This window comes from Akebia trifoliata, chromosome 3, assembly GCF_017979445.1.
Source record: "Akebia trifoliata isolate Shusen 1 chromosome 3, ASM1797944v1, whole genome shotgun sequence".
NCBI lineage: Eukaryota > Viridiplantae > Streptophyta > Magnoliopsida > Ranunculales > Lardizabalaceae > Akebia > Akebia trifoliata.
In genome coordinates, this window is record NC_141377.1 from 36510864 (window position 1) to 36779963 (window position 269100).

The 269100-nt window shown below is 34.8% G+C and overlaps 16 protein-coding genes and 2 long non-coding RNA genes across 39 annotated transcripts; 7 read left to right on the plus strand and 11 right to left on the minus strand.

Annotated features, from left to right (window-relative positions):
• Positions 1-8202: 8202 nt before the first annotated feature.
• LOC147406673 (uncharacterized) lies at positions 8203-14078 on the plus strand. 2 transcript variants are annotated; one of them, XM_086434822.1, is made up of 5 exons: positions 8203-8449; positions 8568-9529; positions 9635-9869; positions 12521-12609; positions 13581-14078. In XM_086434822.1, the coding sequence occupies exons 1-5, from the start codon at positions 8290-8292 to the stop codon at positions 13659-13661; spliced, it is 1527 nt and encodes a 508-aa protein (XP_086290948.1). In that variant the 5' UTR covers positions 8203-8289; the 3' UTR covers positions 13662-14078. The 2 variants fall into 2 exon arrangements, with proteins under 2 accessions (XP_086290948.1, XP_086290949.1); XM_086434823.1 differs by having other exon boundaries at positions 8311-8449; positions 8578-9529.
• A 2177-nt stretch (positions 14079-16255) lies between these two features.
• Positions 16256-26602, minus strand: LOC147406674 (uncharacterized). Of its 5 annotated transcripts, none has more exons than XM_086434821.1 (10): positions 22148-26602; positions 20923-21109; positions 20735-20810; positions 20175-20274; positions 19855-19929; positions 17954-18044; positions 17530-17800; positions 17381-17423; positions 17197-17300; positions 16256-16916 (listed from the first exon to the last, which is right to left on the minus strand). In XM_086434821.1, exons 1-10 carry the CDS (start codon positions 25260-25262, stop codon positions 16455-16457), a joined length of 4524 nt encoding a protein of 1507 aa, XP_086290947.1. In that variant the 5' UTR covers positions 25263-26602; the 3' UTR covers positions 16256-16454. The 5 variants fall into 5 exon arrangements, with proteins under 5 accessions (XP_086290947.1, XP_086290944.1, XP_086290946.1 ...); XM_086434818.1 differs by having other exon boundaries at positions 20663-20810; XM_086434820.1 differs by having other exon boundaries at positions 20735-20813.
• Positions 26603-30490: 3888 nt separating this feature from the next.
• On the minus strand, positions 30491-34816 carry LOC147406675 (protein kinase STUNTED-like). The gene is made up of 10 exons (XM_086434824.1): positions 34463-34816; positions 34273-34370; positions 33928-34156; positions 33105-33818; positions 32264-32512; positions 31988-32151; positions 31812-31891; positions 31394-31541; positions 31171-31320; positions 30491-31080 (listed from the first exon to the last, which is right to left on the minus strand). Exons 1-10 carry the CDS (start codon positions 34692-34694, stop codon positions 30838-30840), a joined length of 2307 nt encoding a protein of 768 aa, XP_086290950.1. The 5' UTR covers positions 34695-34816; the 3' UTR covers positions 30491-30837.
• Positions 34817-60888: 26072 nt separating this feature from the next.
• PI (K-box region and MADS-box transcription factor family protein) lies at positions 60889-65230 on the minus strand. Its single transcript, XM_086434826.1, has 7 exons — positions 64864-65230; positions 64617-64683; positions 63902-63963; positions 63688-63787; positions 63555-63584; positions 63284-63328; positions 60889-61361 (listed from the first exon to the last, which is right to left on the minus strand). Exons 1-7 carry the CDS (start codon positions 65163-65165, stop codon positions 61215-61217), a joined length of 753 nt encoding a protein of 250 aa, XP_086290952.1. The 5' UTR covers positions 65166-65230; the 3' UTR covers positions 60889-61214.
• A 5224-nt stretch (positions 65231-70454) lies between these two features.
• On the minus strand, positions 70455-72208 carry LOC147406677 (1-aminocyclopropane-1-carboxylate oxidase 5-like). The gene is made up of 3 exons (XM_086432559.1): positions 72107-72208; positions 71316-71542; positions 70455-71163 (listed from the first exon to the last, which is right to left on the minus strand). Exons 1-3 carry the CDS (start codon positions 72206-72208, stop codon positions 70560-70562), a joined length of 933 nt encoding a protein of 310 aa, XP_086288685.1. The 3' UTR covers positions 70455-70559.
• A 10199-nt stretch (positions 72209-82407) lies between these two features.
• Positions 82408-96474, plus strand: UVR8 (Regulator of chromosome condensation (RCC1) family protein). Of its 4 annotated transcripts, none has more exons than XM_086434830.1 (13): positions 82519-82555; positions 82704-82810; positions 87012-87198; positions 89335-89481; positions 91528-91609; positions 92025-92180; positions 93315-93488; positions 93725-93796; positions 94922-94993; positions 95156-95274; positions 95649-95734; positions 95825-95877; positions 96179-96474. In XM_086434830.1, exons 2-13 carry the CDS (start codon positions 82732-82734, stop codon positions 96266-96268), a joined length of 1317 nt encoding a protein of 438 aa, XP_086290956.1. In that variant the 5' UTR covers positions 82519-82555; positions 82704-82731; the 3' UTR covers positions 96269-96474. The 4 variants fall into 4 exon arrangements, with proteins under 4 accessions (XP_086290953.1, XP_086290956.1, XP_086290954.1 ...); XM_086434828.1 differs by lacking the exon at positions 82519-82555 and adding an exon at positions 84103-84168 and having other exon boundaries at positions 82600-82810; XM_086434827.1 differs by lacking the exon at positions 89335-89481 and having other exon boundaries at positions 82408-82555.
• Positions 96475-103571: 7097 nt separating this feature from the next.
• Positions 103572-117199, plus strand: LOC147406679 (auxilin-related protein 1-like). The gene is made up of 9 exons (XM_086434831.1): positions 103572-104596; positions 106991-107393; positions 108365-109453; positions 109526-109664; positions 109770-109867; positions 110044-110109; positions 110296-110385; positions 114534-114710; positions 116665-117199. The coding sequence occupies exons 1-9, from the start codon at positions 103884-103886 to the stop codon at positions 116701-116703; spliced, it is 2814 nt and encodes a 937-aa protein (XP_086290957.1). The 5' UTR covers positions 103572-103883; the 3' UTR covers positions 116704-117199.
• Positions 117200-119908: 2709 nt separating this feature from the next.
• LOC147406680 (acetolactate synthase small subunit 1, chloroplastic-like) lies at positions 119909-151518 on the minus strand. The gene is made up of 12 exons (XM_086434832.1): positions 151229-151518; positions 146579-146792; positions 134340-134423; positions 132090-132158; positions 123943-124026; positions 123652-123804; positions 122769-122855; positions 122419-122523; positions 122205-122327; positions 121520-121672; positions 120680-120745; positions 119909-120201 (listed from the first exon to the last, which is right to left on the minus strand). The coding sequence occupies exons 1-12, from the start codon at positions 151468-151470 to the stop codon at positions 120118-120120; spliced, it is 1464 nt and encodes a 487-aa protein (XP_086290958.1). The 5' UTR covers positions 151471-151518; the 3' UTR covers positions 119909-120117.
• Positions 142356-145591, plus strand: LOC147406681 (uncharacterized). Its single transcript, XR_015176545.1, has 3 exons — positions 142356-144137; positions 144233-144391; positions 144676-145591. It is a non-coding gene; the product is annotated as an uncharacterized LOC147406681 (long non-coding RNA).
• Positions 151519-159697: 8179 nt separating the features above from the next.
• LOC147406682 (amino acid permease 3-like) lies at positions 159698-162719 on the minus strand. The gene is made up of 6 exons (XM_086434834.1): positions 162339-162719; positions 161980-162213; positions 161794-161887; positions 161472-161686; positions 161232-161371; positions 159698-160463 (listed from the first exon to the last, which is right to left on the minus strand). Exons 1-6 carry the CDS (start codon positions 162436-162438, stop codon positions 159807-159809), a joined length of 1440 nt encoding a protein of 479 aa, XP_086290960.1. The 5' UTR covers positions 162439-162719; the 3' UTR covers positions 159698-159806.
• Positions 162720-174348: 11629 nt separating this feature from the next.
• Positions 174349-177494, minus strand: LOC147406683 (amino acid permease 3-like). The gene is made up of 6 exons (XM_086434835.1): positions 176874-177494; positions 176519-176752; positions 176333-176426; positions 176011-176225; positions 175772-175911; positions 174349-175078 (listed from the first exon to the last, which is right to left on the minus strand). Exons 1-6 carry the CDS (start codon positions 176971-176973, stop codon positions 174422-174424), a joined length of 1440 nt encoding a protein of 479 aa, XP_086290961.1. The 5' UTR covers positions 176974-177494; the 3' UTR covers positions 174349-174421.
• A 16878-nt stretch (positions 177495-194372) lies between these two features.
• LOC147406684 (uncharacterized) lies at positions 194373-196820 on the plus strand. Its single transcript, XM_086434837.1, has one exon. The coding sequence runs from the start codon at positions 194473-194475 to the stop codon at positions 196630-196632; it is 2160 nt and encodes a 719-aa protein (XP_086290963.1). The 5' UTR covers positions 194373-194472; the 3' UTR covers positions 196633-196820.
• Positions 196821-196957: 137 nt separating this feature from the next.
• On the minus strand, positions 196958-216064 carry LOC147406685 (uncharacterized). Of its 4 annotated transcripts, none has more exons than XR_015176547.1 (7): positions 215967-216064; positions 215655-215724; positions 212713-212774; positions 210774-211875; positions 209313-209436; positions 198589-198751; positions 196958-198466 (listed from the first exon to the last, which is right to left on the minus strand). It is a non-coding gene; the product is annotated as an uncharacterized LOC147406685 (long non-coding RNA). The 4 variants fall into 4 exon arrangements; XR_015176549.1 differs by having other exon boundaries at positions 215832-215970; XR_015176548.1 differs by lacking the exons at positions 198589-198751; positions 209313-209436.
• On the plus strand, positions 205284-207878 carry LOC147406686 (uncharacterized). Its single transcript, XM_086434836.1, has one exon. The coding sequence runs from the start codon at positions 205330-205332 to the stop codon at positions 207499-207501; it is 2172 nt and encodes a 723-aa protein (XP_086290962.1). The 5' UTR covers positions 205284-205329; the 3' UTR covers positions 207502-207878.
• A 1374-nt stretch (positions 216065-217438) lies between the features above and the next one.
• Positions 217439-226379, minus strand: LOC147406687 (Amino acid kinase family protein). Its single transcript, XM_086434838.1, has 7 exons — positions 226120-226379; positions 220994-221141; positions 220849-220902; positions 220556-220647; positions 218912-219138; positions 217891-218067; positions 217439-217803 (listed from the first exon to the last, which is right to left on the minus strand). The coding sequence occupies exons 1-7, from the start codon at positions 226335-226337 to the stop codon at positions 217709-217711; spliced, it is 1011 nt and encodes a 336-aa protein (XP_086290964.1). The 5' UTR covers positions 226338-226379; the 3' UTR covers positions 217439-217708.
• A 4778-nt stretch (positions 226380-231157) lies between these two features.
• LOC147406688 (uncharacterized) lies at positions 231158-239068 on the minus strand. Of its 10 annotated transcripts, none has more exons than XR_015176551.1 (6): positions 238811-239068; positions 237141-237633; positions 236963-237053; positions 235134-235186; positions 233012-234918; positions 231158-231676 (listed from the first exon to the last, which is right to left on the minus strand). XR_015176551.1 is itself a non-coding variant. In XM_086434842.1 (5 exons), exons 1-3 carry the CDS (start codon positions 239026-239028, stop codon positions 234887-234889), a joined length of 303 nt encoding a protein of 100 aa, XP_086290968.1. In that variant the 5' UTR covers positions 239029-239068; the 3' UTR covers positions 231158-231676; positions 233012-233128; positions 234781-234886. The 10 variants fall into 10 exon arrangements, 4 of the variants coding, with proteins under 4 accessions (XP_086290968.1, XP_086290967.1, XP_086290966.1 ...); XR_015176553.1 differs by lacking the exon at positions 238811-239068 and adding an exon at positions 237762-238058; XR_015176550.1 differs by lacking the exon at positions 237141-237633.
• A 17140-nt stretch (positions 239069-256208) lies between these two features.
• LOC147406689 (WAT1-related protein At1g25270-like) lies at positions 256209-262100 on the plus strand. 2 transcript variants are annotated; one of them, XM_086434843.1, is made up of 7 exons: positions 256209-256727; positions 257050-257112; positions 258222-258338; positions 259984-260239; positions 260380-260538; positions 260779-260930; positions 261495-262100. In XM_086434843.1, the coding sequence occupies exons 1-7, from the start codon at positions 256531-256533 to the stop codon at positions 261796-261798; spliced, it is 1248 nt and encodes a 415-aa protein (XP_086290969.1). In that variant the 5' UTR covers positions 256209-256530; the 3' UTR covers positions 261799-262100. The 2 variants fall into 2 exon arrangements, with proteins under 2 accessions (XP_086290969.1, XP_086290970.1); XM_086434844.1 differs by lacking the exons at positions 256209-256727; positions 257050-257112 and adding an exon at positions 257210-257675.
• Positions 262101-264059: 1959 nt separating this feature from the next.
• On the minus strand, positions 264060-266852 carry LOC147406690 (Tetratricopeptide repeat (TPR)-like superfamily protein). The gene has a single exon (XM_086434845.1). The coding sequence runs from the start codon at positions 266513-266515 to the stop codon at positions 264704-264706; it is 1812 nt and encodes a 603-aa protein (XP_086290971.1). The 5' UTR covers positions 266516-266852; the 3' UTR covers positions 264060-264703.
• Positions 266853-269100: the final 2248 nt, after the last annotated feature.

The window sequence follows — 269100 nt, forward strand, 5'->3', positions numbered from 1 at the left end:
ATGCTCCTTGGCCTTGGTCTTCTCTTAGAGACAACACGTAAATGATCACAATACCCTCCTCCTCATGATTTTTTTCAATGTGTCAATTGATCTCATCTCAACACCTTTATGTTTTCAAACTGATTTCATGCCCACCACTAAATTTTTATCTTGGCACCTCTCTTATTCATATTTTCAAATTGAAGAAATGTCTCATTGGCCTTGATCTTCTCTTATAAATTATAAAAAAATGATCTCAATGCCCTCCTCATCATCGTCACTATCATCATAACTGTCAAGGTTTTCATTGGTATCACCTATTGTGGAGACCATTTTCTCCATGATGCATTATAAGGGCATGTGTCACCTAGGGGTGTCAATGGGTCAATTTCGGTTCGGTTCCTAAGGAACTTAGAACCATAATCATTATATTAGTTTGATTCCAGGTCCGGTTCCAAAATAAATGGAACCGGAATCGTAACAAATCACGGGTACCCATTGATTCTGATTCTCAAGAATTGAATGAGAAAAAAAGTATTTCAAATCATTATTAAAAAAATTCTTTCAAAAAATTAATAGATTATCAACAAAATTGTTAACTTAGTCATATTTTGTTATACTTAAGATACAAATTAATTATTTTATCTTTGTTAAAAGTAATAATTTTTTAAGAAGAGTAACTCATTTTAAGTTTCAATTGATAATTTATATGAAAATTTTGAAAAATTTTATATAGCAATCATTTATTTTTTAAATAATAAAAAATACCTCAAATCATCTATAGTATAGAAAGAAATGACAAAATAAATTGGTTTCGGGTACCTGCGGGTACCCATTGGATAGAACCTAATAGTTCCAGTTCCTATCAATTTGATTCCATTTTAGACCTAGCTTTAATCGATTCCAATAAAAAGGGATCTAGAATCAGGGAATTCAGTTTCAATTTTGATTCGGTTTCGATTAAATGGGTACCCATTGACACCCCTACTATCACAAAGATTGAGTGGGGCCCCAAAGAAAAATATCAAATTGAAACTACCAATACCAAAAAGTCGCCACAAGTCAAAAGAGTATATATCAAGGCTAGATTTGATGCCTAAACGAGATTCAGGACGATCAATAAGGATGGCGTGATCCCAACTAAATTCGCCCAATAGTCAACGGGGAGTATTAACGAAGCAGGCTTGTAAACCATAGGAATGAAAGTTCTTAGTGGGTTACTCCAAATATAGAAACGTAAATCGGACTTAGAACCATAGGTCACGTCAGTTTGGTATGATCTAGAGAACTGGTTGATTCGTGAGCTTTGTCTGACACCCCAATTATAATGAGATTGGATCTAATGCAATTTGAGCTCTCTTATACGCCAAATCTCTTCATTTATGATGATATCCACAAATACTAGTCAGGACATGGTTGAATGTGACATGGCCTAGCTCGTCCACCCCTTAAACAGTAAAATGTGAACTAAGCATTTGCATTGAGACACTACAAATCCGACTCAAGTGGTTGCTTATGGGTGATGGACACATCTTCCAAAACACTCAAGTATATGTCAACTACCCAGCTCACCCTACACCTGGACCAGTTGTGTAGTGGCACTTGTCTCTAGATTTTAGATATAAAATTTTTTCCTCCAATCGAAAAAGGGGGAACTTTTTGAAGCCTTAGCATACACAATCTTTCTCTGCAACTCAATTGTTCATCTTTTTCCTCATCAAAATATTTTTCCATTTTTTTAAAATCACCATCACTTTACTTACTAAATCTTCGAATGATTTTTAGTAGGCACCACATTGGGGCCTCTATCTTCTTCATTCTCTCATTTATCATCTAGAGCTACTGAAGTCTTGAAAAAAAAAGATTTGTTGATCAAGATCATCGTCTTCATCGAGGTATCGTTCCAATCTCGATAAGTGTATGCCATAAAAGGCCTTCACACTTTTGACGTTGTATGTGAGAAATTATGAAGATTCTTAGACCACATCCACATGGTCAACCTCCATAAAAAAAAAATAATAATAAAAAAGCTCAACTTATGGAACCAATGCATAACCTAATAAACACAGGGAGATCAAATGATCGACTTGCGATGAGAAAATGTCCACTTGGGGGAACATTTGGAGGTTCAAAGAAGCCACCAACAACAAGAACAATAAACGGGACATCCAATCACAAGAGCGCCAGCAATGACAACACAGAGAGTGGGAGATGGTCTCATAACCAAGGGAACACTTTCCCATAATAAGCCACATGGGCAAAACGGCATGGCAGATAACACCATGGATGGTGTATATCCCTCTAGAAGACTACAAAAGAACTTTTATCAAGTTCGAGGCGTCTAAGTAAGCAGGTGTCCCATCCCCAACCCTAAAGACCTCAGTACGATGAGAAGTCCGCACAACGAGGAATGGGACAATGAACATAAGAGAACTCGAAAACAAGATAATAAGGTTAAGGAAACTGACCTACATCACTATGATGTTTCGATTACACCCAAAATGATATCTAGAGGTGTCAACAGAGCTATGATGAAATAGCTTGGTAATGAGAACAGTCAGTCACATTGGATGATGTCGAAATACTAACCTACTTTATTAGAGTTATCACAGAGTATCCCCTCAAAGAGATGTCTGACAAATCAGGCTTATCTAGAAGTCTTATCAGTAAACAAACATTTTTGTGTAAATTTTTAAAATTATATTCATGTATTAAATCTAATGTAATAATAAATATACCCCCAAAGAAGGTAATATCATCGAGTTCATCTTTCGAACTCCAACAATATGTTCATAGGTGTGTGTTGCGCCATTAATATCAAGTCCATTTTTGAAAATCCAGCAATGTGTGTATGTTGTAACGTTAATACTGAGTCATTTTTTAACACTCGTGTATCTGGGAGAGTAACATTAATACCAAAATCATTTTCAACACTTGTGTATCTAGAAGAGTCACATTAATATTGATTCACTATTCAGCACTCGTGTATTTGGAAGAGTCGCATTAATACCGAGTCGCACTCGTGTATCTGGAAGAGCCACATTAATACCGAGTCATTTTTCAACACTCATGTACCTGGAAGAGTTGTATTAATACCGAGTTGTTTTTCAACACTCGTGTATCTGGAAGAGTAACATTAATACTAAATCAATTTTCAACACTTGCGTATCTGGAAGGGTAACATCAATACCAAATCGTTTTCCGTTACTCGTGTATCTGGAAGAATAACACTAATATCAAGTCACTTTTCCACACTCATGTTTTTGAAAGAATAACATTAATACTGAGTCGCTTTTCAATATTCACGTATGTGGAAGGTAACATAGACTTGTCAATGGATAGTCAAAAATTTGAATCCGATTTGAATTCCTATTCGAAATTTCAGATATCGAATTCGGATTCGGATATATTCTAAGTATTTGAATAGATTTCGGATATGAATTCGGATGTTGATACATTCGAGTCGTTAGTATCCAATCCGATAATAATGTAAAATACTTATATTTTACTTTTAATTTATATTATATATAAATAAAAGTGGAAGACAACTTTTTTATATTACATATATATAAATATAAAAGATAGCTTTTCCTATTATATATAAATAAAAGTCTGACACACACTGTTTTCCTTGTTCATCATTATACAAGACTTGTGTGATAAGTCTCTCTCTCTCTCTCTCTCTCTCTCTCTCTCTCTCTTTCTCTCTTTCTCTCTCTCTCCAGTAAAGAGAAATCTTTGATCTCACCACTTTGAGGACATGGCAACCCTGAAGCTTATGGTCGGATAAGAACTTCGGCAAAATAGATGATCAGTGATCACAAAACATCCGGAGATAAGATGTTTGAGTTGGACATCCAAATCAAAGGTAAAACACAATTTTGATGAAAGAATTTTCATACTTTCAAGTCCAAGAGATTGAGATTTATTAAGATCTCACCATAGCTCCATCGCCATGGTAGACTTTAAAAACTCACAATCGCTAGTCTTCCTCATCATAGAAACCCTCATCCATTTTCACACGTGTGTTGAGATCTTGGGTTTCAAGTGATTCCTCTCTCTCCCTCCCTCTTTCCTTTGAGCTACAACAAAAAACCCTTGATATTTTTGGGTTGAAGATGATTGGGTTGGAGAGGGGAAATTTTAGGGATTTTGACTAAAGGTTGAAGATGAGGTCATTTCGTTATATCATAGATTAATTTAAGGGCATGTTCGAATTGAATAATATAGGATACTCGACAAGTTAGTCGAATTTGGATTCGAATATCAATGTATTACATCCGACTAGATCTAGATTCAAATTCGAATATCAATATTTTTTTCGAACTCGAATTTGGATATAGCCATATCCGATCGGATATCTATACGTGATAGCACTAGGGTAACATCAATACAGAATCGTTCTTTAACACTCGTGTATTTGACTAAGAGTTGAGGAACATTAATATCAAGTCGTTCTTGAACACTAGTGTATCTGGATAAGAGTTGAGGAACATTAATACCGAATCTTTCTTTAACACTCATTGATATGGGTAAGCCATGAGAAACATTAATATTGGGTCATATTTCAATACTTGTGCATTTGGATACGTCAGAGTTACATCAATACCGAGATTGTGTAAAACACACTCATGTATTTGAGAAAGGCAATGATAAATTTGGGAATCCTACTCAAAACCAATTAGCAATGAGTGGAAAGATCCATAAGCTTATAAGAAGAGAGACAAGGCAATGAGTGTCTGATATGATACTAAATTTAACATGCCCCCACACATGCAGGCCAGACTGGGGCAAAACACACAAAGATATAAATTGGTGATGTGGATGAGAGAAAAGCCCACTCCGATACCATGATAAATTTGGGGGTTCAACTCAAAACCAATTGACAACTAGTGGAAAGGCCCATGAGCTTATAATGAGAGAGACAAGGCAATGAGTGTCTGATCTGGGACTAAACTCAACATGCCCCCGCATATGTGACCCAAACTAGGCCGAAACACGTGGAGATATAAGCTGGGTGACATGGAGGAGAGAAAGGCCCGTTTCGATACCATGATAAATTTGAGGGTCCAACTCAAAACCAACTGGCAATGAGTGGAGAGGTCCATGAGCTTATAAGGAGAGAGACAAGGCAATGAGTATCCGATTTAGGAATAAACTCAATAGGCAAAACAAAGTAAACATTAATACCAAGGTTGTTCTAAACACGCTCATATATCCAAATAAGGTTGGTTTGGGTAGATAAAATTATGGAATTTGTTTAAAAATGTGTGTATTTGAGTAAGGTGGGTCAGCAATATTAGTACTCGGATTGGTTAACATCATACAAGTATTGCTAGCTAAGTCAAAATATGGAAATCATTTGATACATATTTGGAAGCAGTTCTTAGTAAAACAAATCTGGATAAACAACACCACCACATTTTTTGAATACGCACTAGGTAACACTAAAAATCGAGACCAATCTCCACGATCAGGGGCGAGTTATCTAAAAAAAAACTAGGTGATTACTAACAAAACAATGCAAATAGTTTGAAGAAATTTCCAAGTATTGGAAAATGAATAAAAATTCTATAACAAAAAATGAAGCAAGGAAGGCAAGAATGGACATTAAAGATCTTTTTTTCATTAATGAAAACAATTTACAAGAGGGCATACCCCAGAAATTACAAGAAATTGCACATAGTAAGGCCAATGAACCCCTTTTACACCCATAACCCCTCACAAAATGATAAGAAAAAAAAATAAAAAAACAAGTTCTTCTTGACGAAAAGCAGACTCTTGAGCTTTGCGGGAACTTGAAAAATGAAAAAAAAAAAAAAAAAAAAGCAAGAAAAGCAAATAATAGTAGCAGAGAAGCGATAAGGTAACAAAAGACACCCCGCCTCGATCATCCCCGAGGATGGGGCCAACTAGTAAGAAAACATAATTGTTTTGATTATGAAACTCATATAACACATCAACAATTTCATTTATAAAAGCATTCATATCGAATCGTTATTGTTGTTAAACATGCAAATACGTTGTTACTTGATTGATCATCGATCAATTGCTCCCCTTGTTTTTATTGCGTAATATTTATTCTCATAAATAAAATTGAATCAACCTCGTATTCAAATAAAGTTCTAGATGATGCACGTTGTCACTACAATGCTTCATTTCAACCATTAAATATGTTGCTTGATTCAATTTTATGGTCATCTAAACTATGTCTCTCTGTGTTATTTCCATGTGAAAACAAAAGAGTGAAGAAGATATTGCCATGATTCATAACTTTATGAATGTGTCATCTTAACTAAGTTGATAAAGGTGTGTGGAGTGTTGATCCTATGATATTAGTTCAAACCAGGTCGAATCCACCTTCATATTAACTACTAACCTTGTTTGTTTAGAAAAAGAGAAAATGATTCGTAATGTTAAGTTTTCCTATTAAATGAAATTTTTATTTACAAGTAAGAGAAAAAAAAATCGATATAAATTTCTTGGAAATCTAAACATTTTCCTAATAACCTCACTAGTTTTTTGTGCGAAATTCCAACAAGTGTGTGTGTGCATGATTTTAAAAGATTGAGATGCTGATCTCAAAGGCTATCAAGTTAGATGGTCAATGTGAACCATCTGCCACAATTCACTTTGACTTGTCCAGAATTCAAGTTGAATTGCTCAATATTTTGATAATCGAGATTATGAAACTTGTCTGAGTGAACCAAGTTTTTTTTTTTTTTTGACATGAAATAATCAATTTTTACTGTTTACACATATAATGTAGATCTTTTTCTCATGGATCATCTACTAATCCACCTTATACTAAAAAATAATTATAACTAATTAAAGATAAATATAATATTAAACACATTTAAACCAATTTATATGGGTTGGCTCATCCAATATAAGATGGATTAGACAAATCAATTTGGCATTTTGGGGTGTGAAACGACATGAGTAACATGGTTTTTAAGAGAAGTACTTGTCCCCTCATATTTTCCAAAAAATACACCCTACTTTAAAAAATGGCATTTATCATTTGTCCACGCCTTATTGTCCTCATCCTCTACCCACACCCCTAACTATCTCTCGTATCTTCTTCTTTCCTTTTCATCGCCACTACCACCACTCACTACTAGGGTTCACGGGCTTAGGGTTTGATTAGGGGGTTTACTTTTTATGCTTCAGGGAGAAGGAGAAGATGGAAATAAGAGGAGAGAGTGACAACAATGGTGGAGAAGAAGAAAAAAAAGTAAAAGATGAGAGAAAATAAGGGATGGGGGAGGCAAAGGGTGGGAATGGAGGATGGCAGGACAATGATGGTGGAAAAGAAGAAGAAGATGGGACGGAGGTGCATTTTATGGCCACGCTATTTGCATCGATATTTTTTTCTCGTCTCATCCACTTAAAAGGTAGGTGAAAGGAATAATTATAGTATTACTCATACACCCACATCCAACCAAATAATTATGCGTTAAGTTTCAACATGATTTTCATAGTACAAGAAGCAATGTATTTAGAGCTTGTAAAATAGATTAGCAATGATCATCTAATGTAGATGTTATTAGAAATTACCGGCAACGAAAAAATAAAAACAAAAACAAAAACAAATGTAGCTTCATTTTGTAGGTTAGTACCAAATTCTCTAATATAGATTCAGTAGGATTTTATCAAATCTATCTAAAAGGGCTAAGTAAATTCTTATAATGTCCAAATCAATAAGTTTCTACTAAGTCTTTTCAGCATGATTCAATGAAAATTTTCAATATCTTCCTATTGAATAAAAAGTTATTTATTTTTTTCTTTTTTCTTTTTTTCAAGTGAGTGTAACAAATAACTTCACTATTTATTAGAAAATAATGTTTAAGGAGGTGAGTTTAGAAAAAATGTGAAAAATTACTAAAAGATGGTTAAATATTTCAATATTTACAACAACAAAAAAAAATCTATTTTTTCAAAAATTATCAAAATCGAATTAAGTCGTTGAATAATCCAACCTTTTAGTAAAAAACGTTGGACATTTATTTTTGATAATTTTTGAAAAAATAGATTTTTTTTTTTAATAAATATTAAAATATTTTACTAACTTTTAGTAATTTATCAAAAAAAAAAAAAATTGCAAATTACCCGTGTATCTGCTAAAACGCGGAGGGAGACATTTGTCCCTTTCTTTTTTCAAAAGAGACTACATGGCCGTCGATTTTTAAACATTTTTTTGTCTTCGTCTACAAATGGCAGAATAGGAATTTTCTAAGATGAGTTCTCAACCGTTGGTTTGACACTAACTGACCAACTGCGTTGGACAATAGAAGGTTTTCTATAAAAATGCTAGGGCTTGCACCGAAACTTACAAAGCGGTTCGCGCGCGCTCACTCACTCACTCGCACGCTCCGTTTCTCAGATTGCAAACAATGGCGGAATCTAGGGTTAGGGTTTCGCTTTCGTTCTAGATCGTCTCAATCTCAAGCTCTATCAACATTAAAAGGTACGTAAAACCCTGAGATTTTCATCATTAATCTTCTCTTCCGCGTGTTTTCGACGATCTCTCTCTCTCTCACACACACACACACACACTCTCACTCACTCACACTGTTCACGTGTAGTTGAACTCAGTGCGCACGTTAGCACGAGATCTATGAAGCTCGAAGCAATGGAACTTACGAGAGAGTTCGATTCTTGGTACGATGCGAAAAATAGTAGAAATCTTAAACGAAGACGCATGAATTTCTTTGAAAATTCAAAGAAATCGGGAAATGTTAAAATGGAGATCGACGACATCGTGGATGGTGATGAAGACTATGCAACATTTCTGGAAATTATAAGGAGGGAAGATGATGACCTCATCCATTTAGACTCCCAAGAAGACGAAGTCGACCCTGATTACAAGACATTCTGGGAAGATTTGAACAAAGATGGAGAAGACGATGCCGATCCTTGTTACAAGACATTCTTAGAAGATTTGAACAAAGATGGAGAAGACGATGTGGATCCTTGTTACAAGACATTCTTGGAAGATTTGAACAAAGATGGAGAAGATGATGACGATCCTGATTACAAGACATTCTTGAAAAATTTAATCAAAGGAGAAGCTGACATTGATCCTGATTACAAGACATTCTTGGAAAATTTGAGAGAAGATGGAAAATCGTATATTTTTAAATGGACCCAGGAGGATGGAACGACCAATTTCGTGAAGTATGAAGAAATAGATGTTTCATCTGTCGATATCAAGAAAGAGGGTATAAATATATCGACTCAGGCAAGAAAGGATTTGAAAGGTACAGTGGAATTGGAATCAGAGCCTTTAAATCGTGGTTTTGGTAAACCATTCCTCTCAGATTGCAAACAAACGGCAGCTCCAGTAGATGAAAGTTACTATCTTTTCTTGAGCCAAGTTCGAGTCGATGGTCATTTATTGATTCTGGAATGCGAAGATGGCATCGTGAAATATGAAGAAGACAATGAAATTTTGACCGATTCAGAAGGATTGGCGAAAGGGGGTAATCCCTGTAGTGGGGGGCACAATTTTACGCCAATTACAACTCCGGAAATATATGATTCAGATGTAAGTATTTTCTTTAAGTACCCGATCGATCCATGTTTTTTGATTTGGTGTCTTAGTATTTATTTTTTATTCTCTTCATGTTTACCGTTTTGCAAAATCTTAAAGACGGATGAGGATGATGGGGTGTATGTTCAAAGTCTCAATTGTGTTGATGTGTCGTCTGAATATAAGGAGAAGCTAAAAAAGTCTCTTAAAGTGCCATTTAATAAAAAAGAATTTGATGGGCTTTTGGAAGCTGCAAAGACTCACAAACCATTGGAACGACTGCGGAACTTGCGTGGGCGTGTTTTATCGTATCCAACTCATCAAATACGCTCGTCATATCTAGATTACTACCCTGGTAATATATTGAATTGCTTCTACCATCTGTTTTAAAGTATCTTGCTGAATTTTTAATGAAAATTTATACTTACAAAAAGGATCCATTGTAAAGTATTTTGTCTATGGTGGTGGAATTTGTATGGTGTCTTTTTGTTTAAATTCTATGATAATTCAGAGTTGGTATTTGACATGTTTCTATTTCTTGCCAATTTTACAATCTTGATAAGCTGATAGATTGAACCAATACGTTAGAAGAATAATGAATGTTTTTTTAATCGATAAAAAAATAATGTACTTTAAGACACAAACATGATACCTTACACTAAACTATCTGTATTGCTTAATTAGAGTAAAATTATGGTATTTTGTGATTAACTTCTACTTTTTTATGACATATATGCTACATTGGAATCATTTAATTTACGATGCTAATTTTTGGTGTGAGAAATTATCATACCATTGTGTTGCTGGAATGAGTTGGGCTGTCAGCTGTTTGTGGGCCAGCCCCACTTGAGGTTAGGCCCTTCTTACTTGCAGGAGCGAGCAAGAGAGACTGCATGTTGCACATTTAAGACGAATGGCTTAAGCAAATTACCATTCGTCCAGTATGGTTTTTTTATTTTTAATTTTTTTTAAAGGAATGCCCTAGCATAAGACTGGTTAGGAGAACTAGACAACGGCAAGTAAAATGATCTGATTGAAAACATGACATCTTGACTCTATATCCATCTTCGCTTATCTTCCTTCCCATGGATAAACAAATGGGCACAATATATTCCATCAAGGATGAAACTTGCAATCGAGGCCAATTCCTATTTGTTCAAGTTCCTTATGAGCCTCAAGTTTCTAGAATCACCATTCCCTAGGTCTCCCAACGAATTTTATGTTGATTGGTTCTTTTTGTTAAGCAGAAAAAATCGCAAAGGAAGGCATATCCTAATGGGGACTTTCCACATCCTTTATCCTCCCAAAATCTCATTTTATTCCCTACCTAAAACCAATTACCCTATTGAATTCACCTTTCCCATTAAGGATACCTCTCCAAACTCCACACCCATTGGTCCCTCATGCCTGGCCACTGCCTCACCCTTATTTGTCGATGAAAATCTTCCTCTATTGACTTGAGTCTTCTTCACCAAGTTTTTATTTTTTATTTTTATAATTTTAAAATTTTATTGATAAAAGAGGAACAAAACAACTGTCGGTCGAGATGCCCTTCTTTTTCTAATCCCAGGCCCTCCAGTCCTTTTTGGAAGATACATCTTATCCCTGATTACTAAATGGAACTTTGGAGACTTCACCCAATTATCCCATAAGAATCTCTTCACCCTCCCTTCAATGTCGGCTGCAAACATTTGGTACATTGGGATGCTGGATGGAACACTTTTGACAATCGTTAGCCTCCCACCTGTGGATAAATACCTACCCTTTCCACTATACCAACCTCTTACCAATCTTTTCAACTGTCTGGTCCCCAATTGGTTTTATTTTTATACTTACTTCCTAATGGTAGGCCTAGACAAGATACCGGTGAAGTGCCCCTAATAGATATTTTTGTGGTTAAAATGACACATGTTAATAAGGATGATGGGCTCCAAGAAAACAAGGATAGAGCCCAAATACTAATTGTAGGATATTTTGGCCTTTCCTCCAGGAAAATATTTCTTGATGACAAGAAACGTGCCTATAGAGATCAAGTTTGACTTGTTGGTCACAATTTCACAAATGCAAAAGGTTACACTATAAAGAGGAAAGGTCCTTGCCAATTGCAATACATTAACAAACTTGGTCAATTGCTTCTCCTGCACCTTTTCCTTTTTCCCAGCACAATAACTCTACAATTGTTTCCCATCAGATTTTGTTTATTTCCCTTGCATTGGCACATTGACAGTTTGTTAGTTGTTTTACTTGCATAATGCATTGCACTGCTATGGTAAGTATGATTTTTTATCTTTCTATCTTGACAAACTATAGTTTTTCTTTATTTTTATTTTTTGTTGTTTTCATTTTTGTGTCTTATCTTCCATTTAAGTTACTTCTATTTACGTTTACAAGACTAAAGTTTCACAATTAAAATGCATGTTTGCTTGGTTCATGTTTTGCACATTGTGCATGTATTCAGGTAAGAGTGTCAAAGTTTTACCTGAGTACAAAGTATGCAGTTTGGAAACCCAAAAAATGGACTTGCTAACTTGACATTATATTATAAATTATTTCAGAATAATAATGCTTATATAGTGATAAGGATATTATTGAATTTTACACTGATCAAAAAAAAAATATTATTGAATTTTAGGTGATGTTCTTTGATAAGTACAATTTCATTAAAATGAAATAAAGGCTGGAGGTTAAGGGGACCTTCCAAACAGAAAATAACAGAAGCTCCACAAAACTGGGCAAAAGAAAGAAAAAAACGAAAATAAAATTAGTTCCTCCCTGGCAAGTTGTTCCATTAATAACTAATGTGATATCTTATGATAGCATCATATTCATTTTTTTTTATCCATACGGATAGGAAATCCTTTTTAAGTATGTGGGTATCATAGATGAAAACCTTTCCTATACTTTTATTGTTGTTTTTTTTTTTTTTTACTTTAGTTCCCCATTGGTATGATTCTATCCACTTCCTTTCTAAATCCCAATGTAAGAGTTTGCTTATTCATTTTCTAGATCTTGCGGCCATGATTGAAAATGCAATATCACGACGTGATCGCTATAGAGCTTTATCCCTCTTGCGTTGCTTGTTCTTCTATTTAAAGGTGATTTTCTTATTTGCTTTATGCATCAGTTGATGTTCATTTGAATATCTTGTAGGCTATATTGCTTTCAATTTGATATGCCAAATAATTATTATAAAATAGTTTGTACATTTTTTTTTTTGGGGTACTTTTGTGAAATCCTATTGTAACAAGTAGGGTAGCTTTAGTGGATTATAAACAAAGGGAAAGTCGATTGAGATGGTTTGGTTTTGTGCAATGAAGACTGATAACATTGCCTATCAAAAGGAATGTGTAAGTAATAGATTCTAAGTGATAAGGAGAAAACGTCAGCTTGCCATGTTGGTTAAAGTATGAGAGTGTAGATACCACAACTTGGGTTTGAAACCCGCCTTCACTGTCTAATTACCAACCACTAACATCGATTGGTTATAATAAAAAATGATTCCAAGTGAGAAGAAGAAGGAGGATGTTGATTGAGAGATGAACAACTTGAGAAAAAAGTTCATGTTTTGGGGTTGTGGAGTGTTGGATAAGAGAAAAAAAAGAGGAGGGGGGGGGGGGGTTGTTTATTATTATCAAATAGTTTATAATCTAAGCGGTTGCCAAATGCCCTCGTAATTGATTATGGGGCCTATAATAAATTATCTCCTTTGTGCCTCTCTTCACTGCTAACACCACAAAGATCTCCAACTTGTTTGCTGTTGCCACACTCTACAAACCCACCACCATTGACCCCAACATAACTGCCAGTACACCCATTACCACAATGCTACTATCACTGTCTCTACACCACCATTATTGTAATTTCCGATACCACCACCACCACTGCAGCTGCCACCTGACCTCTAATTGGATTTGTTTGTTGCAAAGAGGAATGAGAGTGGGCCATGATAGTAACAAAGAAAAAAAGAGATCTGCATGAATATAGTTAACAATCACTCAACACCTTTTTTGATATTACATGTAATAATGCTTTCTAAAGCATATGGGTGATGTCTACTTGTATGCAGAATTTATCCCATGAAGGAGCATTTATGCCATGGAAAAATAACTCAACTCTGGAAATGATACAGACCCGTAACTACAGGTAGTAGTTACAAGATTGTGCCCCCGAATTGCTGGACAGTAAGAAATGCGTGCCTCAAATTGGTCCAAGTCCGGATATTTTGTTGGTAATATAGACAGCCATGAGCACAACTTGGGCTCCCTTACATATCTGGAAGCTATGTAAATAAGCTCAGTAAATATTTTGACTAAACCAGACCTTTTTATTTTATTATTTTTATTTCTGTTTGTCTCCTCAATGTGAGGTCACTCTTTTTATCACTTGTAGTGTTTATGCGTCTCTCTCTCTCTCAATCAAATTAGAAATTTTAAAGTTTAGTGGTTAAACCATAAGAGTTGTTTTTTGTTCTGTGGATGTGCTTTAATTGTAATTTAGATATTAAACTTTGAATATGAATCCCCCCCAAGTATTTAAAGATTTTCGATGATTTTCTCTTTTATTATATTTCTTAGTTCTTATTATTCATTTATTTATAGATTTGATTTTATTATCATTAATTTAAAAAAGTGTATTGTGAGAAGGTTCATCTCTTTGGTGGCTGCGATTTCAAGAGCATTTGCAGAGTGTTGTACATAATTATATCAAACTTGAAACTTTAAAAATATCCTGGCATGTCTTTACAATTTAAAATTGATAATTTTTAAGAAAATAAATTTATTTTAATCAAGTAAACCTGATTTGAGAAAGATTATTATAATTCCACTATTTTGGTTATATTTTCAATAAACGATGCCCGTAGCTTGTTTACATTTGTTCTCACTATTTGTTGTGAGTTGATTGGTATCACCAATGTTCCTTTATTCACAACTTCCTTGTGGCCATGATGGCTTGGGCGAGTCATCTTGACCTCGATGGCATCCGAGTAAGATATTCACTGAAATGGCCATCACAGTGACTCACTTGTCTTAGACTTGAGTAATCGCAGAGATCTTGATAAACTTGTCCGGTTCATCTGGGTCTTGTTTCAGATTTAAAGCCAGCTCAGATCTTCGCTCATTCTTCTTGTCAAATTGCTTGTCTGTAGACATTGCCTGACCGGTATGCAGAACAGGAATATTAATCAAACAGATTTCAAACAAGATTCAATCCAAGAATTTATCTATAAAATAATAAGCAGAAAATAAACTTAAAACACCCAATACACCTTCTTATTTAAGGTGGTATTTTCTTAGGACATCAGATGAATTAGAATCAATAAAAGATGGGGATTCAAGTTTTAAGAATGAGAGATCCTTTTGCCTCCACCTAGAAAAAAAAAAAAGAAAAAACTTGCCTCACCCTGTCTGATTCTGGTCTTCTTATAGATAGATAACTTCATAACGAACTTTTTGATTTACATAACAGGAAAAAATAACCCAATAATCGATGGGAACTTCTTTTGTCCGAATCAAAAGGGCTCCAAGATTGTTTAATTTTTTTGCATCAGTGTCCACTGATTTCTAAGCTTCTAGTTATGATCTTAGTGAAATTTGATATATTGCTGCATGAATTGCTGTTCAATAACGGAAAACAACTTGGCTTTGGACAGATGAGGGAAATTGGGAGAGAAAGTTCTGACCTGTGAACCGCATTGTAAATCTCTTATCCTTAGCCTTGATTCACTACCTTTTATCTTGATCATTCTCCTTGAGTTAGAAGTCTTTCATGAGATTAAGAAGAGAGATCACCTGGGTTATCTCTCAATCGTTGAAGTTCCTTTTGAAACTCAAATCCCAAGAAGTGATGCTCCCATTGCGAAGCAGGCATTGCTTTTCTAAGAACATGCATTCAAGGATGGGTATTGGATTAATAATGCCAAATCTCCACGCCATCTATCTTCCCACAACCTCACCCTATCCCCGAGACCTGCTCTAAAACTAATGCCACTTTCAAAATGCTCGACAACCTTTAGAATCCCTTTCTACATGCTACAACTATATGAACCTTTGGCTTCCCCATTATACCAACCGAACCTCTTTTCCTCATATTTAACACGGATGACTCCTCCATAAACTATCCCTCTTCCCCAAACCTCCAAAGTCATTTACTCAAAAGAACCCAATTAATTAACCTTAACCCTCTAATCCCAAAACCATCATTTTTCTTAGAAGTACAAATCCATCTCCAATTCACATTATGATTTTTCTTCTATCCATTCTTATCATTCCACAAGAAATTCTTTGAGTTTTTCAATTTGAATCTCCATCGATTTAGACATAGAAAAAAGGGAGAGAAATTAGATTGGGATGCTTGAAATGGTACTTTTAATCAGTCACCTTACCACCCTTAGATAAATATTTCCCTTTCCACAAACTCAACTTCTTCTTTCTCGTATTGACCATCCCATCCCAAATTCTTGTACTACTATATGAAGCTCCAAGAGAGACCCAAATACATAGAAGGGAGACTACCGCTAGAGCACCCCAAGATGGTAGCTAGTCTAGGAAGATCAAGAACATTACCCAACCCTAAAAGCTTGCTCTTTTGCAAATTAATATTACCCCGAGATAGCCTCAAAACAACTTAAAGGCACCTACAAAATTTGCATTTAATATTTGGAATGGTCCAAGAACACTAGAGTATCATCTGCAAATTGAAGGTGGGATACCAAAGTATTCTTATCCTTAAATAATAAATATATGAACAAAAATTATTTTCAATATCATTGTTATATCATATAAGGTCATGTATACACTTAGCAAAGACATATATATGGTAATAATGTACACACCAACATTACATAGACATGAGAGGCTGTTAATCGCTTTCCTATACTGGAAGGATGGAGATCAGCCCGTCTCATCGGCAAATAGACCCATTACAACAGATTTAATCTTTCCTAAAGTGCAGCTTGCATGCCATGCACTAAGGCTGCTGATAGCCAAGAGGATATGGTCTTGTTCATGATACGAATTGGTTTTATGAGCTCATCAAGATCGTCCGATTGTAAATCAGGGTGGTCGCTGTCACACACGTTTGTTTGTATATCCATTGGATAGTTAGTATCTTGGGTTTCTTCTTCGCTGACATCAAGGCTAATGTAGTCAGACAAACCTTCCTGCAAGAAAATGTCTTCGTTCTTCTGTTCATTGTGCTTTTCAGAGGCAGCTGTTCTTGTCTTATTGACATCAACAATTCCAGAGCCAAAATAACGCCCTTTTGTTATCTTTGCATTCTTTGTCCGTTTCCGTTTCTTGGTCTTACTGCTATTTTTTGGGTGGTGAAGCTTGCACAAGGACCCTTGAGGGCATACTCCAGTAGCTTCAAAGAGTGGGCAAACATAGCTGTGCTTCTTACAACACTGCACAAGCAACAAAAAAGAAAAAGAAAACCCAATCCATGTTACAAAACTGAAACGGCCGGGCATATTAGCTGTCGAAAAGTGACAAAATAATAAAAGAATGCGATACTGAAGATGCCTAGAAGTTTCCAGCACAGAAGATTTTAAGCAAGGTATAGTAGATGAATGAGCATTAAAGCAGATTATAAGGGTATAGTGTAATAGAACACCTTAGGCATAATAACATCATATGAAGTACTCTACCAGCCAAGATTTAGTTTCATATTTGACAGAGTGGTACCTTGTCACCGTCGGCACAATAGCCTCTGAGAAAACCTTCACAAACAGAAGCATTTGGGTTTACATTGACATGCCTATATGGACAATTCTGGTTGGTGCATAATCCTGTAAAAGGAAAAAAATGTATCACAATTTTGTGTTTCTATGATTTGGTTCATCAAATAGCAGAAAACACCAAAACCCACCTTGCAAGAAATAAGAACAGTCTGGCATCCTTTCCGGAATGACCTGCATGATTACATGCAATGGCATAAAATGATAATTGAAAGATGGAATCGATAGCAAGCAATCAATTTGGTGTAAACTATATCAAGGTATGAAATATGGAACAGACCTTATGAGTTAACTTGCAATTAGTATTGGAACATAAACCTTTAAGAAACTTAGTGCAGACTGCGATTTTTGCGGGATCATGAATGTATGGGCATTTTCCACCATCTTTGTTGCATTTCCCAAATCTTGTAAAAAATTGGCAGTATTGTTGTTTTCTAGCCAACCGCAACCTAGCAGTGTGTAAACTCCATCGAATTTTCTCGCTTGCCAAGATGCGAACATGTTTCTTTGGATCTCTAACAAGTTGATTACCATTGCCAATTCGAATATACCTGTTCAACATGAAATGCACAAATGCAGAACTGCATAAGTGTTTTTTTATATATTCTGGAAAATTTTGACAAGCCATCTAGCCATTTTCCCCCACACTACAAGTTAAGAAATTCCCACAGCTCTAAAATAAACAGAAATACAAGCCCACATACTCATCATTGCCGATAAGCAATCTCTTTGGAATCAAATATTTCTTGGCTTCCTTTCCTGACTGGATATCAACAGTGCATGATGATTTCTCATCTATATGCAACACAAACAAGAAGTATGAGGAATTGAGGATGACCCTTTACATGAATAAAATAGATTTATTGACAAAGAAATAGCACAAGAATACATAAGAAACAACCAAATTTTTATATGAAAAGTATAATATTTATTTATATAATAAACAATCCGACGGTTGAGATGACCACTGCGAGTAAAAAGATAACTTGGTTGTTTCTCTACTTCCACACACTGAAAAACAAAGTAAATACAAAACAAATAAAAAATAAATTACAGTGAGTATTCTTATTTTGTCAGCTGAGAGTCCACAGTCTGGTAAATCTTATCTGAAGTCCAAACCAATAAAAGTTCTGCACCCTAAAAGGGACAAGGAGGATGCATACCCTGAAGTACAAAGCTCGGTCAAACTAATAATTGAAGGGAGCCGCTACAAGAATTACAAGGCTCTGACAATAATTTATATAGTAACTAAAACTAGTAAAAAAGAAAATATGGAAAAGAGATATAGAAAGGTGAAATCCATAGAAAATGTGGAAAAGAAAAAGAAAGGTAAAAAAGCACTTTAAGCAAGGCACTCTCAACAGAACCATCAAATATGTACAAAAACAATTAAAACAAAGAGTCAACTTAATCCTAAAAGTTTGATAGTATGGCTGATATCACAAAAACATACTGCTCAAGGTATTTGATGAGGTGGCAGAAGTAGGCGTGTTGAGAGTTTACATTTTCCTAGTTCTATAGTGATTCTTTATTGAATGGTATGGTCTTGAAGAGAATTACCAAAATCTTTCTTTAAAATTTAAAAATATGAAGCAAAAAAGATTATTCCTTAGAGAATGAGCATAATATCTTTTTTTTTTCCCTAAAAGAGTATAGTAGCTGTGTACAGAGATAGATTTGTTGTCAAATAGTGTAGAAATCAAGAGCTTAGTTACTTCATACTTGCAATACTAAAAAAAGAGAAAAGAAAGAGCTTAGAAATGCATCTTTGATCGCATGTCTGACTCAATTGAAAGAGAAAATTTTAGGAGCAACCCTTATAAGATACAAAATAAAGGAACTTCAAAATTGAGATGGTCGATGTACAACAAAGACCACTGATGACATCAATGAGAAGTGCTTTGTTGCAAGTTGAAGGTTCTTAAGGTAGGAAAAAGGCTGAAAATGAAATGGAGTGAAGTAATAACATGGTTTTGAGTCTCAAGTAAGATAGATTGACTAGCCTGAGTAATCTCAACCTCATCTGAGCCCAGGCCACAATCCAAGTCTAAATCCTAATTAACACTGGATTCCCCTTGACTTGGTGTGACTCAGGAAAACTTTCTTGTGACTTGACTAATTTGTGTTCGAACAAGTCTTTCTTTATTCTCCCTCTTCTTTTATTTTTTTCTTCAATTTGTTCTCACCATGACTCAGGTCTAGATCATCCGGATCACCTGAGTTTGATAGCCAAAGTTCAAGTTCTAAAGTCATGATTTTCACTAAACGCATAAGCCAACAGACCTAGTTTATGGGTTGATTTCGACAGTAAATGAAACTATTTACACAAGGAATGTAAGAAGACATGATATAAATCGCGAGTCAAGCAGATTTAATTTTTAGGCAGGCAAGCAGAGTGGTGATGGGGTTCTGATCCCAGGTCTGTGGTATTAGCACTCACAGACTTCACTAACTCATCAAGTTGGCACCTTCTTCTAGCTAAATTTCCACCAGAATTTGGAGTATTTGCAAATATTACCATATAACATTTAAAACACAACCACAAGAAGGATGACAGTTTACAAAGCACAGAGAGTGTTTGGTTAAGACATTTGTATTAAATTACCAGGAATCCTCTGAAGTGTCCGTCTTGATGAATCCATTTTGTACCGTACCGAGCCGATCCGAAATATGCGTTCTCCTGTACATAATTTAGACATTTTAGTCACTGCACTCTGCTTGCTTCCATGAAGAATAAGCATTAGGGCATGGCAAGTCTTGTTCAGTCTCCAAACATGTTGAAAGTGTGAATCAGACACAATGCAATAAACTCAGTCTCTATGATCTCATAGAAGAAACAATTAAAAAACTCAGATAGCGGAACTGCCACACCAGGATTGTCAATTGGCCTACCTGGGCGCAGCTCTATACTATGAGCTAACTTACGGGAAGATTGATTTCTATTCTTAGAACTGGTAACTGCACAAGCAGCACCCTTCAGCTCTCTTTTCTTCTTCTGCACCGCAGCAACTGCTAGTGTAGCTTCCTATAAAAAAAAAAGGAATCATGAATGAAACCATTACTTAACTAAGAAAGAAAAACGTCCAGACAAGGGAAAAACTGTGGGTGCATGTAGGGCTACCAATGGATCGGGTCCGGATCGGATCAAACCCGATTTTGTATACAAAATCTAAATAAACTTAGTATATCTCAACAAATAAGTATATATATAGTTATCTACTTTGTAACATATTATCGAATCGGGATATGGTTTATCCAGATCTGATCCAATAAGATATCGGATCGAAACCTTACTGGATTGGATCCTTATCAGAATAAAAAACAACGATCCAGACCCAAAGTTATCGGATTGGATTTCGGGTCTGATCTGTTCCATTGACAGCCCTAGGCGCATGTGTTATGGACCAACTAACCTCATTAGCTTTCTTTGATCGGCTTTCAATAGATTTTGACCATTTCAGATTAGACCCACCAATACTTAATACCTTAGATTTTCGAAGGGAAAATCCACCGGTTGACCTGATGTAAACTGCATCCCTCTTGCGTGAGAAGAGCAGTTTTCTACTGAAAGTACAAGAAAAATCCCCAAAAGACTGTTTAGCAGACGCAGATAGAATGAAATCTAAAACCAGCACCAAAAACTCAAATAGCATTGATGGACATGAAAATATACCTGATCAGTGAGACAGAACTCTTATTGGAAATTGGTGCCGAATTATAGTATGCCATTCTTTTCCAAGGGAAAAGGTAAGGGAAAACCTTCCGACGTTGCAATGAATTTGTATCTTCATTTTGTGACTGTGTCCCTTGAAGTGTCCATACCAAAGAAAATTTTGAAGGTTTACGTGTCTTCATTGAAACTGCAGAGGTGAAACCAATGTAAGTCTTTACAACTGATGATACTAAAATCAACCATATATATGAGATATTCTTATGCAGTCTTTTTACATGATTTTTCACATTGGTCTGAGGGTTCCACATAAAGATGAATCAAAGGATAGTTTTCGTTTGGGTGATCGTATCACCATAGACATCATTCTCACAAATAATTAGCCCATTCTGAAACTTCAAAAGTTTTGATAAATGGAGTCAAAGTCAAGTGATACGGAGTTAACAGCCCATAACGTGTGAACTTCTAATTTGCTTTGATTGGGTTAGACATTTCATAATTGGCTAATTTTTGGTGAAGATGATGTCCATAAGGAGGAGACCAACTTCATAAAAGATTAACCTTATTCTTAAACGGTTTTTCTTTTACAAGATTTTCAAATGCGTGGATCATGTTTTGCACATAATGTGTTATCTCCTATAGTCCACTTTTACTTGGGATTAGAAGTTCAAGTTTTTTTTTTGGCGTCAATGAGACCATATTCATGACAAATTTACCCTAGAATCACCTCCATGTAGCAACCACAAACCTCTGTATGATACATATATGGGGGATATATTCTTACAACGATTACACGTTTTTTCACATGAGTCTGCTTTTCCCATATAAAGATGAATGGAGCAATGATTTTGTATGGGTGATCTAATCACCATGGAGATCATTCTCACAAATAATTAATCCATTCTGAAACTTCCAACCTTCTGAAAAAAGGAATTAAATCTATAAGTAATATAGAACTAAATTGTGCAACAGGGCCAACCGCAGATTGTTCGGACAAGGCACTGTTAATGACAATATAAAGCAACTAAGAAAATGATGTTTTATGATGGGTGCAACTAAAAATAAAGTTACAGTCAATTGCACACAAAAATATGCCATTATTTATTTTTATAGTCTATCTTTTTTCATAGCAAGGTGCAAGCATATCATTCAATGAAATCAAGCATGGTTCAAGAATATAAATGGAAAAAAACATAAATAAAACAGTCTTAAAAGAACTGATCATTACCACACGAACCTTTGTCAGTCCTTCGCTTACTTAAATATTTGCTGCTTTTCATGTAAGAAACCTTAGGAGCTCTTTGACCTTCTGAATTTGAACCGTCATCAGGGATCGCAACTGCTAGCTTGAAGTGATTTCCTGAAGATGGAGCATTCCGAATGAGCTGATTCTTGTTCCTCTTGTAGTATTGATCTGAGTGTGTGGAAGAAGGTGCTGCCTGAGTATTCTCAGCAACGTTGACAGATGGGTCACGAATTTCAGGACTCCGTGATGCAACCAATTGATTTGATTTACGCTTAACGTACATTATACTCTTTGTTTTGGAGAATTTTGATTTTCCAGTCTCAAAAATATCATGGGCTTCTGATTTCAAGTCCACACCAACCTGATTTTCTGAAGTTCCGGGATGCTTGGCAACATCCTTACTTTCTGTAAGATTGGTAGAATCTGGAGTTGTTTCTGAACCACCTTCAGAAAGCGGACCGGCTAGTGTCAAAGATGTAAGATCACGAGAACCCTTTGTAGTGCAGTTTGGCAACTTAGTGTTGTGGGGTAATGGGGGCGTTTTGGGCCTCTCAATACCCATTCTCAAACGATCGAGGGGGTCAATGTTGTTAACCTTACTTTCAGATCCAGCAATTGGAGCACAATTTCTGACAAGGCTGTTACCTTTGCGAATGTAAGAAGTGGACTGAAGCTTTCCAAACTTTTTCGGCAACTGTCTTCGTGAAGGACCAGTGTTCAAGCTAGCTTCTTCATGGGGAAAAGAAGACGGGTGATCAGTTCGGCACCATGTTCGACGTCTTGCAATGTGAGTTGAAGAAGCTTTTTCTTTTAAAGAACCTGAAGCAAGAGATGCTTGACCAGGTAAAACTCTAGGAATTGGTGGTCCCTGGTGTGTCTTCCCCACAATTAGTTCACCACCCTTTGGTTTAAGAACGGATGCCAGTTGTTCGGTCTCTTGGGATGGCAATGACAGTGTTTTCTCTGGAACTGAATTCTCATTTTGCATTCTTTGATTTGATTTCACATTGACTTCAACGTCTGGAATTGAATCTCTGCCCATAGGTTTCTCAACTGGTCTATTGCTTGTAACTATGGGAACGGATTCTTCAGAATCTATAATGGTGTCTTTATCAGGCACAGATTCCATAACTTCTTCATTGGAGTTGGTAATCAAAAGATTACAACTTTCATCTTCCATGGTTTTATCAGTTGATCTCTCATCCAAAACTGAAGTATGGAGTTCGAAAGTTGAGTTATCCGATTTCTCCTGAATCTGTGAATCCAATGTAAAATCTTCACGATACTCCCCATCAATTCCATGCTCTTCTGCTTCGTTTACCATGCTTTGCCCTTCTCTTCTTCCATTCCCCAATTCTGTAACGTCATCCGTGATAAGTGAATTAGTACCCATATTCGCATGTGTGGAATTTAGTACCTTCTCCTCATTAACACACTCTCTCTCTGGAATCACAACCATATGAGATCCTTCCTCCATACAGTTCTCTAACAGTACAGGAAGCTTTTGTAAAGATCGCAAACTGATATCATCCATGGTCTCAATACCAGAAACCACAGCTTTCTCTCCAGACCTCATTAGTACCTCATCAGAGTTTGAAGGAGCATCTGTAGCATAATTGGAGCCATCTGCATCTATGGGACCCTCATTAATATCAAGTATCTGTGAAGCTGACAAACCCAGATTACAGGAAATGAGCTTCCTTTTCTTCTTAATTTTAGGTGTAAATGTCCCATTAGAACCAACTATAAGACTTGATTGCGATTTATCCACTGCTCTGCTCTCCAGCAATGCAGTATGATCACTCGTGGTCCCAATAACAGAAGCAATAACTTTCTCTTCTGGTTGTGCGAGATCCTTGTTAGAAGTAAAGGTATCATCTGCACGAGGGCTGGAGTTATCAGCATTTACAGGTCCTTTATGAACTGAACTTGACAAAACTGAACAAGGGTTGACAACTCTCTTCTTTTTCTTAATCTTGGGTGTGTCATCAGAACAAACCACAGGGCTCGGAAGTGATTCTACTGCTGGACTGTCAATTGATTTAGTGATACCAAGTTTAGGTTGCAAACCAATATCATTAATTCTAACACCAAAAACTTTAATTTCATTTTTTGACTGTGTTAGACCTCTGTCGGAACTCAAGGCAGCACTCACACCATGGGTGGACCTATCCACATTTACATGTCCAATTATCTTTGACAAACCCAAAGAAGGGGCCATGATGTTCTTCTTCTTCTTAACTTTAGGGGTACTTTTGACATTGGAACCAGCCATGGGTCTTGATAGAGATCCTAATAATACTCTTTTCTCCTCTAACTGTTTTAAACCCTTAAGAGAACTCGAGGCAACATTCACACCATGGTTGGAGTCATCTGCATTCACATGTCCATCACGAGATTCATTTATCGTTGAACTTGACAAACGTGAACGAGGGGCCATGACGGTCTTCCTCTTCTTAACTTTAGGGGTACATATCCCTTCAGAACCAACCACGGGGCTTGAGGGAGGTCCTACTACAGCTCTATTCTCCTCTAACGGTTGTCTTAAACCATTGACAGAACTCGAAGCAGCACCCGCACCATGTGCAGAGCTTTTTTCTCTATTTAAAACTCCTCCCTCATGTACTTTAGTTACCGGAGTAGTAACTTTCTTCTTCTTCTTCTTAATCATCTTAGATACGCGCATCTTATCAGAGCTAACCATTATGCTTGAAGAAGATTCTATTACTGCTTTGTTTTTTAGCGACACATTAATCCCATTTAGAGAAGGCTTTTCAATTCCATCAACTGTAACTTTGTCTTCCAACTGTGTTAAGCCCGTGCTAGAACTTGAGGCAGCATCCGGACCATGTGTGGAGCTCTCTCCATTTATTGGCTCTGCACGGATTTCAGGCACCTTTAAAGTTGATAAACCCGAAACAGGAACCATGACTTCCCTCTTCTTCTTAATATTAGGTGTGTGTATCCTTTCGGAACCCACTCCAGGGCTTGAAGAAGCCATAATTGCCTTGGCTACCAAAGCATTAGATTTAAAAGAAACATCGAGTTCTACAGGGTTCCCCACTTTAAGTTCTTCTGGTCCGTGATCTAAGAACATGAGGGGTCCTCTAACTCTTGAAGAACCGAATTTGGGTCATCAAGATTCTCATCTTTCCATTTCCTAGGAGTAGTTTTTCCCAATTGAACCCTGAGAAGTGCACTCGTTCTTTTCTTTGGAGTGTGGATAAACTCATCGGATCCCTCATTGTCGCTTACCATACTCTTAAATTTTCCATATTTCGATTGATGATGAAAGTGTTTCCCGTTATATTTCGGTTGATGATTAAGGTGTTTCCCAGTAATAACTTGACGTCCATCTTCACTAACCCAAAAATCAGAACCCATTTCCTCCTTTACCATCCCTATTGTAGAATGGTTTGAAACAGATGGTTCATTAGGACCAAAAGAACCCACTTCTCTCGGAGATGGTCTTGGCCTCCGATCTCCATTTACGGGTTCTTCTCCATCGACCCATGACGATTGCTGCCCTTTATTGGACCCAGACCCGAAAACATATCGAGTAGCAGAAGGGGCCGATTTGAAGGCCAATTTACCAGACGATAATGAATTGGGATCATTGAAAACACGACGACTAAGATAATTTCTATCACCATTACTACTACCTCTATGATCTCTCCGATCCCATAACAACTCTTCTTTCTTATTCAGATCAAAACCATCTCTAGAAAACTCTCGAAATGACGAACCCTCTCGATCCTCTCCAAATCTTTTCCAATCAACTAAATTACCTTTCGGTGCCTCTCGAAAAGGAGACATTGGATGATTAAACGGAAGATCACGATCACGATCACGACGATCTTCATCATCCCATTCAATTGGGAACGGTCTCACTCGCCTATTATTATCCGGAACCCTAGGTGGATCCCAGACATCTATACGAATTGGGCGATTATTGGTTGGAACCCTAGGTGGATCCCAGACATCTGGATGATCCTCTACGTAAGAATTTCTTCTGAAATTCGATTGGTGGTGAATATGAGGATGATCTTCCGGTTGGTGGTGATGGTAACGATCGGAAACCCTAGAAACCCTAGAAGGGTTTTCGAGGTCAAAACCGTGATTTCTAGGGTTTTCTTCGATTGGATATGGGAATTGATGAGTGTGGTGATGTGGTGGTGGTGGTAGTGGTGGTGGTGGTGGGAGGTGGTGTTGGTGGAAGAAATTTCGATCTTCAAGAAACCTAAGTGGGGGATGTGGTGGTGGAGGTGGAGGAGGAGCCATGGATGCGTACCTGGTATCGCTGTGGAGGTGATGGTGGCGCTCATGATGATGGTGATTGAACTGTGGTGGTCTTGGCTCCATTGGAGATCTCTGCAAAACCTTTCGATTTCTTTCTGAGTTTTTTTTTTCTCTGTGTTCTTCTAATATCTGATCTTGTAGGCTCCAAGTACTGGCTATCCATATTCCATAAGGAAAGGAAGTGTTTGGAAACGCTTCCCGTGTTTAGAGGCTAGAAGCGCTTTTAGCCCCTCAATCCTTTTTTTTTTTTTTTTTATAAGAAGGGCATCTAGGCTTAAGCTTGTACGCACGCACCAACTAATCCCTCCTCTCCAAACAAGACTTGTAAAATAGGGTTTTTAATCCTACGATCCGTGACTACTGATATTAACAGTTGGTGGGAATCAAACTTGAGACCACAAGGGGAGCACACCCCTTGACCCTGAAGTGCTACCTCCTCCCCCTATTGGCTCAATGTTTTTAATAATGGTTGTTGAACTCACCTTGTGGCGTTCGAAAACATATGATCCGATCACATAAGGATGTAGAGGACAAAATTTTAAGAACTTCGAGAAAATAATAAAATAATCAAAGAATATTATTATTCATCATTGAATTTTAATTTTAAATTTAAGAGTTTGTCTTGTTCATTTATGATACTTTGGATGAAGTTTAAAATAATTTTTTTTTCCTTTATTTAAATTTGAGTTTTTTCATGAAATTTAGAAGCCAACCGAGTTGGATTGCCAATGCAGTAATACATGAGAGCCCAACAATCTAAGTTAGTAAGAAAAATATTTTTGTTTCAAATTATGGTTTGATAATAATAACTTGATTTTTGATTTCCCGCCAATGTAAAATTTGAAAATAGACAAATCGAGAAGTTATCTGAACTAACTCCCCACGTACAACGCTTATAAGAATGTGACAGAAGTTAAATTTACAAATTTTTGGGAACAAGAATCCCTTGTACTCAATTAATGTCTAAAATGCCATGTTAATTTTGCTATTTATTATCTAAAAAATAATAAATTTTCAAAAATTAACCAACCATATTAAAAACATTGGATTGTCCAACATTTTTCTAAAATCATTGGACAATCCAATGATTTATGCTCTAACACCTTGGATGAAGCACAAAAACAATTTTTTTTCCTTTTTTTACAAAAAAATATTATTTTCTGAGTATGAGTTTTTCCATTAAATTAGAAACCCGTTAAGTTGGATTGCCAACGTGGTAAGTAAAAAAAGTGTTTTTCTTTCAAATTATGGTTTGATAACGGTTTGATTTTTTGCTTCCCGCCAATGTAGAAGTTGAAGATAAACCCAACGAGAAGTTATCTGAACTAACTCCCCACGTACAACGTTCATATAAGAATGTGACAAAACTTAAATTTATAATTTTTTTTGGAACAAGAATCTCTTGTACTTATGTCTAAAATGCCATGTTAATTTTGTTATTTATTATCTAAAAAATATTAAAATTTCAAAAATTAACAAACCTTATTAAAAACATTGGATTGTATGACATTTTTCTAAAATCATTGGACAATCCAATGATTTATGTAAAATTTATGAAGATGTGAAGTTAAAACGCTGAACAATCCAACAATTTCATAGAACGTTTGATTGTTCTTGTTTTATATTATTTTTAGTAAATTTTAAAAAATTGGTATCAATTTTGATAATAAACAATAAAATCAACATTATTTCGTAAAATTCCCTTATTAAAATATTGAAAGAAAATGCACCAAGGACATCATATACTTGACCTTATTTACTTGTTGGATTACAGACTTGTATAGATAACAAGCTGAATGGTAGGCCCAACAAGGGATTTCTTTCTTGACAAGTAAGGTCTTGTATGGGGAATTCATTCATTTTCCTTGACTAACTCGCTCCGTAGACTCTACCTACCTGACTAGCGCGTTTCGCTATCGCTCCACTTGTTCTCTTAGTAGCGATGTGGGAATTCTTGTTTACAATTTGATCACAATAGGTGACAACAAAGAAATAAATTGGTTCATGACTTCTTCTGAAATCTCTCCACTCGCTCCGTTCATGTATCTAACTAATGCACTCTAGTTATTTTTTTCCCAAAAAAAAAAATGAGATCAATTACCTATGAATGCAAAAAAATGAACCAGGTCTATGGTGTCATCACCCATGAACTTCATTAACTAAACTAGTTGGCACCTTCCATATTGTAACCGTCATTATTTTAGAAATAATTCAAAGAGAAGAACCTATATAAAAGCACTTCAACTATAAAGACCTCGACTTTTAAGTGCGGTTAGAATCTTTTACACATTTGGACGAAGGAATGGATTTGTCCATACCATTGGTTGAGTTTGTGTTGTATCAATGGAGAACTATGAAAATACTCCATCCTCATCAGATCGTGTTACAAAATCTTGTTTGATTTCTTCAAGCAGGGCAAAAAAAGAAAATTCATGGTTAGGTCGAGTGAATAAATGGATAGAGCCCTACGACTCCATTTATATGGGAATTTTTTTATAATAATAATGAGTTTTTGTGCTTAAATCGAAAGATTACCTGATCTAATTAGACGTTAAAAAAATTAGTACCTGGTGCTTCCTTTTACATGGATCTTTATTAAGTTCAATTGACTCTCGATAACTTTGTTTGACTTCTCGCGTATAGTCATTCATGGCTCAATAAGATTCACCTCTCCAACGGAATAGTCAAAATGTAATGTATTTTCCCCAAGTGATACATTCTTTTATTTTCATAAATTACTATAAAGGTCTAACTATTAGAATTGGAAAACCTTTCCTTCATTGAAATCATATTCTCATTCTCAAAATTTCTATTTGAAAAAAAAAAGACATTATATTTTAAATTTGTTTCAAAATCACTGCTTTTGGGCTGGTCAAACCTGACCTTGGGTCAGGTTTGGGCATAGTTAGCTTGGCTTTGACCTAGGGTTTGTGAAATTGAAAAAAAATTACAAATCGGGTTGAGTTCGGGCATAGGTATTGACCAACCTAATTTGCCATAACCAAAACTTAATATAATTATAATTTAAAAATATTTTTTATATCTTAATTTCTTTCACACTCACAATTCATATTTCAATATGTATACTTTTATTTATCTATATATCAAAACTAATGTGATTATTTTCATTAAATAAATAATTACTTTGTTATTAATGTTTTAATTTAAGTTTAATTTCATATTGTCGTATACTGATGATATTACCATTTTAAATGTTTTTCTTTTGTTGGAAATTGTGATTAACAATAAATAAAAATGATTATTTTAGTTAATCTTCTCATTCTTCTCTCTTCTTTAAATTTGTTTATAATTTTATTGTATATAAAATTTTGAAATACAATTTTAAGACAAATAATTGTAAGTTTTAAGTTCTTTTACATGACACTTATCTTTATGTAAACCCTTATCAATACTAAATTACCTAGGATTAATTAAGAATAAATTATCCTGAACAACCCGACCAGGGTTGGATTCGGGTTGAGCATTTCATGCCTAAGGTCAGGTTGGGCACAGGCGTGAGTTGATCCCTAACCCAACCCAACCCAACCCACCCGAGTTGCAGCCCTAGCTTTCACTAAAATTACAACTCTTTCAAATAATTTAGTTCTGTTTTTACCCAACTGAATCTGGTTGGACCAAAAGTTTGGTGAAACTTAAACCACAGGAGTCACTATTGTGACTTCTGCTCAAATTGGTATTTTTGAAAGTAAATTGTGTGGTGTGGGAGAGTTGACTTGAAGTGATAAAGTTTAAGCAAAGAAGGTATCCAGATAAAACATTACTGATGAGAGGGGAAAATCATTCAAAAAAGAATATTGGAGGACAAAGCACAATGGCACCCACTTCACAACAACAATGGCCGATTGAGAGTTGAAGGCTGAAGACTATCAATGTTGACTTCATCTCGACCTCGAACCCACTTTACCACTTTCCCAAGAACGTAACTGTTTCGACTGGTTAACCAAGAAATATTGTAATCAAAGTATCAAACTATAATGAAACCACAAGCTAGACAATAAGAAACTATGAGTCAAACAATCTTTGGATGCAATATATCAAGCAATGCTTTGTGTTCAACATAACAGAAACTCAAACACTGCAACTCAACCCTTTTTGGTTGAGAAGACAAAGAGTACCAACAAAGGTTTTCTAAAATCAGCCCAAATAAATAAAGATAGGAACCAGACATTACGAAGGTAAGGAGGAGGGCACCCTTTCTGTTAACAACCTCTCATCCTAGACCAACTTGTTAAGTAAACCAAACCCCAAAAAGAAAAAAAAAACAAAAACAAAAAAATCAGAAAGAATCTACATAAAGAAATCGTGCAAATGGGGAGCAATGTTTAGTTTCACTTCGCTCGAAATATGGTTGCTTAGTCGAAACTCGATGACCGGCTCCATCTCCCCCGCAAATATTCCTCCAAAGAAACACTCTGTTCAACACTACTGAAAGAGAGGGAATCGTCCTCCACATCGAGTAATGCAAGGTTAAGATGTGATTGGATGTTAGTCTGTGGAATTGCATCATCGTCGAGCCCGTCAAACTCCTCTAAAGTACTAACTTGTAGTCTAGACCATTTGGTTACCTCGGCATCACCTTGGAGGAGCTTCAAGACCTATGGTTCAATAGGAACAGAAATGAATTAAGGTGTCTACGATTCTACGAACAAAGCTATAGTTGAAACTTGGAATGAGGGATGACTTACAAGGTTGATTCGAGGCCGAGATCTAGGTGAGTGTCTAATACAAAGGGTAGCAGCTAAAACCATTCTCTCCATCTGATCGTAGTCGTAATCTTCACCCAAACTTGGATCCAACAATTTTAAAAACTTCCCTCCATTTAGAATTGGCTTTGCCTGACCACAATCATTACCATTTAACGTCGAGATATAGACTTGATTTCCAAGAAAATGTTGGATAAAAACTTACCCACATGACTAGGCTTTCTTGGCCCTTTGGATACTCATTGTTGATGGGTTTACGCCCCGAAAGAAGCTCAAGGAGTACGACACCGAATGCATAGACATCAATCTTGTCGTTTACCTTACCGTGCATGAAATATTCAGGAGCCAAATATCTGCCAAGAGAAGAAATGTTACCAACTTAACTCTTGATAAGTAAAACTATATAGAAGAATAATGCTGAAGTGACCTCAGGCTGGAACCTCATAACACACTTCTTGACCTGAAAGTGTATGGAAAACATAGATGCTTTTCATTGAGATACGAGTGAAAAAGTATCTATGGTTCCTATCCACTTTCACGTCAAGAAGTGCGATATGAGGTTCCAGCTTGAGGTCACTCCAGCATGACTCTATATAGAATCTAAAGAAGAATCATCTACAAACCCAAAAGTTCCTGCAACATCGGCGCCTGTTATATCAGATGCAGAGGTCGAAGCCCACTTAGCAAGACCGAAATCTGAAAGCTGAATACACCAACATGAATTGTATGGAAATTGAGAGATAATTCACATTTATAGTTAATTCAACATCGAAGAAAAAAGACAAAAAAAAAAATGTACCTGTGGCTCAAAGTCGTGAGCGAGAAGGATATTGGATGATTTCACATCTCTATGGATTACGGGTTCAGCACTACCGCTGTGTAGATAATCTAGTGCCTCGGCTACACCCAAAGCCACCTTATATCTATCTCCCCAAGCAAATGCAAGCTTGTCTTTCTTATTACCTGATTTAGCAAATATATCCAAAGATCGAGACTGTAAATATTACAGAAATTGATTGGATTCAATATCTAAACCTAAAGTATCTAAACAAAGAAAGTTTTCTTAGTTATGTACCATGAAGGTTCTCTTCTAGGCTTCCCCTTGATAAGAAGTCGTAAACCAAGAGAAGATTATTGTCCTCGAAGCAGAATCCAAAGAGTGAGATGATGTTCTTGTGATTTAAAGTAGTGATGATCTCAATCTCTAAAATGAACTCCTTCACAGCATCTTCGGATGGTTTTAAGATCTTCACCGCCAATTCTTTACCGTCCGGTAGACACCCTTTGTAAACCTGACTACTCCCTCCCTTCCCAATCAATTTCTCTGAAATTACATAGATGCATTGTTAAAACAAACCAACATTTAGCGAATTTGAACTCAAAAATGTTTCAGTGTATATTTCCTCCATTCTCGGGTGTGTCATACCCCAAGTTAAGCCCCGTGACCCTCTTTTATTCATAGTTCTCCTCTACTCCAATAGATCGGTCGTTTGGAGTAGTTGGTAGGTTAGGTTCGTATAGGTCACGGGTTCAATTCTTTCCACCCTTATGGGTGAGGGGGGAGTGTTGAGTGCATATTTTACTTCACTCTCGGGTGTGTCACACCCCAGTTAAGCCCCATGACCATCTTATACTCATAGTTCTCCCTCTCTCCAACAGATTGGTCTTTTGGAGTAGTTGGTTGGTTGACATGGTATCAGAGCACTAGGTTCGTATAGGCCACGGGTTTGATTCTTTCCGCCTTATGGGTGAGGGGTAGTGTTGAGTGTATAATTTCCTCCACTCTCGGGTATGTTATACCCAAGTTAAGCCCCGTGACCCTCTTATATTCATAGTTCTCCCCCTTTCTAACATATTGGTCTTTCGGAGTAGTTGGTTGGTTAACAAAAAACAGATTCTTTGGGAAGAAAACAAACCGGGTATGAAGTTAGATGTTGCTGAAAGAAGGTCTTGGTACCCGAACAATCTGCAAGTAGAAGAGTATTTCTCATGAAGAGACTCCAATTCTTTGGGAAGGCTCTTTGATTCATGATCAGCGAAGGAGGGTGATGAAGAAGACGGATCGGTCCCCAATAGAACAATCGCACCGTTCTCTCCATCCATATTGGATGAACCAGAACCACCATCTTTATTTAAATCACAAGTAGTCCGCTCGAGTTCAGGATAGACTGTAGCTGAACAATAGAGGCTTGGTAGACGCATTGCCCATTGAACTACGGAAACCTCTCTCACTGAGGATGATCTGGCCGAGGCTCGTCGATTGGGTAAGATTGCCCGACGAAGGAGGGGCCAACCTGGTCTCAACTCGGGAATTTCTCGGATCAAAAGGGAGACTGAACTCGAGGCTGCCTCTAGATTCTGTATTACGGGTACTAAAGCCAACGAATTGTCTTCGACACCATCATTAGGTGACAGTTTCGCCAATTGGTTGCAATGGGTATCTGATGAAACTGAAATTAATTCACAAATTGAACAATTCTGTTTTGTGGGAATCTGAGAACAACTCGAAGTGGCTTTCAGTAAGTTTGCATCCAAACACCGATGATTTTCTCGATTAAAAGCTTTAGAATTCTTAATCAAACTCCAATGAATCACACTTAGTAATTTTTTGTGGGAATTGTCTTGAGATCCTGCCACCATTGAAAGAAAAAAAAAATCCCGTAAATTGAGCAATTTATCAAAAAAACAAACAATCAACCAAACTAATGGAAAATTTGAGAAAGATGAAACAAAACTAACCAATCGCTTCTCTCTGAAACACTACTTTGCCATTATTAACTGCGAGAACCGAACAATCTTTCGAGAGTTTCTTCGAACAGTACTTAGCAATCGAAGTCGAAGAAAACCCAATTCTACGTTGATTCTTGGTAGTTCCAACAATAATCTTAGAAGCAGAATAGAATTTCGCCTCTCGAACCAGAACTTTTCGGATTGACGACCCACGACAGATCTTAAGCTTAAGATCAACCTTCAAATTTCAAAATTTTCAACTCTTCAATCAATAAAAAAAAAAAATCCAAACATAAAAAATAACAAATATAGAAAAAAGAGATGCAATTTAACACAAAATCGACTAAATTGAACCTGTTTTAAGTTGCAGAAACCTTCATAAACAGCAAGAACAGAATCAAAAGCTTTCACTAGAGACAATAGTGAAGATTGACCATCACGATCAAGAACTTCTGTGGAAAAAAAAAACCAAATCCCTCAACAAAAAAATTATTATAAAAAAAAAAAAAAAAAACCCCATTTGAGAGAAAATTTTAATTTTTACCAGAATCGCTGAGGACATGAAGAGCGATAACTCGATCTCCAGATTGAGCAACTTTAACCAGAGCCCATGTTAGTAACTCTCTGCTTTGTGAATCCAACTTCAGTCCGACGACAACCGTCCGACTAACTCCATCACCAACACCAAAGCCCATTTCTTCTGAACCAGTTCTGATCATCTTCTTCATCTCGCTTTCGTTCTCAAGCGTCTGATCTTCTCGATTTAGTTCCATCATCTAAACGTCCACATTGCTCCTCCATCATTTCTCATCTTATCTTCTTCATTAATATTGAGAGAATGCACCGTTACGAGACTAACGGAGTTACCTAACCGCCGTTACTTTGCTTTTTCTTGTTGGCTCATCAAACAGACATGATGATATATAATAGTTCAAGGCCTACTGTAATATGATGTTACGGGTCTGATTATTTTTTTAATCTCAACCGTTGAACAATTGGGCCCACTAAATTATACCACAAATTAACCTGATCGAATGGGTTAAAATAGAGGATTATGGTCTCAAGATCATTATTTTTGGGTCAAAGGTTTCTTATAAGTGGGACCCACCTTTTAGGCAGTCCAAGTGAACGAGTGTTTCAAATACTGTTACAATTAGGAAAAAAAGAATTTTTTTTTCCTGGAGCTGCAGAACAGGAATGTTTACTGCAGTGGAACCTTCTGTACCACGCGGTTCAGTGTCAATGGGATCCAAGAAACTGAGTGAGTGTGTTTTGCGCTGTTAAAATGTACGAATAGGGATTTTTCTGAAGATACAATACAGAAATCTTTACTGCAGTGTAGCTTCTTAACTATTCTTCTGCCACGTGGTTGAATGATATTGGGCTGAGAGCAAAACTTTGTGTGTCCTTCAAAAACTATAGAATATAATTGGAAGTGGATCCTTTGTAATAGGGGTGCAACTTGGTTCGGGTTGGTTCGATTTAGAGCAAAATCATAATTGAACCGATCAAGATCGGTTCTATATAAGAACCAGAACCTTACCGATTTGATCTAGAACCAAACCAATCCAAACCGACCTTAATTCGGTTTGGTTCGGTTTGATTTCATGGGTTAAAAAAATTTACAGACGATGAAATTGGAAATACGTACCTTCTTTAGCAATTACAGATGGAGAGACCAATTGCAGTAGAAAATGTTGGGAATTCGGATGGCCATCTCCATCGTTACCTACCCCTACCCAATGTGTGTGTCTGTGTGTGTGTGAAAGAGAGAGAGAGAGAGAGAGAGAGAGAGAGAGAGAGAGAGAGAGAGAGAAAGAGAGAAAGAAAGACAGAAGACGACACGCCGGTCGTCACGCTCGTAGCCGCTAGCCCGCTATCGCAAGAGAAGAGAGAGAGAAAGCACGCGCGAGACTCTGGCCACCGGAGTTGATCATAGCCCGCAGCCCACAAATCATATTCCGCAGCCCTCATCCCGTAGCCTCAACTGGAAGAGACGACAGACATAGAGATGGTTAGGGTTTTAAAAAAGAAAAAAAAATTATTTAAAAATAAATGTTGCTTCGATTTTTTATCAAGTCTGAACCGAGAACCGAACCGAACTCATCGATTTTTCATATTTTAAACCCAAAACCGAACCGTATTTATTTGAAACCGAACCAAACCAATCCAAAACACACGGTTTGGTTCGATTCTCGGTTTGAACTGAATTAACTTGCACCCCTACTTTGTAGCATACAGTTCCTATATCACCCTGTAGCACAGATCCAACGTATGAGAAAGCGTCATATCAGTCATACACTTAGATCCCACACTTAAAATATTGGATGTTTAGTAGCCGTTCATTTTCAAAGACATGGATCTAGCGGGAAAAAATCTATTTTTTAAATTAGATCTAAATCATGAGCACAAGAGACTAAGATGTTAATTTTTTTTCAAGACAGTTCTCTCTCATCCGTTGGATCTGTGCTACAGGTGCTACAAGAAACAGGTGCTACAGAGGATCTACTTCCTATATATAATTTGAGTGATATATTATAGAACCTAGCCCTCCACGTTTTATAGTGAATATTTGATGATATATCGTTTGATCTCAGTCTTCTCTATCAGACTAATTACAATGACTTAAATATCCTTATCTTTAACCATTAGTAAATAATACTTGATTTTTTTCCTTCAAAATCACCGTCTTACCTTTTGATAAACTCTTTTACCCTCATCTCGTATCTTAAAATTTTATCTATTTTCAACTTTCCAACCTCAACAACAAGATACAAATTATTATTATTATTTTGAGATGTAAAAGATGATAGAATTTTGAGTAAAATAATCTAGATAAGGGGATTACCTTGATTTTTTTTTTTTTTTGATAACGAAGGGTATCCGGGCCAGCTTAAGCGCACCAGACTAGTCCCTACGCCCCACACCCAGGCTTTGCCCATCACATGTTAATCTACACACGTGCGACAGTGCGTGGCCACCAAGGTTTTTTATGGGTAATGGGATTCGAACTTGAGACCAAAGAAGAAGCAGACTCATTGACCCAAAGTCGATACCATTCAGCCACCCCTTTGGATTGAAGATTAGGTTGAATAAATTAATTTTTTTTATATCATAAACGTTGTAGTGCATGGAGATGATTGGTATGAGAAGAAAAATCAAATATTTTTGGTCAAAACCCGAAGATGAGGGTATTTAGTCATTTTCACTAATTTATAAGAGAAGACCAATTGAGGTCAAACAGACCATGAAATCAGCTTTAAATAGCAGAGGGCATCTCAAATATTCACCAAAATGTTAGGTTCGTGAAAATCACCTCTATCTTTTTTAGTGGCTATATTTCCGAAATAACTTTTATTTATAACACCTAAATTAAATGGAAGTGTTAGGTATATATTTTCTTTTTGGGTTTCTATGATTGAGTGTATCCATAGGATATCTATTCAGACTTTTGTAGGCTTAAATTTGAATTTCTAATTAGATTGTGTTCGGCCGAGCTTATTAATAGATTATTGAAAGCCAAGTTCGGATCCAACCTATCGACACTCCTAAATATTTAGGAGAATATTAATAGTTATATTTAATGGCACATTTCTATCCTTTTTTGTTGGTGTGTTACATGAGATTCACAACACTTACAACTCAAAAGCACCTCACATCCACTGCTCTTTAATTAAAGAAATATTTTAATAGAAAGGGAACATTACATGTGGGGAGGAGATCTACCAATAGAGTCTCTATATAAGGCTTCAAGTGTCAACGAACCCATGAGACAGTGATGGGGGAAAAGAATATATGTTACTTGGTCAAACAACTTTCCTTTTAGAAAAATAAAAAGAGACAAAAAAAAAAAAAATTGTATTTCTCTTTGCACGTGTCACTATCTCATTCGTTTGCGAACATATAATAAGTACGAAGGGCCAAAGACAATGAGATAGAAGAAAATACGGCATCGATTAGGCACAAGTGGTCCGCGAAGTTGGCTTCATGAGTTTCATATGAGAGAGGCCATCGTGATTCATGAGGTTCATATGAGAGATGCATTCCCCGTAGTATGATAATACTTGACTAGGATTGGTGTGTGAAAATTTAGTATTTGAAAAAAAAAACGCACCTAACTTTTAAATGAGTACGTATTTGTTGTTAACAGATTTCTGGGTTAAACTGATGAACCAATGGCATGATATCACATGTATTGAAAAATTCTTTAAAATGGGAAATCTTAGTTGTTAAGAATTTTTCTCTCCAAATTAATGGATCACCTATCTATATGGATCGTATGTCCATGTGATATCCAAAAGTATGATCGGATGCCACATAGTTATAAAACATAAAATTCAAAGAATTTTAGAAGAAAAAAAAAACTTACTCTCACGGTTGGATTTCGATTTTAAAGTTGGGTGTTCAACAACCATCCTTTTATGATTTTTATTTTTCAAATCTGATCTAAACCATTGGTTGTGGAGGGCCGAGGTGTAATTTGGACAAACGTGGCAGTCCACGTGGATCAAATGTGAACCTCAGTTCATGCTCTATATGGTCATTCGGTCCATGCATGTAACCTTTTCCCACTACTCACAATGTATTCCAACATTTTTAGAATGGTGCATGTATGGTAAGAGGAACATTTCCTTCCCGATAATGCTCCCACTTATTATACCTAGGGCTATAAATGGATTTAGTTCCATCATGTTCTAATCTGATAACTTTAGATCCATATCAAGAACGTTCCCATTCTGATCCAATAACTTTAGATTATAAAAAGAACTTTAGATACATATCAAGGATTTGGATTTTGATAAGGATTCAATTTGATCAAATCGGTTTTGGGTTCATCATGTTTTAATCCAATAATGTGTTTGAAAATATAAATGATGTTGTATATATTATTTCAAATCGATCCGAAAATATTGATTTTTTTGGATATATAAGATCAGCTCAGAAACTTAAAATGACATATATGATCAAGTCCGAGTCTAAAAGATTTCTTATTAGATCGATACCAAGAAGTACCAATCCAATCTAAATCGATCCATCGACAACCCTAATTATACCAACTCTACATTAGAAGAAAAATGTTCTTATGTGATATTAGTTACTTTTATTCTTTATTAATATCTTACAACCATTAATGTTAAAAGGCCATAAATATTAAATTTAAAAATATATAAATCAAATAGAGTCTTTCTTGTAAAGGCAAAAGGGTATGTTCATCAAAACCCTCACTAAAATCATCAGTGGGTCCCACCATTTCCTATTGAACTCAAGTAGACCTTAATGTGGTGGGTCTCACCGCATATATTGTGGGTTTCATGCACTTCAGGAGTATTTATATATATGTAGGCCGGGCCAAATGGCCTGAAAGCCGCCTGGGCCTACCAAAAAAAAGAAGAATTAAATGCAAATTGGGATTTGTAGGGTCTATGACAAATTGAATCTGTGGCCCACTTGGGCATGCGCAACCAATGAACCATACCCAATTGATCATGGCCCATGGAAATTTATAGGCCGAGTCATCTCGAGATTCGAATGAGTTAACTGCGTTTTGTATGTTTATATAGAATACAACTTTAATGATTAAGTTTTTTTTTTTTTTTTTTTAATCAATATAAAAGAAGATCTTCCGATTGAATATCTATATAAAAATATAAATATACCAAAAATTAATTTTGAGTTGATTTAAACTATACGACTAATCCTAAATGAGTTGATTCAAAGATCGACCACTTTGAGCCAGGAAATCCTATGCATTAAAAAAAAAAAAAAAAAACCCTGAAAAGTGCAAATCATCCCGAGGGTTGTGCATTGCAGACATGAATCCCTCTTTTCTTCGTGCTCGATCGCATCAAAAATAGAAAAATAAAAATAAAATCATTAAATATCAATTATGATATTAGGGGAATACATTACTAGGGGGAGATAGAAATAAAAGAGAGATAAAAGGAGAAATCCCCATCATGACGAGTTAAATTACAAACGAAAATATCTAAAGCTCATAATAATTATAGGAACCTTACCATCAACGTGACATAAATGCGCTTGAGAGAAAGTGCTATCAATCGCATTCATTGATTATATATATATATATATATATATATATAGAGGGTCGGGTTCCTGCGACCCTCATTACGACCCCCTTTGCGACACACCATTTTGTCTTATATGGGCAAAAATGTTTGGAATTGGCTGATTTTTTGTGAGGATGATCTCTATGGTGAGTAGATCATCCTGGCAAAAAATCATCCCATTCCAAAACTTCTAGACCGTCCAATTTTTGTAAATCAATTTTGAGGGGTTAGAAGTTTTGGAATGGGATGATTTTTTTGCCAGGATGATCCCCTCATCACAGAGATCATCCTCACAAAAAATCAGCCCATTCCAAACATTTTTGCCCATATAAGACAAACGGTGAGTCGTAATGAGGGTCGTAATGGGGGTCGTAATAACGCCATCCTATATATATATATATATATATATATATATATATATATATATATATATATATCGATCACGGTCATTTTTTCTATGAGCACATGGTTATGTCTTGTTCAGTCGCTACAGAGCCTTTTTAGTGTCCACAGAGAACTCTATGGAAATAATATATATATTTTTGGCCAACATGTTTTGTCCTACATGGGTTAGAAGTTTTGGAATAGGCTGACTTTTTGGGCGAATGATCTTATCATCATAGAGATCATCTTTATAAAAAATCAGTCCATTCCAAAACTACTACCCCCATGTAGGACAAAATGTTGGCCATATATATATAGGGAAGCGTTCGGAGGTCCTAAAGAAAGCCAAACACTTTTCAAGATAGGGTTTAGAAGTTTCGGAATGGGTTGATTTTTTATGAGGATGATCTTTATGATGAGGAGATCATCCTCATCAAAAATCAACTCATTTCGAAACTTCTAACCCTAGTTTACAAGTTGAAGAATCGTGGATCATCTGATTTTTATAAATCAATTTTGACGGGGTTAGAAGTTTTGAAATATATATAGGGTGACATTTAGATGCCCTAAAGAGAGCCAAACATTTTTTTTCAATGTATGGGTTAGAATTTTTGGAATAAGAAGATTTTTTCCTCACAAAAAATCAGCTCATTTCGAAACTTCTAACCCTAGTTTACAAGTTGAAGAATCGTGGATCATTTGATTTTTATAAATCAATTTTGACGGGATTAGAAGTTTTGAAATATATATAAGGTGACATTTAGATGCCCTAAAAAGAGCCAAACATTTTTTTTCAATGTATGGGTTAGAAGTTTTGGAATAAGAAGATTTTTTCCTCACAAAAAAATCAGCTCATTACGAAACTTCTAACCCCATCAAAAGTGATTTATAAAAATCGGACAATCCATGATTCTTCAACTTGTAAACTAGGATTAGAAGTTTAGGAACGAGTTGATTTTTCATCCTCACCTAGAGATCATCCTCACAAAAAATCAGCTCATTCCGAAACTTATAACCCTTATTTTGAAAAATGTTTGGCTCTCTTTAGAGCATCCGAACACTTCCCATATATATATATATATTGATATCGTGGGTATCCCCATCCTTCAGGTGGGACTAATACCACGGTCACACGCACCGCCCCCTCAAAAAGTCCTACATGCAATAGGTTGAGTCAAGGGTCAACAAGACCTTGGAGAGTGGCCTCAAGAAATTCATAGCTTTGTGGGATTTCAAACACTCGACCTACTCTATATGTTATTACTCTATGTATATAATATATATCTCGATGATGTATCAATATCCTTAGAATAAATCTCATATGTTAGATTTCATATCTTTAAAGATTGGATTTTGTATTTTTTCATGATTCGAAAGATCCCAGTCCTTTTAATAAAACCCTATTGTGTAGGGCCAAACCTAAGAATAAATTGAGAAAATTAATTAATTAATTATAAACAACTAACATTGTAACATAAAAGTTGTTGCTTATATAACCTAATCTAAGAAAAAGTGCACTTTTGATGCATGTGGCAAGCAAAATACAGAAATTGAGGTGGCCCAGATGTTCATTATTTTCCTCAAAGACTCAGTCCATTCCAAAACTTCTAACCCATGTAGGCCAAAACGTTGGCAAGATAGGGTTAGAAGTTTCAGAATCGTGGATCATCTGATTTTTATAAATCAATTTTGACGGGGTTATAAGTTTTGGAATATATATAGGGTGACATTCAGATGCCTTAAAGAGAGCCAAACAAATTTTTTTTTTCAATGTATGGGTTAGCAGTTTCGGAATAAGATGATTTTTTTTCTCATAAAAAAACTCATTACGAAACTTCTAACCCCATCAAAAGTGATTTATAAAAATCGGATGATCCACTATTCAACTTGTAAACTAGGATTAGAAGTTTTGGAATGAGCTGATTTTTCATCCTCACAAAAAACCAGCTCATTCCAAAACTTGTAATCCCTATTTTGAAAAATGTTTGGCTCTCTTTAGAGCATCCAAACACTTCCCATATATATATATATATATATATATATATATATGGGAAATGTTCAGCACCCTAAGTTTTACCACACACTTTAACAAACGTTTTTTGTCCTACATGGGTTAGAAGTATTGGAATGAGCTGATTTTTGGTGAGGATGATCTCTATGATTAGAAGATCATCCTCCCCAAAAATCAGCCCATTCCGAAATGTTTAGCCCCATGTTTACACGTTGAAAAATCGTGGACCGTCCATTTTTTGTAAATCAATTTTGATGGGGTTAGAAGTTTTGGAATGAGCTGATTTTTGGTGAGGATGATCTCCTCACCATAGAGATCATCCTCACCAAAAATCAGCTCATTCCGAAACTTCTAACCCATGTAAGACAAAACGCGTTTGTTAAAGTGTGTGGTAAAACTAAGGGTGGCGAACGGGACCCTATATATATATATATATATATATATATATATATATATATATATATATAAGGTCCCGTTCACCACCCTACGCTTTACCAAACGTGTTTTGTCCTACATGGGTTAAAACTTTTGGAATAGGCTGATTTTTGATGAGGATGATCTCTATGGTGAGGAGATCATCCTCACAAAAAATCAGCTCATTCCAAAACTTCTAACCCCATAAAAAATGGTTTACAAAAAATGGACGGTCCACGATTTTTCAACTTGTAAACATGGGGCTAGAAATTTCGGAATGGGCTGATTTTTGGTGAGGAGGATCTTCTAATCGTAGAGATCATCCTCACTAAAAATCAGACCATTCCAAAACTTCTAACCCATGTAGGACAAAACACATTTGGTAAAGCGTAGGGTATTGAACATTTCTCATATATATATATATATATATATATATTGATATCGTGGGTATCCCCATCCTTCAGGTGAGACAAATACCACGGTCACACGCACCGCTCCCTCAAAAGTCCTACGTGCAATAGGTTGAGTCAAGGGTCAACAAGACCTTAGAGAGTAACCCCAAGAAATTCATAGCTTTGTAGGATTTCAAACACTCAACCTACTATAATTGTTATTACTCAATGGAAATAATATATATCTCAATGATGTATCAATATCCTTAGAATGAATCTCATATGTTGGATTTCATATCTTTAAAGATTGGATTTTGTGTTTTTTCATGATTCGAAAGATCTCAGTCCTTTTAATAAAACCTCATTATGTAGGGGCCAAACCTAAGAATAAATTGAGAAAATCAATTAATCATAAACAACAAATACTGTAACATAAAAGGTGTTGCTTATATAACCTAATCTAAAAAAAAAAGTGCACTTTTGATGCATGTGGCAAGCAAAATACAGAAATTGAGGTGGTCCGGATGTTCATTATTTTCCTCAAAGACTCAACTTTGTTAATGATTTTGTGTCTCATAATTACCTAATTGGGACCCAAACATTAAGCCATTCAACTCCTCATCTTCAATAATTTAACAGGAACTAGTAGATATTTAAGTGCGAGGATCGATTATTGTCCTGCCTTTACTCACTAAAATATGAAAAAAGAGAGAATGTTTGATATATTTGATGGGTTTATAAAATAAACTCATGCAGTCATGCTTGAGCATAATATGGGTGGTTCATCAATGCATGTGGACCAATAGATTTATGTGTACTTTTTCAATACTCGTATCTCGAAAGGCCCCCCCTAGATTTATGGATTTATCAAGTTTTCAAAAATCCAAACGTGTAAGTTTTTTCAAAAGAAATTTGATATCTTCAGAATTCTATAAACACCCATGTCGAGTTCTAGATCTTAATTCAATTTCTTATTTGATTTCAGTATTTGAAATATATATTAGAAAAAAATTGAGCATTATAAATTGTGATATTCAAGTGGACGAACGAAAAAAGATAGAATAATGATTTTCTAACGCCCCCCTCTGACATACGCCTCCCTACACCCCCATCATAAAATTGTAGATCATTTGCCTTAGGATACTTAGATCATCACGACTCAAAAAGATATAGTAGTCCTAGTAGATGTTTATTTTTTTTTGAAACTGAGGTCTTGTAGGGCATCCAACTAATCCCAGTCACGTGCAATCCCCTCACCCACATGTATGCAACGGGTAATTTCTAGGATAAATCCCTAATTGTGGCCACTAAGGTGGGAATCGAACTCAAGACTTTCACTTCCTGAGGTGTGGTAATCCTACTAGATGATATTCGTAGAAAAAATTGATAATGTACCCTTGACTTGGACCTTGATCTTCTCTGGTTGATAATAAAAAATGACATAGATGATTTTCTTTCAACCTCTTTTCTCTCAAAATCTTGTCGTTTTCAAATTCTAGATAAGAATTTTTATCCCCAATCGTCAACCTCGAGATTCAATCTCCTATCTTTAAACTACACAAACCAAATGAGGATTCTGGAAAGTTGACGATGAGTTTTTGATAGAAAAGTTAAATAATTTTCGAAAAAAATGTTAAATCCAAATTGAAAATGATGAATTGAAGATGAGATTGAGTAGGTTAAAAATATGATGTTACAACAGTGGGTTTTTTTGTTGTTGTTGTTGTTGAGGATGGACATAGTTTTGAGAGAAATATTAAAGTTTACAAGCCAAGGTCGAAGATGAGGATATTTAGGTAGTTTTCATTAATCTCTCATGGAAGACTATGGTCAATGTGTATGTCATAACAACCCCAGTATAGTCAGCACGTGTCCTTACAAGAGAAACAACCAAAATAATATCACAATTGTGGGCCCCAATGTTTCAATTGGAAAGGATGTGATGGGACGTAATCAAAGTGGGTCCTACAGACACGGCGGTGGGCCCCACCACTATCTCCCACGTTACTACCGCTACTGCACCTATATTTTGTACGAAAACGACCACTGAACATGGTCGGTTCAGATTTAACCTAACCTTCATCACGTGATCCGACTCCTTCCGGGAATTTGTCGGTTTTGTAGCGGGTACAGTTACTATACTGTATGACGCAAATACAGATTAAAATTCTGTATGTTCTCTTTTGCTGGGCCCACATCCAAAAAAGTGACAATTTGTGAATATTTAAGACTGCCAATAGAAAGGTTTGGGCCCTCAATCATGTCCTTGTACCTTAAAGCAGCTCCAGCACTGACTCAAATTTTCACTCGGATTTATTTATAAGTTTGAGTGAAAGTTTCAGACTTGTCTTACTAACTTAGTAAGATTTCAAATCTTACTGAGGGTTTCGAGCTCACATTGTGGCATCTTAAAACAAGATCGAATGCCATAGAGTTGTAGAGGAAAAAAAAAAAAAAAGATAATTTTTACCGTTGAATTTTAATTTTAAATTTTGAAATTTGGTAGCTGTCAATTTTCAACATCTTCAATGAAGTCCAATTTTTATTTTATTTTTCATTGTGTGTTTCCCATGAAATCTAGAAGACTGTAATGTTGGATTGCAAATGGTTTTGAAACTTAATAAGTAAGAAAAATATTTTTGTTAAGTAAAATATGATCATTAGAATTTAAGTTTTACTCAAACTCTCATTCAATTTGAGAACAATACAGGTTTAATTCAAGGAGTGGAGAGCAAAAAAGGACAATTTTACTTTGGATAAAGGCTAGACTCTAGAGGTGACCTTATGGTCCTAACCTTTGTTGGGCCCAAGTTGGTTAAGTTCAAGTTTGACACTAACATATTCGGGTCAAGTTCGAGTTGATTTTTGTGCTTTGTATCTTTTTAACCATTTTAAAGTCATTTGATGCTAATTTTCAATTTCTATTATGATTAAAAAATAATCAGAGATGAAAATAAGTTTGTTATTTCATGAGATACTTTATTTATATTACAAAATTACATGTCTAACTATATAATAGTGCATAGATACAATGGAGGGGGATGAAGGTTATAATTTGTTATTTTTTATTGGATCGATCCAAATTGACAAGAATTGTGCTAATCTAATTATCCCACGTGGCACACTCAATCGACTCTCCTGACGTGATTAGTTTGGGAACCGTCGATTTGTTCACCTAGGGATACCAACTACACTTCCCCATAAAAAAGAGTATCTCAAGACGTATAGATCTACAGTTCCCAAATTTGTCACATCATGAGAGTCAATTGAATGTGCTACATGGGGTAATTAGATTATCACGACTTAATTGACAATCCTAGAAACATTGTGATCACATCTTGGTGGATTTAGAAACTAAATATCTTGATTATTTATTTGGCGTGAGAGTCCACGGAAAGATGAGCAAAACATTGCTGGATTAGGGACCAAAATATTATTCAACGTGAGATCATAGTAAGATTTGGCCTTTAGAATATGTTGGATTTCTTTTCCACTTTATTTCTTTCTTTTGTTTTGGTTCTTCTCACTTGTCCGTATCAACTTTAATAATGGATGAGTATGGACACGATGTAATAGGTGACATACGTCAATGTGTATGTGTGATTGTGTGGAGGTCCCGTTGTCTTGTAATAGGGAATTTCTACTTTCTAGTGTTTTGCCATCATCAATATTCAATCTCATATTCTCATTAATAAAAAATTACTTATAATTAATTGACAAGGCTACCATAGAGACCTCACGCACACGTTATGTGCAATTTTAGACTATGCAGTAACATGGAATGGAAAATAAAATAAAATATATTAATGTTTCCTTTATATAAATCAATTTTGATGTTTGCATAAGAGTGAACATGGAGGACAAAGATACAGCGAAAGTTAGGGGAGAGTAAAGAAGTTGTAGGTCATAGCCAAATACATGGGCCTTGTTATATCCAAGCCTAAAATGATATGGCCAAAATATGATAATGTGTTTATTAAGCCTAAATGTGTTGTTGTGGTCTAGTACAAATGTGTGGCCAAGGTTATAGCCAAGCTAATTTTCATAGGGCAAGTTATAATAATATGTTAAGTCCAGGGGAAGAGATGTGCCTATAAATACATGAGCCTTACCATAGTCAGGCTTAAGGTGACATAACCAAATTATGTTATTATTATTATTATGTTAAAGCCAATACTAGCATTGAGCGGAAGGTAAGGAATGATATTGCCATGTTTAATTTTTTATAACCAAATTCATGTAAAGGTGCAAGGGGTTGATATGGGATATGTAGACTTAAGGGTTGTAAACTTTAAAGCAATTACGTTGACAAGGATGAATGCATTCTAAAGAAGAGGGTGTAATATCATGGGCTATGATATTAATAAGTATTTATACTTGCAAGTATATCAATAGTGTAATCATTAGTCGGTCGTATGGTACCACTTATCCTCACATCTGACTCATTTGGGAGTTCAGTCCATATCCTAAGTCGATCATACAGGATCACTTGGTGCAATCCGACTCATATAAAGAGTCTGGTCTATATCCTAAGTCGGTCGTATGAGACCACTTAGCACCACACCCGACTCATTTGGGAGTTCAATCCACATCCTAAGTTGGTTGTGCTGGACCACTTAGTGCAACCTGATTCTTATGGAGAATCCGGTCTACATCCTAAGTTGGTCGTGTGGGACTATTTAGTGCAAAATCCGACCATAAAGAGGTCGATTTACCATGAAAGCCTTAGCTTATTACGAGAGCTAAGTCTAACCATTTAGGTGTTGAAAAGTCTTGGCTCATTACGAAAGTCAAGTCCGATCGTAAGGGGGTCGATTTACAAAAAAAGGCCTTAGCTCATCACAAGAACCAAGTCTGACCGTTTGGGGGTTGGAAAGCCTTAGCTCATTACGGGAGCCAAGCCTTACTATTTGGGGGTTGAAAAGTCTTGAATCATCACGGGTGCCAAGCTTGACCATAAGGAGGTTGGCACACAACGAAAGCATTGGCTCATGAGGGGAGCTAAGTCAGATCATAAGGGGGTCGGTACAGCACATAACGAAAGCCTTGATTTATAAGGATAGCCAAGTCCGATTATAAGGGGGTCAACACACAACGAAAGTATTGGCTCATTACGGGAGTCAAGCTTGATCGTTTGGGGTTGGAAAGCCTTGAATTACTATGGGAGCCAAGCTCAAATATAAGGTGGTCGGCACACAACGAAAGCATTGCTTCATGAGGGGAGCCAAGCCCGATTGTAGAAGGTCAACATAGCACACAACGAAAACTTTGGTTCATAAGGTAGCCACGCCCAATCGTCAGGGGGTCAACACCCAACGAAAGTCTTAACACGTAAAAGGAACCAAACCCGGTCGTTATGGGTTGGTAATTTGTTAATTAAAACTTAATTCATGAGGGAACCAAGCCCGACCAATGAGGGTCGTGATAACTTGTCCTTATTTCTAATAATGATTGGTTCGTAAGGGAACCAAGTCTGACCATTAAAGGTGGGTTTATTTGATTTTTGTTTCAAACTCGACCATAGGAGGTTATATCTATTAGTTTAGGAGTTTTGGTTCATAGTGGCACCAAGCCAAATCGATAAACGAAAAAATATAACAATGGGGGAATAGGCAATGTATTTGTAAAAGAAAAATACCTAGAGACATGTACAAAATCAACGATTCAAATAAATCGAGGTAATTATAATCGTCACACTTTCGAAGATAAGCACAAGCAGATGACATATGGCATGGACTGAATATATCTTAGACCTTAAAATGAGAATTTATAAGGTGTGCGGCCATGTGTCACATGGTACCGTTCATTTATTCTCGGGAGCTTCGACTAAAAGTCCAAACCCCGAGAGGGGGTATTGTGGAAGATATCTCTCGTTGGGTACCAAAGAGACATGTAGCACCTAGGGATTCGAGTTTGGTGTGGAGATACAAGGGTAACCTCGATGGCTCGATCACAAACTAACCATAGGTTCGGGTCTCAATTAGAGAAAATTAGGGGTTAGATCAAAATAGGTTAAAATTCTGGTGAGAGTAAGTCATAAAAAAAAAAGGAATGTATGGAGATTGGATATTTACTAGATACATTCCAAATCACAAATGAAGATCTACCTTCTAGATCGGATAAAGGTCAAATTAATAATAAGATCTAAAAGGATCCTAGGACAGTGCAAGTTTTTGCATCTACAAGAACACAGACGATTTTTATGGAGATACAAGTGTGATCTCGATGAAAAAAATCTATGGTTCCTACACACTTCTATGTCAGAAGTATCTCCCACGATGTTACTTCAGCATTATCCTAAAAAATATTTAGACTCATGTTGGAGTGACCTCAAGATTGGACCTCATATCGTACATCTTGTCGTAAAAGTGGATAGGAACCATAGATGCTTTTTTCACTCATATCTTGAGAAAAAGCATATATGGTTCCTATAACACTTTCACGTCAGGGTGTGTGACATGAAATCCAATCGTAAGGTCACTTCAGTATTATTCAAATATTTATTGCATAAAAGACCAAAATCCCATTATGACTATTGAGTATTGAGTAGAAGTTGTCATGTGCAAACGCACAGGTCTCTAAAGGATTTATTTGTAATTTATAATATTAATTATATGATGATTTTGAAAATTACATAGTTAAAAAGAATATTTTTGTAATTTTAAAAATTAATCAATGTGGTTGTCTTTGACCAAATTGATCCTGATTATATTAAGTTTAAAGTTAAGATGGGGGCATTTATTCCAAATCAAATTTTGGTGTCGAAGAGTCAAATCACTTTTACTCGACCTTCTCTCGTTATAACAGTAAAGATATTCACAAAAATGTCATGCAATAAGTACTAAAAGTCCTCTTTTTTTTTTTTAATTTATAAACTAAAGACAAACAATAAGAGTGTCTTTCAAAATCTAAAGTTGGAAAGAATGCTAACGTTCCAAAGAGGCCTTATACATTAGCATTCTCTTATAAATAGATCCCTTGACTCTTAATAACTCATGAAAAAAAATACATGATCTAAACCCTTTAAATGAAAAATCCAATGGTTAAGATTTATCCTTGGGATAAGTGTCTCTTAGATTTGTGTTGTCAGATAATCATAAATCTCAACCATTGGATTTTGTGTTTAAAGGGTTGGGATGATGTGTATTCTTTCTCATGAGTCACTAGTCAACTGATCCCAACCCAAATATATAATCTTGAAATAAGGTCCTGATTGGGACTATTCATCAAATACTCAATCAGGTCCCAAAGAAATTCTAATAGGGACATCTGATATAGGTTCTAATATGGAATTTTGAGATTTTTATAGAGTTAGTTTTGGATTGGAAAAACCTAAAGTTTTATAAGTCGGGACTGTAATTATTCTCAAATATACAAGTTAATGAAGTGGCAAAATCGATATGAAACAAATAAAATAGCGAGTACATCGTTTTCTGAAAAGCAAAAGAAACAATTTATCACTTTCGAAAGCAATGAATCAACTGCTTTACTGTAAAAGAATAGCGATTTCGTCATTTGAAAATGAAGAAAGCAACACATTCGCAACTTCTGATCAAAGCCGCGTGCCCATATTGGATCCTAGATGTGACATGGTCCCGAAGGATGACCCCGATATGTACAGTTCCAATAATATTTCATTTGTGAACCTAAATCCATTTCTTTGATTTATTTCATATAGTTTATGATCAAGGGCCGGGTTTTGTCCCGATCCGGCCTTCCATGGACCGGGTTTGGGTTTAGTAATTTAGTTGTCGGACCAGGCTATACCCATTTTATTATAGATTTGGGTATTGAATGTTGGCCCGTTGGGCGGAGTGGCCTGGCCCACTATACTATACTAAAATATATTATATAATAATTTTGGTGCCCATAAAATATTATTGTATATAACACAATTAATTTTGTCAAATCTAATAATAAAATGTTATTTTAACTAATTTATTTTTATACACTAAAAAATGGGTTGGGCCTGACCCGACCTGCAAATGACCCGAATATAGGTGCACCGGACTTGGGCTTAAGATTTCATTTCTTAAGCTCGTCCCGGCCCATCCAGGTCCATTTTTGAATCAGAAGCGAAATGGAAAACATTTGTTGAGATAAATTTTTTTTTTTTTACCTACTCAAACTTATGATGACGACATTGATCAGTCCTAAGATCGATTGTCGGGTAGAAGATAATGAAAGGAAACTACTTAATTAGGGTTTTAGGGAAACATACCTACAAATAAGTAAAGGGGGCCTTAGTTTAATGGACCTTTTTGGCAAACCCATTATGTAAAGTCTAAACTTAGATAATTTAACTTAAGCATCAAAGCCTATTTTATTTGACAAGTACCACATTGATGCCCAACAATGATGAAAACATCAATAGTATCATTGGTGACTTGGAAATGGGCTGATTTTTTTGTGAGAGATCTTCCTCGCAAAAATCAGCTCATTCTGAAACTTCTAACCCTAATTAAAGTGGTTTACAAGTTGAAGAATTATGGACCATCAATTTATATTGTTAAGTCAAAGATTTTATTTTCTACTCTATTTTTTCCCCACTTTTCATCTTGGTTTTTTACACCGGAAACCATTTGCGAAAAAGGCTCTAGCCTCCGCATAATCCCTGGGAGTGGCGCACTGGGATACTGGGCGAACGGCTCCGGACTGATTCTTCATCACATGACTCATTCATTGATTGAGAGAAGAAGAGGCAAAGCGAGCGGAAAAAATGATAGTGAGATTCAATTTCTCTATTTTCGTAGCCTCGACTTCCCCCTACTGGCAGACCATGTGCTTGGAATTCTTAGGAGTTTAATTCCAATCACACTCTCCTCTATTTTAGATAATTCTTCAACCCCTTTTAAAAACCTTATTGAATGTGGAAGACCAATGTAAGAGGATTTTTTATAATAATAAAATTATTTAAAACAAATCGATGGGTTGATATGATGTTTTATAAAAACATCACAACACCATTCACGGGGTATCCAAGACCCCTCCTTTCTTAAAATATGTTTTATACAATTGTTGATCTCAACAGTAAAATTGCTGAACTCAACAATAGAAAAAATGTTGAACTCGTCAATAAAAAATGTTGATCTCGATGATAAAAATAGTGAACTCAACAATAAAAAGTGATGAGTTTGAGAATAAAAATGTTGAACTTGACATTGTAAATGTGATTCAATCTTTTTTTTTTCAACCTCAACATAGATAAATCTTTTGAAACCCCCAAAATGCATATATTATAATTGCAAAACAAACACTCAAAAAAAAAAACTTACACCGAAATCTTCAAAATTAGAATCTCAACTTAATTCGTTCATCCTTTTTTGTTATAAGTGGATGAAATATATATATATATATATATATATATTCAGAAGAGGACCATTAAGATATACAAAGCTCACTAAATGGACTACCATGTTACAAACCCCAAAAGTTAGGGACTACTTAGAGAGAAACCCCTCCCATTGTGTCTGTTAAGTAATTTTCCCTATTTATTTTCTTTCATTCTAGCTTTGGTTGAGAACCCTTTTAATGTTCCCTACTACCTTTAATAATAATACTACAACATGAATTGTAGTGTACCATCAGTCGTATTAATATGCGTTCGTATGGATACCCCCATCACTCTACAAAATTCTTAACAAATCATTTTCTCATATTGAACCATTTTACAACCATCACGGCCGAGGGAAGCAGTTGTTCCCCCTTTTATTTTTATGGATAATCACATATAGACCCCTTTTATTGTTGAGAAAATTTGAGATGCCCTTGGGTTATCAACGGGTGACAAGCTCCCCTTGATGTGTTGCCCTCCCCCCTCCCTCCCTCATGTTGTGGTTTGTGGAGCTTGACAGTACTGGTCAACAAGGAGGTACTGTAAATTAAGTCATGCCTTCACACTAGTCCAGTGTATTTCCCAGGGGTACTTTCGCATTTCACTAATATCATATAAAACCCTAGTTAGGTTTCCTAGGGTATTTATCTTTCTCGTTTTGGTGAAAGGGTGTAATATGTAATTGCGAATTTTTCTTCGTAGTGGAATCAGTGTGATCCGTGGACGTACGTCAATTTAGAGGAAATCACGTAATTTCATCTTAATTAGTAAATAAGCTTTTATATTTAAAAAAAAGAAATACAACATGAAAACCAAAATCATTAGTAAATAAAATCACAGACATCCATATTAATAATATAAAAAATCTATAACTAATATAAAAAATCAATTTGGGTTGAGGGTTTGGTCGGATTGAGATATTATAAACTAGGCTAAACTCATCTTCTACATAACTTGGCCCAGACTCTCTCATCACTCGGGTTGAGTTCAGGCCAGCCCACCTAAGTTGTAGCCCTATCATCATATCCCGAATGAGGCCTTCATACGATCTTAGCCTATGTAATGGGCCTCATCTATTACATTGGATTTGTCTCAGATCATTTTTACTCTTAGAAATTTTATCTCGGAAAATGATTTCCATTTAATATTAGCTTCCTTCGTCTGTATTGCAGCTAAGAAAATATATAAAACAAAGTTGGGTTTAGTTTTTGGAGTGTGGGTACTCATGAGAGATCAAACAACATTAGGATGGAAAAATCATTTTTCCATGCACAGTCGTATATAATCTTAGGTTTAGGGAATTTATTTTCAAGGAAATATGAATTCTGAATAAATATGGTCATGAGGAAATGCATTCCATTGTTCAATTTCACGCATCTAAGAAAATTATTTCCATAAGTTTTCTTGCCAAGATGGAAAATCACGTCAAACGATAAAATGAATTTAATGGAGAATAAGGAATCATACACCTAAAAATTGTATTTTTCCAGAAAAAATCATTTTCCCACTCAAAAAACTACCTAAGCAATACGTGCATCCCCTTAACCTTGAAATGCTTCAATTATCCTTATCATCAAACACACCATAGTTTGTTTCGTTTTGGGATTTCTCATTTTATTTCCAAATTTGAAAGAAAGAGAAAAAAAAAAAAAGCAAAGATTGAATATAAAATTTAAGATAAATTACACTTTGACCCCTATAGTTTTGGTGTAATTCCATTTTGACCCTCTAATGTTTTGATAATTGCACTTACCTCCCATATAGTTAGTTATATAAGGGGTTCACTTACCCCCTTCCATCAAAGTGCCGTCAACCTAACTGTTAGGTTCCATTTATAAAGACCATTTTGCCTTTTTATAAATAAAAATATGCCCATGATGAAAAAATGGGTTCAATGATTATTTTTAATAATAAAAAAAAAACGTAAAATAGTAAAATAATATCTGAATTTTAACTCCGTTAATGAAAGGAGGATAAATGCAATTATCAAAACATTAGAGAGTCAAAATGAAATTATGCCAAACTACATGGGTCAAAGTGTAATCTATACTAAAATTTAAATACAAGACTGCCACTATCTCATTACTACCACTACCTCATAACTGATGGAACTTACTCACAACTGCCCATCACTTAAAAAACCAACTACATACCCCCACCACACGCACAACTAACTACAGAGCTAACTTACATCTTTACGTGAAGAGTAGTGACCTAGAATGGTGTCTCGTTCCTATAACGGCATAAGGTGTCTACATGGCATTTTTTTTATTGGATTTCAAATACATCGGACTGCATGCACCACTCGGCAAAGAGTCTACATGTTTTAAAAGCCAACAAAAACAAGTTTATCATGGATGAGGCATTTGGTTTTTATCCGACCCGTTTAGACGGAGCATGTACTTTTATCCGATCAGTTTAGACTTTTGAGGACATGGTTTCTAAACTCGTCCGAGACCGAGACGTATCTTCCGAATTAACTCGATATCAGAGCTGAACGAGACCAACTCACAAAATCATTTTTTTGACCGAGTTTTACATCTCACGTATAATTTTTTGAGTTATCTCATGAGACGTCTCAAATGTATTGGAAAACTCGTCCGAGAGGACTCGATATCGGAGCTGAACGAGACGAGACGTGATACCAAGGAGGGAGTGGGGACTTTTAGTCATGTAGACACCGTACCTTTATTATAGGAACGGGACATTGTTCTAAATTTCTTAGCATGATTACATGTAAAATAGAAGTGTTGCCCATGCATGTAGAAGGTGGAAATAAGGAATTGTAGTGCTCATTTTGAAATAATCCTCTCACTCCGAGCTCTCCATGTTGCTACCGTAAAATTTGATTTCTAAATCCGTCGTCTATTGAGATTTTAGTAAAACATATTCAATTACTTAATAGAACAACTGATATTTGATGAATAAAATGTTCCAATATCTTGAAGAACAAGTGTAGATAAGTGAGTCGATCAAGAAAATCTAGAAACTCATTAGAAATTAAATTTCAACCTCTCTTTGCATGAAAATTTTGCACGATATATATCATATAAAACAGACATTCAGAAGATATTGTCACGACCATAGCCATTAATAATTGACTTATGGGTAATTTTATATATAATTTAACTTTTATGTCTTGTGTTAATCATTTATATCTCATGTAGAGGCATATATACTTATATTGTATTAATGTTGTGTTATATATACTAATTAATACGATGATGGTATAATTAAGAATTGTCCGTTATACCCATAATTCCCCATTTCTTCTATTCATCTAATCTTCCTACCTCCTCAAAAACCCTAAAGCTTCAAATCAACTTTGTAGCAAAGGGAAACTGATCGGAAACAGTGCTGACATAAACAAGGGCCAGCTATTTGACTTTGAAAATGTTTGATAGCACATTTTCTTCAAGAGATCTCGGATTGTTGAAATTTTTGGATTGATTATAAATAGGCTGCTGGTACCCATCGTATTATCGAAAACTTAAGTTTTACCATGATTAGAGCACCCCACCTATGTCGACATGTTCACCGTGACATTGCTTGGTCAATGACGACATGAACATGTCACCTAAAGAAAATGGTGCTTTTATCAGTTGGGTTGCCCTAATCGTCACAACAATTTGTTGGGTGCTCTAATTAATAATTGGGGCACATATAAAAGCACTTCTTCTTCTTCTTCTCAAAAATCCATTATCTTCAACTTGTACAAACTTTAAGGTAAAATCTTTGATGTGTACAACATTTGATTTTTTTTAAAATAAATAAATAACTTTTCCAAATTTGGCGTAGATTGAGATTGTGTGATCTGATATGAATACACATGAATTAATAGAAGACATTGCTATAGACTATATATTTATTGTAGTAATGAAATTCATTTAACCTATACCATTTTTTTGGATAAAGCTTTTGAGATTAGGTCACATAGAGAGCTCAATATTGCTTTGATATTAATTGGGGAAGAACTCAATAGTTTAATTAGGGAATAATGACATTTGAGGCTCTCCATCAAATGGTAGGAAAAATGCAAGTTTTCTAGAGATTGGTACGAAAAAGCATAGGGACCAGTATAAATTTCCTTGAGATCACTGTTCTTGGGAATCTCTAGGAATATCCTCCCATCTTATTCAATTGTCTGGAGGAGATCATCATCATCACCAAAGCTTCATCCCAAAGATTTGGGGTGGGCTAAACGATTTAGGCATCAACTTGGTATATGTAATATTTTCATTTCTAATAAATAAAGAGTAATTTAGTCGTACCCCTCTGGGTTTTGCTGTTTCGGTGAATATTTGATATAGCCTTGTTGGTTTTCAAACCAATGACTTAACAATTAACATGATATTCTTTGTGGCACTAATAAAAAATTATCACAATACTCTTATCTTTAATCTCTTTCCAAAAACTCTTAATTTTTTTTCTCATGTTCAATCTTTTAGGGTAAACTTCGAATTAGAAAACTCTTGGGAAACTGATCTTCAAGTGAGAAATGTTATTCATTTTCTTCGTACTGATGGTGATGAAGAGGTAATACATAGAAGATAAGGGTATTTTAATCATTTTATTAGTGTCTCATCGATAACTGGGTCGATGGGTATGCCATTAGTTTGAAAACACAAGAATATCTCAAATTTTCACAAGAGATGGGATGTGTACACATCTAAATTACCCTAAAACAAAGGGCTAGACGAACCTACACGGTCTAGTTTCGTGAGGTCCATCGAGATCACCTTAAAGAGGATCACCTTCCTCCATTAGTGTGTGATTCAAGACATCAAGGTCTAAGAGAAACAAAACTACAGAAATTTGGAGAGCTTGACTTGCTAAGAAATTCTATAAAGAAAGGCATTAATCCAATCAAGAAAATTAAAGACCAAGGGGTTCTTTGATTATTGTTTATTCTTGTTCTTGACACATATTTATTAAGATATCAATGGAGAAAGGTACACTCTAAATCTCTTTTAAAATTATTGATTATATGTTTTTAGACGAATGTGATTCAACGATTGTGAAGAATATGAGATGCAATTGATGAATATTTAGTTTATTCAGCACTTTAAGTTAATTGATTTCATTATCTAACATTATTTACCTTCATTTAGACTATGTTTTGTAACACTTATGAAGTCTGGAAACTAGAAGCCAAACTTTAGAAGTTTCATCCCATCATTCGTTTAAAACTTTCGAATTTCGATTTTGAAATCTAAAACAAAAAAGCTTCTAAAGCCTAAATTTTGATGGTGGAAGACCTTCGACTTCAGAAGTGTTACCAAACACAGACTTATTTTATATAAAAAAAAAAAAACTTGATTCTCAAGTCAAATTAATTATATTACAAAATCCAGGTCAGACCAGACAAGATTATCGATTTGATCCAATTTTTTAAAAGAATGGTTTACAGTATGCATTTTTCTTTATAGTAATCCAATGATAATAACATGAAACCATCAAAATCTAATTGAAAACGAAGTGTGAAAGTGATGCCCTTCCTTTTTTTGGGACATAAAGCAAAGTGAGCACACCAAGGAGTGTGATTTTGGCATCCATCACTTTCTTACCTTCTTTTTTGTGTGGTTGAAAATATGGTTTTAAAACTAGACTTATCAGAGTCAATTAAAAATATAATAAATTTATATTATTTAAAAATAATTTTGTCCTCCACAAAAATAAAATAATAATTGAATAACTAATGGTGTGTTTGAAAAGTGAAAGTTAAACCTCAAACTCAAAGCTCCCATGGTTGTCTCTATTTTCGCATATTCTCAAATTTTAGAAATGATTCTCTCCTCCAAATCTAAATGAACTCCAACTGGTCTCAGCCTCTAAATCACTATTCACGATTCTAATTCAACTCACATAATAAATAAATAAATAAAAACCTTGGTATTGGCATTATATTCCAAGTTAAATATATAAAATTTGTTATTGGTAATCCAACTTTACTTGTTATACCCCAAGTTAAATATTAAAAAATAAAAATAAAAATTGCTATTGGCAACCCAACTTTACTTGTTTCACCCCAATTTAAATATAAAAAAATCTTGATTACCGAATTTGTTAGTTTTATATTGAACAACGAACCAATTCACAATACAATTTCTCTCGGGTTCGTCAAATTTAATGAACCAAAACAATTTCTATTATACTTTTAACTTCTTCACATCTCCCTCCACATTTTCATAATTGAGATATCCCCTTAAAATTTTAAATTGATGGTATGCCCCTTTGATCTTAGTCTTTATTAATAAACTAATTAAAAATGACCATACCCTCATCTTTAACAAATAAATAAATAACTAAAGGTTCACTCTTTTTTTTCCCCAAATGCCCTCATCTCTTTCTACCCCTATGAACATGGTTCATTCTCGAGTGGCAAACCATGAACCACGAACCCAAATTCGAACTAAGCGAATCCACAGGTCATGTAACATAGGTCTAAATCATCCTAAAAGAAAAGGAAATAAAATATAATGATTAATAAATAAATGAATACCATATATGTTATTATAATTACTAATTTAATAATAAGAAAATAAAAATAAATAAATTGTCTTTACCTCAACATAAATTTAGGAAAGTGGAATTATATATATATATATATTCCTTAATCTCCCAAAAGAGTTGGAGTTCTCAACAACTTCAGGATGAATTCTTATAAACAACCAAATACTAAAGTTAATTAACTTTCACTGTCAAACTTTGATAGTTGAACTCTTGAAAATCCAACTCTCACAATGAACTATAATTTTTCAAACACATCCGTCTAGTTTCTGACTTGCTACATTTTTAAGTTTACTTGGTCGAGTTAATGACTTGGTTCCATTGAGTTTTGGGGCCAAGTCAACTTAAAAGTCCAATGGAGTCGACTTGGACGAATTTCAAGTCATTTAGACCAGTTTTAAAATTATGGTTGACAATTGGTGATTTTTCGCATGGCATTTTTTTTCTTCTCTTGAAGATGAAGGTATTTTGGATATGTTCTTAGTCTAGCATGGTCAAGTGTTAAGCAATTAGAAAACACATAGGTATTTCCAATATTCCCCAAAACCTTTAGGGGTATTTCTAAATAATATAAATGAGGGTTAGCAATCATGATCAAGTTGAAGGTCCTAAAAGAGCGAGAGGAAGACACAAAAGTAGATTTGAACTCAATTTTAATAACAAAATTAGACTTGGCCCTAGACAAAGTTAAATGGAGAAACAAGATCCGTTTAAAAGTCATGAGTGGCTTATTTATATACATTGTGTGGGGTCCTGACCCATCCAAGATCGATTTGATTCAGAAGGTATTAGAGTATTAGAATGCAATTAATTACCACTTGTGGATCCATTAAAGTTTGTTGGACCCAATGTAAATCAATCAAGAGAATATATTTAATTTGTCCTAAACTTCGTAAATATGATTCAATACTATAATGGGATCAAATAAGTTGATGGACCACATGTATATACATAAATATATGGTTCATTAATTGAAGATGATGAACCTCAAGTTCTCATATGATTTCATTCCAGCCATGATTTAAGGGATCATTGAATTGGCACTAACCCACTTGGTTTGGAACTGGGTACTATTAAAGAACTAATTCAATTGAGAATTCTTAGATGAATTTTGCATAAATCCTAATAAGATTTTTATAAAAATTACATTAATCAAAATATATGAAAATAGCCTAATATAATATTCTAGAATATCCTCCATCACAACCTTCCATTTGTGATGAAATACACGGACAATAATATAGTGTATCTCATGCACCTTAATACAACGCATCTTATTCTCTTACTCAACTTGGTTTCAACAGTTTTTTCTATGTAAAATACTCATTTATGCAAATCATAGTTAAATTTATTTAGTAATAATGTAAAAAAAAGTGAATTTTAAGGGTGCAAGTGAATACAGGAGATAGCAAAAAAAAATCAATTTAATATAAGATGGCCTCCAATATTTAGATTAAAGTTTTTTCATACTATACAATAATGTTTTATTAGACAATCAACACAGTTCTTTTCCTTATATTATGAACTAAAGATTGTGCTTTACCTTGGTTTCAATGGACAAAAGGACCACTTACATATCTATCTATATGGACTTCATGTCCATGTGAAAGCAAAAAAATTTCTACGAATTTAAAAAAACAATTTCACAGTTGATTGATACATTTTAAATTTTGAATAACATTGACCAGCCATTTGAAAAACCTTTAATAGGAAAATCATGAACCCCTAGTTAGAGAGATGAATTGTAATTTGAGCCAATGTTGCAGTCCATGCATGATCCATCGATCCATGTAACCTTTTTCCATATACATACAAATGAAATGCAATCATACAACTATGATAAAGATACAATAAGAATCAAACTAAAAAATAAATCATTAAACAAGTTTCAACACTCACACATTACTTCCAAGCAAAAAACTAGAACCCAATATGAAAGTTTAACCTAAATTCAGATCCTATGCAATAAGGCTCCTTAAGAAGTTTCAACACTAGCCAATATCATAAATTATCAAGTCTATGATTATAGTGACCTACAAGTATCTAAATATTAGTTATCCCACAAAATTATGTTCTAAAATATTATTACAAGCTGCATTTCTTGTTTAAGTAGATATTAATAATACGTATAGATCATTAACCCATTAAAAAGAAAGTGTTTTTGAAGAGGAAGCCAGAGAGGGTTATTTATTCGCCTGTAAATTGGGTTGGATTGGTTGCGCACGAAATGCAAATGGCATCTGAGAAGGATAGTCCCTTCCCTTCTGAGTATTATACCCATTTTCCATCTCCATTCTTATATTCCCCTCGATTTCTATTTGTTGATGATGCTGTGGAAGAATAAAGAGAAAAAAAAAATTAAGATCAAAATATATACAAAGTTCAATAGCAATCTTCATTGTGAACATGGATATCCCTAGATTTAGCAATGTGTGTGATGCAATAATAATAAATCAATTGAGAAATCAAGAACGCAAGAAATTTACATATGAGCTTTCAGAATATTTCACTACTTGAAAATGGCTACAACCCGTATTTATATAATTAATGGTTTTCCATTCAGAAATCAAATTTCCTTTGGTTACCCTAATCTGAAATTATAAAACCAACTCCCCACTTTGGTTAACCAACTCATTTTCTTTCCAAATATCAATATTTCTCTTAGGGTGGATGGTTATGAATTGGAAGAAAAAAATACCCAAAAAATAGAGGTTAACAAAATATAAGGCATAAACATAACATTCATAATTATAGAAAATTCAACATCAATAATGAAGAAAGGGCGAACTACCATTTCGTGAGCTAAAAAGTTATTTACGATTCTGGTTAACTGTTCATTTTTATTACCAAAATGTGAATGATGATGTTTTCGTTAAAAAAAAATTCAGAATGATAACGAATTTGACGGTTTTAAAGTGACTATTTCGTAGGTTTAAAGTTACTATTTCCAATTAGTCACTTTAAAAACCTCCCAATTCATTATCGTTCATGTTTGGTAATTAAAATGAACAGTGAGCCGGAATCCTAAATTCATCAAAAGTTGATCACTTTTTCATAAATATCCCATGAAGAAAAACATGTCTAAAAATTACAACATCAATAACATATATTATAGTGGAATCAAATTCGATGAAGTGTGTAAATGACCAACAATCATAATATGGGTGATAGGAGTCACAAGTGGAAATGAGTCTTAAACCTATTGTACATAGACATAAACAAAGAAGAGTCATGCTAGAGGTGACATTGAAATTTACATCTTTTCACGCATTGCTGACGTGGAGGTGCCCACAGAACCATTGATGTTTTTCACTCTTATCTCGATGAAAAGCATCTATGGTTTCGTGTACACATCCACATCAGCTGTGTGAAACAATGCAAATTTCAATGTTACTTCAGCATTTTCCTACAAAGAAATATGAGAAATAGACTAACCTTCAAGTATTCAAGTGAACTTGGAAAGTATGTTTTCTTTGTGAGTAAGAGTATACTATTATATTACATCCTCATGATCATCATCAAAGCCTTATCCAAACATTTGGGGACAACTAAAAGAATCTTGTTCCTCCATTCAATTCTATTTAAAGTCATTTCACCTCTTAATTCCTATGTGTTCATATCTATTTTGTAAATCATTTTTTATTATTACATACTTTGCTTATTCAGCAAAAATAAAAAAGCGACTTTATACGATACATCTTATTCTTTAATAAGCATCCTTAAGTGGGAAGTAAACATACAACAATGTAATTAGAGCATACTTTTATGTGCCCCTGAACACTATGTGAAAAAAGCCCATATTTGACTGCCTTGGGCCATCAAATTTCATAAAATTTGACGGAAAAGGAGTCAAATTGGCGTCAAATTTTTCATTGTCAAATTTTTGTTTTCGATGGGTTGAAACTATCAAATTAATGAAGGATGGGAGAAATTCGACAATTCTAAGCCGTCAAATCTGGGAACATCAAGAATTTTGATGGTCTTAGACCGTCAAAATTCAATTTCTAAAATCTGTGGGCCTTGGCCCGTCAATTTTTTTCTGTGGAATTTTTCAGTTTTCACATAGTGGAAATTATGTAACATTTACAAAACTAATATAAATATTACTTGCTTAGAAAGAATAAAAAAACTATATGATATAATGTCACTAATCTTTTTATCAACTAACAAATACCAAGATATCTTTCTATATTTATACATGTATGTGTATATGGGTGAGATAGAAAGAATGTGTGAGAGAAAAGATGATTACCAAGATGCACCTAAGATGCTTATTCTCCTCCTCTAGATATCTTTCCTGTGAAACATGCAACCAATAATATTAAGTAAGGCAGATGGTGAATCATTCCCTCTTTAGAAGTTATAACTATCAACAAATTATTTACTAATAAATCTAAAATACCCGTAAAGAGAAAAGCATACCCAAGAAGCTATCTATAAAGCTCTAGGACACTACATAAATAGAAATGGAAAATCAAATCAATCAAGTGAGACAACGAAGAGTTTGTTTGATCTCTACATACATTTTTCTTAAGCATTTTCAAGTACTCCATCTGTCACAAAATAAGAAAGAAAGAACATAAGATCAGATCTTGGGTCAGATTACTGTTTTAAGAGCTCAAATATATTAAACTATTAATAAACCATGAAACTTGCCTGTTTGGCTCTAACGTTAACAAGGCCGTTTTCAAGGGCTTCCTCTATGGGGATGAGTTCTTTGGGGTTGAGAGAGGTGATATCCTCACCCTTCAAGTGCCTAAATGCGGAAAGAAAGAAGAAAAAAAAACACAAAGAAAGCTTGATCTACTGAGACTCCAACAAAGAAAAATATAGATAAATAAAAGAAGTTAAATTAGCAAAAGAGATCTACCTGAGTTCTATCTGCATGCAGTCGTTCTCTTTCTTGATTCTATCCACTTCAGTACTGAGATACTGTAATTTTTTATTGTGCTCTTTAGTAAATATATCTATCTATTTAGAGAGAGAGAGAGAGAGAGAGAGAGAGAGAGAGAGAGAGAGAGAATGTTGTGGTTGTAGATCTGCTCATAAAAATTAAATTCCATGTTTTTGTAATGAGTTCTTCGGAAAATACCCATGTCTTCAGTAAAACAAGCAAGAAATACAAGATAAGAAAAGGGAACATTTGGAGTTAGAGAGAGAAGGGAGCATCTCATGTCAGTAGATCTGCTCATAAAACATACACCATCATGGTTAAGTATGTTCTTTAGAAAATACCCATTTGTTTATTCACTCAAACAAGCAAGAAAAAAACCCAAAGAGGTTGAGTAGAGATAAAAATGAAGAGAATATATATGCCATATCAATAGATCTGCTCATGAAAATTTTACTTTATGCTTTAGTTTGGTATTCTTTAGCAAATACCCATGTCTTATACATTAGAAGGGCAAAAACACAGATCATATGAGAGAGGTTTCATGTTAGCAGATCTACTAAAAAAGACTTAATATGTTCTTTAGAAATAACCCACTTTTTTACAAGAGAAAAATATATAACAAATAATTTAAGAGTAGGTATAAGACTTAAGAGTAGGAAAAGAGAGAAAAAACCAAAAGATCAAACCCTACCTCATGTTTAGCATCCCACAACCTCTTTCCTGAAGTTTTCTGGTATCGATCTAAGACCTTTGTAAGCCTTTTCATCATCATCAAAATATAGAAAAAATTAATAAAAATCCCACCAACCCAACATAAGAGAAAAGATTAGCAAACAAAAAAAAAAGAGTTAGAAACCATAGAGATCATGAAAAAAAAACCCTTTAAGAGATCAACCATCATAGAAGCCAAAAACCAAGAGAAAAAAAGTACTGCATACGTGGTTGAAGGACTACAATAGTCACACATCTTTCCAGTACTGGAGAAGATAACAAGAGAAACCTGAGCATCACAAAGAATAGTAATCTCCTTAGCCTTCTTCATGATACCATTTCTCCTCTTTGAATAAGTCACCTGCCTGTTTGTTGAGTTTTCAATCCTCTTGATCTCAATCTTACCTCTCCCCATCTCTCTCTCTCTCTCTCTTCTAACTACAATTATTGTTTGAGGAAGAAGAAGAAGAGATGAAGAGATCAAAAGATAAGTATAGAGAGAGATAAGAGGAAAGTAATGAAGGAACATTCTATTATGGGTTAAGAGGAGAAGAGACTTTCTAAGTGGTTCAGAAAGGATGGTTTGTTTTTGTGTTGTTGACAAAGCCAACTCCATCTGATGTGCTTTCTTTGCTGTTTTCTTTGCTTAGTTTCGTCTCAGTTCCCACCTCTCTAATCACTGTGTCACAAGCATACACTGTACTCCCCTATGTTTGATTACAAACTGACTCCGTTCCTTGGGCCCACTAGTAATGATCGAAATGTTTGGCCCCCACCCCCACCAATAATAAACCTAGTTATTTGTAGCAATTGGACTTGAAGACTTTTATAATGGGATGGGGCCATTTGGCTGGGATTGTTAGATTTTGGTTTTAGATTTTCATTTCGGAAAGACTTGTTAATTTCAAGGATTTGAAAATCTGTCTATTTACAATATTGTAGAAATTAATCTCTTAATTAGAAACAAAATCTACTTTTGGTGACTTAGTTTTATAGTTGTATACTTTTGTCTCACAAAAAAAAGAAAAAAGGGTTCTATCTAATCTTTGACTTGGGTCGATTTCAAATTTTAATTACAAAAGGATCAATTTTATAATCCATACCAAAAGTTACATCCAATTCTATAATTGAATTATGGGCGAGAATCAGGTTCTAGAATTCAAACTAAACACCCCATAAAAAATAGGAATGTTGATTCATTTTAATTTTAATTACAAGAGAATAGCTAATATAATTAGAATAAATCTTAACAATCAAATTCTAGAATCCAAACTAATCACCCCCTAATATCAGGACTGTGGGGGCATTTTAAGCTAATGAGAAGGAAAATAAAAAAGAATGGACATCCATAAATCACTAATGTGGCTGATTTTGTATGTATAAGCAACGTGGCAAGAAAATGAGTTCGAGAGTTGGGTTGTAAACCAACTCCCGGGAGTACAGAGAGTACTGCAGTCTTACAATTTAATAACAACGTGGATATGGGTTAGAGTCTGATGTACGTAAACATATGCTGTTTGAATGAGGTACTGTATACGTGTCGAGCATTAGAGCCTATCAATATGTATGGGTCTTGTCTAGGGTTTGAGCTGTAACCCTACATTTAGAATTAATCAGATCTTAACCATCAAATCAAATCAAATCAGGTCAAGGGTTTGACAGGTAAACGAAGTTTAAAGGAAAGACATGTCCCTCTTTTATCCAGGTTCGAACTTGGAACTGGCTGCCAAAGTTACCCGGTGTATAAACCACTACATTGTTTGCTTTACAATCGGAATGTCGAATCGGTGAGTCGAGTCGAGAATCCAATTATGAGTCATGAAATTATTTCTAATATTTGTCCTTTTTAAGTAGATAGATAAAATATGCAAAAATTCACAATATATATATATATTCACCCCTCACCCTGTTCTTCTTTTCCAATTAAACAAAAGAATATTGATTCAGGAGTTGAATCAAATCAACCAAGTTCAGATCGAGTTGAAAAATCCATTGATGTTATATATTGTTCTTAGAGTATCTCCAATCGGTTTCTATATCTTTAAACTTCTTAGGACTTTTGTGGATTTCAAAGCCAACTGGTTAATTTCATATCAAATATATAAGGGGGAGAATTTATAAAGGTCTCCTCTATATCACCATTCACTCTTTTGAATTTTTGTTTTTATCTTTTTTTTTTTTTAATTAATATATTTTTATATTATTTTTCTACATTAAATATTTTTTTAAATAACCCTCAAGTTATTTTCTTTTAATAAACGTGAAATTTTTTAGTCAATTCCAATAGAAAAAGGTCATATCTCACCCAAATCCCCCGGTTACATGCAATACCCCATAAATCACACATACTAGCAAGTCGAGATAAATCCATGTGGGTAGCCAACAATGGGGTTTAAACTCAATTGATAAAACTTAATGAAGTTAAAACAAAATTAAACTTCTAGAAAATTATTATGAAATACAAGGGTTTTAGAATAAATAGAACCGAAATAGAGTACGTAGCGTAAAATTAAATAACAACATAGAGATGAAAGGCTAAAAAAGAATTGATATTCAATAAATGTACTAAAATGATTATGTTCATTTGTACTATAATTAATGATGGAGGGATTGAGGAAGATGTTGTTTATAGATTTATAGTTGGTAGTTAAGTGGGTCGGAGATGTACTTCCATAGTGTTATGTGATCTCGTATCCTATTCAAATTAAGAGAAGATTTTATGAGCCACCAAAACAATCAACAATGTTTTTTTATGAAGTTAAATGTGATCTGACAGTCAAGACGTAAAACGTTCATAGATTGAGCATCTTAGAGACATGAATATAGTTGCAATGGACGAGTGGTAAGATTGAGAAAGATAAAATAATATATCATCCAAGGGAATACTTAAGTAACCCCAGTATGTGACCAACTAAGGGAAAGTCAATTTAGATGATTTGGTCGTGTGCAATAAATGGTAAAGGCTCGAGGAGGCTTAATCCCATGGTCTAGCTTTCAAATCCCGTTGAACCCACTTTCATCTCCATTAACCACTAGTCAATGTAGATGATTTGATCAAATGACTTGACACTACCAGCCAGGCTAATTTATTGTGTCTAATTCCTCTAAGGATTGGAGAAAAAATAATCATGAGATCAATGGACCAAAAGATGTGTCACATGACAAAAATTGTGCAGTACTCGTTAAGATTTAATAGCATCGACCCATCAAATTCATATTTATTTACAGAAATGTTACATCTACCTAAAATCATGATTTGTTTTTATTAGAAAATATGATGTTTTAGTTGAATAGTAAAATCATTAGAAAGATGCTAATGTCTTTATAAAAAACTGTGCTTGGGTTTATTAAAAATAAGGGCATTTTTATTCTTGAAATAAAATAATATTTTTGTTAGATATTTTGTGTCGAACATTAACACTACTATTTTTATGTATTTTATCTTTGAAAAATTAGGGGTATATTTGTGATTAAAAAACAAATACTAATGTGAAGGGAAATATTGTAAGAAAATTGGAAAAATAAGGTTTTGATAGAGTTTTCTTATTTTAGGGAAGAATGTGTAAATAGTACTTGGGTTTGGGTTTGGATTTGCTACTTTCACCGACGAATTGGTACATCTATGAGACCCTTGAATGACACATGTGCACAAGAAAAATCTTTTTTCTTTTTCTTTTGAATTTAAATTTTTTTAATGGACTTTTTAGCATCACCCCCTATAAATGTTTGATATTAGAGTTGCCCACTGGATAGAATGCAACTTTAGGTTTTTCACCCTTGATTAAAAGTCTGCTTCATTGACTGAAGTTTCTCTCTTCATCCGTCCTTTTGTCCATGGGCACACAGTTCAGCTCTTATATACACCACCTAAAGTTTGAATTACTATAATGCTCGTTGGGCCTCAAAATCCTAAGTAAAACACAGCCCTTCTAAAGTTAGGCCGGGCCAAATTACAAAAGGTGAGGTCCAAGTCCAACCAAATCATGATCTTAAAACTCATTCAAGATTGGAATGACTCATTTCGATCTCAAAGCAAATGAGATATTTAGAAAATTTAGGGCAAGTCAACTGTTTTGTTGTTTTTTTTATATAAAATAATCAATTATTACTAAATAAATAAAATAAGATTTTGTGATGAGCATCTATTTATTCATCTTATAATATCCATTGGATTTTGTTTTCATATGGTCAGGATCATGTGTTTTTTTCCATGAGTCATTCTTCTCGAGTCACCAGATCCTAGTCATTTAAAAAATGAATAATATTGATGAATGCACGCGGCTGATGTGGCAAAGACACGTAACCGCACATCTTTTTTCCTATGTATCCCGATGAAAAAGATCTATGATACGGTTCTGTGCCCTACTGCCCTTGCCGCGTACCAAAACCACGTGCATCTATAGTAACAAGCTGCATATGATTTATCACATTTATGATGTGGAGTTGCACACACACACACACACAACCTGCATATGTTTTACTTGTATCTCGAGGAAATACATCTACGGTTATGTACACAATCCACGTCAGAAATGTGAGAATTGCAATATAAATCCCAATGTCAGCCCAGCACAACTCCCAAATTAAAGGATTTGGAAGGATGTACTTCCAAGTTCCAACACCTTGATCATTATTCGCAAATGAAGCAATACTTTCTACATTGTTATTGGGTGAATTGTACATGCAGTGATTTTCTTGGAAATGGTCAAGCATATTAAATCAATATTTATAATTTATTAATTGGGAATTATTAATTTCTAAGAACTCCAAAAAAAATAATAAAGTGTATACATCCATCTTCGATGAACACATCTTAAACTTAGGGGGTTCAGTTGCCAACCATTTTCGAAATCTTAGATCAGATAATTTTTTATTTATTTTCTAACTTTAATTTTTTAAACCTAATCTAAACAAAGAACATACTAGGGGGACTAAGAATTCATTTAGACCATCATGGTATCCAACAACTAAGGACCTAATTGTGATTCCTCATCATTAAGGTCCCATACATCATTTTATCCAACAACAAATGCTCATTGCGACAAAATATGTGAAGATCGTCACCAAAAATATATCACGGGTATGGCGTATTTTCTCCCACTAAGCTTGAGATAGATGCACTAATCTACATGATTCAAATGGAAACAACTGATTAAACTTTATATACCACTGTGTTATAGAAGTCTATGTTAAACCATATAATAATCTCTTAAAGATAAACTAGTTGTCTCTTATGCGATCTTCTCTCCTTAGTGAGGATATAATCTTTCTAACCTTCTTTTGAAGAACATGGTTCTTTTGAGGTCCTTTTTATCCTCTTCAAAATATGGGAATCTTTGAAAGATGAAAGTGCACAAGAAAAGGAGGAAAACTAGTTGGAGAATCTATCATGTTGGGAGTCCTAAACTCCTAATATTTTGTGCCCCTACTTTGTGTGTGTGTGTGTGTGAGAGAGAGAGAGAGAGAGAGAGAGAGAGATTTTCACTCAATGATTAAAATTTATTAAATAATAAAGAATGAAGGAAACAAAATCCTCATAATGGTCAACATCTAAGATTGATAAACCCCTAGTTTTCCTTATTTAAAACTTTGGTCTCATCATATCAAATATAACCAGAAAAAAAAATGATAATTGAACCAATAAAATAAAGGAAAACGCATACTTAAAAATTGCATTAATGATAATGACGTACAAAGCAAGCCTTGTTAAGTACATTAGAACATTAATAAACATAACAAACCAGAAACAAACCAGAAACAGAAAACCATATCAAGCAAACACACACAAATCCCCCCTTAGTTAAGAGAAGGAAAACCACAAAGGCTAGCTTTTATGCCTTGGGTTACATTTTTATCACTAAAAACCCATAGAACTATAAACAACTTAGCCATCTTATTGAGATCAGATTTATCTCTTTATATTTTAAATAGCTCCTACTGCTTGAAACCTTGGTTCCTTGGGGAGAAACTTCTGCTTAATGTAAATAGACATGTAATCACCAAAAACAAATTTTGGGTAAGCTTGATCTTCTTCTTTTCTCACTGAGTTCATAAGTTCTGGTGGAGGAGCTATGGTGGCCTTGAGAGAGGGGTTATAGAATGATGCAATCGATCTTCGGTTTCCATCCGGTGTAGCCAAGACACGGTGCCATACACTTTTGTATCTTCCATTGCTTAGGACCTCAATCTGATCGCCCGTGTTGATGACAATGGAGTTTTCCATGGGTTGGACATCGATCCATTGGCCATCCTTTAGGATCTGAAGACCACCTACATTGTCATCTTGAAACAGCAAGATGACACCCCCTGCGTCGGTGTGGGCTCGAAGCCCGTTTACAAGCTCGGGACGAGGGCATGGTGGGTAGTGGCTCACCTTGGTGCCGAAGAAGGCCTTGTTGTCTGATTCCTCACCGTCATTGAATGCCTTCTTTATGTATCCTTTTGGTAATCCCAAGTTCTCATCCATTACTTCCATCACCTTCAATGCTAGTTTCTTCAATTCTTGACGATATTCTGTCATGGTTTTCCTGGCATCAACATAACAACATCCCAATAAAACAACCCATTAGACAAAAATCATGCATGTTTTGCAACCAAAATTCAATTGGGCTTAGAGTATATTAACAATAAATGAATGACAATTGGAATTGTGTAGATTTAAGTCCTCCTCCGAACTTACTTGAATTCCTTGGATTGAGACGCCCATTCATTATCATCTTGCAAAGTGAAAACATCCTCCCAATCCACATTTTCAAGTTTCTCGCCGTCGTTCCGTTCAATCAAGTCATTCAGCATTTTCATCGTTGCTGAGTTTTTGAAACCTTCTTCTCTTTCGAATTTATAACACTCGGAACAAACCTTCTTCACCCTCTCAAGGAGCTCTAGTGGAATCCCATGGTTCACCAACTGCATCAAAGAGTAACAACATGAGATGCTAAACAAAGCAAAGCTAAATGACACAAAATTATTACCCCGAATCCATCACCATTGCGAAGGGAGTTACAATAGTAATGTGATCGTCAAATCCCAAATAAAACTATGAAAGTTATAAAACACAACAAGATTTTTAGCGTCCAAGGTGACATAAGAGTAAAAATTACAATTCGGGATTTCTCCCTATAAAATGAGTAAAAATTATAAATATATATACTCGAAATACAAGTACAAAAGTATCCGGCCAGGATTTCCTATAAATGTAGACACTACTTTTCGATCCGTTGTACAATACTTTCTTGGTGATCAGTCCCCAACTAGATTCAAAACATCTACCACAACAAAGTAACAAACTATATGGTGTGAAGTGAATTAGCATTAACATTAGCTTAATTTTCTCTATAGAGAAAATGGGATATGTTAGGACCTAAAATCCCATAACGGATAAATCATGATTTGAATGAAGATGGGAAATCACTCAAAACTTGTTATGATCGATCTATTTATCATAACCCTTAAATGATCGATAAATTTTACCTGGAAGAATCCCCATTCCTCGCACCCATTTGCTATCTGAGCCAGTGTCTTGGCCCTCTCCTCACCATTGAGTTTCGAGAAATCAATCACGGGAATGGCCATTGAAACAAAATAGTATCTAGCAGATGTAGTTAACTAATTAAGAGAAAGAGAAAGAGATTAACAGTTATAACTGTGATGTTTCTCCTTGGCAATGGTACCTTGGCCTTTTATAACAAAAGCTCACGCGCCATCTCAAATGTCAACTCCCTTAGTTAATTATACATTCTTCTTCCCTTTTCTATTAATTTTTTAAAGAAGTAACCGTTAGTGTGAGGTGTTGGGCGGTGTCATGTTTATTAACTAACACACAAGGTCAAATTATATGTGGTGGAAGCCCACAACACAAGCATTCTTCTTCTTCTCCAGGTGCGATTTTCCTCATTTTTCCATTTTTTTTTTCTCTTACTTTTATTTTATTCAAGGAAAAGCTATGTATTAATATCTTCAAGATTCATGCAAGGAGAATAATGTGGAATCTATAGTTATCATTGAAAAATAAGGGATTGATACCAATCCCGAGGTCCTCATGAACTGGTGCATTTCCCAAGTACAAATTACTAGAAGGCTCCTCCATATCTATGGTAGGAGTTCATTAATTCTCAAGTTGCTTAGATTCATCTCGAGGTAAAACCTGTAAGATTGTCATTAAATTTAATTTTATATAAATTTTATTCTCACTCGATTCCAATTTCCCGATAAATCATTATGGCCACTTTCAAGTTTTATGAAAATTTTTCATTTTTCCATCACACCATGCAATCTGATCATCTGTAAAATTGACAGTGCAAGAGTTTTTGAACAACTCACGGTTGGATTATATATCTGATTGGAAAACCTGAACCATTGGATTTGACTTCAATGGCATGAAAAATTGTGAGCACAACAATAATGGGTTTCCACTAAATAAAGTTTCCAAAATTTTCTTCTAATTTCTTTTATTTTTATTCAAGAAAATGATATTATCACCCTTAAACATCATTTTTAAGTCATTCTCACATAGTCCAAATTCTAAACCATTGGAGGTTCTTTGAGATTCTATAATGCTAACGTCAAAGATCACGTAGCGATGTTAGCATTCCCCATATATATAGAGAGAGAGAGAGAGAGAGAGAGAGAGAGACGTGTTCAAGGGACATCTAAAACTGATAAGTATTTTACACAACCATCCAAATCCTGTCCCTTTGTCAATATTTTCTACAATACTGTCAAATGCCATTGGATCTTGTAAAATGGATGGCATCCAAGCAATGTAAAAATAGTTGTCACTCATAGAAGTGCTCCGACACACACACACACACACACACACACACACACACACATATATATGGCACCTCAGCTATACAGTGAGATTATATTGGCACCTCAACTTTTACTTATTACACCCCAATTATTAAATTATTTATCACACCCCCAACTAAAATTAACACACTCCATTTAAAATAAGAATTAACATTTTCATATCAAAATTTTCTTCATAGTACTTGCACAAGATCACAAAACAAAAAAAACATGAATTGCTATTATCGAGAATAACCATTAAAAAGAACAAGTTGACATCAACGATGATTGTCTACTCCGACCTCTTGATGTTGATCTTGTGTTTCTTGCCCTTTGATGGACAAGAAAAAATCCAGTCCTAATCTTCTTTCCTAAAGTGAGAGAATGATATTATTGCACTATTAATTTTGGATTTTTTATATTTTGTTGGAGTGTAATAAGAAAAAAAAAAAATTATTTGTTTAAGTTTAGCTTATATTTTCATACTAATTTAAATATATATTTTCAACAGAAATTTATATTTTTTATTTTTTATTTAATTATATTTTTTAAGATCTCTGCCGACTACCATTCATTGAGTTGACCAGCCATATTATCTTGTTATCCTTTGACTTTTTCACATGGACAAGCTTTTGTATTATAAGAAAGGGTAATTAAAATAATAAAACTAAACTGTGGGTGTGGTTTGAAGGTTAAGGAAGGAACAAAGAAGACTTTGATAAACAAATCTATCATCAAAGACCTATTATATTACTACATTGTCAACTCTTTTATAATTAATGCAATAATGTTATAAAATATATGCATTAGGAAGGGAATGATTTTGAAACTCAGAATTAACAAATCTGACTTACCATACAATAAGCATCGTGGTTCGTACAGATGGTGTACCATTAGCTTTTTAATGGATTCTATTAATTTCTGAATAATGTAATAATGACCCATACGATGCGAATACACAATTTTAACCATCTGATCAATATCAGATTCAATGTATAGATCGTATGGTCAATACATTATTGGATTATGTGATTCAATGTATAGATCGTATCTAGGCATTTGGATCATTCAATTTGAGCAGTTTAGTCTTAGAAGTTAGAACCCTAGAAATATGTTGGAGATATTTCGCTAATTAATTAAATATTATGGAGATTTTCATCCAAAAAGCTATTTTTTTACGTTTTACACGGATTCTTGCCAAAGCCAAAAATCAAAAGTCGATCTGGACAACTGCGGCTTCTGACTCATTTTAATCTGGGTTCTAGCTTTTGTGCAAATCCGGAAGTCAATTGCATACCAATGATAATTTGACTCCAAAAAGTACTTTGGGGGGTACAGTTCAAAACTTTGATCAAGAGCCGTGCTGAACATCATATCGCACATCTTGACATGAAAGTGTGTATGAACCATAGATGCTTTTTAACTCGTATCTCGGTGAAAAACATCTATCGTTCCTACACACTTTCACGTCAGGATGTGCAATATGAGGTACAATCTTGAGGTTACTTCAGAATTATTCTTTGATCAATTATAGACTTTTGAGCATCCATACACGAATCGGATCAATGACTCGAATTAGATAAGATCACATCACCCACCACCACCCAATCATGAATCTATCCAACGGTGGAAAAGACTCGATTAACCATGAACATTATCTAAGTGAGAGACAAAGGAAAGGAATCAACCAAGGTGGTGAAGCATAAACCCATGAGAAGGTATACTAAAAACAATTTAGGGACTTATAAATGCTTCATGACAAGCTGTCCTGTTGAAAAATAGGGAACTTAGTTGAAAAGAACATGGGTTTGGTGAACAAAGTTCAAGGTGATAGTGTGATTGGGAGGTGGAGAATATTATTGATCAAACTTATAAATAATTAGAAATATTATTAGGGTTTCTTCTTCTTCTACTTTTTTTACCTTGTAGGGTATGGTGTGAGGGTCGGCAATTAAAGGTCATTAGTTCATTTTCCCATGCCATTGTTTCCGGATAAGAGCCTTGGGGGTGGTGACATTGAGTAATATTCATGTAAGGTGGTGGGGTGGTGACTCCCTTCCTTGAATCTCAAGTTCTAACCCTAATTTTATGGATATAACTACCACCACATGGAAAGGAGTAATGGCAAGTATAAATTAGGGTTTAGCGTATGGTGAAGAAATGGTCTAGGGTGTCTGCACATAGATTTGGTATATGGTCTTTGTCGTTCCTAATATTTAATCAACTTCATTAAATTATTTATCATTATTTCTTAATTAATATTTCGAAGTAAATATTAAATGTTACGAGTCATTGAACGTGAGTCTGATTGGTTCAATCCATATTTAACTGGTGTAGTTCATTGAAATATAAGTAGTATATATGATCTAATCGAATTAAAAAAAAAAAAAATTTAAATAATTAAGTATTTAGAAAGTTAACTTTTTTTTTTTTTAATGTTCTAGTCATTGTTTCGAGAAATTCAAATCAAACACAAACTAGAAAAGGTCGTCGGTTCACTTAAAATGACTCGATTCAGATTGGAATAGCATAGTATCATTTAAAATAATGTGAACAAATTCAAAATCAATTAATTAAAACAATTATATAACTAGCTAATGTTGGAATCGACGTACGGTTTGATAGCTATATTAAGATAGAAGATGATAATTATTTTGTGGACAAAATAAGATATGATTGAAACTAATAAAGACGCCAAGGCAAATTATAAGTCGTAGAAACATTAGATGTTTCTGATCGAGAAAGAATTCAAGGGTTTGGGGAATCATGAAGATATATGTAATTTGGAGCAATAATTTAAATATTAATGAAAAAATAACTTGCTAAAATATTAAATATTAAATATTAAAAAATTTATAAATTAGAAGAGAACAATTTAGTTGATTTATGAGTCGTGCTGGAGTGACCTCAAGATTGTACTCGATGAAAAACATCTATGGTTCCTACGCACTTTCACGTCAGGATGTGCGATACAAGGTACAATCTAGAAGTCATTTATAAATAAGATCAAAGAATGACTTAAGCTTTATTGTTTTTGAAAGATATCTTGTCAACAAAAAATTCGATAAGAATGATGATTTTGATATACGGATCTCTAGGCATACAGATACACCCAAACATTCCCTCCTCCACTAGTATGTAATATATTAGTAAACTTAATGTCTACAGTATGAATAGTAGTAAAAATGATTAAATAAAATAAATAATAGAAAACTAAAATGACATACATTTTGAAAAGCTTGCAATATATGTCTCCATCAAGAAAGGTAGACTTTGAAGTTTTGTAAGAGAAGATGACCTCATTGATATTTGTGATTGTGACTTTGATTTATTAGATTATTAAGCTAATAAAATCACTAGATACTAGTTTATTTTTAGTATATCTATGGAATAAAGTTTTATCATTTTTATTTGGGTATTTCGCAAAAACAACCCCTTTTTTGTTTTTAAGAGAGTTATTATTTCCTCACCAGTTGGTGTGCAATTCTATCATGATTTATATATGAATTGTGTGGCATTAGTAAATGTTGGTGTGGAAATATCAGTTCTTTTTTCTGAAGTAGTCCTAATATTTATAATTTCGTATGAGAGTTACCAAGGAGATCACATAATAAATACGACACATGCTAATATTGATTATTTTGTTCATTTATTTAAATTGAAATTAAATGGAAAAGATTAAGTCCAACCGATAGCGATTCAATCAAATGCCAAATATGCATGAGTTGCCTTCTAGGGAAAACCAAAATCCTACCATTACTCTCACTTAAAATGTCAAAATCGAACATAAAATTTACTTTTTAAAGATCTTATATGACCAAGAAAGAATAAAAACTTAGGGTTTTCTGACTCGAAAATTTTCACTAAGTCGACGTGGCAAGGACACAGAACCATAGATCTTTTTCTTTGGGATACATAAGGAAAAAGATCTACGAATCTGTATGCTTACCATGTCAACTGAATGAAAATTTTCTAGTTAGAAAATCATTAGTGTATAAACATAGAGTCGTGATTTTCTGACTCCCCCTTTACTCTCCTAACGTGACATGTAGGTAGAACTATAGATTTTTTTCTCGGGATACATAACTATACATATTTATGGAGATGTGCAATAGCGTATCCCGAGGAAATTATGTTTCTATGCACATGCCATGTCAAGACAGTAGAGGGGAGTCGGTTTATCATTATTTATAAACATATAAAAAAGAATTACGACTCCGAAGACCAAATGGAAAAAAAAAAATAATAAATAAAGGAGAGGAGAGGACTAAGGAGGAAGTGATTGTGATGATAATTGAACAGCAATCCTCATTAGATTTATTCCTAGAACATTTATTAACTCTCATAATGATAATTACCAAATTTGAAGAATTATGAAAAAGTTGTGATTAAATCTTAATTTTCTTCCTTCATTGATTGGATCGTAACCATTTTTATAACTTGTGACTTGACGAAATTGCTAATTAAATTGCAATATTTGTGATTAAATTTGATAAAATGAAAAAGATGTATTTTGGGATTTTATTGATATAAAGCATTAAATAATGAATATATAAGTAAGAATGATATTGAATTTGATAATTTTGATTAGTTGATGAATCCAAACTTGGATTCCTCTTTATTGTAATTTTTTATATAATATGTTTAACAATATTAACCTTGATTGTGATGTAGACTTGTGATTAGCTGTTGCCGACGTATAAGTAATATTAATATACATATTCAAATCAAATTTGGATAATTGACTATCCATTGAAAGGCCTACCCTTACCTGGTTGCAGGGGCAGATTTAGTAAGGAGGAAATTGCCCCCGCAGAACTTTGAAACATTTTCAAATAACTACACACTCTCAATTTTTTGAAGATGACGTGACCTACTGACTAGGTCTTCTCTCATAGATTAATTGAAAATGACCTAAATATTATTTTCTTCAACTTCTAATAAAAAATCTCTAAATTTCTCATCAAAACTATTCATCTTCAAAGCTCTTCAACTATAAAATTAACCATAGTTTGCCCCACTACAAGAAAAATGAGAGTAGAGATTTCAACTTTTATTTTAGTCTCATGTTTCATGTTTTTGTTACCATCTTGCCTTTTGTGAGAAATGGGGTCCTCCTAACAAATAATGGAGTCGTGATAAATGTACGTGTTGACACAAATGTCGTTTGTACGTGTTTGACATGGCAAAGGCACACAACCGTAGATATTTTTCTTCGGGATGCACAAACTGCGTACAGACTGTGTATGTATCAATCATTAGTCTAAATATTGTACCTAATATATGGAAATTGAGTGAATTATCATGTAAAACCATCTAGTGAAACCAATACGTAGGACTGTCGTTGGACCAGGCTTTGTAGAGTTTGGGCTGGGTTGTATCTGATTTGATGTTAATCGGGTCTCAAAATCCTAGTCCAAGTCCAGCTTGCAAGTATTACTCCTATTTATGGGCTGGACTAACCCAAAACATTTCGCTATACTTAGAATACAAACACGTTAAAATGTTAATTATTGGGCCAAGTCTTCCAAGAGGCCTAGATATAATACCTTGGTAGGTCCGAGGACTAGACAAGCCTAGTAACACTACACAAACTTTGTCGATGTCAGACTGGGCCAAAACCCGGTCCATTGAAACTCCAACTCACTTTTCACAGTAGATAGATAGTTCTGAAACAGTCCTATTCCAAGGGTTCTCAATGAGTAGAATCGGGCCCTAATTAGCCCCAAAATCCTAGCCTAGTGGCCCGTCTAATGGCTGAGCTGGGCCAAATAAAAAAAACTCCCTATTTACAAGGCCAGGCAACCCGATGAGCCCAGCTCCCAACCCTGACCCTCAGCCTGACCCTAAACATGAAATGGGCCTGAAAAAATCCCGGTCCACACTGGGCTTGTTCAAAGCCTAGTCTATTCAACCTCATTATCAATCCATCACAACCCTGTCCCAACTTCTTAAGAAAATTTCTACTCAAAGTTGTGTTATCTTCTACTTCACCCCAAGATATTAAAATATGGATTATAATGCAATGGCTCTTGAAGCCCGTGGATGTATCCACATTTGTCAAACGACGTAAAAAAATCTCTCATTCTCTTTTTTATTTTTATTTTCTATATTCTTAGTATGATTTGTATGTAGGATCTTCATCGAGATTGGGATCTCGAGGTGGATGAAAAAAATTATTTCTACAATTTGACATCATCCATGGTAATCGAGTAAGGAACCACGAGAGATAGCCATCAATGGAGGTTTTCAAATACCCCGCCGTATGCGGTGTGAAACAGTAAATAAAGTTTGGGCTAAAGAGAAAATTTACAGCAAAAGATAAATTAGCAACGACATTGCCAGGGAATATATCTATATGTCACTATGTTGTAAAAATGATGGACCACATTGATACTTTGATAAGACCACTCCAATATGATGGGAGCGTCTCAAATAAGAAACAAAAAAGTACTAATGGTGCTCAAGGACGAGTTTGCTCTGTGAAACAAAACAATTAACAATATTGTGTAGGAGCCACTGGTATGGCAACGTTTTATGTTGGTACGACAATAAATAAATAAATAAATAAATAATTGTTGGTAAAGTTTAATGGAAGTGATATTGCCAAGTCAAATCTAATATGACCACGTTTAAGGTGTGATGATCGATGACACAATTATCTCCAAATGGTCTTTTAGAATGGAATAAAATAATCCTCCAACCAGATATTTATGTTAGGGTTAGGATCGTTTGACTCTTGAGAACGACTCATGAAAAGAATAAATGATCCCAATCCTTTAAATGCAAAATTTAATGGTTGAAATTCATCCTTTGATAAGTATCTATGAGATTTGTATTGTCAAGATACTCATAAATCTCAACCATTGGATTTTATGTGTTACAGGGTTGGGACCATGTGTTTTTTTTCATGAGCTGTTCTTAGGAATCAACGGATCCAAACCCTTTATGTTAAGTTTAAATTTCTTAAAATGCTCAAGGTTTGTTGTGTCTACCAATGGACACCAAAATTGATGTGCATTAAGACCCATTATTATATATAAAAAGGGAATAAGTCAAATTCACTCACCAAATTGTACGAGCCCATTAATTACTTAGGTGGCTTAATTCATATTGAGTCAATTTTTTGTTAGTTGAGTCGACTTGACATATAAGAATGCGGGTTAATTCTGTACAAATTTGACCGAGTCAAAAATCCTCTATAGAGTAAAATGGTTTAATTTAATATTAAGATTTCACTTCTAACTCAACCAATTCAATTAAACGGTAGAGGGGGGGGGGGAGGGGGCTCAAATTAAACCCAACATTTTTGTTGTTTGGTGCATAAGATGGAAATGAATGGATTTGGTTCTTCCCAAAGAACCAAGCCTGACCTCATGTCGGTTGGTTTATCAAACAAAAGTCTTGATTCATTTTAGGAAACTAAGTCTGATTTTTAGGAAATCGTGTCAGCCCAAGTTGAATATTGGATTTGTGTTAAATAAGGGAACAAGATAAGCTCGAGAGCTTAGGAATCAATACTAATTTTCATTTAAAAATTAGATGTAGTGCTCATTCTGGTTATCTTTGGAATGATTGCTAAGAATTATAGAATTTTTGAAGACGGCTATACATCAATCTTCACCTTTGTGAGGGAGCTATTATGAAAGGATAAAATTCATTTTCATTTAGATTGTTCATGCCATATCAATCAACGCATATTCCAGTATACATATGTGGCATTGTTTGGATGAGCCTACCTAATTAGGAAAGAATCCCGATTTAAGAGGATTCTTTCCTTTTGATTAATTACTATATTTTGATAATAATGAATTTACCAATTATAATTAGATTTCCTTCTTTAGGTTTATGATTTTTATTTATTAAAAGGGATAAAAACTATTGTAAATGAGGGATACGAGGTTAATGAGAGGCTGAAGGGTTATTATGCAATAATGTAATATTAGAATACATATTATATTGGAATGATTCATAGAATCTGTAGATGTAAACATCTTTATCGAATCACATAAAAATCTTTAATGTTTTATTTTATCTTTTTTGTTTGTTTGTTATTAGTATGATTTGTGTGTGGGATATTGATCGAAATTGATGTCTCGAGGTAGATGCAAAAAAAAAAAAAAAATACTTCTACTTATATATATTTTTTTAATAATACCCTTTCAACTTTATATACTATTCTATTTTTTAATTACATTCTCCACTTTATTATATTTTCTCTTCTTTCATTTTTTCTAATAATACTTTTCAATTTTACTATCTTTCCCTGAAACACGATGCTTGTGCTGATACATACGGGCAAATTAGGTTTTCGGAGCATGTCATGACTTTGAATACAAAATGTATCCCAAATCTTTATAATTATAAAGAAGTTCATGATTTTATTAACATTGCGCCCTTAGGACACATTTTAAGATGCACCAGGGCCATTATCATAAAAAATCAACAAAATTACAACCTCATGAACACTTTAATTCTTTAGTGTGGCGTTAGGAAAATCCGGTGTGGCAATAGAATCACTCTAAAAATGGGGCGTTATCCACGTGAATCCTCATGGGTGTGTTCCCTTTGTCCTTGTCATTCCGTCAATCATGACATCGACAAATGCATTAGTTCATCCTTTCAACCAACTATCCCTGCGAGAATTACTCCAAGGAAAATGCTGAAATGACAAAAAGTATTTACTGCGATTCTCACAAGTCTGACGTGGGATGTACACATAACCATAGATGTATTTCCTCGACAAATGAGAAAAAATCATCTACGGTAATCTATGCATCTCTACGTCAGAATTGTGAGAATCGCAGTAAATACTATGTCACCTCAGCACTTACTCGAATGTTCCTTGGATTATAAAAATGAGATGAACTCCTAGAGATTCTAATCAATAAATATCCAACGGCACAAACCACGAATGACGTCGACGCCAATTTATTGGAAAAATAAAAAATAAAAAAAAATATGTGGTGGACGTTGAAGAGAGCTATGAAGAGGGGCCGTAAACTACGGTGTTATTTGACTGCGAGGAGAGAGGTTATGTTATCTTACATTGAATGCGAGTCGGTTCTCCACCACATGTTTCATGTTTTGGTTCGGTCGTCAGACGCGGACTCGGACCACTGGTGTCAGGTTCGGACCCCACTTCGCCTTCCCCACGATTTAATTTTTTTTTTCAAACTTCTCTGTAGTCTGCCCTGCACATCCTCTTTCTACAATCCTTCATAAATATCTTTCTAGGTTTAAACAATCTCTCACTCACTCACTCTCACATACACAGAGTTGTAGAAGTGGAGGGAGAAGAAGAAATGGCAGAAGAAGTAACTCGACCGAGACGCCGAGTCATACTCATCTCGGCTGGGGCTAGTCACTCTCTTTCTCTTCTCTGTAAGCTTCTACTGTTTCTGATTTTATCTTAGTTAGGGTTAGCGATCATGATTGTTGGTTCAGTTCAGTAGAGTTGGTTGACTTAATGTTGCTTGTTCTTATGATCATATATGTTAGTTCAAATGTTAGGTTTTTTAATTTATGTGGTAAATTTTTTTTTTTTTTTTTACACATTATTTAAAAAGCTGCTTTGATAATTTGCTTTCTTCTTTATAAGAAAAAGAAACATTTGAATTTGGAAATTTTGTTTACTTGCAATGTGATTTGTGTCTGATGTGGTGATGAACTTGAAAGCTAAGTGGCCAAGTGGGAATTTTTGATCATTGTGTTAAAAAACTTTATCAATGTGAATCATCCACTACCTTGACACGACTCGGTCGAGTCGACCAGGTTTTTTATATAAAATAATTATCTTAATTAATTAATTAATTAATTTAGATGTTTGTTATCTATATAAAATATAGATTTTATGATTGAACATCTATTAATTCACCTTACAATAAGAAAAAAACTATAATTATTTAATTACAAACATAATATTAAAGAAATTTAAATTGGTCTGACTTGTTTGAGATGAGATGACTTGGACGAGTCAACTCAGTATTGCTGAAGGACGAGAAGAGGGGATACCTGATTTTAAAACCATGCTTTGAATGGGTTGAGTGGAAATTTCAAGCCAATTGATTACATGGATTTTTGAGCTCATAGTAGATCATCTAGAGCAACACCAACTGGTCTTCAAATCTCTATATTTAGAACTCCAACCGGTCTTCAAAATGAACATTTCATCTGTATATAACTGTTCACATCTTCAAATATAGAGCTGAGAGAGAATTTTTGAAGCCAAATTTCTATTGATGTTTACCTTTTTTAAATGCCTATTCTGGGGGATAGTTCTCACTAGGTACCAAGGGGGTACACGTGGAACTTAGGGATTCGAGTTTGGTATGGAGGTACGAGGGTAAGCTTAGCGGCTTGGTCACAAACCAACCATAGGTTTAGGTCTCGATTGGAGGAAATCAGGGATTAGATCAAAAGGGGTTAAAATTCTGGTTAGGGAAAGTCCCAAAAAAGGAGGAATGTATGGGAACCGGATATTTACTAGATACATTCCAAATCACCAATGAAGATCTTCCTTCTAAATCGGATAAAGGTCAAATCAGTAATAGGATTTAAAAGGATCCTAGGGTTTCATCTCTATAAATAGATGGATAGAGGTACTAAAAGGGATGAGTTCTCCCCCCTCTAAATTTTACACTATTTTTATACTAAGGTTTTGACTTGGGTGTCAGAGAGGTGTTGTTGCAGGTACACTCAGGGACATGAGGAGAGGAGATCGTGTGACATCGTCATAGACCGTAAGATAGTGCAAGTTTTTGCATCTACACCTATCGTATCTCCCATTTTTCATGAATGTCAGTTTTGACCGTTTTAATGGAACATGTTTTAAAAATCATTTTTCCCCTTCCTATTATATTCCCCTTTTAATTTTGTTAGCTAGTGAATGGTATTTTAGAGAATGAATAGTGATTTGAAGATGGGGTTGGTTGGAGGTCAAAAGTGGTTTGGAGTCTTCAAAATGTAATTTGAAGCCTTGGTCAGGAGTAGCTCCGAGGATACTTGATCTTTTATGTTTATGTAAATGTTTCTTGAGTGACATTGGGTCTGCAGCTTGTGTGGAGCCAACTTGAACTAGTGTCTAGCTTGGCCCGAGTGCATGTTAACTGGGGTTGTGCTCGGGTTAGGATTTTCCAAGCTAGACTTGAAGTCTCGTTGCGCTTGAGCTGAGACCTTGATTTGGCTTGGCCTCACGAGTCAAAGGGGACAAGTGATGTAAAACGGATTGCTCTTGATTTTCTAGAGAAAATGGACCATAAAAAGGCAAAGAGAAGAGAATTTTCATGGCCGAATCAACCCATCTAGATCTGGCCTACTTGACTTAGTTTGACCGAGTCAACATAGTTTGATCAGCCTGGTTCGGGTTGACTAGGTTGGGTCCATGCTCAACCCAATTTTGATTTCAGTCCTATGTGTTTAATTTTTCAGTAATTTAGAAGTTGTTTAATTAGTTTCTAGTTCAACTTTAGGAACTTTCCATTTTGTGTAGTTTCTAGTTTGTTTTTAGGTTTCTATTTTTTTAGATTCATTTTTATTCTTTAGGCAATAATTAGAATTGCTTTTAAGTGTCCAAATTGAGTTATAATAGGTTTAACAAATTAGTAATATGTCATAGATAGATCATGAAAGTTACTTTTTTTAGTATTTTAGAAGGTTTCTTAAGTTATTATGACGAAGTTATTTATAGAAGGAGCTTCAAAACCGAAATTCAATCAATTAAAAAAGATATTAATTCAATTCTCTTTTCTCGTTTAATTACTTTCTATCTCTTTACTTTATTTTATTCCAAGATATCGCTTATTTATCAATTGAGTTTATTGATTCACACATTTTTGCTACGTCAACAAGACAAACACATTTAGGTGGAAACCACATGACCTAGATGGTGTGGTCCATATGTCACAAAAGATGATGTTAGGTGGTCACATGTCACATGACCTAAGTGCTTGTGTACCCCTCTCCCATGGCCGTAACATTGGCCGTTTTAAGGACAGTACTTGGCACAAGCTATGGTCTTGGGGTGATACTAGAGGGAGTCATCACAAGGTCCTTGAGTATAAGACACACCATGGGACAATACCTGGTTTGGAGATTGGTAATGTAGGTCCATGGTAGTGGTCACTCGAGACTTGACAGTATGAGACATCCTTTTCAGAAGTCAAATCATTGTTTGAAGTTTCTAATGTTAGTATTGAGTGTTGGATCGACCCTTGCAAGTGGACTCGCTAGTCGCACAAGCAATATGTTTCTTGGGTGGTCTTTGACTAATATTGTCAATGTTGAAATCCTTTCTAGAGCAAGGGATGCAAGATGAATAAATTTTTGTACTCTTGTGAGCCACACCTTGTGGGATTTTCCTTGGAGTACTAATGGCATGTTTGTAATAATCTTGAGAGCTTCATCTCATGTGATATCCCCTCGATGCCTTCCAAGTGATGGAACACTATCCTTATGATTCTCATGTGGGGTTAGAATCTCAGGTTTCTATTTCATTAAGCCGCGTTTTGCGAAGTGCTATTTAAGGACGATAGGCAAGATAATCGAAGACCATGAATAATGATGTACTTGTGAGAGGAGCTAAGAAATGTAAATACTCCTTGGAAAATGCCGCAGTCGTGTTAGAGGTATGCTTATTTGTGGGGATAACGATTGTTCCCTCATCCTCTTTCTCATTTAAATTCTCAACACTAAAGAAAGAGTGATCACTTGGACAAGGATTCCTGGCCTGGGATTGAATGAAGGTGGTGTTTCGGATTGCATGCTGCAACTCATGGAAGAGTAATTTCACCATTGTGAAGGGTAAGAATATGGCCTATGTGCCTCATTCTTTGGTGGAACATCCAAGAAATTTCTTTGGTGGTGCAAACCAACAATGGCTCAAGGATGAGAAAGAATTTATGGAAATGACCAGAAATTACCGAGAAAGACACTTCTTAAGTGCTTCAAGACTGAGTTTGGTCAAGTTGATTGGTTGTGTGCAATGTTCCATGGCCAAGTTCATGATAAAAGTCGGGTGATGTTATGTCTGTTCCGAATTGACAGTTTGGCATACAATAGTATTGGAGTAAGCAGGATTTATGCAGGCTGTCAAAAGGTGGCATCTTCTAAAAATGGGTCTTCATGTTTTGCATTACTTTTTTGCTATTAATTAGAAAAATAATAATAGCTTCTTTGGGAGATCTCCCCTTTTCACTAAACCATTGATATTCTGATTTCTTGTACTCCTTTTGAGGTTTGGGGATTTGAGATTTGTTCTTGTTTGCTTGTAGTTCCATGCTATATGGTAAAAGACAAACTATTTGTGGATGCATTTTTATTTTTCTTCTCCAAAACTTTACAAAGTTGTGGATTCTTCTATTGTCAATAGTGGCACATTTGATATCTATATCATATAGCTTTAGTTGGAACATCAGATAACTTTTTATTACAATTTACAAATTAACTATACCTTTAAGGACTATAATTCACACAAATACATTGTTTATATTACCATGACTTCTTAGGCCTCTTAGCATTCGGTATTTTAGCTAAGAAATTTGAGGTTAAGTATTGATCAATTTCATATTACTATTGTTTTTGATAGCTGGCAATGTCGTTTGCTCCTGGGGACGAGGAGAGGATGGACAGTTGGGTCATGGAGATGCTGAAGATCGACTTTTTCCTACTCAAATGAGTGCATTAGATGGGCATGAAATAGTATCCATTACTTGTGGGGCTGATCATACAACTGCGTATTCTGAATCCCAGATGCAAGTATATAGTTGGGGATGGTGTGTTTCTCTAGCTTTTATTCTTGGCAGCCCTTTTACTTGTTCTTATTTATTTTGCAACTTCTATATATCCAGCATGACCTTGTCAATATGCCTTTTATATATTTTCTTTTGTTTTGTCAAGAATTATGTTATTTGCAGTAGAAATCATAAGAGTGCATATGCAAAATGATTTTTGTTAGATAATTGCTAAATTAATAGCTAACTAGAGGGAAAAGGTGGGCACTTGCTTAAACAAAGTTTGTAAATATAGAAGGTGACTTAACTAAAAGTTTCTATAAACATTTTCAATATGTAATTGTTCTTCTCCTTTTCTCTCTGTGTACTTCACCCTATGGAAATCTATCCAAGCCTCTCTGTGTGTGAGATCGTATTTCCCCAAACATGTTACCTTAGTATTAGAGATGTCTTTCTGGATATTTGGCATGTAGTTGGGTGTTGGTACTTCTCTGAAATACACTCGTGGTTATTGTTTACCAATTTGAACACTTCAAGTCGTACACTTTTCAGTTAGTATTGCAAACAGGAAATCTGTGATTTTGGTGGATGTTTGATTTCAGGAAATGATGAACTTACAGCTTTTTTGGTGTTCTTCTCAAGGCTCCCTTCATAATTCTCTTGAATTGAGACACGGTCTAGTAAAATAAGATGTCATGCACCTCCATCTTTACTTCCACTACGTTCAACATCTGAGGTTTTTTTTTGAACTCCTAAAGTCCCCTATTGTTCCTCTATCTACTTCTTTTAGAGTTTATTTCCCAATTTACCTCTATAACACATTTCATATCCTCTCTCGATCTTTTTCTTCTTTTACATTCGATGTCTACGCAGTTTATTTAAACTCTAACCAATTGCTACTTTTTTGGTACATCAGATGTTACAGTTTTCTTGAAGACTCAACACCCCCCCTACGAAAAATAAGGGCTCGTTGAGCTTGGAAGGAAGCTCTAAAACCTAACTTAAGGCATTTAACAAAATTTTAGTCGTCCATCTAAAGTAACATCAATATTTTTCTAATAATGATTAAAATGCCCCTTATTTTGTTACTTTTATTATATAAAACTTTCAAGGGAATTTGATGCTCAAAACAATTCGTTTCGAATGCATCTAACGGCTTCTTAATCAGATATATGAATAAAAACTACAGCTCAGAATTTGACGATATCTAGACTCAATGATATTTGAGAACCCTCACCATTTTTTTTAGCATCTATTCTTGTGGCTTTAGGTGACTATTTATCTTTGATGGTTAACCATTCGATTTAGAAGGCTTACCACTTTGGTTTACACCAACAATTCAGTTAACCAGGAGAATCCAATTCTTTCCATGCCTGTATGGGGCTTAAAATGGGTTGGGTTCGAGCCAGATATGAATATATCCATATCTGGATTTTTTTAATTCGGATCCTACTAGTTAAAACCATATTTGAACCATTTTATTTTTACCAAACTCGTATCTAGATCTGATCGAATTAATTGGTTCGGGTTGGACGGGTCAGATAACTTCGAACCGTTTAAGGTTATTTCAATAAAAATCACTAAAGGTGTATGACTTGAACTCAAGACCTTTTCCTTTATCGAGGGAGGCCTTAGCTACTGTGCCTAACACTTGCTGGTTGTAAAAAAAATACCCTGAAAAATATAATATATAACTTACAAAGTAATATATCATTAAGATCTATATGGATATAGGGATGGATCCGTATCTAACCCGAATTCGACTTAGGTCAAGGGACATCGACCCATATCCGACCCATTTTTAATTCGGATATACTTTAAGGAACCAAAGCTACTAAATTCGGATTCAGATAATATCCGACTCATTTTAAGCCCTATGCCCGTATTTGCATCAAATATCATTTAGTCCTAAAGTTGTAGATAATGATGATGATTCAACTTCAACCCTTTTGTTGACAAAACTCATATATGAAGTGTATTATTCATTTATGATGGAAATGGAATGAAGTGCAATCTCATGATTTTTAATGGTTATGGGGCTAGTTCATTTATAAGGATCAAAGAGAGAGGAGGTAGAAATATATGATTTTTAATGTTTTGTTGGAGCCTTGCTAGCATCAGTTGTGATTTGAGTCTCATATGAACTTGTTGGCATTTGGTAATTGTTTGTATTTGTAGGGGTGATTTTGGAAGATTGGGTCATGGTAACTCTAGTGACTTGTTTACTCCTCAACCAATCAAAGTCCTCCAAGGTTTGAGGATAAAACAAATTGCTTGTGGAGATAGTCATTGTTTGGCAGTGACTATGGAAGGCGAGGTGCAGAGGTTGGTACTCTTCTTTGGTCCACACCTTTTCTCTTCTTTATTTCTGAATTAAGATCAAACACCTGAACTTTACATAAATGGGGTTTTGTACAATTGGATAATTTGATCTTGTACCATGTAAGGAAACTTGACCCACTGTTGGAGTAATCAAATGTTTTGTCATGCTTCCATTACAGAAACATCTTGTTCTCTGGCATGTTTTTCTTTTACTCAAATGTGATTTTGACGATGTTTCATGGGACATATAGACGAGCCATTCAAACCCAAAGTTGGATCGCAAACATAATGATTACATTATAGTCTTTGCTTCCACCTTCATAATGCTAAAGTTGTGGTATAAGAAATTTTCCTGTTTGTGTATGTTTCTTTCAAGCTGTTTTGTTGTCTCTTTTTTCACTTATACTTTCATTGTTTGAAGATAATAACCATGCATTCCACTTCTTATTGTACTTGGATGGTCATTTGGAATCTAATTTATTAGTACACTCGTGCGTGTATTATAGGTTAAACAACATAATGTTGGGATTATACTTAATGTAGGTGGTGATCTATAGATTGTGAGTTAGATTGATGATTTGGTGGGACATGATGATAGTCCTACTCAGGGTTACCCAATTTGTTAGCAAGGTACCGAACTGTGAACCGGTTCGAACTGAACCAGTTCGCGGTACGGTTCGCGCTGAGTTCATGAATTGCAGCGAACCAAACGAACTCTTTTTTGCTTCAATTTTTTCACCTCTCCCTCCCCATGTTGATACTAATTGAGATATCCCCTAAAATTTTAAACTGATAGCCGCCCATTTGACCTAATTCTTTATTAATTAACCTCTGGAAAATGACCAAATGCCCTCATCTCTCTCTACCCCTACGAACCGGGTTCATTCTCTAGTGGCAAACCACAAACCGCGAACCCATGAATCAGGTAACATAGGTCCTACTACCTCACTGGGTGTGTATATCAGTATGCTCAAGGTTGCACGCCCCAGCTGCATGTGGTATTGTCATTTCAACAAACAAGAGTGACAGAATAGAGAAAATAAATTCATGATCCAACTCATCATCTATTATTGTATACACCATGACCTAATTACTAGGTTCAGCAACATAAATTTTAGTTTTTCATTCAACTCTGTCTTGAGCCATTCCTAGAAGAATATTAATAAGATGTTAGTACCTTTAATTTTAAAATCTAATTAATATGTAGATCCCGAGCACTTATTATGTTTTGCAAGGGGCTGTTTAGCAAAATTTTGGAAACTTTGATATATTTTGGATAATGGGTCAGTAAATGGTATTTATCACAATGTTAGATACTTTTGAGCGTGATTGTTGTGTGGTTAAGCATGATTATTTATTTGTTATTTTTTATTTAATGGTGCCAAATTGGGAGGTTTGTAAAGCCTTTTGAGTAGTAATATTAATGACCTCAGATCAAAACCCCTCATTCACTCTTATATCTATCAAAGAAGGATGATGACTTTTCGCTTTGACTATTTGTTTGTAATCTAACTAGATACTTTTGTCATACTGTGGGTGGCCATGTAGAATTGGTTTTCGTTACAGTTGAGTAGCCTCTCGCAATCACATTCTTTTATCGATTCGAATTAGAAGTGATTTGGAACCTTATGGAATAAATGTTGGGACCCTGAAACATTGCTTCTGATGCATGTATAACGTTGCAAACTTTTTTTTTCCCAATAAATAAATCTTTGATGGTACACAATTTGTTTAATAATTAATTTATTATTTGAACATTGCATTCAATATGTTTTGGGAAACATTCTGAAATATTTTGAAACATTTCAAAACGGAATGTACTTCAAACCTGAATGTTTCATTGAAACCTTACAAAAAGGGGGATGGAAATTTGAAACATGACCCTATCTTTGTTAAATGTCTTTATCACATTTTTAAATAGATGGTGTCTTGGAATCCCACATTTTTCTTGTTTAGTTACTTTGATGCATAGCTTGTGTTTGTTTACTATTTTAATAATAATTATTATTTGCCACTCTTTATGCACTGATTTTATGCATTATTTTGAAGTTGGGGGCGAAATCAAAATGGGCAACTTGGTCTTGGCACCACTGAGGACTCGCTTGTGCCACAAAAAATCCAAGCCTTCCAGGTGTTTTAGCCTACTCTTTTCTTTTTCCAAGATATTCAAAAGGTTATTCTTTAGCTTTTTTGGAAGCAATTACTAATTAAAGAGAGCTTGAGAATGGTTGTGTCATAAAGCTGCACCTTATGGTACCCATATCAACCTAGCTGAAATCAATAGCTAAGAAAATTAATTTTTATTACCTATGCGAAAAGAAAAAAGAAAATAGTTTCTATTGGCAACAAAGATAGATTTGTTGTCACTGATAATGTATTCTATAGAAATCTATGGACCAATAGTTGTCATTTTTGTTTATCTCTGTTCTATACCTACCCCTCTCAGGGGCTTTTACATCTGGTATTGTAGAATAGGTGAAGATATTAGCATCGTCTTTGAAATAATGAGTTATACTTGTATCTAAATCTTCTAGTGCCTGTTTTAGGGAATAGCTGTCAAAATGATCGCAGCTGGAGCTGAACACACGGCCGCAGTTACCGAAGATGGCGAACTCTATGGTTGGGGTTGGGGAAGATATGGGAACTTAGGTTTAGGTGATAGGAATGATCGCCTTGTTCCTCAGAAAGTTTCTTCAGGCAATGTATGATTACTACTACCTGAGATCATTTTATTTTGTCCACTATTGTTTGCAATCAAAATTTTCTCACCAGTTTTTTTATGCTCATTGACAAGCATATATCTTTACTTGATTCTGCAGATAATTTTGTCTAGATGTTGTCTTTAGTCTAGATTTTATTGTATTTGTACATAGATGTATTTGCATTATATGCTATTCCTGTTTGGGACAACATGAGCATTAATGAACGAGACAATGAGAAGAAATAAATTCTTGAATGTGAAGGCACAGAATTTGGGGAGAATATCTGAGTACAAGACCTATTATGAATGTATGTTTATAATATACTGCAAGAGAAACATGCACAACTGTGCTCTCAGAACTCAGAATTTAAGCTTTGGTTGTGGTATGAAACTAGCAACATGAATCAATGTTGAATCAAATATCAATGCATATGGAGAAGGACCTGTATTTCTATTAATGATTAAAGACTCATTTGGGTTCCTGATTCAGTCTGGAGTCTGGACCAATATTAGTTCAAGTCTGTACCAGCTTGGCTGAGTTGCTCAGTTGTATGTTCATACGCCCAGGCTTGCATTAGTAGCTCTTGGAAGCATAGCAGTAGCAGGATTTCTTTATTGTTTGATATGCAGGATCCTTAACCATGTCTTGCCAAATTACAATATAAATTATAAGGACACTAAGATGGGATCCATAGCACAATATAATTTCTAGGGCTTAGACCTATAGCTCAGTTGGTTTGACACATTGCAAAGCAACTTTTTGAGGTCATGGGTTCAAGTCCAGCTTACCTCTCAAACAAAAAAAAAGATTGAATCCATGATGTCTTGTAAGTCGTATCACCTAAACTTATACCAAATATCAATTCATAAGGGGAAGGATCTGCCCTGTTACTACCAAATTAGTTCAAAGAAGGTTCTAGCATCAATAACTCACTTCTCCATTTCATTGAGATACAGATTGGGAAGCTTGATCAAAACACTGCAAAGCTTTATACATGTAGCAAGTATTCACATTAAAATCTGATTACAGCCCAAGTCTGAATCGTTGAGATATGCTTCTTCATTGTTTATTATTTCTGTGGCATATTATTGCTGGTTTTATGGCCACTTTATAAAATCTTCGTTAACGTTTTAGGGACAGAAGATGGTTCAGGTCGCATGTGGATGGAGACATACAATATCTGTTTCCTCATCTGGGGGTTTATACACCTATGGGTGGAGCAAATATGGTCAACTTGGACATGGTGACTTTGAGGATCACCTCATTCCTCATCAGTTGGAAGCCCTGCACCAAAGCTTTATTTCTCAGGTAAAATCTCTTCTCAACCATTGCACCTCAATCCTTATCAGTTGGAAACATTGATTCCTATAAACAAGCCGTATGCAACTTGAAAATATTGTACAAGATTGTTGTGAAAAATAGGTCTTTAAAAAAATGTATACATTTCACTATGATGCATATGCTTTGGTGTACTTTACCGGTTATATTAGTCGTTGCTTACTTGTTCACAGTTTACGTGCTTAGTTTGGTCCAAATCTTTTCAGATATCAGGTGGTTGGCGACATACTATGGCAGTCACATCTGATGGAAAACTTTATGGCTGGGGTTGGAATAAGGTTGACCCTTTCATTTCCCTTTCTCTGTTTTATGATTCCTTCATGTACTGCAAGAACCAAATCCAGCTGATTCATCAAATGTTAAACAGATTATTATGGCTAAATGTGCTATAGGAGATATATTGGTCTTCTTTAATTGGCAAAAATGAATTGAAAATAATTTAAAATATAAAATCAAAATAAAATTTGCTCTTAGAAATGGTTTAAGAGTAGTATACTTTTGTGTTCACATAGACTAACACAACTGAAAAATTCCATTACCGAAATTACATGAACCAAGTGTTCTAAGTAATTTACCATTATCTTGCATATGGCAAACATGACCCCATAAAGAGGAAGGGCCAATAAAAATTGATGATCGGGAAATATCTCTAAGTAATCATTTTCATTTTTCAGAAGAATGAAAAGGTAGGGTACAATTTTGGTACCATGATGATTAAGAGTTTGAGGAGTGCAAACATAAAGTTTGCACTGATCCGCAGTTCCATATTGTTCCGTGATTCCATATTGTTCCACGGCCATGTTACAATCTTTGATGCCATGTAGATTAAGAGTTTGAGAAGGAGAATAGAATAGGAGATTGGAGGAACATTGGAGGAGTCGAAATTGATTCCAACCCTAGCCACACAATCTATTATATATCATAACCAAATGACAAAAGGAAGAAGAAGATGATATTACCCCTACTAATAATGACTTAATTAACATATTGCTCCTAACAAATAGTTATGCCTCATACCTGCTAACATGCCCAAGAACGCGACAAATATCAGGGTGTGTAATGTTAAGATAAGTCTAATATATTGACCAGACTCCATCCTGTAGTGTTAGTGAGATGTTTTATACCTTTTTATAATTAATTATTTTCTCTATTGGAAATTACTGTGTGCAGCTTATACTCTAATTTAATAGCCATATCAGAAGCATACTTGATTTAAGAGATAACCATAACTTTATTGCTCCTGGAAACTTATATTGAGCATCCTAAATCTTTCATATCCTTCATTTTGAATTTCTTGTTGTTCCCTTTATTTAAGTACTGTATACTGTATCTGCATCAGACTTGTTTGTTGTGATCTCTGGCCATTTCTTGCTTCTAATATTTTCTATATGTTTTCAATACAGTTTGGACAAGTTGGTGCTGGTGATAATGTTGATCACTGCTCTCCAGTGCAAGTTAAATTTCCAGATGAGCAGGCACGCGCTTGTTCCCCTATCTCTTTAAACTGGTTAATAAGATAGCTTCTAAGCTCTATTACGATTTTCTACTTGGGATTCCACTTTGAGAAGGATTTGTTCTAACTTAAATCTCTCTGTCCTTGACCATTTTCTTAAACTTTTTTTTGGGTTCAATGGCAGAAAGTAGTTCAGATCTCTTGTGGATGGAGGCACACTCTTGCTGCTACAGAAAAGCAAAACTTATTTTCTTGGGGTCGGGGTACAAACGGACAACTTGGCCATGGGGACAATATTGACCGGTAATTGGGTTTGCACCTACTCCAATGTTTGATTATCTAAGTATATCATCCATGCCCGTAGTTTTGTGTATTATACTATATAACTATGTAATGTGTTGATGTATGAGACAAAATCCAAATTGCTTTTTTGCATGCACAATGCTTCAAAAAGATGTGAGAATGGATTTGTGTTCATATTCCATAGTACTTGAATTATGTTGCAAGAGAGAATATCTACAAAACATGAATTTTGGATGTAAAATAAATATTGTTTAGGTTACCCATCTATTATTATTTTGATTGGATCCCCGATTACTTTTTGATTGGATTCTATGCATTGGTGCTAGAACAGTCACCTTCTGCTAATGGCATTTCTATTCTTTTGGAATCTGTAGAAATATTCCAACAATTATAGAGGCTTTGAGCGAGGACGGATCTGGTTGCCAACAGATACAATCCTCAAAAGTAGAATCTTTATCAGGTATCATTCTCTTTCTCATTAGTGCAAAATAGTTTCTAATGATGTGCATCCACCTTGTCGGATTTACCAACCATCCCTATTTTGTGACAGCTAGGACATGGGTTTCACCAGCAGAGAGATATGCCATTGTTCCCAATGAAAATGTGAGTTCAATTTTGTAGTAGCTTTTCTATCATCTGATTGGAGAATAAATCTTGGTCTTGGAGGCTATCGACCAAGTTTTCCGCTGTGAATTGGTTGCCTCATTGACTTATCCAAAAACTGAGGCATCTTTTCCAAGATCTTGAAAACTCAGCCAAGTTGGCTGTTGTAGGGCTGGTTTTGGTGCTTTTAAAAAAAAATAAAAAACTAGGTGAAAATATTGCAGAGTTATGCAATGAGCATTGATTTGAAGATCTTTAAAATGAGCCTGAAGTGGATGAAGAAACTGAATTTTGTGTGTAGGTTGAAGGACAAACAACAGTTGTTCCAGTTAAAGGCATTGGTAGTGATGTAAGTGTCCCAGAGAACGATGTCAAACGAATGCGTGTCTAAACCCCGAGACTTCCTCGAAGCATCCATGGTCATTAGCAGGTTTGAATTCTGGGCATCTCTTCACTGAGGATTGGTCAATTACATTACCGACAGGTTGGACGTTTTTAATAGCTTCATCATTGTAAATACACGTTAGCCTTTTGAAATAAATTAATCTGTGGTACTTTTAGTAATGATCATCAGGGTTTTCGAGCCTTTTTCCTTCATTTTATAGTATTGTTGAAATCAAGGTTTAAAATCTCGGCTCGAGCCATGTTTCAGTCAAGAGAGAAACCAATAGGGTACAGAGTCTTGACCCATACATGCGATATTTTGAATCATGAATGAAATGTCAGGTGCCAACTTAGCTAAGTTGGTAAAGGCGTGTCTGAGTGTTGATCTCACGACCTTGGTTCAAACCTTGTTGAACCCACCTTTATGTTTGACTGCTAACGACTTTGCTTGGCCAAAGAGAAAAAAGTGCCTGTTCTTTGGGCTTCTTGAAAAAGGAAAAAAAACAAAAACAAAAACCAAAAGAGAGAAAAAGAGGAAAAGAGCTGTTATTGGCACCACAACTTCTACTTATTACACCCCAATTTCTTAAATTATTTTTGACTTCCCAATTAAAGATTAAAACACGCAATTCAAACATTATTGAGGTTTGACTCAAGTTATTATCTCAAACATTACAAAACGTTATGATACTCTTTCAAACAATTAAGATTAGCCTCATAAAATCCTAAAGTTAAAAAGAGAGAGAGAGCGAGATTCTAATGGCACCTTAACTTTTACTTATTCTTATTTGTAACCCTATTTTTTTTTTTAAATTGGGGAGTAATAAGTAAATGTTGGGGTGTCAATAGTTGCTCTCAAAAAAGAAAAAGGGAAAATTACTTGAAGGACTCTGGTGGAGGGACTTTTTTTTTTCTTCTAAATAGTCCCTACAATTTGGGTGGTCTCTTAATAGTCCATGAACCCCATTACCCATAGTTCTCACGATTGAATGCCCTAAATGTTTGAACTTACCAATTTCATCTCCAAAAATTGGATTTTTGGCATCTCAATCGAGTTTTGTAAACTTTATTCCGGAAGAAGTCATGTTCAAGGGTTTTTTTTCAAACATTTAGAAGGCATATGAAAAAAATTAGGGTTATATATATATATATATATATATATATATATATATATATGGGAACGGTTCGAGGGACATCTTTTTAAACATATGAGAAACATATGAACCTCCTTCGTTGGATTTTGAGAAACAAACGGTTGAAACGCGTTGTAACGTCAATTCCAATTTACAAAATGAGTTTTAGAATTTTAAAAAAAGCTCCCTCGTTTTTTTTTAACTAACTCCCACTCTCTCTTTCTATTAATGTTTATCTCGACAGAACAAATGTTGGCTCTTTCTCTCTGTCTCTGTCTCTGTCTCTCTCTCTCAATTCCTTCGAACCTTATAAACCCATCAAAGCTTTTCTTCTTCATCTTCTCCTTCTTATTTACCAATTGAGATACCTACATATACGGTTATTATCTTGAATGTGTGCACGGATGGATGTAATATATCGGGCATCCACCTTCGCTATGGCTGGTTCAGCTCCGCTTGTCTAATCAACTCCAAAAGCTTAAAACACCTCAGCTACGATGACTGCTTAGTTAACAATGGCGATACCCTCATTAACGGCAACACCATCACCTTCACCTATGCTAACTCCTTCAGTTAGCCCTTAATATACCATTAGTTATTTACAACCAAAACCACTACTAAAACCATGAAGCAAATGTCCTGTGTTTCAGTTTTAGTTTTGCTTTTGGTTTATAGCTTGTTGTTTCCATTTTGTTAATAAGTTTATAATAATAAAGAGGGGGGAGTGTGCTGTTGGAGTTAATTATTTTCTTGTTTAATTGTTTTTGCTAATTATTTGTTGAGTCTTCTGGCCTATGAATTCTAATTTTAGTGAGATAGAATATGAGGGGGAATTACCAGAAAACATGGATTTTTCCAACCTCAAACAAACAATTATCTAGCAAATTTAATAAGAAAATGACAAACATTATATTTACAGGGTGAGTGATCTAATGCTCCTTATTTATTTGTAAAGCTAATTTTAAAAATTATTGGCTTGAGATCAGGTCATTTTTATGATTCGGATTAGGTAAATAAATCTTGCAGGTTTTTGTTTGCAGTTGGTGGGAGATTTTCGTTGGATTGCAGAGAAGAAGGAGAAGATGAAGAAGAAGCTTTGATGGGTTTATAGGGTTCGAAGGAATCGAGAGAGAGAGAGAGAGGGTGTGAAAGGTTGAGTTTTCGTTTTATTTATTATGATTTCAATTGAGCGAGAGAGAAGAGAAGGAAACGATGGAACGATGGAGTGGGTTTTCAATTGTTGGAAGGAAACAAAATTTTGTCGAGATAAACATTAACAGAAGAGAGAGAGAGAGAGAGAGAGAGAGAGAGAGGGAGTTAGTTTTAAAAAAAAAACTATAAACCCTATTATATTGTTTTTGGATAAAGATCGATCAAGAATGGTTCTTTTGATTTGAAATCATCTAAACAAGTTGTTATCTCAAGTTTTTAGTTGATCTTTCCATGTATTTTAGTTGAAAAATTCAAAAATAAAAAATGGGTGGGTTTTACCAATGTTGAGTTCACCACTTCTTATTGTCGAGTTCGACATTTTTTAAAAGTTGTCGAATTCAACAATAAAAAATGTTGAACTCTACAATAAATAAAAGGTGGTGAATCCGACAATAAAAAAATGGTGAGTTCAGCAATAAAAGTTGTGAACTCGATAATAAATAAAAAGCTATGAGTTTACCAATAATGAGGGATCAAATAAAAAGTTTACTAAATAGACTATCAAGTTATTGCCTAAAACTTAGGGATTATTTAAAAATAAACCTTTTTGTTAGGGTCCTTTGAGTAGTTTTCTCAAAAGAAAATCATATTAAGGAGACTTCAGTGTTTTTATTTATTTATTTAATAACACGCCAAACAATGAAATTAAATTATCAATGTTATCAATGAAGAGGTTGGAGGTTGGCCTTTGACACATCTGCTTTTGGCTTCTTCTTTCTTCGACTTACAAATGAGTAAGACCTTTTATGTTCAACTTTTAAAATACAAGAACAATATAGGATTTTTGGAGAAGTTGAAGATCGACGGAATTTTGATTTAAAAAATCAAATATTTCTATAAGACATTGAAGACAAGATTGGATAGGTTAGAAATATTTTCCCTAGAGTTTAATTACTTGGAAGATTGAAGATTCTTACCTTCGTTCTCAACGTTTAGAGTCTCTCTCCTTCAACCCTCAAACCTCAAGAGCAAGATATGATTCTCTCTTTTAGTCTTTCATACAGGACCTAGGACAAAGGGGTATGTCATCAGTTTGAACAATCAGGAGGGTATCTCTAATACCAATCAAAACGTAGAGGGGGTATGTCTAAATCACCATAAAATATATTGAGATAACTGTGTTGGACCAACTTTTTATGTTCCAACTCAAGCCCAGCCCATATGCTGGTCTGGCAAAGCTGAACAAAATTATACACATATCCAAGCCCAGCTAGCCCACAAGTTTTCGGGCCTATTTAGGGCCGTCATAAAATTTTCTTTTATAAATTTTAAAATTAAAAATATAAATGTAAGTATAATTATAGATCCTCCAATGGAGCCTACTATCATTATTCCTTTTCAATGTTACTTGGTTCAAATCATCTAATGGTTGGTGAGACCACACCTCAGGAAGCGAGGATGTATAGGACTAAAGGATTAGTCGAGTGCTCTAAGAGGCCTTGAATACCTTAGTTTCAAAGAAAAAAAAAATGTTACTTGGTTTTAATTTCATTTATGTCATTTTCTCGTATGTAGGACTCTCTATCTTCTTGGGTAGATAATCAATTGTCTTTCTTTTGATAGTGAGTAACTTTTATAATAATAAGTTAGGTCAGGAGTAATAATAATCGAAGGGTCTTGTTAACGTGCTTAAAGTGCAATAAATACACTTTGGAATTTGGATTTTGTATGAAAACTGACCTTGAAAAAATTATTTTTTACAAAAATATCATCATATTTCAATTTTCAAAAGTATTTATTGCACTTTAACGTGTGCAATTTCTTACACTACCTTGAGATCTTTAATTTTCTTTTTGATTTGCAGCTGCTCACTCTCCTCGAGATGCCTGTAATACAACCTCTCTGACTCTATAGTCAGAATCAAATATCAAGATTAACAATTCTTTTTCTAGAGGAAGAATCACTTACTTTCAATCTTTCTTCTTCACAGTATTTATAAGTTTCTTACTCTTTTGTTTGCCAAACAAAATATTCCCTCTTTTTAGGAATGGTAACAAACCCCTTTTGGGTTTTTCTCATGATTTAACTGGGGGACCAAAGTGGTGGGTTGTTGTGGTAGTCCTTCCCGAGATTAGTCGTGGTGCACGTAAGCTGGCCCAGACACTCGGTTAGTAAAAAAAAAAAAAAATGCTCCTGATTATGGAATATGTTCAAATTACATGGGGATCTTCCTTCAATCAAGGATAATTCCTTAAATTTCAGACAAAATTGCATCTTACCTTATTTTGAATCCCCAATCCCTTGGGGTTCGATTCATTTGTTGTCAACCCATGCTGCAAAATATTGTTTTGAGTACAAATTATCGTTCATAACCCGAGGTGGAAATGTTGTTAATTTACTAGCTCCTCAAATTAGGATTTTAGAACAAGTCGATGCATACTGAGTCTGTGAATGATGCCACATGTCGCGATCTCGTGTGTTATAAAAAATATCCTCCACAAAATCCATAATGGAATTGGAGGAACGAAACCACTTTACCAAATTTACGAGATGAACGAGCAAAGCCAAACCTAGCTCTCTCATTCAATATTCCAAGCCCTAAACATGAATTGGGCCAAACTCTCAAATTCATTCTTGAGTCAGGATGGACCAGGTGACATTTAACTTATTAGATGTTACAATCACAAAATGTCGTTAATCACAAATATTTACAATCTAAGAATGAAATAAAATCAAATCATTTATATCGTAATATAAATCACTGATTCCAACACCGATCTACATGGAGCAATTCGGTCAATTAGATGGAAAGTATGTATTTGAAATAAGTCAATGAGTTTGAACGATTCATATTTGAAAAGTCGTGCTGAGTTGCCCAAGTCGACAAAGTCTGCCTTAATATTAAAATCATGATGTTATGGAGTGAGTGTGATTGGTGGGTCCAGATAAATGTACCATTTTACTTTATGGGGTGTGTTATATTGTTAACGTGTGCTCTTACAGTGCAATAAATATGCTTTGAAAATTAGATTTATATCGAAAATACCCTTATAAAAAATATTTTATTACCAAAATACCCTTAGGATTTTGGTCTCAAGGTGTAGTTACTTACTGCTGTTGGCACATCAACCTTTACTAATACTACACCAATTCCTATGTAAATCACCAAAGAATTGCACACAATTGGTGTGACATTAGCAAAAGTTGGTGTGGCAATAGCAGCTCTATATAATTTTACATTGTGTTTTTGTTTTTTTTGTTTTTTATTGTTTTTGTTTTTGCTTTTTTAGAAGATAAAGGCAGAGCAAATAAAACTCTTTTAATTATTTTTTCCCTAGTAGTAAAATAATCAAAATCGCACCGCTAACACCATAGATCCTATAAAATCCAAAAATCTTAAACGGTAATTTTAAGGAACCCTCGTAGGCTTTTGTGAAAGTTAGAGATGCTTTCCATATCATTTGACTTCAGTTTTACATGAACAATTAATGTAAAATGATCGAAACACCCACATCTTTAATGTCAATATACAAAAAACCCATTGTCTTCAATCTCTAAGGTAATTTTTTTTCCAAACCTCTTTAAGTTTGTCTTTAACTTGTTGTCTTGGCAAAAATCCCTATTTTATATATTTTTTTTCTTAAAAAATTAGTATCTTCGACCTCTCCCAAAATCCCATCTTATTCTTGAGGTTTGATAAATATTGAAGGATATAGAATCTCTAGGTTGAATGGGAATGTAGAATGAAATTACTTTTTAAGTTTAAAAAGATGGTTTTTATAGAAAGAGTAAGGATTTTGGGTAAAAGTTGAAGTCGAGGGTATTTCAATCATTATACATTGGTTTCTCACGGCAGACCAAAAGTCAAGTAGTATGTCATTTATTTGAAAATGGAGGTATATCTCTATGATTATTCAAAATAACCTAACCTCAAATAAATGGTGTGATTGTACTCTCTTTCTCTATCCACTCATATTATTCCCTTTTATTTTGAGAACTTCTTTTGCCACATCAAGTTTTAGTAAGAGCACCTTACAATCTGTGTTAATGCTTTGGTGATTTACATATGAATAAGGGTGCTATTAGCAAAAGTTGGTGTGGCAATAAAATCTTCTTTTATTTTATTTTTGGGTTTGACTAGTTGCACACTACTAAGTAACTGATTGCTCATCAATTTTTTTTTTTCTTTTCAAATATCTATTTTGAAGATTTGGGCCTTTAGGCCTATTTACAGAGTGCTAAGGAAATTTTTTAAATGATGGAGTGCAATTAATAATGAGTGGTGAGCAATTAGTCGATCAATTATCATTTTTACTTTTATTTTTTTAATGTTTAAAAAAAGGATCAGGATTCATTGACACTTAAGAATGACTAATGAAAAAAACACATGATCCCAACATTTTAAATGTAAAATCTAATGATTGAGATTTATCATTGGGATAAGTATCACTGAGATTTGTATTATCAAGATAGTCATAAATCTCAATCATTGGATTTTGTGTTTAAAAGGTTGGGATTGTGTGTTTTTTTCACTGAGTCATGCTTAAGAGTCAATGGATCCTAACCCTAAAAAAAAATAGGGCTCCTCCTCATCTTTCTCCTCTGAGTTCTCCCATGTTTGATATCCTTATTTATTTAAAAAAAAAAAAATCAAATCAAGGTGGATGCCCTTTTTAGAGGACAATATGATCGTCCTTCAATCCTCAAATACTCTAAAGTCGAGTTTTTTTTTTTTTTTCACACTAGAAAAACATGGTTAGAACGACGGTAAAAAGTGAAGAATGACTATTTACATCTTAGATTTTAGATAGGATTTAAAAGTTAGTGTGACAATACAATACAAGTTCTTTTAGAAGTAGGATCACGAAATTGGGGTTATAATCATAACATAATGGTGTGCTAATATCAAATCCTAACTTTATTTCTAGAGAGGTCTGTATCAAATTTCTGACTGACACAGATATCTGTATCAAATCATTATCCACACCATACGCGCCCTTGCTTGGCTTTTTCTTCCACGAGTCCTAAGCACAAAAGTTAATTGGTACCAGCGAGAACGAGAGAAGAGAGAGAGAGAGAGAGATCCACCATCGTCTTCGTGCCCTCAACGCAGACGAAGAGTCGTCCACCAACAGCCACTCTAAACCGTCCATCAAATCTCTCTTCTCCTCAGATCTTCACATCCCCCATTACATCTCCTTCTTAGCCACTCGATCCGCCACCGTATCATCTGAGATCGTCCGTCCCTCACAGATCGCTTCCGTACTTCGCCCTAGATCATCTCTCTCTAGCTCAATTACGCTTAGATCTAGAGAAGAAGGAAAAAAAAAAACAACCATGGATGACTTTCCTGGTCTGTTGGCCAGGGATTTTGGGTTCAGACCTCAAGGAAAATCGGCTCCCATGACGGCATCGAAGGGTTCCAGCAACATTGGAACCGGTGGAACCCTAAATTTTGGGATCGGATCTGGTGTTGACACCAAATCCTCATTCTCGTCGAATCGAGCGAATTCGGGTTGGAATTCGAATTCAAATACAAATTCAAATCCGATTGGTAGTTCGTTTCTCGACGATCACGAAGGACTCTTTGGGTCCAGTGTTAATCAGAAATCAAAAGATTACGGAGGCTACGATGATGTCTTCGGTGCCCCCCCTAAGTACACGAATCCGTCCGATGGTACCAGTGGTGCTGCCCCTTCAGCTTCTTCCTTCGATTATGATTCGATTTTTCAAGGATCGAAGAATTCGGCTGCAAAGTCTTCATCTTTGCCTGTTTTCGATAAGCCCGTGTATGATGATGATATCTTTGATGGGGTGCCGGGGCTGAAGAGCTCGACTTCTGTTAAATTTGATGATGTGTTCTCTTCGATTTCTTCGCCCTCCAAACAGAATGCACCACCACCCTATGACGATCTACTTGGTGATTTGGGTAGAACTGAGCCCGAATCGAAGAGTTCGAGTAGGAAGACATCAGGTGAAGTGGAGAAGAATGTGTCAGGTTTTGATGATTTGTTATCCGGGTTTGGTTCGGTTAGTTCATCGAACAACAGGTATGTGATGGGTTTCATCCCAATTGTACATTTAGTTATCCAATTTTAGTTTTTTTAGTATTAAATTTAAATGCTTTGGCTTTAGTGAATTTTGCCACTCATTTGTTGATCCATCACACATTGGGTAAGAACGCCACTTGTTTAAATTAGATCGGCATTTTGAGTAAATGTGGAATTCTTGCGACATTGAATGGAGTAACATGATTCATCTGGTTGACCCCCAATTTTTGGGTTAAGGCTTTGATGATGATGATTGGATGGTGTGGCCACATGTCACTCATTGAGTTGTTGTCCAATTAACCACCATATACACATGGCATTCATCAAAGGGTTTCCCATGTGTTTTTTTTTTACTATCGTGGTTAGAATTGGAAATGAGATATTTTGTAGAATTTTAGATCAGTAAGCATTTTATCCAATTAGGCTGGCTGGCCACACAAAAAAATCTACTTTGGATAGATTTTTTTAGACATTGAGGCATGAAGTGAGGTGTTGGATTGGCCAATGCCTTGAAGAATAAGGCTTAAGCCTCACATGCATGGAGTTTTATTTTTTTTTACAATAATATGACACACACACACACACACACACACATAGATAATTAATATTGAAAATAAAAAAATTAGGGTACCCACCACATATTTTCAAATTTCTAGATTCAAATCACATAGTCGAATAGCAAGATTTAATCCACTAAATTAACTATAATATAAACTATTTCTTTTTATATTACAAGAAGAAAAAAGTACTTTATTTGAATAATTAAAAGTTTCTTCAGTAAATAAATATTTGCACTTACTAAAAAAATATATTTATCTCAAAACATAACTAAATACTTTCATTTACCTTCCTGTTCATAATACTAAATACTCAATTCAATGTCTCTTCTTTTGCATGTATTCTATTTTATATTCAAATTTATTTCTAAATACTCCAATTATTTTCTATGCAAACAAATACAAAGAAATTTGATAAGAAGGAAAAGAAGAAGAAGAAAATAGAAAAAATAGGCTAATATATAGTTTTTTTTCTTTAAAAAAAGAAGGGAAATAGAAAATTAACTTATGAGGTGCATGCCTTTGAGCTCCTCCTTTTGATTTAAGCCGTATGCCTGAACTATTTTTTACATTTCTTTCTTGCGCCTTAAGGCATTTTTAATAAGTCTCGTCCCAAGGCGTGTTTTGAGATGTATGATTGACATACTTTAAAAACACTGAATGAGATTATAGAACCTCCAAAGTAGATGCTGTAAAGGAGGAAAAATAAGAACCCGATTTAGAAGCCAAAGATGAATAATCATATCTAATGGAGAACAAACTGTTGCATTCCTTCAACCACAATCATATCCTCATCCAATAAAATAGAAGGTATCTTTGACTAAGGGTGATCAAATTTGCAATAAACTTACTCTCTTAATCATTGAGATTCCACTTGAAATTGAAGTTCCATGATAACTCATCACCTGTCCCTATTATGAAAATACCTAATCGATTGATTTGAACTTTGAAGCAAAACAGGATTCGGGGTTGAATTCTTGATGAGTCCTCTCTAAACCAATGATCCTCCCAGAAACGAACATTATCATCTTTATCTAATTTGAAACATAACCTTTTACCAAATTCTGAATTTGCTTTTCTATGCCTCACTATGCACTAGACTCGTAAACAGAATGCACTTCCCTACAATCCTTATCAAGGTCCCCTTTCCATACTTATCCATAATAACACTTCTCCAAACGTCTGGTTCTTTTTACATCTCTATTTTATCAAGGTTGTTAAAAGTGTTATCCTTATAACCACGTTAGCTTTTAGTTTCTTAAGATAATAGAAATTTTATGTTATTATGTTATCTTTGAATTAGCCTTAGATAATATTTTATATTTTAAATTACAAAAAGATCTTTACCATATATTAAATGATAAAATACGAAAATATAAGATTTATTTAAAAGTTTTAAAAACTAATTTTTTGAAGGAATTTTAGTCATGCTTAAACCCTAAATTTTGCATATATGTGCCTTTGCACATGCCACCTACTAGTATTTTTAATATTAGACACACCTTACAAGTTTAGCTAAATATTTGAGACACCTTCAGTGTTTTAAAATTGATTAAATACCCTTTAGAACACAATTTATACAAAATTATTTCATAAAAATATCATTTTAACCCTAGTTTTTGAAATCCCGCTTAAAGCGGTTAAGGCCTAGGTGCCTGGATGGTCTAGGTGAGCAAAGCATGGTCTAGGCGGGGATTTTACAACAAGTATTTTATTTAATCCTTTTATTTAGTGCCTATAAAAAAATAATTCCATGCCCAGTGAATAATGTTGGCCACCCTCATGGATAAAATATTAATTGATCTTTACGCGTTGTAACATTAAATTTTTTGTACAGGGTGTTTTCAGAGACCAGTCGAACACAGCAATCATCTGTTCCTTCAACCAAATCAACCTCTGGTGTGTTAGAAGACCCCTTTGTAGTTTTAGAGTCAACTTCTACCCCGGCATATGCATCCTCTCGGCTATTCACTGAATCATTGGAACAGATTGACAAGCAAAATAAATCTGGCAGCACAAAAGTTGATGTTTCATCTTTTCGTGGAGCATTTGATGATATGGATCCCCTTGTTGGCTTCACAAAATCAGTGCCATCATTTTCGTCTGAGACGAATAACAGAGGGAGGGATAAAAGCCCTTCAACAACAGGCCCAAAAATGCCGAATGCACATAATTCTTCTAGCAAAGAACCAACTGAGAGACCTTCCATGAAAATGCCTGAGAACACATACCAAAAGAAGGTACCTTTTTACAATTATTTTTTATCTCACCAAATCCTTTTTGATATGCCTAGTGTTTCATCATATTCACATAATATTTAGGTCGAGATGGTTCTTGCCCTTCATATATACTCATATATATGTGGGTAAGGATCCATAGACACATAAAGCTACTCATAAAGCTACAACGTTTTTGTCTTATATGGGCAAAAAGGTTCGGAATAGGTTGATTTTTTGTGAGGATGATCTCTATGGTGAGGGGATCATCCTTGCAAAAGCCCATTCCAAAACTTCTAACCCCATCAAAAGTGGTTTACAAAAAATGGACGGTCCAAAATTCTTCAACTTGTAAACATGGGGCTAGAAGTTTCAGAATGGGCTGATTTTTGGCAAGGATGATCTCCTCACCATAGAGATCATCCTCACAAAAAATCGGCCCATTCCGAATCTTTTTTCCCATATAAGACAAAACATGTTGTAGCTTTATGAGTAGCTTTATGTGTATACGGATCCTGATCCTATATATATATATATAGGGGCGGCTCATGGCACATATGTAAAAACATATGTAAAAACAATGGTTTTTCAAAATATGGGTTAGAGGTTTTGAATTGGGCTGATTTTTGCGAGGGTGGTCACTATGATGAGAAGATCATCCTCACAAAAAATCAGCTCAATCTGAAACTTCTAAATCCATCAAAAGTGATTTAAAAATTATTGGCAAAAATTAGTAAAAAATCGACGGTCCACATTCTAAATCACTTTTAATGGGGTTAGAAGTTTCAGATTGGACTGATTTTTTTTCTGGATGATCTTCCCATCATAGAGATCATCCTCACAAAAAATCAACTCAATTCGAAACTTCTGACCCATATTTTGAAAATTTATTAATGTTACATTGTTTTTTCATATATCCCTTGATCTGTTCCCATATATATATATATATATATATATATATATTATTTATTTTTATTTATTTTATTTTTTTGTAGATGGATATGTCTCCAGAATCAGAAGATAACTTGGAAGCAGTGGATGATGTATGGCTCACTGTATCTGAGGTTCCTCTTTTCACACAACCTACAAGTGCTCCACCACCTTCAAGGCCCCCTCCTCCTAGACCAGTATATGTCTCAAAGACAGTTAAAAGTTCTGGTAGTTCAAAGAAGGTTAATGAGTTCTCTTCTTTCCAGCATCCCAGTCAGAACTTCATGAGTCCTAAATCTGTCCCTGATTCAATAGATGAACTTGAAGATTTTGCCATGGGTAAGCCTCGTAATAATGCTGATGAATATGGAGATGTTCTTTCTAGTGCAGAAGAGTTAGAGTCGAATTCAGCTGCTGCAGCATCTGCAGCTGCCATGAAGGAGGCTATGGATAGAGCTGAGGCAAAGTTCAAGCATGCTAGAGAAGTAAGGGAGAGAGAAAATGCAAAAGCTTCCAGAAGTAGAGGAGTTGGCCAGATGGAGCAAGATGAGAAAGCTATGCAAGATGCTCAAGAGCGAGATCTCAGAGAAAAACAGGAGAGATTAGATCGTGAACGAGAGGAGAAAGAGAGAGAACAGAGAGAGCAAGCACAGGAAATTGAGAGGGAGAGGGAGAGGGAGAAGGCAAGACAAGCTGTGGAGAGGGCTACAAAGGAAGCACGTGAGAGAGCGGCCGCTGAAGCTCGCCTAAAAGCTGAAAGAGCAGCTGTTGAGAAGGCCAATTTTGAAGCACGGGAACGGGCCGAACGGGCTGCTGTTCAGAGAGCACAAGCTGAAGCACGTGAAAGGGCAGCCGCAGAGGCAAAGGAAAGAGCGGAGAGAGCAGTTGCAGAAGCTAGAGAGAGGGCACAAGCAGAAGCTAGAGAGAAGGCAGCTGCTGTCGCGAGGGCTGAAGCCGAAGCACGTCGTAGAGCAGAACGAGCTGCTGTTGACAGAGCTGCCGCAGAAGCTCGAGAAAGGGCTGCTGCAGAGGCTCGTGAAAGGGCTGCTGCTGCTGCAAGAGGGAATCAACAAAAGAATGAAAATGATCTCGAGTCCTTTTTCAATATGGGTTCTCGACCTAGCAGTGCACCCAGAACCAGGACTGCCTCTTCGGTAAGAGCCTAAGGCTGTTATTTTTGCAACAATAGAGGATTATATCATTTACTTCTCAACTGTGTGCTTCAGGATTCTGCATTCGAGGCCCAATTTAATAGCAGGGCTGCACCTGAAGGGACCCAGCGATCGTCTGCTGGAACCTCAGCCAATATGAGGAAGGCATCTTCAACAACAAACATTGTTGACGACCTTACTTCGATTTTTGGAGGTACCTTCATAATTAAAGTGATACTTTCACATGAAACACTCTAAACCTGTCTTGGGGGGTTCTCTATAGTGATGCTGATTGGTTTAACTATTTTTGTTTGAAAAGGTACACCATCAGCTGGAGAATTTCAGGACGTTGAAGGTGAAAGTGAGGAAAGACGAAGAGCCAGATTGGTACGCCACCAACGAACCCAAGAGCGCACGGTATGTGTTCTTTCATTTATGTATTTCATTACTATCTATGTCCTTAGATAGAGCATACCTAGATGTGCATTAATCACTTGCAGTGACAACCATCCATTGGTAAACTTTGATCTATTTTTATTTACTTTTATACATCCTGGTTGTACATTTTTTTACTATTCAATCGGTATGTTCAGGCGAAAGCACTGGCTGATAAGAATGAGCGTGATCTTCAGACTCAGAGGGAGCAAGCAGAGAGACATGTAAGTTTATGAACCTAAAGTGATATCATGGGATAGTGCAGTTATGAGCATTAATAGGAACTGATTCACTCTTAGCATGGTTTCTTTCATTCTCTTCAGCTTTCTGAGATACTGGATTGGGTTTTTTTGGGTTCTCTTGGCTTGATATGATTGTCCCCCTCTAATTTTTCTCTTCATTGATTTCAGAGAATTGCAGAGACATTGGATGCTGAGATTAAGCGATGGGCTGCCGGGAAAGAAGGGAATTTACGTGCTTTGCTGTCAACATTACAATACGTGCGTTGTTTTATCCCATATTCTGTTTCTTGAATAGTGCATGATGGCAATTTTTGATTGTCACAAAATGATCTGATCTGCTTTCTTCTTCTTCTCAAATTTTTTGCTTTATGCATTTTAAATGTTTGTTTTCCTTAGGATATACATTTAGGACATGCTTTTAATCGTGTGGTGAAAGTTTTGATTCTATGTTTATTTCTAACCAGAACCCTTCAGGAAGGGCAGCCAACTTCCTGACTGCTTGTTCTTTACTCCAGAAACAATGCCATGGTCACTGGTAAAAATCAGGGAGTTAGATTTTTTTCCCTCTTGTGTTGAAGTTTAAGACTAAAACTCTCAGAAATCAACTAGAAAATGTGGACCAGGTATCCTTGTGGATGGCTTTGAGTACTTATAGTAAATATTGAACCATAGAGTTTTCATTTGGTAATGGTTGTACTGGAAATGCTCTTACCAGAGGAAGCAGGAAGGAGTTTAAAACTGCATCCAAAAAGCATCTAACTTTTAACCAACCAACTACTCCAAAAGACCAATCTGTTGGAGAGGGGGAGAACTATGAGTATAAAGAGGGTCACATGGCTTAACTTGGGTATGACACACCCGAGAGTGGATAAAAATATGCATTCAACAGACCTCACCCATAAGGGTGGAAAGAATCGTACCTGTGACCTATAAGAATCTATTGCTTTGATAACATGTTAACCAACTAACTACTCCAAAAGACCGATCTGTTGGAGAGGGGGAGAACTATGAATATGAGAGGGTCACAGAACTTAACTAGGGTATGGCACACCCGAGAGTGTAGGAAAATATACACTTAACACTAACATTTGATATATATTTTTTTGATAAGTATAATATTATTGAGAGAAGAGAAACAAAAGATGCAAATGTCGGTCGAGGTGACAAACCGAGGAAAAGAAACCTAGCTACCACGCAAAGAGTTCCATCTAAATACAAAGTCTTCAAAGAAGACACCCTTAAAACCGGGACGTAATTTACACACACACACACACACAAAAAAACAATCCTAGAATGTTTAGCACCAACTCCTGAAAAAATGCTTCCTTTCCTTTGAAAACTGTCCTATTCCTCTCCGGCCAAATCCCTCAAGCAATGGCTGAAGGTAAAAACTTCCACAAGATTTTCTTTCTCCCATAAAATAAAGTAGTGTCCCAACTTTGGATGAGAGACAAAACTGAATTTGGGACCGCCCAGAAGACCTTAAAAAAACCAAAGAAGTAAAGACCAAATGGATAACGAAAACTTGCAATGAATTAAAATGAGATTCATTGATTTACTAACATTTGATATATTTAATAGATATGGAACTATAATTGGAAGAATTATGTATTGTAAAACTGACTTCATTGAAAGATGATCCCAATATTGTTCTAGAGCGTGAAGTACCCCATCTTTACATCCTACATCATTTGATATGAATTGATTCGTAATATTTTTTTTTGTGTAAGCTGGACTTGAACCCATGACCTCAGAGTTGCTTTGCATTGTATTAAACCAATTGAGCTATGGATCTTTGCCCAATTCATAATAATATGTGTGAGATTCTATTTTATTCCACTCCTAAGTCCACCTTTATCACCTTGATTCCAAAGAAGGCATGCTGTGAGGATATTAATGACCTAAGACCAATTCGTTTGGTGGCTGCTACATGTAAGATCGTATCCAAATTGCTAGCATTGAGGCTTAAATCTGTTATCCCATCAATTAGTGGTCCACATCAAGGAGCTTTATCTCACAAGTTTTGGATATGATTTTAATAGCAAATGAATGCATAGATTTGAGGCTGCATTTAGTTATCCCTGGGATTGTGTAAATTCGATTTTGGAAAGCTTATGATCAATTGGGTTTTGGGAGTAGCTGGATCTCATAAGTAATGAAATTTGTTTCGTCTCCATCAATTTCTATCCTTGTTAATGGAATCAAGTTTCTACAAGAACTCTAGAGGACTAAGGCAAGGGGATCCAATGCGGTGGTTGAAGCTTTGGGAAGGCTCATCCCTAGAGCTGTGTTTATTGGGAAATTGCATGGTTTTTGGGTTGATGCAGAAGGTCCTTTGGTGTTGTATTTGCAGTTCGCTGATGACATTAAGTTTCCTAAATGAGTCTCTTGTGCGGATCAGGTTTGAGAGAAATTTTTGTTGTTTTGCTGTCACTGGGTTATTTGTGAATCTTGGAAAGAACAATTTTTTTTTTTTTTTTTCACATATAAAAGAAAAAACCCATCGTTTTGTACAAGACTTCCCCATGGCTCCCTAACTAAGAAGAGCTGTCTGGGATTCAATAATTGAAGTGGGAAGCTGGTTAGGTTTGTGTAATAAAAATAATTAACTTTGACAGAGAATACATAGCCCACAATCTCCATTTACCTTTTGTCTTTCTTCTCCAATTACTTTCCCAAGAAAAGCTTGTCTGGTTTCATCTTGTATAGTGAGGGCCTGTTTGGACAATTCTTGCTTCAAGACCTTGTTTGGCCTATAGCCCAGCTCAGACAGGAATAACTCCCTCATTTCTTCAGTTAGAGTTCAAACGACACCCAAGGGGGGAAATAATGGGGAATGATGATCCTCCTCATCTAGACAACAAAGTCATCTTCAATAGATTAGGTGGGTGTTTTTATCCTCATCTCCACACTAGGGGGTTCTGATCTTCGATTTTTATTCGTTGTTTCCATCATTGTTGTAGAAGGGGGATTCTCTCTTCCTTTTTAGTAAAATGAAATTTCATGAAAAAAAGTGAGGACGAAGGGGTGTTAATCCATCGAGGGAGAGAATCTACACCAACAATCAAGTATCTGATTTCATGCTAATGTGTGTTTGGGAGAACCTATTTGGAAGGAGAAGTGTTGGTGGAGGAGGAATGGTTCTGAATAAGAGAATAGGCTGGTTTTGAAACAAAGTTAGAATATCATGTAAGACTACCAAAAATCATCTTTCGAGGTAGTTGAATCAAGAGGCCCATGAAAATATCTCTGCAGGTGAACCATTAGGGATACCAAGGGTGACCAATGTTAACAAAGCTTCAAAAGGTATTAAACTATCATTAATCAATCAAAGTCTCCTTACATGTTTTAACCAACTATTTATAAGAAGCTAAAACCTTAGACTTAAGAAGCAAATCCTAATACTTATCTAAAATAACATAAATATTTTTCTAATAATACCTTAACTACCCCTAATTTTTATCACTTCTAATGTATCAAAATTTCATTATATTTCTGACATCCAAAACATCATAATTTGCCCCAAAGTCATGAAGTAGTTGTAGATCTTTGAAAGTGCTTTCCAACACATCTAAAGGCTTTCGAGTTGGTTTCTGAGTAAATTTTCATCTGTTAAAAATTATTCATATCTAAGATGGTAGGATTTGGGAACATTGACCTCGTTTCCTAGTATCCGTTCATCAGGGCATGAGAAGACTTGATCTTTGTATGAGATCTAAATTTTCGAATGCACCAGTTGGGGTTTCAGTTATTTGGAAACCAGCTGTGGATTTGTAGCACAACCATGAATTTGGTGTGTGCTTCTTTTCTGGTGAAGTTAAAAGGGAAGGTTGATGGTGGTTTGATGATTCATGTAGTGATTGTGAATTTGCAGTTTCATCAATAATGAAGATAGCCTGTAAGGAAATTTGATTTTGCTAATGAGAGGATGAGAAGATAACTGTTGTAGAAATGTTGTGAAGAGTTCAACATATTTTCTTCTCTTGATTTTTTTTTTCTTTTTTTGGGATATCACAGAACCAGTGTGACAATGCAACCAATTTTTAAGAAGGCAGCAAAGATCCTGTTTTAGGGTCAAAATTTGAAGGAAAAAAAAAGTCTCCCTGAGCAATGGCCTGGCCTAACTGACCCTTCCACTGGCCTGTTTTTTTTAATCTTTTCAAACAGCCCCTAAAGTTTTATTAGAGAATAAGAAACTTTGTGGGATTTCACATGGATTCTTTCTATTCTTTGTTGTTTGGATTGTGGTTTTTATTTAATAAACCAAATTGACGTTGAATTGTTTTAGGCCAAGCAAATATATAATTTCTGGTTTGTTACTTACATTGTGCATAAACATATTATCAATATATATATATATATATATTAACAACAATTGATTTCCTTCTTCCTTGAATTATGCGCAGGTACTTTGGCCTGAGTGCGGTTGGCAACCAGTTTCTTTAACTGATTTGATTACTACTGCCTCAGTGAAGAAAGTGTACAGAAAGGCTACCTTGTGCATCCATCCTGATAAGGTGCAGCAGAAAGGTGCCAATATTCAACAAAAGTATATTGCAGAAAAGGTTTTCGATCTCCTTAAGGTAATTTATTACTTCCGAATCAATTTTAATTTACATTTCATTTATGGCTTGGAGCAGTATTAATTCCAGATTAAAACACACTGTTTTGCTTCAAGTTATTGCCTGTATGTGTCATGGTTATAAATCTCGTCCAAGACCGAGACAATTCGTCCGATTCGTCTCGGTATCATCCACCAACAAGACGGATTGACATGTCATCTCAAACCTACATAAAATTAACTCCATTGTGTCATTGTTGAACAAGACGACTTGAATAAATCGGGCGGCTCGGTCTTGTTCATGGACGAGACGAGACGTCAAAACAAGTTTTAAAGCCATGGTATGTGGCTTACAAAAGTATCAATTCCATTAGTGCAATATGTTGCTAAAAGTACCACATGAGCAGGTGCGCGTGATGAGTAGGGTATTAATTTACTTTCATTATTATTATTTTTTGGTGTGGGTTGGGGGGGGGGGGGGGGGGGGGGAGGGGGGTGTTCATGGAGATGCATTACTTAATGGAATGCAGCATTTATACACAACTACCCTTGTAAAGAACTATTATATCAGAAGGTGCCACTTCAGTGAGATGAAAAAGTCGGGTAATACAGACCTGGGCTCAAAAATCCGCCTTCACACTTAAATCTATCAGGCATGTCGACGCGTCACATTTTTCGCAAGAAATGCTTACTGTGTATTAGATTACTTATGACTCATCATAATTCTGAGGGCTTGTTAGTTTTCTTATTTTCTAGATTCAAGTTAATAATATAGTAGTGCATGATTTCTATCATACAGTGGAAGTATCATGGTTGTTTTACCAGCTAATATTTTCCAAACTAAATTCTCTTACAAATTTCATCTCCACCTTGGTTCTTTCTACATATCTGACACTCCTCAGTATCTGATAAATTTGTACTATAATTGTTTTTCCCATTATAGAAGAAGTAGGGGTTTGGAAAGAAAATAAAAGTACTGCTTTTAGAAGAGTGGTTTTACATTGCAAATTTTACAAACCTCTATTTTTCCTGTTCTGTGTTGAACTAACATATCACAAGAAATATCCATGCCTCGGCCAATCTACGTAAGTTGATAGGTTTGGACGGTGAGCATCTTATTTTGAACCTATATATCCTCTAAAGACAACTTTATACTCCATCCAGTTATTACTATTGTGAGTTAAAAGTGTGCTTGAATAATTACATTATGACCGATGTCATCTCATAGTTTTGTAAAGCATTGTAATGCAACAATCTGTGTCTTTGGTAAGACATCAAATGAGGTTGCACTTTTGTATTCTGCTTTTTTTTTTTTTTTTTTCTTCTGATAAGAAAATTTTTATTAGATAAAATAAAAAACAGAGGGGGTGGTCGAGGTGACCTACCCACAGAAAATCCTTAAAAACACTCTTAAATTCCTTGAAAGTTTTTCCCCATAAAACATGAGCCCCAAAGAATATGCTTCTATCTCCGGAAAGGGGATTCCCAAAACTGCCAATAATTGAACAAGTGCACTAACAATGAAAGAAACCCTTGTAAGCCAAACAAACAAAGAAAATGTGACCAAATAGAACGAGCCAAGGAGTAGTGTAATCACACTTTCATATTCTTGTTTTTTAAATGGTTCTTCTTCATTATGTTATGGTAATTTTTTTTAGTGTCAATATAACATTTTGAGGCTGATGCCTTTTATTTTTGGTAGGTGATGTTGTATCCTCATTTGTGTATAGTTCTTGCAATATTTGGATCTGTCAGTGGTTGTCCCTCTGACTATTTCGTCTTAGCGACACATCCTATTCTGCCATTTATTTCTCTTCAGTCCCCAACTACTTTGCTATTGAATATTTAATATTGAAATTACAACATTTGATTTCATTTCAACAGTGGTGATGATTATGACACTGAAAAATACTATGATTACTGCCTTAGTTTATTGGGCATTCCTTAACACTATATACTTGGAAACATGAAAACAGGAAGCCTGGAACAAGCTCAATTCAGAGGAGCTTTACTAAATTCTTTTGATGATTCTTTATTCCAAGCCAACTTTATTTGACAAGTGCACGGATTTTTGGGAGGGAAAATGCCGTACTTATATCTGCCTTGGTGTTACTCTCTAGTGCCCTATGGTTTGCACTGAATCTTCTTTTTATAAGCTTCCATGCTGTCTGTCCTTAAGGTATAGAGCCCTTGTTTGTTTATGTTACTGTAAATTGCAGTTGTTCTCAGGGGATACATATGTGGGTTTGAAAGGACTCTCTGTACGTGGAAATGGATTGGCTTATTGATGTAGAGTAGCATTGCCCATACTGGTTGTCTTACACATCTGTAGCAAATATCACTAGCCATCCCACTTGAGTCGAGTAATTCTTTCCGCTTTAATTCTTTTGTTTTTTATTTCCCTTTTTTTTAAGCTTGATTGGTTGAATGAATACCAATATTTTTTGGGTGTATTGTGATATCAAAATGGACGAGGCCAATTTATAATTATTATGCTGAGAATTTGTCTGATTTTGGACCCTTGATGTCTTCTTAACATCATATGGTAATTCTTTTGCTTTCCAAATCCAACACTTGAAAACATCAGGTGTTCGATTGTTTCAGTATTTCAAATCATAACTTCGTTCTGAAACTTAGCACAGGTTTATCCTATTTGTATGTGAGTCTAGTTGGAATGTATATTGGTTTCTCGCATTTTGGCTGAAGGGCTGTGAATCTAGCTGGAGTTTATCTTGGGCTGTGGAAGGTGAGTCTTTGCCTATCTTGCTCCAATTTGAGAGGGATGAAGTTCCCCATCAACTTCGACTTCAATTCATGTAGATGCTGATAATCCTGAAACTCGGATAGTGTTTTACTGTTTTATATGCAAGTGTTTATTGCCATACTAAAATTCTCCACTATTGAGTCATATATGAATTTCAAGGAGTCTTGGAAAAAGATGATCTTGGTGCCCGGGGGAGGGGAGGGGAGAGATTTCTGTCTTTTTGGGGAAAAAAATACATATGATTGGATCCCCAGATAATTGATTTGAAGTTTTTAGAAAGAAAAAATTGGGGCTTAGACCCATAGAGCTCAGTTGGTTTGATACATTGCAAAGTCACTTTGAGGTCGTGGGTTCAATTCCAGCTTACCCATAATAATGCCTGAGTATATTGATGATTATTATGGGCAAGTGTGCTATTGTTGTGATTGATATATCAGAAAAATTGGTTGTGAGACGATGGAGGTTGTTTTGATTCCCAAGTTTCATATCTTTTTTTCACGAATTATGGATGGATTAATTCTTATATTCAAAGAAGAGGTGGTGTCGTGGATATCTGTCTTCTATGGATGTATGTAGTGTTGGGTATGTGAGATGATAATTGTTATCGCTTGAAATATATTCCAAAGCCGATTACTTTCACACTATTTCGGTCCAATATTGATCCATGTGTACCAATCAAATTGAAGGAAAAAAAATCATAATTCTACCAATTTCTTTCCTCTTTTCAAAATACCTCTTCAATTTTATATATTTGCCCTTGTTCATGCATCATCCATCATGGAACCAGCCATGCAGCCATAAAAACCAAAACAAAACAAAAACAGACTTGAGCCCCTAACATTGAGGGAGCAAGCCGTGTCAACTTGGTGGGACTCGACAAATGACTTGACTTGAGGAGTGAGTTGACTCTGTAGATTGAATCAACTCGTCTCCTGAGTAGACTCGGTGGATTGAGCCTATTGGGTCAGATCGGTCAACTTAGTTGACTCGTCACTGTTGCTGGTTTCTTTCTCTTTGGAGGCAATAATAGGTATTGAGGTTGGCAAGACTGTTGAGAGATACATCATCACCAAAGACGCATTATAAATTTTGAAGCATACCTACGATTGCAAAACCATGGGGACTGCTATATACCATTATCGTACAAAATCAATCTCTATGCCTCTCTTGATTCCTGATCAAGACTACATTGTCCCCATTATTATGCTAAAACAAGGAAATTAAATGCTAAAAATACTCTCCATTATATGAGATATAAAACAATAAAAATGGAACTAAAAAAAAGTGAAATGAACAAATTCAGTATCAGACATGATCAAAATAAGCGTACTTTCCTGACAACATATTCTTATTATACATGCGAGTTTGATCATATGCGATCGGCTAGATGTGCATTATTATTCACTTGCAGTGACAACCATCCATCGGTAAACTTTTTGATCTATTTTTTTATTTACTGTTTATACATTCTGGTTGTACATATTTTTTTTTGTTACGGTAGATGTTGAGAGTTAAAAGCAATTACGAGCATTAACAGGCACTGGTTCACTCTTATTAGCATTGGTTTCTTTTATTCTCTTCAGCTTTCTGAGATGATTGGGTTCTCTTGGCTCTAATTTTTCTCTGCATTGATTTCATAGACATTGGATGTTGAGATTAAGCGAACCCAAAATGATCGTCTGTCTGTCTGTTGACATTACAATACGTGCACGTTGTTTTATCCTATATTCTTCTGTTTCTTGAATAAGTATCTGATGGCAGCTTTTTATTGTCTGTAACAAAATGATCTGATCTGATCTGCTTTCTTCTTCTCAAATCTTTGTTTTATGCATTTTAAATATGTTTGTTTTCCTTAGGGTATACAGTTAGGACATGCCTTTAATGGTGTGGTGAAAGTTTTGATTCTATTTTTATTTCTAACCAGAACCTTTCAGGAAGGGCAGCCTTAACTTCCAAACTGCTTGTTCTTTACTGTAGAAACAATGCCATTGAGTTATTATTTTTTTCCCTCTAGAAACAACTCTCAGAAATCAACTAGAAAATGTGGGCCATGTATATCCATGTGGATGGCTTTGAAGTCCTTGAGCTTCTTTCATCGAGAAGAGTTTGAAACCCTTGTTTACCATATAATACTCATGAAAAATGCTCAAAATTCAATGGCTAGAAATCATCAATTAGGCTTATTTGGTGTGATGGTCCAAGTAAAAAAAGTTCAAAGAGCGGCTCGAAAGAGTGCCACATGTGATGGGAACAAGTATAATGTCTATAACAACATGGCAGTAAAGATGATAAAATGTCTTCAATAGTTATTATAGTACCATTATAGAGTTATTGTGGACAGTGATTATGTAATTTGTCTACCAACGCTTTCAGTACTTATGATAATACTTGTAATTATTTGAAATTTTCCCTAAATTTAAATAGAAAGACAGTCATAATGAGAGAGGGTGGTATCATTATCCAAAAGCTGAATTAATTAAATTCTTTTTTTAAACTACAAGAGTACTCTAGACTATCTTTTACCTCTTGACATAATTTATAACAATAATAAAAAAACAAGTTATTAGAATAAAATACCCTGACATCTGCGATTTTTCAAAACAAGAGATTGACAATACTAGACAAGTTATTAGAAAGGACATAGGTTTTGATTCTAAACAAGTTATTAGAAAGGAAGAGAATATCCACGGAGGTACTTAGAATCCACTCCAGACTCACGCACCAGTGCCACCCGTCCAGTTCGTGCCACCTTCAATAAGCAAAATAAACATTGTGAAAATTTTCAGAAAGCAAACAAAAGGCTTGATTTGATAGATACGGTGTAGAAGTTGAAAACGCATTTGAAACTTGGTAACCCAGGGCCTTGACTTGGGCAAGAAGTGACTTAATACATCGGGGAGAACTCAGACTATATGCAACCAAAGGCAGGTCAGGTTATGTGAGTACTTAAATTGATCACGATGGAAATCAACTTGAGTATAAAACTCAAGTTTCTTGGTTTTTCATATAGACAATCGGTTTTTGGCAGCAAATTAATTTTTCCTAAGACCATGGTATTACAGTCTTAAGTCATGTTCAAGAAATTTCCAATCCACTTCAATTTAGCTGTAAAATTTAAACCAAAAACGATGCTCGATCTAAATGGCAGGAACTGGGGTCTGAGGCTCACATGATGTCTCAACAAAGATTTCAAAAACCAATACTGAAGCTATGAAGAATTAAGTTACCTCGCAAATACCATAGGGCTCCAATAACCTCTGCAGAGCAACCATCTTGTCCAAATCTCCAGTGAGCTAGAATGTGTGTCACAAATGCCAAATGGTCAGTTTTAACAGTGAAAATGAATATAACAATAACCAGAGTGAAGATCAGAGGTCTCATGACAGCTAGCTAGAAGGACAATCTAATACTAGCAGAGTGGTAAAAAGGTGGATCAATGACACCTACAAAGCTAGACCAAAACTATGAGTTCGACTTATAAATTTGAGAAATCCCACCTAGAAGCCTCCTGCTTTATCCCATCAGTCTACACACTAGCGACCACTTGATCGACGGTTACATACATCCAATCTGAGCTATTCTTTATGTAGGATCACCCTTGTGAAATGCATTGAATGATTTGAACTCAACATGCAGCAGCAATATGCCACTGATATATACCCATTGTGCTAAGTTGGATGTCCTTGAAAGAGAGAAAATGACTTGGAAAATCAATCCATAATTCAAGTTTCTAAGATAGTCCACTAGAGAAATATCTAAAAAGCCCCCATGTTTACTTTCATCTCTTCTTCTTACAATTTCTCTCCACCCTAGGTTAAGCCATCTTTAGTTATTTTCAGATATTACCCATTTCTTTTACTATATTCCACTTAAAATTTTAAAAACCAGAAAGCAAATCATGCTGGTCAGAAAGTAGAAAATAAAAGTCAAAACTTTTTTCAACTAGTGTGAACAGCAGGTAGAGATAAAACAGAATCCAATGCCTCTAAGCATTTTCAAGAGAGAAAAAAATTATGTAAAATATCATATCAGTGTCTTGCTGATAAATATTGGGAGGAAATTTTCACCTCAAGTGTAATTGTATGATCTGATACATCAACAGCTTTGGCCCGGAAAATGCTGGCAATGTCAAGCACGTCCCTTCGAGCAGAAGTGTTTACGGCAATCTTTATCAGCATCAGCTCCCGTTCAGCAAAGGGAAGGTGGGTCAGATCACAAACCTGAGAATGCAATCATTTCTGTTTTTAGCTATTTTGTAAAGAATGAGTCATAAATCTGAATAATTTGATCATAGGCCTCACCAGGGGACCCTAGCAAACATGGTTTAAGATATCGTATCGATTGAATGTTTCGATTAATGAAAAACCAATACGGTATCGGCCGATACATTCCCAAAACATTGAACGTTTCGGGGTCAATGTTTTGTATCAGAATTGTTCCACCCATTTCATGATTTTAATGCGTATCATCTTGTTTAAATGTATTCTTTCCATATTATACAACTAATATGAACAACGTACTTAAAAATCTCTTGATTTATGAAACAGATGGCATGGACATGGTGATGTATAACCCTATAAGGGGGTTTCTGCATCCGACACTCCATATCATGTTGCACACCTACACCCTCACATCTTTGTTACATGTGATGGTGGAATGGAAGTATGATCTCACATTATTTACTTATAATGCTATGGTATGTCAACCAGTGTAATTCGATTGGCCCAAATTAGTGCAATGAGTGCACCTCACCTCGTGAAGGTCAATAAGCTTATGAAGTTGCTGAACCAACTTGCCAATTGATTCGTCAGTACCAGGGACAACAGTTGTAATCCGAGAGAGACCCTCTTTTTCCGCATGCCCGACAGCCAGACTCTGATATTGAAAAATGAAGACAATCAAGCACAAGAAATCCATGAAAATCATGGAAGGAGATGAGGCAAAAGGGGTGGGGGGGCCAACTTACCTGAATGTTATAACCTCTACGAGAAAAAACTCCAGTAACAATGTTGAGAACTCCTGGATAGTCATTTACGAGCATAGACAAGGTGTGAGACCGAAGTCCACTTGACTGAAGAAATATTGATTGGGTGTTAGAATTTATTTACTACCTGAAAACAACTGAAGATCATAACATGATGCCATCATCTCAATCACAAATTGTTTTCACCAAAAAATTCAATTCTAGTTGACTCAAGCAAGATTCAGATTTGGTTAAATGGTAACCCGATTTCTTTGGATCTGGGAAAAACACGTGGCTGAGCACATAAAGAAACTCAATCAGAACAAACATTTAAGTGGCAAATAAATTCTCACATCTTCATCATCAAGAACACCCCAATGAGCATCAAGAATTTGATTCATCGAGAACCCATCATACGGCTCCACAGGATAAACATCACCCTACAGTAACAAATGAAAAATTATCACAAACTCAATCCAAAATGTAAACGATGTCAAAGATTAAAAAAAACAAAAAAATAAAAAAAAACAGAAAGCAATATTTAAAATGGTATCAATGTGGTTCAGTGTACTATGATAGAGGACTAATGCTGAAATGTGTGGAATAGAAAAACTACCACCAAAATTGCATTTAGTCTATGCATCCTGGATGTGGGATATCGATATGAACACAGATGCAGGAACAGAGTTATAATAAAAAAAACCAATACAAAACGTTAATACAAAAGGAAAGAACAAAAATGCATTTTAGAACAATTCAGTGAGTTATCATGTACCACTCTCACTATGATATTGTCAACATTGCCAACTAGGAAAGTGAATGCATCTGCATAGGATGGCACCCACTATCTTTTAGGATTTAGGAATTGATTATAAATATATTGGGCTCACATTTATGGAAATCTTATTATGAAAAGCCATACTTAACAATCCATCCACCACGTGGGTAATGATGCTAATTGTTGAAGGCAAGTCCACAACCGTTTGGATCATATATTTGGTTGACAATTTAGGATTGTGACCAATCCAAAATTTGGGTCATCAAAGACCGGACTGTCTACCGGTTGTAGGTAAAGATGTGATACCCACATGCTAAGGGGATGGCCCGTACATATTAACTTTTTAGTTTTTTCTCTTCTTTTTTAATAGAACATGATTATTTTCATAAAAAAGTACACATGCTTAGGAAGGACAAAAATAAAAAGCTTGTTCATGATAAAACAAATAAGTGTATTACCCCCGAATATCGATCAGAGTCATCATTCAGAGCTTTATTTCTGGGTTGTATAATAGCATCTGCAGGCATTAACGCTTCAAGATCTGGATATGAAGCAGCAGAAAACCTCCAAAAAGGAGCACTCTCACCCATCTTTTCTCGTCTCAAGGCAATCTTTAAGAAACTACATAGTCAGAACACTAAACATGGAATGCATATTTAAATGGGCAATTAAATCTTTGGTACAACTTACCAAACTTAGTAAAAAAGAGGAAAACAAGTTTTGAGATATTTGGGACGTGGGCATCTGACCTTTCCAGTTCTGGCAATCTCTTTAATTCCAAACTTTCTTAAATTTCTTTGCACAGCAACCATCTTCCCAGGATCTCCAGTCACCTGAGTCATTGGCATTAAATTGAATTAACTGCCCTAGGAAATTTTATGCAAAGAATAGAATTATAAATTTATTTACTAAAATGCTAGGTAACAAACAGTCTGTTAAGGAGTAACGTAAGGTTTGGTTGGGCACTCATAGAGGATGATGCCATCCTCATAAATACAAATTAATTACTGAAATGCCAAGTAACAAGAAAAGTTAGATATTTTAATTTTAAGGAGAAATGTAACGATTGGTTGGGTACATAAGATGGTACCATCGTTGATGACCCAAAAATCTCATAGTAAATGAACATTGCATGGTGAAATTTACAAATGCAATCTAACACATACTGGAAAGCTTTCCAGGTAGGCTGCAGAATCCATAGGTCTCAAGGTTCATTCTCCTAACTACCAGGTAAACCTTCTAAATTTGGTCTTTTGACTGACACTATTTATTTGGTTGAAGTCATAATTGCTAATGAGTGCATAGAATCAAGGATAAAATAGGAAATCTTGGAATAGCGGTAAAATTGATCCGGGGAAGGTCTATGACCATGTCCATTGGAATTCCTTGAGGTATATTTTGGATCTGGTGGGCTTTGTCCAGAATGGTTAAGCTATGTTATCAAGTGTGTCTCTTCCCTGTCCTTTTCTATACTCGATAATGGGAGGGCAATTGGTTTCTTCAAGAGCTCTAGAGGGTCGATGCAAGGGGATCCCTTATCCCCTTCTCTGTTTAATATGGTGGTACAAGCTCTAGGGAGGATGACAGAGAGGACTGTGGACAATGAGAAGTTGTTTCGGTGGGTCCTAGAAGTCCTGTTATATCCCACTTGCAATTTACAGATGACACCTTGGTTTTTCACGACACGTCTTTCATCAATTAAGGTTCCTCAACAACATCATGTGCTGCTTTGGGGGGGTGTTGGGGCTGACAATCAATCTCAAAAAAATGTATGGTGTTTGGGGTTGGAGATGCTCCATCCATTGAGATCTTTGCATGCACTGTTAAGTTGGATCATTTCATTCTTCTTATCTCGGTCTTCGTTAGGGCAGCCTATAATAACAAAGCTATTTGGAAGAAGGACCACTTGACTAAGTGGTAAGACCTTGTGGAGGTGGTTCCCAAGGTCTTAGGTTCAAACCTCTTGAACCCCTTCTTATGCTAACCACCAACCCCACCAAGCAAGAAAAAAAAAAGAGAAAAAAACAAGGCTATTTGTGATCAGTTATCAAACGAGTGGGCCGGAAGTTAGGACCCTAGAAAACGAGATATCTTTCTAAGGGGGAAAATGACACTTGATCAAAAGCTCTATTGCTTGCATTCTTATCTTCTTCTTTTTTCATTGTTTTCTAACCAGAAGTATGGAATTGCAGTTGGATACTTAACTTACTACAGCATTATAAAGACAAGTGGAAGTTTAACTCAGTTAATTGGAAAAAGTTTTGCTCATCTCAAAAGAAGGGAAGGGGGCCTTGGGGTTTGAAGGTTATGAATTCAACTCTTCTTGGTAGGTGGTTGTGGCAGTTTGACTCAAATCATAATTGGAGGAGAGTGATGTCTACTAAGAGAGGAGAATGGTGAGGGGCGTGGGAGTGAAGCAAGGAGGCTCTCTCTTCAAGAGATCATCTTCAATGTTATAGGTTTTATGTTCTTTTGGTGCAAAGTCTTCAGGAAATTCTAGGTACCTGCTTTATAGCTCTATAGGATAAATAGATGTAATACAATTGCACTCAATTTAGCCAACCCCATATTTTTGGAATAAGGTTTTGATGATGATACATTTTGCATAATACAATTCATATATTCTGAAGAAGAGAAGCATCTAAGGCAATTTTTCAAATAGTTTCATTCAACAATTTATTTTAATTTCAGAAGGAAACTATGTGATCATATATGTCAATGCTCAACTAACACACTGTAGCCATCTCCGGGTGATTCATGATGATATCTGCACTCATTCATCACTTGTTTATGTGCAAAATTGATGTTGCCAGTTAGAAAACTCTTAATCAAAGCTTATCCAACTCTAAATCCGAATGAAACTTTTTGTAGTAGGGTGGGAAGATTTGTAGGTAATTGGGGAAATTTCATTTTTGAAATAGCTATTAGCTCTCATTTTGGTCATTTCCCCCTCTAGTATCTGTTTTTTCTCCTTTTGGAATGATTCTTTGTATCATCTTTTCCTCGTTCAATAAAATTGTGTCATCAATCCAAAAAACGCTAGATGCTTATTACTTCCATCAGATGTAATGAGTTCAAATTTTGGTACTTGTGAATAACTTTCAGATAGAACACCGATACTTGTAATTCTAGATGATATCCCATGATCTAGTAGTGCAACACATTGACATATCAAGTTTGGAATGTAGACACATTACTACTTAAGGACTAGTAAAGGGCTCAAGTTAGATTCAATTCCCAAAGTAAAGGACCCACCAATGTAAACTATTAACAAAAAATGATCTGCAATTTAAGAAAGGAATTTTACCTATCAATAAAATAAACAATTTTATGAAAGGACTGTGCACCGTGCAGGATGAAGACTCTAGACAAAAGAATGAGGATTCAGGTTCTGAGAAAAAAATTCAAGGGCACTTGCCTTGATGGAAGGCATGTTCCAAGATAAAACTGAACGAGTATCCACACACACAAAAAAAACCCCAATCAAAGCATAATTAAGACAACTTCAAAATAGGTCGACTACTGTAGAGGACGAGTGGCCCAGCTTTTTTTTTTTATACTGAAATCGTTAACTAGAATGCATTCGTAGTCCACTTGGTGAGTTTTAAAACAATGGAAACTAAAAGATATTTAGAATAGCCAAGCTTACAAAACCCTAGGTGCCATAATCCACTAACAAATTGAAACTTCTGCTTCAACTAGTGTCGACTAAATCTAGTACAAAACTCGATGAACTCCTTATTTGGATAAATATTTAATTATTTGTCACAAAAAAGTTTGAAATAAAATTTTATATTGCTTAAACATACTTGCGTATATAAGCAGGGGGTTTGGGCCTCTCAAGTTGTCTAGCTAGCACGCCATAAACATGTCTAGCACCAAAACAAATGTCAACTTCCAAGTTACATTTCATTCATTTAGACATATGAGTCACCAGATCCTGACCCTATATATATATATGTATGTATTTTAGATATATCGATATTTTATATATGTGCCATATAGGCATATGTGTAATTTCATTCATTTTCTAATTTTATATATACCACGGTTCATAGTGAGATAGTCAAGTTCGACTCCTCTCTTCCCTAGTTTCTCTCTTAAACCCTAAGTCTAATCTTCTACATGGTATCAGAGCATTCCTTACTGATTCGATTTAGGATTTTCACTCTTCTTTCTTTTTTCTACAATTCTTTTAGTTTATTCTTGATTTTATTTGGTAAAAATCATATTTTGTGATCTGATTTCCGAGTGTTCATCGTTTGTTAAAACCCTCGCCTTAGAGGATTGTCGTCGTCGTGATTATTAAAATCCCTAATGTGATCATAGATCAAGGGATTTTCTTGTTGGTGGTTCGTAAGTAATTGTAGTGGAGTCCTACGATTTTGTTTAAAAAGCTTTTGGAGCCCTGCAATTTACCCAGGAGAGTCTCTGGGTACCTACGATCTCCTCTGGTGAATTTTCTCCATATTTTTTAGCATTGCGATTTTGTCAGGTAGGGCTCTTGATGTCTGCGATCTCATCCGAGTCTCCATATTTTTTGTGTTTCGATTTACCTAGAAGGGACTTGGGTGTTTGTGATTTCTTTTGGTGGTGTTCTCCCTCGCTTTTGATATTTGCGATTTGCCCTAGAAGAGTTTTTGGGTGACTTTAAATTATTTCATAGAACAGAAGACAATTGATGGTTAATGACTAATTTTTCTGGCGTCTAAATGATTTCCATTTGCTTAAATGGAAGTAACTACATATAGTGGTCAAAGGTTGTGAAGATCTTTTTGAAGGCTAAGGGTAAGAAATCTCATCTAACTAAAGCAAAGTCCGATTCTCTTGATGAAAATTCCATTGAGGTATGGGAACAGGAAGATGTTCAGATTGTTACTTGGTTGTGAAATAGTACGGAGCCACAAATCAATGCTAACTTTATGTTTTTTGATACTGCAAAGGAGATATGAGAAAGAGTGAGGCACATGTATTCGGGATTCAACAATATAACTAGAATTTATCAAATCACTAATCAGTATTTCACCTTATAAAAAGATGATAAAACTCTGGATCAGACTTATGCTTCATTGATGCGTATACGTGAAGAGTTGAATCAATATCAACATATTTCCAATGATATATGCAGAAGCAAAGAAATGATATGGATGTTATACGTATTCTTTCATCCCTCCAATCAGAGTATAATGTAGTCAAGTCTTAGAATTTATGAAGTCCTAATCTTCCTTCCTTGACAGATGTTTTCTCTAGGCTAAAAAGAGTCATTTTATTAAATAGTGACCAACCTATGAGTGATTGCTCTGCTTTAGGTACTCTTGAAAATCGTGGCGGTGGTCATGAAGGTAAAGGTGGCGGTCGAGATTTAGGAGGTCGTGGAACCCGAAATAGTTCTTAGTGTGGTAAGGATGGGCACACCATTGACTTTTGTTGGGATCTTCATGGAAAACTAGTTGTCCACTAGGTCTCATTATCTTCAGCTCAGGATGTTGTGCAACCTATTATTTCATTTAATCAGAGTATAAGCAGGTTATCCACTAATCTCCAACTCATCGGCTATAGCTATTTTAGCCTAGACAAGTTATCCATTTGCTTATTATCATCTACCAGCCCCTATAGATCATTGATTCTGGTGCATCAGATCATATGACAGGTAATTCTCACCTGTTATCATCTCTTTCTCCATCTTCTTGTCAAACCGTTAAATTAGATGTTCAAAAGTTGTTGGATTAAAAACTTCACAACCCAATCCCCAAGTCTTTCTTTATCCTCAATATTTTATGTTCCTAAATTTTCATTTAGTCTTCTTTCTTTGAGTCAACTTACGAAGAAAGTAGATTGGTCAGTTACATTTTTCCTTTCACTGTGTGTTTCAAGATCTAAAGACGAAGAAGATGATTGGTTGCGGGCATGAAGTAGATGGTCTGTATCTTCTTGACAGTACTGTAGTCCCAACAGCTCTTCATTCATCTTCTAGCACCTTTCTATGGCGTTGTCGGCTTGGTCATTATTCTCCTTGCATTTTATGGAGTCTAGTTCCTGTTTTAAACAAAGACTTCACTTAATTGTTAAGTGTGTCAGTTTAACAAATACCATCGAGTGTTTTCCATTTACTATGAATTGTAGAGAGTCCAATCCTTTTCGGTTGGTGCATTTTGATGCATGTGGTCCACTACTTATTTAGGTTTTAAATATTTTGTTATTTTTGTGGATGACTAATCAATGATGACTTGGTTAGTTTTAATGAAGGATTGTTCTAAGTTGTTTAATATATTTCAGCAATTTCATATGAAAATTCAAATCCAATTTGGTACTTCTTTATGTATTTTACGTTCTGATAACACATTTTTTTCTATCATTATACTACTTATATGCAGTCTCGCAGTATCGTCCATCAGTCATCTTGTGTTCATACCCCTCAACAAAATGGGGTAGTTGAACATAAAAACCACCACTTTCTTAAGGTTGCCCATGCCTTAATTTTTGAGATGAAGGTTCCCAAATACTATTTGAATGAGGCTGTGCTTATTGTTTGTCATCTCATTAACTATATGCCTACTATTGTCCTTGATGGTACTTCTCCACATCAAACCTTATTTCTCGATCGTCCTATTTTTCATCTTATTCCTCGTGTTTTTGAGTGCATGTTTTGTTCATTACTTGAATTTTGATCGTGACAAGTTAGATCCCAAGAGTTTGAAATGTGTGTATCTTGGGTATTCTCGTACCCAAGAGGGTTACCGGTGTTATAGTCCCACATTAAGCAAACACTTTGCCTGTGTTGATGTTATATTTTTTGAGTCTACACCATACTACTCTATTGGGTCGTCTGTTGATGGTACATTTGAGAGTGTTCATTTACTTGTTCTTTTTCCTATTTCTGAACCCACTCTTGCTCTACAGCTTCAAGTTTATCACATGAAGAACAATAGGAGGATCATTATTGCACCGCCAACACCAAATTCTTTGTCGTCTGAGGATCCATCTTCACCTCTCGTACCGGCACCTCATTCAGGTCAAATAATGGATGTTACTTCATTTTTTTACCGAGTTACCAATCGCTCTTCGCAAAGGTATCCATTATTGTGTTACTAAACATCCTATCACTAATTTTGTTTCTTTGCTTTGTTGTCTTCTTTTATCTCTAGTTCTTTTTTTTTTTTTATAAGAATCTCAAAGATGCCTATCTCACCCGAGATGGAGGACAGCTATGGTTGATGAGATGGATGCTCTACACCATAATGATACTTGGTCTTTGATTTCTCTTCTTCCCGAGAAGCATGTTATTGGTTGTAGATGGGTTTACATTGTTAAATTTCATTCTGATGGTACAATTGATAGATTGAAAGCTCAACTAGTTGCTTAGGGATACACACAGACTTATGAAATTATTGACTATGCTGAGACTTTCTCTCCAGTTGCAAAAATTACTTCCATTCATTGTTAAAATACCTTCCCACATGGTGATTACATGAGGAAGTGTATATGGAACAACTACCTAGGTTCATTACTCAAGGGGAGACTAGAAAAATGTGTAAGCTTTGGAAATCACTCTAAGGTTTGAAGCTATCTCCACAAGCATGGTTTGGTAAGTTCAGTTATGCGGTTCTCCACAAGGAGTACGTGTTGCTGATAGTCTATGTTGATGACATGGTATTAATTGGTAGTGATCTTGATGGGATACAGAGATCGAAATCTTATCTCCAACAATAATTTCATGCCAAGGACTTGGGAAATTGACATATTTCCTTAGTATTGAGGTGGCTCGTTCAAGTCGTGGTATTAGTCTCTCTCAAAAGAAGTATGTCCTAGATTAGTTAGAAGAGAAGGGATTACTTAGGTCTAAACTAGTGAGTGTCCCCATGGATCAGAAGTTGAAATTTACAGCAGAGTACGGGGATGCATTTGATGATCCCACAAATACAGGAGGTTAGTTGGAAAGTTGAATTACCTCACCATCACAAGATCAAACATCTCACACGCTACCATTGTGAGTCAGTTTATGAAAGCACCTAGGATGCCACACTAGGTAGCTGTTCAACGCATTATGAGATACCTGAAGGGATTTCCAAGATGTGGTTTGTTATACAAGCTTAATGGTCATACTCAAATTGAGAGATATACAAATACAGATTGGGCTGGTTTTCCTTCAGAAAGGAGGTCTACCACAAGTTATTGTACCATCATAGGAAGTAATCTTGTATCATCGAAAAGCAAGAAGCAAACAGTAACGGCTAGATCAAGTGCATAAGCTGAATATAGAGCTATGTCTCATACTTCTTGTGATTTTATTTGGTTGAGACATTTTCTCTAAGAGATTGGTTTCACAGTAGAGAGACTTATGAGTCTTCTATGTGATAATCAGGCAGCCATGCATATAGCTTCCAATCTGATGTTTCACGAGCATATGAAACATATCGGGGTGGACTATCATTTTGTTCATGAGACTCTTCTGAGTGGTGAAATTGCTACAACATATATTAAGTCTGAAGATCAACTTGTTGATCTGTTTACCAAGTCATTGGGAAGTGATAGGTTACTTTTATGTGTAACAAGCTGAGATTATATGATATATACTCTCCAACTAGAAGGGGAATGTTAGATATATCAGTATTTTATATATGTGCCATAAGGGAATATGTGTAATTTCATTTTATATCTATTTTTACATATACCACAATTCATAGTGAGAGAGTCAAGTTCGACTCTTCTCTCTCTCTCTCTCTTAAACCCTAAGTCTAATCTTCTACAATATGAAACACAAAATCAATCTAGGAAGTAAAACATAAACATGTATAGTCTAGCACAAAAACAAATATCAGCTTCTAAGTTACAAACCAACATCATAACATATGAAACACAAAATCAAGCTAGGAAGTAAAAGTCCGTTGAAAGTCACCTCAATAGTTACAGAGTGCTCTGAGATATCCACAATTCTCCCTCTAAATATGTCCACCAACCACATGATCTGAAGAGTTAAACCAATAAATATTACGTCGGTATCTTCATCCCAAGAATGAGAAATAAAACATCAGTATGAATAGATGGGTTTCATTAGGGAAGCCCCTTCAGGATGGAAAATGATATGCATTTCTTAGAAAATGCCACCAACCAACATTCAATCATTCAACACTTGGGAATTCCCCACCAGTCAGAACCCACTCAATGCCCTCTTTATCCTTCAAGGAAATCAAGGTGTCACCCTTCTATAGACAGTAAGGATGTTCTACCAACGCCGGTGCCATATGTGTGGCATAGATGAAGAGAGTGGGACCATCATCTATTGAGTCCCACAGTACAGATTTCCTAATTCAAAAATCAATTCGGGTGGTTGTTACCAACCATCTGGTTTAATAACAATGTTTGTCCAATGAATATGACCTATCAGAGGGTTAAGATTATTTTTGAGCTCAATTCTTGGACTAGGAGATCCCCCATCAGCAACCACAGTTGTATATGTTTTCTCCAAGGAACCATGAGAACACAGAATTGCAGTCACCTTACCAGAAATTAAAAAAAAGAAGCTTTGAAGAGGATCCCTAGATGTCGATACAAATTTTTGAAGTGAGAAGGAAATGACTTTTGGTCACTATGTTTACATAAGCTGGGATAAATTATTAATTATTCATTGGCAAAAGCGGTTTATGTCTACCACTGCTTCACAGATATCTCCATTCAAATGAAGGTTTTCCCTATTGTTAGTTGTTGCCCACTCGTCTCCTACATTTCTCAAACGGTTTATGCTTATTCAGATTTGTTCACTTAGCAATCCCAACTAGTCAAACTGATAGGATAATATATATATATATATATATATATATATATATATAGGGAGTGGTTCGGCAGCCCTAAAGTTTGCCAAACATTTTTTGTAAATCGCTTTTGATGGGGTTAGAAGTTTTGGAATAGGCTGATTTTTTGTGAGGATGATCTCTACGGTGAAGAGATCATCCTCCCCAAAAATCAGCTCATTTTGAAACTTCTAACCCTAGTTTACAAGTTGAAGAATCGTGGACCGTCCAATTTTTGTAAATCACTTTTGATGGGGTTAGAGGTTTTGGAATAGGCTGATTTTTGGTGAGGATGATCTCCTCATCATAGAGATCATCCTCACAAAAAATTAGCTCATTCCAAAGCTTCTAACCCATGTTTTGAAAAATGTTTGGCACAATGTTAGGCAAACTTTAGGGCTGCCGAACCGCTCCCATAAATATATATATATATATATATATATATATATATATATATATATATATATATATATATATTACTGAAACACTGTCTGGAAACAAGATTTTAAACCTTGGTTTTTTTTCTCTAATTCGCCTCCAGTTTGACGGTATAAAGGATATTAAATATGCAAAACAGCTGACCGCTTATTTTGCTGCAAGAAACTCTAAAGTGAGTCACCCAAAAAATAGGGTGCTCAAAGACATAATTGTATGTTGGAGATGTTATTCCCAAAATCTTTCTTTAACAAAATATCTCCTTTTACAGATCTAAAAACACAAACATAAACAAAACAAAACATTTTAATTACATTTCAAGTAATTTTTTGAGTAAGTATTCTAAAAAACTGATATAATTGTGATAATAAAAAGAACCTTCTAATGAATATCTATATCGGACCCTTGAAAGGATACTTGAGCAGAAGGTGATGGCTTATAATGTCTTTGTACCTAAGATATTTGCAGATCTCGGTAGCCCTCCACACCTTAAGTTCATCATGGCTTTTTTTTTATGTTCTTGATGTGTTGACCTCCAAAGTGTTTTATAACCCCAGATGATTATGGGATTCTTGCCATGATAGGGCTTTTTCAGTTGTATTACTTTCCAGAAAAAAACTGGTGGCTGAAGTGATCTATAACTTCATATTTCCAAGATGGTGTGATATAACTCATAAATAAATAAAAAAATCAGTGTGAGGCCCATCCAAGAGGAGATCCATTGGTGGAAATCTGAAGTTGGTACAGGCAGAGCGCTGCTACAGTTACTATAGATGTATTAATCTAGTTTTGATTTATCCTATGCTTTCCTTTATGAACTAGCATTTATATAATGTTTGTAAACCTCTCTAAGATCCATAGGCTCCCAACTCGTCTGAAGTTGAAAAATGACTGAATAGATGAAAAATGAGGATTGTAATTACCTCTGCACGATTGCTTGGATCTGCATTGAGTTTCATGAGCATCAGTTCACGTTCTACCTGTGGCTCCTTAGAGAGATCTTCCACCTGGTTGATCAGATAAAAATTAATGTAGTTATAAGGAAAATTGGGTGAAATGAGCATTAGAAAGACTTTATACATATATGGATGAAAAAAAGCACGATAAAATGATATTTCAGTACCAGAAAAATTGCACTTGTCAAACAAATGGACAGAAAAAGTAGATTCATTGAAACCAAGTATAACAGTAAACATTTAAGTGGACAAATTAATAAAAAAAAATGAAAACATTATACAAATTACTAAATGGAACACAAGTGACAAGTTCTAATTGAAAGAAGCGTACATTGTGAATTCATTTTTTGTAACTAGTAGCAGTTGAACATTGATGGTATTGTGGCTACCCGGGCCAAGGTTTGAAATCTCAAACAAGTCACAGATATTCACAGTTTTCAGATGGTATCAATCCAAGTTGCAACTTGCAATAGTATGCAACTCCACCAAGTTTTATCAAACTAAGATTACATTAATGATATATAACATAAGAGAACTTCACTATATATAGCCTACAACAAAAAGGGAAAAAACAAGTATGAGAAAGAAGAATAAAGAGTAGACAAAATGAACAATGAGTTGGCTGATTTGAGGGTGGAGAGTGAGTTGGCTGATCTGTGGGTGGAGAGTAAGCTGGATTTGTGGCTGATCTGTTGGTGGAGAGAGAGCTGGCTGGTCTGCTAACACTCCCCCTCACGTTGGAACATGAAAACTATTGATTTGTTTATCACCCCCTGTCAAACTCATGATGGTACAACTAGGAGCAGCGAGAGTTTGCTAACTAGGAAGTGAATGCGGGCAATGGTATGCGACTTTGTGAAAAAGTCAGCTAACTACATCTGAGAGGAAACATACCATAGAGAGACAAAACTCTGTTGGAAGCACTAGGCAAAAATTCTGAATGGCACTCTTGTTGTCACAGTACATCAGAATCGGATCAAAAGCAAGAATTCCAAGATCTACAAGTCGACAAAGCCTAACAATCTCCTGAGCAGTGGTGGCTATAACACAATCAATGTCGTCAAATGCGGCCGCATAAGCAATCACATATGCCATTTCCAAACTAATTTTCGCATATGCTACCATCGCATACATAAAATTATGCTATTTGCACAATATGCGATGGCATACTGTTTGAACACATTTTTTTTTTATAGCTTAAACTCATTTTTCTCTTATAAATATCCCACCTCTATCCTCTATATTCCTTTTACAACATCTCTTCTACCTCTAATCTCTTTCTTACTCTCACAAAACCCCCAAGTATTAAATCTCATTACATTTTATTATACATTCCCACATAATTATAAATATTCTCTAATCTCTACTCTATTACTCTCAAAGTTCAAGTCTCAACTTAAGTCATTCTCTCACTCTCAACTATCAAAACTCAAAAGAACAAAGAAAACTACTCAAGAATCGGGATTTAAACATTTTCCTTTCTTTTTTTTTCCCCTTATAGCATATGCCACTGCATATGCGATGTGCGAAATGGCATATGCAAACATGTGTTGGTCGCACATGGTCGCATATGCTATTTAACAACATTGAGCACGATATTCAACCTCAGCAAACGAGCGAGAAATAACTGACTGCTTCTTACTCCTCCAGGAGATAAGAGTCACCCAAGAATATATAAAACCCCATGGTAGATTTGCGGTCCGTAACATCACCAGCGCAGTTAGAATCATAATAGGCACGCAACTATAACGATGATGAGGATGGAAGAAGCAAACTATGAAATAAGGCACCCCGCAGATAACGTAGAATCCTGGTCACAGCGGCCCAATGAACAGTGGTAGGAGCAGAGACAAACTGGCTAACCACATGAACATCATAGGTTATGTCAGGTCGAGTAATAGTGAGGTATACAAGATTGCCAACAATAACTCAATATAAAGTCGGATCCTCGAGGAGGATACTGTCAGAAGGTATTAGTCAAACATGAACCTCAAGAGGGGTGTCTACCATCCGAGTATCAGTTAGTCGAGCGTGCTCAAGGACATTAGTCGCTTACTTGGACTGAGACAGCAAGTAGCCCCAATCAGAGGATGCGACCACCTCATTCCAAGAAAATACAGTAGAAGACCGAGATCTTTCATCTCAAATTCGCGATGTAACTGAAGTTTTACATGAGCCAACCCAACAATATCATCTCCTGTCAAAATCATATCATCAACATAGAGCAGTAGAAAAATATTTCCATTGATTGACGAGCGAATAAATATAGTAGTATCTGAATTACTAGACATATTGACAGATGATTGTAGGAAACTTCTCAAACCAAGCATGAGGAGCTTGTTTGAGACCATATAAAGCCTTGTGAAGTTTGCAAACTTCACCAGACTTGTGTGAAACTGTTAAATAAGTCCTTAGGGCATTTTAGTCTTTTCCCTTTTTCTGTTTATCTTATGTAAGTCTTAATAGCCTAATTAGGGCTAATTAATAAAAATACTCTTAATTTTCTCTCTGTTTTGAACTTGGTATCAGAGCTTGCGATCGAACTCGAACTCGAACTCTTTCTTCTTCCTCTACAAACTCAATCGAATCATTCTTCCTTGGAAACAAAGCCCCTACATCACTCGTCTTCAACCTATATCACCCCTACGGGGGTTATTTGTTGCTAAAAACCCCATGCGATAGGGAGTTAACTTGATTCAAAGCCTGCGATCAGGCTATACTCACAGCAACGATGCTGTTGACGTTGTGCGACGCCTCTAGTGGCTGTACTGAAGTCATACGACGTCTCTGGTGGCTGTAGTAAGATCGTGCGACGTCGTTGGTGGCTGTAGTGACGTCGTGTGGTGCCTCTAGTGGTTGGAGTGAAGTCGTACGACGCCTTTGGTGGCTGTATTGAGGTCGTTGGTGGCTGTAGTGACGTCGTGTGGTGCCTCTAGTGGTTGGAGTGAAGTCGTACGACGCCTTTGGTGGCTGTATTGAGGTCGTGCGACACCTATCGGAGCAGCTTGGACATCTACGATCACAGAAAGTGGTTTATCTAAGCAAGTTGCTGTTCTGACCTGTACGACTCATCCGGTGGCTGTGGTTTTAATTGTTTTACTCACATAGTGGTTATAAGAGGGGGCCGGCAGTGTTTTGAACATCTACGAAGTTTTTCGATCACATTAGAGTGCTCTTTGAGGCTGTTCTCCTACTTATATTGCTCATTGATTACCTATATTTGCGGTAATGATTATTGGATCACTCACAACAGTATTTAATTAGCCCTTATAGCTCTTTTGATCGTGCATTGTCACCTTTAGGGTGCTGCGATCACTTTTGAACTTTCTTCAAACCAAAGTACTCGGATTATTTGATGGCCTCTGAGTCATCCTCTTCCTCGATCATTGGTACTAGTAATGGGTCGAGTGGTTTTCCGTCTCATTCAACCGACTTTCCTGGTATTCAAATCACTACCGTGAAATTAGATGGTCCTAACTATCTTCTATGGGCACGATCGGTTGAAATGTTCATTGGTGGAAAAGGGAAGATCGGTTATCTCACAGGGGCGGACAAACAACCTACACAAACCGACAATTCTTACTCCCAGTGGTTTGCTAACGATTCTATGGTCCGTTCTTGGCTGGTTTCATCGATGCAACCACACATTGCAGCCGGTTTTATGTTCTCCTCGACAGCAAAACAAATATGGGATTCCGCAAAGAGTATTTACTCGCAACGTCAAAACAATGTCCGAATTTTTAACCTAGAGCGTGAGATTTCTCGACTCTCACAGGGTGACTCTTCTGTTACTACGTATATATCACAACTACGTGCTCGGTGGGAAGAGTTGACGTTTTATTCTTCGTATTACTCCTGGAAGGACCCTCTTGATGAGACATTGTATGCATCAATTCTGGACAAGAATCGGGTTTTTCAGTTTCTGGCTGGTCTTCGGGATGAGTTTGAGTATGCGAGAGTTCATTTATTAGGAATGGATCCTTTTCCTTCCCTACAGACTGCGTATTCCTATGTCTTGGCTGATGAGAGTCGTCGCGCAGCTGTCATACCCCTTTCTTCGGGAGATCACTCCGCTATGCTTGCTCGTCTACCTTCTTCACAGTCCCACAGTGAGTCTCTGCCTACCCGTCAGCGACATAAGTGTGATCATTGTGGAAAGTTGGGTCATGTGAAAGCTCGCTGTTATGCACTTCATGGTCGTCCTAATCAGCATCGTCAACAGTCTCAACGGTCTTCAGCTCATGTAGTTTCTCAACAAACGAATGATTTAGCACCTCCTTCAGTTACTACCTCCTCGTCGGATTCGGTATCTCTGTCCCAAGCCGAGCTTGACAAGTTCAGAAAATTCTTCAATCAGATAGAGACCTCATCATAGCCAGTTTCTACCTTTGCTCACTCAGGTACCTTAGCATCTGCACACAGTGTTTCTACCACTTCCTCACCATGGATCATTGATTCTGGTGCCTCAGATAACATGACCGGTACGTCTTCCCTATTTAAAACCTATAGTATTTGTTCTGGTCATCGCAAGGTCCGACTAGCTGATGGTTCTTTGTCTTCCATAGCTGGTCAAGGTCATTTACCCATTACATCTTCTTTATCCTTAACTAACACACTTCATGTTCCTCAACTTACTACTAACCTTGTATCTGTTAGTAGTCTTACAAAAAATTTGAACTGCAGTGTAACCTTTTATCCCTCTTATTGTGTCTTTCAGGATCTGGAGTCGAAGAGGACGATTGGCACTGGACATGAAGTAAATGGATTGTATCTCTTGGACGTTCCCGGTTCCCCTAGCACTTATTCTGCTTTTCAGCTTAGTAGTAGTCGTAGTCAGTCTAATAAGGCTCTTGTAATGCGTTGGCATTTACGTTTAGGCCATATTTCTTTTGGATATTTGAAACACATGTTCCCTACTTTATTTCATAATAACAATTTGTTTGATTTGTCTTGTGAAACTTGTCAATTAGCTAAACATGTGCGTTCTTCTTATCCTATTAGTATGAATACTACTACTCCTGCTATGTTTGACTTAATTCATTCTGATGTGTGGGGACCTTCCCCTGTCCCATCATTCTTGGTTTTCGCTACTTTGTTTTGTTCATCGATGACCACAGTCGTACCACTTGGGTTTATCTTATGAAACACAAGAGTGAGGTTTATGGTATCTTCAAGCAATTTCTTGCTATGGTTCATACCCAATTTGGTTGTACCATCAAGACCATCAAGACCTTCCGTTCTGATCATGGTACTGAGTACACCTATAGTGAGGTCTTGAAACTTTGTTTAGAGTCTGGCATTGAGCATCAAATGTCCAATGTTAAGACCCCTCAGCAGAATGGTCGTTCAGAACGCAAAAATCGTCATATTCTAGAGTTAGCTCGTGCCATTTCTATTGGCATGAATGTGCCTCAATCCTATTGGGCCGATGCAGTTCTTACTGCTGTTTACCTTATTAATCGGACCCCCTCTAGTGTTCTTCAGTTTGCCACACCCCTCTCTAAGCTCTCTCCAGATCGTTCTGTGTTTCCACTTTCTCCGCGTGTGTTTGGGTGTGTCTGCTTTGTTCAAGTTCTTGCCCAAACTCGTACTAAACTTGACCCTAAGGCCGTAAAATGTATCTTTCTGGGTTATTCCTCTACCCAGAAAGGATACCGTTGTTACCATCCTCCTTCTCGACGGCGTTTCATTTCTCGAGATGTTTCTTTTTTTGAGCATACTCCTTACTATAGTGGGTCCGTTGGTATTCAATCTGAGTGGTTTCCTCTAGATTCACCTGATGATTCTTTTCCTTCTTTATTTCCCCTTCCCATGCCTGTTCCTCCTTCTCCACCCCCCGTCAGTTCGTCTTCTCCTCCATTGCAGGTTTACTCTCGACGTCCCCGTGATACTACCATCACTTCGATGCCCGACCAGCTCGCCTCCTCGCCTCCAGCTCCGCCTCCGTCTGTTCCCTGTGATGATCGTCCTATTGCCACTCGTAAGGGTAAGCGCACTTGTACTTATCCCATTTCAAATTATATTTCTGATTCTGTACTATCCCCCTCCTATCAGAGTTTTCTTGCTTCTGTTTCCGTTGTTTCTCTTCCTACTACTGTTGCAGATGCTATTGCTCATCCTGAGTGGCGTGCAGCTATGATTGATGAGTTGACTGCTCTTGACAAGACTCAAACTTGGGACATTGTTCCTCTTCCGCCTGGACGGAAAGCTGTGGGTTGTCGTTGGGTCTTCACGCTTAAGCATAATCCGGACGGTTCCATTGCTCGTTATAAGGCCCGTTTGGTAGCCAAAGGTTATGCTCAGACTTATGGGATTGATTATCAGGAAACTTTTGCTCCGGTTGCCAAGATGACCACCATTCGTGTTCTCCTTTCTGTTGCGGCTATCCGCGGATGGCCTCTCTTTCAGTTAGATGTCAAAATGCTTTTCTCAATGGTGATCTTCAAGAAGAAGTCTATATGGTCCAACCTCCTGGGTTTCTTCCTTCTGCTTCTCCTGCACATGTTTGTCGTCTTCGCCGGTCCCTTTATGGTCTGAAGCAGTCTCCTCGTGCTTGGTCTGAGCGCTTCACTAAGGCCATGCATCAGCTTGGTTTCCATCAGAGTTCTGCTGATCACACCTTGTTCTTGCGTCACTCCCAAGGCAAAACTGTTGCTCTGATTGTGTATGTGGATGATATTGTTCTTACTGGAGATGATGTCGATGGCCTTACCGAGGTCAAAACTTATTTAGGACGTCAATTTGAGATTAAGGACCTTGGCCATCTTCGCTATTTTCTGGGTATTGAGGTTGACCGGTCTAAGTCTGGTATATTTATTTCTCAACGTAAGTATGTTCTTGATTTACTCAGTGCCTCTGGTCAGCTTGGATCTCGGCCAGTTGATACTCCTATTGAGCAGAATCACAGGTTGGCTGATTCTGAGGGGGAGTGTGTGTCAGATATTGGCCAATATCAGCGTCTTGTGGGAAAGTTGATCTACTTGTCCATGACTCGTCCTGACATTACCTATGCTGTTAGTGTTGTAAGTCAGTTTATGCACTCGCCTCGAACACCTCATCTTGCTGCTGTTTATCGTATTCTTAGATACCTTAAGGGATGTCCTGGTCGAGGTATTTTATTTAATAATCATGGTCATCTTCGCATTGAGGCATGGACAGATGCAGATTATGCTGGTTCAGTGACTGATAGAAGGTCTACTTCTGGGTATTGTACTAAAGTTGGTGGTAACTTGGTAACTTGGCGTAGTAAGAAGCAGGATGTGGTTTCTCGGTCGAGTGCTGAGTCAGAATACAGAGCTATGGCACTTGGAGTATGCGAGTTGTTGTGGCTCAAAATCTTACTAGCTGATTTATGTCTTCCTGTGCCGGTCCCTTTCTTACTATATTGCGATAATAAATCAGCTATTAACATAGCTGCAAATCCGGTTCAGCATGACAGAACGAAGCACATAGAAGTTGATCGTCATTTCATTAGAGAAAAGATAGTTTCTGGACAGATTTGTACTCCCTTTGTTCCTACCTCTCAACAACTTGCTGATGTTCTTACTAAAGGTGTTAGTAAAGCTTCCTTTAAAGATGTCTTATCCAAGTTGGGCATTGTTGATATCCACGCACCAACTTGAGGGGGAGTGTTAAATAAGTCCTTAGGGCATTTTAGTCTTTTCCCTTTTTCTGTTTATCTTATGTAAATCTTAATAGCCTAATTAGGGCTAATTAATAAAAATACTCTTAATTTTCTCTCTGTTTTGAACTGAAACTCTAGGAGGGGGAGTCGTATGCACCTTCTCAGTTAGATCACCATGCAGAAAAGCATTTTTGACATCCATTTTCCATGTTCCTACTTGAGGGAGATTGTTAGCAGACCAGCCAGCTCTCTCTCCACCAACAGATCAGCCACAAATTCCGCTCTCTCCACCCACAGATCAGCCAACTCACTCTCCATTTTGTTTACTCTTTATTCTTTTTTCTCGTACTTGTCTTTTCCCTTTCTTTTGTAAGTTATATATAGCCAAGTTCTCTTGTGTTGTTATTATCTATCATTAATGTAGTTTGATAAGATGGTATCAAAGCTACCAAATCTGATTTCACATCAGATCTGCACTCTTTGAACTCAGATCTGATGATCTGATTTCACATCAGATCCATTCCCCTTTCACATCAAATCTGTTCTATTTGTACCCAGATTTTGGTCATCAGATCAAAGCCAACAAATCTGATATGTGATTTAATTTCAAATCAGATCTGCACCTTTTGAACCCAGATTTGGTCATCAGATCTGCCCTTTTCACATCAGATTTTATCTCTTTAAACCCAGATTATGATCTCATTTCACATCAGACTTGCTACTTGTCTTCTTTTGGATCATCTACATCAGATTTCAGATCTGTTTTGATGCATTGATCTCTCCCTACAATCTTACATCAGATATCTATTCTTTTTCGATATGGACTTCAAAGACATCTGTTTTCACATCAGATCTGCTCCAGCGAAGAAGCCTACTTCTGTGGTCTGTTTTGTACATCAGAAATCTCATTTTTTCTGATTTCTTTTATTTATCCTTGCTTTTATACATCAGATATCTATTCTTTCTCATTTTTTTCTGATTTGTTCTTGTTGCTCTTCATCAAATCTACTGTTCCCAGCTAGATTTTCACTCCAGATCACATCCAACGATTTCTTTCTCTTCTATTTATGGGGTCTCTACCTATATGTTCTTGCAATGGCAGATGATAAATCAGATTCTCTTCAGGCTACTGGTGTTCAATTGACTGGGCTTAATTATGGATATTGTGCTGATGCTATGACACATTTTTTGATGGGTAAAGGGCTGTGGGATTATGTCGATAGTACAGCCAATAAGCCAACTGAAATCACCAAGGCTGGCTATGCCATTGAACTCAAGAAATGGACAATGAACAACTCCAAAAGTATTACCTGGATTAGAACTCTCAATTGCTATTCAGTTGGCCAAGTTTCCAACGGCTAAGGAGAGATGGGATCACCCGAAGAAGTTGTATACCAAATCCAACTTTGCTCGACAGTACCAGTTAGAGATTGATGTCAAGGGTGTGCGACAGGGAGATCATACTGTCCAAGAGTTTTATAGTGTCATGACTGATTTATAGAATCAGCTTGCATTAATCGTGCCTTCTGCACTTACTGCTTGATGGCATGGATTATCTGCAGAGAGAGACAATGCTTGGTACAATTCATGGTTGCCTTACATGCTGATTTTGAGACTATTCGGGGCTCCATTCTACACAGAGACCCTCTTCCTACTGTTGATGTTGTTGTTAGTGAGTTACTTGCTGAGGAGGATCAGTTGGGGACCCAACTAGGGAAGGGTGCTCTTAATGTATCTCCTTAGACGATCTTGGTAGCTTAGCTACTGCCTCAATCCTATGCTGCTCAGAGGAAAATCCAACAGTCACAGTTCAGGAAGCCTGCTGATGAGTGTTCATATTGTCATCAGAAAGGACATTGGAAGAGTCAATGTCTGCAGAAGCCTCAACAGTAGAGTCAAGGACCTGTTTCTCAGACTACTCAGTACAGAGGACCCCCTCCTCCTTGCAGCATTGGCGACCCCGCCTCAGTACCAGTAATATCTACCACCTTTTGTTAATCAGGCACATTCTGCACCTCAGGTTTCCCTCACTCAGGCACCACCATCTTTTGCTGATGTTGCACCTTAGATGGAGTAGTTCCTCCTTCAGAGTCCTGGCGTTGTTCCGTATGTTGGTTCATCCTCATCTAGTGCCCCTCCAGGTAGTCATTGCACCACTTGGATTTTTGACTCTGGTGCTACACATCACATGACTCATGATAGATCTTTGTTTTTGTCTATTAACTCTCCACCACAGGAACTAAGTATTCTCGCAGCTAATGGCACATCCATGTCTTTAGCTGGTGTCAGTCACCACCGTCTTTTGCTGATGTTGCAGCTTAGATGGAGCAGTTCCTCCTTCAGTGTCCCAATGTTGTTCTGCATGTAGGTTCATCCTCATCTAGTGCCCCTCCAGGTAGTCATCACACCACTTGGATTTTTGACTCTGGTGCTACACATCACACGACTCATGATAGATCTTTGTTTTTGTCCATTAACTTTCCACCACAGGAACATAGCATTCTCGCAGCTAATGGCACATCCATGTCTTTAGCTGGTGTTGGATCTGTTTCCTCCTCTCAGTTATCTCTTCCTGATGTTTATTTTCTTCCTCAGCTTACCTTGAATCTCATTTCTATTAGTCACCTTTGTCATTCTGGATGTCTTGTTTACTTCTCCAATTCTTGTTGCTTTGTGCAGGACTGTCATTCTCAAAGGCTGATTGGGACCAATCATAGAGAACGCGGCCTGTACGTCTTAGAGGATTTCCATTTTCCTACCAGAACTGCTTCCACATCTTTTGTTTCTTCTATTGATGTATCTTCTTTTAGATTGGGACCTAAATCTAGTAGTTTTTACTTGTGGCATTCTAGATTAGGTCATATTTCAGCATCCCATCTGTAGTACCTTGTGTCTACATGTGCTTTAGGGGATGTTTCTTCTCATGATATATCTGAGTGTGCTTGTTGTAAACATGGAAAATACTAATCTGTTTATCGAGTATTACTTAAGTCTTACCAGATTCAACCAAGGCAGTACAAATTGTATAATTTTTTACAATGTCGAATCAAATTCAACACCGAGACCACATTTAAAATCCCCATCCCATAGAAGCCAAATTTAGTAGTTAGTTTACTACAAAAATGATAGTTCATCTTAACTTTCGGAAAATATTTAAGGAAACATGAAAAGAAGATACAAAAAGAAGTTTTAGCAGATAAAGGGAGACTGCCCTCTACCATCCGGCTAGATTAGGGAAGATTTTCGAACTTTTGGTAAATTTTCACATAATAATTTTAGATGAGTTAGATTTTAAATTTTCGTAATTTTGGTAAAGCTCAATATGACACACACTCTGAGAAAAGTAACTGACAAGAAAGGCACATGTGACTAAATAGTAGTTATTTGTTAGTTGTCAACCTTGTGACTGGAAAATCAAATTGGCTTGGAAATGAAGAATCAATGACAAGCACTGTCTCCTGCATCTGCATTTGACTCAGCCCATATTCCAAAACAACGACATTGAGATAGTCCGGTTTAACAAATGGACGGATACAGACAAACTATGCTCAAGGAATAAAAACATAGTTGTTAAGATCATGAACAATGACTAAGAAGATAATGGCAGTCCCATTAAAAAATTCACAAAAAATGGGCTTAAAAATACAATATTTCAGAATTTTAATTTGATCAACTTTAAGGCTATTTTTTTTATAGATATTAGATACTTTAAAAACATGTTCACTATGGCTAATCAGGTCAAAGTAAGCGGAGAACAATAAAAGAGCTCTAGATATTTCCAGGGACATCACATATCATCATCATCATCTACATTAGTACAAGACCTTAAAGTTATCAAGGACCATTTTATAGGTCCCCTCGGAGTGAAGGATTATTTATCCAATGTCATTTACCAGGGAAAAAATGAAGAGGAAGGATCCTGGCAACTGGTACATGTTATCAACCTTCTTAAAGAATAAGCCCGAGGGTGAGGGTAAACTATTGCAAATAGGATTGCAGTCTCCTTATCAGAAAATGGTGTTGATAGAGACTTTTTTTATATGGGGAATTTTATTCCCTAGCTAAATAAAAATTCCCCTACATTTTTCCCCTCTCTTTTTTTTAACAATGTAGGGTATCTCCACCCCTTCGGATGTAGGACTAATCCCTCCATACTTCAATACCATCCATAATCATTAAGAACACAAAAGAAATCCACAAGACATAAGGTTCATGTATAAAGAACCAGATAATTGAAATAAAAGGAAGTTTCACCAAGTACATTTATCTTCCCAAAAAATGATCCATTCGTAAGTCATATTCTAGGCCCAAAGAAGCAGATGTAGCTCATCCTGGTTCAAGTTAAGAGGATACCTGATAATTTGGCTCACAAGGGAATGTGAGATTAAACGATCTTATCAGTGACATATTGCTTCCTCAGGATAGTAAGAGTTTCAGGAAAAAGTCCAAGAAAAAATGATAGATTATATGGTTCAGATAACATGCTTTTTTTTATTAGTAAGATTAGAACATTTTTGCAATCATCAGACAATTTAGACGAACCAATATTAATAATGTCTTGAAAAATTGAAATGGTCAGAACCTTCAAGACATTCACAAGCTTGTGAAGCTGCTCTACGACCTGCTGCAACACCCTTTCAGTTCCAGAGACAACTATTGTGAAGAGTGCCTTGTCCTTGTTCAAACCAACAGCAAGGGACTCAATGTTATATCCCCTTCTAGCAAACACCCCTGCAATCCGATTTATCATTCCACTTTCATCCCCAACAAATACTGAAATTGTATGGCGTCTCACCCTGCACTTATATTGTAACCAAAGTAGGCAATTCAAAAACTAAGAAACACTTTGAAAGCTGATCATAGCTTTTACCAGTAAACTTATGCTTAAATTCATATAACATAAAAGATATACAGAACAAGTACAAATTCACCCATTTCAATAGCATCTGTCAACATTAGTAGGAAAAAAAACTGATGAGAGAAACTCCAATACGTGTAGTTTCCTAATTATAAAATCTAAACAAAAACAATCCTATTAGTTGCAAAGTAAATAATAATAATAATAACAAAACCAGCACTTATGATTACTACATACCCATGACAACAAACTAAATCAGCCCGCTAGCTCCTTGGTTCTTCATATAAACTGTTTCAGAATAAGAAGGATGCAACTTAGGGAGATCCATTAGTCAGTTATGTTGTTCAAACACAGGTATTAAAAGAGCTTGTCAGACATCAGTTTTGATAGGAATGTTTGGGGGGGAGGGGAGGCACATATAGGAGGACAATCTCGGATCCTAATGAATTTGAAACTGATGTCTTGGAAGGTCAAAAGGCTAGGGAACAAGAATGGGAGAGTGCTGTAGAAGGGCATGACCAAAGCTTGGACAGCTAAGGACACAGCTCTCCAAGAGACAATGTTGGAAAGGCCTGGTTATAGAATTGTTAAGATATGTGGTTTGAGGGATTGTGGATGGTATCATGTTCCAGCTAGGGGTACAACTTGGAAGGTTGGGTATATGGGGAATTCTTGAGGTGGTCTTCAATTTATCCATAAAGCATAATAATGTGGATGACCATTGACCAATTCCCATGGGTATACGTAGGTGTATGGTCCTAATGAGAGTAAGGAAAGAGGTAAACTATGGGGGGATATGGATAATAATGAAGGGCGTTGTGGTCTTCCCTAGTGAAAAAGAGGAGATTTTAATGTGATTCAATTCCCATAGGTATGTCGTGTAATCGTGTATGTAGACCAATAAACCAAAATGGTCCAACTCTTGTAGGCTGGATAGATTCTTAGTGTCAAGGTCTTGGGAACAACAAGATCCTCAGGATTCACAACTCATCATCCAAAGAGTGGCTTCAAATCACTTTCCTATTATTATGGATGTTGTGGTTCCATCAAAGAGGCCAACCCCTTTTAGATTTGAAAATAAGTAGCTACCCCTTGTTGTCTCTTTTTCAAAGTTGGGACCAAGCCATATTCTCGGGGTGTACGAAAACCTTATGGAGGCTCCTTCCCTTTGCCATTACTTGGGGGCTTTGGTTGGAGAGAAATAGAAGAATTGTCAAAGAAGTGACCTATTCTTTTCAAGACGTGGTTCTTAGAATTATTGGATTTTTTTTTTGTTGTAAATTGTGTCCCAAATTCAAAGGTGTTTTTTTTCAAGGAGTTTGTTTTTAGATGGGACTCCTTATGTGATTAGTTGTTTCCTTATGGTGGGTCATCTCGACCACCTTTTGTAATGTTTTCTTTTATTAATAAATTTACACTTATCAAAAAAAATTATATAATAACTAGCATTAGAGGTATTAATATCTTCTGACTTTTGTATTAAGTGTTATCTCTCTCTCTCTCTCTCTCTCTCTCTCTCTCTCTCTCTCTCTCTCTCTCTCTCTCTCTCTATATATATATATAAGACCTACAACTAGGGTTGGAATCAGTTTCAATCCCTTCCATAAATTTTCTTCATCTCTCTCTTCTTTTCTCAAAAGCCTAGATTTTACATGGTGTTAGAGCATATCGTGTGATCTAGGGATTGTAATTTTAATTTCTTCCACTTTTCTTCCAATTTTTCTTTTGATTTTATGTTGAAATCATCCTTGTTGATCTGATTGAAGTTTGAGAGATTGTTGGCATTTAAATAATCCTCCACAGGGAGGGGTATTGTTTATGGTCTTTGATAAGTATATATCCTCATGTGAATCTAAAGAGCGATTTCAATGGGTTTGATACTATTTTGAGTAGTTTTTTTGTATTCTGCATCGTGGAGAGCTTTTGCTACAATGTTTGGGGGTAATGAAGACTGCAAATTTTCACTACAGCCTATTATGGCCTAGTCAATTTCCTAGAGTGCAGTTTTCTTCAGTACTCTCAATTTTTGGTGGGGAAAATTTCTATACAAGGTATTTTTCTTCAGTTTTTGTTGGGGCAATTTCTCCATAAGGTATTTTTTTTCTTCAGTTTTTATTGGGACAATTTCTCCATAAGCTAGTTTCCCTTAGATATTTTTGGGGGCAATTTCTCAAGAGGGCCATTTATTGGAGGTTACTCGTGCACTATTGTACCATATGGAAGTTCCCAAAACCTTTTGGAGAAATGTTATCCTCACAGCCTGTTACCTAATCAACCACATGCCTACTCCTATCCTTGAAGGTAAATCTCAACATAAGGTGTTGTTTCTTGATAATCCGTACTTTCATCTTACTCCATGTGTTTTTGGTTTTGTCTCCTTCATTCATCATTTGGGTCCTTATCGGGATAAATTGGATCCATGTGGATTGAAATGTATTTTCCTTCGCTATCCTTGTATACAAAATGATTATAAATGTTATAGTCTTGTTTTACGTAAACATTATGTGTGAACCGATCCTCCATATTTCGAGTCAGTTCCATATTTTGTGATATATTTCTGATGAATTTATAAGTATTTTTGTTCTTTCGTTGCCTATTCTTGTTACCATCTTTGTTGTTCCTCATCTTAAGGTTTATATTTGTCAACAGAGAGCGACCTCTATGACTATCATTTACCATCTACTGTTCATCAAGAGATCTAGATTACCTATTTTTCTTCGTGAAGGTACTTGCTCTTGTGTCACTTAGCATCATATTGCTAACTTAGTTTCATATGTTTCATTATCTTCTTCATTGTTTTGTTATGTTTCATCGTTGCCCTATGTTTTTTCCCAAGTACCTTTAGGATATTTTATCTCATGCGGGTTGGACGGCGTGAATGGAAAAGGAAACGACTACACTTTATAATAATAGAACATGGAATCTTGCCTCTCTTCCATCCAAGAAAAAAGTTATAGGTTGCATATCATGTTTATTGTTAAATTTCACCTTGATGGCATAGTTAACAGGTTGAAGGTTCACCTGGTTGCGAAGGGTTATACATAGACATATAGTGTGGATTATGCAAAGACTTTCTCACCAATGTTTAAGGTTGCATTGATGCATGTATTTATTTCCTTAGCTACTACATTAGGATGGCCTCTATACCAACTTGATGTGAATAATTCTTTTTTGTAGGGTGACCTGCACAAGGAGGTGTATATAGAGAAATCACCTCGATTTATTGTTTAGATAGAATTAGGCAAGCTTTGCAACATGAAGAAGACTCTTTATGGTTCGAAGCAGTCCCCAAGAGCACTGTCAAGGAAATTCAATGATGCAGTATTTAAGTTTGGAATGTCAAGATGTAAGACAGATCACTCAAACTTTCATTTTCATTCTACCGATGATGGATGTATTCTTCTAGTTATATATGTTGATGATACTGTATCGACAGATAGTGATGTCAGAGAATTGGGTGCATTGAAGTGGCTCATTCGACTAGTCGCATAAGTCTTTCAAAGAGGAAATACACATTGGATCTTCTAGACGAGGTTGATTTACTTCGATCCAAGCTTGTGGACACACCCATAGATCTTAATCAAAAGTTGACTACTAATAAGGGATTCTTCTAGTGATGCTAAAAGAGTGTTGTGGAGGCTTACTTTGTTTACAATTTGCTGGGTTATTTGGAAAGAGTGTAACAACAGGTGTTTTGAAGGGAAAGAACTGTTGGCTTTAGAGGTGTCCCTTACAGTGCTTTCATGTATCTTTTTTCTGCTCCAAAGTTCTCTTTGAGTTTAGGGGTGTGTTTTTTGATGATTTTGTGGCTAGATGGAATTGGGTTTGTAGTATTTCGTGTTAGTAGTCATCGCTGTACCTTTAGTTGGTCTTCTCGACCACTTATTCAATAAATTTTGTTATCTATAAAAAAAAAAAATGGATACTTTTTGCATGAAATGGGCATGTGCAAGAGGCTTTTTGGGAAGCTGAATTATCTCATTATCACCAGATCAGACATTTCCTTTGTTTTAAGTATAGCAAGTCAGTGTATGGAAGCTCCTAGTGCAGAACATTTGGCTCTACAGGCCGTGGCATACTTATTTTATTAGGCTAATGGATTTTGTTTTTCTTTTTTGAAATAAAAAATCCGACTTTCAGATAAATTCTAATCTAGAATTAGTTTTGCTTCCTCGTCATCCATTGCCCACCTTATTAATTGTCAGTTTAACTAAAGAACAACAAAGTAACATAATTATTGAATCCAAATTCCAAACGAATGAAAATGTAGATAAAAAACCAGCTAAAATTAGAACAAACCAAGCTTGTAAACTATACTGATTACAATTTACAGAAAAGTGAGCAATTTGAGGTACAATTGACTTCAATACTTACTTAGATCTCGCCCTAGAAGGAGAAGAATCGGTTACAGAAAGTACACTGTCGCTGCTCTGCTTATCAACGCCACTGCTAGCTGAGACCTCTAATTTCTTGTGCTCAAAAACCCTAGATTTTGATTTCGAACCAGTAAGTGTTCGTGGAAAAACTAGGGTTTTCGAGAATCCACGATGGAAACCCTCATCGAATGAGAAATTCCTGATTTTGATTGGAACAGTTCGACTTGAGATAGCCGCCATTGTTGTCTGTGGACGCACACTTGTGTTACAGCTGAGATCTTACAAGTTATAATTTTTGGGCCTTTTATGTGTTTCGTGCATTTGTACTTACCGATTTTACCCTTGTTGTTTTTCTGAAAGGACTGATGGGATCGGCTCTTGTTGAGTCACCATTTGAACGGGTAGGAGTAAATCCGACTTTACAGCATTCTTGATTCAAGTATACAACCATGTTTTAAAACCCGGTATTTCGTACAAGTAGTTATAAAAACACCCCACGAAGTAATAAAGGCAACCCACACATAACCAACTTATTTTGACTTATATGAGTTAAAAGTTTCGAAATGAACTAATTTTTAGTGAGGATGATCTTTATAATGAGTAGATCACCCTCACCAAAAATCAGCCAATTTCGAAACTTCTGACCCATCAAAATTAGTTTACAAAAAAAAAAATGAACGATTTAAGGTTCTTGACCTCGTTTTGATGAGATTAAAAATTTTGAAATTGGCTGATTTTTAGTAAGGATGACCTCCTCACCAAAAATAAGATCATTTTGAAACTTTTAACTCATATAAGATAAAATAATTCAACTATGGTGTGAGTTGCCCTAATTAATTTGTGGGGTGCTTTTATAATTATCCATTTCGCATAGTCTTGATTCTAGTGTAACAAGTCAAATTATTTAAATCGATTTAAGTATTTGTGAGATTTGTGTTATCAAGATACTCATAAATCTCAACCATTTGAATTTTGTGTTTAAAGGGTTGGGGTCTTGTGTTTTTTTCCTTAGTAGTCAACGGATCCTAACCATTAGTATTTTAAAAATAATTATAATTTCAACAATGTTGCACACGATGTCCTCTATAATTAAATTCACAATCATAGAATTTGAAAATTTACTTGAAAGACCTTGGCAGAGGGACTTCTTTCTAATTAATCCATGAATTTTGGGCTGTTACTTGATAATCCATTTATTAAAAAATAAAAATAAAAATTCTTAATGATCTTTCAAATTCATCTCAAGTTATAATATTTTTGAAATACCCATTTTTTCATCTTCTTCACATACTTAGGTTTTCCAATGATGATTCCAATTATTTTCGATAATTTTTTATTGTGAATGACGAATGAAAATGATATATTTTTAATTTTGAACATTTAAATGTATTTTATAATTTATTTCAATGATTTATAACAAAAATGAAGAACGAAGTCAAGATTCAAAATTTTTTATGTGGCCCCACCAAACGCTAACACAAATCCCCATGTCAGATCTTTGAGGTACTAGGTGACATTTCAAAATTTCGGCATGGTCCACTTTATTTATGTTAGCATTTCAAGACGTTCAACCTGCACCTGATAAACAACATACAATCATACATATACATACATAATATAATAATTAGCGGAAGCCTATATACATCTAATATCGTACGATAGATCAGAGTACGGAAAAATAAATTAATACACAAGATTATACAGAACTCCTCACTCTAACAAAAGTTAACGCTCATGACAAAATCAATAAGACTATCTGGATGAACTGACACCACTAGGGGAGTATAGCCTCAATACTCACCAGGTAACGGACTCTGGTCGTCTATCCGACCTGCCAGATAGTCCTCACTCGTGTTCTACACCTGCTTCGCCAAGCTCCGGATCTGAAACTAAAAAAATGGAAAAGGAAATGGTGATTAACAATGGTTACCCAGTAAGGAAGAAAACAATTTTTGCCAATAACCTCTCATAACATTAACGAATAAACATACTGAATCATTTTAAAATATGCAAAGTTTTACAGAAGAAACTATGATTAACTGGTGCATATAGTCAGGGATGAGCAACTAAACATTTTAAAACTCACATTACATCGATCAGCAGTACTCACTATAACATTTTCTTTTTATACAAATCTAATTGATCAAATGAAAACATTAAACATGCATTTCATTTTATATATCAAAATAAGACAACAGATACATAATACACAATTGTGGAATATTGGAATTAGAGAGTCGGGATTCACGACTGGATTGCTCCCAGTTGGGACATGATGTTACAATTTTTCTCTGACTTTTAGTTCTTGATTTTGTGACCGATCGCTGCATTTACCACATTTGGTTGACCATTTATCCGGCTCGGGCTAGACCTTTGACGTGACCGTAAGCAATGGGTCTCTTTTCGATGTGGCAGAACGTTTGACTACTATAGATTGTTAGTGATCACTGACTAATCATCTTCGTCTATGCCTATCAGGCGTGCATGTGATTCCCAAATATACAAACCATTCGTATACGATCACCTTTACATTACAAGTTCACTGGTAAAGATAGAGATGAATAAACCCGGATTCCAGTTGTGACTCTACTCTTATATGCGTCCCATACTACGTGTGAGCTCGGTGGTCCCTACCGTACATCCCATGATAGTACACCACTCCGGATGATATGACGCACTATCCCTTCAGGCATTTACAAACTCTTTAACAACTCACAAAATAGCTACATATATATTATTTTCATTTGAAAATAAAAGAGAAATTAATAATACAAGGTTAAGAATGGATATCCAATTTCTTACCATGCAACTATGACCAAATGACCTAAAATAAATAACAGAACGGAAACGTAAACAGCGTCTCGCGTTAACAGAAATTTAAATAAACATACAACCAATCATTATCCTTGGATATCCCTTCACCAACCTACACACAGCATTACAATGTAAAATACAGACATCACCCCTCGGGTGTGACTATGACATTTTACCGTTTCATACCCTTTTTCCCTTTTTTTTTCGATTTTTGTAGTTCTCAATCTTTCAAAAATAATATTCACTTTCTAGTATTCATTAATTCAATACGATGAATATTAAATATTTTTTTTTCTTAAGTATGAAATTCATTTTTATCCATACATTGAAAAATTACATAACTTAAGTCAAAACGGGGTCCGAGCGATGAACATGACCCAACTGACGGAAATAACTCGATGAAATATCCTACCCACGTATAATTTGTTATAAAATAAAGTTAAACATATCAAACATACAAGTTCTGACGTGAATTTGAAATAACTAATTGAATTTGATATTTTTAAAAACTCACCACAAATTTTTAATAAAATTCTAAATGCAATTTTCACAATCTATGATTACTAATAGAAATTTAGAGTTCCTTACAATCTCTAGTCGAAATGATCGAAGCGCGTGCACGAAAATCGAGGTGAATTGCATGAAAATCGAGACAGACTAAACTTCAAGACGGTTGATTTTTGAATCTGACCCGATGATTTTGAAGATCTCGACGCCGTCGTCCTTTCTCCCTTCTACGATGGAGGACGGTTTGACCCCGAAATTGATGAAATTCGAAGTCTCGAAATCCCCGTATATAAATATGACTGATTTTTGATGATATCGGATGAAAAAAAAAGTGAAAATAAAAAAGGGTGGGTGGGTTTTGTAGAGAATGAGGCTACGGACGTTTCTCCCTTCTGCGTCGGTCAACGACAGTGAACCATTTGTCGTAGATCTAGGGTTGAATTTAAAAAAAAAATTTAATTTAAAAAAAAATGACGTTGGCTGTTGGACGGATGGAGAAAATGAAGTATATAAAAAAAATTAAAATTTTATTTATATAAGATTTGGGACTAAATCAATATTTCGCCTATTATTTTGATCAACAATAATTTGATCATCTGGACTCCAAAAGTAACGAATGAATACTCTATTTTGCCTAATTTTTGGTTATAGATCTAATGGTGTAGTCAATTTCTATAAATTCTTTCTCTAACAAAAGTTTACATTTTTGGCTTGAGGTGACCCCTAAAATTAACGTCATTTTCGTTTTTGACTATAATTCGACTTCTTGATCTCAAAAAATGATAAATAAATAATCCATGTTCAATAATTTTTTATTACGAACCCAATGGTATGATCGGATCTTAATAATTATTTCTCTAGCAAAAAGTCACTATTTTTGTCTAGTCCGACTCGATAATCGAAGATTTTGCAATTTTTCTATTCGGACTCATACTTAAGCGTTCTTACAGGCTAAACTATGTTTTTCGATCATTTTGAATCTAATGATGAGGTCAGATTCCATTAAAAATGATCAGAAACATCCTAAAGTTTTACCCTTAAATCCCACTTTCAAGATTTTCTCATAATTCCATTATTTATTTCCTCGAGATACGAATCGAAAAATCGGGGTTTGACATTTTATATAGTGTCAAACTCACTAGTTTTATTTATTATCGAACTCATCACTTTTTATCATTGAGCTCACCAATTTTTATTTATTATTGATATCACTAGTTTTATTTATTGTCGAGCTAACCACATTTTATTGTTGAGTTTGATAATTAAAATGTTGACTTGACAATAAAATGTGGTGATCTCGATATTGGTAAAACCCATATGTTTTCATTTTTTGAGTTATTTCGACTAAAATACATGGAAAGATAGATTAAAATCTGGACATAATGACTTGTGCAGATGATTTCAAATCAAAAGAACCATCTTTTATTAATTTTCATAGAAAAACTAAGCAAAAAAAATTGAAGAAATCATAATTTTTTTACATACATCTTCAAAATACTTGAAAAAATCATTGAAAATGATTTTTTCTTCCTTCTCAAATCCTTTCCAATATAATGGACTCTTCAAAACTCCGTTGGACTGTCATAAATAAAATTTTTTATGGATAAAAATAGTGAATTCGAATAGTTAAGGCAGTTTCGACATTTCAATCACGAGAAATGTGGGGAGTGGAGTCCAAGGACTAATTAAAAATAAATTTTTATTAAATGAACTATTAAGTAAAACCCTAAAACTTATGGATTAACTAGAAATAAATCCCTCCACCAAAGTCCTTTAAGTAATTTTTTCTAAAATATTTCCAAATGACATTAGTCCAACAATGTCAAGCACAAAATATCTAACATAGACACTCTTATCACAAACTATTTTACAAAGAGAATCATAGAATTCGTGTTTTATTGAAGAAAGATGTATTTATCCTTGTTTTATTATGTCTACTGATTTTGTGTGATTCATAATTAAAAGTGGAAGTGGGGAAGGGAAGATGAATATGAAAGAATCTAGGATTAGTTCAAGGAAGAAGAGAGAACGAGAGCGGTGTCCTATTCTTATAACCATACACGATGTCAACATGGCAACTTTTGGTTGGATATTAAACACTTTAGGCTTTGTGCAATGAAAAAATGACTTGACTAAGAGCCTAATGTGTTTTAAACTCTTATTATAGGTGAGGGGGAGTGTTAATGTGTTTTAAACTCTTATTATAGGTGAGGGGGGGTGTTGAAGTATATATTTTCCTCTACTCTTGGCTGTGTTATACCCCAATTAAGGCTCGTAACTCTCTTATATTCATAGTTCTCATTTTCTCCAAAAGATCGATCTTTTAGAGTAGTTGGCCGATTTAAATGGTACCAGAGCAGGTAATCACATGTAGGAGACACGTTACACATGAGGGGGAGTGTGAGCGATAATCTCATATTGTCTGCGTCTCAAGACCTTAGGCTATATATAAACCTAGGACAATCTCACTTTACAAATTGATTTTGTGAAGATGAATTAGGTCCATGGACTTCTACAATAGACACAGTTCCTACTCAATAGGAACGGGACACCATACTTGATCTTGATTCTTCAAAATAAAGGGATGGTATGGTATCACATCAAGATATCGATCAAGGGGGAAATCTGTAACCAAAATAAAAAAAAGAAAGTTTTTGAGAGAGTTATTTTAAGGTTTGGGGGTTTGCCGCGTAAAAAGTATATATTATTAATAATTTAATACGTGGCATCCAAAAGCATTTTGGCTTCTCCGCACGTGTGTCTCGTGCTTCCAAGTTTCAACGGATGGGAGTGGGGAGTAAAAGAATCTCTGAACCACCAAAAGGAAATCTTTTCTTCTTTTTTGCTTTTTTGCTTTTTGAATCTTTGAGATTCATTCCTTTCTCCATGGTGGGGTGGACACACCAACCCACTCACCAACTAGTCCAAGAAAAAAAACATCCAAACTTGATTGCTAGTTAAATATTTTGAAATATTTATTAATTGAAAATTGAGATTTATATTTTATTTTATTTTTTTACTTTAAAAAATACATATTAAATGTAATTGCATATTTAGTTCAAGTTTGTGGTTTCACATGATACATTTCCAAGTAATCTTAATTGGATGAGTTGGTTCAAACAAATTTAAATACTGAGTCAACTCAAAATGTAATCAATCATAATCGATTAATCAAATTTTCAACTTGACAAGATTTTAAATGTTGCTCCGTTGTATCCATGTTAACTCCATTATCTCAAGAGATCACAAGTAATCGAGCTGACAAGTATATGATTGAGGGGTTGATGGATGGACATACGTATATATAGTGTTAACCAACCAACTACTCCAATAGACTAATCTCTTGGAGAAGGGGAGAATGATGAATATAAGAGGACCACAGAGCTTAACTTGGGTACGACTCACCCAAGAGTGGAGGGAAATATACACTCAAAATTCCCCTTCACCCATTAGGGTGGAAAGATTTTGAACTCGTGACCTATACGAACCAACGCTCTCTGATACCATGTCAACCAACCAACTATTCCAAAAGACCGATATCTTGAAGAAGGGGAAAACTATGAATATAAGAGGGACACGAAGCTTGACTAGGTATGACTCACCTGAGAGTGTAGGGAAATATACACTCAACATATAGATGGACGAATGGATGCACAATCTTGTTTTCTCGTGTAATTAGCAACTTCTAAATTCCAAGATATGACAAGTTTGGTCAGTCTAAAGTGATCCAAAAACTTCCATCTTTCCCACCAACACCACCACCAACTTTGAGATGTAGACACCAAGATTCTTTTCAAGAATCTTTAATATGAAATTTGTTGGAAAGTTTCTTTTCAAGTTTAAGATTTTAGAGATGGACAATGATTTCCACCATGAAAAGATTCTTTTAAATTCAAAACTTAATAATGTAAGTTTGTTGTCATTCTATAATGAAAAACAAGTGTATACTCTAGAAAAATAAATCAATCTTAATATGTAGCATAATTAGATGACTTCGTTGGAAAAAGAAATTGGAAATCATTTTACAATTATGCTTCAACCCAACAAGAGAAGTAGTGCACATGGAAGAAACCAAATAAAAATATTATATGATTAATTTTTTCATTATTTCATAAATAAATTAACCAAGAATATTTTTAAAATTATTCAATGAGTCGTGATTTTCTGACGCCCCTTGACGTGGCATGGGCTAGAACCATATATTTTTTCCCTCGGGATACACAACTGCACATACCCACAAATATGTGCAGTTGTATATCCTAAGGAAAGAATCTATGGTTCTAACAAATGCCATGTCATGGGGCTTATGGGGCGCGTGTGTCTAAGGGGATCGCCAGAAAATCATTCTTCTTCTTGAATGCCTGTAAATCAGCTTGACCATAATAGACTAGGATCCAACCATGGTCCAATAATTTGACAAATTATTGATCCAATTGTTAGCTTGGATCTTAAAACATTGGTTGAAATTATCATTGTCCTCTGCATGTTTGTTAGCCATGGAACAAGAGGAGGTGAGTTTTGTTGATTGAAGTCACATGAATAAATTTTTAAATTACAAAAGTACTTGTAAATGGGTTATATATATAGGGAAATGTTCAACACCAAACATTTTGGCAAAACATTTTTCAAAACATGGGTTAGAAGTTTTGGAATGGGCTGATTTTTGATGAGGATGATCTCTACGGTGAGGAGATCATCATCACCAAAAATCAGCCCATTCCAAAACTTCTAACCCCATCAAAAATGGTTTATAAAAAATGGACGGTCCATGATTTTTCAACTTGTAAACATGGGGCTAGAAGTTTTGGAATGGACTGATTTTTGGTGAGGATGATCTCCTCACCGTAGAGATCATCCTCACCAAAAATCAGTCAATTTCAAAACTTCTAACCCATGTAGGACAAAAATGGTTGGCTAAAATATTTGCCAAAATGTTTGGTATTGAACGTGACCCTATATATATATATATATAAGTAAAATAATATTATTATTTTTTAAAATTCTCTCAACAAGTACTTAAATATGCAACAATAACAGCATGAGGCCTGGCCCTTAGGATGGCTCATATAAATGCTCCCACTTCTTTCAAAGTCTTGTGCAAAAGTAAAACAACATTTCTTAAGATAGTTAAGAACATGGACATGGATTGAAATTATAATCTGTAGTTCTTTACTTCTCATATAGAACTTTAAATTAAAGACAATTAACAACGATTGTTGTTGCCTCTGAGGATAACAATACACAGATAATCTATATTAGTAGCTGGTTTTGAAGGGTCGATAGACCTTGAGATCAATGATAACACCAGCAATTGAGCCCACAGCGGCCGCAAGTGAGATTGTTAAACAAGCTAGGCTGAGGGTTTGAAGGCAAATCCATCTAGTACTCCACTTGGGTATCTTCTTTTGTGCAATGTACATCTCCACGGGAAAGTAAACGGTGAGTGGCCAAAATCCGAACGCACCAAGGATTCCAACAACGTCGTTGAAGAATGGGAGGAGCATTGATATGACGGTAGTTAGGACTACAAATGCTGATCGCCAAATGAGGCGGAAGAAGTTGAGGTTGTAAGGGCGGCTTAACCCAGGGATTGGTACTTTGACTTCCTTAGTGATGAATTTGACTTCGGGCCATCTTTGTGCTGCCCATTTCTCGATGAAGGCAAATAAGGGTTGGCAAAAGACTTGGTATGCTCCGACGAGGTGGATTACTATAGCAGCATTAGCAATGTCAAGTAGCCAAAATGGATTGTAGAAGCCGAAACCAGTGAGAAGATTGCCTGGTGATCCATCCCCAAATGCGGCGTAACCCATGCAACCACAAAGCATGTAGAAGGCTGTGGTCACTGCAACACTAAATAGTGTTGCCTTTTTCATCGTTTTCATTTCGGATGGAGGGGATTTAACTGTGTCCTGTTTATAACCAAAATTTATCGAATGAATTAATTATATTTACAAAAAATCAATCAAGCCTATTACTTGTTTATGTTGTGAGATGTCTTGAATCCGATTTGAGATTGATCATATACCATAGGAAAATACTGCTCACTTGGATACAATTTAGGGGTCACAAGGGCAATTTTTGTATTTCAGGACTACGGTCTCTTCGGTTGGGATGTCTTGAGAAAGAGATCTAAGCAGAAATCACTTATGATCCCCAAAGAGAGATGGGCTTAATTGTCTGCACCACTGACACCTAAGTATTTTTGGCGTATTGGTTGAGTTCGTATCGTTTGGTCTCATAGCCAGCATGATGTATTGGATTCAAACCTCGGAAGGAACAACTTGGGAAAAGGGCTACTAGGGGTCTAAAGAAGGGTATTAGAGTGAAAGTTGACATAAAGTGGGCAACGGGAGCCTTAGTGGAAGGGACGACTTGTGGACTCAAAAAGAAGGGTATCAGAGTCAAAGCCACCACAGAAGGGGTCACCGTGGACGATGACTGCGGAGTGTGGTGGTATGTTACGACCTCAAAGAGATACATGGGCTTAACTTTCTGTACTACTAACACTTGCTATTTTTTGTGTATTGGTTGGGTTCGAATCAAAATCCAATATTGTAAAATCCAACGGTCAACCTAAGCACTATTGAAACACGTAAATCTTGCGATTCTTTATGCATTTGTTATCCTATTTTTACTGTCCTTCTCATTTAATAAGGCGTTTTTACTTAAAATTATACCTGAATTTCAATAAGAATGATGGAGTAAGAGTAGGCAAAGGCGATATCTCCGAGTGCTTGGAAGCTCCTCCATATCTTTTGGGTCTCAGTAACCGTGCCGATGCTTATTCCAGTCATGCTACCCCTGAATTTCCCGTTCTCTGATCACATAAGAGTAAGGTTTAATTTTTTTGTTTAAAAAAAAATCTCTTTTAAGCTCAGTAGGACTTAATTGAAGCACAAAATGAGACCAATTCAAACCTGCAACTTTAGCGATTCCAAGGCCAAGACCGATTGACGAGTAAGTAAACGACATAACAGCGGCAACAATCGATAGCCACCAAATTTGATCGAAATCTGGGATTTGAGAGAACAAGATTTCCGCAACACCGAACATGATCATGTATGGATTACTCGATAAGTGACACGGGTTCTTTCCGCCGCTCTCATGGAAACAATTCGACCGTTTAATTGCCCTGTTTGATTGAAATCCAACCAACCCATTAAACCAAATATAATCATATAACACCATAACTAAAAATTAAAGACATGTTTGATTTGTTTCAATTTGAATTTAACTCACATCATGCTTATAGATGCTGCAATGGTGTAACCAATTGCGACGCCGAAAAGGTTCAAGTATTGAATTAGACCACAAACCTTGAACTTCACTCCACCTGATAAAGATCAAAGATGATAAATTTAGAACTTTAGAGAGAAACCCATTTTGTTAATTTGCTTAAAGAGGTGAGAAATTGAGCTAATTTACCTAAATTGGATCGAACAGCATCCGTGTAAGTGTAGTTTCTCTTGCCATTTACAGAGTCCCCTGACCTATAACATTCAGTGAGGAGAGCTGAAGTGTAGTAAATCACAAAGGAGAACAAGATCATCATGATGGGTCCAACAACCCATCCTAGCTGAGCTATGGCCCACGCCAAGGACAAGACCCCAGATCCAATCACAGCCGTTATTATGTGGGCACTTGCAGTCCAAAAGTTCCCTGATTGAAAAAAAGAAAAGAAAAAAAGAAATCACAGTTTGGTTAACTAAAACATATAGATATAGGGGAGCAAATGAGAGATAAATTATTAGAGTTGTGTGGATTAGAAATTTAGAATGACAAACCTGTTCTTTTGATTCTACCATCATCATCAAAATGTTTGGAGGGAACATCTTGTGAGAGATCAAAGATCTGATGATTCTTTGTAGGAGCTTTTTCACCCATCTTTGATAGAAAAGGATCAAATACAAATGATAAGATATTGAGGATGAGCTTCTGTGAGGTCTAAAACAAAATAAGTTTAGTTTGGGTAGAATGTCAGACTGAGAGAAATATGTGGACACACTTTCCAAGACTCACAAAAACCCAAATCAAACATGCAATTCTGAAGGTGGGTGTGCTCACAATAAGTGCACCACCTAACCAATACCCAAATCAAGGGAAAAGCTTATGAACTGGGACTCTTTAAGAGAGAAACTAAAGCTTATGTGAGAGAGAGTGAGTTTTTAAAGAGAGGGGAGGGGGAGATATATAAGTCCAAAAAGTTAAAGCTCAGAGAAATGTACACGTGGGTGCAAAGACTCTAGACTGACAACTATGTCAACCATCCTATACTTTACTGCTTTTCAAACACACCCCCACATCATCTTGACCGCCTCCCACCCCCTATCCCCCTCTTCTCACACGCACTCGTTTCTTTTCAAACCCATTAGGTAAGTGTTGGAAAAAAAAAATATATATATATATATATATATATATATATGAGAAATGCCAAGGCTTAAGATTTCATGGTGATATTAGTATTCTCCACTACATTCAATTTTTAAAAATATTCTTATTCATTTTATCTTTTAATAAAAATAGATAAAGACATGTTTGTCTTTTATGTAATAAATACATTTTGCATAATAAATGTTTTTATTATACGTTTAAGAAATGCATTTATTATATTGACTTGAATTATCAAATATTTACTGCAAATAAGATATTTAAATTTAAAGATTAAAATATCTTTATTATTTATTATCTAAAAAACAAGAAATTATTATGTAACCGATTGACTCTAAGAGCTTGGAGACAAAGTTGGTCATTGAAATGAAAAACCCCCAAAAAACATTTGTGTATTCTTGTCCATCTCATCTTTGATTTTAATTTCTTATGTTTGATCAATATATATTGTATCTTGTGAAATCTTTGTTGTCGAAGTGAGATCTAGAGCATTGACGATTGCCTTGAATTTCATCCCAATAGATAAAAATATTGAATTTATTAAAATTGATTATTTACATAAAAAATGTGAAACCTGGCTAACATCGTGAGTTTTCATTAACTTAAACAATATTTTCAAAATATGATGAGTCATTTGAGATGTTGGACCTGTCAATATGATAGATTGATTCATAGATTATCTCGCTTGGTTGTCTTTGAGACGCCGAAGATTCACTCTAGTGTGTCTTGTAAGACCATGATCTCAGCTTGGTCCAATGGGGTCAAAACACATGTATTTAGTAGTGAGGCCCACATAATAAGCTTTACCAGTCTGATGGGCAACGAAACCCAAAGGCACATCTGTGCATGTCAACATGAGCAGGGGTAGAGCCAAGATTTTATTGGGGAAAACTATAGTCAATGTTAAGGTTCAAGAGCTTGAAGTCTAAGATTTTGGAGAGAAATTTCAAAGGCTTTTGGTTAGAGGTTGAAGAAAATGGTATTTAGGTAATTTCCAATTAGTCTATGAGATAAGGCCCAAATCAAGGGGCAATGACATCTTGAAAAAATCGAGGGATGAGGGCAAATGGGGCAATGTCATTAGTTGAAAATACAGGGATATCTCAAATTAAGGCATAAATACAAGGGGGAAAATTTGAGTGGGAGCAATTGCCCCCACTGACTCCTTACTAGTTTCACCCCTGGACACGAGTCTGATGCAACTGATATTTCATTGATTGTAGGTCTATCAAGGAAATGAAGGCTCGGTATAATTGACTTCTAGTTTTGATGTTCCATTTTGAAAATATCAAAAAAAAAAAAAAACACTTAGGGCCCACCCTATGACCATCTCATATGGGCATATGTCCCAGTTCTACTCATAACTAGCTTTGGGGTGATCTTGCAAGAATCATCTTGGGATCTCATGAGCACTTAGGAATTTTTTAAAACAATGTCGAATTGAAAAATCGACTTTATTGTATTTGTATGAGCCTTGAGCCTGACTTGCGCACTTGCTATGCCTTCGTTGTGCTACCATTGTGGTTAAGGATGAACTTTTTCTCGAATGATACATATGGGAAGATTTGACTATTCCGAACCTCATGAGATAGGTACGTCTTAGTACAAGCTGCTCGGTGTGCAATAACTAGAAATACTATATCAAGTGGCATTATAATACAATATGATGTTGTACCTCGATGTACTAAAGATTGATCTAATATGTTACTTTGAACATTTCACATCAGGTTCCCCTTCAACGTGTGTAGTTAACGTTTATACATGTTGTTTGGAGTATGAAGTTATCGTAGTCGATTAAGACATTCAAGGTTAACTCTCAAGGGTTGGTGAGATAGCCAAGACGGTACCTCAAGAAGTGGAGATCTTGAGTTTGAATCCCTCTTTAGGGTTATCCTAAAGGATATATCCTAGAAATCATCTAATCGTTGTCAAACCCATAGGAATTGAACATAGTCATCTCCGTTACTTACAAGTTTTAAAATCATACAAGCAATACAAGGAATATCTTTAATTTTTGTGATTGAAGTAAAAACAAGCAAATGTATTTTTTTGATTATGACACAAATTAACGATTACCATCAATAGATGATAAGAAAAGGATCTAATTCCCTCCACTTTAAGTGCCCAACACCCGTGGGGGGATGAAACTAGTATCTTCGTAGATTTAAAACTCTCTTCGGTTGATATTTAAATGAAAAGTCATGATGAATGCAACCGGTCTTGGGTACACGGTTGGTACGTGGCTGACATGGCAAAGGCACAGATCCATAGATTTTTTCTTCGAGATACATAAGAAAAGGATCTACGATTCTGTGCTCTTACCACGTAAACTGCGTACCTAAAACCACGTGCATTCATCATTATTCATGAATGAATTTAGCTGTGTTAATTTGGGGATCTTTTGATTGTGATGATTTAAATAATCACATTTACACGTGGCTGAACCAGCAACCCAGAAAGAGTCGGTCATTTTAGCTTCTCCTTGACATTATTAAAGAATCCCCATTAGCTACATAATGTTGACCACTTGTATTTTTTTTTTTTTGTAATTCTGAAATATGGATATTTGATGAATAATGCGTTTTATTTCCTTTTAATGAACTTCAACCAGTGAGGGAGTGCCACATCATCAATATGCAAAAATCTAAACATTAAAAATCGGAGTTCAAGACCATCAATTTTCAAAACCTTAGATCAGGCTTTAAAAAAATTAAAATTAATTTTTTTTTTCTTTCAAATCTGATCTTCATCATGATCTTGACATGAATGAAGTGTGTGATTTTCTTTTTTAACTTTTAATTGTGTAGTATTTAAGATCCATTACTGAGTATAAGGTTGTTCTAGTGTAGTAGTTATATAATAACTTTAAATGTTTCTTAGAAAGATTTAAAAAAATGTAATTAATGTGACTTTGTTTCCAAGCCGTAAATGCTTCCCCATATACGCTTGAAAGGTAAATAGAGAATAGATCTCATATCGCACATCTTGATGTGAAAGTGGATAGGTACCATAGATGCTTTTGCACTTGTATCTCGAGCAAAGCATCTATGATTCCTCAACACTTTCACGTTAAGGTGTGTGATGTGAGATCCAATCTTGAGGTCACTTCAGTATTATTTATAGAGAAAATACATAAAAAATATATAAATAACACCCAACTACTCACCAACCTAATGAAAATAAAATAGTTGTTATGAGATAAAACATCTTTTCTTGACTCTTCCATTTTTTTTTTTGGTGTCGACAAGAATGAAATTGTTTTGTGTCATTTCGAAAAAGAATCGTAAAGGCACCAAAATTTTTACAATGATTCGCGATCAACAAACGACAATCAAGCATCCGACAAAATTTTATGATGACAAACGAGGAGAAAACAAGGATCTTAAATTCTCGTTAATTTTAACCAAACATTCCCTTGTCAAGAATTGAATTATTTTTTCTTTATGAAGAATTTTAGTAGTTTTGTCCTCTTTTGAGCAAATAATGTCTGTTAGGTTAGCTTTCAAAAGATAGACCCAAAAATATTCGTCAAAACTTCATAGCTGATATGTTTGAATTGGTGGGTAGAAGGATGACCCTTATCCCTACTTTGATTCTTCTAAGTCTAAAATATCTGAGAAAAAGTTTTGAAAAAAATAATACTAATTTGACTTGATTGTACGGCACTGAGTACACTTAAAGTTCTGTTTAATAATTGAAGGGAATTCATTTTCAAGGAAATTGACACGAATTCCTTTGGAAAATAGTCATAGGAAATGAATTCCACCATTTGATTTCATATATGAAAATATCAAAAAGAGAATTGTTTTTATGCATAATTTTAAAAATCATCGAGTCAACTTCAAACATGGTCAAGTTGACTTGACTTAATTGAATTTCGAGGTGCCTCGACTAAAAATTAACTTGGCAAATTAACAAAGTCATCACGATTGAGTCAACTCGAAAATTAATGTCAGAAACTCAAGTTATTTATTCAGTTATATATAATATTTTAATTTAAAATTATTTATTTATTTATTTCAATAGTATTTAAAATAACTTTAAAATATTTATAAATCCAATATATATTTTTATTTGCCAACTTGACTCCGATTTGAGTTTTAAAAGTATGATTATTTAGATCTAAGGGTAGAAATAATCGTAATAAAATGAAATTAGGAGGTGGACAAATCGTTTTGTGAATCAGAATGGAAAATCACTTTGGGCAAGAAATTAAATTTCTGAAAATATGCAATCGAAGACCCAAAAAATCGTATTTAAAAAAAAAAAAAATCATTTTCCACCTATTTTTCATATCCAATCAAATCACAATCAATGCACGTTTGGGCCACCTACTGGTTTGGAATAAAGTTGTGTCAATCGAAGTCATAATTGGCCATAACCCACAAAAAAGGTCTGTTGATCGCATGGTTAGGACAGATTTTAGATTGATTTGTATAGTTTTCTACTCCATGATTGTTACTGATAGAGAATTGAAACTAACCCACTTTTGATTACCTGACGAGCTTCATCTCTTCTTCTTATAGTAAATGGGAGACTTACAAGACTACAACAAACGTGTAGAACTCGAATTGTACAAAAGAATTACATATTTATTATAAGGACAAGATCACTCTCCATCGTGTTTTATAAAATAGGATTAGAAGTTTTGGAATTAGATGATTTTTGGTGATGATGATCTTTATGACAAAGAGATCATTCTCACCCAAAATCAGTCAATTTTGAAACTTCTTACCCCAATTTCTAAGTTGAAGAATTGTGGATCGTTAATTTTTTTTAAATCACTTTTGATGGGGTTAGGAAGTCAGAAGTTTCGGAATGGGCTAATTTTTTGTAAGGATGATCTCCCCATAATAGAGATTATCCTCACAAAAAATCTGTCATTTTTTGAAATTAACCCCAATTTACAAAACACGTTGGATGGTGGACCTGTTCCTTTATTAATTATTATATTATCTTCTAGTAACTAAGAGGTCTGAGTTCGGGTAGCCTTTACTAAGTTATTAAAGCTGTCACCCTTACTAAGAGTCCTTGGGCTCAACTTGTGGCATCCAAAACCATTATCCGATGCTTTAAGATTGTAGAGGGCAAAATTCTATCAACCTTGGGAAAAAAAAAAAAAAGAAGAAGTTATCTTTAATCTTTGAATTTAATTTTAAATTTGGGAGTTAGGTGAAAGTTTGGTAATTATTCATTTTCAAAACCTTGGATCAAGTCTAAAAATATATATATATATATATATATATATATTTTAATTTCTTTTTCTCGATCTGAATTTTTCCATGAAATCTAGACGATTGTAGTGTTGGATTACCAAATGTGGTAATCCATTTGAACAAAACAACATAAAATCTTACTAAGTTAGTAAGGAAAGGGCTAGTGAAATAAAAAAAATACCACCTTTTTTTATTGAATATCATTCCAGAACAATAAAGAAGGTTCCCTTTATTATCCCTAATTACTTAGGGATCAGATGCTTAGGTATTGTTAGGAAAGTCCAAAATTTTAAGGCCAACACATATTTCTTGATTGGTTTGTTTTGAACATTGAACTAATAATTTTTTTCCTCGTTTGTTTGACAATGGACGAGTCTTCCTAATAATCATGATTATCTCATGTATATTAATTATGCATATATACCTATCGAAAAGAAAAGAAGTAGAGAAACAGCCTTTTACAAGGTTTTTTGTCGAAACACCATTAGACTTTTCAGGGTCAATCCTCTAGAATTTTTTGTGTTTTGGTTTAAATTGTTAGAAAAATTGCTCTTTTACTAATGTTAATTTTTTTTTTCCCCTCTTTTATAGTGGATTTTGTGTAACATGTTTGATGTCGACTCCACAAGTCATGTTTAAGATATATCATATTATCATGTGATAAAATTGTTGTCAATTCAACAAGCTATCGTGGAACACGACCATTGATAGATTGATAGTAAGCTCCATTAGTCATTTTCTAGGACTATGGCCTTTGTGAGAAACTAAACCTACCTAATGACAACGAGAACCTTCAAATGCTTCTAACTCATGACAAGGGAGACAAGTTTTACAAATATCTTTGAGATGACACTCAACTTCAAATTTGTCAATCACTCAACCAAGCAATCATCTCTTAGGGGCTAAGTTGCTTGACATTTACTCTATAAATTCTTTCATGATTCTTGATATGCCCGCAAAGATACATGTACCACAATGTGAAAAAAAACTTATATTTGACGATTCAAGGCCGTTGAATTTTTCTTTGTCAAATTTTATTTTTCGATGGATAGAAACCGTTAAATTAATGGAGGATGAGAGAAATTTAATGGTTTTAAGCCGTCAAATTGGGGATCATAAAAAATTTCAACGCCCATAGGTATCAAAATTCGCTTTCTAGACTTTGTAGGCTTTGGCCCGTCGAATTTTCTTGTCAAAATTTTTAATTTTCATATAGTGTATGAAGAATGCCTCATGAAAAAACACACAATCGCAACCGTACCAACTTATCCTCGAGATTTTTGTTATCTAGATTCATATAAATCCTAACGGTTGGATGTCATATTTACACAATTGAGATCAATTGTTTTCTCTCAAGTCACTAATATTATTTCTAATGTAACTTTTATTATAATTAAGCTATTAAATCACAATTTAAAATAAGTTCAAAAAACTCACTCAAGAAACTAAGGGCCTTGAGTTAGAAAATTTAATCAACCATTAGGCGTTTAGTTAATTTCACATCTCATGATAATTGTATGTAATGTAGTGTAAAACTATAGAGGTATAGCACGTGACAGCACTAGTCGTTAATTTCACATCTCATATTACGGTAAACCGTTAAATTTGCCGTTAGTCTTAGACGTTCGTTGGGGGTCCCACGAAAGTCATTCTTGTCAACCCAACAACTATAGTCAGTATAGCACGTGACAGCACTAGTCGTTATTTGAAGCTCTAGTCCAACAAAACAAGTGAAGTTTCGTTGTCCGTGTCAATGTCACAGTTAGTGTTGGAGACTCGGTTTTGACTCGATATTCACGCGGCGACTCGGAGTTGTGTGTGCCACATTACGCAGGATTGCTTGTCATGATGTCGGCAGAGAATTATTTGCCTACAGGTGGGACCCCACGTTTTAGTCTCCTTGTTGAAATATCAGGGCACACTACCACTACCATCTCCCCCCATCGTCAACTATGTGATTCAGATCTTTCAATTTGTCTCACTAATCTTCTATCTTGTCTAATAATTTTTTTACTCAAATTTGTAAAAAACTGCCAATGAATGAAAAACAATTCGTCTTTAATTGAAAAAATCGTCCGACAAGTAAGAAAATTTGACTGTTTTTAATTATTTATAAATTTTTTCAATCTACCTACTCCCTTTGATTATCAAAATTTTCTATGTTTCTTTGCGAAATTTTCACGAATCTTTCAAATATTTGTCGGATTCAAATTTGATTACTATGAATGATCTAAGTCACAAAGTACAATAAATAGTGAAGGAATGTCAGGTTGGGGTAAGTTTTATTTCTTAACTTAAATAATAAGAATAAAAGATAAAGGGCGCCAATAATTGTGTCATCTAGAATTGATTGCTCCTCTATTAACATGATTGCATTCCTCTTCTTCAATAATAAAAAATAATGAGAGAGAGAGAGAGAGAGATATCAAATACAAGTGAGGTGTACTTTATAAGAATTAAAAAGAAAATTAGGTTGGGTTGCAAGGAACGATTTGTGATCGACAAGTAGTTGCACACCCAAAATAAATAATTTAGTAAAATATGCATGATTTATTTTTGTTTGTATTCTTTACATTTAACAAATGAAGTTTTAAATAACAATAGTTTAACATAAATTATCCCAGATATAATCTTCATTTTGATCTGATTGTCAAATAAGACAACTAACTCCATGTGAATTCTTTCAAACAAGATTCTTTCTTTTGAACTAAACTCACTAATAAACTTAAGGGTAATAGTTAGATAAAGAGGATCCATTGATTTACCTATAAAACAAAAAGAGGCTCCATCAACGAAAGGGTCAACAACCATGGCTACGGTGTAGTGATCAGGATCTCTCTTTAAAAAGGGAGAGGTCTTAAATTTAAGCTCTATTGTTGGCCAATCACATGGATTTATCCCCACTTACCTGATATGTGTGGTTGTGAGGTACATGTACACTAGGGATTTGGGCAAAATCCACCGCCTCACCCCTACAAGTTGGGCCTACGATCCAGACGGCCTCATCAATAAAAAAAATCAAAAAAATAATACACATGCTTTATGCTTGGAACTTTAATGCAATCATGTATGCAATTCTCCTATAGATAGCCTACCCAATTTCATGAGTTCAATTTATATTCAAAATGATCACTTGACTACATTTGGTTTAGAATTAACTACTTTGATCAAACCTACTTCGAGCTCCCATGTACAAACTACGTTTCAAATTGAATCTCATTTGCTTATCACTCAGAACATCCAATAACTTAGCAAAACAAAAAACAATATATTATTCAAAATAACAGTTAAAAGCAATCATTCATTAGGACAGGGAATTGAGGTAGCTAACACCTTCCCCTTTCTCAACCGAATTACTTACCCTAAACCTATGGGCCACACAAACCAAATTGAGAGTCATCTCAATTGACGGGTCGTTCGTACCCCTCAAAATTGAATAATGGTGAGTCAATAAAATCATGTAGTACCTCCACCGACATTTTCTTTTGCTCCTCCCACTGGGAGGGGACAAAAGAAAAGGGGTCGCGAGGCCAAGCGTTACATAAAGCTTCGAAAAAATTAGGTATAAGTTTATAAAGTCGGAAAAACATTAGATAAATTTAAAAAAAAAAATTAGGTATATATATATTTTTAAATATGTATGTCATATATCAAATGAAAAAAAAAAGAAACACTTAAAAAATGCTAAAAATAATCTACAATTTTTTTTTCTTCAAAAAATCATCAATTAAATCACTATTAAACGTGCTTTGTTTAAAGACTAAATTCTTTTTGAAGAACTTTGCGATTTTTTGAAAAAACTTGTGACGATCAAAAGTACTACATGAAATCTTCAACTTTTTTTTCACTCTTCCTCTATCCCTTAGTTACAACCTTTGAATCAATAGAGAACTTTTTCTTACGTATAAATCAATATTATGACATTCTAATTCCTTCCTGATACCTCCCTAGGAAAATCTTGAATTGGATCCCAAATTGACGGGTTAGCGTGAGCTTATCCATGCGTTTATACACTCTTTGAATATTAATAAAATTTTTAAAAGATCTTGATTTTCATGCTTTGGTGGGTCGTCTAAGATCCTTTCGATCGTAGAGTCATAGGAATGGCCCCTCGGCCCTTGATTTCCATATAAAGGACACGAAGAGAAAGACCCTCTTTAACCTCTATTCGAATTGACTGAATATCTCTTATACGGAATCAAAGGAAGATGCGATGATTTATTCTAGGGAATCCCCAACAAAAAAATATATACTTGTCCTTTTTTATCGAATCAATCATAATCCTACCCACATTCCACAAAATTGTTCACCAAAAATAGGAGCTAGTTGACAGACCTGCGATCTCACAGAAAGACACCACAATCCCTTGTGAAAAAAAAAATGATTTACTAAGATGGAAATAAGTTACTAGTGTGGTATAGTTCTCTACCCACAATGCTACTATCATATTGGAATACGGGAAGAATCATGGTCACAAAGTCAGAGTATAGGTTTAAAACGGCAAAGAAAAACTTTGGAAAAAATGGGAAAAAAATGATGAAACATAAAAGATAAAAAAAAATATAAAAAATTATGAAAAATGTATATATATCTAATAATACATAAGAAATTTATTTTAATTTGTTCTATGTTTCCAATATAACATGATCTCAAACATATCATACATGTTATGATGCCAAAAAATAATTTACTCATCAACGTATCTTTTGTTCAAAATTATAAAATCAAGATATTATCATCAAATCCCATATTCTTATATTTTATAAATCACCAAATTCTATTATGTATAAAATCCCACATAAAAAAGAAAGAAGTGTTTATTTATTTATTTTTTTGATAGTTAAGGATGTCCTTGGACTCCGCTTGCTTGATGGCAGATCCAATTAATAAATGGGTTTAGAGCACAAGAACTTGGGGTATGGTACTATGGTTCTCTCTCCTATATTGGGACAATGACTGCGAAAGACTCTTTATTGAGAATATGCATCGATTAGTCACCTAAATACGGACCATTTAAGTTCCACTTGATTAAATATTCACCTTTTAAGATTCTTTTAATTTTTTTAAAGAAAAATTCCTGAAATATCCTTTCAACAATTTTACAAAGTGGTTTAATCTAAAAATACACCAAGTCAAATAAAAAAATTAAATTTATTTGTTTATTAATATTTTTGTGAAAATAAAAGATAAATATTTTTATTTACTAAAATCTATTCATAAATTCAATATGATTTTATTTGACTCATTTAAGTTCACTTGCTAATTTTTAGTTGAATCAATTCGATGAACATTCAAGTCAAGTTTGAAAATTATGTTTTAATTATTTATATATTTTAATAAATCTAATATACATAAATAAAATTAGTTTGATGATGATGATGACCATACTCATCATCTATGTGAGTTAAAAATCACTAGTTTTGAAAAGAGAAAAAAAGGATTTTTTAAATTATTTTTTCATGTAGATTTTTTTTTTCCATTACTATGTAAGAGATGACCATAGTTAAGGGGCATGTCATTAATTTTAAAACATAGGATTACCTCAAATATATGTATCTAATTTGTTGAAAGTTTAATTACGACATATTCGCTTCAAAAATCCTTTTTAAACTAATATTTGATAAAAATAAGTACTAAAAAGTCCATATTTTTTTTGGAAGGGACTTTTTGATATATATTTTTTAAAAATGGGTCTTTGGGGTCATCGTCACTTTCTTTTCCTCCTGAAACATCATTGTGTTCACCATCACGTATATATCATCTAAAGGAAGTGATTATGATGATATGTGATCTGTGCTCGACTATCCTTCGTTAAGACTTTTAAATCTCTAGCTATTGGATTCAAGAAATTTTTTATCATGGTCTGTCTTAACTACCATGTCCACCTAGGTTTTACTTTCTAGTCATAAATCGTAATCATATTTTAAAACTTATCCAGTTGCCTCAAAATTTGTTTGAGTTAACTCGACCCAATTTGGATTTCTTTTTCAAAACCGAGGTACCCAAGCCTCTTAGAGCCTGCCCCCCACCACGCACGCGCCGCGGCACACACATACACACACATGCACCAAGTAATTTTTAGGATTAATCCTTGAGGGTGGGATTTGAACTCAAGAACTCCACTTCTTGAGATGTGGTCTTGGCCATGTCACCAACTCTTATTTGGGTTACAATCTGGATTTTGACGTGATTCGTGACAAAGAACTTGCCTGAGTCGCTCTAAAATTCATTGATTCATAAAAAAAAATTGATTGATATACATATTAGTAGCTGGTTTTGAAGGGTCGATAGACCTTGAGATCGATGATAACACCAGCGATTGAGCCCACAGCGGCCGCAAGTGAGATTGTTAAACAAGCTAGGCTGAGGGTTTGAAGGCAAATCCATCTAGTACTCCACTTGGGTATCTTCTTTTGTGCAATGTACATCTCCACGGGAAAGTAAACGGTGAGTGGCCAAAATCCGAACGCACCAAGGATTCCAACAACGTCGTTGAAGAATGGGAGGAGCATCGATATGACGGTAGTTAGGACTACAAATGCTGATCGCCAAATGAGGCGGAAGAAGTTGAGGTTGTAAGGGCGGCTTAACCCAGGGATTGGTACTTTGACTTCCTTAGTGATGAATTCGACTTCGGGCCATCTTTGTGCTGCCCATTTCTCGATGAAGGCAAATAAGGGTTGGCAAAAGACTTGGTATGCTCCGACGAGGTGGATTACTATAGCAGCATTAGCAATGTCAAGTAGCCAAAATGGATTGTAGAAGCCGAAACCAGTGAGAAGATTGCCTGGTGATCCATCCCCAAATGCGGCGTAACCCATGCAACCACAAAGCATGTAGAAGGCTGTAGTTACTGCAACACTAAATAACGTCGCCTTCTTCATCGTCTTCATTTCGGATGGAGGGGATTTAACCGTGTCCTGTTTATAACAAAAATCGATCGAACGAATTAATTATATTTACAAAAAAATCAATCAAACCAATTAGTTGTTTTTGTTGTGAGATGTCTTCAATCCAATTGGCGATTGGTCATTTATCGAAGTGGAGTTAGTAAGGAGCCTGCGGGGGAATTGCCCCCACAAAACTTTGAGATACCCCTGTATTTTAAAATAATTACATGCCCCATTTGCCCCACCCTCTCCACCTTCAATTTTTTGAAGATGACATTACTTCTTTTCCAGGCATGGTTTTTAAACTCGTTCGAGGCCGAGACGTATCATCCGAGTTAACTCGGTATTGGAGCTGAACAAGACCAACTCACAAGTCACTTTTTTGACCGAGATTTAATATCTCAGCTCAAATCTTTTTTTTTTTTTGAACAAGACGTCTCAAACGTATCGGAAAACTTGTCCGAGATGACTCGGTATCGGGCCTGGACAAGATGCAAAACTGAGTTTTAAAACCATGTTTCCGGGTCTTCTCTCATAGACTAATTGGAAATGACCTAAATATCCCTTTCTTCAACTTCTAACCAAAAAACTAAATAGTTTGCCACCTCTACAAGAAAATCATGGCCTGCCCTGATCTCGTAAATCTTTGATTCTTTATGCATTTGTTATCCTACTTTTATTGGCCCTTGTCATTTGATATGGGGTTTTTACTTAAAATTATACCTGAATTTCAATAAGAATGATGGAGTAAGAGTAGGCGAAGGCGATATCTCCGAGTGCTTGGAAGCTCCTCCATATCTTTTGGGTCTCAGTGACCGCACCAATGCTTATTCCAGTCATGCTGCCCCTGAATTTCCCGTTCTCTGATCACATAAGAGTAAGGTTCAATTTTTTTGTTTCAAAATATTCTCTTTTAAGTTCAGTAGGACTTAATTGAAGCACAAAATGAGATCAATTCAAACCTGCAACTTTAGCGATTCCAAGGCCAAGACCGATTGATGAGTAAGTAAATGACATAACAGCGGCAACGATCGATAGCCACCAAATTTGATCGAAATCTGGGATTTGAGAGAACAAGATTTCCGCAACACCAAACATGATCATGTATGGATTACTCGATAAGTGACATGGGTTCTTTCCGCCACTCTCATGGAAACAATTCGACCGTTTAATTGCCCTGTTTGATCGAAATCCAACCAACCCATTAAACCAAATATAATCAAATAACACCACAACTAGAAATTAAAGACATGTTTGATTTGTTTCAATTCGAATTTAACTCACATCATGCTTATAGATGCTGCAATGGTGTAACCAATTGCGACGCCGAAAAGGTTCAAGTATTGAATTAGACCACAAACCTTGAACTTAACTCCACCTGATAAAGATCAAAGATGGAAAATTTACAACTTTAGAGAGAAACCCATGTTGTTAACTTGCTTAAAGGGGTGAGAAATTGAGTTAATTTACCTAAGTTGGATCGAACAGCATCCGTGTAAGTGTAGTTTCTCTTGCCATTTACAGAGTCCCCTGACCTATAACATTCAGTGAGGAGAGCTGAAGTGTAGTAAATCACAAAGGAGAACAAGATCATCATGATAGGTCCAACAATCCATCCTAGCTGAGCTATGGCCCACGCCAAGGACAAGACCCCAGATCCTATCACAGCCGTTATAATGTGGGCACTCGCAGTCCAAAAGTTCCCTGATTGAAAAAAAAAAAACAAAGAAATCAAAGTTTGGTTAACTAAAACATATAGATATAGGGGAGCAAATGAGAGAGAAATTATTAAAGTTGTTGGGATTAGAAATTTAGAATGACAAACCTGTTCTTTTGATTCTACCATCATCGTCAAAATATTTGGAGGGAACATCTTGGGAGAGATCAAAGATCTGATGGTTCTTTGTAGGAGCTTTTTCACCCATGTTTGATAGAAAAGGATCAATTACAAATGATAAGATATAGAGGATGAGCTTTTGTGAGGAAAAAAAGAAAATAAGTTTTAATAAACAGAGTTTATTAATTGGTGTTCTAGTTTGGGTAGAATGTCAGACTCAGATAAATATGTGGATACACTTTCCAAGAGTCACAAAAACCCAAATCAAGCATGAAATTCTGAAGGTGGGTGTGCTCACAATAAGTGCACCATCTAACCAATACCCAAATCAAGGGGAAAAAAAGGAGAGTGAAGGAAAGGAAAATAAGGAGCTAAGGTTTTAGATGTTTTATGGAGAGCTATGGCAAGCAAGAGAAAGTGAGAGATGGAGAGAACCTAAGAATCACAAAAACCCAAATCAAAGCCGAAATGTTTGGAGAGGTGGGTTTGCTCTCACCACCAACCCAAATTCCCAAAACAAGCAAAAATGAAGGTTTTTGTAAATATTGTCTCTTGAACTGAGACAATCTTGGAGAGAAACTAAAGCTTATGTGGGAGAGAGTGAGTTTGTAAAGAGAGGGGAGGGCGAGATATATAAGACCAAAAAGTTAAAGTTCGGAGAAATGTACACGTGATGCAAAGACTCTAGACTGACCAATATGTCAACAATCCTACACTTCTCTGCTTTTCAAACGCACCCCCACATCATCTTGACCGCCTCCCACCCCCCATCCCCCTCTTCTCACACGCATTCCTATCTTTTCCAAACCCCATTATGTAAGTGTAAGAAAAAAAAAAAATAATAATAAAAAGAGTTGCCACACCAATTTTTGCTAATGCCACCCTAATATGTGTGCTAATCCTATTCATAAAATATCTCAATGTTGTTTGTGAATAAATACTAACAAGAGGAATCTTGAACCCAATTGTAACATTTTAAAAATTATAGGAATTTGTAAAAATGATTACCTGATCGCAAGTCTAAAAGAATATGGTCTTGTTCTTGTGTGGCCAATCGATCCCCAATATCCTTCCACGGATGGGGGGATACCCGAATGCTAAGTGTAAAAAAAATTGATTTAATTATTACTTCAAGGACAGTCGACTAATTCAGGTATGAAGTATAACTTGAGTTAATTGAGGCACTCATCATCTAAAACTTGCAATCTACAATTTGATCATTTGCTTACAATAATTATTACCTCGAAGACATTTTATATTTATTTAATATTCCACCTACTACGTTGTATTATAAATTAGGAAAAGATTTTTGAGAACAACTCTAGCCCATGTCTCTAAAATTTGACTTCAAATTGACATCTTCTCTAAATTTAGAGAAGATGCTCTCCTTTGAACCAATTTGAACTCCAAAGGATCCCTTTTATAAATTTCTATTCATTTTCTAATCATTGTTCATATATTTAATAGATAAATAAATAATAATAAAGTTACTATTAACAACCCAACTTTACTTGTTACACGTTGATTTATATATATATATATATATATAGTCAACAATTCATTATAAGTAAAATTTAGTTTCAATAGAATTTTTTTTTTTTTTTGTGAGATTTCTATTAGTTGGATTTAGGATTTTATATGATTCTAATCCTAATTGTAAAAATTGTTGAAGTTGTTTGAATGGGTTATAATGCTTTATAATGTTGAGGAAATATTTTGAACCAAATTGTATTAATGTTTGAATAATGTGTTCTAATCTTTAATTGAATGTGAAAAATAATTTAAAAAATTGGGAATACCAATATCATATCTAAAAAATAAAGTAATTTAGATAGACATAACAAATGATTATTTTGTAGGAAAAATCAAGCATCGTATTATATTAGGACAAACTTCAAAACTACATCATTCTTTGAAAGAAATACAAAATACTAAACATATGATATTTGCAAAAGTCACCAGTACTAGGAATGAAAGTAATGTTGTAACCCAATTGAATCGATGTTTGGATCGAAAATTTATCAAATTGGTTGGATAGTAATCCGACCCTTATGTTTAGTAGAAAAATATAGAAATACAAAACACACACACACACACACGTGTATCCTATGAAATCTTGGTTGTTTGGGTGAGATCTAGAATATAGATGATTTTCTTGAATTTTATCCTAGCAAATAGAAAACATTGAAATCATTAAAAATAATAACCTGGTTGCGTGAAAAATTTGAACAATATTTTCAAAATATGATGAGTGATCTGAGATGTTGGAACCAACAATATGATGGATAGATTCATGGACTATCTCGCTTGGTTGTCTCTGAGGCATAGATGACTCACCCTAGTATCATTATTATGCTAATGTGTCTGATAAGGCCATGACCTGAGCTCGGCCTAATTGGGCTAAAACATGAACATTCAATAGTGGGGTCCACGTAATGGACTTTGCGAGGCCAACGAGGCAATGAAATCCAAAGGTGCTTTTGTAGGGCGTATGTTGATACGAATCTAATGCAATTGATGTTTTGTTGACCATTGCTCTATAGAGGAAATAAAGGTTCAATATAATTAACTTTCATTTTTAGTATTCAATTATCAAAATCTCCAAAAAAAAAACTTGGCATCCATCCCTTTACCACACATATCATCTCATAAGGGAATATCCTAATACAACTTAGGGCTAGCTCAGGGGTGATCCTTTAGGGCATGGTACTGGGTTCACATGGGCACTGAGGAATTCCTTGAGTAAATGTCAAATTGGAAAATCGACATTATAGCAATATATATATATATATATATATATATATATATATGAACATTGAGACCTAACTAGTGCACTTGATTGTTCTTCCACCACTATGGTTATTAGGGGATGAGCTTTCCCTTAGATGATTCTTATTAGAGGATTTGACTCTTTTGGACCTCATGAGAGAGGTATGTCTTGAAATAAGCTGTTTGATGCACATTAACCAAAAAGTACCGTGTCAAGTGGCGATGTAGTACAATATGATAGTGTACTCGTACTAAATATGGATCCAATATGGCATGTGGGACATATCACATTGTATGATCATTCGTCTTGCCTTAAGATATATCGACCACCCTTTAAGATGGACAAGACTACACCTCAAGAAGGAATTTTTTTTGGGGGGGAGGGGAGGGACTGCACATGGCCTGAAGATTAGTCGAATGATCTAAGTGGACTGGATACCTAGCTTTAAATAAAAAAAAAGACTTTAGAAACTTAAAATAGTACATTTTAATCAAAAGAATGGTGTGATTAAAAATAAAATACAAATAAACTTTTTCATGATGACACAAATGATTACCACCAAAAGATGATGAAGAAAAGGATCTAATTCCCTCCTCTTTAAGTGCCCAACGACTATGGAGGAATGAAAGTGGCATCTTTGAAGATTTAAAACTCTTTTGGGTTCATATTTAAACGAGTTTAGCTGTGTAATGTGGGACCATTGATTATAATGAATTAAGTAATTAAATTTACACGTGGCTGAACCAGCAACGCAGAAAGCGTCGGTCATTTTAGCTTCTCCTTCACATTATTAAGAACCCATTAGCTACATAATGTTGACCACTTTTTACCAAAATATGTTTTTTTTTTAAATACAAAAATATGGATATTTGATGTATCATCACACTTTGCTTACGTGGAGTTGTGTACGGAATCATATATGTTTTCATCGAGATACGAGTGAGAAGTATCTATGATTCTGTGCACATCTCAAGGCCGACTCAATATAATAAATTAAGGTCTGAGGCGAAAAGTTGAGGGGGGATTTTCAACTTGGATGATGTTCAAGTCTTACCAGTTTTTTTTTTTTTAATTAATTAATTTAAATTATTTATTTATTTGTCTTTTAGAGGGTTTTTTTTTTAAGACTTTCCAACATAGGTGTTTAATGATAATTGTTTTTGAGGTGTCTCCTCACAAAGTGGGAGTTAGTAAGCTTTGAAATCTTACTAGGGTAGTTGAGCTTACCTTGTGTCATAAAAAATATGATCCTATGTCCCCATGTATGTAGAGGACAAAATTTTATGAATTTTAGAGCTTAAAAAAATAAACAAATCCTAAATAAAAAGAAAAAAAAAAGGATTATTTTTCATCGTTAAAATTTGGAGTTTGGTAGGAGTTCACTAACAATCCATTTTCAAAATCTTGAATCAAGACCGAAAAAAAATTATTTTGTTTATCCCTGAAATCTAGTGGGTTGTGATGTTAGACTGCCAATTGGGTTGTCTGATCCATTTGAGCTCAATAACCCTTAGAAAGAAAAGTCTCTCTCTTTAGAATTTTATTTTTGGAGGCCTCTTTTCATGGGAGAGCCACATAATGCCATAATTAGAACTTAAAAAAAAAATACGTTTAAGAGAGTTTAGCCATGATTATAATTTTTTTTTTTCTTTTAAAACATTTAAGAGACTTTTTTTTTACTAAACAAATCTTATCATCACATGAGAGGGTGTCAAGAGTTTTAATTTTGGGGCCTTCTCTCAACTAGGGATCTTACGTGATTGCCTTAATTGCCTTATGATCGAGCCAGCTTTGTTGTACCTCTTCATCAACAAAGTGTGAATTGAGGTCAATCTAGAAGTCATCCAGCACGATTCTTCTTTTTAACATGGAGAAAACTGAATTCAATGCATCCATAAATTAGTTTTGTCCTACATTACTTTGTTCCTCGATTTTGAATTTGGGTTTGCAAATTCACCACTTTAGATTGAACTCGGTTCATAGTAGTAGGCAACGATAAAAATCATTTCTTTATTTGTTAGTTTGGTTCGCTTGTGTATATGTATAATTCAAGTACACGAGTTATAAGTATAATTATAATGTAAAAATTTTAAGAGTTAAATAGGATTAAAACATGTAATATACACTAAGATTTAAATAATCTTAGATACCACGAGAATAATCTAGAGTAAAGACAAAAGATAAATCATAATTATAGTGGTTACTAAGAATTTTTTTTAAATGTAACTAATGATAAACTATTTTGTAGAAATTCCTCTCAGAATACTAAGAAGAAGAGAACCCATCAAGTATTTGTGGCTTGGTTTGCATACTAGATGCATCCCCATTAGCACTTGAAAGGTAAATATAGAGAAAATACGTCAAAAACATGACTCACCAACCTAATGAAAATAAAATAGTTGTTATGAAATAAAACATCTTTTCTTGGTGAGCATATAATACATAACATTGCAAATTCTTTATAAGAAAAAAAAATTTGTTCCGAAAAGATTTTTGGGATGACATCGTTTTGCGTCATTTCTAGAAAGAATCGTAAAGGCACCCAAAATTTTACAATGATTCACGATCAACAAAGGACAATCAAGCATCCGACAAAATTTTACGTTGACATATGAGGAGAAAGCAAGGACCTTAAATTCTCATTAATTTTAACCAAACATTCCCTTATCAAGAATTGAATTATTTTTTCTTTATGAAGAATTTTAGTAGTTTTGTCCTCTTTTGAGCAAGTAGTGGTACATCAATGTTTATTAGGTTAGCTTTCAAGAGATGGACCCACAAATATTAGTCGAAGCTTCATAGCTGATATGTTTGAATTATGGTGGGTAGAAGGATGACGCTTATCCCTACTTTTGATTCTTCTAAGTCTAAAATATTTGAGAAAAAGGTAATATATGTTTTTTAGGCGTGTTTGATATATATATTATTTTAATAAAAAAAATTAAATATTTTATTTTTTTTGAAATATTATAAATAATTTTTAAGTATTTATAAATTTAATATAATTTTATATGTGAACTTGACTCGATGGACATCCTAATTGATTTGAGTTTTAAAATTATGATTTTTTTTAGTTTAGGGGTTGGAAGTAATTATAAAAGAATGCCATTAAGAGGTGGGGAAATAATTTTTCTAATCTGAGTGAAAAATCATTTTAGACAAGAAATTAAATTACAATGAAAATATGTAATCAAATACCTAAAAATCATATTTTTCAAAGAAAATCATTTTCTACTTATTGGCCATATGCAATCAAACAGACCCTAAAACTCTCTCCATTAGAGTCGGTCAGCTAGAATTTTTTTTTTTTAATGGGACTATAAGTCCTTTAACTGCCTCATCATATTATCTGAAACCCCATATAGAAATCTTTCCAAAAAATTTACATGTTTATGATTAATTTTAGATGAGAATTTATTACTAAAGCATCTCTTATTTTTATGTATATTTATTACTAAAATATTTAAAAGATAATTTCTCTCCATCCCTATCTATCTATCTATCTATCTATTTATATTTTTTGATGCATGTGGCAGCCCATTTAAAATCACAATCAATGCACATAGGGCCCACCTCATCGATTGGACTGACTTGTGTGTCAATCGAAGTCATTATTGCCTATGGCCCACAAAAAAGGTCTGTAGATCAGATGGTTTGTACATATTTAAGATTGATTTATATAGTTTTATACTCCATGATTGGTACTGATAGAGAGATATTGTTAGCATCTTTTCACTTTATTATAGCCCAAATGTGGAATCAGGGAATTGAAACTGACCACTTTTGATTAACAGATGAGCTTCATCTCTTCTCCTTATAGCAAATGTGAGGCTTACAAGACTGCAACAATCGTGAAGAACTCTAATTGTCTAAAGGAAGGCTTCTACTAACTAATTTAAAGTGAAAAAAAAAAAAAAATACCATCTTTTTTATTGAAAGATCAGTCCAAAACAATAAAGGAAATTCTCTTTAATCATCCCTAATAACTTAGGGATCAGGTATAGGATGCTTGGGTATTGTTCGAAAACACCAAAATTTTAAGGTCTAATCGTATTTCTTGATTGGTTTGGTTTGAACATTAAACTAATTCTTTTTTTTTTTTTTTTTCTTTCTTTTGTTCGACAAAGGGCAAGTCTTCCCAATCCTCTAAAATATTTTCTATTTTGATTTAAATTATTAGAAAAATTCTTCTTTTAGGAATGTTAATTTATTTATTTTCTCTTTTATGGTGGATTGATGTCAACTTCACAAGTCATGTTTAAGACATATCTTGTGATAAATCTATTGTCAATTCAACAAGTTATTGTAAAACATGGCCTTTGATAGATTCGTAGTGAGCTCCATTAGTCATTGTCTAGGACTATGGCTTTTGTGAGAAACTCAACCTATCTAATGACAATGAGAAGCTTTAATCCACAAATGCCTCACAACTCATGACAAGGGTGACAAGTTTTAGATACAGATGACACTGGATGTCTTGGTCAATCACTCGACTAAGGATTGAGGGACTAAGCGATCATCAAATTTGGGGACTAAGTTATCTTGTCAATTACTCTATAAATTCTCTCACGACTCTTGATAGACTTGAACTCATACATCTCAATATGTCATATGAGCGTGGGAAGATATGTTGTGTTGAAAAAGAAATTCCATTGCTTGATTGCAATTGGGAATATAAAAAAAATGAGAAGATGATAATAATAATAAAACATAATAGTGGACCCCACTGTATTATAGTTTTGTTGGGGATAAATATACCTCTTATACTACGATGGAGTGGGGTCCACATTACCCATTTAATTGCATTTTCCTCTTCACACATTTCCACTTTATGATCTTTCCTCTATTCTCTCTCATTTTTTTCAATAATATTCCTCCAATTTTATTATCTTTTTCCTTTTTTAATAATATCTCTTTAACTTTATTATTTTACCTTTTTTACTTTTTTAACTTATCGTATTGTCTTTCTTCTTCTTCCCCTTTCTTAATATTATATCTCTAACTTTATTATTTTTCATTTTTTACCCTTTTAATTTAAAAGATTTTTAATAATACTTTTTCAACTTTATTACTATCTTTCTTGTTTCTCCCTCTCCCATCTTTCTTTTTCAATTATGCCTTTCTAATTTTACTATCTTTCCTTTTTTACCCTTTTATATGTGTGTGCAGAGAGAGAGAGAGAGAGAGTGTGTGTGGATATTTAGATGATGGTAGAAAATTAGCAAATCAAATAATGAAAAATACAATTATATTCTAGCAAATCAAATATTATTTATGATGAAATTTTTATTTAAACTAATTTATTAAATACAAAATAACAATAAAATTTAAAATAAGTATATTAACTTCAAACACACAAAAAAAAAAAAAAAACTCAAGTTCCTTGAGCCAGTAAATTTGACCAACTACAAGGATTTAGACCTTTAGTTTATTTCACATCTCATAATTGAATGTAATGTTTGGTAAAACTATAGAAGTAAGATAAATAAAGTCCTCCAACTTTTAGTGGACCTAAATGAAATGATCGTAGATATTAGGGCTCTTCATGGTACAACCACAGATCAGTGGGCCCACACCACAACTTGGCACCCAATTTTAAAGCGAAGGGCCCACAACATGGCTGTCATACAAAATCCTAATGAAACTCAACATATCTTTCATTAATCTCATTTTGGATGGTTTATAATGAACAAGAAATCTGTTTTCTATCTCCACCGCCCACCGTCACTTTTCTTTCCTCAAATTATGGTAGACCGTCAAATTTGACGTCCGTTTCGGTCCCCACCACAAACCACAAACCACAAAGGTCATTCTGGTCAACACAGCCACTAAAGTCAGTAGTTCGGCTCACAACAGACAAGACACCACTCGTTGCCTAGTCAAACAAAACAAGTCAAGTTTACTTCATTATTTACGTGGAACTGCCACTGTTAAGTGTTGGATATTCACGTGGCGACTCGGAGTTGTTTGTGCTCAATTAAGCAGGATTTCTTGTTTTGACGTTTTCAGTGAATTATTTTCCCTGATGGGACCCACGGTTTTGTCACAAAGGTCAACTATTTGATTGAAGCAACGGTCTTGATCTTTCAATTTCTCTGACTAATCTTCAATCTTTTTCTAAGTTTTTTTTTTTTCACAAATTTTTTAAAACATCCTTTTAGTGATGAATCCAGAAACAATCCTCATTTAATTGAAAAAATCGATAACTATTATGAAAATTTGACTTTTCAGTTATTGATTTTCCAATCTACCTGCTCCTTAGATTGTCAATATTTTATAAATGTTTCTTTTCCAAAATTTCATGAATCTATCCAATAATTGTCGGATTCAAATTTGATTATTATGAATGGTCAAGGACACTAAGTACAATAAATAATAAGTACAAATTTGATGTTAAGAAATTTCTACGCTAAGTTGATGAATCAATGACATGATGTCACATGTATTAAAATAATTATTAAAAATTCAAAGAGTCGTGATATTCTAACTCAAAATTTTTCACTCGATGGATGTGACAAGTGCATAGAATTATAGATCTTTTTCTTCAAGATATACAAGGAAATAGATCTATGGTTATGTGCACTTGTCATGTCAGTCGAGTACAAATCTAGTGTGAAAATTTTAGAATTAGAAAATCATTAGTCAAATCCAAACTTTGCTTTGAAATTTTCTCTCCGCCAACCAATCACATTTTTTTTTTCTTTTTTTTTTTTCCATTACATGTGGCATCACGCTATTGGTTCATCAACTTAGCATAGAAATTCCTTAATAACAAATTCAGACCCATAAATAATTAAGGAATATCAAATGTAGGGCATATTTTAGTACTTAAGCAAAGTAATGAGAATAAAATAGAGGGAGCCATTAATTGTGTATCCCTAGAGATTATATTGCCATGCTAACTTTTGCTAATGCTACCCCGATTTGTATGTAAATCACAAAAGAATTAGCACAAATTTGGTGTTCATAAAAGTTGGTGTGGCAATAGAAATTCTCATAAATAATTTAGTAAAAAAATGCATTTTAATCAAATAAGATGGATAGCTCCATGTGAATCTTTTCAAACAAGATTCTTGTGTCCGAACTAATCTTATTAATAAACTCAAGGGTAATAATTAGATAAGAGGCTCCATTGATGTATCGATAAAAAAGAGAAGCTCCATCAATGGAGGGTTCAACAACAATGGCTAGGGCATAATGGTTAGGGCCTCCCTCTAAAAAAAGAGAGGTCTTGAGTTCAAGCCCCCCTTATTGGCTACCCATAGGGATTTATCCCGATAACTGGTATGTGTGGCATTGTTGTCTCCGAGGGATTTGGGCGAGATCAGCCACCTCACCCCTACTAATTGGGCTTAGGTCTGGACACCTAGTCCAAAAAAGCAAAAATGGCACACAAAAATAAAAAAACAATGCACATGCTCCATGCTTAGAACTTTAATGCAATCGTGTATGAAATTCTCCTATGGATGCCCTACCCCATTACATGAGTTCAATTTATATCTCAAAATGACTTGACTATAGTTGGGCTAGAATTAGCTACTTTAATTTTAATTATACAACACTAAGATTATTAGATATATTCTATTTTTATTTTGTATGGGTAAGCTAGACTTGAACCCACAACCTCAAAGTTGTTTAGCGACGTGTCAAACCAACTGAGTTATGGGTCTAAAGTCCATCTTGTAAGTGATTTACTCGTCATGAAATACTTCTCTCAAGCAGTTTGAGCGAGATCTTACAAACTATACTTCTAGTCACACTGGATCTCATAATAAATTGATCCATAAGGGACGGTAAAACAATGCTCACTAAGAATTTGCATTTGGGGGTAGAATAGATAGCAGAAGGAATGGGTTGCAGGCACTTCAGATGTGTTGAAATAAAAAAAAAAAAATTATTATTTTTTGAAATATTATATGAAAGTAATTCTGTAATTGTACCCTTTCTTCTTTAAATAATAATTAATTTTAAACAAATTTGTAAATTTTTTGAGACATAAAACTTTATTATTTACAATATAATTATTTTGAAATATATTTAGAAAAGAAAGAAAAGAATTTTGAATGTGTTGGATTCAAAATACTATTTTTTTGAAGTACTATTTAACTGTAATAATAATAATAATAATCAATTTTAAATAAATTTGGAATAAAAGATTTTGGGGAATGATGGACGCAGCATATTTTTGGCAATAAGAATATTATTTATAAAAAAATTAATTTTACACAATTTTTAGTTATAATAAAAAATAAATTTATAATAAAAAGAATTTGGGTCTTGTTGGGTTCTAATCAATATTATCAAGCCCAATCCCAAGCCCGGCCTGTTTAAGTGGCAGGTCGGGCTGGGCTACACCAGTTATACATGATAGTGGCCTTAATTTTAAAAGAAAAGTGTCTTAAATATATATATATATATTTTTTGGGGATAGCTTAGGATGTCCTTGGACTCTGCATGCTTGAGGGCAGGTCCAATTAACAAAATGGGTTTAGAGCACAAGAACTTGGGGTATTGATCCTCCTTGTGTTCACCATCACTTATAAATCATCTCGAGGAAGTGATTCTGATGATATACGATACTTGACTATCCGTGAATTTGAGTTATAAATCTCTAGCTATTGTGTTCGGAATTTATTTATTTTTATCTTAGTCCGTCTTAATAGCCATGCCCACCTAGGTTTTACTTTTTAGTCATAAATCATAATCACATTTTAAAACTCATCCACATGCCTCGAAATTTCTCCAACTTAACTAGACCCTACTACCATAAAACTTGTTTGAAGAAAACTTGCCGAGTCACCCTAAAATTCTTCGACTCATATAAAAAACTTGATTGATAGTTGAAGAATATATAATCTTTATTTAAAATATTAAAATTTTGTTCCACTTGGGACCGAAATACTAAGATTTTTCTAACGAAGACTTTATAAGTGTAGTGTGGTCATCTTTTGGAAATGGTGTGCTAGAATTCCCCCTACCACCAAGGGAAGTTGATATCGAATATCTTCCATAAGTCCTCAATTGTATGCGATCCGCTTTAATGATGGTTTGATTGAAACAGCGAATAATCTGACTTCGACTACTAAGAAAATGTAAAAGACATAGATCGAAAGTCTCGCTTTGATCTCCTTTAGCAACAAGAAAGCTTTTACAACCACAAAAAAAAAAAAAAAAGGGAGGATTTTCTCCAATGTGAAAAGAAGCCTTTTAAGTACTTCATAAATTTAGGAATCTGCTATTGCCACACCAACGTTTACTAAGTCCACACCAACTCCTATCTATATCACCAAAGAATTGTACACAATAGTAACTCTCTAAACTTATTACATACTTTTTTTACTTGCTTGAATTGAGTCGAGTCATCAAGATGATTTGACTCAATGAACATCCAGAGTCAAGTTGAGTTTTAAAATTATGGTCGTCATAATAGGCGAAAGACCCTAGACTAGGACGTTTCAAATTTTGGTTTGACATCTCGTCTCGTTTATTGTCAAAATAAACCATTTAATTCAGGGTAACAATTATTTATTCACATATATATATATATATATATAAAAGATAGAATAGAAAGTGTTTAATTAATAAAATCATATGTTATTTAATTAAATTTTAGATAAAAATAATTATTTTAATTAAAATATACAGAATTTTAGTTGGTTTGGCTGAGTTTTATTGACTTGAGTGAGATATTTAAAATAGAGAGATTTACCTAGCAGACTTAACTATTGCATTTTTATTACAAACACTCCCTTGGCCTTCTGACAACTCCAAGGAAAGCTTAGTTTATGAAGTTCATCACCCACCAAAACTCACTTTATCAAGTTTGTTACCAAGCAAACCTTCAGTGGGGATTCACGTCTTAAAATGTAAATTTATGAAGTTAATTTGTTACTCAACATACCTTGGAATGATTTCTAATAGCATCAATTTGTAACATCCAAAAACATGATATGATGTCACAAGGTCATAAAGGAAAAAAAAATTATAAGAATCAAATGAAATAAAAAAGAAAGAAAAAAGGGTTAATTTTTATCGTTAAATTTTAATTTTAAATTTGAGAGTTCAGTAACCATTCATTTTCAACACCTACGATAAAGCTAAAAAAGACTATTTTTTAATAAAAATGTTTTTGAAGCTAAGTTTTTATATGAAAACTAGAATTCTGTATTATTGGATTTCTAATTTGATAATTCATATAGGCCCAACAACCCTCAGTAATATTTGAAATCTTACTAAGTTTGTCATGATAGGCTAACAAACTTGATGAAGCAAGAGAGAGTTTGTAATAGAATTGCAAAACATAGGTCTGTCTAGTAAATCTCTGTTTAAAATATTTTTCAGGTCATCTCATTTATCTTATGAGATGATGTGAAGTTTGAGACTTACGTAAATCCATTTCATTGGTGAACGACAAGAGTCTTATCGGTATCTGATGAGATTTGAAATCGAATAATTAAAAATCAGGTTGATTTTTATTTAATATTGTGGAGGATATTTCACACTAGGAACTGAGGGTGACACGTGGCACCTAGGGATTCGAATTTGGTATGGATATACGAGAGTAAGCTTGGTAGAAAATACAAAATATGTACGAGATACGTCTTAAAATCCCCTTCTAAGTTGGAGAAGGGTAAAATCGGTAGTGGGGTCCATTTAAGTTCTAAGGTCTCATCTCTATATAGATAGATGGACACATGAGCTAAAAGGTATGATTGTTTTCCCCCATTCAAACTTTAATTTCTTTTATACTAAATCTCTGACTTGGGCGTCGGAGTGGACTCTTTGGCAGATCCGAGCGGACTACGAAAGGGAGGAAGAGCATCTCGAAGTAGAGCGAAAATCCGCATCTACAAATATGACCCATTTTGCTGTTATAGAAAAGCGATTAAATTGAAGATCACCACCACCATACGTACAAGGAGGTACTATTTTCCTGTCAAAATTATTTTCTCTATCAAGTTTGATCACTTGACCCATAGGAGGACCCCACCAAAACATCATTTGGTATCTTAGGACGACGATAATAATTAAGTAACAGTAAGTATTTAGGAGAGCGATCTGAATGTCCTTTTAATAATATATATATATATATATATATATATATATATATATATAATAGGAGAGAGTATATAATGCTTCCCATGTGTATTCTAAAATATGTTCGACATCATATTATCTGTTTTTCACACTGATACATCCAAGATCTAGATAAGACATTAAAATATTTTTTATATGATCCATCCAAGAGGTGGGCCCTAGAGATCATTCGGTTTGTATTTGTTATATGATGGAAAATATTGCTACATCCTACTCTCTCTCTAATGGAACTCTTCTGTCATATCAGCTTTCACTCCCTCCATCTTTTATGTTCTTTTGGGTCTTTGAATATTTCTTTTGTGTCAGGATCAATAGTTTTGGTAGGAGTTTAAGATACATTGGGCTCCTAATAAGACATTTTTTTTTTTTAAATGGCACATAGTCCAATATATTTGTTCTCCAATAAACAATTGCCACATAGATATCATATTTTACTATTGGAACAAAGGCCCTGCTCTGGATCACGACTCTTGTTCTTTTAACTTAGATTGTAATCTATAACTTTGTTGGATGTGCCCAACTTTTTCGTAGTTTATCACCTTAAACACGTGGTAACCTCAAAGTCGATCCTATACTTCCGAAAACCATAAGATGATTTGTGATGAGATTTAAAAAAAAAAATAATGTGGTTTAAGTTATGACATGTGGGATTGTGTAACTTTCGAAGTTGATGATGATATTAGGTTGATTGGATTTGAGAGGGTAAATGAGATGGTGACACATGATTTTGTAAGAATGGGATTTTGTGCTTTGTTGGACTTTGACATGAGCTTGAACTTTATTTGGGATTTGAAATAGTGCTACGTTGAGTTTAGGAATGGACGTGGGTATGCTATCGGGCTTGGGTTTGAGTTTGACTTTGGCTAAGAGCTAGCAATTGAGTAGGGGATTGATTTAGGCTTTTAGGATTTCGAAAGTTTGGATTGGCTAAGAATTTGATTTAGGATTAGATTAGGTTAGGGAATTGGATAGTTTGAGAATTAGATTGGAAATGGTTTAGAAAATTGGGCTTTGGATTTGTTGGACTTGAAAGGTGGGCCTAGGTTTTAGGTTGAACATGGATGAAGTTTAGAAACAGATGAAAATAGAATGAGAATTTGTTTATTTTTTAACCCATGGGCCAAACAAGGGCCTTAGGCTTTCACTTAGAAAAAGATTGGATTTTTTAAAATAAATGGCCTTTTGATTGCAAAATGATTTAAAACACACTTTTTATGGCCTTCTAGAGTTAGGTTTGTGCAAATTGAGGTGTCTGCAATTGAGATATCCATGAGTCATTTTTGATGAGTCACCAAGACCCAACCCAATTTTATGAAATCTATGTTACGTAAATTTATTGTGACACAATTATTATAACTCATCTTGGTATCATTCATGAACGAGTAAGATATTCAATGTGAATCATCATTCACATTAAATAGTCAAAGATCCGCTATGGCTTGCCCAATATTTTGAAAATATCGACAAGCCAATAAAACTTGGCCAAATCAACTGGGTTTTTGTCTTCTTTAATTAAAGAATTAATTTTTAGTAAGTTAAATATGTATTATCTTAACAAAATAATTTATTTACTGAATGACTTCTTATGAATCTTATTTTAAAAAATTATTATTATTTAAGTATAAATATATGTTAAAAACAATTACAAATTAAGTTAAATGGTTTATATAGTTCAGAATAAGATGATTCAGGTGAGTCAAAATCCAGTATCAATGGGTTCGAGACGAGATAAATATCAAAATTTAAAGTCATTTTACAAGGTGGATTATTAGAAGTTCAATCGTAAAATATTTTTATCTCATAGAAATAAAATATTAAAATTGGTTGACTCAACTGAATTTCTATTAATTTGACTGCGATTTTCTAATTATCGATAAAGTCATCGAAACTCAGGCATTTTAATTGTCAATAAGGATTATTTTAAACTATTACCATTTGTTTGTTGTTTATAAAAAAGGTTTCTTTATATATATGCCCATAAATTTAATAATTTGACTTATAATCATAATGACTTTTGTTCTTTTGATGGTCAATGAATTTTTATGCGATTGTCTATTGGTAATTAAGTTTATGATTCATGTGTAGTTTAGCCATCAAGGTCTTTCTAGACAATGGTTTTAAAACTCGTTTTGACATCTCGTCTCATCCATGAACGAGATCGAGTCGTCTCGTTCAACAATGAACACCCTCTGCCTTATTTGAAAAACACATCAGGTTTGAGATGACTCGTCTATACTTCTCGTTGGTGGACAATACCAAGACGAATCATCTCGGTCTCGGATGAGATTTAAAACCATGTTCTAGACACCTAAGCCATAAGCTTCACCTCCTCCTTGATTCATATACAATTTCCTTGAACATCCTAAAATTTATGTTAGAGAATGAAAATCACAATTTCCAATAATCTCAAGGCACTTAAAGGTAAGGGTCATGATTGGCAAAAGGGACAATCAACCTCTACTTGCTTCCATTGGGACTTCATTCCGCATATCGGGGGAAGTGAACCGTGGTTTTAAATCTTGTCCGAGACTGAGATCGAGATGATTGTCCACCAATGAGTAGGATAGACAAGTCATGTCAAACCAAATGTATTTCTCAAATAAGGCAGAGGGCGTTCATTGTTGAATGCGACGACTCGAATAAATCAGATGAGTCATCCAAAGCCACTCGATCTCAATCATGGACGAGACGAGATGTCAAAACAAGTTTTAAAACCATGAAATGGGCAGCCATTATGCCTTTTCACTCCAAGTTGAGGATTTCTGGTGACAAATCCAATTTGGGCATAGAAAGAAACAAAGATCAACAGTCCATCATTATTAGCACTTAGCCCTCGTTGATAGAAAATCCTGGCTTCACCTTGATTGCATGGCTTTTGCACCCTTATTGAAAATTGTAGATGCAAAAATTTACACAACCTTGAGATTTGTGATAGTGCCTCTTGATCTCTACCTCCTATGCTTTTAGGTGTGCCTCCAACACCACCTCTCTGGCCCCCAACTCAGAATAAAGTACCAAGATAAAAAAAACATAGGATTTAGGAGAGAGGAGAATGCACGTTTAAGCGTACATTACCCATGTATTTATAGAGTTCAAACTTATGAGCCCTTTTGATCATGCTTTCAAGTCCATTTTAATCTGTTTTAATAGGCTCTTTTAAATTAGGAATGTATACAGCCCAGATTCCGTTCTTATTCCCTCCTTCCATCTAGGAGTTTCCCCCTAAAATTGAGATCATCCAAATTTGTCTCTGCCATGTCCCTACCCATTTTATCGACCAATCTTCTTTGTCTCACTTCCGATTCTATCTTCTCCACCCACCGAGGTTCAACCACTTTCAAAAGATGTAATCCGAGCTATCCGAAATTCCTCACTTCGTCGGACTCGGATACAGAAGTTCGGTACCCTCTAACCTTTTTTCGATCCCAATGTGCCAAGTGTTATCGTTTGGTGCATTACGAAAAATATACCCGACAAAAACCTAATTTGCATGGCTCTTGAAATATTTAAAGCATGGGTTAGAAATATATCTATGGTAATTTATATAAAAAGCCCATTGCAGAAAATTTACGAGTCTCTTTATAATTATAACCAAATGTATCTCACAGTGAGCTAAACTAGATTTGATATCCAAAACCAACTTCCGGATGTAGTGGATCCAATCATCCTCAACATAAGAACCTCCAGTCCAGTCAGTCTTCAACAACACAAACTGAGCAAATGCACCCAGCACTGATGAAGCATCCATCATCATCTTTCTGTCTCCTCTATCTCTTCCTCCTCTTCTCTACAGCGGCGGACGCTAACGATGTAAGCAGCAGCAGTATAGTCTTTGCTACGTTGGGGAGAACACGGTACACCTTCGACATCTTCACTCTCCCAATCTTCCACACAAGGAACCAAAACGATGAACTTCAAGTCACAGATGGGCAATCTGTTAATTTTAACGGCTACTTCCCTTCTCCCACCTCATCTTCAATCCTTTCTCTTCTCCTCTCAAACCAAACCTTATCTCCTTTGCAACAACTCCTCTATGTCACAGAGAGACAAGGTTTTTCTAACATATATCTCGATGCATACTATTATGATACTCTCACCAACATCAAACCCAGAAAAAGATCAGCTCTTCAAATCCCAGCTCGAATTCAGATTCCTCTGTTACACCCAGAACAAAGCAACGGTCGAATTTCTATGAAAGATCGACCTTCAATCTCAGGTGATTATCTTATCTATGTTTCGACCCATGAGGATTCGGGTCAACCCAGAAAGAGCTGGGCTGCTGTGTACTCGACTCATCTCAGAACAGGCAAGACTAGGCGTTTAACTCCTTATGGGGTAGCCGATATCAGCCCTTCAATCTCTCCATCTGGGATTTGGACGGCTGTGGCTTCATCTGGGGAGAGAGGATGGGATGGTGAGGTTGAAGATCTCAAAACCCATATCTATATCTTCAGGACCAGTGACGGATCGAAACGGGTCAAAGTGGTGGAGTATGGCGGTTGGCCTTGTTGGGTCGATGAATTTACACTTTATTTTCATCGCAGTAGTGATGATGGATGGTGGAGTGTTTATAGAGCAATTCTACCTCGAAAGGGGACGATTCAGACCGGGTCGATAGTAATCGAACGGGTCACCCCACCGGGTCTTCATGCTTTCACCCCTGCTGCTTCTATGGGGAACAAGAGCTTCATTGCCTTGGCCACAAGGAGACCCACTTCAGATTTCCGCCATATCGAGCTGTTCGACCTGGCACGGAAGGAGTTCATAGAGCTAACTCGATCCGTCTCGCCCAAAACCCATCACTTCAACCCGTTTATCTCCCCCGATGGGAGTCAGGTCGGATACCATAGATGCAGAGGGAGTGGTAATGGAGGAAAAGGCAACAGTCCTCTTTTTCTGGAGAATGTCAAAATCCCGTCTCGGGAGGTATCTCTGTTCAGAATAGATGGGTCGTTCCCTTCCTTCTCTCCCGAAGGGGACCGCATTGCCTATGTTTCGACTCCCGGTCTTTATGTTTCGATCCCCGGTCTTTATGTTGTGAACAAAGATGGGTCAGGCAAACGAGAGGTCTTCTCTGGTGCTGCCTTCACTACTGCTTGGGACTGGAAACGAAAGGGAGTCGTGTACACCAGCATTGGTCCGACATTCGCTCCAGAGAGTGCACAAGTCGATATCATCTCCATTAACGTTGACGAGATAGATGAATTCGGTGAAATGGGTTCTACTTATTCGTACAAAAAACTTACATTTGGCGGTGAAAACAATGCATTTCCATCCCCATCTCCAGATGGGAAATGGATCGTGTTCAGGTCGGGACGATCTGGTCACAAGAACCTCTACGTCATGGATGCTTTGGAGGGAGAGAAAGGTGGGCTGAGTAGACTTACGGAGGGGCCGTGGACAGACACCATGTGCAACTGGTCTCCGGATGGTGAGTGGATCGCATTTGCTTCCGACCGAGACAACCCAGGTGGAGGGAGCTTTGGAATCTACTTCATACACCCCAATGGCACCGGACTCAAGAAAGTGCTCCATAGTGGCGAAGGCGGAAGGACAAACCACCCATGGTTCAGTCCCGACTCGAAGAGCATCACATTCACGACTGACTACGCAGCTGTGTCAGCTGAACCCATATCCAACCCACATCACTACCAGCCGTACGGTGACATCTTCATAGCTAGATCGGATGGAACTGACATTCAAAGACTGACTCATAACTCGTACGAGGATGGTACACCTGCTTGGGGACCTATGGTCATGAGATCTGTTGATGTCGAGTTGCCGTTCAGTGGAACTCATTGCTCGTTTGACGATTGTCATTGGCTTGGTCAGGCTCCTAACCATGGAGTTCGGGTCTCACCCAAGCCCAGATGTGGCTAGCACTTGGATGCTATTGTTACTAGCATATACTGGACTATACTAGTGTACCAAGTACTTGGAATAAGTCACTGTAATTAGTATCAAGGAAATCTGCTGCAATGTTGTAGTACTGTATTGTACAGTTTCAACTGGTGAAATAGATATAATAGTTATAACTATGAAATAAGCCAAATGGGCTCTTACCTGTGTTGACGACACTCATCTAATGGATCGATCACCAATGTCAGGTTGTCATCAACTGCAACAACCTCCTTAAAAAATGCATTTATACAGCTCAGAAATATTGATCGGCCAAGAACAATTTCACTTGAACAAATACCACAAATTTAGCAAAGTATCTTTCATCATCTTATAATCACTAATGTCAGAAATTTCAGTATATAATGTACCTTTTACAGATCAGTTCATGTCAGCTCGGATGAGGAAACAAATCCAATTCTCAGGATCTAACAAAATCCCACCAAAAATGTATTAACATTGAGATTCTTCTTTCCATTGCACAAGACCTCACCTTCGGCTGCTAGGGAACCATACAGAGCTGTCACCTGAACAAACAAGAAGAGATTCACTAGACATTGAAAAGACAACATAGAGACACAATCAGAATGGCTACTGTGGGGGAAATTCTTAAATATGGGCACGTGGCAGGAAATTAAGATCGGGAGTATAGATCCAAGGCTCGGATGGCCTGACATATAGGCCCAGTAGATTGAACTCTTCGGGAGCGAGCTGGATGTCTAGCTCGGACCGGGGGTCACCGATTGATTAGATAGCACGGGAAATGACATTTTAGGTCGGTAATACGGATCTGACATATGTGTCAGTTGATTGACAGCATTAACCACCCACGCCATGTCGCATCAGCTCTGATCACCCTAGAAGTGGCAGGGTAGTTGCAACAACTCCTACAGCTGACATGTTAGAGAGTGAGCTAGCTGCCCTCAATCGTTTCAAAGGGGGGCACAGAAAACGATCAAGTGGTATGCCTATAAAAGGAAGAGAACTATGGATAGAAGAGATTCGAATTCTTCTTCTCTCAAAACTACACTGATCAATTTGTCTAACTTGATCGTCGGAGTGGGCTGATTTGCAGGCCCCCCCCGAGATAGGAGAGAGGAAAAAGGGTAGGGCAAATTCGTGCATCTACAGCTACCACTGACTAACAACTCTAATTATATTCTCTATATACTGGACTGTTATCCAAAGTAAGAAGCCAAACAAGAAGGAAACGGTAACCCAAAAAAGAAATGGGTTGAGATAAGAACCCAAATGCAGAGAGAACAGGCGAGATTTCAGAAATCAGACGAGTCTTTACTACGTTAAGGCGGAGTCCAATCCAGGGGAATTACATAATAAAATAAATCCAAAATGAAAATGCTTAAGGGAGAGAGAAAAAAAAAATTCACAGAGAAGTTCCGATTTAATACAAAAAAAAAATACAGGAAACTTGAAACGAATAGGTGTTTCATCTGGTACCAAAGAAATTGCTTCTAAGGTTAGACATAGGCACATGGAAGTTGATCTTAGTAGAATTTATTGAAGTTGTGGGTCCAAAATGGGAAAAGATAATGAGTTAGGAACTCTTCAAAATGGAAGTAAAGAAAAACGGAGAAAAGGAGAAAGGTGAGGTGAGGTGAGGATCAGATTACATTTTCTATTCAGGAAATTTCACATGGATTTGCTTCTTTAAAGTAGATTAAATGAGCCAATTGAGTGGAGTTTCTTTGCTACCCATCTTTCCTGGGTACAATAGTTCCTGCCTTGCGGAAAAAGGGAATGCCCTCGTCCGTTACCTCCAACTTGTGCATCATGCCTCCATTTCACCAAATGTTATCTGCATAAAATGGGGCATATATATTGGAATAAGAAAGATTTCTTGGGGATATGACAGTTTGCAAAATAATGAAAAAGACGTTATAACAATAGCAAATTTCAACATTAAATAATCAAATGAACCAAGAAGTACAGAATGTATTATCCAATTAACCAAGTTTCTCTCCTTTTGGTGTCATGTTGGGCATGGCCTCTAAAGAAAGGATAGTAGGCACCACCTAGATGGTACTAGTGAACTAATAATTCGGATTAAGGATTGATAAAAAAAACCACCAACATATTGCACCTGTATGAAAATAAATATCCATATTAATTATTCCCTGCAGAGAACATATACCACTAGAAGACAACCACAAACTCCACTAACCAGAGAAAGACATTTCAACAAGACCAAGAGTCAAAATGATAGGAACCGAGATCCTGAGATGATCCCAATTTGCTGGTTTATCACCTGTCCAAACTGCTCGAGACCTTTGAAGATCATTCTGAAACTACATTGGAAGATTTGCAATTAAGGTTCTTTCCACCATCTCCATACATTAGGTCCCAACACTATCGTTGTTTTAAAAACCCTTCCTTTTATTACAGACATCACCAATACAAAGAAAATTCATCAAGTAAAATGCAGTTGGAAAGTGTATCAGTTCATTTGAATTCACTTTTTGTACAATATTTAACCACCACGGTTTTTCTTTCATGTCTACATAACTTTCCTACAGTATAAGGGCAGACCTATTATTACTCCAACAAATTAGCAATTTGTGGATACTTGAAAACGCTATCTATAGACTTAGATGGTCGCCTTGAGCATAGTTTGACAGATCCAACAGAGTCGTCACCAATTTTGGCTTCACTGAGAGTCAGGCAAGATCATTCCATATTCGTTCATAATAGCCCAGATGGCATTTTTTGTTGGTTTACCATGCAAACTATATTATTGTCACAGGCAACAACCATGTGTATTTGCATCAAGAGATTGATATCAAAGAGTTAAATTCCTTGAAATAGTTATGTTGCATAGAGATTGGTAGATCCCACAATGGAATCTTCTTGTCTCAATATGCACTTGATCTACAAGATACAGGTGCCTTCTTGCAAAGTCAAGTGGCACTCCCACAATAGTTATCACAAACATTCGATTGATCATAGAGATTTACTAACAGCTCCAGAGCCTTATCGATGCCTTGTAAGTTGGCTTACATATTTGAGTATTTGACCATTACTAGACTGATCTAGCCGACGATGTGCATAGGAGGTAAGTCAATTTAAGCACACTCCTAGACCTTCACATCTTAGTTACCATAAGTGCTGGGAAGCTGCTCTATGTTAGGAGTGGGAGCATCATCACAAACAAGAAATTGAACTATTTTATGATCGAAAGCTAGAGCAGGAATTCAGAGTGGGGGTGGCATGTTGCATAGAAGATTCTTGCAACTAGGCTTCACATATGGAAGATACAAGTCAAATCTTATATATCTCGCATGTGCCACTTCATATCTCAGCCTTTTTCTGATGTTCACTGAACTGAGTTAATTTTGGTTGTCAATATATTTTGGGGTCATAAATTTGTTGAAGGAAATTCAATGAGTTGGTTGAGTAAGAAGAAACCCAATGTAGAGCACACAATGGGTGACCAAGAACAAGGAACAAGACCCATCCAAAACTATCATATTCTATTCAGGAGCAACATCAATTAGAAGATATCATGATCCGAAGATCAATTACAAGAAAAAGGGATTTGCATTCAACTTACATATTGAGGATCACTAAGACCTCTTCAGGGAACCTCTGTTCATCCAAATTATGGAAGAAAACTCTCTATTCCAAAAAAAATAGTCTTTTCAAGGAAGAACTCAATCAGGGCTTATACCCATAGCTTAGTTGGAGTAAGGTCAGGTACATAAATTGCTTGAATAAAGTTCAGCTCAGCATCCCTGATGTAGAGCACGCAACGGGGCAACAAAAAACAAAGAACATATCTTCTCAAGAGGGACTTTCCCTATTTATTTTGAAATTACTAAAATAATCCTATTTTTTATATTACTAAAATATCTCTATAAACATATTTTATCCTTAAAAAAAAAAAATTAAATTTATAAAATTAATGGACTAGATTTAGGAAAAACCAAGATCTAACGTTTTCCGAAAAAAAATATTGGGAAATTTTAATTCAATTTTGATTAGGCAACAATAAAGACCGAATTGACTCATTCAAGTCATCTTTTCTTGGATGAGTGAAATCATTTAAGTCGAAATAAATTTCATCAGGTTAGAATCAGTTGACTCATGAAGATGACTAATAGGAAAAACACATGATCCCAATCTTGGAAACATAAAATCCAACGATTGTGATTAATCCTCAAAATAAGTATCCTCAAGCCTTTTGTTATCTTGATACATATAAATCATGGCTGTTGGATTTCATGTTTACATGGTTGATGTAACTATGAGATTTTCGGATTCAAAAGATCGATATTGCATGGTTTGGAGTCGTTACCATTCTTTTTAAGAAAATGTTGTGAATGGTTACTTAAAAATTATTTTAGAAAATTGTTATCTTTTTGGGAAAAGTAATGACTCTCGTATGGATAGAAAATAGATTTACCTAAAGATTAGGTAAGGAGTTCAACAAGAGACTGGGGACAAGGTGTTAGTCACCCTCTTTTTCCACCTTAGGTGATAATCTTTAAATATGATCATTTTAAAAGAAAATAATAAAGAAAAAGAAAATTCAATAAAAATATGATTTTGTAACCTTAAATATAAGAGGACATTGATATTGGCCTAAATCTTGAGGATCCTCCATTGGAAGAAGAGATCTTAATCATGTCTTGCCTTAAGAGCACACATTTTTTAAAGATGTAGGTTTTGATGGTTATGGGCCTATTCTTAAGAAAGAAGGGCTCAATGCATTTAGCCTTAAAACTAATTTGAGTGGTAGGTGCAAAAAGTGTGTATGATTCAAATAAAATAAATTATTTTGAAAATGCCCATAATCCCTATATTTTCTATCAAGTCAAAGTCCAATCTACCAGGAGTAGAGGAGGGCATTCATTACATCTTAGAATAGCTCTAAACAGAAATTAAAGAAGGGTAATTATAAAAGCACTCAACGAATTGGCAAGCCAACAATAGTCGACTAATTTTGTTTTATATAAAAGTTTTAGAATGAGCTGATTGTTGGTAAAGATGATTTCTATAAACGAGGAAATCATCCTCATTAAGAATAAACCCATTCCGAAACTTCTTACCCCACCAAAACAAGTTCTAGAATCATAAGTTGTCCATTTTTTTTTTATATAAAATAGTTTTGATAGGGTAAGAAATTTCAAAATTGGTTGATTTTTGGTGAGGATGATTTCCTCATCATAGAGATCATCCTCTCCAAAAATCAGCTCATTCCAAAACTTTTAACTTAGATAAGACAAAACAATTGGGCTATGGCTGGGTTGCCCTTATTAATTCGTGGGGTGCTTTTATAATTATCTATTAAAGAAAAAGGGAAGAGATAGAGGAGGGGAGGAAAAATGGGAATTACTACATTATTTTGTCCTTGTTCTACCTTGTCCCTGAGACCTTCTTTTTATAATGTTCTCTTCTTGATCTTCAAAATGAGTACCCTAGATTGAGTGCTAGTCAAGTAAAGAAAGAGTAGGGTGATTGATTGAAAGAATAGCCAAGGAGAAGGTGATAGCGGCAAAATGGTAAACATATGTAATTTTTTGGAGGGTTAAGTAAGTTGATTAAGGAAAATGGATGTGGTGCAGCATGAAGATGGCTTGTGATGAGATTTTTGAAAAAAAATGATGTGGTTAAGTTATGACATGTGGTATTGTGTAACTTTCAAAGTTGATGATGAGATTAGGTTGATTGGATTTGAGAGGGTAAATGAGATAGTGACAGACGACAACTTTGTGATAACGGATTTTTGTGCTTTGTTGGACTTTGACATGAGCTTGGACTTTGTTTGGGGTTTGAAATAGTGATCAAGGTCGAGTTTAGGAATGGACATGGGTATACTATTGGGCTTGGGTTTGAATTTGACTTTGACTAAGAGCTGGCAATTGAGTAAGGGATTGACTTAGGATTTCGAAGGTTTGGATTGTCTAAGAATTTATTTAGGATTATATTAGGTTAGGGAATTGGATAGTTTGAGAAATGGATTGGAAATGGTTTAGTAAATTGGGCTTTGGATTTGTTGGGCTTGAAAGGTGGCCCTAGGTTTTCGCTTGAATATGGAGTAGTTTAGAAACAGAAGAAAATGGAATGAAAAATTGTTTATTTTTTAACCCATGGGCCAAACAAGGGCCTTAGGCTTTCATTTAGAAAAATATTAGATTTTTGATAATAACTTGGCAAAATGATTTAAAACACATTTTTTATGAGCCTTTTTAAGGTGGGCCTGTGAAAATTAGGGTGTATACAATTGAGATAATGTGTTTTCTCATGAGTGTTTCTTGACAAGTCACCGAAACCCAACCCAATTTTATGAAATACATATTACGTAAATTTATTGTGACACAATTATTATAACTCATCGAGGTATCATTCACGAACAAGTAGGAGATTCAATGTGAATCGTCATTCACATTAAATCGTCGAAGATCTGCTATGGCTTGTCCAATATTTTGAAAATATTGACAAGCCAACAAAACTCGGCCAAATCAACTGGATTTTTGTCTTCTTTAATTAAATGATTAATTTTTAGTAAGTTAAATGTGTATTATCTTAACAAAATAATTTATTACTGAGACTTCTAATGAACCTTATTTCAAAAAATTATAATTATTTAAGTATAAATATATGTTAAAAACGATTACAAATTAAGTTAAATGATTTATATAGTTCAGAATAAGACGATTCGGGTATCAATGGGGACGAGATGAGATAAATATCAAAATTTAAAATCAATTTATAAGGTGGATTATTTGATGTTCAATTGTAAAATATTTTTATCCCATAGAAATCGATTGACTCAACTGAATTTCTATTAATTTGACTGCGATTTTCTAATTATTGATAAAGTCATCAACACTCAGGCTTTGTAATTGTCAATAAGGATTGTTTTAAACTATTGCCATTTGTTTGTTGTTTATAAAAAAAGGTTTCTTTGTTTTGGTGTTTATACATGCCCATAAATTTAATAATTTGACTTATAACCATGATGACTTCTGTTCTTTTGATGGTCAATGAATTTTTATGCAATTGTCTATTGGTAATAAGTTAATGATTCATGTGTAGTCTAGCCATGAAGGTCTTTCTAAACAATGGTTTTAAAACTCGTTTTGACATCTCGTCCCATTCATGAACGAGACTGAATTGTCTCGTTCAACAATAAACGCCCTCCGTCTTATTTGAGAAACACATCAAACTTGAGATGACTTGTCTATACTTTTTGTTGGTGGACGATACCAAGACGAATCATCTTGGTCTCTGACGAGTTTAAAACCATGTTCTACACACCTAAGCCATAAGCTTCACGTCCTCCTTGACTCATGCAATTGCCTTGAATATCCTAAAATTTATATTAGAGAATGAAAATCACAATTTCCAATAATCCCAAGGCACTTAAAGGCAAGGGTCATGATTGGCAGAAGGGGCGATCAATCTCTACTTGCTTCCGTTGGGACCTCATTCCGCAACTTGGGGGAGGTGGACCATAGTTTTAAATCTCGTCCGAGATCAAGATAAAGACGACTAGTCCGATTTATCTCGATATTGTCCACCGAGTAGGATAGACAAGTCATGTCAAACCAAATGTATTTCTCAAATAAGGCAGAGGGCGTTCATTGTTGAACGTGACAACTCGAATAAATCAGATAAGTCATCCCAAACCACTCGGTCTCGATCATAGATGAGATGAGATGTCAAAACAAGTTTTAAAACCATGAAGTGGGTAGCCATTATGGCTTGTAACTCCAAGTTGGGGGTTTTTGGTGAAGAGCCCAGTTTCAACATAGGAAGAAACAAAGATCATCAGTCCATTATTGTTAGCACTTAGCCCCCACTAACAAAAAATCCTGACTTCACTTTGATTGCATGACTTTTGCATTCTTATTAAAAATTGTAGATGCAAAAAACTTACACTACCTTAGAATTTGTGATAGTGCTTCTTAATCTCTATCTCCTATGCTTTTAGGTGTGCCTGCAACAACATATCTTTGATGCCCAAGTCAGAATAAAGTACAAAGATAAATAACATAAGATTTAAGGGAGAAGAGAATGCACATTTAAGTGTACATCACCCATGTATTTATAGAGTTCACACTTAGAATCCCTTTTGATCATGTTTTCAAGTCCATCTTAATCCATTTTAGTAGATTGTTTTCAATTAGGAATGTATCTAATCTAGATTTCATTCTTATTCCCTCATTCCATCTAGGAGTTTTTCCCTAAAATAGAGATCGTTCGAATTTGTCTTTGCCACTACCCTAATTTTTAGGGATTTTATTAACCAATCTTCTTTGTTTCACTTCCGATTCTATCTTCTCCACCTATTGAGGTTCAACCACTTTTGAAAGATGTAATCCGAGCTATCCGAAATTCCTCACTTTGTTGGACTCGGATATGGAATTTCGGTACCCTTTAACCTTCTTCGATCCCAATGTGCTATGTGTTATCTTTTGGTGCCTTATGAAAAATATCCCCGACAAAAACCTAATTTGCATGGCTGTTGAAATATTTAAAGCATGGGTTAGCAATATATCTATGGTAATTTATATAAAAAGCCCATTGAAAATTTACAATTCTCTTCATAATTATAACCAAATGTATCTCCCAGTAGTGAGCTAAACTAGATAAGATATCCAAAACCAACTTCCGGATGTAGTGGATCCAATCTCATTCTAATTATCCTCTCAACATATGGACCTCCAGACTTCAACAACACAAACCGAGCAAATCCACCCAGCAAAGATGAAGCATCCATCATCTTTCTGTCTCCTCTATCTCTTCCTCTTCTTCTCTACAGTGGTGGACGCTAACGATGTAACCAGCAGCAGTATAGTCTTTACTACGTTGGGGAGATCTCAGTACACCTTCGACATCTTCACTCTCCCAATCTTCCACACAAGGAACCAAAACGATGAACTTCAAGTCACAGACGGGCAATCCGTTAATTTTAACGGCTATTTCCCTTCTCCCACCTCATCTTCAATCCTCTCTCTTCTCCTCTCGAACCAAACCTTATCTCCTCTGCAACAACTCCTCTATGTCACTGAGAGACAAGGTTTTTCTAACATATATCTCGATGCATACTATTATGATACTCTCACCAACGTCAAACCCAGAAAAAGGTCAGCTCTTCAAATCCCAGCTCGAATTCAGATTCCTCTGTTACATCCAGAACAAAGCAACGGTCGAATTTCTATGAAAGATCGACCTTCAATCTCAGGTGATTATCTCATCTATGTTTCGACCCATGAGGATTCGGGTCAACCCAGAAAGAGCTGGGCTGCTGTGTACTCGACTCATCTCAGAACAGGCAAGACTAAGCGTTTAACCCCTTATGGGGTAGCCGATATCAGCCCTTCAATCTCTCCATCTGGGATTTGGACAGCTGTGGCTTCATCTGGGGAGAGAGGATGGGATGGTGAGGTTGAAGATCTCAAAACCCATATCTATATCTTCAGGACCAGTGACGGATCGAAACGGGTCAAAGTGGTGGAGCATGGCGGTTGGCCTTGTTGGGTCGATGAATTTACACTTTATTTTCATCGCAGTAGTGATGATGGATGGTGGAGTGTTTATAGAGCAATTCTACCTCGAAAGGGGACGATTCAGACCGGGTCGATAGTAATCGAACGGGTCACCCCACCGGGTCTTCATGCTTTCACCCCTGCTGCTTCTATGGGGAACAAGAGCTTCATTGCCTTGGCCACAAGGAGACCCACTTCAGATTTCCGCCATATCGAGCTGTTCGACCTGGCACGGAAGGAGTTCATAGAGCTAACCCGATCCATCTCGCCCAAAGCCCATCACTTCAACCCGTTTATCTCCTCTGATGGGAGTCGGGTCGGGTACCATAGATGCAGAGGGAGTGGTAATGGAGGAAAAGGCAGCAGTCCTTTTTTTCTGGAGAATGTCAAAAGCCCTTCTCAGGAGGTATCTCTGTTCAGGATAGACGGGTCGTTCCCTTCCTTCTCTCCCGAAGGGGACCGCATTGCCTATGTTTCGTTCCCCGGTCTTTCTGTTGTGAACCAAGATGGGTCGGGCAAACGAGAGGTCTTCTCTGGTACTGCCTTCACTACTGCTTGGGACTGGAAACGAAAGGGAGTCGTGTACACCAGCATTGGTCCGACATTCGCTCCAGAGAGTGCACAAGTTGATATCATTTCCATTAACGTTGACGAGATCGATGAATTCGGTGAAATGGGTTCTACTTATTCGTACAAAAAACTTACATTTGGCGGCGAAAACAATGCATTTCCATCCCCATCTCCAGATGGGAAATGGATCGTGTTCAGGTCGGGACGATCTGGTCACAAGAACCTCTACGTCATGGATGCTTTGGAGGGAGAGAAAGGTGGGCTGAGTAAACTGACAGAGGGACCGTGGACAGACACTATGTGCAACTGGTCTCCGGATGGTGAGTGGATCGCATTTGCTTCCGACCGAGACAACCCAGGTGGAGGGAGCTTTGGAATCTACTTCATACACCCCAATGGTACCGGACTCAAGAAAGTGCTCCATAGTGGCGAAGGCGGAAGGACAAACCACCCATGTTTCAGTCCCGACTCGAAGAGCATCGCATTCACGACTGACTATGCAGGTGTGTCAGCCGAACCCATATCCAACCCACATCACTACCAGCCGTACGGTGACATCTTCATAGCTAGATCGGATGGAACTGACATTCAAAGACTGACTCATAACTCGTATGAGGATGGTACACCTGCTTGGGGACCTATGGTCATGAGACCTGTTGATGTGGAGTTGCCGTCCAGTGGAACTCAATGCTCATTCGAGGATTGTCATTGGCTTGGCCAAGCTCCTAACCATGGAGTTCAGGTCTCACCCAAGCCCATATGTGGCTAGCACTTGGACGCTATTGTTACTAGCATATACTGAACTATACTAGAGTACCAAGTACTTGGAATAAGTCACTGTAATTAGTATTAAGGAAATCTGCTGCAATACTGTAGAGTTTCCGTCCAGTGGAACTCAATGCTCGTTCGAGGATTGTCATTGGCTTGGCCAAGCTCCTAACCATGGAGTTCAGGTCTCACCCAAGCCCATATGTGGCTAGCACTTGGACGCTATTGTTACTAGTATATATTGAACTATACTAGAGTACCAAGTACTTGGAATAAGTCACTGTAATTAGTATTAAGGAAATCTGCTGCAATACTGTAGTACTATGTTGTACAGTTTTAAGTGGTGAAATAGATATAATAGTTATAATTATGAAAGAAGCCAAATGGGCTCTTACCTGTGTTGACGACACTCATCTAATGGATCGATCACCAATGTCAGGTTGTCATCAACTGCAACAACCTCCTTAAAAAATGCATTTATATAGCTCAGTAATATTGATCGGCTAAGAACAATTTCACTTGAACAAATACCACAAATTTAGCAAAGCATCTGTCATCGTCTTATAATCACTAATGTCAGAAATTTCAGTATATAATGTACCTTATACAGATCAGTTCATGTCAGCTCGGATGAGGAAACAAATCCAATTCTCAGGATCTAACGAAATCCCACCAAAAATGTATTAACATTGAGATTCTTCTTTCCATTAAACAAGACCTCACCTTCGCCTACTAGGGAACCATACAGAATGGCTACCACTTTCAAACAACTCTAATTATATTCTCTATATACTGGACTGTTATCCAATGTAAGAAGCCAAACAAGAAGGAAACAGTAACCCAAAAAGAAATGGGTTGAGATAAGAACCCAAATGCAGAGAACAGGCGAGATTTCAGAAATCAGACGAGTCTTTACTACCTTAATGTGGAGTCCAATCCAGGGGAATTACATAATCAAATAAATCCAAAATGAAAATGCTTAAGGGAGAGAGAAAAAAAAAATTTCACAGAGAAGTTCCAATTTAATACAAACAAAAAAAAGTACAAGAAACTTGAAACGAATAAGTGTTTCGTCTGGTACCAAAGAAATTGCTTCTAAGGTTAGACATAGGCACATGGAAGTTGATCTTAGTAGAATTTATTGAAGTTGTGGGTCCAAAATGGGAAAAGATAATGAGTTAGGAACTCTTCAAAATGGAAGTAATGAAAAACGGAGAAAAGGAGAAAGGCGAGGCGAGGTGAGGATCTGATCAGATTACATTTTCTATTCAGGAAATTTCACATGGATTTGCTGCTTTAAAGTAGATTAAATGAGCCAATTGAGTGGAGTTTCATCGCTATCCATCTTTCCTTGGTACAGTAGTTCCTGCCTTGTGGAAAAAGGGAATGCCCTCGTCCGCTACCTCCAACTTGTGCGTCATGCCTCCATTTCACTACATGTTAAATGCATAAAATGGGGCATATATATTGGAATAAGAAAGATTTCTTGGGAATATGACAGTTTGCAAAATAATGAAAAAGACATAATACCAATAGCAAGTTTCAACATTAAATAATCAAACGAACCAAGAAGTACAGAATGTATTATCCAAATAACCAAGTTTCTCTGCTTTTGGTGTTATGGTGGGCATGGCCTCTAAAGAAAGGATAGTAGGCACGACCTAGTTGGTACTAGCGAACTTATAATTCGGATTAAGGATTGCCAAAAAAAAAACCACCAACATATTGCACCTGTATGAAAGTAAATATCCATATTAATTATTCCCTGCAGAGAACATTTACCGCTAGTTGACAACCACAAACTCCACTAACCAGAGAAAGACATTCCAACGAGACCGAGAGTCAAAATGATGGGAACCGAGATCCTGAGATGATCCCAATCTGCTGGTTTATCTCCTGTCCAAGCTGCTCCAAACCTTTGAAGATAATTCTGAAACTACATTGAAAGATTTGCAATTGAGGTTTAAGGCTGTAAGTTCTTTCCACCATCTTCATACATTAGTTCCAACACTATCGTTGTTTTAAAAATCCTTCCATTTATTACAGACATCACCAACCCAAAGAAAATTCATCAAGTAAAATGCAGTTGGAAAGTGTATCAGTTCATTTGAATTCACTTTTTGTACAATATTTAATCACCAAGGTTTTTCCTCCATGTCTACATAACTTTCCTACAGTAAAAGGGCAGACCTATTACTCCAACAAATTAGCAATGCGTGGATACTCGAAAACACTATCTATAGACTTAGATGGTCGCTTTAAGCATAGTTTGACAGATCCAACAGCGTCGTCATCAATTTTGGCTTCACTGAGAGTCAGTCAAGATCATTCCATATTCGATCATAATAGCCCAGATGGCATTTTTTGTTGGTTTACCATGCCAACTATATTATTGTCACAAGCAATGGCCATGTGTATTTGCATCAAGAGATGATATCAAAGAATTCCTTGAAATAGTTATGTAGCATAGAGATTGGTAGATCCCACAATGGAATCTTCTTGTCTCAATATGCACTTGATCTGCAAGATATGGGTGCCCTTCATGCAAAGCCAAGTGGCACTCCCACAATAGTTATCACAAGCATTCGATTGATCATAGAGATTTACTACCAGCTCCAGAGCCTTATCAACTCCTTGTAAGTTGGCTTACATATTTGAGTATTTGACCATTACTAGACTGATCTAGCCTAAGATGTTCATAGGAGGTAAGTCAATTTAAGCACACTCCTAGAACTTCACATCTTAGTTACCATAAGTGCTGGAAAGCTGCTCTATGTTAGGAGTGGGGGCATCATCACAACCTAGAAATTGAATTATTTTATGATCGAAAGCTAGAGCAGGACTTCAGAGGGAGGGTGGCATGTTGCATAGAAGATTCTTGCAACTAGGCTTCACATATGGAAGATACAAGTCAAATCTTCCGCTATCTTAAGGCTCCACCTTGCCGAGGTCTTCTATATATCTCGCATGTGCCTCTTCATATCTCAGCCTTTTTCTAATGTTTACTGAACTGAGTCAATTTTGGCTGTCAATACATTTTGGGGTCATACATTTGTTGAAGGAAATTCAGTGAGTTGGTTGAGTAAGAAGAAACCCAATGTAGTGCACACAATGGGTGACCAAGAACAAGGAGCAAGACCCATCCAAAACTATCATATTCTATTCAGGAGCAACATCAATTAGAAGATATCATGGTCTGAAGATCAATTACAAGAAAAAGATAGATTAGGGAATGGACCAACTTAATAGTAAAAGGATTTGCATTCAACTTACATATTGAGGATCACTACGACCTCTTCAGGGAACCTCCGTTCATCCAAACTACAGAAGAAAACTCTCTATTCCAATGCAAATACCCATTTCACATGACGTAGGACATTCCTACCTCCAAATGTGAGTTGACTCAATCCAAACACTTCATTGTTGCACTCAAGGTAGGTTTCATTGGATTCTCGTGCCTCATCATTCTCTTCAAGTTGGAGAAAGCTCACCCTCAAGCTTTGGATAACGAACTTCTCAATCTGATCAAAACACTTGTTTTCTTTTGATATTTTCTATTTTTTTTCTTGATGTTGTTGGTTGATGATCTCACACTTGACTACTCAAAGTCATCTTTGCAATCTCACTCCCACGAGCGTTTGCACGGACTCTAATACCAATTGATTTAGAAAATGCAATAGAATTATAAGGAACGAGACCCATTCGAAAAAATAGTATTCCATTTAATTAGAAGATTTCACAATCCGAAGATCAATTACAAGAAAAAGAATATTAAGAAAATAGATTAGAAAATGATCTGACCCAATAGGATGGAGATCCATACTTGACTTACATATTGAGGATCAATACAACATCTTTAGGGAACCTTTATTCACTCAAATCGTGAAATGAGCTTCTCTATTCAAAGAATAATCTGCTTAAGGAAGAACTTAATCTCAATTCATCATAACTTGTAGAAAATGAACCTAAAGGTCTTCTTATGTAGACTTTCTATCCAACCCCCAATCACCTTATTTAATTTTAATCATAAACTCTAAGTAATCTAAATATTATTATAATATTCTACCTACCAACCACTTTGTTTACCCAAAATCACATTTTTCAATGCTTGGAATTCACTCCCTATGCATGGAATATTCCCACACTTTTTTACCCATTTTTTCTTCAAATTGACGCAAACTCTTACGTTGATGCGAACCTTGATGCAAATACCTATTTCACATAATGTAAGGTATTCTTACCTTTAAATGTGAGTTGACTCAGTCCAAATGCTTTGTTGTCAGACTCAAACTAGGATTTGTTGAATTTTGGCCTCATCATTCTTTTCATGCTGGAGAAAACTCGCCTTCAAGTTTTGAATAATGAGGTGCTCCATCTGATCACAACAATTTTTTTCTCTTAATATTTCTTCTCTTTTTTTGTTGATGTTGTTAGTTGATGATCTCACATTTGTCTACTTGAAATCATTTTCACAATCACATTAATATGAGCATTTATACTAACTCTAATACCAACTGATGTAGAGTAACCAATATGGAAGCTTCACATATTAATATAAATTAGTAAGAACAAGGCAAATGGGCACTATGATGTAGTGTCTTACATTGGGAGCACTTATTTCCTTCTTGTAGCCTATAAAAGGGTAGGGGAATAACCCAACCAGTTTTGAAATCCATCTTGTTTTGAATTAAAAGACTATTAAGTCTTTGAGTTAATCTTTAACTCATTGAGCTGATCGTAAATCTGATTTTTTTATTATGGGTAAGCTGAACTTGAATCCCTGACCTTAAAGTTGCTTTGTAATGTGTCAAACCAATTGATCTATGGGTCTAAGCCCATTTTTTTAACTAGATTTGGTTTTGGTCGATCATATTGGACTTTTTATGTGTATTCGGATATTATAGTGGTGGTAACTGAATGGTATTTCAGTGTTAGTCATCAAGTGTTCATTTGTCTTATTCTCACTAATTTACATTGATCTATGAAACTTATTTTGTGTCCACCTTACATCAATTAGTATCAGAGCTAGTACAAATGCTCATGTGAGTGGAATTGATAAGATGACTTCAAGTAAACAAATGCAAGATCATTAATCGACAATGTCAACCAAAAAAATTATCATAATTAGATAGAATAGCTCGTCATCCAAAATTGAGGGAGAGTTTTCTCTAACCTGGAGAGAATGATAAAGCCAAAATCCGATGATGCTTACCTTGGGTCTGATAACGGAACGTTTGGACTGAATCAACTCTTACATTTGGAGGCAAGAATGTCCTATATAATGGAAAATGAATATTTGCATTGAGATTTGCATCAACACATTAGTTAATTCAACATGAATAAAAAAATAATTAAAAAATGATGGAAAGTCTAAGCTCATTTTTTGTAAGTATGATAAATTGATATGAGTTTGAGTTCTTCCTAAAGAAGACTTTAGAATGGGGAAGTTTATTCCATGATCCTATAGACAAGTGCGTGATCCTTAATATATAAGACGAGTACGGGTCTCCTTATTATTGGGTCAGATCATTCCTTAATTTATTTTTTCATTCTTCTTATATTTTTTTGTTGTAATTATTTTTTGGATCATCAAATCTTGTAATAGATGCTGCTTATAAATGGAATATAATATTTGTAGATGGATCTCATTCTTTCTTCTTGGTTGGTCGTTGTGTGCTTTACATTAATTAATGCTAACCACCTCCCATCAATTCTACCTATGACTTCTCCCCCAAGACTAAGATTAAAACAAAAACTAAAGTTCTCTAGACATACACCATTTCTTCACCTTCCAAACGTTACATTTTTCAATTTTTTAAGAGAACAAAAAATATAATTAATGAGATCCAATTCCCATGTGGGTCATCCCACCATGCCAAAGGTATTCAAATTCTCTTGGGAATGAATGTCAATTCACCATCAAGTTAACTAATTTTGTTCCTAGTTGGCTCATTTTGTATTTTTGGACTCAATCCTTGATCATCACGATCAGGAGGCTTTGATTCAAGATCGGTTTTGGTCCATCTTTGTATACCATTCCTTCAGCCCCATCATTTTCCCCATGTTGGAGAGAACTCACCCTCGACTTCAATACTTGGTGCCTTGCAATTGAGTACATGTGTTTCAATTCCTCACAAAACATGCAGATCCACACTATCAGGACATTTTTCTCGGGCATCCTTTCCATACAATATGTATGAATAACCCTGTCACGACATTTTTAACATGGAACAAGATGTTCTGGACAACCCTTCACCTCACATAACTGAAACCTTACATTAATACAAATATACTCCTCTTCGGACATGATACTCACCTCGTTGGACCCCGTTAACACACCTCATTGTTGTTATCAGGCTCATCATTGAAATTGTCTTCTCCAGGATCCATAGCCAGATGGTAGTTGTTGGGTTCCTCGATTGATTCTGATTGCTGACTATTATCACCTGAACTATTTGAGTAATTGAAAAATCATATTCCATTTCAGACTCCGAAATATCTTCGTCAGAGTCCAAATTGGCCTCTTCATTTTCCGAAGGTTCTTCATGCTCCAAAAATTTCTCATATTCAGTAAAGCAGTCATAATCCCTATCAGATTCCAAAAATTTTCTTTCAGATTCTTGGACATTTTCTTCAAATAGACTAAGTTCTGGATCAATGGAAATATCAATATACTCCGTTTGAACATTAGAGTTTGCATTATTGCCGTTTACAAATTATTGAGAGGTTCTGAGGATTTATCAAGTTCATCCTAATTTGTTACAATTTCGTTCTCCAATTTTGGCTTGGGAGAAATTAAACTATTTTCTTCTCATGAAAAAGTAGAGGAAGATTAAAATAAATCCTAACTCTATCCTTGGGAGTAAGATAAAAAGCAATCTATTTTTCTTTAAAGGCTTATCCGAAGCAGATTATCTGTCCTCATAGATAACTCTCTCCTTTGATGCTAAACGCTCTGTTGTTTATTGGAACTTTCACTTTTCATTGTTGCATCTTCTCAACTTTGAGGACTGTTCTCGTTGCTTCTATCCACCATTGATCCGGACCAAGAGTGTTAAACAAGCTGTAATACCAACTGATATTGAACGGCTGCAATGTAAGCTTCACAAATCAATGTAACATCCGAATAAACATAAAAAGTAGAATATAATCCACGAAAACCTACTAGCATTAGCTTAGGGAGCTATTAGTTCAACCCAAATACACAATAATCTTTAATTCAAAACAAAATGGACTTCAAAATTGGTTGGGTAGTCCCCCCTATGGCCTTTTATTCAGTATGAAAAGGAAAATAAATGCTAATCACCTCCCATCAAATCTACCAAGGACTCCTCCCCATAAAACAAAAATTATGTGAAAGAGTTTCCTAGAGGCCCACACTATCCTCTCACCTTCCAGCCTTAGAACAAAAATATGATTAATGAGATCCAATTCCCATGTGAGCCGTCCCACCCTAGACATGGGTCTCACTGTGCCTAAGCTCTTCAACTTCTCTTGAGAATGAATGTTAACTCACCATCGAGTTGACTCATTTTGTTACCGGTCGGCTCACTTTGTACTTTTGGATGCTATACTTGATCATCACGGTTGGGAGGCAGTAGTCCGCTCTAGTGATAAAGCTAAGTAAACTAGAGCCAAGACTCATACCACATGTAAGTTTACATGGCTTAAAAGTTTTCTTCATGAACTTGGGATCCAGGTTCCTCACCCCATGGAGACACATTGTGACAGTTTAGGCTACCATCCAAAATGCACCGAAACCAGAATTTCATGCATAAAGAAAACAAACTCACAAGGTTCGAGAGAAAATCTTTGGTGGTACAATTTCGACTCTACGCATTCAATTTACATATTAGCTTGTTGACATTGTGATCAAAGCATTAAAACATTAAAAAAAATTTATAATGTCTAGAAGTTGATAGTTACAGTTGACATCCATTCAAGACTCCAAATAAAATCATCAATGCCCTTAATTATATAGGAGCAATAATAAAATACTAAACTTGGGATCGTCTAGAATTATTGATAAGTAAGTATTGGATATAGGAGTGTAATTGACAGCCGATAGAAGACGATTCAAGGTTCTTGATCGATGTTTCAAATTCTAAGGCAACGTAAGATGTTTTCACATTATAATCATTAAGAACACAATACCTCTTCTCACATTGATATCTTCAATGTCGAGCCAGATGACGAATCGACATTCTAGAAATCCTCCTCATCCCTGTAATTCAATCATGAAAAAATATGCATAATTGAGATTAAAGAGGCGATAGGGTTCCGAATGCTTCAAATAATTCAGGAATCCCATAAACAAAAACAAAATTATACATCGAGGCTTATCGAGATTGCAATTCCATTCCTCCCAGTCTTTCTCTTCTTTTTTAGCCCTAAATTCTTGCGAATTAAGTGATAAAACATAAACCCTAGAAAACAGCTTCACAGGTGAAGATGGAGAGGAATTACCTCCATTCAACTTGAAACCTTCTGCAATCAATCAAAACTTCGACTTTCTTTTCGAACGTTTGAATTTGGTTACAATTCACATCGGAAACCTCGATGGACCAAGACCCTTCTTATTTTTAGAGGCTCAACCAAGACGTTGGGCCAATTTTATTTATTTTTTACTCTATTCAAGCCCAAATTTGGCCCATAAAAAGTCTCATTTTTTTTTTCAATCATTCGGGTTAAAAATGGGCTCTAAAATGTGGCCCACCAAAATTTTTAAGACCTTCTGTGTGTATGCTGTTGAATATTTCAAAACAGTATTGGCATTTTCAAGTACGTACATAATGCTTAATTTTCTATTTTATGATTCATAATATTTTATTTAAAATGATAATTTTTTGTATAAATTGATTTACTAATCCAGACTTGATTCCGAGGAATTTATTTGGATGTTAGTCAAGCTTTATCATTATTTGGAAATTGGAACATTAAGGATTTTTCTCAATTTTATATGAAAATTTAATGATAGCTTAAGCTTAATTCTCTAAATCAGTGCTTCTTACAATACTCTCCATTGTCCCTATCCCTCTATCCCTATCGGGGCGGAGCCAGGATTTTGCTCGTGTGGGGACAACTAAGAGTGAAAAAAAAAATGGTTGTGGGGGCAATTAGAGTGATTAATTATTATTATTTTTTTGTGGGGGCAATAGTAACAGTTTTTTTTATCCACCACTAGAATCTTTCGATAGTGAATTTTTTATTTATTTTTTGGACTGTAAAGGTACATACATTCATAGTTAAATATTTTTGAAGATATACCCTAAAAATCATTTTGTAGTATCTTTCACTTGGGGTTATAAGTTCTTGTCAAAAGAAAAAAAAAAGGATTTTTTTTTCCTCTAAATCACTTCCTGAAACAAAATATGACCCAACGATAATCTTGATTCTAGTAAATTGATTGTGTTTGATTTGGGTATCTTTTCTTTCCCGATTAAAGTTTGGTGGTCTGGGTTTTGCCTAACATGTCTTACAGAACCTTCAAACATGAGTCTCGCCATCGAGGCTTTTAGTCTTTCTTTGATCTATGATGTTCAAGGAACTCTTCATCTTCAACCTTGGGTTTTGGATACAAGATCACCTGATTCCTCTATGCACGATTGAATTAATTAGTCAACCATACCATCTCTATTGTTTAATCTTCTAAATCAACGAGAAGAAAATAAATAAATTTGTGGCGGGGGGGACTGATGGTGCAAAACAAATCCAAGCTTTTAGCCTATAACATGAATGGGGATGTTTGGGGGAAATCAAAGTTGAAAATAAGGGTATATCAGTCAGTTTCTAATAATCTTTAGTAGAAAACCATGGTCCTTGGTATATCATCAATTTGAAAACACATGGAGATATCTCAAATATTCACGAAAAACTGAAGGGGTGTCGTCTAAATTACCCTTGTCAACATAAAAGCTGCAAAAATATTCTACATGAAGTTGAAGATCACAAAATTCTAGTATTCTACAAGATTATTTACATTCTCCGTGTTTCATCAACAATTACACCAGCTTAGTCAAGTTGGAAGAACCAACATATTTCATCTTGACTGCCCAACTAGACCCCTAAAATACGTTCCATTTAAGCAGGCCGAATAACAACTCAAAAGCCCAATAAAACTGTCCTCAATTTCATAATTTCGAAACAAAATAAAAGAGCAACCGCAACCGATGAAGGAGGCAACACTCACTTTCAAATCTTTGTGGCTACTAAAAGTGTTCTTTGTCGCCGATTAAAGTGCCGACCCTCTCTCCTAAAATAGCTTTTGAGATGTTCCCAGGTCTAGTTAAATTGAAGACAACAACTGCATCAAGGACAACGAGAGTTCAATTTGAACATCGATGTTTAGCTAAGAATGTATGAAAAAAATATAAGTATTGTCGAGCCATACCAGGAATATTATTTTCTTGACATAAAGTGATGGCGGTCATGTCCATCACCGAAAGATCCCTTGAGGTCACGTCTTGATAGCTTAGAGTATCAAGGAGGCAAGCATTTGGGTTACGCCTGGGGTCATCATCATAAACCCCATCAACGTTTGTAGCTTTTAGCACAACTTCTGCATTAACTGAATCACCAAGTATACATGTCAATGTTAGTTGCGATGTCTAGTGTGGTGCCAGTTCTCCGGAAGGAGTTTATATACTTGAGCATCTGATCATACACTCTTTTGGATAAAAAAAATAAAATAACACTTGTTCAAAGTTTACTTGGAAGATAATAGAAGGTGGCATGTGCAAATGAACATGTGTCAAAAGGGCTTATTTGTAATTTATGTTGATTAAAATGTTCTTGCAAATTAGATAATAAAAAAAGGATATTTTTGTAATTTAAAAACTAAGCAACCAGATTTCGTGGGTTGCAGTTTATTGGATTTTTAACTAAAATGACCCTGATTATATTAAATTTAAATATAAAAGTGGGGGCATTTATGAGTTATGACCACTCAAATTTTGGTTTCAAACCACTTCTACCCTGCCTTCTCTCATTATATTAGTAAAGATTTACAAGGGTAATTTTGGCATATGGTATACCTCCAGGTTTTGGTGTATATTTGAGAAATCCCTGGGTTTTCAAACCCATGAAAGACTCCCCACAGAAACCATCATAAAATAACTTCAAAACCCTCATCTTCAATCTCTTGCCAAAAAACCTTGATTTTTCCCTGAACACCCATAGTTGCCAAAAGGGTTTTTGGCAAGAAGTTGAATACGAGGTATTTTGGTCATTTTTCATTAGTTTTTCGTCTCAAATATAAGCTAAAACCCAAAGGGGTGTGCCCAAATTATCCTACTTACAATGGGCCCACCGATTGGTTGGATGGAGAGCCCTCTCAATGTGCCCCAAATCAATGTTAGTATCACACTTCACAATACTAAGGTAGTAGCCAAATATAGAAATACTTGACTTACTTTCTGCACAACGAAGTGCCGCGGCAGTATCTGTGGTGAAGAAGGGGTTTCCAGTTCCTGCAGCAAAGATCACAACTCTTCCTTTCTCCAAATGTCTGACAGCTCTTCTCCGTATGTATGGCTCTGCAACTTCAGACATGCGGAATGCAGTTTGTACCCGTGTTGGAATGCCAATGCTCTCCATTGTTGCTTGCAAGAATATCGCATTCATAACAGTTGCCAGCATCCTAATGTCAAGAAGGAGCTTCAAATTTTCGTAATTAAAGGAAAACAAGTGAATAATGCCTAAAGAGTGAACAAATAATGTTATCAAAACCTCATATGCGGTATATATCAAGAGGCCCAAGTCTTTTCTCCTTTTATTGCCACCTGGCATCAATTAAGGCTTTGATGACGATCAATACATTATTGGATAATATTATATAAAGGGAAGACACCCAATGTTTAAAATCTTGCCTCGAGGCAATCTTTAGCGGACCCAATTCTTTGGTTTAGAGCTTTGATAATGATTATGATAATTTTTAGGAAAGGATTCTCCACTCAATTTTTTCAGAAGTTGGTAACTTCTAAACAATAAATTGGTTTGCAACAAAGCAGATCTGTTGGAGAACTCTCATGGTGCCTAACCACGAAGTTTATATTTGCTTAATTTACCCTTAATAACTTGTTTTACTACTACTACAATAATTGAAATATATATATATATTTTATTGATAATATATGTTTTTTCAAGATTGAAATTCAGTATTGCTGCTGCTGCTGCTTCTTTTTTTTTTTTCCTAAATATAACAACCACTATGTGAAATTAGGGGTCAATTAAAGTTGGTAGAACGGATTTTGAACCTAGGTAGTGTGATCAACACTCCACACGTGCCTTCCCTCTAGTCTTATCTTGAAGCAAATAACATTTTTTTATTTATAATGTTAGACATGATATTAATGATATAACTGCAGAATTTATATGTACATGACTATAAGTGCTGTGTTCCGTTCAAGAAGTTTGAATTTGGTTGAAAGTGGTGAAACAAGCAATCTTCCATCAATATCTCTTTCCTTACAACTGTACCAGGATTGCATTTTACGCCTAGCTGGTTTCTTGTGGGTACTTGTCCTTAGCTAAATGTGCAAAGATTTAAACAAGAATCACGATTAATTTCTTTGTCATGAGCACCACCTCCTCCTCCATTGACCCATTGCTAGGAGCATTTGATCCCACTTCTTCAAGCCTTTTAATGAGTTGTATTCTGCCTTGGTCTTTGCTATCCATTTTTGCTAGCTAGTCTTCCTATGCCTTTAGTGCTACCATTTGAAATTTGTTGGTGCATATGGAGAGAGATGAATGTTATAGTGAGGGCTTCTGAAGTTCCCAATTTTTTTCCTTTCGGGGTGGGCTTCATTTGTATTCGAGTGCCCCCCTTTGTGCTTTGGTAGATCTCCTTGAATTCCAGTTGAGCTCTTTTTTTTATCAGTTGTTGCATTTCTAATGAATTTTCTTTTATCCATCCCAAATATATATATATATATATATATATATATATATATATTTAAAAGAAAAACACATTACCAAAAACTATTGGGGAACGCACTAATAGTAGTTCTCATATAAGAGATAGATGCATCAATCTAAAATTGGAACATTCATACCCAATATAATCAGCAGATGAACGATCAAGGCCACTACATCCTGCCCAAGAGGATCCACGAAAGATATTTCCCCCACCAACCACTATTGCAACCTGATATATTAAAAAAATGTATTAAAAAAAACACACAAAAGACGGTCAGATCAAATGTCTTTAGGGCTATTTACTATAGGTTTGATCCCATCTGACCAACCAAAGAGATATGTCTAACCAAACAGCCTACGAGAAAACAAAATCTTAAGCAACTCAATTGAATAAATCAGTTGCACACACAAGCAGGAGAAGAAGATTTACCTCGACACCAAGACGAGTAACAGATGCAACCTCCCTTGCAATGGACATTGTGATCTACAGAAGTGCAACACATCTTTCCTCTTTAATGAACCATAAAAGCAAACACAATATAATATTCAGAATCTTAATAACCCAACAATCTCACCTTTGGATCAATATTTTGTGTTTGATCTCCAGCAAGTGCCTCTCCACTTACTTTAAGCAGCACCCTTTGCCATTTATACGATGGCTTGGATATGGCCGCTTCATCCGTTGTGAAACCAAAAGGAGTAATACTTGACATATGGGGCTGCCTGTTTATAATAATAATAAAATATATATATTAAAAACAATGGAAGCCCAAGACAAAGGTTCACCATTCTATTATCTCAAAAATTAACCGATGGAAACACTAGAAAATAAAATCTTTGATTCAAACGAGTAGAAAAATAAGAACACCCAAGATAATGACTTCTAGTAAAGATTGCAGGACTACTAAGATTCAGGTAAGCTGAATGAAAGTAAAATAAATTACAATATACTTCACTTTCCATCTGACAACTAGAGTTAGAACAAAAGTGAACCTTCCATGGATTTAGGAACGCATCAGCGTTATCAGAAACATACTGTTAAATTTCAACCTTTTCCCCAAAATATTTCCTGAAATATTTCGGTTTTCAAAGGAACCAACATGAAAAATCATTTATGATTTCATTTTGTATATATTTCACAGATCATTATTCATTTTGATCTATCCTTCAGTGAAAAACGATTTTTACTGGAATGTTGAACTGTTTGGTTATAAAATATAATCTTGTTGGTCAAAATATTTCAATTGACCGAAATATTTTGACCAACAAGATTATATTTGATTATAGCAATTCTGAGAAAAAGAAATGTTGTTCTAATTTTTCCTCTCACCATTCAATAAACTTGTATTTCTATTCCTCAACTACATGATCACAATCTACAGTCGAGAGACGAGCCTAGGCCCTACCTAACTCAAGGTCTCAACTAAAGTTTGCTTGTTGAAGAAATCCTTGCAACATACACTCAACATCATGTAGCTTCCCAATTTTGAGACAACAGTGCGAATCAAAATAAAATTGGTTTTCATCACCATTTTAAGGTAATGATAAAATCTTCAAAACAATTTTTTGTAGTATCTCAATAACTAGGACTTAAAGGAGTAAATGCATAAAAACTACACCACAATCATGCATGTCCTATTCAAGGATCTTTGGATCAATAATTCCAGAAAAATGAGAAAAACTTCAGTTTGCTATGTTTTTAACATGATTGTCCGTGGTGGTGCATGAATAACTAAGCATATGTTCTATAACTTAACCTGATCAACAGCTCGACCAAAAAATATTTTTTTACCCCAAAAAAAATGTTTTCAAATTTTTTATTTAACTAAAACATTGATAAATTTGAAAACTTAGGGAACCTTAGTGCATCAAATGCATGCATATAGGATGTAATCTAAGCATGTTAGCACACTCACTTATATTCTAGTAAGTTGAAAATACAACTATTCATTAAGAATAAAAATTAGAAAAATACGAAGACGCGTGAGTGTACAATGTAATACTTAACAGAATGTAATCATTTAAGCATGCCTTTACTTAGTTTTGTGTTGCTAAGGACAGTTCACATCCTGCCTAGTGCCAAATGTGGGGTATTCATCATCAATAAAAACAAGCAATATGCCAACGGTTATCAAATTTCATCATCATCAAAGTATAATCCCAAGAAATTGGGTTCCATTGATCGAATATTGTTCCTCTATTAAATTATTGCAAAAACCATTTCTTTTGTTATTGCAAAGGTGATCTTAAAATCGTGTCTTGGGTGTAATATAGGCATTTCTTTGATGATGATCCTAGCCAGGTTGTAGGCTATGCATGCCAAAGTTCTGTGATTGTGATCTTCCCATGTGTCATGTACTCTTTTGTTTTATGTAGTTAGGGTGAAACAGTTTGATAATTAAAAGGTGCCAACCAGTGAATTGGTAAAGTATGTCATTGAAAGGTAGGATCAAAACCACCCTTTTATGATGAATTCCATGTATACTTAAAGATGTTCCGATTGTTCAGCTCTTCAGTACATGCAATCAACATTTAATAGAAAACAAAAGATCTTCATTTCCATATTCCATATGATTATTTATCCTAGTATGGTGACTTATGATTGTTTTTTTTTTTTTTTTTTATTTCTACGCTTGTTTTATCTTTTTTCTAAAATTGTAACAAATAATTCCACTGAATTTCTACCATTTCATGAAAAATGCAAGATTTCTACACGGTTAGAAACATTTCCATAACATATTTCTAATTCCCGACTGACTGAAATGGACAACGGAATCGAAATTTAAAACGTTGATTAGGGCTTTGGATCTACTATGAATTTGTACAAGATTGCATGCATATTATCATTTTTATGGTGAAAATGCCAAGAAAATGGTAAAATCTCTACTTTCTTTGACTTAGATGTTTTGGGGAAGTTTAGTCAAAGCTTCAACTAGGAGACTCCTTGGCCTGTACTCGCTTGGTTGGGACCCCTTGCTCCTAAAGTCTGTTCAAAAAGGCTCCAGCAAACATATCCATTTAGTTTTAGCTAACATCCGTGTTGCATTGATTTAAGTATAGGTGTCAAGTTCCAACATGGTCAGAATCGTTCCACATAGAAAAATAGGGTTCATGAACTCAAAAATATACTTTAAAGTTTAAATAATGTATAACAAAGTATTTGTTTTTATATCATAATAAGGATGATAACTGAAAATGTGAAGGGATATTTTATTATTTGCATTATGAACCCAAAACAAGAGATTACACATATGTAATGTGACAGTTGTTGGATAGAGTCCTTCAGTTGGAAATGTATTCTCTATTAGCATCCCTAAAGCTTCAATTTGTGCTAGGAACGGGCAAACTGGCTCCCTACAAGCCAAACCACTCTAGCCATTTCAAAAAGAGACAAAATATTGAGATGCTAAGAGTTAGGCAACAAGTCCAATGAGTTACCCATTGTTTTGGGTGTTGGATAAAAAGAAAAACAATTGGATAATACAAAAAAGATAGGAAGGTACGACTACTACGAGTATCACCACCATAGTTTCTACCAATCCCCACCCCCTTTAGAAGTAGGACTAGTATCTACAGATATGCTCAGCCACCATAAATTGGCATATCAGGTATAATCACAAGGGGAAGGACTCGATCTCACATCTCTGGGGAGCACACAGGGCGTTGAACCATTGCTCCACCACCTGGGTGATACTCATCAAGGGAAAATGCTAGTACATATGTGTTAGGAATATCTTTAAGGTCACATTACTATTTTTGGGTTTAAAATGGATGGAATAGTCGTTCCCTAAAAAGTTTTCTATCTTAGGAGGGTAAAAAAAGGTCTCCCCCACCCCCTTCAAAGGGAGGCGCCTCCTTGTACTTCCGACTTGAATATGAAGAAGCTTCCTTTTCCAAGGCCACAAGACAGTTTTTTTTAATGTAAGTGTGGAACTTTCATGCCAAGGAGCCAATAGAACCATTTGAGAAGGCTTGGAACAATCAAACTTGACCTAGGCTCCTATCACATTTGTTATTTCCATAGTGATTAGCTTTATGCATGTCACATACCTCACGATCCAAGCACTACACTAACTCCATTAACTCGGACAATTGGCACTTGAAATCAATGAGTGGTCAGCATTTACATCCTTCCTCTCAAAAATTTGATCACTGCTAGGTATTGTTTCCTCTAGAACTTTTGTAAGGTGAGCATAGTAGAAAGAACTTCCCAACATCTTTATCTTATGGATCAAACCAAAGTTTCACAAAATACTTGTTGAAGCTTTGATACTCTAAATTGTTAGAGCTTTGATAAAACAGCAAATATGTGGAACCCATTCATGTGGATTCCAAACTAAAGCTAGGTTTCTCAAATATGGTGTGTAAAATCAAACAACACAAATGTGGTGATGGTGCTATGGAGCTTGCTAGCCTTTCATCTTCAATGACTTATACGAGGTTTGGCCATGTTGCATAAGAATGCAGTCTTGTGATTTAATGGGATGGGATCCTACGAACCAAGTAGAAATACCCTTCAGCAAGTGATGGTTTCATCACACAAAACTAAGGTGAATCTATGATATAATTTTATAGGATATGGTACTACAAGAGTATAAAAATTTCAGTGAGGCAATGTACCCATACTGTGCATCATGGATTTTTCATTACACATCCACTATTGTTGGCAAGGAAGCAGTTCCCTTTGGGACCTTCAGTTTTTCTCTCTCTCTTTCAGACGTCTCAATCAACCAAGAAAAGGGAGTTAACATCTACTAAAGGCTCATTCAAAATAAATACCAAAGATTTAGGGAATTTGAAATTGTCAAGGGATTAGATAAAGCTATCCTCATGCATTGCATTGGATTACAAGATATGGATGGAATCACCAATGACGATCCCAATGCACCTTTAAAATAAATCTAAAATTGAAAGAGGGAGGTGTGAAGAATGAAACACACATTCACCAATACGCAGTAGTCAAAAGAATGGGTTAAGTGTAGGGATAAGAGATGTTCAGCCACTAAACTTTCTTCTTCTTTTTTTTTGTATATCTTAGGAGATAATTTAGTTTATTTGAAATGGAAAAAAGCTTCAAATAGCAGTCAATATGTTCATATTAAGGACTTAAGGCTTTGTTTGTTTCACAGAATGTGAATTTTCCTGAAAAAATTAAAATAATGCATGCTTGTTTTGTGGAAAAACCCCAAATTCACATAAATTTTGTATGCCAAGAAAAAGCAGCATATCACACTTTCAAATATTTAAAGTTTGAAAAATTAAAAACTGAAAAGGCAATTACTACTTCTCTAGAGACACCAAAGTGAAGTTTTGACTACAATGCTGACTCTTAATCTATCTATCAAAATCATCAAAAAATATGCTTTCCCAAACACCAAAAATTAGACACAAATACAGCCCATTTTTTATTTTTTATTTATTTTTTAATGGAGAGGAAAAATGCATTGAAGACAAACTCTATTCACTCACAAACCAATGAACCATAAACTAACCTTAACATCTAAAGCTAAAACGCATGTTGCTCCCATTTTTTCACATATAATTAGCTAAAATTCCAAGACCTTCAAATATTTTCAGTACTCTAAAAAATTAATCATAATTCATTAAACAATATTTGAAAAAAAAAAAACATAAATATAGAGAAAGAATCATAAACTAATACCCATTTTGCATAAATGGAAGAGAAGTGGTAATAAAATACCTGAGACTCATTGGGTCTGAGAGAGGACCCATTTCAGATGAGGAGACATTAAGAATAATCCTCCTAGGTTTGCTCTGAGAACCCATAATCAGACTGTTATGAAGTCTACCATTAATGAAACATGTTGAAGATGAGTAGTAAGAGGAGGAAGAATTAGTAGAAGAAGATGAAAGAGTGTTGAAAGAAGTAAAGGGGAGGAAACCAAAGGAGATATCCATGAATAATCAATCACACACAAAAAAAAGTACCAAATGTTACTTCTTCCACCGTTTTTGAACTTCTATTCTATCCGCCATGTTTTCAATAATATCAACATACCCCTCTAGGTTTTGAAGAATATTTGTTATACCCCTCTATATTTTTCAAACTAACGATATAACCCTTGAACTAGGTCTACTCCTAAATATTAATAAAATTGACCCAAATACCCTCACTATTAACTTCTTGAAGAAAGCCAGTAATTATGGAGAAACATTTTCCTTACTATCATTGTAAGATTTTAAGCTTTACTAAGGGTAGTTTTACTCAAATGGAATACCACATTAGCAATCCAACTCCTTAGACCTCTAGATTTCATGGAAAAAAATCATATCCATAAAAGAAAATTCATGAGTCTTGATCCAAGGTTTTCAAACCGACGGCTACTAAACTTTCACCTAACTCCCAAATTTAAAAATAATTTTTTTTTCAAAATAAATAGAATTTTGTCCTCTACAACCTGGAGCATCGGATCATGTTTTTTGTTGCCACGTAGTGAGCCCAAAAACCTTTATTAAGGGTGAAATCCTTACTAACTTAGTAGGGTTAGTCCTCTAAATTTCTATTCCCAAAAAAATTCATTATCTTCTACTTCTTCAAAATTCCCTATATTTTTCTTGTTATTTGAAATTTGAAGGAGATAGAATCTTAAGGTAGAACCTGTAGTTTCCACACTCGAAAGCTAGACTCAACTTGGATGTTCGTTGAGTCAAGTTAAAAACTTGATAGTCAACTCAGGCAAATCAAGTAAAAGACCTAACTGTTGTCATCTTCAATGTTTAGGTTTCTTTCTCCCAAAAATCCATCATTGTTAACTCTAAATTTACCATATTCAACCTCCATCTTTTACTTTCCCAATTTTTAAAGAATTTATTTTTATTTTTTAGTATTCATATAGCCTATTTATTTATGATATATAAATATAAATAATTTTTAATAATTAAAAATGTGTAATGATTTTGTAATTCAACTTGACTGGGTAAGGTGTTATTTGTTAAACTGAAAAAAAAAAAAAAAAAAAAAAAAAAAATTGCTGAATAGCATTTAGTGTTGAAACTTATAAGTGCTAAAAAAATTGGTTGTTTAGATGTTGAATTATGTTTGTTACATATTGCTGAAACTGGTAAATTATATTTTTTACCCTTACAATCATATTATACATTGTTTGCATGTTTTAAATGCCTATTTCTTATCAAACACAATAAAATATATTATTTCTTATAAAATTAAAATACAGTTCATTTTTAAATAATAAATAATACTTAAATTTTCAATTTATAAATAATAATTTTTATTTCTAAAAGCTCACAAATTTCAAATTAAAAACAATAATGTCATACAAGTCACCAAAATTTGAAATCAACATTAAAAGAACTTAATTTTGAATGAATAATTTTCAATGGAAGTGAATGATGTGTAATTATAAGAGCACCCTTTGAATTAATAAGGGCAACCCACACCATAGCCAATTTTTTTTTGTCTTATATGGGTTAAAGTTTTTGGAATGAGCAAATTTTTTGTGAGGATGAACTATATAGTTTACAGATCATCCTCACCAAAAATCAGTCCATTCTGAAACTTCTAACCACGTCAAAAATGATTTAAAAAAAAAAATATGGATGATTTACGGTTCTTGAACTTGTTTTAATGGGATTAGAAGTTTCGAGATGGGTTGATTTTTGGTGAGGATGATCTCCTCATTGTAGAGATCATGAGATCATCTTCACCAAAAATCAACTCATTCCAAAACTTTTAACTTATATAAGACAAAATAATTTGGCCATGGTGTGGGTTTATTAATTTGTGGGGTGCTTATATACTTATCCATAGGATATAAGAGGTAATATCCTTTAAGTATAAGGGAATACTTGTCCGTGCCCAAAAAAACGATGGGCAAATTTGTTCATGCCGAAAAAAATGAAGTGCTTATCGCTTCAGCATTTTTTTTCAGTATCAAAATAATGCTAAATTTTTTTCACTTATTTTCAGCAATAAATGCTGAAAATATGGAGTAAACAAACGTGCTATTTTGACAAAAAGTGCTGAATTTTTTTTTTTTCCTAACAATAAGCATTGCAAAATAACACAAACAAACACTACCAAAGTTAAAAATTCAACTGACGAGAGTACCTTGTAAGAATCATAAATTTTTTTCCCTCAAGATACACAATTACACATCCCCATAAAACATGTGATCAGAGAGTTTTTGAATTACCATGTCTGGTTGAGTTACAAAACCATCACTCATTTAAAATCTTTTAAGAAATATAGAATGAGATTTTGTGGTTGTAATATCTATCAATCCCAATTATAATAAAATAAAAATTATTTTTTTGAATAAATACATACCCACATTTCTAGTTGTTATTGACATTGATTCTAAGGATTTGGGAGGGTTTAATTCGCTTAAGTCATATCACGGATTTCATTCATTTCTGGAGAATAAGATGCTGCCATTTCATGGATTATGTCTAAAGATTCCAAAAAAAAAAAAAAGAATCGTGATAAGTTTGGGAATCATAGATCTGTGCTCCTCGGAATACATAGCTGCACTTCCCCATAAAAATGTATCTCGAGAGAATTGTATATCCCGAGGAGTACAGATCTACAATTCCCGAACTTATCACGTCAGGTAGTCGATTGTGTATGCCACTTGGGGTAGTCAAATTATCACGACTCAAAAATATATATATTTAAGACGACATCATCCCTATGTGTCACTTCAAAACCTTTTTATTCTTCCATTGTATTAGTTTTTTACTTTCAAGATAAATGTTTTCTCAACATCACACTCGGTATCTTTGTCACTTCTAAACCTTTTTATTATGCGTTTGGTAGTACTTTTGTGACTTTTAAGTAACTTCTGTTAAAGCACTTTGGTGATAATAACTTATTAACTTTTATCATATTGTTTTTGAATAACAAAAGTTTGTTTGGTAAACCCAGAGGGGTTGGCTCAATGGCAATTTTGGACAAATAAGTAGTTGATGCCCGCTGGTCATGAGTTTGATACTCAGTATGAGCATTAATTCCTAGAGGGCCACCTGCAGTGCACCCTCACTTACCACGTGCGTATGATGTGTGGGTGTTACACGTGCCTTGGGACTAGTCCTTAGACAAGACCATGGTCTATGGATTGGGCAAAGCCCAAATACGGACCCCGATCCTCTATCTAAAGGGATACCCGCTTATCAAAAACAAAGTTTATTTGATAATCTTAATTACAAAAGTACTTGATCAACCAAAAGTACTTAATATTGAAAATAGACATTTGGCAATGTTAAGGAAAAAAAAAATTCATCTTGAAGAACCGCTATCTCCTTTGTCTTATTTTTTTCTAAATAGAGATTGTTAACGTTTTTAGCTCTTCAAGTTTTCGTTCACATTTTTAACAAAAGTGCATCGATGAATGCTATTGCATGTATTATTTGTATGAGAGAGAGTGAAAGACTTGTTCTCTTCTTCTTTAAATTCAAGCACCTCCAACATCCAATACTTTGCAAAAAGAAAAACAATTGGATAATACAAAAAATATAGGCATGTACAACTACTACAAGTATCACCGCCATAGTTTCTACCAATCCCCACCCCCTTTAGAAATAGGATTTGTATCTACGGATATGCTCGGCCACCGCAAATTGGCGTATCGGGTATAATCACAAAGGGAAGAACTCAATCTCACATCTCTGGGTAGCAACACAGGGCGTTGAACCATTGCCCCACCACCTGGGTGATACTCATCGAGGGAAAATGCTAGTACATATTTGTTAGGAATATCTCTAAGGTCACATTACTACTTTTGGGTTTAAAATGGATGGCATAGTCTTTCCCTAAAAAGTTTTCTATCTTAGGAGAGTAAAAAAAAGTCTCCCCCACCCCCTTCAAAGGGAGGTGCCTCCCCATATTTCTGACTTGAATATGAAGCAGCTTCCTTTTCCAAGGCCACAAGACAGTTTTTTATAATGTGGTGTGGAATTTTCATGCCAAGGAGCCAATAGAACCATTTGAGAAAGTTTGGAACCAATCTAACCTAGCCTAGGCTCCTAATACATTTGTTATTTCCATAATGATTAGCTTTATGCATGTCACATACCTCACGATCCAAGCACTACACTAACTCCATAAACTTGTACAATTGGCAATCGAAATCAATGAGTGGTCAGCATTTACATCCTTCCTCTCAAAAATTTGATCACTGCTAGGTATTGTTTTCTCTAGAGCTTTTGTAAGGTGGGCATTGTAGAAAGAACTTCCCAACATCTTTATCTTATGGACCAAACCGAAGTTACACAAAATACTTGTTGAAGCTTTGATACTCTACATTGTTAGAGCATTAATAAAACAGAAAATATGTGGACCCTATTCATGTGGATTCCAAACTGAAGCTAGGTTTCTCAAATATGGTGTGTAAAATCAAACAACACAAATGTGGTGATGATGCTATGGACACTATGTGAAAAAAGCCCATATTTGACGGTCTTAGCCAATCAAAATTTGAGAAATTTGATGGACCATCCCGTCAAATATTTTCTTGTAGAATTTTTTTTTTTTACGACTCTGGACTATCAAATTATTGGAGAATGAGTTTCAAAAAAAAAAATATATATATATATATATATATATATATATATATATATATCCATAGAGTATAATTGTCAAATTTGGAGGTTTAACAAACAATAACACGGTCCTCTAATTCACCAATCACAATAAACGAAATAATAATAAGAAAATCAGAAAAATAAAAAAACAACAAAAAAATCACAAAACAAACTCCAAATTAAACTAAACAACTCAAAATTCATATTATATATTGAAATTCCATTACTAAACAAGCTCTAATAGAAATAACTGGGCACTAACAAATGAAATTGAGTCACATAATTGCTTAGAAATAAAACACAATCAGAAGTAAATGGTTGTGATGCCTTTCATCTCTTCTGGATCTCTCTGCTCTATCGTGTCCTTATTTTCCTCAAGGTTTGAATTTCCCCTACATTGCTACTGTTTCCTAGATCAGATACTCCTTATTGATTCGATTTTGAGATGGTTGAAGACTTTACCGCCGTGTCAGAAGTTCCTTATGTGATGTATGCTCAAAATTTCAAGTTCAAAGATCATGCCACGTGAAATCAATCACCATATATAAACCACTAATACCATCAAACAGCTAAAGAGAGTCCCACATTCTCCCATGCCTCATGAACACAAAACATGATTACTAAGATATCACTCCATACCTTCAATATCAAAGGTTCATCAACAAAAGTATGACATTTTTCTGATACCAATGCTGGAGCTACAAAACAATAAGCAGAAGAAGAAATCAATGATCATACAGAAGATGAAATACGGACAAAGCTTGCTGTGTAGTTAATTAAAAAGAATAGTACTAAACTCAAACACACTCAACTGACATGGAATGTGCACAGAACCATAGATTTTTTCCTTGTGCATCTAGAGGAAAAAAAATATATGGTTCTGTGCACATTCCACGTCAATTGAGTATGTTCGAGTATATTTTTTCTTTTTTTTAAGTCAGTTAAGCACGGCAATTAAAAAACATTCGAACTTCTAAACATCATTGTCCTATATAATCTCACATATATGATATTGGTCCTGAATCATTGATTCATTTCCATTGGGAACAATTTTAATCTAATAGATAGATGAACATAACTCAGATTTGTAGTATGATTCATAATGGACGTAACTTCATATCACTTACCCAATATCCAAACATGCGGTGTACAAGCAAGGTGTCAAAACTTACATATAGTTTATCCAACCAGGCAGTTCGCAATGGTCAAAATGAACTAATTGGAATGACCATGATCAAGGTTTTCTATTTTTAAATTTCCCACATAATTATGAGTGATTTTAGAGGTATACAAATTACTAAAGACAAGTTATGATAGGATCTTCTATTTTGGTTTCGATTAGAATTCGATTAGAATTAGGGATTCTTGCTTGATGTAAATGACAAATTATGGATGGTGAAATTTACAATAATTTTAGAGAGTTAATCCTTTAGTTAGATCTCCCTGATCCGTATGTGGATTTGTTAATCATCAAGGCTTCTGTGAATCAATACAACCAAGATCTACAATTCTACATGATTCATGTAAACTTGCGTTCTACAACACAGAATCAAAAACTTTAACTAACAAGATTCAGTCAATATTTCACATCTAAATGCCAATTATCTGCCATCACCAAGAAATGTGCTAGTGCCCTTGTTACATTGACTTTATACAAGTTCAATCTAAAGATCCATTTCTATCAACTAACCCCTAAAACTCTTCAGCTCATCTATGTGCCTCTTTGGTTCAGTCTCAAGCTCAATATCTTTAGTATTTTCAGCATTTCCTTATATCAAGAGAAATCTCTAAGTAGAAAATATAAAATTATTAGTCAAGTGTTCTTTCAATATCACCAATAATACTTTTCATTAATATTGTACTGTTCAATCCCAATTTAGTCGCATAGCATCACAACCGTGTGAACAATGAAGATTGAAGTTTCAACATAACAAGAACTAAATAAAAACCTGAGCATTAGATAATGAAAAAGGCTTCATGAAAGGACATAGTAAATGATATGTTACCAATTGTTTTTAAGTACAAAAACATACCTCTTGATGGCCTATTATAAGAAGTTGTTGGATCATCTTTTTCCCTCCTCCTTTATTCGGGCCTGGGACGGGCAATGTAAAAGGTTTAATTTTTTCCCTCCTCCTTCGTAGTTACCACTATTATCTTGACCAAATTGTACAGCCCATGTCCAAGGATAAGAGATATAGCTATGAAAACTTGTTAGATAAGATGAGGCACAATAATATCCAACTTAGGTTGCTAGAGAAGGATAAAAATATCGATTCTAAAATTCAAAAAGAAAAAAACAAAAAACAAACAAAAAAAAAAAAACAGCGTAGGAAGTTTGTGACACTTGCACTAGTAAGAGATGCTTCAATAAATATATGCAAATACAAAATTCAATCCAGTAAATCATAATCAAATACAAAATACCACCACTAGCACAAAGAGCTTTTAAATTTCTTACTTTTTTGTAAATGTAAAAGTTGAAGAACTACTCTTAAAGCCTATTTGACAAGAAACAACTGAGTCAAGATATTATTGCCCCAAGAAGAACTGAGCAGTTGACTATGTGGGGGCAAATAAGAGCACATCCAACATAAGTTGGACTGAAGTCAAAATAAACTGCATAAGGAACAAGGGAATAATGTAAAACAGCTATGAATATCAATGTTTGCTATGATTAATATCTTCATGAGCTACTAATCTTATATTCCGTGTAAATTTGTAGGCGCCCCTTGATGGAAAGAGCTCCAACATGGTGAGAAGGATTGTGTTTTGTGTCCATGACACATGAATTCTTCTTTAGTCATGGACATCTCAAATCATGCATATACGCACCAACACTTAAAGAGAGTTTCATTTTCCGCACCCCAAACTATACATAGCCCACCAATACTTATCCAGGATATAAGTTGATAGACCAACTCTTGAACGAGTCATAGATTAAGGCCAAGTTAACCTTTTTTTATAGGTTTAATTTTGAAAGCGGTGGTTTTGATCCCAGGCCTGTGGTTTCACCACGCACAGGCCTTACCACCTCACCAAAGTCAGACCCAAAGCCAAGCCAAGTAATCACAGAAGTTGAGAAAAGCTATACATCAAATATATGATCTTTCCCCGGTGCACAACAAGTTTATTTGATACCTCCACGTCCCTTGGTGACAGTGACCACCTCATTGGTACTGTTTTGGCTATTTTGAACCACCAATCAAATGGTCTTGATTCCATGATACATGGGAAATATGCAAAAAAATTCTAAGTACAAATTAGGATGAGAGACACAGGTCCGTGGGCAGAAAACAAAGAGCATACCATCTGATCAAAGGTTTGGAATTAACCAACACAGATGTTGCAATTACGTACATCATGTTTGTGCCCCAATAACAATGTAGCCATCATGATTGATTTATTAAACAATATTGAGCAGGGTGTGACCCCATGTACTTGGTGGTTTATTGTGTTAAGATATGCATCTTATCATAAGTCATGGCAAAACTTCCTAGATATCCGGATGATGATGCCATCACCCAAGCATTTGAGGCTACCATATGACATGAGAATCAAGGAACCTGCCTTGGTAGGATCAAGATATCCCCACCCCTAGGCCAATTTCTTGGATTTAATATGCACTCCCAAGGCTATAACTCCAGATTATATTAATGAGAAGGTGAGAAAAGATGTGTGAAATAGCATGTCACAACATGACACAAACTAGACTGCTTATGTTGACTTAGACTAGAACAAAATCAAGGTTTAGGACGCATGATTGATGAATTTTTTTTAAAATCAAGGCATAAAACCTCACAAGTTCTTGAATGCTAGCAGGCCAAGCGAAGGGAAATTATCAAAGCCACAAGAATCCCCAACACCACTAAAAAACCACTTAAAACAACTCCAACAGAAGCTTATGCTCAGATATTTCCCAAGGCAGCGTACTTGTTTCCTACAAAAATGATTAAAGTATAAGAAGAAAAACAATAGACTTACCTAGATGAAATAACTGAATGTAAGTTTGAAAAACAAAAGCAGCACCCAAAAAAGATTATACCTAAAAGAGAAAAAATAAATTTGAATAACTCGATGATTGAACCAAATGAACATGAGAAAGGTCCTATGACAATCAAAATGGGGGAAAAGTTTGTTCCTTGCGAAACTCACTTGATAAGTGCAAATTGACTTTCGTGCGTTCCCCTTCCCATATAGATTCTTGGCTGCAGATAAGTGAGTATTTCAATTAAAGAACTAATGATACAAAACAGGTTCACAGGTAGAAAACAAGAAAAGAACATGAAAGATAACTTATAAAGTTATAATTATGCAGTGATAATAAGGGTAAGTGATCGTTATGCAAGAGTAATTATCCCTGGTTGTTTCAAAATATGTCGGACACACATTAATGTGGATACTTTACTGCGATTTGTTCTAGGGGATAAACATAGTATTGTAGCAAGAGCAATCTTACAACTTCAATCATTTCAAGGAGCAAATTTCCTTCATATGCCAAATCACGTAACTACAACGAAAATGCATGAATTTATTAATTAGACAAAATAAACTCAATAACGGAATCACATTCTGTCAAATCCCTATGCAAGCCCACTCTTTTAGTATTTGATTGTGTATCAATTTGATTTTTGTAGTTGGTGGACTTTATTACCGAACTCATGTGAATTGCTACTACCCATTTTTTGTAGTTGGCAATCTCGTACAGTGAAGAAAATAGAAATTGGAAGTTAGCAATCTGAAGAACCTCGGTTTCTTTTAAATATGTAATATTCAATAGTTCCTCATATGATCTATCAAAATGTTCTAAATGACACTAGGTGATCTATAGCCTATAGATATTGCTAGCACCACAATAAAGAATTGCTGATATTACTCTCTTCTAGAATTGCTATGAATGGAATGATATTCTAGTTATTTTTCAGTCTTACATAAAACGGAAGAACAGAATCAATTACTTAACTTGGCAATTCATGTTATGTTCCAGTCCTATGTGAATTGATTTTCTTTATTTCCATTCAGGCAATTCATGTGACAACATAGTAGAAACATTACATAAACTAGTATGAAGAAAATAAAAATGAAAGGTGGACTAAAATGAAGGAAGGGGATAGAGAAGGGGACATAGATACCTGTGACCACCACCAAAGAAACCTTATGATATGCCAATCTAAGTTTTCAATCCATCGTCGAAGCATTGGAAACATAAACAATACCGTTGCTACTAAATTCAGAAGCAAATATAAAGTCATTGCCAACATATTCCCTAGCTCTCTCTCTCTCTCTCAATTGAGTTTCATTCTTTCCATTATAGACTCTTCCATCCTGACCAGTAAAACTCCTTAATATAGTGTTAGGATACCCCCAAATATTTTCCTAATCGTTCTCTTTCGATGGTTACTTTAATAAGGGAATTGTTTCTCTGTTAGGTCTCTATTTATTTGCTTTAGATAGGATTGTTTCTTTGAGGGATTTAATTCCCATTAGGATTGTTTCATTGGGATTATATAAGGATGTAATTGACTATAAGAAGCCTAAACAATTTTAATGAAAATAACCAAGTTCTAAGGAGGTCAAATCCCCTGAGTGAGTAAGAATTCATTTTTCTGCTTGTTTGATCCCTAAACCCTATTATATAGATACTAGATCCTACAATGAGCACTTCTGATTTTCAAACCTTGGATGAACCCAATGAAGGAAAAGATTTACACATGTATCCGAGAATCAATTCACTTCGACAATGTTAATTTCAGTAAATCAGGTAAGTACACAAAAAATTACAATTATTAAGATAATTTCTGGATCAAGCACCATCAAAATCCGATTATAAATATCTCAATTAATATATTAGGGTTCTTGAAGCGCGAGGAGAGGCAAAAGTGCATTTGGCATTGAACAACTAATTTTTTTTTATTGAACTTCGAATTATCGAACTGTATAAGATAATAAAAATATCTGATTGAAAACGTGGATGATCAACTCACCTCAACAATTTGTTGAGCTTGATCTTCTCTGGTTCTCTTTGATCTTCTCTTTGAAAAAATTCAACTAGGGATTTGTTCTCATCAACTCTTCCTTCAATATCAAACAAACAAAAACTAAGTGTTGGAATCGTAAAAAACAGAAGGCATAAACCCTAGAAATCCAAAGAAATTCTCTTGCCTTTAGTATCCGGATCTTGTTGTCTAGAATGCAAAAAAGCCCTAATAATGTCTTCTAGAAACGTAGGCTCCAGTTAACCCTAGATCTCATCTTCACTCCATCATTTTCAATGTTGAGAGATCGAGAGATCAGATACAGAGAGAGATCGTATAGAGAGATGTGATCGAGGGAGAGAAACAGAGAGAGAGGTTCTCACAATCGGATGAGCTTCTCACGAACCAGAGAGAGAGAGAGAGGGAAAATCGTAGATCAGAGAGATAATGAGCACGAGAGAGAGAGACGGAAAAAAATTTACGCAACTTTCTCTAAATTTCGTGGGTCCGTTCCTGTCAAATTTGGATTTCTAAAATTCGTCGGGCCAAGCCCAACAATTTTTTTTTTTACAATTTTTACGGTTTTCACGTAGTGGGAGCTTGCTAGCCTTTCATCTTCAATGACTTATACTAGGTTGGCCATGTTGCGTAAGAATGCAGTCTTGTGATTTAAAGGGTTCCTACAAACCAAGTAGAAATACCCTTCAGAAAATGTTGATTTCATCACACAAAACTAAGGTTAATCTATGATATAATTTTAAAGGATATGGTACTACAAGAGTATAAAATTTTCAATGAGGCAATGTACCCATATTGTGCATCATGGATTTTTCTTTACATATCCACTATTGTTGGCAATGAAGCAGTTCCCTTCGGGACCTTCAGTTTTTCTCTCTCTCTTTCAGACGTCTCAATCAACCAAGAAAAGGGAGTTAACATCTACTAAAGGCTCATTCAAAATAAATACCAAAGATGTAGAGAATTTGAAATTGTCAAGGGATCAGATAAAGCTATCCTCATGCATTGCATTGGATTACAAGATAAGGATGGAGTCACCAACGACGATACAAATGCACCTTTAAAATAAATCTAAAATTGAAAGAGGAAGGTGTGAAGAATGAAACTCACATTCACCAATACGCAGTAGTCAAAAGAATGATAAGAGATGTTCAATCACTAAACTTTTTTTTTTTTTTTTGTATATCTTAGGAAATAATTTAGTTTATTTGAAATGGAAAAAGCTTCAAATAGCAGTCAATATGTTCATATTAAGGACTTAAGGCTTCTTTTGTTCCACAGAATGTGAATTTTCCTGAAAAAAATAAAATAATGCACGCTTGTTTTGTGGAAAACCCCCAAATTCACATAAATTTTGTAAGCCAAGAAAAAGCAGCATATCACACTTTCAAATATTTAAAGTTTGAAAAATTGAAAACTGAAAAGGATATTACTACTTCTCTAGAGACACCAAAGTGAAGCTTTGACTGCAATGCTGACTCTTAATCAATCTATCAAAATCATCAAAAAATATGCTTTCACAAACACCAAAATTTAGACACAAATACAGCCCATTTTTTATTTTTTAATGGAGAGGAAAAATGCATTGAAGACAAACTCTATTCACTCACAAACCAATGAACCATAAACTAACCTTAACACCTAAAGCTAAAACCCATGTTGCTCCCATTTTTTCACATATAATTAGCTAAAATTCCAAGACCTTCAAATAATTCAGTACTCTAAAAAATTAATCATACTTCATTAAACAATATCAGGAAAAAAAAACATAAATATAGAGAAAGAATCATAAACTAATACCCATTTTGCATAAATGGAAGAGAAGTGGTAATAAAATACCTGAGACTCATTGGGTCTGAGAGAGGACCCATTTCAGATGAGGAGACATTAAGAATTATCCTCCTAGGTTTGCTCTGAGAACCCATAATCAGACTGTTATGAAGTCTACCATTAATGAAACATGTTGAAGATGAGTAGTACGAGGAAGAAGAATTAGTAGAAGAAGATGAAAGAGTGTTGAAAGAAGTAAAGGGGAGGAAACCAAAGGACATATCCATGAAAAATCAATCACACACACAAAAAAAAAGTACCAAATGTTATTTCTTCCACCGTTTTTGAACTTCTATTCCATCCGCCTTGTTTTCAATAATATCAACATAACCCTCTAGGTTTTGAAGAATATTTTTGATACCCCTCTATATTTTTCAAACTGACGATATAGCCCTTGAACTAGGTCTACTCCTAAATATTAATAAAATTGACCCAAATACCCTCACTATTAACTTCTTGAAGAAAGCCATTAATTATGGAGAAACATTTTCCTTACTATCATTGTAAAATTTTAAGCTTTACTAAGGGTAGTTTTACTCAAATGGAATACCACATTAGCAAATCCAATTCCTCAGACCTCTAGATTTCATGGAAAAAATCATATCCATAAAAAGAAAATTCATGAGTCTTGATCCAAGGTTTTCAAACCGACGGCTACTGAACTTCCACCTAACTCCCAAATTTAAAAATAATTTTTTTTAAAAAAATAAATAGAATTTTGTCCTCTACAACCCTAGAGCATCGGATCATGTTTTTTGTTGCCATGTAGTGAGCCCAAAAACCTTTATTAAGGGTGAAATCCTTACTAACTTAGTAGGGTTAGTCCTCTAAATTTCTATTCTCAAAAAAATTCATCATCTTCCACTCTCCAAAATTCCCTATTTTTTTTCTTATTATATGAAGGTTGAAGGAGACAAAATCTTAAGGTAGAACCTATAGTTTCCAAACTCAAAAGCTGGACCCAACTCATATGTTTGTTGAGTCAAGTCAAAAATTTGATAGTCAACTCAGGCAAATAAAGCAAAAGACCTAATTGTCCTCATCTTCAATGTTTAGGTTTCTTTCTCCCAAAAATCCATCATCTTTAACCTCTAAATTTACCATATTCAACCTCCATCGTTTACTTTCCCAAATTTTAAAGAATATGGTCCGATTTTTAAGTGTTCGTATAGCCTATTTATTTATGATATATAAATATAAATAATTTTTAATAATTAAAAATGTGTAATGACTTTGCAGCTCAACTTGACAAGGTAAGTCAAAAAATTCAACTAACTAGTACTTTGCAAAAACTGTATATTTTTTCCCTCAAGATACACAATTACGCAACCCCATAAAACATGTGATCAGTGAGTTTTTTAGTGACCTTGTCAGGTTGAGTTACAGAACCATCACTCATTTAAAATCTTTTAAGATTTTGTGGTTGTAATATCTAGCAATCCCAATTTTAATATAAAAAAAAAATTATTTTTTAGAATAAATACATAACCACATTTTTAATTGTTATTGACATCTATTCTAAGGATTTGGGAGGGTTTAATTCGCTTTAGTCATATCACAGATTTAGTAACTATACTTTCATTCATTTTTGGAGAATGAGGTGCTGCCATTTCATGGATTATGTCTAAAGTTTCTTTAAAAAAAAAAAAAAAAAAAAGGAATTGTGATAAGTTTGGGACTATAGTTCTGCGCTCCTAGGAATACATGGCTGCACTTCCCTCTAAAAATGATCTTCAGGAAATTGCGTATCCCGAGAAATTCAGATTTATAATTTTTGAATTTATCACGTCAGGTAGTCAATTCCATATGCCACGTGGGATAATCAGCTTATCACGACTCAAAAGGAAAATTAAGATGACATCATCCCTATGCGTCACGTCAAAACCTTTTTACTTCCTGTATAAGTTTTCTAATTTGAAGATAAATGTTTTGAAACGTTTTCTCGACAACACACTAGGTATCTTTGTCATTTCTAAACCTTTTTATTATGCGTTTGGTGCTACCTTTGTGACTTTTAAGTAACTTTTGTTAAAGCACTTTGGTGATAATAACTTATTAACTTTTATCATATTGTTTTTGAATAACAAAAGCTTGTTTGGTAAACCCTGTGGGGTTGGTTCAATTGCAATTCCGGATCAATAAGCAGTTAATGTCCATTGTTCATGAGTTTGATACACAGTAAGAGCATTAATTTCTCAGGGGTCACTTGTGGCACACCCTCACTTACTCGGTGCATATGATGTGTGGGTGTTGCACGTGCCTCAGGATTAGTCCTTAGACAAGATCATGGTCTATGAACTGGGCAAAGCTCAAATACTGACCCCGATCCTCTATCTAAAGGGATACCCGCTTATCAAAAATAAAATTTATTTGATAATCTTAATTACAAAAGTACTTAATATTGAAAATAGACATTTGGCAATGTTAAGGGGAAAAAAAAAATCATCTTGAAGAACCACTTATCTCCTTTGTCTTATTTTTTCTAAATAGAGATTGTTATCGTTTTTAGCTCTTCAAGTTTTCATTCACATTTTTAACGAAAGTGCATTGACGAATGCTATTGCATGTATTATGCGTATGAGAGTGAGTGAAAGACTTGTTCTCTTCATCTTCTTCTTCTTGAGATTCAAGCACCTCCACCATCCAATAATTTGCAAAAAGAAAAAAAATATATATGTTTTTAAATAGAGATACAAAAACCTATTCGAACTTTTCTTTCAAATAGATAGAATTGTGAATTTGTGGAAAAAGTCTAAATGGAGGGAAAAGGTAACTAGAATCTTGGACTTAAAAATACCAATTAGACTCAAGTTCATAAAAAGTAAAAAAATTGTTGTCATTGAAAAAACAAACTCTTGATGTTAATTATATCAAAATCTCATATCACTAAAACTACCAAGGCCCACTACCTACCTGATATTCATACCATCACTTGTTGTACCTATATTGAAAAAAAAGAAGTAAGATCAAAATATATTAGAGATCAAGTAATGAACAAATTAAATTTAATGACTAGAAGTACCAATCAAATTGAGTTTTTTTGTATTATAAACCCATCAAATTTCAGTCCATGAGATTAGTGGTCCTAAAAAGCAATAAATTTAAATGTAAAAATTAAGGGGGGAAATGACGAAAAATTCCACTGAGTCATGCCTCGGTTAATTTCGGAATATGGAGGTGTGTTTAACTTTTAGTATGGGGTGCCCGACCCAAAGGTCAAAAACCAACAACCACGTAGTCTATCTCTACCAATGTGGAAAGGGAACATAAGTTTTTTTGTCTTAATTACAAGACATAGACAAGTCTCTAAAAAGTACTAGAAGATAGAGTCGTGCTGGAGTAATATTGAAATGTACATCATGGGGGACATTTTCACGTCTGAAATGTCCCCCACGATGTAAATTTTAGTGTTACTTTAGCATTATAATAGAAGGCAAGCCAACTCAGAAGATTGAGGCTTGAGAGAGGGAAAGAATAAAAAGGCAAAAATAAAAAGGCTTTTTAATCTTTTGTCATTCTCAATAAAATAATCACATCGGACTCCATCTATTGGGAATAAGGGTTTTATACTTAGTTTTTGTCATGTTACCCAATAGTCAAGGGCGGAGCCAGGATTTTGCCCATGTGGGGGCAATCAAGAGTATAATTTTTTTTATGGGGATAATTAAGAGTGAAAAAAAAAAATAGTTGTGAGGGCAGTTAAGAGTGGAAAAAATAGTTGTGAGGGTAATAGTGACAAATTTGTTATCTGCTGCTAAAATCTGTTGCGATAGCTTACTAATTCCTAAGCTTTGGGGGGGGGGGGGGGGGGGGGGGGTCTAAATCCACCCTTGGCAATAGTTATAGAAAATGAGAAAATATTCCTATCACAAATTAAAGGTAAATACTCAAAATACTCAAAATAAAGGAGATCCTAACTGATTGAATGGTCACATGCAATTGCAGATTTGATTTAATCTTCAAAATAAGATTTAGTGTATCAAAATGCACATTATTTTTTATCGGTACAATGCACATTATTATATTGCATCCTATAATACTCTAATAGTAACTAAATAATGCTCATGATTTTGATGAAAACAAAGTATAACAAGTAGGTTAGAATAATTTAATATCATTTTTTTAAATAATACTGGGTGATACAATGATTAGCTGAAAAAATAGTAATTGGTGAAGGTGATACATGTTATATTAGCGATCACTTATAGCAAACATTACAATAGTGCAACGATCACTATGATACTATAGAAGATTCTTTTTGTATTGAAATGAATGCGTTTTTGTGATCTTTGCCAGTTGCCTAAAAATTAGAATTATCTCACAAAACTATTAAAATAACTTTAAAATGAAAAAAAAAAAAAAAAAAAACTTATCCCCTCTATGTAATTATGGTTAGAGTTGATCTTCTTCAGCTACCCCAAAATTATATATAATAATACTCAAGTGAATGCTCAGATAAAAAAACTACTCATATAAGTTCAAGACTTACACGACATCAATAATGTATAAATCATTACAATAATGTAGCAGATGTGTTGCCTATGGAACATAGTAGATGCATGTTTTAAATATTAACCATTTAGCTCTATTGAGCTTGAATAATTTTTTTTTAAATATTATATAAAATTAGGAGTGACTAAATACGTCTATCTCCCCAAAATAAAAAAATAAAAAACCCTTAAGAAAATATTACATAATTATCTTTTTAGTAAACCCTACAAAATTTGGTTTGGGGGCTCCCGCAAGGGGTGTTGCCTATTGAACCCCTGCAACTTAGCGTATCGCTTCTGTTATCTGTCCCTGTTGCACATAAATTGAATTTAGGGAAAATTATTTAAAAATAATAATTAAAAAACGAAAAATAGGCAGTTTGACTGTTGGTTTTCATACCAACCTACTCAACCACTTATTTAATAAAAAAAAGCACAATTGGAGTGCTGGTTTTCATTCTATAGAAAATAGCTCCAATGCCCCCCTTAGTCACTCTCATCTCTCTTATTTCACTCGTTTCGCCAAAAGGACTTTACTCATCACTCTCATTTCGACAAAAAAATGGGTAAGGTAAGAACTGTGTTATGTTCTTTTTATTTTTATTTATTTATTTATTTAATTTTTTATATTGTTAAAAATATATATTAAAAATTTAGTTATAATAGTTAATAATATAAATAAGTTTTTTTAAATTTATTATATTGTTAAAAATATAAATAAAAAATATAGTTATGATAGTTAAGAATATAAATAATTTGTTTAAATTTGTTATATTGTTAAAATATAAATAACATATATATTAAAAATAATAGTTAAAAATATAAATAATTTTTTTTAATTTGTTATATTGTTAAAAATATAAATAAAAAATATATATTAAAAATAATAATTATAATAGTTAGAATTATTATAGTAGTTAGAGCGTAAGTCTGAATCTCCATTTTCTATTTTTTGAGTCCCATAATTTAATTTTCTATTTGAATTCCTAACCTTACATTGTTCACTGTAGTAACCATTTATTTTTATTTATTTGTTTTGATTTAGGCATCATTCATGACTGTTCAAATAAATTACTGAATTAGTTTAAAGATTTTTACCATTCAAAGAAATGATTCTTTATATTTTGACAATATATTAGAAGTTATTTTTTTATACATTTTATTGCAAATATTTATATATTTTTTGGCTTGTAACAACATATTAAGAGCAGTGTTAATAGTGCGTGGGCTATACATTGTGTTTTGGGGAAAGTCCAAAGAATTCAAGAGGATGTCACAGCTGATGCCTTCAACGACCTCGAGAGAATAAAGTCAATCGAAGTCATAGTTACCTCCCCTATCGATAACAGGAATAATACAACCAACTAAAACATTGAACCCAAAATGGAACTCCCTAGTCCCGAAATTACAAGTTTTCATTGTACCATCAACAAAAACTAGGAATCAAGGATTGGCGACTCAGAAGAAGAAGTAGTTTCGGCTCATTGTTGAACAATGAGATTATATCTATAACTCATTATAGAGGAATGGGAAAGTCAAGGCACTACTCCAATTGATTATTGCTTATTTACATGGGATGTTTCAATTTCAGGGAGATTTGGCGCTTATCCACCTTTGTTCTGTTATTTTTTTTAAAGAAAAAAAAATAGAGGATAGTTTGTTATATGAAACTCATCTCTAGTGCTAAATCCATTTTATGTAAATTTTATGAACAATATCTTCGAGAATGAAATGGTGCATGTCATGAGGGGTGAGTTTCTCCATCACTAACAACCAATGTTGCTGACTTGGCAATGTTTAGAGGCTGGTCTTGGGAGATATCCCAACAAGATATCCACCTATGACTCCAACATCTATTGAGTTGTTTGTAATTTGTGAAAATGAAGCAATAAAGAGAATAAAAATTGCACATGAAAGCACAAGAATTTATGGTTCAACAGTGTGCCTACATCCACAAATAAGATAAAAAACAATCTATTATTTTTTGTCTCAAGTTTTATAATCTTAGAGATTTCTATTTATAAAATCAGGAATGGCTAAACATGTCTATCTCCCCAAAAAAAAAAAAAAATAAATAAAAAACCCTTAAGAAAATATTACATAATTATCTTTTTGGTAACCTTACAAACTTTGGTCTTGGGGCTCTCGGCAAAAGGGCGCTGCCCATTGAACCCTTGCAACTCTGCATACCACCTATGTTATCTATCCCGAATGCAAATAAATTGAATTTAGGAAAAATTATTAAAAAATATATTTTTTAGGAATTAATCAAAAAAGTAATAAATCAAAGAACAATCATCGATTTTTAGTGTGAATTATTGAAATGGACTAAAATACCCTCTTAACCACGAAAATAGGTGGATTGACCACTGGTTTTCATACCAACCTACTCAACCACTTAATTTTAAATAGAATCGATGGTTGGAGTGCTAGTTTTTGTTTTATACAAAATAGCCACAATGGCCCCCTCAGTCTCGATATCATTTTACTCATTTTGGCAAAAGTACCTTATGCATCATTTTCATTTTGACAAACAATAGGTAAGGTAAGAACTATGTTATGTTCTTATATATATATTTTTTAATTTATTATATTGTTAAAAATATTATAAAATATATATTAAAAAATATAGGTATAATAGTGTAGAATATAAATGATTTTTTAATTCATTATATTGTTAAACATATTAATAAAAATAGTTAAGAATATAATTATTTTTTTATATTTGTTATATTGTAAAAAATAAAAATAAAATATATATTCAAAATAATTATTATAATAGTTAGAATTATTATAAAAATTATAGTTATAATAGTTAAGAAATATTATTAAGAAAAATTATGAAATAATATATATAATTATTAAAATAAATAGATTGTTTTCTAATTATTAAAAAATACGAAATTATAAAAAATAAAAATAATTATTATTTTTAAGTATAAATTACTAAATTATTAAAAATAACAAATAACAAGTCTATATATAATATTTTTAGGATAATAGTTTATAGATTAATATTATTATTTGTTAAAAATATATTCAAAAATTGTTATTTATAATTTTTTATATAATAATAGTTACAAATCTATATAATAAAACAAATAATAATATATTTATCATCGATGATGATAATAGATGGGACACATGTTCAGCTGAGATTTGATCAACAAATTTGAGCTTGTGAGGGCACGTGAAGTGTATACGTGGCATCTTATTATTTAACCGACATTGTTACAGTAATATTTGCATTATTGAGGAGTTTAACGACTTTGATGATTTCTGACAAAATACTATTTAATGAGTGGTGACTTTTGAATAGTGTTTTACTGTTCACTTTGATTTTTGATATGCGTTTTCAAATCGCGGTTTTTGACAAACTTTTGCATATGATTTTGTATAGACCTTTATGTAGACTTTTGACGTATTTTACATATAACTTTTTTTCAGACCTTCATACTTATACTTATAATCTTACATATGATCTTTGGCATATTATATTGTAGAACAAAAATTGTTCTTCTTCTTCATCATAAAAAATATTTTGAAAAGTATTTAATGATGATGATTTTGCAGCAACAGATCCTTGGGCTGACATTGCATCTTAGAGGCTCTTAAGTTCTTTAGATATCTTTTGCATTTGTTTAATGGCTAATACAAAATCTTGTGCAGAGATTTTTGTAGGAAAAGTTGTTGGTGTGGCTGTTGTTGAGGCAGTTATTTAAGCATAAGATTTTGCAAAAGACTTTACTAAGGTTTTTGATAACTTTGAAAAATTGTCGAAAGACATATTCTTTGGTGTCTTTTGAGATAATTCAGTAGTTACTTTGTTCTGATCATATTTATCCTATCATTTAACATATCTAATTTTGAAAAAAATGGGAAAACTATCCAGTAATTCTTTTGAGTGATTCTACTTAAGTATCCAAGGATAACTTGCATAGGCAAATAATAACATATTTTAGTAATTCAAGTCTTCAATTTTGAATTTGTTATTATTGACAAATTCCTCAAAAAGAAAAACTTGTTAAAAAGGGATAATTTTAGGGATATCACTATAATTTTTCCACCATTGGTTGAAGAACCAATAAGGAATTTGATTATTAAACTTTTGGGAAAATTGGATGAACCATAAGTGAGATCATTTTGTATTTTGGATGAGGAGAACATACTCTCATGCATTTTGATAGTCCCAATATGTGTAGGGAATTTGCTGATTGGTAGGAGATTTGATATATTTGAGGTTCAAAAAGATGAATCCCATTCTTGGTAAGGTATGATTCTTTAAAATTTTAATTTGAAATATGTTATTTCTCCATCTTGATTAAAATTATAAGAAATAATTGCACTTTGAGATTAGAATAAAATTACTTTATAAAATTTTGAGGATAGATTGGATTGTTTGAGATTAAAAAGATTATTTTCTAGGAATAATTACTTCTGAATTTGAGGTATGGAGAGAGATTCGTATTGCTTTTGATATAAGAAAAACAAGGCTTGGCTTATTTTATGAAGATAGTCAAATTTGGTAGTTATTAGAGAAAAATAAGAATGATAAATTTTGATTTCAATAGGAATTTTCTCCTTTTCTTTTGACTTTTGGAAGAGCTCATTGTGACTTTTGAAAAATTTTCTGGTTAAAAAATCAAAGAGACTGTTTTGAGAACCAGGAATAAATTCAATATCAAATTAAAAAATAGAGAGTAAAGCTTGTCATTTAGCAAAAAATTGTTTTGATGCAAGATTTTTTACATATTGTTCTAAAACATTTTTTTGTAGATTTGCAATCAATTTTTAATAGAAACTTTTGATTTAAAACGTCACTTTGAAATTTTAAAATTATAAAAACAATTGCTAAAATTTCTTTTTTGATTGTAGAATAATTTTGTTGACAGAGATTCCAAATTCCTGTTGTATATCTTACTATTTGTTCTTCCCTTTCTGATTTTTTACAATAATATTCCTCCATATCTTATTTTTGAAGGGTCAATTTGAATTATTTTTAGTAATTTTAGATTTTGAATATGTAGGCAAAGTAAAACTTTTACAACTTGTTTGATTTTTTGAACAACTTGAGTATGATTTTGAGTCCATATCTTTTTAGTTCCATTTTTCTTGGGTTTTTTGAGAAAGTCAAAAAGAATTTTTCGTTCTTCTTTAAGATTTTTTATGAAGTTGATGACATAATTAAAACATTCTAAGAATCTTTGTAATTATTTTTTATCTGTGACTTCATGAGAAAATTTGTCAGCAAATTGTATAATACGATTTACTGGAATATATGTTTTGTTTTTTAATGAAAATCCTAGAAATTGGATTTTTGTTTGAAACAATTCGATTTTTCTTTGAGACAAAATGAGTCCGTTTTGTAATATTACTTTTTTAAATATATATATAGATGTTTCCAATGAGAATTTATGTTTTGGAAGAATATTAGTATATTGTCTATATAAATTAGAATGAATTTTGAGTAGTTCGAAAATATATCGTTCATCATATTTTGAAATTCACTTAGAACATTTTTTTATCCAAAAGGCATTACGTTTCATTCGTAATGACTAAAGGGGATTGTAAAATGCAGTTTTATATTTGTCAGATTCTTGAGATTGAATTTGTCAAAATACTAATTTTAAATCAAATTTTGAGAAAATATTTGCACTTGTAAGACGATCAATAACGTTTTGTTTATTTGGAACAGGATATCTTATTGATTGTAAGACCTTATTAAGGGGTTTATAATTTATTACGAATCTAAGTGCTCCTCTTTTTAGTTCTGCTACGTTTTTTACATAGAAAACAACATAACTCCAGGGTGACTTTGATTTTCTTATTAATTTTTTGTTAAGGAGATATTCAATTTCCTTTTGACATAATTCAAAATATCTAGAATTCATTTGGATTGGTCTGACTTTTGTAGGAATATCTTTTTCATTAAAGTTTAGAATATAAGGAAGAGCAACTTGATGAGATTTCCTATGCCAAAAGGTATTAAGAACTTCTGAACAACAATTTTTTTATTAATGTTTCTTCAAATTTTTTTAATTTTTGTTTGTAATTTTGGATTATCAATATCTTGTTTTATCTTTTGAAATTCTTTTTCTTAATTTATAAAATTAAGTTGTTTTTCTTTGGATTGGATTAAGTTTATTAATAATTCAACTTGTCCAAAAGTGGGAGGTGATATGAAGTTAAAGAATACTTCAATATCTCCTATTTTACAGAGAATTCCTTTTACTGTCATTATGAATGGTTGTATTTGATTAAAAAAATGATTTCTTAAAATTGATTCTTATTGTAGATTAGGTACAACAACAAAATGTACAGAAATACAGACATTTTGTTTTTAAAAAAAAATGTCTGTTAATTTATATTTGATATACATATTTTTCCCGTTTGCTGTCATTAGAGACAGGGGCGGAGCCAGGATTTTGTATTCGTGGGGGCAAATTACAAATAGAAAAATTTTCTGATTTTCTATGGGGCCAAAGTAGTAGAATGTTAAAATTTTGTGGGGGCAAATTACAAATAAAAAAATTTTCAAAACTTTTGCGGGGGCAAAGCAGTAGAATGTTAAAAAAAAATTTAAATTTATTAATACTTCCCTATGGATTTTAGAAATTCTTGTGGGGGCAATTGCCCCCACTGCCCCCACTGTAAATCCGCCCCTGATTAGAGAAGTTTGTGTTGATTCACAATAAGATATAGAAATTAGTCATTCTTGTTTGCAATTTAGATCCGCACCTGAATCTATTAGAGCAATAATTTTTTCGAGAAAATTTTATATTTTTATAGTTATTGTAGTATACCACTTTTGATATTTATAGTGGGTAATTATATTAAAGAATTGATTTGTTTGTTCTTCTGTATTAGAAATTTTTTCTAAATTTTGTTGAAGATTTGGAGATATTTGTAACTCAGTTACTTGTTCCTTTAGGACTTTGATTTCTTTATTTACAACAAAAAATTAACCAATTAAAAGAAGAAATCAAAGCCATAAAGGGAACAAGTAACTAAGTAACAAATATTTACATATCTTCAACAAAATTTAGGAATTTTTTTTGCTACAGAAGAACAAACAAATCTACTCCTTAATACAATTACCCACTATAAATATCAAAAGTGGTATACTACAATAATTATAAAAAAAATAAAAAATTATTTAAGAAATTTATTATTCTAATAGATTCAGGTATGGATCTAAATTGTATACAAGAATGACTAATTCTTATATCTTATTGTGAACCAACACAAACTTGTCTAATGACAACAAACAGAAAAAATATGTATATCAAATATAAATTAACAGACGTTTTTGTTTGTAAATAAAAAGTCAGCATTCTTGTACCTTTTCTTGTTGTACCTAATCTACAACAAGAATCAATTTTAGGAAATTCTTTTTTTAATCAAATACAATCATTCATAATGACACCAGAAAAAATTCTCTACAAAATAGGAGATAATGAAGTACTCTTTAACTTCATATCACCTCTCACTTTTGGACAAGTTGAGTTATTAATAATCTTAATCCAATCCAAAGAAAAACAACTTGATTTTGTAAATCAAGAAAAATAATTTCAAAAGATAAAGTAAGATATTGATAATCCAAAATTACAAACAAAAATAATTTTTTTTTTAAGACATTAATAAAAAATTGTTGTTCAGAAGTTCCTAATGCCTTTTGACATAAGAAATCTCATCAAGTTGCTCTTCCTTATATTCCAAATTTTAATGAAAAAAATATTCCTACAAAAACTAGACCAATCCAAATGAATTCTAGATATTTGAAATTTTGTCAAAAGGAAATGAAGATCTCTTCAACAAAAAATTAATAAGAAAATCAAAGTCACCCTGGAGTTGTGCCCTTTTTTATGTAGAAAATGCAACAAAACTAAAAAGAGAAGCACCTAAACTTGTAATAAATTATAAATCCCTTAACAAAGTCTTACAATCAATAAGATACCATGTTCCAAATAAACAAGACCTTATTGATCGTCTTACAAGTGCAAATACTCAAAATTTGATTTAAAATTAGGATTTTGACAAATTCAAATTCAAGAATCTGACAAATATAAAACTGCATTTACAGTCCCCTTTGATAATTACGAATGGAATGTAATGCCTTTTGGACTAAAAAATACTCTACGTGAATTTCAAAATATATTGAACGATATATTTATGAATTACTCAAAATTCATTATAATTTATATAGACGATATGCTAATATTCTCCAAAAAAAAAAACTCTTATTAGAAATATTTATATATATATTTAAAAAAGTAATATTACAAAACGAACTAGTTTTACCTCAAAGAAAAATGAAATTATTTCAAATAAAAATCTAATTTCTAAGATTTTCATTAGAAAACAAAACCTATACTTCAGTAAATCATGTTATACAATTTGTTGATAAATTTCCTCATGAAATCACAGATAAAAAATAATTACAAAAATTCTTAGAATATCTTAATTATGTCCTCAATTTCATAGAAAATCTTAAAGAAGAATGAAAAATTCTTTTTGACTTCTTAAAAAAATTCAAGAAGAATAAAACCAAAAAGATATGGACTCAAATTCATACTCAAGCTGTTAAAAAATCAAACAAGTTCTAAAAGTTTTACCTTGCTTACATATTCAAAATCCAGAATTGTCAAAAATAATTCAAATTGACCCTTCAAAAATAGGATATGGAGGAATATTATTGCAAAAATCAGAAATGAAAGAACAAATAATAAGATATACAACAAAAATTTGGAATCCTTGTCAACAAAATTATTATACAATTAAAAAATAAATTTTAGTAATTGTTTTGATAATTTTAAAATTTCAAAGTGATATTTTAAATCAAAAGTTTCTATTGAAAATTGATTGCAAATCTGCAAAAAATGTTTTAGAAAAAAATATTTTAGAACAAGATGTAAAAAACCTTGCATCAAAATTTTTTTTTGCTAGATGGCAAGCTCTACTCTTTATTTTTTAATTTGATATTGAGTTTATTCCTGGTTATCAAAACAGTCTCCTCGATTTTTTAATCAGAGAATTTTTCAAAAGTCATAATGAGTTCTTCCAAAAGTCAACAAAAATTAAAAAGAAATGAGAAAATTCCTATTGAAATTCAAATTTCTCATTCTCGTTTTTCTCCAATAACTACCAAATCTGAATATCTTCATAAAATAAGCCAAGCCTTGTTTTCCTTATCTCAAAAGCAATACGAATCTCTCTCCATACCACAAATTCAAAATCAATTACTCCTAGGAAACAATCTTTTTAATCCCAAACAACCTAATATATCCTCAAAATTTTATGAAGCAATTTTATCCCAATCTCAAAGTACAATTATTTCTCATAATCTTGATCAAGATGGAGAAATAACATATTCCAAATTAAAAATACAAAGAATCATACCTTACCAAGAATAGGATTCATCTTTTTGGATCTCAAAATATGTCAAATCTCCAACCAATTAGCAAATTCCCTACACATATTGAGACTATCAAAATGCATGGGAGTATGTTTTCCTCATCCAAAATACAAAAGGATCTCACTCATGATTCATCAAATTCTATCAAAAGTTTAACAATCAAATTCCTTATTGGTTTTTCAACCAATGGTGACAAAATTATGGTGCTATCCCTGAAATTCTCACTTTTGAAAAAAATTATCTTTTTATGGAATTTGTCAATAATAACAAATTCAAAAATGAAGATTTGAATTATCAAAATATGTTATTCTTTGCCCACACAAGTTATCCTTGGATACTTAAGTGGAACCACTCAAAAGAATTACTGGACAGTTTTCCCACCTTTTTTAAAATCACATATGTTAAATGGTGGGATAAATATTATTAGAACAAAGTAACTTCTGAATTATCTCAAAAGACACCAAAGAATATGTCTCTCGACAATTTTTCAAAGTTATCAAAAGCCTTAGAAAAGTCTTCTGCAAAATCCTATGCTCAAACAACTGCCTCAACAACAGCCACACCAATAACTTCTCTTCCAAAAGTCTCTACACAAGATTTTGTATTAGCTATCGAATAAATGCAAAAGATATTCAAAGAACTTAAGAGCCTCAAAGATGTAATGTTAGCCCAATGATATGTTGCTGCAAAATCAACATCATCAAATACTCCTCAAAATATTTCTGATGATGAAAAAAAATTACAGTTTTTGTTCTAACAATATAATATGCCAAAGGTCATATCTAAGATTATAAGTATAAGTATGAAGGTCTGTAAAAAGTTGTACGTAAAATACGTCAAAAGTCTATATAAATGCTTGTTTTTTATTTGTTAAAAGCTTATCCAAACATTGTTATTTATAATTATTTATATAATAATAGTTACAAATCTATATAATAAAACAAATAATAATATATTTATTAATAGTTATAATTATTATTTATTTTTCAATATTATGCGTAACTATAATAGTTATAAATAATAATTATTAATATAACTAATAATATTGATAATATATGTATTACAAATAATAAAATATAATAAATAATATTTGTAAGAATTATATATATTTTTAATTAAATAGTTATAATTATTAATAATATAGATATGGTTGATTGATTAGGGTTTAAAAGTACAACTTTAAGGCCTAATTATGAAGACCTTAGCACAATTTATCTAACCAATTCCCTATTTTAACTTAATTTATTGCTTAGGCCCAGATAATAATTAGTTTATTTAATTTCAGTTAAATTGTGCGCTTAATAGAACTAATTTGTTAATTATTTTCAAGTCAAAATATTCTTGAGATCATGATGGAAGAACCAATTTTAAAACATATAGGAAGCATCTTAAATATTTATTGAAATGTATAGCATAAGTCTGAATATCTCTTTTATATTTTTTGAGACATATAATTTATTTTCTATTTGAATTCATGACCTTTCATCGTTCACTGTAGTCACCATTCATTTTTTTTTCTTTGGGCATCGTATCATGACTGTTTAAAGAAATTACAAAACTTGTTTAAAGTTATTTACCATTCAAAGAAATGATTTATGTTTTGACAATATATTAGAAGTTATTTTTTGTACATTTGTATGCACATAATTTAATTTAATTTAATTATTTTTTTTGCATGTAACAACGTATTAGGAGTGGTGTTAATAGTGTGTGGGTTATACATTGTGTTGTGGGGAAAATCAAAAGAATTCAAGAGGATATCACAGCTGATGCCTTCAAAGATCTCGAGAGAGTTAGAGTCAATCGAAGTCATTGTTACCTTCTCTATTGGTAATGGGTATAATATAACCAACCAAAATATTGAACCTGAAAAAGAACTCCACAGACCCGAAATTACAAGTTTTCATGGTACCATCAACAAAAACTTGGAATCAATAATCAACGACTCGGGAGAAGAAGCAGTAGTTTGAGTTCATCGTTGAACAATGAAATCATATCTATAACTCCTTATAGAGGAACATGAAAGTCAAAAAGCTACTCCAATTGATTATTGCTTATTCATATGGGATGTTTCAATTCCAGGGAGATTTGGCGCTTATCCACCTTTGTCTGACTGCATGTCCTTGGGGTGAGTTTCTCTATCACTAACAACCAATGTTGTTGACTTGGCAATGTTGAGAGGTTGGTCGTGGAAATATCCCAACATCTATTGAGTTGTCTGAAATTCATAAAAAAAATGAAGTAGTAAAGAGAATAGAAATTGCACACGAAAACACAATAATTTATGTGGTTTGGTAGTGTACTTACGTCCACGAATTAAATAAAAATAATTTATTATTTTGAATTCATCGACCGTCCTAGCCCATGGGCCCACATTGCCTAGGCCTTATACTTGCTTGTTTGGCGATCAAAACGTTCCATGATTCTTCAACTATGATCTCTGCATCATCTTCCCCACGCTGGAGAGAATTCACCCTTGAATTTAGGTTTTCATCGCAAGAACTATCACCCACATAAGGAACAAGATGCTTAACATTAAACACATTTGAGGTGCAAACACGAGTAGGAAACTTCAAATGGTAGGCATTCAAATTAATCTTTTCAACAATGTCTAAAGGACCAATTTTTCGAGTAGAAAACTTATTGTACTCACCCACTGAAAATCGATCATTTGTCAATGTAGCCCAAATGAAATCACCAACCTCAAACTCTATATTACGATGCTTCCTATCAGCTACATGTTTATACTTAGTAGTAGCATCAAGAAGATTTGCTAAGTAGTCTTATGAATCTTTTGGAGTTGATCAATCAAATCTTCTACTTTGCCATGAATACACCTCAAATTTGGAACTTGAGTTAAATCAAGTGGAGATTTTAGAGTCGAATCATAGACGATATAAAAATGATTGAAATTGGTACTTGTATTTATAGTACGATTAAAAGTAAACTTAGTCTAATATAATTAGGAGGGGTATTATTGATATATAAAAAAAGTGTTAGACAATGTTAACGTTCCTATGAGGTCTTAAACATTAGTATTCTCCTTTATTAAATTTAATATTAATATTAAAGAAAAAATATAATTTATCATTTTAAAATAAGATAAAAGTGTTTGAAAAAAAAAATCACTTTTCTTAAAGTAGTAGAATAAGAGGAGAAAGAAGGTTCGACTTTTTAAAAGCGATGAGATAGACAAACTTTTTGTTTAAAATAAAATGGCCTCTAAGCTCTCAAATATTTGGGACAAGAAGAGGCAAAGTCAAAACACCCTCGACAAAAACCACTTTCTAAAATTACCATTTTTATTACAATATAGTAACACTATTGTAAACGTGGCTACCAAATCCACAAAGTTATCTTTCACACGTGTCAAGTAATTCATACACGTGCGTGAAGTATACGCAAGCAGTGACGTTGGGAAATAGCGCAACTCCGGTGTCATAATTACTATAAATGCCATATTTTCACCTCTCTTTGGTTCTCACCTTCACCAGGCACGACCCCCCCTCCTCTTCCTCCTTTTAACTCGCACAAGTAAACAAGAAACTTCTACCATCTCTCTCTCTCCACTTCTTTCTCACTATTAGTTACTGTGTTTTAAGTTTTCACCCTAAAACCTCTATTTCTCTCTCTATAAATAAACCTCAAATCTCCATTTGTATTTCGATTCAAATCAAACAGAGAGAGAGAGAGAGAGAGAGAGAGAGAGAGAGAGAAAGCAAGAAGACAAAGAACCTTTCGATCTTCTTGCTGTCTCATTTACCAAAATTTCAAAAATTTCGATCGATAGAAGTGAGAGAGATAGATTGTTAGATTTAGTTTGCATGGATCCTAATTTGTGCAACATTGTTCATGAACTTAAGCCAGCAATGATGATGGTTGTCGTTCAGATCGTATTTGCAGGAGTAAACGTTTTCTATAAGTTGTCAATTAACGATGGAATGAGTATGAAAGTATTGGTCGCTTATCGATTCATATTTGCTACTGTTTTCTTGGCTCCTTTAGCTTTCTTTGTAGAAAGGTATATTTGATGATCAAGATTTTTTTCTTTCTTTCAAATTCTCATTTAGCGATTTCGATCTTTAATGAAGTCTTTGAATGTCTGTTTATTATAGTTTTATGTTGCTTATTTATTTTGATTATCTTTAGCGATTTAATCTTTAATGGAGTTTTTGAATCGTAAATCTATGAGATTTCATGATCTCTGTTTTTATTTTCAATTAGATTATCTTTCAGAGAAAATAAAAAACCCTAAATTTCTCTGTATTTCCGATCTTATATACATTTATCATATTCTATTAAAGAAGAAAATTTTGAGATTATTATTATTATTTTTTTTACAGGAAAACCAGACCGAAGTTAACATGGATGGTCGTCTTCCAAGCATTTCTCTGTGGTTTGTTTGGGTGAGCGAGATTGTAATTCTGAAAATTAGTTTTTCAAATTAACGAACGTCTGAGATGGGATGATAATGCTTGGGGATTCGTAAAAATATTCATAGTAGAAAACAAGTGTTAGATGTTTGTTGGGAGAGTCGAGAGACGTCTCCAGAGAACAAATTCACGATGAATCATTAAAATTTACAGCTGTATCTGTCATCTCTTCGTTTCGAGTCTTTATTATTACGGGACACGTGGCGTCTTTTTTTTGCTTAGTTACCTCACTAGAGCCAAATCTTAGGGAGTTGGGTAGTTACAGACTCGTAGGCCTCCCGTGATGCCACATATATTGTACTTTAAAAGAAAGAAATAGAAACACGAGAATCAAACGACGTTTGAAACTCTCCCAGTGAGATGCGCGTACATGTAGTGTAGATATTCCGGAACAAGTGTATCCGTTACACAAATCTCTAGGAATTCTGTAGCCTCTGTGAGGAAACTGTTCCGCCTTCTGAAGGACGACTGTATTTCTTCCCTCATCCCAACTGTTCGTTGGACCGAGTCACCCGGATGTCTACGTCAATTAAATGGTTTGTTAAGCTCAAATATCGTTTGAGTCAAAGCGTCAAATATACATTTGAGATAACAAGGAAAGACGTGTTTCCTAGAGATCGTTAAGGATATTTTTAGGGATTCCATTCCAATCCACGAATCCCTAAGAATATCTTTCCATCACTGTATGTCTGATGTTCTGTCTCATTACCTTGTTTCAGTTGTTTGAGAATTGAGACGATTGAGATAAGAGACAAAAACACAAAATTCCTAAAGATCTGTGACAGGTTATATAGGGATTAGCAAGTTTTCTAGGGATACAATTGTTCTTGAAAACTTGAACATCTCAATCGTTTGTTTGATGGAGAACCTCTCTCCACCAAAGATGAGAGGAAAACCACAGATTTCTTAAGATCTTTACATATTTTCAAGAGATACATTTTGGTGATCCCTAGGTTATTGTCTCATTGCAATGGTTCGTTTGATAGAAAGTCGACTCAAACGTCATTTGAGGATAGAAGTGAGAAAATTGAAAGTTTATTTATTTAATTAATAATAAGAGATTGTTTTGTAATTGAAATTAGGGGGTCGTTGGCTCAAAATTTGTATGTGGCGAGCTTGAATTTAACGTCGGCTACATTGGCTGCTGCTATGACTAACCTCGTTCCAGCTATAACCTTCATTATGGCCATTGCTTGTGGGTAAGCTCTCTATTTAAATTTTTTAATACTATTAGAATTTTCCTTCAATTTCTTTCTGTTTTGTTTTACTTTACTTTACTTTACTTTTACGAGAGAAAAAGAAACAGACGAGTTGACTTGATTTTCTGCCAGCTGATTCAGTGAGTTGGTTCAAATCACCTCAAAATGCAATCAAGTCGAGCCAATTCGACGAGTTATATATAGAGCTATGGTTGCATTTTAGTCTACAATTTTAAAAGTTGGAAACTCACTTGGACCTGGTTGAATCAACTAATGAATTACATGTTAATTAGGGTGATCATAAAAATATATTAAATGTTTAAAAATAATTTTTATTTAAAATTGACAATTATATTTGTTTTTTTGTTTCGATTCTTGGGAATGATCTCAAACATCTCTTATTCATCATCATTTGGGAGGTCTACTAAGTGTTGTTTCTTGAGAATGTATTCCAGGTCTAAGGTATAAACTATATAGATTTTAAACTCGAAAACTTAACTCAACGAACTCTTGTAAGTTGCAAGTCAACTTGATTGAGTCAAACACATATATATGAGATTTGTAAAATAATTAGAGTTCGTCGGTGCACTGCCACCCTCTTTGGGATTAAGGGGGTAAAAAGGTAAAAATAATCAAGTTGGAGAGGGGTGAAGGGGAAGGATTCACTATAGTTCGATGTGATGTTTATCTCCCACAAAACTTTAGTTTAATGGAACCTAAAGTTTTGTTTTATTATATAAACTAAAAATAAATTTTAGTATTATCAAGAATATAAATATAATAAAAAATAACTGTCAATACTATTAAAAATTGTGATTACTTATTGAGTTGACTCAAATGAGTTGGATGACCAAATTGACCCAAAATCCAATTGAGTCGAATTGACTCAATCAAGATTCAAGTCAACTCGAGTTTTAAAACATAACTCTGGTGTCATGCTGCTTCCCATTCTTGGCCTTAAACGTTTGGGTACTACACTTTTGTGGACCTAAGCACAAAGAACCATAATTTTCTGATTCTCTTTTTTCATACGCTTTTTGTACACTCCTGTCAGTTGAAAAATCATAAATCTTTTTCTTGAGTATCCTAAAGGAAAGGATCTACGATTCTATGATGTGAGTATACAAAGGGCGTATGAAAAAAAAGAGCCAAATTATCACGAATCAAGCACTAGACATGATACTATCTAGAAAAATGATAGAATTAGAAGAATATAAAAGGGTACCTGGTTACAGATACACAAAAACTTTGTAGTGGAATCCACGCAAAAACAATAGAATTGGTCAAGTTGCATAATAATTGTCATATCCATACCATTTAGAATGCACTTCTATGAAAATATAATTTTTTTTTGCAATTCTAAATGATTATTTGAGTTCATGTCTTTGGGAATTTCTCTATAATTTAAGTGACACAATAAAAGTTTTTAGTGATTCCAAAAGGAACACTCTAATGTTCACGTAAAGGCAGGTTGAGATGACAAGATATTTCCTAGGGATTCTGTAGGAAAATTGATCCCTAAGATCAATATTTATCTTCCAATCTCATCACTTAGTTAGCATACCATCTAAGACTGTTGCCTAGGAAATCAAGTCCATTATAGTAGACTCAGTGTCTGATTAGCTAATGACTTTTGTATGGTTAGGCTGGAGAGGTTAGCAGTTCGAACTTTTGCGGGAAAAGCCAAAGTGGTGGGCACCTTAATAGGTGTAAGTGGTGCAATGCTCCTCACCTTCTACAAGGGCATAGAGATCAACATATGGTCAAGTCATGCTGTGCATATTCATAGTCAACAAGGCAACCACGTGGCAGCATTACATGCAGAGTCTGGTAATCATGTCATGGGCTCATTACTTGCTGTTGGCAGCTGTTTGTGTTATGCGACTTGGTTGATTATTCAAGTAATTTTCTATAATATTTTCTTCTACTATGCTCTCTGAGTAATCCTTAGCTAATCTTAATTATTCTCCGTCTCTCTCTGTCTCTGCCGTCTCTTACTCTCTCTGAAAATTGGGGATGGCCTCTCTTCATATTAATGCAGTCCAAGATGAGTGACAGATATCCATGCCATTACTCTAGTACGGCGTTGATGTGTGCGATGGGATCAATCCAGGCTGTTGTTTTTGCTCTATGCATGGAGAAGGACAGGACCCAATGGAGACTCGGTTGGAATATCAGACTTCTCACCGTCAGTTATTCGGTAAATTCTTGATGTCAACTTTGTATTTTGTAGTTATACAGGTTCAGAATAACATAAGACATAGTGGAATGAAGGAATATAATTCCTTTAGCCCACCCTAAATCTTTTTCATAAGTTATTATTATTATTATTGGTGTTGTCGTCTAGTTTTGGTGGGTTCTAAAGGATTTTGGATGATTGGGGTGGAAATGAATGCGTGTATCATTTTATGTGACTATATCTGCGTGTTTTGTGTTGCAGGGAATTGTGGCATCGGGGTTGATGGTGACATTAATAGCGTGGTGTGTGCATTTGAAGGGCCCATTATTTGTCTCAGTTTTTAATCCTTTGATGCTTGTGCTAGTGGCAATAGCGGGATCCATTCTCCTTGACGAGAAATTGCATCTTGGAAGGTATGTCACGTTCCACAAATATATATATTTAAGACAAAGGAAATTTTCAAATGATGAATAAAAATTGTTAGAAAATGTAGGGTTTGTATGATTGCATAGAATTTGTTTTTAATGGAACATGAATTCCTCAACAAAAAAAAAAAGCGTTGTGGGAAATTGAATTGCATTGTTTGAAAAAAATACTTATTTTGAAAATTACAATAGAGAAAGACTATTTTTTGAGCAAAAAGAACAGAGGCATGGATAATCAGGTTAGATATGTTTGATTGTGATAAATGGCCTGGGGGGGCATTTAGTTCTTTTTTCTATTTGAGTCTTGTAATTTATTTATTTTCTATTTGAACTCATAGCCTGACATTGCGAACTGTAGTCTTCATTCAATTTTTATTTTTTTTTGCTTTAGGCTTCATAATGACTGTTCAAAGAAATTATTGAACAAGTTTAAAGTTAGTTGCCATTTCAAAGAAATGGTTCTTTAAATTTCAGTAATTAGATGTTATTTTTTGTACATTTATATGCAAATTAATTTAATTATTATTGTTAATATTTTTTTGAATGTAACAGCATATTAGGAGCAGTGTTAATAGTGTGTGGGCTATACGCTGTGTTATGGGGCAAATCAAGAGAATTGAAGAGGTTGTCACAGCTGATGCCTTCAAAGAGCTCAAGAGAATCAGAGTCAATCGAAGTCATCGTCACGTCCTCTATCGATAATGGGAATAATACTGCCGACCAAAACATTGAAACCAAAATGGAACTCCACAACCCTGAAATTACAAGTTTTCAAAGTACAATCAACACAAACTCGGAATCAAGGGTTGACGACTCAGGAGAAGAAGGGGAAGAAATAGTCTCGGCTCATCATTGAACAATGAGATTATATCTATTACTCTTTGTCAAGGCGCTACTCCAATTGACGAATGCTTATTGGCACGGGCGTTTTAATTTCTGGGAGATCTGGCACTTATCCACCTTTGTTTTTTTTTTGTTATTTTTTCAAAGAAAAAAAAAATTTAGATGATAGGTTGTTATATTAAACTCATCACTAGTACTAAACCTATTTATGTAATTTTTATAGACTGTCGTTAAATAGTTGCAGTAATTGTTCAACCACAGGACCATATCTTGTATTGTTTTTTTCATTTATTGAAAAATTTAGATTCTCTCCCACTGCCCCACCCCGCTCCACAAAAATACAATATATGTAGTGTTTATAAATTGTGACATGCCTCCATTGACCTAGGTGCCCTTGTCTTCATACTCTAGCCAAAATCTCTTTTCTCCCAAAAAATCTGTCAACTAAAAACCTTGATTTTTCTCACAAAAATCCATAATGTTCAAGCTTTTAATCTATTTCATCTTGGTCTTCAATCCATTTTTTTTTTAAAACCTCAACAACCTCTTGTAGAAAACTATTTTTTCCACCAAAAACTCCATTGTTTTCTACTTCCCCAAAAATCTTATCTCCTTCTCGAGGTTTTTAGGTTGAAGATGAGGCTAAAAGAATTTATCCAAGCGGTTAATTTTGAAGAAGACTGGCTTTGGGGTGATAATTAAAAGGGGTTTTGTTAAAAAGCCCTTCATTTTTCTCCCAGAATTTCGGGCTATTCAAAATCACTCAATCTATTTGTCTTCAAATATTATTTCAAAAACACTCTAAGGGTATGTTTGGTAACACTTCTGAAGTCTGAAGTCTGAAGTCTGAAATCTGAAGTCTGAAGTCTGAAATCTGAAATCTGGAATCTTGTTCTGGAAAAGTTGTTTGTTTTTAATTTATAAGAGCTTCTGGTTACAAACAGAATTTTAAAACATAATGATCATTTTGACAATATTACCCTTCTGTAATTATAATAAATTGTTAACCAAAAAACATGCATAATGATGGTAATTTTCAAATTGAATTCTCATTCAAAATACAAAAACAAATCATTTATATATAAAATAATATAATTTTTTTTTCCAATTTTTTGTTTTTCGTCTCTCTCATTTATATTATTCTCTCTCTCTCTCTCTCCAATTTATCAAAACCAAGAAAATACAAGAACCAAGTAAAACACAATAACCAATTAAACAAATCATACACTCTAAAGAGTCCATCCAATGACCAAGGAAACAACTCATACACCCTAAAGAGTCCACCTAAGGACTAAGGAAACAACTCATACACCTAACAAAACCTATCCATCTCTCTTTCTTTCTCTCTCTCTCTCTCTATTCGTCTAATGACCCAACTTTATGCAAGAAGAAAAACAAAAAAGATAGAAGGAAAGATAAAGAGAAGATGAAGAGAGAAATAAGGAAAGACGTTGAAAATGGTTCGATTTCTCCATAATGGGTTCGGTTGGTTATTTGAGATTTTAGGATTTTTGTTGAAGTTTTGATTTTTTATTTGGTTGTTTGTTAAAGTTTTGATTTTGGGTTTTTGTTGAAGTTTTGATTTTTGATTTGGTTGTTTGTTGAAGTTTTGATTTTGAGATTTTCTCAATATGAGATTCACATGCTATTAATCGATCAAGGAATAACAATAGAGTAGTAGATGCACATACCTTTGTAGATCTTGAAAGCCGAGTTGGACATGAAGGAGATGTAGAAGAGAAAGGAGAGGTAAGGGTTTAAAGATTTTTACAAAAGAGGGATAAGTGATGGAAATAATTATTTTGAGGAGGGTATTTTAGGTATAAAATATTTTTTTCAGATTTCAGAACTTCGTCCAACAACTTTTTATGGCTGATTTTTTTCGACTGAAAATGTCTTCTTGTTCTTAAATCTGAAAATAAACAAACAAGATTAAGACATCTGAAGTCTGAATTTTAATGGTGGACCACCTCCATTCAGACTTCAGAAGTGTTACCAAACACACACTAAATTTTTCTTTAAAGTTCAGTCTTCATCTACATAAAAAATTCCATCACCTTCTTGATGTTTGAAGGTTGAAGAAGATAGAATAGCATCTTGTTCAACCTTCCAACTCGAAGAACAAGATGGGATTTGTAGGCAGTACACAGAATCTTGGATAAATTAAATTTAAATTTAAATTTCAAAAAAATTCAGTCTTCGTCTTCCACAAAAATCTCATGATGTTCTTGAGGTTTGAAGGTCAAAGAAGATAAATAGAATCTTAAGGTTGAAGGGGAGGGTAGAAAACTTTGTACTAAGATTGATGAATATTGGTTTTGGAGAGAAAACAAAAAATGATTTTATGAGAGAATTTTCTCAGAGCATAGGTCAAGGAGGACATGTCATCAGTGGAAAAATAAGTGGTATCTCTACTATTGATCAAAATTGGCGGTTGGAAACTCACCTTATATGTTACATGTAACGTTCTCTGAGAAATACAAAATTGATATAATTCTGAATTTTACAATATCTAAAGTATTTTAGGATGTTTAAAATTTTTTATATTTATTTGAATTTGCCAAGTCAGCTCATCAGATCAAGTTGACTCAACTTGACTGTTCAACAGAGTCGAATTGAGTTTTCAAGTTTTAAAACATAGGGCTTCACCCATGCCAACAACAGAATAGCATATGCACCTGTCACCACAAGGACCACCTTCAATGCTTTTCAACAATCCCTTGATGAACCTCATCACAATCTCCACAAACCTTCAAGTCCCTGAAAATCCTCGTCACCCCTCCTACTGCAACCTAGGTTTGGAGCCAGGATTTTGTCTACGTGGAGGAGATTAAGACCCTTATAAATTTTAAAAATTCTTCTGTACCCCCATTGTAAATCTGCCTGATTGTATTCCCAAGCTCTCTTCCTTTTAACTCCTATTGTGCATCATGCAATGCAAACCACACCTCACATGCATAACCAGCTTCTTCCTTCATCCTCCTCTCAATCACCTTCAACACCCCATGAATTCTATTCGTGAGCGGGTGTGTGTCATCTCCTCCATAGAAGTAGTGCACCTCCTTGTCGATCTCAATCCAACTACACCCACCCTCTTTCTTCAGTCCTTTTCGCTTCATTACTTCTCTCAATCTCTCGCATTCCCTCCACTTGCCAGCCTCGGCATAGATGTTTGATATCATGACATAATTTACCGGGTTCTCGCTATCCATCCTCAACAGAATCTCTCCTACTTCGCTTCCCATTTCTAAATCCTTATGTACTCTACAAGCCCCTAGTAGTGTCTGCCATATACCCACATTTGGGTCAAGTGGCATGTTTTCTATGAGATTCTTAGCTTCTTTCAATCTTCCACCTCGGCCAAGGAGATCTACCATGCAAGCATAATGCTCTACTTTCGGTCTCATGTGTGGGTCTTCACAGAGTCTTGAGAAGTACTTGAGACTTTCTTCTATAAGACCAGCATGGCTACATGCCGAGAGTAAAGCCAAGTAAGTCACCTCGTCAGGATCGATCTTCTCTACTTGCATTTGTTCAAATAGAAGTATCGCCTGTTTTCCATAACCATGCATTCCATATCCTGTAATCATCACCGTCCAAGAGATTACATTACATCCCGATGTTTCACCAAAACACCTTTCCGCTTCGCCCGTTAATCCACAATTCAAGTACATATCAATGATCGAATTTGCTACACAAAGATCCAAGCCAGACGGGATTTTATGAGTGTAGGAATGTATTTGCTTCCCTTGTTCCACTAGAGCGAAATCAGCAAAGATGCTTATAATGCTAGATAGAATAAACCCGTCAACTTGAATCTCACTCTCCCTAATCTGCCCAAACAAGTCCATGGTGTCGGCTAGGCTTCCTTCTTGAGTATAACCCATGATCAGAGCAGTCCAACAAATAACATTCTTCTCCATAATTCGATTAAAGACTTGTTGTGCTTCACTTAACTCCCTACATTTAACGTAAAGATCGACAAGAGCACTTGCAAGAATAGTCCGACATGAAATTGGCACCCCTCTTGTAATCATTGAACCATGAATTTGTCTTCCTTCACGAATCGCTCCTCTACCACTGCATGCTTTTATAACACTCACAAAAGTAAACTCATCTGGGATTTCTCCTTGTTCTTGCATTCTTCGGAACAAATTCAGAGATTTACCACCATACCCTACATTTGTGCATCCGGAAATCATCGAATTCCAACTTATGAGATTTCTCAGAGGCATTTGATTGAAAACCCGTGTTGCTTCTTCAATTCTACCACATTTGGAGTACATATCAATGATTGAATTTCCCACAACGGGTATGGATTCGAACCCAGTTTTAACACAGAGAACATGAATCTGCATACCGTTTTCAGGAAAACCCAGAATTCCACAAGCTTTCAGATTAGTTGAGAATGTGAACTCGTTTGGTTTGATTCCAGAACAACCCATTTGACAGAAAAGTGATAAAGATGCTTTGGCATTACCTACCAATACATAACCACTCATCAAAGATGTCCATGAGACGACATTTCTTTCAGGCATTTTATCGAATACTAAGTGAGCCATAGAGGTTTTACCACATTTACAATACATATCTATAAGATCATTGTTTATAATGAGATCAAATGCAAAACCCATCTTCATCACAGTTGCATGTATTTGAAGTCCTTGATCTAATAATGAATTCTTAGAACAGTTCCTCAGGAGCTTTGCCAATCTCTGTCGTTCCGCCATTAATGGTAATTTGTGGAAGCATTCGAGCAAAGAGGTGTAGTTCGTTAGTTGTTTGATCAAATGTCTTAGAGAGAATTGATAGAGAACTTCTATTTCCACACCAATTTTTTTACTTATGGAACATTCCAAGATTGCACATCAGACCCCCTAAGTTCTTATAAATAGAGTTTGGTAGCTTAAAAAAAGCAAACATCTCTCCAAAGATGGAGGCTTATTTTGTTATCAGGAGTGTCACACCTAGTATTTTTTGGTGGACCAAATGTCTTTATATTGTATGTCATTGAAGGTGATTAATAAAATAAAAAAGAGTAAAGAGACTTAAAACCTTACTAGGTATTAGGTTATTTACTTATTTTAGATTCATTGAGTTGCTTTAGGAGTCTTTCAGATTAATTTTAATTTGGTAGGAGTCCTAGGTAATTTAGAATTTTTTATATATAATTATTAGAACGTAGAGAATTAATTTTACAGAAATAAGATAAAGAATTTCAGCGTTAAATTGAATGAATGATTTCCCTCAAAGAAAATCGACAACGTAGGATCTTTATCACAATTGGGTGAAATCTCCCAAGTATAATTTAGTGGACAAATGTAATCCAAAGGAATGGGGGGCTGAGAATAAGGAAATTAGGGATTATGTATCAAGTTACACGAGAAAAATGGTTAAGGAGATTTAGGGAGGAAGAATCCAACTTGTGGAGGAAGTTTATCATTTAAAATTTTGGGTATGAAGGAATGGGTTATGAGAGTGGGTGGGCCAGAGGTTGCAATGGTTGTGGAGTTGGGAGAAAGATCATTAAAGGTAAGAGCATTTTAACTTTTCATATCTCCCCAAGAATGAAAGGTAAATGAAGATGGATAAGAAGTCTAGAGAATAAATTTTCAATAAAATCATTATATTTCTCGTCGTCTACATCCTTATCAAAACTACTCTAGAACTCTTATTTTAGGAGCAATGTTCCATTGGAAGTCTTATTCTTTTTTTGGCCCATTCTTCTCTTTAGAATTCCAACTATTAATCATGTAATACTAGGGAAAAATCATCATGAATTTTTCATAGGCAACAAAAAATGCCATAAAATATTAGTCACCTTTTCCTCCAATATCCTTTAGCTATCTCGATTGGGTCCCATTTTTCCTTGCTATTTCTATCCCTTCTTTATATGTCAAACCTCTGTGCAAGCTGACATTTTTTTTCTTTTATACAAGAGGATGAACCTTACAGAGCCTCTTAATTGCCTTTCACTATTTGTAGGAATATTTGAAAATAAGAATGATAGAGGGCATTCCAAGGAAAGGAAACAAAAATGCAAACCCTATAACCTTAATTATATTGATTTAAATCTAAGAAGACATCAAGGAGTCTTCTTTGAGGATCTTATTTTTAGGTGGGACTTTGTGTGCAATGGACATGGGATTTTTCGTCGTTAGGATGTGGATTTCATTTTTTTTATTTAACCTAGGTAACCACCCAACTAATCTTAGGACACGTGCAGTCCCCCCTAACCTACAAGCACTAAGTAATTTTTAGGATAAATCCCTAAGGGTCACCCCTATTTAATTAATTAGTTATGTTGCATTGTAATATAGTGTACTATGGTATAACGTATCATATCTATTAAGATTAAGGTAATATTATATTGATTTGGTTGAGATTTATTTGGGATAGTGTTTATCTCTAAATATGATTTGAATTCTAGAAAATCCTATTAGGGTTGCTGTAATTGTAATCTAAGAGAATCAATAATTTCTGGTATCAGAGCATAGTCTCTTTTGAAAGACCAATTTAACGAATCCACCTTCTACTACTGACTATGACAACATTGTCGGCAAACGGCACTAGTTTTTTTTTTTCATGAATAAAATCTCTAACTCTTATTCTACAATTTACATCTCCTTGATAGTCTTCATTTTTCGTCATTTATACTGAGATATAAGTATCAAGTCATGGTATTCAATCCAATGCTTTTGGGAGAGATCATATGATCTGATTTAGTAATCATCGACTCCGATAGACTCTATGATGAGCGGGATGCAACAATGATTGCTTCTCAGATAGTCAATGACTACCAAAAGCATGATGGATACTCGTTAGCAACACTAAGCATTTAATAATTGTGGTCTCAAGGAATTTGATATTAAACAATCATGCGTTCCTTATTCAAAGGAACCTACGATGCAAGAAGGTATTGGAATAATTAGTTATGTCACATTGTTATATAGTGTACTACATAACACCGTATCATATCTATTGAGATTAAAATAAGGTTATATTGATTTGGTTGAGATTTACTTGGGATAGAGCTTATCTCTAAATATGATTTGATTTTTATAAAACCCTATTAAGATTGTTGTAATTATTATCTAAGAGTATCAATAATATCCCATTCTTCTTTAGGGGAATTCAAACTCGAGAGCTCTGTTTCCCAAGGCGTCATCTTGGCCATCTCACCAATCCTTGGATGGTTATATGGGTCTCATTCTTAGTTGTCTTCTTAATATGCTCGGTAGATCTCCTTGCCTTCGCACACATGAGCCTGCTTAGTGCCTTGTAAACTTTTTCTTCAATGTGATCTCTATATTTA

Excerpts from the sequence above, each read along its gene's own strand:
- LOC147406673 (XM_086434822.1), top strand. The coding sequence starts at position 8,290 with ATGCTAGGGCTTGCACCGAAACTTACAAAGCGGTTCGCGCGCGCTCAC. Across the intron at positions 8,450-8,567 it reads AGCTCTATCAACATTAAAAG|TTGAACTCAGTGCGCACGTT; the intron begins GTACGTAAAACC and ends GTTCACGTGTAG. Across the intron at positions 12,610-13,580 it reads GCTTGTTCTTCTATTTAAAG|AATTTATCCCATGAAGGAGC; the intron begins GTGATTTTCTTA and ends ACTTGTATGCAG.
- LOC147406674 (XM_086434817.1), bottom strand. The coding sequence starts at position 25,262 with ATGTTCTTAGATCACGGACCAGAAGAACTTAAAGTGGGGAACCCTGTA. Across the intron at positions 17,801-17,953 it reads TTGCTTATCGGCAATGATGA|GTATATTCGAATTGGCAATG; the intron begins GTATGTGGGCTT and ends CATGTTGAACAG. Across the intron at positions 17,301-17,380 it reads CTGTTCTTATTTCTTGCAAG|GATTATGCACCAACCAGAAT; the intron begins GTGGGTTTTGGT and ends TTCCTTTTACAG.
- LOC147406675 (XM_086434824.1), bottom strand. The coding sequence starts at position 34,694 with ATGATGGAACTAAATCGAGAAGATCAGACGCTTGAGAACGAAAGCGAG. Across the intron at positions 34,371-34,462 it reads TCATGTCCTCAGCGATTCTG|AAGTTCTTGATCGTGATGGT; the intron begins GTAAAAATTAAA and ends TTTTTTCCACAG. Across the intron at positions 31,321-31,393 it reads AAGAAAGCCTAGTCATGTGG|GCAAAGCCAATTCTAAATGG; the intron begins GTAAGTTTTTAT and ends GATTGTGGTCAG.
- PI (XM_086434826.1), bottom strand. The coding sequence starts at position 65,165 with ATGTTCCTTCATTACTTTCCTCTTATCTCTCTCTATACTTATCTTTTG. Across the intron at positions 63,329-63,554 it reads TGAAAATGCTTAAGAAAAAT|GAAAGATATCTAGAGGAGGA; the intron begins GTATGTAGAGAT and ends CATGTTTCACAG. Across the intron at positions 61,362-63,283 it reads AGCATCTTAGGTGCATCTTG|CATCATCAACAAATAGAAAT; the intron begins GTAATCATCTTT and ends ATTCTTCCACAG.
- LOC147406677 (XM_086432559.1), bottom strand. The coding sequence starts at position 72,208 with ATGGCCATTCCCGTGATTGATTTCTCGAAACTCAATGGTGAGGAGAGG. Across the intron at positions 71,543-72,106 it reads AGGAATGGGGATTCTTCCAG|TTGGTGAACCATGGGATTCC; the intron begins GTAAAATTTATC and ends TCTTTGATGCAG. Across the intron at positions 71,164-71,315 it reads TCTCAATCCAAGGAATTCAA|GAAAACCATGACAGAATATC; the intron begins GTAAGTTCGGAG and ends TGTTGATGCCAG.
- UVR8 (XM_086434830.1), top strand. The coding sequence starts at position 82,732 with ATGGCAGAAGAAGTAACTCGACCGAGACGCCGAGTCATACTCATCTCG. Across the intron at positions 95,275-95,648 it reads CATGGGGACAATATTGACCG|AAATATTCCAACAATTATAG; the intron begins GTAATTGGGTTT and ends TGGAATCTGTAG. Across the intron at positions 95,878-96,178 it reads CCATTGTTCCCAATGAAAAT|GTTGAAGGACAAACAACAGT; the intron begins GTGAGTTCAATT and ends TTTTGTGTGTAG.
- LOC147406679 (XM_086434831.1), top strand. The coding sequence starts at position 103,884 with ATGGATGACTTTCCTGGTCTGTTGGCCAGGGATTTTGGGTTCAGACCT. Across the intron at positions 110,110-110,295 it reads GGGAGCAAGCAGAGAGACAT|AGAATTGCAGAGACATTGGA; the intron begins GTAAGTTTATGA and ends CATTGATTTCAG. Across the intron at positions 114,711-116,664 it reads AGGTTTTCGATCTCCTTAAG|GAAGCCTGGAACAAGCTCAA; the intron begins GTAATTTATTAC and ends ACATGAAAACAG.
- LOC147406680 (XM_086434832.1), bottom strand. The coding sequence starts at position 151,470 with ATGGCGGCTATCTCAAGTCGAACTGTTCCAATCAAAATCAGGAATTTC. Across the intron at positions 122,856-123,651 it reads ACTCTGATCGATATTCGGGG|GGTGATGTTTATCCTGTGGA; the intron begins GTAATACACTTA and ends TTGTTACTGTAG. Across the intron at positions 120,746-121,519 it reads ATCATACAATTACACTTGAG|CTCACTGGAGATTTGGACAA; the intron begins GTGAAAATTTCC and ends CACACATTCTAG.
- LOC147406682 (XM_086434834.1), bottom strand. The coding sequence starts at position 162,438 with ATGGGTGAAAAAGCTCCTACAAAGAATCATCAGATCTTTGATCTCTCA. Across the intron at positions 161,687-161,793 it reads GCAGCATCTATAAGCATGAT|GGCAATTAAACGGTCGAATT; the intron begins GTGAGTTAAATT and ends TCAATCAAACAG. Across the intron at positions 160,464-161,231 it reads TCATTCTTATTGAAATTCAG|GACACAGTTAAATCCCCTCC; the intron begins GTATAATTTTAA and ends GGTTATAAACAG.
- LOC147406683 (XM_086434835.1), bottom strand. The coding sequence starts at position 176,973 with ATGGGTGAAAAAGCTCCTACAAAGAACCATCAGATCTTTGATCTCTCC. Across the intron at positions 175,912-176,010 it reads TGGAATCGCTAAAGTTGCAG|AGAACGGGAAATTCAGGGGC; the intron begins GTTTGAATTGAT and ends TTATGTGATCAG. Across the intron at positions 175,079-175,771 it reads TCATTCTTATTGAAATTCAG|GACACGGTTAAATCCCCTCC; the intron begins GTATAATTTTAA and ends TGTTATAAACAG.
- LOC147406684 (XM_086434837.1), top strand. The coding sequence starts at position 194,473 with ATGCACCCAGCACTGATGAAGCATCCATCATCATCTTTCTGTCTCCTC.
- LOC147406686 (XM_086434836.1), top strand. The coding sequence starts at position 205,330 with ATGGACCTCCAGACTTCAACAACACAAACCGAGCAAATCCACCCAGCA.
- LOC147406687 (XM_086434838.1), bottom strand. The coding sequence starts at position 226,337 with ATGGATATCTCCTTTGGTTTCCTCCCCTTTACTTCTTTCAACACTCTT. Across the intron at positions 220,903-220,993 it reads CACAAAATATTGATCCAAAG|ATCACAATGTCCATTGCAAG; the intron begins GTGAGATTGTTG and ends GCACTTCTGTAG. Across the intron at positions 217,804-217,890 it reads TCAAGAAAATAATATTCCTG|TTGTTGTCTTCAATTTAACT; the intron begins GTATGGCTCGAC and ends TCCTTGATGCAG.
- LOC147406688 (XM_086434842.1), bottom strand. The coding sequence starts at position 239,028 with ATGGATATGTCCTTTGGTTTCCTCCCCTTTACTTCTTTCAACACTCTT. Across the intron at positions 235,187-238,810 it reads TCAGACCCAATGAGTCTCAG|CCAAGAATCTATATGGGAAG; the intron begins GTATTTTATTAC and ends ACTTATCTGCAG. Across the intron at positions 234,919-235,133 it reads AGTCAATTTGCACTTATCAA|GAAACAAGTACGCTGCCTTG; the intron begins GTGAGTTTCGCA and ends TCATTTTTGTAG.
- LOC147406689 (XM_086434843.1), top strand. The coding sequence starts at position 256,531 with ATGGATCCTAATTTGTGCAACATTGTTCATGAACTTAAGCCAGCAATG. Across the intron at positions 260,539-260,778 it reads TTCTCACCGTCAGTTATTCG|GGAATTGTGGCATCGGGGTT; the intron begins GTAAATTCTTGA and ends TTTGTGTTGCAG. Across the intron at positions 260,931-261,494 it reads GAGAAATTGCATCTTGGAAG|CATATTAGGAGCAGTGTTAA; the intron begins GTATGTCACGTT and ends TGAATGTAACAG.
- LOC147406690 (XM_086434845.1), bottom strand. The coding sequence starts at position 266,515 with ATGGCGGAACGACAGAGATTGGCAAAGCTCCTGAGGAACTGTTCTAAG.